Genomic DNA, 229,634 nt, shown 5'->3' on the forward strand with positions numbered 1-229,634 from the left:
TGTGCGGAATAATGAACATTCATTTGCTAAGTGATTTTGCAAGCATGTTCTCAAGAAATGCAAATACTCCAGGACTGTGGTGGGGTTGTTTTCTACCCTTCATCTAACCTTAGCCCCTGACTCTGCAGTTCTGTGTGCATGTTTCAGCCTCAGCTCATGCTAAGGCAATTGAAAGACTGCACGTCTGAAGCTCAGCGTATCTGCAAACCTCTCTTAAGGTAGAGGTGCTAAGATACAGGAGACCTTAAGCTTTTTGAAAATGCTGTTATATCTCAGCTTAAAATAGAGGCTGTTTGAACCTCTTGAGGTGTGTGCAAGGGAATTTCAGTTGGAAGCAAGGAGCTTGAGAATACGACTGTCTCCGCAGATAAAGTGGCTCTCTGATGTTTGCCTTCCACTAAGATAACCCAAGGAAGCTGACGCCTCCAGGACTGTATTGTTTCACATCAAACCATGTTCTGGCAGAGCAAAGGTGATAGCAAGGGTGTTGATTTATGAAGTGGTGGCTGAGCTCCCAGCCAGAAGCAGCAGAGATGTTTTGCATTTGAAATATGACAGCTCAGAAGCATGTGGTCTGTCTGGAACCCATGCGTGTGCTGGGTTTCTGGAGCCTGGTGAAAGTCACCCACTTATTTGGGGATGCTGAATGGGTTTCTCTTGCTTCTCCCCAGCTGCCTGTTTCTCACTGTAGGCACAGAGGGGCAACAAGACCTTCCTCTGTTGGGTTTTGAATTAAGTTGACCAGTACATTCAGTAATGATTAAGGGAGGCAAATGCACATATGCTTCCCTTAGAAAATAAAGCAAAAAGCGCTATTACTCCTTCCCAACCAGTTAATGGACTTCAAAGAACAAACCCGATTCAGGGCTTGGACTGTGGAAGAGATTGGCAAGGGATGGTGAGAAGGGATAAATTTAGCAGGATGGGACAAGCCAGTCTGAAGACCCCCTCTCACATCACGAATGTAGCCCCATGAGGGCATTCAGTGGGAGAACCTCTGCTTAATTACAGCATCATTGCTGCTCTGGGTGCAGTTCTCCTGCCTTCTGAAGATGCCTTGACACTGGCCAGTGGAAAACTGCTCTAAACATGGGTTTTTCCAGATATCAGACCAAGCCAAAGGCAGTGCACCAGGGAGGCATGAGTATGATTGGAGTCCATTAAGATGCAGGGATGAGAAAACATATTATCTTATTCCCTCAACTAAGGAGAATCAACTGCATGTAAACATGGGCATTGCGAGTCCTGGAAATAGTCACTGGGACAGCAGCAGCAGCAAATGCAGATATAATTTAACCCTTCTCCTTTTATCCTTCACACTTCAGAGCTGCAGGGGTCACCATGTCAGAGGTGTAAAATATTGGAGTGGTTTAGGAATGACCATTCATAATACTGGAAAAATTTCCTTGAAAATTCAATATTAGAAGAGTATGATGCAGAAATTAGGATTTAAGGAAGAATTTTAAACTTGATAGGAATGAAAAACTCATCCAAGGACCTGGATAAATTACAGCTAATCAGAATTATGGTGGATAATTGCTTTAGAAAATCAGTGTGTTCAAGGGGAACATCCAGGAGGCAGGTGTGGAAGCTTCTTTAGCCTGTGGGTGACTGTCCAGCTTGTGGAGAAAGAGATTCAAAGGGGAGGAACGGCCCAGGGCTGCCCAAGGGCAGGGGCAAGAGGATCCCAGCACCACTGCCCAAAGCATCATGCAGCCCCAGCCAGGGTTGAGGATGCTGCAGGTGCCACCTGCAAGGCACCAGCTCAGGCTTCAGAGCTGCTGCATTAATAACGTCATCCTTGTTCAAGGTTATGGTGTGACTTGATTGCTCCTGATTAGGGATTTGTATTCACTTGTGAGAGCCTGCAATTTTTATTACCTTTATGGTAATAACTGCAAATAATAAAATGACAAACTATTGTAATTAAACTTCAATTAATTACAAACCCATTACTTTTAGGTTTATTCACGGTAAGGACAATGATACTGAAAACAATTCATTAAAGCACTTGATACGTAAATTGTGAAGGAAAGCATTAATATTGGGTAGCTCATGTATTTACTTTCTGCAGAGCAGTAGAGAATTTGCTTAAGGAAAGGCAGCCCCCTGGATGATTTTAACTGCTTGCTTTAGGGAGCAGAGAAATACCAAAGACTCTCAAGGTGAAATGATTCCCAAAGTCAGGTTCTGCATCCTTTAAAGCAAAATGCTTAGCAAGCAGAAAAAAGAGATCCCTGCCTGGCCTTGTACTGTGCATGGCTAATCACTTTAACAGCCGCGGGGAGATGTGGCAATCCTGTAGAGGTGGGGAAGAGGGCAGTCCTCCCATTCCACATGTGTTTTACTCCTGATGGGTAACCCTACATACACAGTGCTCGGGGAGAGGGTCAGCATCGCTTTTGTAACACCAAGCAAGCAACGTGCCCTTTAATTCAGCTATAAACACCTCCCCCCAAAACACTTTCTATCTTACTGAGTTAGTGCTGCTCCATCAGGCTGGCAAGCCTCCTATTCTGACTCTCTAAACTGAAATAATCTCATTTCTGATGGTCTATTTGTCTTCAGCTTTTGCTGATTTAATTCAGTGTAACAAGCTGAGTGGGACTGTGCTTTTCCCAGATAACCTGAGCACAGATCACTGCACATCGGCGCAGTAAAACATGGGCCACGTTGGGTGCAGGATGCTGATCACGCACCCCTATCATGCCATTCATGCTCACAAAGTCCTTTCCTTGGACCTGCAGGAGCACCTTATGCAGCAAAAGTGCCTGGTGCAACATCTCCACGCACAGTGGGTCCTTATCCCCATGCAATGGGGAAAGGTCATTGCTGCTGCGTCAGGCCATGTGCTGCAGCCAAATGGCACGTGGGTATTCGTTTGCCTTCTCTGTCCTGTGGGAATGGGTTCCAGTCTTAACAAAGAGAACGGACTGGTAATGATGAAAAGCACAGAATAAACACTCAGGGTGGTCAGCCCTGGGGGGCACAGGCTGCACAGTGTGTGGCAGGGTGTGCCGGAGGGGTATGTCTGTGCAGTGAGCACCCCAGCAGAGACGTCTTTTCACCACCTCTCAGTCAGCAGCGTTCACCACCTCCTCCCAGCAGCCCAGCCCGGTGCACATTGGCCTGGCGGAGCGCAGCACAAAGCTGGTTTCAACGGCTCTAATGCTCATCAGTGCCGTGTTGAGCAGCACAAGGTGGGTACCGGCGCTGCGGCGGGAGACGCTGGTGGCGCTGCGCGGACGCGGGCTCTACACGCGGAACCGCACCGCACCCGCTTCACCCTGCGGGCCCCGCGGACCCGGTGAGTACCGCGGTCCTGTCTCTCTGTGTGCGGCCGCAGAGAGCCCTGCTACGCGGCAGGGTGGGAGTCTCGCTTCCGCGGTGCAAGGCGAAACGCGGAGTGGGTTGGCCCTTCGTTGCCTCCCCGCCGAAGGGAGGCGCAGTGCAAGTGTGAGGGGGAACGGCGGAGGGCCTGGGGTTGTTTAGTCTGGAGAAGGTTCAGCGGGGGCCTTATCGCTCCCTACAACTGCCTGACAGGAGGATGGAGTGAGTTGGGGTCGGTCTCTTCTAAGTAACAAGGGATAGGATAAGAGGCAAGCTGCGCCAGGGGAGGTTTAGGCTGGATGTTAGGAACAATTGCTTCCTCAAAGGGTGCTCAGGCATTGGAACAGGCTGCCCACGGCAGGGCTGGAGTCACCGTCCCTGCAAGTGTTCACACCCCGTGTAGATGAGGCCCCCAGTGCTGTGGCTTAGTGGTGGCTTTGGCCCTGCTGGTTAACAGTTGGACTGTATGAGTTTAAAGGTCTTTTCCAACCTGGTTGTTTCTGTGGTTCTATAATATTCACCTTCTGCTAAAGGGAGCTGTCATTTTCCCGCAGCACCCTCTGCTCCCCATTGTCTGCAATCTGTGTGTAATTCAGTCTTCTGCAAGCTAGTGGAAGAAGCAGCTTCTCTGTCAAGGGGGAAGGCATGAATAAAGGGGAGACGTGATCAGACAGAGCAGCACCTCCAGCTTGGACAGGGAGAGCCTAAAGCAGGGAGGCACACCCAAGGTTAATAACATGTTGCTCCACCAGCTTCTATCTAATCTTGGAAAATGTCCTCTGCTGCAAAGAGAAATGGGGAAGTGATTATGTGACTGGAAATAAGGTCCTGCTCTGCTGTCTAGACAGCTTTAGAAAACAACAAGCCAGGGTGTTCCTATTTGTGAAGAATGCAGCTGTACTCCTGCCTTCTCCCAGCCAGGGAAGAAAGTGGTGCACTTGAGGTCATTTAGCTGCAGCGTGCTCACTGAGCCTGTCCATGGGAATTTATTCCTCCCTCTTTCTTTATCTGTTTTGTTCCTTGTGCTTCTACCCTGCCACCTCCAGCTCTCTCGGCTGTGGGGCTGACCCTTGGAGGGAAGGGGGACCCCCTGCACCCCGCTGGGCTGGCTGCATTGGGACAGCGTGCTGAACAAGCATCCCTGCAAAGGGTCCACGAGCCAGGGTGGCTGTTGGGTGCTAACCAGGCTTTTCTGTCATCGTAATGCTGCAGTAGGGATGACTGCCCAGAACAAAACTGCAGGCAGCCTCCAGGTCTGTAAAGAGTCTCTTACAAAGTCTCACTTAAAGTAGAAGGATTTAATTTGCCCTAAATGCAACCTTGGCAATCACATTCTCTCTTTTCTCCCCATACTAAATGATGTGCATAGGGTTTGACTTTCTTCTTGGTGGGATCTGAGCAGGTGGAACCTGATGCCCAGATCATCAGTGGGTCAGGATCTGGGGCAGTGCCTGCCACCAGCAGGAGCCCCGCTGCTCAGCATCCTCTGCTAATGGGACCCAGCACCACATCTCTGCTAAGGCTCAACGTCGGGTGGTCTGAAAAGAGCCCCTGTTGATCATGGGGCAGTGTCCTACAAAGGGGGGAAATGGGTCAGCAGATATGTTAATCCCAGCTTGATCCAAAGTCTTGGGGACAGGTGGCAACCTTCATTTAATGGAACAGTGAGATCATTAGGAATTTGTAATAAACCGCACCGCAGCCATGTAAGTAGGTCACCCTTGGCCCAGGAACACTTCAGAATGAGTCCATCCCCATTCGTATGCAGCAGCAGAGATGGCCAGGGGCAGAGTGACAGCTCCAGCTTGGGATTTGCTAGCCAGGCCATTTAAGGAACAAACCAGGGCAGACATAAAATGAGTTACATTAGCCCAGGTCATAAAATGGGCTGGTTCGGTTTTAGGTGTCAAGTCTCACTGGCCACAGGATGAAGCCCTGCTGCCCATGGATGAACTAGAGTCCAGCCCAGGGATGGGTAATCACCCAGGAGGAAAAGGGAAGAGATCCTTCCCAAGTCCCGAAGGGAAGCTTTGTCCACGCCTGGGCATCACACAGGTAACGCTATTTCCACATCCTGAAAGCCTCCCAAAAGGTCTCTCCTCCCTGCACCACTCTCCATTTGGACACGATACCTTCATCACTGAGCTTGAGTCTTTTGGGTGCTGCTTTACTGCCTTCAGAGCTGGCTGATAACAGGCAGTGACAGAAACTGGAGGTCTCCCATGCTCAGGACATCCAGAGCTGTCCTTGAGTCCTGCCCAAGGTCCCAAGCCTTGCAAATCAAATATGCTGCATGTCATAAATCATCTATGAACTTCTCCCATCTCCCATTGACCCCTATGGGTGAAAGCCAGATGCTCATGGTAGGACTACAAAGTGGAAAAGCTTTTTTTCTCACCTCCACCTTCTTTTGCCCCCAGATCTTGACATTGCTACAATCCTGTCTAACTTCAGTAACCACCAAGCAAGCAGGAGAACAGGCAGGGTACAGGGAGGAGAGAGGTTTTCTCTGCTAGTGAAAGCCCCGGCTTGAAGATAGGCAAGGTTAAGATGATATTTTGCTGGAGATGCAATGAGCGGTTCTGGGCTTTGGGGTTGTTTCATTTTACCTTTTCCTGTGTTTTTTTTAAAGGTGTATTTGAAGCATTTTATAATTATTTATACAGCAGAGACTGTGTTAACACCTCAAGGCTGGCTTGAACTCTCCTGGGAAATGGAGGTGGTGCACGGTCACCACGCGGACCTCGTGTGTTGCTACTGAGGATCCTGACACCACAGCTTGTTTCCAGGTACAGGTTCAGCCATTGTCCATATTAACCATAGTGTTTGCCACTGCACCCCCATGGCTGTGTGATGCTGGGTGATAGTGGGTGCTTCAGTGACTAGCCTCTCGCAGCCTTGCCCAGCTGGGCACCCAGGCACCCAGTCCGCTGCTCACCCCAACCCAACAGTGCTCCCACATGGATCTTTAAGCAGGGCCCTGTACAATATGGGACACCCGTATGGGAGACTCAGCAGAACTCCCTCTTTCTGCGCACACAAGCACCAGTCCCAAAGCAGGGCAGGGAGAGGAGCTGGCAAGCACCAGCTGTTGGTAATGAAGCAGCAGCTCCCATTTCTTTCATGGGAGTTGATGATCCTCACCCTCCCTCTCATTGCCCCTCCTAATTTTCAGATTCACCATTTCCACCGCAGCTTGCCTGCACCCAAGGTGTTAGTCCCATATATTTAGTAGAAGGCCCCATAGTCCCACAATAGTTTATGTAAAGCCCAACCCATCCTACCGAAGACACTCATCACTCTCCAGGAGCACATAAGGGAAGCAGGGATGCCATGCCTGGCCAGCAGGCTGAAAGAGTAGGTCTCCTTTTGTCCCTCTTTACTGGGAAATGCTCCCTCCCCTTCTGAAGGTGGTTGTCCATGTCCTCCGTTCTGGGCACAGACATTCATAGTCTTTGCCAGTGTGTGGAGCTTCAGCAGTCAGGAGTGGAGGGCTCCTTCCTCTCCCCTCCTGTTTTTGCTGTTTTCACTTATGTTTTCTATGTCCTTTTCTACTCACAGCTCCAGGCTTTCTCTTCACGCGTGCTCCAGAGTTGTCTGAGTTGCTTCATGAGGACTTTCTACTCGTGCTCTGCCCGATGGTGTGTGGAGGTAATTTGCTGGAGGAATAGGAGAGAAACCAGGAAATGCTTCAAGTTACATCCTCCATCACCACCTCCCTGCAGAAACACACCTCTAGAGGATGGAGCTTGGTGACAAGGTAAGCAGAGAGGTTGAACCAGTCCAAAGTGGCACCCTCAGTGCAGCCAACCAGGTTCCCCCATCGCAAGCAAGCTGGCTTTGGGGGAAAAGGGGCAGTGGTTGGGGAAGTGTTTTGGGAAGACACATGGGGATGAAAAGCAAAATAAGGAGGAAAATAAGAGAGAGGGATGTAATTCTCCTCTTTAGAACAGCTGGTTTCTTTGTGTTACTCAGGAAAAGGCAGCTTGAATAGGTGCCCAGTGCAGCCTAAATGGGTGCCCTGTGCAGCCATGGGTCCTGCGTGGCTGAGTTACTGAAGAAAAGCTTCTCTTTTAGGGAAGAATAGGGAAGGTCTGTGTGTGTGTAAGTCCTTGGCTGTGACCAAGGCAAGCCTGTGATTAGCCAGCCCCTTGGCCCCAGTCTTTCCTCTCCACTCTCACAGTTCTGAGGACTCCAGTAACATGTAACATTCATCTTGTTGTGTAATGCAAACATTGCACCATGCCAGGCAGCTGGTAAGAAATCACCTCTTACTTGTAATGAGGAAACTTGACATACCCTTAAAGAATGGGTAGGGAAAAGGCAAACATTTCGGAAGGTGCCTGCAACGGGATATTTCTGGTGCTTGAGAAGGCACAAAGCGAGTGTGGTTCGTGTCAGGAATCATTTCCAGCTTCCTTTTAATGAAAATGTAATAACTGTACAATTTAAACCAAAAGATTAAAAATATTGCTGTAAATGTGCAACAGCTTGAAGAGCAGCTTGGTCTTGAGGAAGGCTTTTACCTGCTGCACCAGTAAAGCAGTCCCACACGGGCTGCGAGAGTAAGGTTTCTGGTGGGGTTATTTTTCCCCTTGTGATTTAGCTTTGAATTTCTTGATCAGAATCAGCTCTTGGATCAGAAGCAGCAAGTCCCCAGGACTGTTTCACCTGGCCCAAGGAAAGCCAGGGACATTGCAGTGGTTCTTTGAGCTCCAGCTAGAAATGCAGGTCCTGATGTTTGATGTACACTGGACACCAGCAACCAACTTCAAGGCAACCATTGTGTTGTTGGGTTCTTTTCTGCTGTTCTCAACAACCTGTGCACCCTGCTGGGATGATGGCATTGATGGAGTATTTAGAGATCCTCTGTTTGACGTTCTGGTGTCTAAATAGAGATCCGTATTGAAAGGAGAGAATGAAAATGTCAGCTCGAGCACTGCAGTGCCATGGTTTCAAGCCTCTCCAAGATTTGCCTAGAGAAACAGGGTCCAGCCTTTGACTAGCTTTTGACCATGAGGCCTGAAACCCTCTCTGGTGCCTCTTGTGCCCATGAAGAGTTCCTAGCTAAAGGCGGTAGGGTGATGGCAGTTTGCTATTGTTAGCTTTAGAATTGTTTGTTTAAAAATGAAAGCACACTGGAGGATATTTTTACAAGGATGACAAATGCAGCATTGGCTCCTTGTGCCTTTCTGTTGGAGTCTTTGGTAGCATCTGATTTTTGTCCTGTCCTGGTAACGCAGTCTCACAGCGGTAAAGCTTACGCCCTCAAGGAGACAAACAGATCACAGTGGCCTTGCAGAAGGTCTGGGTTCGAATCACACCCTGCTAGAAACCTCCTGTGTCAGGAGGAATCTCTTGCCTTCCTCTTGCTTTCTCCACTGGGACAGCCAAATTATTGTTGCTTCATTTTCAGTGAGGGTCCCTGAGGCACACAGAGAAGAGAAGCTGTTGTGCCATAGCTTTGCCAGTCACGGTGGTTGGGAAGATGAAGCCCCAGTTATCCAAAGCTTGAGTAAGATGGGAAGAGTTTTATAACAGGCCGTGCTGATGTATGTAGTGCTATTTCCAGAACACACATAGAGCAGGGTAACTCTAGTTATTTATCTTATGTGAAATTGGCAGGTTCTTAATATTGTTGCTGAAGTGTGTTTCCTCTTTGCCTGCACGCAGAGACTTTGAGCGATGCTATCTCACCTTCTTCTGAGTCCTGGCAGTCCTGCTGCTAACTCAGCCCTTTATAAAGATAAAAATTGGCAGCAGGCTCCAAGAGCAAGTGTGCTGGTGTGGTGGGGATGGGGGTTCGGGGCTGTGTTTTCTCATTCCTATTTGGCTGCCCAAAACTTACCTTAACCCCCTGCAATCACTTAGAATCTCCTCTGATTGGAGAGGGTGTTGGGTTATGCCCATGTTCATTGATCTAATTGGTTTCCTATCATTCATCTTGTTCATTCTAATCTTAACCATGAGTAAACCCCCCTCTTGATGGGAAAGCTGCAGGAGGTTTTGGCAGAGCTGGAGTTACCATTCACTGGAGGGATGGATGCGGTGGGCTACCTGGGTTGGTGTCCAAGCCAAACTGGAAATTCCTTGGTTTCTTTGCAAGCAAAGGAGAAAGACAAAACCCTTTTCTTAAAGTAATTCAAAACTTTATGTGCAACCTGGAATAAACATTTTCTTTTGATGTCAGGGTCAGTCCTTGTGAAGGAAGGATCATTATTTTAATAGCACATCAGTTGAGGAAGAAAAGGGCCTTTTGAAAACCAAACCAAACCAGAAAGCGTTTCCAGTTCCTCAGGAATGTCTTTCCCTCTATAACAAACAACTGATTGACAGTTTCAGCTGAAATGCATGAGTAGATTCCATGTCCAAAGCAGACTTTTCCAGCAGAGTTACCATTTTCTGAAAATAGCTTGCTTTAAGCCTTATTTTTTGCATCTGCTGTACATTGCAGAGGCCAGCTTCTCCAATAGCCTCTACATCTCATCAGCTATTGATCATTCTGGTAGTAGAACCAGTTATATTTGTGCAGTTATATTTCTGCACAGATAACAATGAGATTTAATATAGGTTTGTAGTCTTTAGGACTGTCAGGACATTTTGTGGTTCTGTTCAACACTTTGGATATCAATGGGAATTCCTTCTCCATGGGCATTCTGGCTGAAAACCTTAAATGCTCACATCTGAGGATGTGTAGTCAAATCTAGCTTCGATGCAACTTTTATTAACCAGATGGTAACATCTTATTTACACTTCCCATATAAAACCATCTGTGCTTCGGCTGGGGAGATGCTGTCTCTTGCTACACTTGGGAGTTTGGCTGCAGGGGGTGTAGCATTGCTTTTGTTAGCATCCGGTCTCCCTCTCTCATCAGAGCTGAATATGTAACACTGGTTTTATTTAACCTTGTTTTAATTAGAGGGTTACAAAGCTGCAGTTGGCTCTTTCTGCACCAGTCGGTTGGCACTCTGGATCTTGCTGCCTTTAAACAAAACTGAAATTTCTTGCCTTGTTTTCCCTTGGTATTGAAACTGCAGTCGGCCTCCTCTGTTTTCATCCAATGGCTCCTGCATCTTGCCTTCTCCATCACTAAATCCTCCTCTTCCTCGGTATGAAATTCTAGCTCTGCTTGACATCAGCCTCACTAAGGTCAGGCCTTCTGCCTGGGTGTTTGTTTTCTTTAAGCACTCATAGCTTGTTGCTGTGCCCAACATTTCCTTGAGCCAAGTTCAACACCTCCATCTCCACCATCTCTGTTGCTTTTCTATGAACTCCCTTGAAATCATAGCGTTGGGTGCCCAGAAAGGTCTGTGCTATTTCAGGTGTTGTCTAACCAGTAACCTCATGGAGAAACTATTTTGCTCTCAGCTTTGCCAGTTGGTTGTGTTGTTTATTTTTCTTGTTTCACTGACAGATCGAGTTGCATTTCATGTCATTAATAAAGATGTAAAAGAATATCAAACCTAACAGTGACCTCCGAATGGAATCCACCAGCTCTGCCAGCAGTGCACTCTCTTGGTTGCCTTCTTGCTTTTCTCCCATCTAGCTCTTTGCCTTCATGGACTATTCCCATCCAAGCCAATTTGAGTTAATCTTATGTGATGGGAAGAGACACTATGCTAAAGGCTTCATCACAGTAACAATCAGATACATGTGGAAACCAGATGTTGTCTTCTATGAACATTTGCATAATTTGGAAAGGAATTTGAAAGGAAATTTGTTTCTCTTCTGTGTCAAACCAGACTGAGATTTGCTACAAAGTGAGATTTTTTTCAGTGAGAAAAAACACTCGGTGATAAAAATTGGCTGAATGACATTTTTATGTTAATTTAAATTATTTAAGCTTATGCAAAACTGAAATGGAAAAGACAAAATACTCCAATAAAATCAAAATACTCCAAAAATGCTGATAAAATCCAGCTGTGCTGACACAATGCAAGGTACCTCCACAGAACAGCATTTCCCAGCATAAAACTTTCTGATGAGAGCAGTATTGACTTGTATCAATAGCCTCTGATATGTAACCCCCAACCCAAGGAGAACTCTCATTTCCTGGAAGAGATGTCTTTGCAGAGGTGCGTGTCTTTTCTCATCTCAAGTATTTAGTTCTTTTCAAATCTGCTACAGACAATGAGATTATCTTCAGGAAGGAGGGGGTACAAACCAGCCTACAGCTGCCCTGGGCTCAGCAGGAGCATCCTTGCTCGGGGCTTTCCCATCTAACAGATCTTATTTGTATTTCAGGCTAACTCAGGGTTCTCTGTGGCTTGCCTGAAGAAGACTGTGTTGGGAATATCAGTCAGGTCAAAGCAGCCCATTTGCTTTGGCAAGCATGGTGTGAGTGTAGTTAGCTGAGTGGCTGACCACTGCCTTCACTCTGTGTATGGACAGTCCTGGCCATTTATCTTGGGTGATGGCCAGCAGTTCCTGCTAGCCTCATGTTACAGGGCTGTGTTTGAACTCATCTCCATCGTCCCAGGCATCCACATGTGTGACACACACACATGCACCATGCCACAGATGCTGTAGATTGGCTGCAGCTGAGATAAATATTATTCCTATATCATGATGAGGATGAAAATGTCCTTTTGGAGGGTTTGGAAGAGGAGGCTCGGTTTGTTGTGGTCTGCCCTTGGGCTCCTTTTGACTTTTTCTTTCCTGAAAACAGGAGAAAACCCAGCCTGCGAACGAAGGGGATTTCGGTTCTCACTCAGACCTTGATCAGGAAAACAGAGCACATTGTTTGTGATGGCAGCCTCCACCAAAACAGCTCAGGGGCCAAGTTAAGGCTAAGGAAGAAATTCAGCCTTCCCAGCAATGAGAGATCTGCGTGCTTTCTTCCCTTGCTTCCACTGGTTTCTGTGCATGCAGTGCTCTGCTTGCTGTGGCCACATCATCTGCAAGGTAAGGAGAAGCTGGACACCGTCAGTGGTTCAGTGCTGAGCTGTGATTGTCCTTTAGTGAACATTGTACGCTAAATTAAAGGACATTGTCCTCTAGTGGGCAGGCAGGCTTGGGTGCGTTTTGAATGGGAGCTCCAGAGGAGAGAACCCAGTGCAGGACATAACAAGACTGAGTATGATGTGAGCCTGGAGAGGTGTGAGGAAGCCGGTTGGTTGTGCTGCTGCGCACAGGGCTGGTCCACAGAGGGGCTTCCCAGGGTGGGAGGCATGAAGCAAACAAATAAGGAATTAAGAGATAAATTGGAGCTACCACAGTGGACCTTGGCAGAGCTGGGCTTAGGGCTGGCGTTGCAGCCCAGGCATCATGGCAGACTTTGAGCCTTATTTAATGCAGCAAAATGATGGCAGCACAGCCATGATGCTGAAATTCAGCCAATGTGGGGCACCCCTACTTTAGCAACCAAAAAGCCGGTGATGTACATGGTGCAAACTCTTGTTCCTTCTCCTAGCAAGTGTAAGCCAGGGTGAGTGCGCAACCGTGTTATAGTTGCTTTTACTGGCCAAGTGGGTAGGTGCACCCCTACCTCTCTGTCTCTCTCTGCTGCAGTGGTCCCTGCAGGACAGTGTGGTCCCCAGACAGAGAGGGGGGACCCTTCTCTCCCCATTTACTTGCCTTTGCTATCAGGACAGCTGCCTGCCTCACTCTGAAGAGGTTACAGTCATGGTTTATACAGAGCCTGACACTGGGGGTCCTCAGCCTGGAGGGGAGAGCAGGGAAATGCAGACTAATTTAATTGATAGAAATCCTTCCATGGATTAAAAGTTCAAGCTCTCAGCTCATGTGTTTAACTCCAGGCACATCTGGTTTCTCTGCTAAAGACTCTTGCCCTTGGAGGAGATCTAAAATCATGTCAAGATCCTACTTAATAGGGGGAAAAAAAGAGAACATGTTGAACCACACCGTAGGAAGGGAATGCTGCCAGGCTCCCCATCACTGCTGCAGCATTGCCCTCTGTCACCCAGGCTCTGTGTGCCCCCAGCTTTGCCCCACACAGGATGTGCCCATTTTTCACAGCCTGGGGTATCCCAGCCCCATAGTCGTGGACAATGTATCATGGAATAGACAGTGAGGGATGGATCCCCACTACAGTGACAATGTGATGGCAGGTCCCTTTCCACTCCCTTTGTGTGAACGTAATGAATTGTGTGTGACATCCCACACAGGGTTTGTGAATAGGGTTTCCAGCCAGGGTGGATGGAGAGGTGGGTGTTTTGTGGTTCCCCCAGCCAGATGCGCTCTTCTCCTCTTCCCATTGAGTCCCTGCCTGTGTTAAGTTACTTGTGGTGAGTAATACTACTCCTCGGACACATCTTTCAGGAAAAAGAAAAGGACTCCTCCTAGGCTGCTCCAGATATGCCTGCCCTTTGAATAAAGCAGGAGCAAGTCAAATCACTGTGCTTTGATTCCTTGCTCCTGACATCCATACTACTAGTGCTGGGACTTCTAGTGCAAAAACTCTTGCCCCAGTGCAGGTGGTAGCATCCTTGTTTGCACCTTCTGCTTCCTGAACCTCGAATGTACAGGGAAGGCTTTTCAATGCCATTTCCCAGGAGTGACAACTCTGTGCCATGGGGAGGAAGCATTTCTTTGGCGACTTTCCCTTCCAGCAAGATAATGTTTTAGTGATGATCTGGCAGAGCTCATCACACTGCGTGTGCATCCCAGTGTTTGATGGCTTAAAGTGTGGGTGGTTTTAAATTAGAAAACATATTTAATAATTTATATTTTAGTATTTTTCTTCATTTTGAAAGCTTTGCACAAGCTCAAAACCAGTTCCAAAACTGAGCTGGAAACCCCCCTTTTGGATGGGTCTGATTCCCAGCTCTGTTACTACAGTTAATTACCTGTGCTTTGCTAGCCCTAATCTTGAAATCTCAGGCAATTTGGGATACCACATTCCAGCATGAACCTGCACTGGAAATGGAAGTAGCCAGGCACTTCCTATCAAAATGCTTCCTGCTGGGGAAAAGTCACTGTCATCATTTTCTGCCTATAAATGTGTTGTCTTGCTTTTGTCTTTTTATAACATTTTAGGTCCCATTCCCCTTTCTATCCCAAAGGGGTTGGTGGCACAGCCTCTAATCCTCAAAGTGAACATCTTAGGGGCTGGAAGACTGAAAATCCCTTCCCTGAACTGTGAGGGAATCCTGCCTTGCTGGGGAGTTGTTCACAGGCAAAGCGGTTTTTACTGCGTCCATCAGATGACTTTGGAAATCAGATGCAGGAAACAGGTAAGACACCAGCAGAAATCAGGGTCCCAGGATCCAGCACCCTCCTTCTGTGTTCTGATTCCATTACTGTGGGGTTCATGTCCCTGGAGGTTGTGGCTTGGATGGGCAGGGTGCTGGAGGCTGCTGTGACGTCCTGCCTGGGGGAAACCAGCAGAGCCACCCCATGAGGTCCCCTGCAGCTCTGAGATCATCTGTTTTCCTGGCGTCCAAAGCTGACTCGGTGCTAACACGTGCTGCTGCTTGGCCTTCTTTATTACCATTACATGACATCCAAAATAAACAACGCCTGAGGTCCCTTCTGCCCCTTACCCTGCACGGGGCTCCAAATAGGAGCCGCGCTTGTGCTGGGGGACCTGTATTCCCTGGGCTCCACAGGCGATGATAAATCACCTGGCATGGAAATGTCTTTCAGCCAAGCCCTAACCTGTTTAGTCTAATGGGCAAAGCTAGCCGAAACGAAAGGCTGGTTGGCAGCTCTGCTTTAAACACTGTGACCGAGGCATCCCCCATCCTCCTCCACAAATAAATCACAGTTCAAAGGAGTTGGTGTGGCAGCAGCTGGGATATTCAACTAGAGCTCGAGCTCAGTGTGTGCTTCCAACCTATCCCTCACCCTTCATTAAGCACAGAAGAGGAGTAAGAACCCATCAAAAGTGGGTCTCAGCCTGGGGTGAGTGTAGGGCAGGGCTTGCTTGGCAGCTGTGGGTGCAGGGGGATGGAAGGGGTGCAGCAATAGCAAAAGCAATGGGACCATGACTCCAGTTTGCTGCTCTTTAAGTTGCAAATCTGTCCCAAAGGGCAGCTTGATAGATTTCATGTACGGCTGTTCCTGCCCTGTGAGGTCTCCTAGAAGTGCCATTTCAGTTTGTATATCTTTCACTGACATGTGTATTTAGCACTCATTAACCACTTACCTTGAGCTAATAATTCAACTTTTGTTCCAAACTCCAAACTTCCTCATTTCCATGAGTTCTTGGAGCCAAAGAGCCCATTTCTGACAGGTTCATTTCTGAGAGTTCGCTGTAGCCTTTTGGTTTATTTGAACAGTATTTTCCATGGGGTTTTTTAAAGGTTAGTCATAGTGAAACCATCTCATGGTTTTAAACCCAGAAACAATTCCTACCCATTTCGAGTAAAAGCAAATTCAGAACATGGGTTGCTTTTTACAAGGGAAAAACTAATTCATTACATCTAGGTGCTTTAGGCAAGCTGACTGCAGTTAACATTGCTGTTCCTGTCTGTGTTCTTTCCTGCTCTAATTTCGGGCTGCTTTCATTGTTTTGTTCTAGATTCAATGGCTGATGATTTGTTTTCCATCTATTTAACCTTCGTCAGCAGATAAACTACCAGGAGTGACAGGACCTGGATGCGGAGTCCTTACGCACTTAAGCACATGTGTAAACCTGACTTCTGTTCGATCTAAGCCTCTGTCTCACATAAATGCAGGTAGGATTAGGGGTGTTCACCTCAGGCAGGAGGGGTTATGAGTGCGATGCAGTCGTGGTGGGGAGTACCCAGATGTCTGTGTTCAGCTCTTCTTCACTGTGGTTTCCTGCTTATGCAGAAACTGGAATTGATGCAACCAGTCAAAGCAAACACAGACTGAGCCATGGGGTTTCTCACTATAAACGGAAACTGACCTCAAAGATGATTGCAGCCAAACCATCCGTTTGCAGGTGAACTCAAACCAGAATGAAGCTCTAAAGCATGGTGAGTAAAATAAGAATTTAAGCTGCTTCACAGTGCCCAGATCCCCTCGGATGGGGAGCCACAGGGCTCCTGGCATGGGGTGTCCCCAAGAGGGGACCTAGCACCTCCCCTTCTTGGGCAGTGCTGCACTGTTGGGGTTAGGGGTTGGGAGCTTTCATTGCTGTCGTTCCTGCTGCTCAGCTGTGTAACGAGGGATGTTGCACATGCACAAGAGATCCCCACAGGCTGCAGGAAAACAATAAGCAGCCCAAGCTGAGTAGGAAGTGGATGGAAATCCAACCCAGCAAAGTGAGAAGTGAAGCATTCAGCCTTGGCTTGACCCTGCACCAGTGACGCTGATAGCTGGGCTATCGCCCATTGCAGCAGGCTTAGGCCAGTCCTGGGAGAAACCCAGTCCTAGAGCAATGCAGGGCTTGTTCAAGCCTTTTTTCCTCACACAGCCCCTGCTCCCCCCATATCCCCATTTTTTTTTCCATTAAACCCATTTTTTTCCAGGTGAATTCCACACATATGTCACATGACTCCTATTTTGAATAGCTGTGTCAGTGCCTCCAAACAGTGACTTCCTGTTCAGTCCAAGGGGTTTTTCCTCCTTTCCCTGGAGCTCAATAGCAGACAAGAACATCCCAAAGGCACCTGATGAAGATCATTTCCAAGTCCTCAGATGCAATAAAAACAAAATCAAACACAGTGCTGGAATAAATAGAGGAGGAGGGAAGGAGGGACGATTTCTCCCTCTGTTCAGGTCATTGCTTTGGGCAGAGCCAGCTCAGGAATAAGAAAGAACTGAATTGGATTATGAAAATTTCCATTCCCTGCTATGACTGGATATCACTTAGTTTCGTGTGGCTCTGCAGGGACAGGATAGCTCCCTCCTCCTGGCTTTTTCTTCTGATCCTCAGTTATGTTTCACAGTGATTGTGAAATCCAGTGATTTCACTGGATTGTAGGATCAAAATCTACATTGCATTGGATACCTAAAAACCTGAGTTTAGTCAAATGAAGCCTAAGACTAGTTCCACATTTTGCATGTTCAGAACTGACCTCTGCCTGAGGTCAGCTGCGTCCTCATAGGAGAAACCTCAGCATCTTTAAACTCACTTTACATTGACATGGGGCAGGAAAATATTATTTGTAAGTTTTGATCCTGAGACAGATCCTATGAAATAGAACAATGTTCCTTGTAAGTTTGTCCTTGTAATTGTCCTTGTAAGTCTGTAGGTGTTTCTGAGAGCTGGGAACTTGTGATCAACCCACCTTTTTTGGGGGGGCGGGGATAAAAGTTACCGGTTTTGGTTCAGAATCGGGTGCAAAGCATCCCTTGCCTGGAGCATGGACCGCTGGATGGGTGCATCTTGGCTGAGCCATGGTGAGCAGAGGTCCATGGAGTGGTGCCCAGCAGTGCAGCGCAGGCAGCAAGGCACGAGCTCTGCATAACCACAGCAGGTGAGTGTGATGTCTTTTGGACTCGAGGTTAAGGCTGCATCTGCTCATCGGAAACAGATTTAAGGAGCAGATGAAGGATGCAGAGGGATAGCAGGAATATCAGATCTGTTTGCTCAGGGAAGGGTCATTTTCCATAACACCTCCTTCTTATTGTCCTCCCCTCAGCGTGGAGTCCTTCTACAACCTTATTTTTTTGGGTTGCCAAAAAAACCCAGAGGGAGTCACTCTTTTATGAGCCATCCCTTCCTCCCTTTTATGCTGTTAGGAATTTCCCCATGTGTGAGTGTCTCACAAATTCCTTTTCATTATGTTGCATCCAAGCGAAAGTAATACATCCCAGTAAGTGAAAGTAATACATCCCAGTAAGTGAAAGTAATACATCCCAGTAAGTGAAAGCAATCCATCCCAGTTTGGCTTCTCTAACACTAGCAGATGGAGTTCATAGTCTCCTCTTTTTTAGGGTCTCCAATGCATCAGCCCCATCACCTGCAGAAGAAGAATGATCTCTGGTGAGAACCAGTTATCACCGCAGCCCTTTCTGGCTGGAAGGAAATGTTTACCTTGAATCCCACTTAGGCGTGGAGTTTCAGTTAGGAAACAGCGGTTACATCTGCTGAGCACACACATGACAATGTGGGTGATGTGTTACTGCACTGTCCTCATGGCTGGGGCAGCAGAGATGTGGGACTATGGGTGAGATAAGGGGTCAGCACAGCAATGACTTGGAACTATAATCCTGGCATCTCAGCCCTGTGTTGCTGCTGCATCTGCGGTTGCAGTAAACACAGAGCTGAGGCAAACAAGAAGTGGTTGAATGCTTTCCAAGGGAGTGATTTTCTTTTCTCCTGTGGTAAACTCCCCTCATTCAAAATGAAAACTTTCCAGGAGACAAAAATCAGCTGACAAAGATTTTAGTTGAGTTTTTCGTTTGTTTGTTTCCAAATGTCTTTTTAATGAGTCAAGAGCCATGTCAGATTGTGTAAAATTCAGAATGAAAGCAAGATGTGTCCATGTTGCCATTCAAACAGAGCTGGAAGGAAGATTATGCAGCCCGTTCCCCTGCTCCTGCATGGGACTGAATATTCTCAGGGGGCGGATAAAATGCCAAGGAATGTTGATGTTCCTTTTGCTTTGCTTTCATTCCCTTCCCCAGGCTGCACTCTCCCTTTCCACATCAGTTAAGTGCACGTTAAATGCCCTCTGCTAGCCCTGGGTTGTAGCTGGCCTGAATGAGAAGTGCTCCATTACAAACCTGTGTTAAGAATATCCTATCCCAGAGCACAGCCCCTGCATGTGATGCTGTCCAGTGGTGTCCCCAGAGTCCCTGTCCCAGGCTTCTGCCCTGCTCCGGACCTGATCCCACACAGGATCTGCCACCTTTCACAGCCCTCTTTGTCACCAGGGCTTTACCAGTCAACCTAGGAAGTCATTTATAGCAGTCCTACAGAAACTTCTTTATATCTATTAGCCATTTAAACCAAACCCATACTGCTGCTACTATTGGATCTAGCCATTGAACGAAATCCAAACATTTGGGGAGAATGTATCGATTTCACCTATGGCTTCAACAGGAAATTGTGGAAACAGTCCCATCCCATGTAGTCAAAATGTTTCCTTCTGACCACTGCATCAGCTGTTTTTCTACCACAACTCTGACATCAGAGTAGCTGATGTTCAGATTTCTATCTGGTGGTTTTCAGTGTAAAACTCAAACCAAACCAAACATTTCAGCTTCATTGGTGATTTGCTTTATTTGTATTAGGAAAAGGGAAAGTCACATACTCAGATGCTTGCTTCCCTCAAGACAAATGCTTTTGAGAGTGCTTTTTCCGAACTTCAGCGCTCAGAAGTGTCAAGGAAATCTGAGTCTCTTTCCTGCTTTGAACTGTTAGGAACAAATGGGCTTCTCAACCCCTTGGGCTGTTTCGAAATCTGAGCCAGAGGCCCCTATTAATAACCCGTTGAGTTTGTGCGTGACACTTTCTTATCCCCATCTCACAGATGGGAACACAGCGTGGCAGTGGTTCTCCAAGGTCACCCAGCAGCAGAGCCGCAGCCAGAGCCCTGGCCTTCTCCTGCTGCCCATTGACCTACTTGAACCAGATAAAATGCATCATCCTCTTACACAACAGCTTTTCCCTGCATGCGCACCATCAAGCTGGGTATTTTCTCACGGAAATTTCCATGGGGAACCCTCAGTTTCCTCGTCAGAAATGTTTGTCTGGGGAAATTCTGCTGCTTCTGTAGGGAAGTTTGAAAAGGCAGAGAAGTGGGGGTTACCTCCCAGCTGCCCTCCCACATGTTTCCCACTTTGAGAGGAAGGCTGCACAACCAGGCAGCTGCAGTGATTCGATAATAGATGGTTTCTGCAAATACACGAGCCCAAGCTACAAGATGCATTTGCACACTGGCAGCATGGGTAATGCTAACTGTGCTAGTGACATCTTTCAGTTATCATGTGCTGTTGCAAATGCCATGGCGTGTTCTGCAGAGATTCATGGTTTGAGAGTTACAAAAAGCCCGAGGAAGTAATCCCTTCAAACAGCCTTGCCTGAGCAGTCTGGTGTACTCGGTAGCCTTCACAGACCCAGTCCCAGAGCCTGAGGGGGATGCTGAAGACAACATCAGCATCTTGCTTTTCCGGTCTATCACCGGCAGGAGATTCAGGTCTGATTTCTCTCAGCTGGAAGATGCAGGTTTGCAACGTGTTGGTGAGCACCCCTGAACGTTGGGAAGATGGGAGGGGACAACTCTGGAGGGTTTTTGTTACTGCTTTGGGTGTGTGGCATTGGAACAGCAGCCAGGGTGGCAAACAGGACCAGCCTGTAACTGTTCAATGCCTGTTGTATCTGTGTGTTTGAGCATGCTGTAGGTGGTTGCACCAGCTCACAGCCTTTCTGCAGAACTAAGTGTGGCCAGTGCCATAAGAGAGCTATATGGCACGACAGACATTGAGGGAAATGATGGGAGCTGGATAGAGAGCCAAAGGGGAATTCTGGCTTTTCAGAGCACCAGGACAGCCTCATGGCTCTTGGATTGCTATTTATTAAAGGAAGAAATATTGTCCCTCCTCTGTGTGCACTTCGCAGTGACAATGGATGCAACCAGTCCAGTGTGTCAGTGACACTGGTATGACTGTGGCCCCTGAGCTCTCTGACCCACAACCAGGGACATCCTTGCTTCATCTCTCCAGCTGACCAGCCTCTTGGTGACCATGAAAGGACCTTATTTCGTGGAGCAGACACGAGTGTCCGAAGCACCAAGAAGACAGTTGTGAGTGTGCTTGAGCATAAGCCTGCCACCACAAGCCCCTGGAGACCGGCGATACCTGTCCTGTAGAACCCTTGGCATGAGCAGGGCTCTTAGGTCTGGCTCAGCAAACCCTGTCACATCAGCAAGAGAAGAGGTGGATGAGCCTCATTCATGTGCTATGCATGAAGGCAGGGCTGGGCTGGGCTGGATTTTCTCCCTTTTGCTTTACCAAGGTGATGCTGGGCAGGCTGCTGCCCTGGGATGGTGCTGGACCAGATGAGGGTGCGTGTCCACTGCTGGAGGTATTTATGGACCTTACAACATATGCTTAGGGTGGTGGGACTCCTGGGTGTGCTTTGTGGCTGTTTGGTGTATCTACTGCTTACTGCTAGGTATCTACTGCTTACTTTGGTGTATACTACTGCTTACTGCTAGGTAGTACTGAGCAGGTAACCTGTGGTGTGGGTAGTTGTTAATGAGGTTTCTTTTGACATGGGTGGAAAAAGCTGTTGTGGTCTCTGATCACTTCTTCAGCAAACACTGTTAATGGAGCAGTCCAGAGAGCAAACAGGACTTCTGTCTCTTGGATTAGGGATATAGAAGGATATTAGGGATATAGAATGATATTAGGGATATAGAATAGAAGGGAGAGCATATTTTGTGTGGTTCAGAGAATTAAATCTGATAGGTCAGGAGCTGACCTGAGCTTGGTTTCACAGACCAAGATAGGGAAACAAGCAACAGTTAGAGTAGGCATGTTACTTTAGATTAGTGCCGGGCACCCAGGGGTGCTCCCTGGGCTGTACATTAGTGTAACATACTTTCCTCACCAAAAGTAGACCTCTCTGTTGTGCTGGTAGCTAAACCAGACCAGTCATGTGAGTGAAGTTCCAGAGAGCAATGCTTATTCCAGGACAGGAATAGAGTTTTATTTTAAACTCCTTCAAACTGAGATTATCTGCATGAAAATAGGTATTTGTATACCAGGATTAAAGTGTCCATGTGGGAAGTTACACCAGTGCATCCAGATTACCTGGAGCTTTCATCCCGAGGAAACTGAGCTGAGGTTCAGTATTACTTGGTTTGGGATGGGAGTGGGGGTGAGCTGGGGAGTGGATGTTGTTTGTTCCCAAGGGAGGATGGATTTTCCAATATGGTTTCCTGCAGAAAATTCCAAGTTCCCAGAAGTTGCATTTGCATTTGCTTGCCTGAAAGACCCATTGCAGTGGAGAACTCCTGGCGAGCTCTGAAGCTCAGTTATTTTGGGGTGAGCCTATGTAGAGATGTCAGCAATGCAGCCAACTATTAGCTAAGTTACTGCAGAATTTGATCTCTTACATATTTCTCTTTAATAGAAACAGAGGCATCGACAGACTCAGTGGTTATTTATGTTCCAGATAACTCCCTGCCCTTGGTTTGGAGAAACCTTCGTTGTTCTCTTCTGCTCAGGGAATGATTTCTTTAATGCAACAGTCTCTCCTGGTAAGTACCATAAAATAGCATGTTGGGATGATGGAAGCCATATACATGTCTTACAAGCCCAGTGCTTGCTGTGCTGTGGGACAGAGCCCTCAATCCTGGCTGTCTGAGCACAGTGCAGGGCAGCACACGGGCAGCATCCCACCCACCCATGTGGTGCAGGCTGTGCTCCTGCCCCTGCACTGCCTCTCCCCCAGTTCCCCAGCCATGACCTTACTGTAGCTATTTCCATGCCTGTAAATCACACTGCCTGCGGGAGACGATGCTGTTCATTATGTCACACGCAGACAGATTTACAGCGTGCAGCAACAGTCACAGCTATTCCTACTTGAAATGACGTGAGATCTGCACTCAGTGAGCTCCCTGTAAATCACAGCCAGGTCCGTACATGGGCTTAGGGGCTCTTCCCACCCACTGGCAAAGGCTGTGGTTGTTGGTGCTGACAGGCGAAAAGAAGTTTGTTTTCAAACAAAGTTAGTTTTCAGGCTCAGCCCCCCAAAACCAACCTACCATCACTCCAAATGGGCAAAGTGGGAACTTGTCTGTAGATGCCCATCTCCTAGGGCATCACCAGAGCTGGGCTGCATTATCCCTGTGCCCAGCTGATGTCTTTTCCCTCCCTTTCCTCCCTGTTGACCTTTGCAGTTCAGCTAGAAAAAGAAGCCAGAACCAAGTTTCCACCTGAGGGGATGTCAGCTGAATGCCAGGGCATCCTGGTGGAGTATGCCTAATACCTGGGCCTAGCCTTGCCCCAAGAAAGCAGTCCAGGTTCAGCTTCTTATGTCCCAGAGTGGACACTCAGAGCTGAAATGTGGGACCATCTTCAGCCCTTCCTGTAAGCCTCTTTTGCAGTCAGTGCTCTCTGTAGGCAGGAAGTCTGGGTTGGGTGCCAGGGCAGAGCTGCAAGAGGAAAACCAACAGTTCCTGAATGATCCGTTTAAACAACAAATGAGTGGAATGCCCACTTGGCATGCAGTCATTTTCCATTTCCTGGCTCCTCAGTGATTTCCAGTGCTGTTGCTGTGTAAACCCACAGAGCAAACATCTTGTGTTACCACCCACTTGCTCACTGAGTGGCTTCCCAGAGTCTGGGCATCCATGAGATGCCTCTGTCTCGCTTTCAGGTCCAGCTCTGCTGGCTCAGCCACCTCCATGTGTTTTAGTGCAGAGTGAGCATCCCCCACAGGAATTCATGGCAGTTCATCTCTTGGCTGTGTTTAGGGTAATCCTATGTTTTTCTCATAACAAGAAAGAGCATCTGTGACACCCGTAGGCAGCGCTCCAGCAGTTAAAGGGTATGCCAGAAAGGGCCTCTCATTTGTCTCTTCTCCTTTGTCTTCCTGTGCAGTGGTGGCAGTGATTCATTAGATGGACCTTCTTCCACTGCTGTCTTGCTAAAGCTAGGATTCTAACTGACTTGATTGACTTTCAGCACAAGAATTGCCCTGATTTTCCCAGGTGACCAAGAAAAGCTGGGTCTGCCTCAGGGGGCTATCTACCTTACTGCTGGGTGGGCTCTTTTTTTGGCAAATGCTATGTTTTTTTGGGCACGAGGCAGTGGGGATGGGTGAAGCATCATTGCTTCCAGGTTAGAGGAACCCAAAGGACTGGAACCCAAACCCCTGGGCCTGCTTTGTAGGTGGAATCCTTTGGCTTTGGAGGGCTCTTGCAGTTTCCCCAAGGCAGGGCAAGCCCAGAGAGTGGTCACAGCCCTTGTCAGCACAGTAAGACTTGCCCTGACAGCCCCAGGCAGGCAGCAAATGCCTGGAGCCGTGCTTGGTGCTGCTGCTGCTCCAAACCCCTCTGAGCGCTGAGGGCATCCCTTCTTCTCTGTGGATGCAAATGATGCTCCAAGTGCAGGTGGCAGGAAGACCTGGCATGTCCCAATTCCTCGTGCACATCCCACCTTAACTGCTTTGCCATCCCCAGCATCGGAGCTGCTTGACATCAGCTTGGCCACGGTGGGCTCGTGTGACTGCCTCCCTTGTGCTCCTTCACAAGTCCAATGAGACGGCCCCGGTTCATGTTACCTGGGTATAATGCCTCGGGGCTTTTCTGTTTGGACACTGCATGTGGAAGGCAGCTGTCAATTAGCAGATGGAAAACCAGCCTGGAGTGCTAATGAGAGCAAACCTAATAGAGACCTTCCCAAATTGTTTCCATCCAGTTCTCAGGGCCTTTAATTGCTGTCATATTAGCAGGATGCCAGAAGGAAAACACAGGGGAAAAAGCCCCTTTCGGAGGTGGATTTGTCTCTGCCAGGACTGACTCAGAGGCAGCTTCTCCCCTAAATTTCATTTACAGGAGTCTCTTCACTTGGTTCCAAAGTTACATTTGGGGCTGGGCCAGCTCCTGCAATGCCTTTTTCCCCACAGTGAGGGTGGGAGCAGGATGTTCTACCAGCCACCATGGCCAGATGGAAGGCTGGGAACAGATGCTGTCTCCTACGCACCCCCAGTGCTTGATGTTGGCTTTTTCTTAAGGAATGTAGTGAAAAAGGGAATATGATGTACTGAAACAGCAATGGTAAAATGCTTAATATTCCTCTATTCTTACCAAAGAAAAGGCTTCCTGATTGCTGTGTTGGTAAGGGCAGTGATGGAGCCCCATTGCATTAGGCACTAAAAAGAAAGTGAGAGGAAAAGGCAATGAATGAAGCATGGAGAGGACAAGAACAAGAAAACAAAGTGGTTTCTGAAGCTATTATATATAGACAGAAAGACTTACCTTTAATCCCTGCATGTATTTACACGTACCCATTGTTGGCAGTGGATATATTTACCTGAGGGGCTTTTCTCAGGCTCACTCTTTGAAATGAGGGGTGAATGGCTGCTCTCTTGTGGTTATAGTGTTACTTTCCTGCAGTGGGATTGGTGTTCCTTGCATGACGCAGGCCCCTAACATACATTGTGTTGCCCAGCACTCATTTTCTTGCTCTCAAAAGCTTGTGGCTCTGTATATGTTATGTGCCTGCTTGTCTGCCTGCATCACCATCCTGGTCCAAAGGTATCCATCATCTGAGGATTTGCTCCTGCAGTGTCTGGCCTCATACAGTTGTTTGTTTCTGGATTTGAACTGTGGTGGATGTGCTTTGTCCAGCCCTCAGCTAATACAAAAGCCGCAGGAGAGCACATGCTCTTGAAGATACTTGAGAAATAAGGATTAAAAACACGTGTTCCATGGAGATAAAGGGTTGTACTTACTCTTGTTGTTACGCTGGGTTAGGCTGTAGGAGGTGCTTGAGCTGGGAAACAAGCTGATTAGAACATAAAATAATACAGGGGTTATCAGAGGAAGCTTCCTGCTGAACTCAGGGGCTGATACCTGCTCTTTGCTTTGAATCTCTCACAGTTAATAAGGTACCCAAGTGTTTGTACAAGCATAGCTGAGCAGAGAACCAAGAGTTGCTCAGGGTGAAGGCAGGAGCAGCCCCATGCACAGGGTTTATAAATACCCTGCACTGATAAGCTTTTGAATCAAAGCTGTAGATTTGGGCCCGAGGGGAGCTAGCCCAGCGTGTCCCAACCCAGCACATAAAAAATGACCCAGGAGGCTTGTGACGGCAGCCACAGGACCGTGGGTTGCGGTGGCCTCAGCGTCGGGAGCTTCCCGCTGCCTGCAGCAGATAAGTCACTGGTTCCTCTCCTTGGCAGGTCCATCAGTGCAGTCAGTGCCTCTGCGGGGTCCCAGCTGAGAGTCCCAGGGGATGCTGCAGCTGGTGAAGGGGTTTCCCAGGGTGGATCATGCTGTGCTCAGCACCGCTGTGAGTCACGCAGCGGGAGGGGATGCTGTTTCCTGATGGACAAATCCTGGCCGGGACTGAGTGACATTGATTAAAGCCTGATGCATGATTTGAATCCATGGACAATGCAGGCTGGTGCCAGGGACTGAAATCCCCAGCGCAGCGCTTGTGGGGCTGCCCCTTGCTGGGAACGTGGGGCCAAGCCATCCAGGCAGCAAGGCATGGTCTCTGCAGTGGACTGCTGGGGGTGCTGGGATCAATGATGAGTCCGAGATGAAGCAGCTCCTGGGGCAATGGGGTGTCTTTCTGAGGCTTACTAAGCAAAAAAAAGAGCATTTCTTTCTGGCTTTGCTGTGATTCTTGGCCCATTGCGTGTTTTACCAGCATGGCTTAATAGGGGCTAATGCTCCAAGTGTGTCTTTAATAACCCTGGGACAGTAGCAGCTTAGCAAAATAAACCTTTCCCAGCTGCACTGCTCTGGAAACTCGCCTGCTCAGCTGCTTCTCATGCTGGCCCCTTTCTGGACCCACCTCATGAATCTGGGACAGACTGGGACAGACCAGGGATGACCCGGATCCAAGGAACATGCTGTTCAGGGAACACCAGGTTCTGTCTTTCGGGGCCTGGGGCACCACAGGGAATGTGAAGGGTCAGTGGGTTTTTCCCAGCACGCCTGTCAGGGAGCACAGAGGAGAGGCAGGATGGGGAGCCCTGGACACCTGGCCTGAGGATGGGGCTTTGCCTGGCTGCAGTCAGAGGTGCCTGTGATGGGAGGTGGAGCTCAACAGCAATGGAAGAACAGGGGAGATAACCAGAGAAGGGCCTCATCCATGATCCTGATGCTCCCCAGCACCTCTATGAGTACCTTCATTTCTGCCCTTTCTGGAGGCTCTCCCAGTGTTTGAACACTGATGTCTCTCAGTGCAGGTATGAAACATCCTGACTACAGCTCATACCTTCACGTACAGATGCAGTGTGGTACCTGGTTGCTTCACCTCTAAGTCCTTGTGAGATTGAGCCCTTTCCCCCCCCCCCCCCCCGAGGCCTAGAGGGTAATGAATGTTTAGCCACCACATGTGAGGCAGGGAGGACCTGGAGTGTTGACCCCTTTCCTGCATCCATCCCTCTCCGTCCTTCCCTTCTGCTTCCCTGGACCACGTTTGCCCAGAGCATCTGCAAGGTCATGAACCCCCAACACTACCCCAAGGCCACATGTGATGGGGAGGGCAGGGACGGAATGGCCCGAGCACAGAGCCAGACATCTGGTTCGTTAAATGCTACATGTGCTCCCTGGTTTCAAAAGGGAGCAAGGCAAAACAGCCACTTGTGAGATAACAGCTTGCGCAGTCCTCCAGAGTCAGCTCCTTCGCTGCAGCCTGTCCCATGGCTGGGGCTCTGCACAGCCAGGGAGAACCAGGCAGACAATAAGGGGCTCCATTTGCCTTTCCAAGGCAGGCACAGCCCTGGGTAAGAGGGAAAACAGAAGGAGAGAGCTCCAGGCTTTCTTCATGTTCAATAATTGTCAAGGGGAAGCAGGGAACAGAAACCCAGGGATGGGGTTGGTTCAGGTAGGCCAGTGCTTGGGGACAGATTCAGAAACTACAGGAAAATGCTGGGAGTGGAGGAAGGTTTCAGGTTTATGCTGACATGTGTTTTTTTGCAGCTGTATTTCCAGTTTTGTGCTGTGCTCTGTGAGGCTTCACACCTACATGTGTCGGTGTTTGTGGAGGACTCAGGTGGTACCTAGAGGAAGAGGTGAAAATGTTGTCCCTTGGTGCCAGTAAGGTGCAGGACAGGTCTTGAGGAAGCGGTACTAGGGGATTCCCAGGACACTGCATCCCTAAGAGCACTCCTCACCAGCACTTGAGCACTACCCAGAGGTGCCCACATTTGCACTGAGAGCCAAGACCAGTGGAGGATGCGCAGCAAATGGTTACAATACGTCCGTCCGTCCGTCCCCAGAAGGACCTGGTGTGTCAGCCCTGGTAAGGACTCACCATGGGACTCATTTCCTCCCTCTTCCCTGCTAAAGAAGATGCTGGATTCAGGTGTGAGGTGTTGGACACAGAGACTAAATCCCCTGTGTTCTCAGACTGAGATGAAACAAACATTTTCCTCAGTCGAGCTCTTGGCAGCGGGTCAGGGGCATTGGCTGGTGTCAGCCCTCACTATGATCCTTTGCACGCAGTCCCCCCCACCTGCGGAGCTGGAGAACAAAGCACTGATTTCCATCACTTGGCCACCTCACCTTTGGTTGATGCAAGCGAGCTCGGCCCCTGCCTTCACAGCAGGCACTGACATCCGGGTTGAAGCATCTTGTGGTCGGTGCAAGCTGAGGCATTCCTGCCATGCCTGGGGCCTGATGCAGGCTGGAGGTGACTGGGGCCCACAGCTCCAGGGAGAAGCAGCACCAGCAACTGTTGATACCTAAACACGGACCCATCTTCTTGCCTTCCTTTGAGGGGTTTTCTGACTCATGTCTGAGTTAGCCTCAGGATTGGACTGAACCTAACCCGGGGCTCACCTGCATGCTGAGCTCCCAAGGACTTAACAAACCCTCAATCTTGCTGGTAAACGTGAAGGAAGGGGCAACTGTGCCATCCCTATGGAGGAGTCAACTGAGGGGCTGCGAAAACAAGCACATGTGTGGGCTTGTTTGAGGCAAAAGAGGGTTTGGTGCATGGGGAGCCTGGGCTGGGTGAGCTGGCCCTCAGGTTTCTATCAGGGCTGTCCCTGGTCCTATTGGAGCAGCCCTGGGCTCCCATGAGAGCCACCTCCTGCACAAGTGCTGAAGGAGGCATTTGTCCAGCTTTTATTCTTCCCTCTGGGACACGTGGGGGATGGTGATCTCTGATCTCCCATCACCTGAGGGGCCTCCCTCTGCTTTTTGAGATCAGTCCCCAAGAGGACTGCTCAGTGTCAGCCTTAGGTGGTTTCAGAGGTGATGGAGAAGATGGCAAAAAGACCTTAAACCCACCCCAAAATTACGATGTGCTGGAGATGGAGGTGCCGTGATCCCAGGCATGCTCCAACTGCCCAGGAACGGCACAAGGAGTTCTTCCCTCCAGGCTGGGGCCTCTGCAGGTGTTAAAGACATCAAGTGACCACCCTCCTGCGGGTGTTTTTCCATCTGCCCCTGCTCAACAGCTCGTATTTTCCGAGCTGCAGGACAGGCGTGAAGTGTAACAGGGCAGTGCTGGGGTGCCTGGAGATCCCAGTGACCCGGGACTGCACAGCACTGGGATATTCCAAGGCATGGACTTGGAAGTGACAGTTCCAATGACGTTAAATGGGAAGAAGAAATGCAGTGAGCCCTCTGTGCTTATGTCAGTGGAGCAGCAGGAGAAAAAGTGATTTCTTCCAAGAAACCCCCCTTAAACCTTCAGTCCAAACCACTTTCTGTGGCTTTTTGCTCAACACAGACCAGCATTCTCCAGGGAAAATGTCTTTCTTCCCAAGAAACTTCAATTTCACAGCCTCCTGGGCACCCTCACCTCAATCTTACCCATGCAGCGAGTGCCTTTACGTCACCTCTGAGCCCAGATCCAGGCTTGCGTGAGCACACCTCTGTTCATAAAGCACACGGGCATGGGTGTAAATCCCTGCGCTTCATTAAGGGTCAGGCATGTGCTTACAACCTGGTGATGCTGGATACTGCCCGCCTCCTGCGTTGCCTTTTCAATGCAGGAGGTGGCTCCCTACATCAACGGGTCCTTGTGGGGATGTGCTGGGGTTATGTCACCTCCCTCACCCCCTCTGGGGGGGAAACTGGCACAGCCCCATGGACTTGGAGGGAGCCCTTGGCACTGGAAGCAGTTCTGTAATCGGCTCTATAAATAAGAGAGGGGAAAATGATAAATGACACCAGCATTCCCAGCCAGCCGGGGTAGGATTACTCACAGGCACTGCGCCCAAGTGACCTTGGAAGTAAATTCCAGCTAAATTCCTTAAAAAATACTTGAAGGAGGGGTGGGAGCTGGAATGAACTGAGCTCAAGATCCACACGCCCAGGCTTTTAACTCCTATCCAACAGAGAAAGGAGAGATTGGTCCCACCTGTCCCCTGGGACAGAGCAGGGCACATTGTCAGGAATCAGTGTCTATCACCTATGAGGGCTTCCAAAAGGAATCGGTGCACACCAGCCCTCCGAGGGCGTTTTCCAACCACTTGGAGAGAAGCTGGAGCCGATGCACAGGGTTTGGAAACCCAGCTCTAGAAATGTGCTTCATCAGGACAAAGCAGAACTTAATTAGGGCCTGCTGGAAGGGTTGTTCTCTGCAAAGCTCCTCTTCTGCAAAGCAGACCTTTCATCGAACAGGGAGATTATTGGGAATGTTGGGAACTAGGTGGATGCTGCCATCTGAAATGTGCTCTTAAAGAAAGCAAGTTCCTTTGGGGGGCTTTGTAAAGATTCAATTATTTCTGCATTCGGTTGTCAATGGAACATGTTTTTACAGCAAATGGAGCTTTTCCAGGCGTGGTGGGTGATGGATGGGTATCTTACATGGAAATCAGTTAACATTCGTCAGACTCCCATTCAAACAGGAGACTTCAATTGCTGGCACAGCAGTTGATCAGTTCACCCTCATGCTTTAAACTCAACAACCTCCGGTAACCTAATATAGGCATATATTAAATATATAGCACTGCTTATGTGTCATTTAACAAATCTATTCCTCCTGCTCCTTTGCCTCCCTTTCCACAGAAGGCATTTTAACAGCTTGAGTGATGGTGCTTTTTGATGCACAAGTTGTTTTACTGAACAGCAGGATAAAAGTTTGTGCAGGCAGGAATTTCATTAACTTCAGGGTCTTTGTCGCACTAAGCAGCATCAGATTTGGCATGCGGGAATAATGGGTTCCAGGGCCTGAAATTCCCATTATTTTCCATCAGTTTATTTAAAAACCATTGGCTGAATTATAAAGGGCTGCTAAACAATGAATGTACTGTTGTTTCTTATTGTTTGTTGCTGTGCCCAGATGTTTGGTGTCTCAGGGTTCCCTGAGAGCACTTCAGGGTGCCACAGAGAGAAATGCATCCTGTAAAACAACTCCTAAATCTCAAGTTTTCTCCTCATAAAGCAGAATGATGAGTATTTGCAGATGGAATGAAGTAGTCGCAAGTTTCTGATGGTGCTGGCGAGCATTTGCATTGCGTCCTTTTGTCTACTGGGCTCTGTGCAAAGCAGGCCCATCCCGCTTTGCAGAGGGGTAAACTGAGGCACAGTTGGGAAACCTGACATGCCAAACAAACCAACATGGGATTGACCCTTCTTTTTCATCCCCAAGCCAGTGTTTTCCATGTGCTGCATCCCTCCTGAGGGATGTGCATCCCTGAGATGTGCATGCACCTCCTCTCCCCAGCTTTGCACACCATGTGGGGTTAAGGTGATGGGGACGGGTGCTGTGGGGCCAATGGCTCTGTGCCCCTCACATAGCTCCCATGTGGGATGTGCGTGACAAAAAGACCCACCTACATCAGATTTGCTCCCAGGGCCACTCATACCACATGTTTATGGGGGAGGGATGTGCAGGCCCTTCTAATGGCTCTGTTGTCAGAGCCCATGGACTGGCTCTGCTCCCCTCACCAGTGATTTTATGGGTCCCTGCTCTATGGTTAGTGTAAATAAGACAAGGCTCCAAAATCAATAGCCTCCTCCTCTGCTTGCCAGCAGGTCATGCACGTGAGGAATGCCATGTGCTGTAAATAAATGGCTGATGAAAGTGCAGTGTTCTTACAGAATAAATGGCCCTGTGGCTTACATTAAATAGTTCAGTGGAATATGGAGGCGCTGGGTGCATCCCAAAATGTTCCACCCTGAGAAGAGCTTCCAGAGGATATTATCCTGAGCAGACGTGGGGCTGGTCCGTCCTGCCATGTCCAGCCCCCGGACACAATTCAAAGCAGCTTCAGCTCACATTTAAACACCTTTTTGATGAAGAAATTGCCTGTTCAGGGCATTTAAGTGCCAATAACTGTGAAGGGAAGTGTGTGAAGAGGGAGGAGAACAGGATGGGAGGCACGGAAAGCAATCCCCGTCAGGGGAGCGTGTGCATCTGTAATGGTGGCAGTTTCATTGCCATCTCCAAACAGGCTTTGTCAGAACTAAGGTATGATGGGTATGACATTGCTGGGCTAAACCACATCAGAGTGACAAAGCACAGACTGGTGCAAGGGGAGCCTTTCCCAGCAATGGTGGCATTCAGAGAACCCAGGATGTGTGGGTTTAGCTGTAATTTGCTAAGCTTATACAAAGGAGGGGAAACAACAACTTTCTGTTTCGTTTTGAGTGGCTGTTTTCCACTGGCAGTGCTCTCAGGAAGCCCTTCAAGCCAAAAGAGAAACCCCAAGCCCTCAGCAGAAATGCTTGCATCAAAGGTAGCTCTGCTTGCTGTGTTTGGCAGGTGAAGAAAGGATTTCAGTTCTCAGCTGTCCCTGCTCTCTGCCTGTCTTGAAAAAGAAGGGAATCCCTCTTCGATTCCCTTTCTTTTCCTTGAAAACAAAAGAAAGACAATGGGTTGGGGGTTTTACTTAGGAAATGCTGCCTGGAGCACACTTCAGGAGCAATGCAATACCTAGTGTTCCAGTTATTCCAGGTCTAACAGACCTGGTTGTATTGCTGGTACGGAGCAATACTCAGGCTTTCCAGGGCACAGGGAGAGACAAGCGCACCTTCTTGGACCACCAGTGCCCCACCTCTGCTGCTAAAGGCATTGAATACGACTTCCATTTCCTCTCTGCTGTCTCACCACAGGTTTGGAAAGAGCATCTCCTTGCAGCCCTGGACAGTGAATGTGGAGATAGTATAGTTAATAGGGGAATAAGGAGTCTTTGGTGTGAATCATAGTAGTGGAGCTGCAAAGCAGGGTTTGCCTAAGGACCCAGTGATGACAGCCTGGGATGCTGGGGGCCCTAAGAGCCCAGGGGCTGCAAGGTTAACTATAGAACCTTGGAAAGGCTTAGAGGGAAAAGTTAGCATTGAAAATGGACAGCAAACTGCTGCGTGCGGCAGGGCGTCAGCATCTCACTCTTGCTCCTTCCATACACAAGAGATACCAAGGGGCTGATCTAGCAATTTCTACAGCCCCTGGAAGTGATGGTACCATGTTATGGTACCATGGCTTTTTGAGCCTGCTCATAGGATGCAGGTTTGAACTGATCCGTAGAAATCAAAGAGCAAACAAGTGACATATTTCCTCTTCCAGTCTCACAGAAGCATCTCCTCAGAAGAAGCCTTAATCCTCAATCTCTGGGCCAGCTCTTAAGCTAACAGCGTCTTTGTAGGGGATGCAGATCTGATGAAGCGTGGGCTTCTCTCCTATACAGAATGGGAAGCATCTCTCCCTGTGTCCCCAGGGATGTGCATGTGATGTCCCACGTGGAGACCCCCATCCTGGCTGCCTCTGCTCTCCCTTGCCTGCATCCCGGCACAGCTAGATGTGGAATCCAGCTGTTGGCAGCAGGGCTGGGGGAACAAAGAGCCCATTGCAGCGCGGGTCCTGGGTGATGGAGAGCAAAGCCCGGCAGCGCTCAGCAAGCGTCGGGGCCGTGAAATCGGATTTGCGCCCCTGTGCTGGGGCAGGGAGCCTGGGGGCAGCACTCAGTGGTGGAGGGCAGGACAGGTGGCCACAGGCTGGGAGAACCATAACAGGGCATCACGGACACAAGATCCTCTTTGTTAAGATGATACCGGAGCAGGAGGGCGGCTGCGGGAGAGGCTTTGGCACAGCTGCCTGAGCTCCTTTACCTCCCGACATCAAAGCCCGCCTCTAATTGTGTCTTTATTACTTTCACCCAAGCCCTGGCCCAGTGTCCCTGTGGCTTTGCAGTCAAACAGGTGCCTTTCTAACGTGTGAGATTAAAGGACCTTAGTGGATTTCAAAGCGTGCCTCAAGGGACATGGCAATGCATCTGATCCTGTTAGGATGGGGATGCAGGAGCATCTCCTTCCCTGGCATGGGAGGCACATCCCACCTCACAGGCAGACTTATGCCCCCAGCCAGCCCCATCATAAGGTGGGAGGCCAAAGGAGGCCATGGGGCCCCAAGGAAGCCCCCAGGCTCACAGTGTGAGCAGCACCCCGAGGATGCCCTGTGCATCCCATCCTGCTGAGAAGGGCATCGGTTGGAGAGGGGCTGAAGCCTGCAGGGATGCCCCATCCCTCAAGTGCCCCAGCTAGAACAGGGACTCCCCACTTCATCCCCTAAATGCTCCCTACTTCACCAGGGACATCCTCCCCCCACCAACTCATAGCTTGAACCAGGGACCCCCCGATCCATCTCCCAAACCCCCTTTATTAGACCAAGGTCCCTCCACTCCATCCCCCAAACACCCCGTGTTTGGCCTGGGATCCTCCCACTCGATCCCCCCCAAATGTCCCATGCTGAATGCTTGATACTAGAAAACACCCCACACTGGACTGGGACCCTCTCTCATTACCCTCTCCCCGATCTGGACCATTTTAGGGATTTCCATGAGGGAGCACCTTGGTGGGAGAACAGCAAGGGGAAGCAGCATTGCGTTGCATTGCTAAAAGGTACCCAAGGTCCCTGCCGTAGAGGATTAAACTATGCAGAGACCAAGAACTGCTGGCTCAGGAGCCAGGGAGGGGACCGAAACTTGGCTGAGGATCCTATAGAACAAAGCAAAAACAGGAAAATGCAGAGACATGCCTCAAAAGTCATAAAAACAATGTGGTTAAACACACACGGAGTCTCTTTCCCCCTTGGCAGATTACAGGAGGGCAATCTTTGCCTCCAGACGTGCGGGCAGAAGCCATTGCTCACGTTAATTCCTAGGGAAAGCAAGAGGAGGTGGATGGAGGTGTTCAGGGTGCAGAGAAAGGGGCTCAGCTGATCCCAAATCCATCTCAGGGATGGATTTGATCCAGAGCGGTAGAAGAAGGACATAGAGCCCATAGGCAAGGACCGGTGGGTGAATACCTCTCAGCACCTCACACCACAGCAGTCACTTTGCCACAGCTTCTGTGGTCTCCTGCACACCCCACAAGCTCCCCAGGCTCCCTGTTTAAGGGTTTTCCCTTTGATTATAGCACCATGCCGCAGTAAAAGCCGTATAACTGAGGCCTTGGGTTTGAGTGATGAAATAAGGATGAGGAAGGCAAAAAAAAAGAAGTTCTATCCCAGTGATCTTGTTTATGGGAGTTGAAACCAATGCCCCCATCAAAATGGAACAATAAAAACTAATTGTTTGGGGGAAAGAAATGTTAATTTCCCATCAGCCGTTCCCCATTTCCTTTCTGCTGAGCGCAGCTCCTATAATCGAGGCATTTGTCCCCTTTGATGGCTGGTGTCAAATGAGCTTTGATGTCATGGAAGGAAATCATGTATTTAGATACAGCCTTTGCTCAGGTCAGGCACAGTCACTATAAATCAGGGGGCTGAGGGGATGGGGAAGGGTGTGGAGAGTTTCAACTTGACCCTTTAGCACCGTTTTCTTTACCTTTCACATTAAATTAACTCTCCTATTGTTCCATATCACCACATTACATCTTATTTTCCCCATCACGATTCTTTTGTTCCCCTGCAAAGCTTTTGAAGCAGATGAGAAAGGGAAACCTTCTTGCAATCATCTTTCCAGAGGGTACCTCCACATCAGAGGCAGCACATGGAAAGAAATGGGAAAATAAAGCCCTGCCACAACATCTCTGCTAATCTTTCTTGGAAATGCCTCTGGAAACAACCGAAGCTCATCGGGACTGGCGAGGAGAGCAGAACTGGAATCCATTTCATCGCTCTATTAAAGCCCATGCAAGGAACAAATGAGTTGCTGAGATTTTCATGCCATCCTCACCAGGAGCTGAATAAAGATCACATTAAGTTTACACATCTGCAACAGCTGGCAGCCATGTCCTAAAGTGCCTTTCAAGCCTGTGAGCTGAAGGGAAATCAGGATCCTTTCAAGTCAAGGAGCTTTCCCATTAATTTAATGTGGTTGGCTTTGCCAGGGGGACAGATTTCCCAACGTGCTCAGCTGTTTTCCAAGTCTGGCCTCTTCTTTTGGTGCCTTAATGGAAGAGAAGCTCCCAACTAACATAAATGGTCCCATGATTCCCCAGGGTGATAGCTCAGTGGTCTCAGTCACTGTAAAAGGCAGGTTTGGGCTGAATCCATCACTGTTTTGAAGGAACTTTTCACTTCATCAGAAGCTGTTCTTCATGGGATAAAGATGGTGCTGACAGAGCAATGGGACATCAGCCTCAGCCACGCAGCTTGATGGCTTCTGCTTGTGAAGGGCTGTACTCTTATCTGCATGTAGTGGGGGATGTGATGGTGTTGGGGTGCAGGCACTCCTGAAGCAAGTACTTGGGCTCTTTGACCATCCCTGGCAGACGGCATCTCCTGGCTCACTGCAGAGGCACTTGTTAAAGCCCTCTGCAACCACCCTCTGCCCCAGGGCCGAGCAAAACTGTGTGGTGATGGTGTGGAAATCATTCTTGTTCAAGCCAGAGAAGCAGGAGAGGCCAAAGGGTTGAGCTCCCGGCCGTGATGCTTGGTTTCCTCTGTGCTTACGGGGCAAGGAAGGGGTCTGAAGACCCTGCTGAGCCACTCTGGCAGCATCCCCAGCTCCTGCAATCACAGGGTTTGCAACTCATGCGCAGGGAGGAGACAAAGTTGGACTTTATACAAGGGCCTGTAGGGACAGGACACGGGGGAATGGCTTTAAAGTGAAAGAGGGGAGATTTGGATTTGATTGTTGTCCCAACAGCTTAATGAAATCCTGCAAAAGAAATATAATTATATATATATGTTATATCAAATTATATATAATATATATTATTATACTATAATAATATATATAAAACATATATATCTATATAAAAACCTAACTGGGCTCAAATGGGAGTTTCTCCCCTGGAAGGGACAGTGGGATGTTTGGCGGTGGCCACGTCCCCTGTCCCGTTTGTTTCTCTTGCAGACAGTGCCCTCTTGTGGAACCCTCTTGTCTGCTCCATTTCACTGCTGATTCCCCAGCTGAAACGATTACTCGCAGAGAGCGCGAGCATTCACAGGGGACCAGCACAGCCTGCGGTGCCAGGGCTCGTACTTTCCCTCCTGGCACCAGGGAGAAGGATAGCAGCGGGATGAAGGAGTGCAGCCCCATGACATCCCACCATAAGATGAAGCCTTCCCAAATCGACATGCTCTGTGATGGGCATCAGGATGCTCTGACCCCAACCCCACAGTGCTAAGGAAAGGTCTCCCACTGGCACCATCATAAGCTGCCACCCGCTTTGTTCTCCCTATTGCCTTCCAAAAAGGCGTGAGATAATTGGAAAGCAGAACAAAAGGTGAGGACAATGCTCTCCTCTGGGCAAATCCCAAAGAGAACACAGGTCATTTTAATTTTTCCATAGCCATGACCTCTCCTGGAGCACGGAGACTCCCTGGCAACAGGGTCAGGCTTTATGCCAACCTTTCTTTATGCAGCATCATCGAGGGGCTGAGCATCTCTGTGCTTTCCTGTTTCCAGCCCAAAAGCATGGGCTTCACCTCCAGAGCACCTTGCTGGAGCCAGGTCAGGCTTATACAGGGCAACCCTAATTTAGCAGCAAGATCATGCAGCTCTTGAGCACAGCTTGAGGGAACTCTTGTAAAGGGCTGTAGGGGTCTCTGGTTGAATATGAAGAATAACTGATTTGGGGGATGGTGTCTGGGGTGACCCTGGGGGTGAAAGATTGTGGGGGAGCACTGGGGTCAGGCTCTGTTCAAGAGATGTGGGGCTGCGGTGGAGAGCACATTGGTTGTATTGGAAAGCAAGGATTTGCAGGAAACAAAGCCCCAGGTAGGTTTGCTCTAAGAAAAGGAAAGTTTCCTTCTGTGTCTCTGATTGCAAAGATCTGGTGACAATCCTCCTGCTTTCCAAGGATGCACTCCATGCTGTAAGCATGTTCAAACCCCTCCAAGTCATAAATACATCACCTGATGGGAGGTGGGACTGGGGGGTCCTGGTACAGCCCTGTGAGGATGGGAAATGGAGTCACAGGAGGGTGCAGAAGAAGAGTGGCCCCACCTGTAAAATAGAGTTATACCCCATGTTGGTGTACTATGTGCTGTTTTGGTGGGTGCATGTACTCATAGAGATGGTATGTTATATTGCACATGTAATGTGCAATAAAGGGTGTATGTCACACATCATGTGAAATGTGATATGTATGTATGTCATGCATCACGTGGTATGTGATATATACATACAGACACCTTAACGTGATGCGTTTATCGCACAGGAACAGAGAGAGATAACGCGGGGTGAACACGGTACAACCGACCCGCTCGTTATCACACACGGGCTAACCACAGCCCACCCCCGCCCGGCGCGCCAAAACAGTGACCACGCCCTTTGACCACGCCCCCGACGTAAGCCACGCCCCTGTCCCCGCGGTCCTCCAGGGTCATGGAACAGGGGCTAGAGCGGCTGGCGCGCGGAAGTACGTGCTTGGTGGCGTCGGAAGTGACGTAGCCGCGCGGGCGCCTCTTGAGGTGCGGCGGTGCTGGCGGGCGGGAAGATGCCGGTGGCGGTGATGGCGGAGAGCGCCGGCGGCTTCCGGCGGCTGCTGGAGCAGTGCGAGACGCAGGAGCTCGAGGTGCGAGGGGTTCCTGAGGCCATGGGAAGGGCTCGGTGCCGCGCCAGAGTGGTGGCGGTGGGGTCAGGGGCGACGGTAGCGGCGGCCTCCGTGACTGGGGAGTTCTGGCTGGAAAACCCGCACTGTGAGAGACATTGAGGTGCTGGAGCGGGGCCGGAGAGGGGCAGTGGAGCTGGTGCAGGGCCTGGAGCACAAGTGTGATGGGGAACGGCTGAGGGACCTGGGGGGTTCAGTCTGGAGAAGAGAAGGCGCAGGGGGGACCTTATCGCTCCCTACAACTGCCTGACAGGAGGATGGAGCCAGGAGGGGCTGGGCTCTGCTCCCAAGGAACAAGGGATGGGACAAGAGGAAACGGCCTCAAGCTGCACCAGGGCAGGTTTAGATGGAGCTGAGGAACAATTCCTTCCCCACAGGGTGCTCAGGCATTGGAACAGGCTGCCCAGGGCAGGGCTGGAGTCACCGTCCCTGCAAGTGTTCACACACCGTGGAGACGAGGCCTCAGTGCCATGGGTTAGTGGTGGCCTTGGCAGTGCTGGGGAACGGTTGGACTGGATGAGCTTAAAGGGCTTTTCCAACCTGGTTGATTCTGTGAAAGTGCTGGTTTGGGAGCATACCCTGGTGCTGCAAGGAGAGATGTTTGTGGTGATCTGCCTGTGCGTGTGTTTGAGGTTGGTGTGGGTTCGGTGCAGAAGCCTGCCAAAAAGTAGTTGGAAAATCACAGACTGTAGATAAATGAGAACATTTTAGTATGATTACTCGGGTCTTTTTGGAGGCTTGTGTGCAAGAGAGTTCAGCTTGACCCCATTTCCTCTTGTCCCACCCCTTGCTCCTTGGGAGCAGAGCCCAGCCCCTCCTGGCTCCATCCTCCTGTCAGGCAGTTGTAGGGAGTGATAAGGTCCCTCCTGAACCTTCTCCAGACTAAACCCCCAGGTCCCTCAGCTGTTCCAAGCAGCACCATGTTAATGCTGATAGCACTTCCTGGGTGATATCCACAGACCCTTTCTCGGCTTGCAGAGCTCCCAGTGCTTTCTGAAATGTGAAAATCGCACATCCTAATGGGGAGGATTGAAATAAGGGAAAATTTGGGTTCTTCCTCTTTTGTGCACTCTTTAGTGATTCTGATTTCCCGGTGTTGATGCCCTAGCAACTGAAGGGAGACAGTGGTTCAAGTATGTGATCATTTACAATAGCAGAACTTTGGTGTTGACAAATCAGAGCTTTGCAGTGGAAAATATAATCCTTAGATGGGAGGGGTCCCTACTTACCATGTGTGTCATCAAGCTTCAGTTGGGAGTTACAGTGCAGAGCCCAGGTGCCTCTCATGTTCTCAGCATGGTGCTGTAGCTTCTTGGTATGCCGAGAGCTTTGCAGAAGAGTGCTGTGGAGCTGGAGGGAGATTGTTGTGCTGAAAATATGAGCTGCCTGCTGCCTCAAGTGATGGGCACTTGGGTATAGAGAAGCAGAAAGAGTACCCTTGTACCTCTGGGGAGAGTTGAGAGTGGCTCCCCCTTCTTGCTGGGAGCTGTTCAGTGCTTGCTTTGAAGGTGTGTGTGTTTCCATCCTTCAGAGTAGCACACCAGTACAGCACTTGTCGCTAAGGCGTCTATTAAGGAAGTGTGGGTAGAGGGATGCTTAGATGAGATGGTGTTACTCCTATGATCACAGCATGTGTTAACAGTCACTAATAGCTCCTCATGAGGGAATGTTGGTTCTTACACACCACGTTTCTATAAATGGAGTTACCTTTGTGTTTCCATTCAGATTGAGAAGCTTCAAACAGTGTCTGATACTTAGGTTTGGGCAAGCTGTTTGAATCTGACTTGCAATAGCTTTGGCTGCCTTTTGGCTCTTATGAGGGGGTTGCAGGGTTCTGTCAGGCTCAGTTCTGAGTGTCAGGGATGGCTCCCAGTTGGCTTTGGGCTTTGCTTCTGCAGCCATGCTCCATGACACAGCTAATCACCTCCTTTTAGTTCAAATGAGCCTATCTATCATACATGTAATTAAATAGCTGCATAACTGGCTTCCTGTGAGTCCTTTCTGCACTGTATTTTGATAAATTGCTAAAAAAACTACTGGAAATCTCTTCAGCTTTTAAATTATTGTAGACTTTCAAAATTTTGTAACTTTATTATAATTAATTTTTCTCTACTTGCTTGGTTTATGAAGTCTGGCTGGAGTGTAGCAAGTGCCAAATCTTAGTTTAGGTTCTAAAGAAGGGCAGTTCAAGTGAGCAAAGAAGCTTTACTCTGGTGGAATGCCCTGAATTGAGCTGAAGTTTGGCTCAAGATAATGGTGTCTAAAACCAGCTGTTTGTAAGGAACTGTAAAGTTAGGTGGTTACCACTTCCATGGTTGTAAGCTAGAACACTGGAGTAATGAAAGATGTAACCTTATGTTTTCATGCAGCAAAACAAAGTTTACTAAGTAAAACTTCTGGCATATGCAAGTAATCTCTTCATTGTAAGATACAGCTGCACTGATACAACACAGCAACTTTGACAGTTTGTCCAGACCTATTATGTGATGTGGGGAAAAGAAAAGATTGTCTTGGAGTGTTCAGTTTCCATTAAAGTTGGCTTCCTGCTGTATTTTGTAAGATACCACACTTAAAATATATAACCAACTTCTTTGTATGTGTTTTTTTTTAGGCCCCTGGAGGAATTGCAACCCCCCTTGTTTATGGCCAACTGCTAGCTTTGTACCTGTTGCATAATGACATGTAAGTGTTTCACTTAATGTTTCACTTCAGATACTGAACTTGTTGCTATTAGTTTGAGCTGCAGTTGCCAGGATATTAGGAATGGGTTGTGTGACTAGCAAAATGCATGTAGGCAGTACTGTGAGGTTTTTGGTTTGTTTTTTTACGTTGTTCCCAGAGTTAAGTCTTATTTACCATTTGTTCTGTCAGGAAAATTACTCTCCTTTGCTCTTACCCACCTTTTGAGAAGGCTGGCTTTAGGATAAAAGATCCTTAAATAGTGAAATTGGCTCCTTTGGAAAGTGTTGAGCACTTCAGCATGTTGATTTGTAGCTTTTCAAGGCTGCATTTGTTTTGAGTAGCATTGCATGCTGCTGCTTGAGTTTAAATTACAGCAGGAAAACTCTAAACTGTCCATGGTAAAAATGAGGGATACTGTTGGTGTGAATGAGCTGAATCTGCATGAAGCTGTAATCCTTTGAATTCAGTCTGGTGGTATATTACATGGCCCTGTATGAACCTGATTTACTGTGTTTAGGATTTTACAGAGAAATTGCTGAGTATTTATTCAGGCAGAATAAATGATATTACTGTGTTTGATTATCAAGCCCAAGTAAGGATTGGTCTGGGGATTTGAAGACTGGAGTGGTTTGGGGGTTTTTTGCATTGTAGATAATATATTGTTTCAGGACAAAATCCCTGAGAATGCTGAAACTGATGTAGGTAACCTTGGTTCACATGGATTTAAAGTTTTAGATTTGTGTTTTTCTCTGTTTGGCATTTTGAATCTTTGTGAGCAATTTTATTGTGCAAAATTGTTGTTTTTTTTCCTTTCCCATTTTAGTTTTATATTCTCTCCCCTTGTAATTTACCTAATCATTATTATCAGTAGTAGTAATATTGTTGCACTGTACTTTAAATTGTTCTTATTGCAACTGGTGGGCTTTACATTCTTTTGATTCTGCTCCCAATCCTGCCTGAGGAGGGGAAGAAGGGGCTCATTTACCAGCTGGGTCTAAACCACAACACACTATTCATAAGTCACTGTTTGTACGTGTCTTCATCAAAAATGCAGCTATTCTAAAAATACAACTGCAAAAGTAACCTCTGTGAAATTCTGCCCAGGGCAGGTGAATAATGAACCTTTTCTGAACTGTGCTGAATGAGGCAGTTAATGAACTATTGGTTTTATTATGGTAGTCATAATGTTTGCTTGAGAGTAACATTGTTGTTCTACTTCACTAAATGTAGGAAATATTTTAAAGCACTGAGATGACTTAACAGTGTCTGAACAAAGCTTTTGGTGTCTCTTTGTAGCAAACATTTGCTTACTGAGAAGTATTTTTAACTTTGTTTTAGGAATAATGCACGCTATCTTTGGAAAAGAATCCCTCCTGCTATCAAAACTGTAAGTAATGCATAAAATGCCATTTGATACTAGACCAATTTCATGTAAGTTTGCTAATAGTGACACTTTTCCCTCAGTGATTGTGTTTGGGAAGTAGCCTTGGGCTTAGCTCTGTGCTATAAACTGCTTTCCCAGCAGGTGGCATAATGGTATTAACATTTTCTTGTTGCTTATCTTGCCTCTTCACAATCTGGTGCAACAGAATTCAGTAAGTCTGTGGAGTTTTTAGTAGAAAGCTTCATGCTGAAGTGTAGTCAGCTGGAGGAAAGCAATTGATCTGGCTCTGGGATGAGGCCATGTTCCACATGAGGGTGCAGGATACCTTATGCTGCAAAAAGTGATCTAAACTAAGATGCATCTTCAAACTGATTAACTTCCTGATGGCACTTGTTTTGCACTGCATTTGGATCAAAGATGCATTTTCAGATTCAGCTAAATATAATAAAACTTAAAGCCAGTAGTGGGAGAGCAGTTGTAGTGACTGTAGTGTTACTGTATTAAGCATGACCTGTTGTCAAGATTGCAAGACTTTGCAAACTGAAAATTGCCTGCACTGTGCAAACAGCCTCTGCAGCTTAGAAAGCCTCTACTGAAGAGGCAAGCATCTCTCCAAGCAGAAAATAAGCTGTGCCTGTCTTTTTTGCAATTCCAGTCAGTATCCTGAGGGCAGATTTCTCTCCATGATTGTTTTAGCTGGTCATGTTAGCCTGGATTGGTATAACTGATGTGAGCAGACTTTGCTTATGTGGGTGGTAACGTTATGGCAGAGGATCGATCAGGGAGCTTGCAGCAGTGATATATGCTAGAACAAGATTTCCTTATGTTTTTCTGTTTGTCTTTGAGTTGCGATATTCTCTTGCAGTGGGGAAAGGAAGTGGAAATTTGCTTATACAGTATGGTCACTGTAGAGAATGCACTGGTCTGGGTTAACTTTTTGTTGGGTTTGGTTGTTTTTCTCACAACAGGCAAATGCTGAGCTTGGTGCAGTTTGGTCAGTGGGACAAAGAATCTGGCAGAGAGACTTCCCAGGAATCTATACAACAATCGGTGCACATCAGTGGTCTGAGACCATTCAACCAATCATGGAAGCACTTAGAGGTACAAATTGAGCTCCTGAAGGTAGCAAGCAACTATTTATATGTTGCCTTAAATTATTTCTGTGTGCTCAAACACAAACAGACAAGTAGATAAATGACTACTTATTATGAAAAATCACAAGTGGTGAGGAAGGTTGTTGTCAGGTTGTTGTAGGTTTTACTTACTGGGACTTTAGGTACCAGGTGTGAATAAAAATTTCATTGCAATAACTTGTTTGTTCAAGTTGAATCGTTTTCATTAGGGCTGTGTATGTGATTGTTGTATTGGAATTTCATATACTATGTTCTGTAATAGCAAAACAGACCACCAGTTATGCAGTTTGATCAGACTTCTACCTAATCTAGGGAACTTGGTTTGGTATCTGAAGAACGTTGTGACACTTACGTAAAAGTTTTTCTTTTAAATGTCTGTTTAGACGAATGTTTTATAAACTGTGTAAGATGCAAAGTCCTGCTTCTAGAGGGCAGGACAGACTTCTAAGTCCTTCTAAGGTGTGTTGCTGTAACATTCTCTGTAGCTTCAGAAACTGGGATTTTCTTAGATGCCTTGGTGTCAAACTATGAATGCCTTTTTGGCCACATCTGCTTTAACTCGTTGGTTTTTTTTTTTCTTCTTTTTCCCTTTTTTTTTTCCTGTTTCTAACTATTTGATACACAAACTCATTGCAAATGAAGGCTGCCATGAGAAGCAGAGTTTCCTAAATGGGTTTACATACTGGTGGTAGTACCCAAGATGCTGCAAACTGCATTTGGAAGTTGAATGGGGTCATTGAGGGTTTTTTTTCCTGGCATAGAGCAAGCTGTTATCTCTGGCTGTGGTACTTCAGTGAATAGTGGGAAGGGAGGGGGAGCTTTTCAAGTGCTGGCTTTAAGGGTGGTAGTAATAGAAATGGAACAAAAAGCGTTAGGTTTTTCTAGCTATGGAAATCTGCCTTACAGTGTTTCTCTCGCCTTAGATGCAACTAGGAAACGAGCCTTTGGACTGGTTTCTCAGGCATATACCTCAATAGTTGCAGATGATTTTGCAGCTTTTGTCGGGCTTCCTGTAGAAGAAGCTGTGAAAGGTACTTTGCATTTATTCACTGAATAGTGTTTCTACACATGATTGAGATCAGAGAGCTGTGAGTGATGGGAAATAAGCATTTGTACAAGTTCAGAGACTTGTAAAGAAAAGTGATGGGATGAGGCAGTGAATAGAGAAATATGTCTTGGTTTTGGGTGTTTTGTTTGGGGGGGGGTGGTACTAGTTACCACTGGTTATCTTCCCTTATGTATGTGGAAGTGTTAAAGCAGTTCTGTGGCGAGAGAAGAGTGAAGGTAGTGGATTAAGCTAGTTCCATGTGTTACTACTTTCGTGGTATTACTTGTAGAACTACATGTCTAAATAAAAGCATTTTCATAAGTAGTATGCCTTGGAGTTACAACATGTAGGCAGTGAACTGAGATACTTTTCTACTGGTCTTAATGTGCATCTTTGTTTTACATTTCTAGCAATTTTACAGGACATTCGTTCTTACTAATGTAAAAATGCCTTTTCAGGTGTATTAGAACAGGGCTGGCAAGCAGACTTTTCAACTCGTATGGTAATGCCTAAAAAGCCAGGTAGGTGGAGCTCTTACTTGATTAGATGTTGAGTTTAGTGTTTTCTAGTAATTAGATGTTTTTAATTACAAATATACATAATATTTTCTTAGATTCTTTTATGGGGGCTTATGCTGCTTACATGGAATGCTTATAGGTGTAGGAAGTACAAAGCAGTGGATTTGGTTTGGGGTTATAAGTATGGATTAAACTACATTCTCAAATTAACTGTTTTAAACAAATGCAGACAGGATAAGCTATGATTTCTCCTGCTCCTCCTCTGCTGCAGTGGAATGTAAGTTGGATGACCTCAAGGGGCATGGCTTAATCTAATAAAGATGATTAAAACATGTACCAGTTTGAACCTAGGGAGTTTTTCAGGAGAAGCAGAACTTCTTTGGGCAGGTATCTTGTGGATCTTTGTGCTCTGAGGAGCTCCAGTCCTTGGTGTAATTTTCTTTTTAAACTTTGTTCTATTGGATCTTTTCCCCACTGACATTGTGGTATTGATAATAGTGTCTGTTCCTGCAAAGCTCAGGCTTCAGAAATGCTTGTTTCTTTTGGTTTGTTTTATTTTTTATGCTAAAGCTGTCTCTATGGCTGGCTATGGCAAAGATAAAATTAAGCTATGAAAGCAGACTAAATGACTGCTCTTAAACTGCACAGCACAGCTCTGGAATAAGAAGCTACATACAGCATATCCAAAAGGCAGCATCTATTAGCCTAAGAAAATACATTGTTTGTATGGGCAGAGTTTTTAGGAGTTTGGAGCCCAGAAGATCACAATAAACATGTGCCAGGGAAGGTGTTGAAATTTATCCCTAGGGGCACATACCAACCAGAGCCCTGAGCTTTTGTACGTGATCAGGTTTTGTATGAACTGGTTGCAGCATATGTAGTGTTGGCAAGTACTGAGAACTAGTTACATGTGGTTCTTTCCCAAAAGTGAGTGTAAGAACTACTATTGAGGCAAAAGAAAGAGGCAGGAGGTTGTCATCTATTTTAAAGCTACATGTCTAACTAGCTAAGCCTTGACTATTCTGCTTTTTAGTTGTGAAGTAAAATAGGATAAATGAACGGGCTTCATTTTAATTACCTTTTCATCCAGTTTTGGCTTGCTCTGTTAGAATTGTTCAGAGTTGGTCCACTGAGCTCACTTCTGTGGTTGTTTTTTTTTTTTCTTCAGGTGTGCTGGAAGCTTCCTTTAACAGATTTATTCCTTCATCAGGTATGTTCTGTTTAATAATCTGTGTGCATATATCTGAACTTGCATGATGAATATAAATACAGTTTTACCAGCACCACAAAATGGGAATTGAGTCCTGGAGAAGTGAATGTTGTCATTTCTCCCTCAAAAACACCACCTCAGTCAGGTGCTACATGAACATGTTTCTCCCTCTGTCTTCTCTTTCCCTCACACCTTGAGGAGTGCCTGAGATTCTCGCTTCCAGTTGAAGTGGGAGCAGAAGTAGGGAGCAGATGCCAAAGCGGAGGCAGACAGCCCCTATAAGACAAAACCTTTGACATGAAGGCAAATGCTTCACAAAGCTCATTGCTCTTGCATGATGTGGCACTTCTGTAGAATGTATCTTGTGATTTTTCTTGAGTGCTCAACAGTGGATTGAGGTGTGTAGTATGTTATGTCATGCTGATTCTCAAAACACTGGTCTCTGTTGTTCACAGAGTAGTGACAGCAGATCTAAATTGGTGGCTTGCTGTGTCTAATAGTGGCCAAAAGTATCTTAAATATACAGGCTTAATTCCAAGGCCATTTCAAGAGCTGGGTTCTTGCTTTTTAAAAGCATTCTGATTGTCAGCCTTCTCTGTCACATCCTGACAGCCCTAAGCAGTATGTCCACTTATGTACATCCTGAATCCTGGTCTGTTAGCTCTTCAGGAAGACTAAATACAACTTCTGCTATTTTTCAATTTCTCATTTTTAATCATCTCCCTGGAGATGATCTCGCTTGTCTTCCAACCTCTTGTTAAGCTGTAATCTCAGGCGTGCTAGCATCTGTATAATGATCTGCATCATGTGCACTCTTTTCTCTTTCATCCCATTCAGTACTTTGCTGTGTTTTGTTAGTAACGTAGCCCTATGGATTTATTTGGTATCTTCAGTATGGCAACTTGTAAGGAAAGGAGCAACTGAAAACCTTCAGGAGCTGTTGTTGTCAAGTGGAAGGTGTATCAGTCTTCATCATTCAGACTCCAGTATATGGAACAAACTGCTGATAGGTGGAACTTGTATTTTAGCTTCTTTGCTGTTAGTAACTCTTGCATTACTTAAGGTTGCAGATAACAGAAAAGTTATGTCAGCTAAAGCTGCATAGGCAGGAAATGCAGTTAAGCTATGTCCCCATAAGACTGTTTAACAGTCTGCATTTAATGTCTTCCTTGCTGTTGTAATGGCTGGTATTGCAGATGGATTTGTTTTCTTAATTTTATTAATGATGCCTTTGTTTTATCTTTGTAGAATCTGCTCCAGTTCCACCAATTCCGAACGAACAGCAGTTGGCCAGATTGACTGACTATGTGGCTTTCCTTGAAAATTGATTATCCTGCTCCTATATCCAGACCAACTTGGGAATCCTGTGTACTGACAGTTCTAGGAATCTAAGATTTATTTTATATCTGTTAAACATTGCAGTGGCCCCTACTCAAATGTGTGAAGTATACAGTGGGTGTTAGTACAATTAGTGTGTTGCCAAAGCCAAGCTAGCAATTGAAACAATCCTGTAACTCCTGTCATATTTATTCAGTAGGTACACAGCAGTATTACATAGGGGTTTTTGTTGACTTGTAGCAGAGAGAGGCATAACTGTTTTTCAGGTATACTGGAAATGGAGAAGGAAAAGAGCAAGTTAGTGGTGTTGAGGAATTTATGCTAGTAGGTTATGTGCTTCTATGGTAAGGACAGCAGTGCATACACAGATCAATTGCATGTTGAACCAAAGTGATGGATTGCCCTACCCCTGTCTGCAGAGAGGAAATATGTTGGTGAAACAGGCACTTGAAGAAAACAATTTATAGGAATTTCTTTGCATGTGAATTTGTGGCGTCTTTCTAATTGTTCTTCTGTTGGTCTTCCTGGATTGTTAAATCTTCTTGTTTTGAGGTGTGGAATTTCACATCGGGCATATTTTTACAGCAGAATAATTGGAGTCATTTAAGAAAAGCAAGTTTTGACTTGGAGCAAGAATTTTTACTTTTGGAAGGTGTTATTAGTGATGTAAGACACCAGATAATCTGCTGGGTAATCATACACCTGCTTGAAGCCTGTCATGTCTTGGTCTGGGCTGGGATCTACAAAACCCAACAACTCTTACCCATCTTTAAGCTTTTTGGATTACCTCTGCAGTTACTGGAGAGGAATTCAAACATTAGAGTAAGTATCCCTGAGTAGAGACCAATTGGGATGGGGGTGGCATGCTATGCTGCAATGTCAGTTTGAGAAATACAGTTTCTGTATCGGAGCACTGCTGTGTTAAACTTTGAGAGTGGGTTTTGGAAGCAGAAAGCTGACCTGTATTTCCAAGCTTCTTATTTGTATTATGCTGGTAAATATGCTATGGGGAAAATAGTGGTGCTTTAAAGGGCAGTGCCTGCCTCCCTTTGCTTCTTCCCCCTCTCCAACATCATACTCAATGGTTTTATTGAAGATGGCAAGTGTGCTGTGTGTTGTGATTGTTCTTTCCAGTGTGCACTACCTACTGTACATTCTCTGTCTGGGGATGTGTTAGCAGGGAGGAACTGTGACCTGTGCACTGCTGCTTTTAGAGCTCCCTTTATATATAAACACTTACTTAAATTGATTATTTATTTGAAACCCACCGAAGACTTGGATTTCTAAATTCAGTGATATTAAAGAAAATGTTTACACTGACCTCATATACTTCACTGTTTAGTCTTTCCTTAGAAAGCACTTGGTCTGGTTTGGCTCTTTTTTAAATGAACTGTTTGGGGTCTAATCTGAATTGGGTTAGTTAAAGATTGGTGCAATGCACTATGCCTTGTCATGGCTTAAGCCAAGCTGGTAATGCAGAACCACACAGCCACCCACTCACTCCCCCCCCTCATTGCCCCCCTCTCCTGGAGGGATGGGGAGAGAATGGAAAGAATGTAACTCCCACAGGTTGAGACAAGAACAGTTTAGTAACTAAGGTATAACACAAACCACTACTGCTACCACCAATAATGATAAGGGAAATAACAAGGGAAGAGAATACAAATGCTCATCACCCAGTGAATGATACCCAGCCTGATGCGAGCAGCGATCTGGGCCTCCTGGCTGCCTTCCCTTAGTTTCTATCCTGGGCATGATGTGCTGTGGTATGGAATACCCCTTTGGCTGGTTTGGGCCAGGTGTCCTGGCTCTGCTTCCTCCTGGCTTCCTGTGCCCCTCTTCACTGCAGAGCGTGAGACTGAAAAGTCCTTGACTGGAGTAAATGTTACTTAACACCAGTGTTTTAGTTGTTGCTATCAGCATTATTCTCAGGCTAAGGTTGAAAACATAGCACTGCACCAGCTACTAAGAAGGAGGGGAAAATAACTCCTACAGCAGAATCCAGGACAGGTAGCCTCCTCCAGCCTGAAAACTGACTACCTGCTGCTTACTCTTAGGAAGTCCTTTCCCCTTCAGTCTACTAGTTTTGGACAAACCTGTTGTGTATATAAAGTAGAACACTTAATCCACATGCTGTTCGTTGTAGAAAAAATGAGTAGATTTGAAGGTGCCTCCAAAACCAAACCACACTTCCTCAAATGATCTGTAATTCTGGTATTTCTTTTATTAAGCAAAACGCTGCCCAGTTCCCCTGTGTAGACACTCACCTTGGGGTTTTTAGGTTTTAAATGGGCAGGTGAGGAGCAAGCTGAGTTTAAGGTTTGGTAAAGGGGCTAGAGCTATTAAATGTTGGAGAAGTAGGGGTGTTACAGCCAAATGGAATGCTGTGCTTCATATCAGGGAAAGGTCAATGATACAGCTAGTGCAAATGGCTTTGAGGGATGTTTTTGATAGCAGTCATGAGACATTTAATGGACTTGTTTGGCATGTATTGAGTTCATAAAATATTTAATTTCCCAGCTTGTTCTTAGAAGTAGTGAATGATTTTATCCTGCAGCAGGCTATGAGCTGGGTCACAGTACCTGGAAACAGGAAATTTCCATCTAGTGGCAAGCTTGTTGTAGTTCTTTGTGGAGCTTGTGTGATAGGTTGGCATGATTGATTTGGTTCCTGAACTGCACTGTGCCATGGATTCTAAAAATAGGAATGAGGGCATCTTAAAATACCATGAAAGGATCTTTAAAATACATACATATTTAGAATGTTTAGAGTAATAGTAGGTTGCTAACAAAATCCATGATTGGATTTAATGGCTGAAGACAAATTCAGCTTTTCCATATCAGTAGGAGGCCACTAGTTGGAAAGATGTTATTGTATAGCATAGTCTGTTTCATTAGATGAAGACTTAACCAGTCTCTGAAAGGTAGAGAGAAACCTGTCTGTAGAGCTGTGGTTAACCTCTCAAGCAGAGAAACAAGCGTGCTAGCAAAGGTTAAGAGAGTTCAGTTCCCTTGCAGGCAGTGAGCAGTCACAGCATGGTAGCTGTTTTTAGGCTGGCTCTAACTCATATTATGGTCTTCAGTTGAGCATAGGTTAATACTATGGACAAATGTAAAAGAATTTTGTGGCACGTGGATTACAAAAGTGAAGATTAGAGGTAGTTGTAGAGAAGTTTTTCTCTTGGCTAAGGCCTATCTTGTGCTAAACCACTGCATTCTCACAGGGGTCAGGAATAAATTGTGCTGGGAGGAAATATCAGTCCATTTGTTAGACATGGTCAGTGTTAAAGGATTTCAGGTTGCATTGTCCCTGCTTGGGCAGGCCCAGCATAGCTTTGTGCTTGTCCAGAACCCTATCCCGGTAAACAGGGTGTGTAAATTATTTCTTCAAGTGAGATCTTCCAACACTTGAACACATCCCTGGACTCCTTTAACACTGCTTTCAACTCAATAAAGAGGAAGTATTTTTGTGTTCATGTTTGCTATCTTAATTAAAGCAACTGCTGTGGAGTTTTGAATTCTTCCAAACACTTTTCCATCCACAGCACTGGAGCAATACTGGAGCAGGAGGATGCTTGGGTTAAGAAACCATTATGAATTCAGTTGGGAGCAGAGATTCATGAAGGATTTGGAAAAAGAACTTCCATTTCAGTTCAGTGTTTTCCATTTTTGTCTGCATCCCACATGTAATTGAATGTCACTCATTGTTGCTTTGCATTTTACTAGCCTCTCCTGTATTTGTCAGTGGTGCTTATTTGAAACTCCAGTTACAGTCTCTGTAGAGAAAGATTCTTCAGCTCAAAGGTGGCTAGAAAGGGATAAGCTGGGTATGGAGGCAGAACAGTAGAATATACTTCCCTGCTAAAGATCTGGATGGAAATCATCCATAGGCTTTGATAACAGGAGATTTTCCAGGGTGTGATTAGAGCTGTCAGAGACACACCTAAGAAAAATGAAAGCAGAATGCCCATGTAGAAAAACACATCAGGGGGCACTGCAGGGGAATGGTACTGGTTTTGCTGTAATGCATTTTGGTAGGTCTTGCTGCAGATACCATTCTTGGATAATATTCTTCCTTGTTCTAGTCGTCTGGATTCATTCTGAAAGCAAACTGAGGTTTTTCTGCATTGGTCATCTATAAAGTATGTGCAGAAAGTGGACAGTCCAATTTGTGAGCATTTGAGAAACTCCTTTTAAGGGTGAAAAGAGCATCAGCTCAGTCTGATTCCTCTGGTCACCCGAGTTGATTCAGGTGACTGGCACAGTGGTAGCAAGCAAGCACAACATGCAAACCACTGTGAATCTCTTCAGCTTCTTTCCTCACTATCAACGTCTTGCAGGGCTTCCAAAATGAATGATGCAGATTGATGATTCAACTTAGACATAAGAGAGCTGATATTGCTGACATTAAATCTGTGTTCCATCAATCTGGGTTGTGTGCAATATCAACCTTGTGTGAGACAGGAGAGGGGAAAGCTGTAAAGAAGATCTTGGGTGGGTGGTTTGTTCTGCCTTGTTTCCTGCCCTGCTGGAGCTGGCTGGGCCATTGTCCAGACAGCATGTCAGTGTTTTCTTACTTCTAGGAACAGCTCACGCTGAGGGAATGGGCATTGGATGGGAGTGTCTGAGAAGCTGAATGGTGAGAAACAGTCTCTAGGTTCAGGCAGGTCTCGGTCAGATGCAGCAGTGAAGCAGCTATTTATTGAACGTTTGTGCAAAAACAGGTGTCCTGGCAAGTAGGCACACACAGCAAAGGCAGAACTTGGATTTATATTTCCTATCCCATCCACAAGTTCCCTCCCTTGTTTTCCCATTGATTGGGGACTCCAAGGTTTACATTCTATCCAGTGCCAAGAAACAAGCTGCCAGCCAGAAAATAATTTCACTTTATTCACCTTTTTATTATTTTTCACCCTATATGCTCATATTCCATAGATTTCCATGTTGCTAGTTAATAGGCAGAGGGAAAGGGGAGGGATAATTCCGAAGCATTTGCTTCCATACACTTTTCCCTCCTTTTCTTAGCACTGCACAGATGGGTCACACCTCAGGGTCTCTTGACAAAAGTGGCCTTTTTCTGCTGGGAAGGAAACTTTCCTCCGAGCTCTCATCCCAGATTTCTTCAGGCTTCCCACAGCTCTTCCTGTGCTAGAGCACAAGAGAGAGTGTCCTCTGAGCTATCCCAGCACACTAATCTGCCTCAAGCACTCACCCAGCCTCACACATCTACAAAAATGGCACAGTAATGGAAATTGCCATTAACAGGAGGAAATAACTTGCAGTGACTGCAAAAGCAAATGTCCCATGAGGTGGAAGAAGCCCACAATTAAAGCCAAAATGCAGCATTAGACCTAGGGGAGGATGTAACCCTGCTAAAACACTATGGGCAAACCACACGTAGACTCCACTCAAGGCACAAAACCTGAAGTGCCAGCGATTGCAAGCCCATTAGCTTCTGGACGCAGGGCAAGTAGAAAGGAGATACTTTCAGCCATCATCTCTAAGGGGCATTCCAGTCAAAATAGCAAAAGCCCAGGACTCAGCGCTAGGATGTTTGGCTATTTTTTGGCTCCCCATGCCTGTTTTCTCCCTGGGCCTCAGTTGATACATGTGAGAAATGGGGATGCTAATAGCCACCTAAAAGCAGCAGTCTCGGAAATAATTAGCTCTGCTCAAGCGAGTGTCTCAGCTTACAGAAGCGACCCTGCTGCCATTTCCTGAGCCCGAGGTCTGTTTGTCTGCCCTTAATGCAGAATCACCAGCTTGTTTCTGCTCTCTGACAGGGTAGTGGTCAGCTAGCAAATGCACCCTCGAGCATCAACTGCAGCACTTTGAGAGGAGAGGTCTGGGGCTGGCTCTGCCTCAGGACAGGAAGTTGGTGCTTGGAATCACCTCCACACAGTGAGCTCGTCTACAGTGCCACCACTATCGTGGCAATTTGCCCTTGCTCTGCCACCTAAAACCCCACCTGCATACTTCCTCTCTGCCTAGGGCACTTGGGTGTCCTGGAGCACAGCTCCAGAGTGCAAAGGTCCAGAACCTGCTCCCAGACCTCACATGCCAGGACAGAAAATTGGTGCTGGGCAGCACCTACACATTGAGACCTTCAGAACAGTGCAACCACCACGGCAATCTGCCCTTCCTTTGCCACTTTAAACACCATCTACCTACTTCCCCTCTGCTCAGTGTGCTCCAGTGTCCTAGAGCACGGCTACAGGATGCAAAAGTCCAGCCGTTGTTGCCCATGCCCATAGCGCCAGGACAGAAAGCTATCGCTGACCTGCCTGGATCAGTGCCACCAACATGGTGATGCACCCTCATTTGCCACTTAAAACACCATCTGCGAACTGCCCCTGCATTCAACAGAGCACACAACAAGACTGAATTTGGGGGTCCAGAGCTCCCTAAATGGTCAGTCAGTGGGAGCCTCTTAATGCTCTTCTACACTTCCCACACTGAAAGACTACGGAGAGGAAATCAAGTGCTGAGATTTTAAACACCCCTAATAAGAGACTCTTGCCAAAAAAAAGGGAGAATCCGTATGCAGAACACCACTGTGCTGCAAATGCAAAGCCCCAGAGCAAACTAAATGGGTGAAGAACAGCTCAGAGTGAAGTTAGGTAGCATCCCAGATGCTACCCAGTGATGTGACACGTGATCATATTCAATACACTTCTAAAACATGCCCGGCTGAAGTCTCTGCTAACCTACAGGGGATCATTGCCTTGCAACAAAGCAAACAGCTGGAACAGCTACAAAATGACCCTGCTTCTCTGCCCCAGATCTCCTCCCCAGATCAGTTAACGGTTTCCACCACAAGAAGGGCTCCCACCCACTGTGAAAACTCAACTTACACCCTTTCCTTCAATGACCTCAGTTGCCACATGAGCACGTGTGTCTCCCCCTGGAACTGCGGCCCCATCGCTCTGCCAGAAAGGCTCATTTACAGTTTGCTCTTTCATTATTACTTTTAAAGATTAAATTGCTTCCATTTCAAGGGAAATGCTCTGGGAACTCCCACAGCCCACAGGATACAGTCATGCATTCAACCGATGTATTTCAGGGTTACAGACACCTCAACCCCAGCTGATTCTCCCTCTCCACACCGCAGCATCCACCTATTTCCATCACCTGCCACTTGGTTGTTCCTTTTCATCTTTGCAAAACTGACTATGGCATTTGGATATTGCTGTAAAATTTCAAGTTCTGGGAGGAATTTTAAGGGTTTTTAAAGTTCTTTTCTCTTTTTGACGGATGGAGGAAGAACAAGAAAGTGCTAATTTCCTTCCCCAGTGCATCCATTCATTTCTCTGTTCTAAACCGTGCCGGTTTTTATCTCGCAGCTTGACTACTACAGAGAGGTATATTCCTTCCTATTATATTCCATTCCTCCCTCACGATGCGTCTCCAATCCTGACATGCTCACTAAAATCCAATGCTAAGTCATTTAAACAGTTAAGGAAAGAGCATAATCCTTCATGTTTCATTACACTGTGTGTTCTGTGGAAACAGCATTACACAAACTGCTAGAACTACTGCAGAGGAAGCCTCAAAAAAGTACAGCATCAAACCCAAAGCAACACAACAATCTGCCATCAAAACCATCCCAACATTCTTCAGCTTATTTGCAACATCTTTAACAGGGTGATATTATCACCCTTTCCTTGCTCTTGAGTAATCGCTCCATCCATTTGCCTCCTCTCAACTCAGCCTCCAACTGACCAGGACAAAATGCATCTTACCAAGGCAACCCTTACAACCTGCAGTGGCCTCTCCTCTGCATGTCCGGTTTAGGGAGAAACCATTGCAAGGCAGACTGGGCATTTCTGGACATCACTCGCAAATCCCAGTACAAAGCTTGACCGTAATAAACAGATTAACTGCTAGGGGCCATGCTTCAAATCACTGTCTTGCCAGCTAATACTTAGAAATGCTTTTCCCAGGCCAGCAGAAACCTGTCTTTTAACCAAAGGGAGCAATGAAGCTTCCTTCATAACAGACTTTAAGAATTCAAAGTTACTAAGCACCTAGCTTACTTGCTTCAACTCATGCAACTCCGTGACTACTTCTTTCTCAGTTTCCTTCCATCACAAGCATTCAAGTCCCAGTAAACATTAGCAAAGCTCTTTACACCTCCTATCAGATTCCCAACATGCTGGTGTGTTTCTTAAGAAGCCTTCCCAGCCAATAAAACGTGCCCAAACTAATAATACTTGTTATTTAGACAGAGCCATCCTTGAATGGGATCTCTTTCAAACAGACTTCAGCAGGAGCATAAGGAACAACGTCTTTTCCAGATAGATTCGAATCTGATCTAAACATATGTATTTTCTACAGAAATACATGCTTCAGATTCGTCATCTATATCTATATACAAAGCTAACCCCAAATTTCTCAGTTGCTTCTGGGTAATACATGATGGTAACTGGGAAATAAAGCGATTTCACAGGTTGTGTATGATGTATAAAAGCATATAGGTATTACTTACCATCAGATGATCGAGTTCCTGGTACGCAGGGGCAAGATGGAAGGCATCCCAGCAGTCTTCCCTGGATTTCCTCTAGTCTTGCTCTGGATGATCGCACGCAGACAAGAGCGGCAACAAGGCTGAGAAAAAACAAGAATGGACAACATTAGCCCAGCAGAAGCAGTACTAGAGTGCTCTAAGCCTAATTCTTTCCTGTCAGGGTGGTGAGGCACTGGAATGGGTTGCCCAGGGAAGTTGTGAATGCTCCATCCCTGGCAGTGTTCAAGACCAGGTTGGACGAGGCCTTGGGTGATATGGTTTAGTGGGAGGTGTCCCTGCCCATGGCAGGGGGGTTGGAACTTGATGATCTTAAGGTCCTTTCCAACCCCAACTGTTCTATGATTTTATTTACTAATACAATCCAGCAGCATCAAAGCTCTTTGAAACATCAGGGAGTGCCAAAAAGATGCAACCACTTTGGAGAATGTGCTGGAACCCTGAAAAATGGCTTTCAACTTTTCTGTTTTCCCCTATTTTCCTTTGAACCCTTTGCTTACTGTCTGTGCAGGACTGGTGTCGCCAGCACACTCTTTTTGCTGCAGCACAGAACAGCCAATGCCTGTGTAGCTGACTCAAACCTGAGGGCGAGAAGGACTATTTGGTGCTCACTGATGGTAGCTGCCTTCCAAGGAAAGGTAGAGAAGAGTTAAATAAAAATAGCAAACTGGAAAAGGCAGAGAAGTGGGAGAAAATTGCTGTTCTTCCTGGTTTAGAGATAGAGAAACTGAGGCACAGACCGCTGAAGTCTGTCCAGAGAAGCTCTAAGGGGAGAGGTGGAGAGCTTGAAAAAGATGCAGAGCAGGGCTTTAGAAAGACACAACCTGAATCTGCCTTCCATCTAAAGAGCTCACTTTGCCACCCAAAACTCCATCTGCACACCGCTTCTCTGGCTCCTGCTCTCAGGCTTCCTGGAGCACTGCGCACAGAGCGCGAGTGTCCGGCCCCTGCTCCCACAGCCGAGGAGCCAGAACAGAAAGCTGTCATTGGCCATCACCTACATAGGGTTGCTCATCATATTAGTGGCACCGTTCTGGATGCCTCCCTGTGTAGGTGATTCCCAGCACCAGCTTTCCTGAACTGTGGGAGCAGGGGCTGGACACCTGCACTGCATGTGCTGTGATTGAGGATACTTGAGAGCACTCAACACAAAGGCAGTAAAAAAAAGCAAAGATGGTAAAGCATGGCCAGACTGCTGTGTTGGTGGAACTGCTCATGAGATCCCCAGCTGGAGATGATGGGCAACAACCACCAGACATGCTGCTACCTTACCAAGCTACTGACATTTAAAACATGACTCCTGCTTCTACCTCCTTGTCACTGCTCTACTTTGGGTCTCCCAGCAGTAAACATTTCAGCTAACAAACCAGAACAGAAGTGGTAAAACGCAACCTCAAAACTCTTCCAACCAAAAAAACATTCAGAACCCAATAACAAAAAAAAAGCAAAACGGACCAATAAGCAACCTCAGAAAACTTAACCCCCTCCTGTAAATGTAACACCTCTGAAAAGAAAACCTAATAGAGACACTTGTTAATGAACACACTGGGAAACCTTGGCACGTCCTGAAGCTCTTCACTCAGCTGATTGCATTGCAGCAAACATCAAAACACAACAGCACAAACCACCGCAAGACTCCAAAGCTGCACAAAACAACCCCCAAAGAACTCACCCTGCTGAAGCCCAAGAGCTGAATGAGCTCCTCCCTCCAACACTGTGCCCTTATACCCCAGGCAGTACCCACAACCCCTCCCTCAATGCCCTGGGGCAGGGGTGGGGCAAACCACCACCTGGGATAAAAGAGGTAGGATGAGCAGTGCTTTGCTTTTGGGCTGATGTCTAGCCCAGAAAGGGTCCCAGAGAGAAAAGGACTCTTCAATGGAGCAAGCCCCAGTGTGTTTTCTCCAGGAGTACATTCCTACTCCAAGATGCCAGAGAGGCTGTGCGCAGATGGAGTTTTAGGTGGCAAAGCGAGAGCAGGAGCTCTATGCGTGTAGGTGATGCCTACGAGAGAAACCCTTTGGGGTTTGCATATTCGGGAAGAGGCTCTGCAATAGTGGGGCTGGGGCTAAGTTGCTAAGGGAACTTTTATTTGAGATTCTTTCAGGCTTGTTCACTTTTATAATTTGCTTTGTAGGCATATCTAATCACATTCTTCTGTTTTGCTTTTTATTGTCTTTATGCATTTCTATTTATTTACATTTTCATTCATGTTTTTTCTTCAGCTGTCTTTGCTTTTTAGTCTCTTTTAGTAACTTTTTTTTTAGGTGTCCCACAGCGACCCAGAGAAAGTCCTAGAGCCCCACAGACCCTATAGACATCCCATAGAGACGCACAGCAACCGATAGGGACTCCTAGGGACCCTCTAAGTGATCCCATCCTGATGTGCCTGAGTTGGAGGCGGGGCCAAGGCAGGGATAATGAAGCCCTGGGGGTATGGTCTGTGCTGTGGGAGGAGCTAATGCAGGAGTGTGGGCGTGATCTTGGCTAAGGGATGGGTGGTACCAGGGACGACGCCTCTGTTAGGGTGGGCCAAATCTTTTGGGGGGAAATCAGCCCCGAACCAAGCTGTTACCCCCTTTCTCCAGAGGACACCCCCCCCAGTCCTCTACTCACCTGCTCCTCTGCCGAATCATCGCACCCCGCCCAGTGACACTGGGGTGCCCCAAACGACACCATTCGTCCCCAAATTCCCCACACCCCTGTTTTTATTCCACACCCTCTCCCCGAAACAAAAAGAAACAAAAAAAAACTAAAAAAAACCCTCAGCAAACACTGAGGAAAAATTGCTCCAAGGAGCAGTTCGTTACTTCATTACTGTAATAATTGCCACTTACACAGGTACACGCGCCCAGAAAAAAAGGGAGGTGGCTCTGCCAGGAAGAGACGAGGGGACAGCAACCCTAGGACTTCATCCACTGAGCAGCATCTTGTACATGAACGCACCTCTCTGCTTTTCCTGTTTGGGGAGCGTGGACAGAACAGCCCCACCCTTGTCCCGTCGTCAGCGGCAAAGGCCTGGAATGGTTTTTGGTACGGATGCGCCGGGGACAGAAAAGTCAGCCCTGTCCCCAGTCAGCAGTTCGTGTCCCCGGAGGATGTAAGCTGGGCGGGGGAGGGGCCGTTTGGCAGCCACTTGCGTCGGCAGTAACGAAAAGGTGAGCGTGTGCTGCCATCATGTGTCCAAACATCAGTACTGCAGAAGTTGGAGATGGGGTGGGGGCAGAGCGTCCAAATCTCGGTCCTGATGGGAGGGGGAGCCGTGCTGTGGCTCCGGACACCTCTCGCTGCTCCCAATCCCTGTCCAAAATCCGGCATTGAAGCGGGCGGTGATGGGGGTTTGGGCAGTGTGCCACTGGGCGCCGCTCTCCGGTGCGCCAGGAGACGATCGGTGCTGCCTTCATGTGGTCGAAATTCGGTACTGCACGCGGTGTAGATCAGGATTGAGAGGCGCCGATTTATGGTTACTGTTTCTGGAGAGGCATCCATGGACACTCGGAGCGTGACTGGGTCAAGCGGAGCTCTTTCTTGCTCTCGAGCCCGGGGGAACCCACTGATGGGTGGGAACCCATCAAGTAGCGGGAAAGCATTGGGGGGGCAGGTACCCATGGCTGGGGGAGGAATCCGTCGATGGTCTAGAACCCGTCAGGGGGTTCTGACTGACCTTTTGCTCTTTGACCTATGGCCCCTGATCTATGATGTTGCCCTATGACCTTTGGCCCTGACACTTGTTGCTTGCCCTTCAAGTTCTTACCCTTGAGCTTTAAGCCCCCAGCTCTTGTCCTTGCCATTTTTCCATCAAATTCTGACACCTTCCCTGGAGCCCACGCCCCTTGCCCCTTATTGGCCCACCCCAACAGAGGCCTCATCCCCGGTACCACCCATCCCTTAGCCAAGACCACGCCCATATCGCCACATTAGCTCCTCCCACAGCACAGACCACACCCCCAGTCCTCAAAGTAACTAAAAAGCAAATAAATCTGAATAAAACTGCATAAAAGTGAATTAAAAGCAAATCAAAAGCCAGTACATGTGAGCTCAAAAGTGACTAAATGTGAATAAAGGTGAATTAAAAGCCTGAATAAACCTACATGAAGCTTGTGGAGAAAAGCTGTGGCTTTGGCAAAATTACACAACCTGCTGAGAACAGTGAAAAAGTGCAGAATATACAAAAGACCTGTGGTTCTATGAAAAGGAGAGCATGTAAATAATATGGTAACTTGTTAAACCTTCCAGAACTTGCTTAGCCTCGTGAAACAATATTTCTATTGCATACCCATTATTTCCTCCTTTCTCATCATCTATCCCATTTAACCCCCATTATCGCCTCTTCCCCATCATCTCTCCCTTCTAAGACTATTATTCCCCCCTTCCCTATCAGCTATCCCCTTTAAACCACTTTCCTCCCTTCACCGCCGTCTTCCCGCCTACCAAAGCGGGAACAAACCTTCTCCCAGGAAGTTCCTGGACGTTCCCGCGCCGAGCTGAGCCCCGCTAAGCTTCATAGCCACGCATATGTTGAAGATATAAGCCGCGTTTCAGCCGTCGCCGCCAGCCCCTTCCCCTCCTTCACCGGCCGTCGCCATCGCTCCCTCACACCGAGGGGCACGCTGATTGGCCGCCGCTCGCTAGGCAGGAAGGCGTCCCCTCCGCCTCGCGCTGCAGCTCAGGCACAGGCGGCCAGGGATTGGACGACGCTGTCCCACCGCCTCCATGTCCCGCCCCCGCTGCGAGGCGAGCGGCGCAGTGATTGGCTGGGAAGCGGGAGCGGTTTAGGTAGTAGAAGTGGCTATGGCGGCCGTGTGGCCACCTCGGTAGGGGCGGAAGGGACTGGGCGACTCACGACTCATCAGCACTAATTAGCGGTGGCATTCGCAGGGATCAGCTTGTCGATCCGGTTTAACTAATTTATTCGAGTTTATTTAAAGTTAATTGAGTCTTATTTACATTTATTTGGGTCTATCGAAACCCATTCCTGTCTACTAAAGTCTATTTAAGTTGTCCTTTCGGGGACACTCGGGGTGGGCTTGGGACATTTCTAGCTGCTTTTAAGGCTGCACTTTGGGGGCAGTTTGCTTTGGTTTTTAATACTTCGGGGTAATTCAAGCTGGGTTTGGCTGAGTTTTGTGTAATTTAGGTTGGTTTGGGGGCACTTTTGGCACTTGGGCTTTTAAGTGGCTAAGCAAGGGTGGATTGCTATGTTGGTGGCACTGTTCTGGAGAGCCTGGATGTTTGCACTTTGGGATCTGATGGTTTGAGTGTAATGTGGGGCATTTGAAGGTGGTTTGGGGGAACTTCTCAAGGTTTTTAGCTCATTTGTGGGCAATTTGGGTTGCTCATGCATAATATAGGGTAATTCCAGCCGTTTGGGGGCATTTAGGGTGAATTTTGATCTACTTTGGGGACTTCTGGGGCATTTGAGGGAGTTTTGCCCTATTTGGGGGCAATTAAAGCCACTTTGGGGGGTCATTTGAGCTGGTTTGGGGCAATCTGGATGGGGTTTTGGACAGTTCCATAGGATAGGGTTGGAAAGGACCTTAAGATCATCTAGTTCCAAGCCCCCTTCCGTGGGCAGGACACCACACACTATGTCAACCAAGACTTCATCCCATCTGGCCTTGAACACTGCCAGGGATGGAGAATTTACCGCTTCTCTGGGCACCCTGTGCCAGTGCCTCAGCACCCTCACAGTAAAGAACTTTATCTCCAACCTGAACTTCCCCTGTTTCAGTCTGAACCCATCACCCCTTGTCCTATCACTACAGTCCCTCATGAAGAGTCCTCAACAGCCAGTTGGTTAGAACCAGCTCTGGTATTAGGGCACAGCTCCCACATCACAGTGCAGCGGGGAGAGCCACAGCAGAGCTCCTGGAGAGGCCGGGGGCAGCCCTCAGGAGCAGCCTGGTGTCCCTGCTCACCCAGGGGAAACCTGTAGGCAGGGAACCGTGGCTCACAGCACTCATCCCAGCTCCAAAGCAAGCTGAGCGCCCTTGCTGCTGCCCAAATGATGTCCCCCCCCAGCTCTCTGCCCTAACACCTCCATAGCAGAGCTGAGCCACCAGTCACCTGCATCACATACCTCGCAACCTGGCTGCTCCACAATGAGCACACACTCAATGGCCGCTCGCCACTGTTCCCACCTGTGCCTCCAGCCTTTAAACAGACACAATGAAGTTCATAATAAAGCGTACAAAACATTACTTTGCTGCCCATGATCAGTTCAGGATGACATTTAATACTAAATTTGTCATGGTTTTGATAAACCAAGCTGCCTCCTACTGTGAAGGATTCTTCCAGAGAAAGTTACTATGTGGGTTACCTATACTAACCGTAAAAACGCTAAGTGGAAAATGAATGCAGTCAGCAAGACCATTCAAATTTTTCCTGATGGGACACTGTCCCTGTCTTCCCCTTCATGAAGTGCACCCCGCTATTAAAAAATTGGGATTTGGAAGTATGTCTGACACCCCGTGCCCTTAGTCACACAAGCCCCTTTGTGCATGTTACAACCGGTGTTGCTCGCATCCGTGTGGCTGCAGCAATGTATTAAAAATGAGAAGTAGCTGTTAAAACCAGTATCATCCAAAAAGTCTGTATTTTCCAAGAGAACTTTTGTCAGTAACATGATCATGACAGGCCATTCTATAAAAACTAACCCAAACAAGTGACATATTTATTGGCAAGTTCTGCTCATGAATTTCCTTTTCCATGCTCATACCTCCTAACAGTTTGATTAAAAAAAAAAAACAAAAAAACAAACAAAGCCATTTTGGCATTCCATTTGCAAACAATAAAATTATTTAACATTTTAAAAATAAACCAAAGGATAACAATTTTAAATACAAGTTCTAGGAAAACCCATCCTGGTTTCCCCCAGGAGCCATTCAGTGGGCTGGGTACCGAGGCTCTCTTATCTGGAGCTCAATTAAAAGGACTGGGGCATGTGCATTTCTTATTACCATTGAAAGCCCTGGTTTGTTGTACATTCTTCACAGGAAAACATAAACCAGTTTGGGGTAAAACAACCAGTACTTTTTCTTCCCTTATTCTAAAGCTAAGTCATACTGAAAATTGGGGGGAGGGGAAGGGGGGGGGAATGGAGGAGTCAGGAAATGTGGCTTCAACATTCAGCTACTTTATCACACACAATTTCTACTATAAGCATATCCAGGTTGAAATACACATCTGATTTCTGTCATGAGGTTAATGCTTATGGGGATGTGAGATGGGATCTACTTCAAAATGATAGAACACATCACTTCTTGATGAACAAAATTACTTTTAGCCTTTTGGACCAATGCTTGGTTGCTATGTTGTTCTCCTCAACCTTGCCAGGAGAGATGGTTTTCACTGCTACCACAAATAAAAATACGACTGGTGGCAATCACACATCAGTTACTAAGATGTTACGTTTAGCACATTTGCTTGCATTCTGGTAAACCCTTAGTTCATTTTTTGTTTAGGCCCAGAGGCTTTATACACCAGAAATTACACAAGTCAACCACAGAGAATTGTTAATTGGTACCCACAGCGATTCTGAGGTATTCCACAAGAAATCTGGCTCTGCATCTGAATGTTCCTCTCAAAAACAAAGAAAAAAAAACAAAGTCCTAGCTGGAGTGGAAATTTCAAACATTCCTTTCATTCCCATGTTCCACCACATTTATCAACAAGGACATATTTATTTCCCTAGGGGCAAAAAAAAAAAAGCCTTCTCCCCACGGGCAGAAAAAAAAGCCTTCATCCTTTTCCTGGAGTATTAATTTCAGTACTTCATTCCTAAATTTATGGGTGCACTCAGAAGAGATGAAGAGGAAGCTGTTATTTTCTAGCTGACCCAGAGAAACACATTCAGACACTGTTTTTGGTTTAATTAATTTGTGAAGGTGCTCTAAGAAGACACCAGCAATCCCCTTACACTGAAAATAGCAGCGGTTTATACTTTAACCTCCAGTTGTGAGGAAGAGGCTAGGGAAATATCTGGACCAGAGTCAGAAGACCAGGTTAAGAAGAAATGGTCTCCTGGGTCTGGATCTGGCTTGGCAGAACCTTCATCTATTGAGGCAGTCAGCACTGACAGAAGGCTGCTCCTGTCAAAACAAGAGGTGCTGCTTCACTACATGAACAGAGTCCTAAGGGACTGGTTGTCTACCTTGCTTGCAAGCTTTTTTGTTCAGGTTGATGGGGGAAGGACAGCTTTTTTCTTCAGGTAACTGCTGTTCTCCTTTGAGTAGTACATTCTGAAAAATTTCCAATAAACCAGAGCTGTAGTGCTAGTTGTTTATAATAAATTGATTGCAACATCTTAATTGGTTACATTATTTTCCATGAAGAGTGGAAAACCTTTGTAATGACGGTAGAAGGAAATTGCTACTTCTGTATTTGTAGAAAAACCATAGGCAGTAACATTTTCTAAAGTGCTTCTTTACTTATCACTTACTTTAAAAATTAGACTCGTATTTTATAGCGGCATAGTTTCCTAGTTTCATGGACCAGTACATAGTTTCTGATGTAAAAAACCCATTACATATTTTAAGCAAATGACATTTGCTTTGAGAAATGCATCAAAGTGAATGACCTAAGTGCAAAACCCACCATTTCTTAAAACACAGCCTTATGCTGGTTTATTAATGCAACTTTACATCCTTTAGAAGTAGTTTACTTCAAGAGCAGTGATTAAATAATACAAATAAAAGTTGAAAATTCAATGAAGCTATTGTCTATTTACCCTGAAATAAAATAGTCTTATGATTCCACTGGTGCAAAAATACCTCCAAACACCTTTGTTTTATTGGCAAAGTCATTTAAGGTCACTTTTGCTTCCAAGACCATTTTCTTCCATGGTTTCCAGTGAAGGAGTTTTGCTTTGTAATGGCTTGTGGTTCCACAGTGATTTGTAAATGAAAAACCTACTATGAATAACTCTACCGTAGTCACTAAATTACAGATCCTGTCGTCAGAAAGTCCAAAACTTACAGTGGTTTTGTTGCTTGGTTGGTTTTTGGTTGTTTTTTTTTTTATTTTTTTTTATTTTATTTTCAGCAAGACACAAAATTCCAGTCTAGTTAAAATGTCTTCTTTGAATGCCATTTTAAATGGCAATAAATACCTGCTGTGCCTTCTAGAACTTAATGCGATGCCTGATGTGCTTCTTATAGATGGATATTGTACTTCAAATATACCCACTGATCGATGTAGAAGGGCTCCCACAGGCACAGCCATTTGCATCAGCTACTCCTCTGTATATAGTGCAGTAGGTTTGACTGCGTAGAAGGAACCACAGCTGGCTGGCACGTAGCAAATGCTGGGGTTGTTTGTTCTCAGAAGGCATGACACAAAGCATCCCAGACAGCAAGAGACAGAAGCATCCGCAGCGTTGTTCTGATTCTGTCACGTAGTAGTGGTTTCCATCCAAAGGTGATGGTTATTGCTGAGACAGTAAAGCACTCCGATTGGCTTTCATCTTCTCCAAGCGTTTTACTAGATGACCATTGCTGACTTCAAGCTCCTCAGTTTTATCCAATGCTGAACGAAGCTAAAGGAAGGAAGCAGAAAAAGATGCTAATTTTCACAGTATTTTCCCTTTCCAAGGTTTCTAGTTACTTACACTAACTGATGATACTGCTGGAACTGCCTTACAAGGTAAGGCAACTGAAAATTTTTATTAGCAGTTAAAACAGAAGCCCGGAGAAGCTGTGGCTGCCCCAGCCCTGGCAGTGTCCAAGGCAAGGTTGGATGGGGCTTGGAGCAACCTGCTCTAGTGGAAGGTCTCCCGGGTTGGAACTGGGTGTGCTTTAAGGTCCCTTCCAACCCAAGCTATTCTGTGATTCTGTGAAAAGTGAATGCTTCGAAGGCCACAGAGAGAGAGAATTTCTAAGCACAGTGCCAAGAGTCAAAGTTATATACAGGATGTTGAACAAACGGCTCAGAGTTTGCCTAAACTTCACAGGCACAAAGATACCTGATGGGTGACATATACCTGACTCACTGCCTGATTTCATGTTTTTGGTTCCTGTAACTACAGCCACAGCTGTGAATTGGGTGACTTAATTCTCCAATAAAAGCCACCATGGGATGGAGAAGGAGAGAGAGGTAGACTGCACAAAGCAGTATTTATAGGCAGTAGAGCAGGAGTATACAGAAAAAGCAAGGGGCCACACAGAAAAAAAACAAACCTAAAAAAAAAAAAAAAACCCCAAAACCAAACCAAAACCTCAGGAGATGGGTGTGAAAGAAGCTGACAAACATATTTAAGCTGGTTGTAGCAGCTGCTTGGAGAGAACATGAAGTTTGGTAAGACAAGTAAGGTCAAACTTACAGACAGCTTGAAGATGCAACGTTTTAAGAGGAACATGGACAGACACATAACAGCAAAGAGGTGTGAATAAATTGACAGAGCAAGAAAACCAGGCTCAAAAAGAATGATTCATATCCATTTAGCCCTCAAGTTTAGACTCTGAAAGCTTCAAAGTTTAGACTGTCGTTGTAATGTGTGGCACTGTGCTTAAATAATGCAGCACGCAAATTAACTTTACAACAGCATTTCCAGCTTTCTACTGCTATAATTTCTGAAATCACATGCTCTAAAAGGACCAGTAATCTGAAAGGATCTAAAAGGATCAGTATTTACAAACCCAGAATTTGTAACACCCAAAGTAATGAGCCTTCAGGTATCACAAAGGACAAGGACAGCAAAGTAGGAGTTCTTCAGCTTGTCAAACCACAGGAACATTCACAGCTGCAAAGCAGCACATGAATCTGAGCATCTGAAGGCTGCTTCTAGATTCAGCTTGTACAAGAAGAATTTAAGTTTGCATTTAGAGTTACCTCTCTCTGTAGTTTGCGTTTCTCTGCTTTCAGTTCATCTTCTACTCTTTCAGCATTTTCAGCAGCAGTTTTGTATCGGGCTACCTGACCTTCCAGTCGTATTACCTAAGGTGAAGGCAGATTTCTTGAATTAAAAGCTGTACCAAGAAGTTACTGCGAAGCTTTACGCTTCTACCAGTAGTTAAGCAGTAACTAGAGAGATGCTTAATTTTCTTTAATAAAATAAAGGTATGTTTTGAGGGGAAAAAGACATACCAAGGAAGCCTGGCCATGCTAACTTACTCCAAAGCTTTTATACATATCCGTATTTAGTATTCTTCCAGCAACAACAACAACAACAAAATATACTTAGCAAGAGTATCGCTGACGTACGCTGGACAAGAACAAGCAGCCCAAATTGAACAGTCTTGTGTAAGATCTATATATACTACATTATATGCTGACAGCCATTTAACATTGTCAATAGCTAGGTATAAGAAAGGATTCTGAAGAGTTCAGTAAGTGCTCTCAGCATATCTTTGTCTTTGAATGTTTTTCCTTCAGTTAAGGATATATTCACTTTCCCCATGCATAAATGAAAGCAATTTAGTCTTTAATGACTGAAGTTCAGTAGCCCTGATGCTCCAATACTCCTGCTTCTTATTTTAAGGGAAAAATCACAGTAACCATGATTTCATTTAATACGTATGTCATATAATAAAATACACTTTCCCTTTGCACTCTCACCATGCCTAGACAAACAGAACAATCCAGGAACTTACATTCTGCTCCAGTGCTGTTACCTCTTGCTCAGACTTTGCTAGTTTGAATTTGAGATCACTGATCTGTCTGTTGGCATCTCCTAAAAGAATTGCAGATTTATCAGAGATGTCAGAACAAGTGTTAAGAGTGTCTAACAAGTCTGTCACAAGATTTCCATGCTACAGGTATCTACTTGGGGCAGCAGTAAAGTAGGAAGTGCTCTGTCAAAACAAGTGCCCAGCAGCTAGGTGCTGTTCCCAGTCTTGCCTCATGCCCTTCTGACCACTCTGAAAGCAGATTAACCCAAAACTCATCCCAGTTCTCCTGGGGAACATAAGGGAGATTTCCAATCTCAATCTTGCTCAAACAAGGATAATCATTCCCTCACCTCTAGCAGAGAGGTGCACGGCTGGCTCCCAGTTTGAAGCTCCCTTAGAACCAAAGGCTCATTTTTTTACTTAGAGGCACATGGTTATTGCATAAATACATTTTTCTCATTCACATGCAAGACACCAAAAGTTCTCTTTAAATCAAATTGCGGCTCACTTTGGAGGTCAATCATGTGCATATCTGTCCCATTTTCCAGAACTTCATCTTCTGACTGCGTATTTTCCATCCTGCCATTCTTTTGCTTTTCTTCCAGTTGTCCTTTTAATTTTTTAATCTGAAAGTCACAAAATAATTAGTTAATAAAATCAGTAAGGGAGGTTTTTGTCTCAGTACTCAAATTCACTCAAATACTATAAAAAAAAGTTGTTTTTAAAACCTAAATGCCCCCAAAAATCTTTACTTACAAAATAATTTCCTAGAAATTCTGTTGGCAAATGACTCATCATATCTTAAGTATCAGTGCTTATGCATATACCAAACATAACAAGTGGAAGACGACTGTTTTATTAGCAAAGCCATAAATGTTCTGTATCTGGAGTCACATAAAACATTCCTAAAAAACAATCACCCCGTTTGGGTGTGTGTGAAGTCTCAAGGGCAAGGATACAGTCCATAAATGAAAGTGTAGAGTGCCCTACAAAGAAACAGATCAGCTGAAGTTTCTTTGAGTGAGCTTTATATCCGCTATGGAATATCATGATACCAGCAATACTTACTTTAATTGCTATTTACCCATCTACTGCAATTCCTCCAGAATTTTCTTCCAAATGGCCCATTACCCACAAATGAGGAAGGATTACTCTCTGAGACAATATTTGCTTCTAAATTTTCTGGACTGTATTTGGTTTTGCCTTGGGCTTGGCCAATCTGAAGTATTATTTTTCAGATATACTCCTGGAGTAGGAGTTGTAGGTGACTAAGGACACTGAATGTGACTGGTTAGCAACACAGAACAAGCACACTGGGTCATGTTTTTCCTCCCCTGTATCCTAAGTTAATGCACAGGAGGAATGTTTCAGGGGAAGAATAAAGTGGCAAGCAGTGCAGTATATTCTCAGCAAGAGCAACCCAGCACACCTTCTGAAAGGCAACCTCACTGCTGTTCTATGCCTTACATTTTGGTTTTCTTTGTCTATGCTATTCTTATCACAGTTAGTGAGCACACAGCATTTGCGTTTTCCTGTGATTACCTGGTCTAGTAAGGATTCTCGTTCATCAATGAGTTTTTTCAGCCTGTCTGAAAAAGAAAACTGAAAGTTCAGTGCCGATTTGATTGCGCTGCACATTTCAGAGTGCATTCTGATATAAGAATGAACCATTAAGGTTAGTGAAATGAATGATGAATGTAATTATGCACGTACCACAGGAAACGAGGCCACAGACAGGGCTGGGAAGGGGCTGCAGCCAAGGGAGGTTATGTCATTCTCACAGAACATGCTTGTCACGGCAGTAGCAGCACCCAGCTGCATGCAAAGAGGCTAATCTTCTACGTTAGGTTAGCATGCAAGAACTCTAGGGTCAAACACAACTGCAACACAAAATATCTCAAATCTTTACAGTTTAGCATACTGAAAATACTGTAGACACCTACAATTGTAGCTAAGCACATTCTCAGCACTTTACATCATCACTTCTTTTACTAAACAGCATGGCAATGGCATTTTGTATTATGTCCAATATTATGACCAGAACAAACCTTTGCCCATTCAATTATTTTTGTTTCTAACAGCAGTCTGGTAAAGCTTTCTTTTCTCTTTAAACCTTCATAGCCAATTCTCCTGGTCAAACATCAAGTAGGCAATGGACAATCTGGACCAGCTGTTGTGCTACACTTGAACTTAGAAGTGCTACAGATCAACACATGGATGTGTGGGGCATTCATTAATAAAGTGCACACTACAGAATGAGACAGCTGGCAAAAAGAACTAGAAAGTAACCAAGTCACTTGGGTTTTCCGTTCCCTATTAAGGGGTGCAGAATGTGAAAGCATTTTAGCAGGTACTCACAGATTTCCTTATCAATAAAGTTACTTTACCTTATTAGCAACCTTAGTTTGTTCAGATACACATCAACAGAAGTAGACTGGAATATAGCATTCAACTATACTTATGTGTACAACATACAGGATATATTGACCTCAGACGGGTCTTACTCCACAAGTTTGACATGAATGTTTTCTGCAGGTTTATTTAGCTTGCCTCCCTTGCCAGCAAGTTGTCACCTGTTCAGAACCAAGGGTGTTCAGAACTCAGCTCCACATCTAAGGTTGTGCCTGATAATTAAATGGTTAGTTGAGAAAAAGGTCTTTCTGTAAACTTAAGGAAAGCAATTCACAAATTACAGAGAAAACTCTGGTGGGCTTCTACCAGGGGAATTCTGTTGATAGACTTAAGTATTTCTGAAAAGCCTTAAAAATACCAGTTCTCGTTTGCTGACAAATCATGAACGTGCCAGAGTCTTGTGGTTCCCCTTTTTTTCTTGTTAACACATGCAGTAAAGGAAATAAAGTCTGTACTGAATCAAATCATGGGGAAACTTGGCTTTCATATGAGCCCCTCTACATGGCAGACATTAGCTAGTAGTAACGTGGTATGTCATGTCATTCCCCTCCTAGGTACAAGTTCCCATATACCATCAGTCTTTCTAAAGCAGGGAATAAAACCTTTACCTTGACTTCTGATGCAATACACAAATATAGATCTTAAAGCGACATTCCAGTTCAGCAGTTCTATGCATTCATTTTGAACCTCCTCAAGTCCTATCCTCCCAGCCATTTGTAACACACCCACCTGAGCACTAATATGAAAAAAATGAACAAAGAAACCAGATTTTTGTAACCTGCCATGAGTAACAGAAATTCACAAATACAAATCCCTTCAAAATAACCACACAATTCCACTTATCTATATGAGAAGGAAAGGAATCTTAAGAGAAATTCTGTGAAAGATGAAATATAGGGAAGAAAAATAATGGTCAACGAAGAAAGCAAGGACAGGATAAGTAAAAGAAAGGTCAGCAATATTCAGACTTTGAGATAGGGCTTGAAGTCATAGGTTGGCAGAGACTGAGAAATGAAGTTCTACGGATTGGAAAGAGAATGAGAACTGATGCAGAAGAAAACTCTTAGGCCCTACAAAATTAGCCCAGATTTATTTACTCCAAAGGGTCCAAATAATCCATCTTGATCCTGAAAATAACTTAATCATGTACTCAGCTAAGTGACTTTCATTAACACAAGTGCTGCTGTGGGGTGAAGAATGCCCGCCTGAAAAAAAGACACCTCCTCTAGTTTCCAGTAAAGAAGCGCGTCAGAGTCTTCCAGCTCCTCTCCCTGTGTTTTGGGATGGACCTTCAAATCTGTCCCACCATCAGTTCTCTCTTCACCCATTATGGACATCTGCCCACTGGGGCAGATAACACACTGAGCATCAGAATTTACAAGACCACAGAAAAAAAATTCAGTTTGCTAAAACTGCCATTCATGTGGAAAATTTTTCTGCATGCATGGGCAAAAGTCTCTTGGGTCTCATTCTCTTAAAACCTCACACTAACACAAAAAACTCACTTTAGCTTTAACAGGTATCTCTGCAGTCACGTTAATTTTGCAGTTAGGAGACATTTTTCCAACATCAAGGATCGGATCTGAGGACCTTGAGGACAGGTGAGCAGAAAAGAGCAATCTACTGAATTAGGACGCAAAGCAGCTAATTAAAATGGTCCATCTGTAACTGCCACCATCCCTATTTCACATGCAAAGATGAACAATGGCACTGTGACACTCATCTCACTTAGATTTAACTTTGGTAACATGATTCCCTGGCTAGTCACTGCACCAATACATGGCTTTCATACACCAAAGAGCTTAACAGAAGGTGGATGGAAGGAGCTGGGCCCTGGGAAGGCCTGGGAGACAGCAGGACACAGGGTGTCTGTGGGGGTGGTTACCAGTGTCTTCTGCTATTGTACAGGCCTGTTTGCAAGTCAAATTACTATTCTTATTCCTTTGATACTATAATTGACTGAAGGTATTACTAACTAGGGTGCTGTTCCAGTGGCACAGTTGACCTAACACCCCTTAATCAGCCACGGATCCCTGATGCATCTTCCTACCTGGAGAGGAGCCCAGGGTGGAAAGTATCTGATTTTAACACAAATTATTTGCATGATGTATGGCCCAGAAAGTAACTAATCCCAATGCAATTGCAAGGGGTAAACTGTAGTTGGAGGATGGGAAAACATCCCACGAAATCGTACCAGCAGCCCCAAGCAACTACTCATTACAGCCTCCAAGAATCAAACTAGGAGATCAATAGCAGGTTGGATAATACTCCTTTTCAAGATCTGCTGATTTATTCTGGATCACCAGGAAACAACAATAACAAACTCTGAGAAATGCTTTCCCCTCTTTCCAAAAGAGAGACACTGCCGAGGACAGGCTGTTGGGTCAGTGAATGAGCATAAGATTAAGAAACAAGCTTGCAATACTGATTTTGAGAGGGACAGGAGGTCTGCTCCTTTCTGTAATAAGAAAACACCGACCAAAGTTTTTCACTATTACTTACTGAATAAGGCAAACAAGTTTCTTCAGCTACTGCTTTTGAAAGCATTTCAGGCTAGCTCCAAATACACAGTAATGCACAAATCAGGATTAGAGGCCACACGTGCCAATCACTAAGTTTGGAACAGAAAACTCAGTGAGCATTTGGAGCTATGGAGCTATTTTGAGACAAGTCTTACACCCTGCGGGTGGTGCTCATCAGATTGTCCCTGCCCAAAGCAAAATGGGTAACATAATAGCAGAAAATATGAATCTTGGTTTTAGGTCCTCTCATGATTTCTTGTTTTCATGTTAGACTATGAAAAGAATGATTTGCTATTTCGCTGTCCTTAAAAGTCAAAACCAATAAAGGGACAAAATGCATCTTTTCATGTTTCCAGTAGATATGAGAGGGAAAATGCTAAAAACTGTTCTCAGCTGTGTAACTTTACAAAAGATGTATTTTCTAGGTAATTTCTCCTGAGACACCGTCTCCTCTCCCTTTTTAATGGCACACATTTCACTCAATGCTAGCTGGCATATAATATTTAAATTACTAAATTTTGAATAGAACATCTAGCAGTTCCCTTTATCTTCAAGCTGATTTATCTGGGAGATCTCTGCCTCTCACCTGATGTGCGTATATACTCAAGCAAAAATGAAAGAGGTAAAAGAAACGAGTGACCTTTTCCTCCATGGTACTTGCCCAATTCCAGAAGTCAGCGACCAGCTACCAACAGAGGTACCAAGCGGTAACGTTCAAGGATGGATTTCTAGTACATCAGCTATGCCGATGTTCTTGCTCCTACTCTAGTTTCGCTGAGAGTCGGACACTTACTGTGGGATAAAAGCTTGTAAATGGTCAGTTAAAACTAGAATTGTTTCTCCTTCTGTGACTTGGCTTTAAAAAGGACCTCTCTTACAGATACTTTGTTTTCTGGAGTGGACAAACTAGTTCAAATTAGTTCACTATTTCCTCAACTATACAGCTATCTCTATTAGAAACAAACTTGTATGAAAAATACAGAAAATGCTGGCATGTTCCTAATTTCACTGAGAGTTGCTTATGGAGCCATCCACAAGTATAGGTGAAGCCTGGTGAGGATGTTTAATTATATATTTAACTGTATTTAGCATTTAAATACAAATGTATTTAAAATACTTTCAACATTAAACCATGCATTATTGTTTCAAGTACAGCAGAGACAAAACTTTAAATAAACACTACCACACAGTAATGAAAGATGCTTTTACGATCTATGACTTTTTAGATTAGCATTTAAGGTAAACCCTTAAGAACAACTGCTAGTACTTAGGGAAACCATACTGAAACTGTTCTAAGTCGGAGAGAAGCCGTATGAAAAAAGGGTTACAGGTTAACTGTGACCTGTAACAGAACTGTAAAGGCTGCTATCATATATTAAAAGTCTTCGAACACCAAGGCTGCCCATTCCTAGTAAAATAGGTCTTCTGGCTATGTAGCGCAACACAATCAATTTAAACAAAGCTGCAGAAAAAAAAAATGTTTTTTACATTATACAGATTTAAATAAATATTGATGCAGGTTTATAAACAGTGCTCTAGACAGGCAATTTAGAGTATAAAATGTTTATTTCAATTATATACAGCTCAGTACACTTTGATATACATCTTGACATTTTGCAGTCTGTTTGTACTCCATCAACTTTGCAACATCACAAATACAACCTTCCATAGCCCCCCCACCCCAATTCCTCAATTTGCATTTCCTTGGGATGTTCATTGCTTAGAACAACTTTAATTGGATTTTGAAGTATGCAAGACATGCTCTTCCTCCCAAGCACTAGCAAAAATACAAGAAGAAATACACCAATGGAGTCAAAATGTTTAATTTATGCCAGCAATTTAAAGCAATCCAGCTTTTCAAAAAGGCACAGGGGCTACTATACAGAATAACAATAGTCTTTGGTCTGATGTCCAGTGAGAATTAAGACATGCAAAGTTATCTTCTTTCCAGAAAGGAAGAGGTAAGAACTTTCCAGAGATAAAGAATTTTTCAGATTCTTTCAGAATCATAGTTTGAAAAAAAAAAAAGTGTAAAGAAATACAGTTTTAAACAAAAATCTTCTTAGAAAAAATAGGTATTTTATATATTCATAACTACACAGTACTTAATAGCAAATCTAAGCATACATTACAGAGCGTACTGACACTTTCTTCAGAAAAAAAACAGAAAAACCCCCATGTGAGCCATGGAGTAAAGGCCTATGTGGTGCAAAGTGCCCAGATGAAGTAAACATGTAATATTTATTCCCTTTAGCAAACTAAGACGTGTATACGTTGTGCTTTCTTCAAACTGAATATTGTCCTTCTGAAGTGTTTAGACTGAACAGGCTCAAAGTGACCTAACTATACTTGGGACTATGACCATATGAGAAACACACAAAAATGGAATGAGTGGATCGTCTTTTTCCAATGGGGGGAAAAAAATCCCAAATTGGTTCCTAGGCTTCAATCATTCAGAAAGAAGGCTCAAAATCACATCAGTGTTGCTGATCCACTGAGTTCCTTCGTGAAGTGGTAACGTACTTAGGGTAGATCTCATGCATGCAAGTACACATAAGTATGCGCATAAGTGCACAAAGGGCACATTAAGTACATTCAAAACATCTATCATCTAGGCTAGAAAAACAAAGTTTCCTATAGAAATTACTCAGTAGCAGTTACCCACACTAAAAGTGTTTTAATGGCAAGATAGTGAAGATCTGTGAAGCTTGCTTTTTCAGTGATAAACTTTTAACCTGAGACACAGCAATACTGAACCCACACACAATTTGTTGTGGCCCAGTATGTCAGTGAGTAACTTAATATTTGCATCATTACCACTTACATAAGATTGTATTATGATGAGAATTACCTATAAAAAAAAAAACCTCAATTTAAGAGTATTCTTATGGTCTGATGTATTGTGCAAAGCGCATGCCTCTGTACTGGGACTGATCAAATGGCATGTAGCTTTTGTAGTCTTGGGATTCTGAACTTAGGATATTGTACAGTCATCTCTAGATCTACCCTTGCCCCTTCGACCACTCTGCAAATCCTCATTGCTTTCTTCCCTGTTATTGCCAGCACTTTCCAAATCCTGTTCCATAACAGTTTCATCTGGTATTTTTTCTACTTTTTTAGAATCTGATGCTTTGATTTCATCTTCCATCACATCAGTCTTCTCCTCAGTTCTCCATGATGCTTCCCCTGTTTCTTCAGGCTCATCAGCTTTTTTTTGTTGCAAGCTGTCAGCTTTAGTCAAGATGTCTTCTGTTTCTATTTTGCCTTTTCCTTCTCCAGCTTCATCTGTTTGGGCCGTTTTTCCAGCAGCACCCTTTGTTCCATCATCCTCATATTTCTGTGTATAAGCTTTCTCTTCATCACATTTTTTATCAGTTTCTAGTATCTGTTTTGACTCTTCATCAAAATCAAAGACATCACCACCACCTTCCAGTCTTCCCTTGGCTTGATCCTCCAGTATAATGTGTTCACTAACATTTGCATCTGACTCAGCTTTCTGTGCCAGGGAATTATTTACACTTTCTTCAGAAGTACATCCACCACCATGGTGGTCTGCAAGCTCTAACTCTTGCTCATTTTCTTCCAGAGTTTCTTTGTAAACTTTTTTTCCAGTAGCTACACTAACATCTACAGTTGACTCCTCTTTGGATTCACCCTCCTCTTGTTCAGCTACATTCTGTGCTTCACCTTCAAAAGGAGTATTTTTTTCTCCTACTGTCTCACCTATTGCTTCTTCACTAGACTGAACAGTTTGAACTCCTACTTTCAGCTTTGTATCTTCTACCCATTCTGTCCTACTTTCCTTTTCTGTCCCAGACTCATCCCCTGTTTCCAATTCTGACTCCTTAATCCTGTCATCTAAAAGACTTGGGTCAAAACTGGTTTCCCGAGTCATCACCTGCATCACAATCTCTCTGTCTGGCTCTGCCTGCTGTAGAACACTTCCTTCTACCTCAGTAATAAAGTCCACAGCCTCCACAGAGATCTTATCCTGCTTGCCTGTTTCTGCAGAATCTGAACACATCTCCAGCTCTTCTGTTAACGCTTCCTTTTGTCCATCCTTCTCAGCCATAGCATTTTCAAGTTCAGATTCATACTGCATATTTTGTTTCTCTGATGATGCTGAAGGACTGCCCTCTGGAGAAACTGACTGAATGAATGCCTGATGGCCTCCGCCGTCCTTTTCAACTTCAGCTGCTGGGACACCACTTCCACATGCCTCCATCCCCTCCAAACCCACAGGCTCCGTTTCCATCGACTGACCCTGAACCGTGTTCCCAACCTCATTTTTTTGTTCAGATCTATCACCTGTTTCTCCAGCTCTTCCATCGGTACTGCCTTGGCCTTCAACAAACTTTTCCTCCAAGACACTTGTAACCTGGTTTTCGGCACTTTCTTCTGAGTGCTGGAGTGCCTCGGTGTGGCTCTCCACTTTTAACTCTTCACTAATTAAGCCTGCTGCTGTAACCTCTGGGAGCCCTGCCTGGTTAGAAGCCAACTCACAGCTCTCACTTGCTATTTTGGCCTCTTGATCCATTTCATTATCACTCAGGACATGGCTACTTTTAAGATCCTCTTGATCTTGCTGTTGGGGTGCAGCTTTTTCCAGTTCATGCTCTGTACCTAAGTCACTATGCATTTCCTGAGGAGGGTCAAACATCTGATGACTTTGGAGAGAGCCCACCTCCAAGTTCTGATTCGACACTGCATTCAAGTCACAGTGTTCAGCCTCTGTACTGACAGGCTGCTGGACTGCTGTGCCTGCAGACTCTGCCACCTTTCTCAAATCATCTGCACCATTATCATCACTTGAAGAAGTACTCCCTGATACGTGTTCTGTAAGGCTTTGAATTTGTACTGTAAACCTGCTATCTGGTAACATCACTGTTGACAGGGCATCACTTTCTTCAACCATTTTTTGTGCCTTTGCATTTTCACCAGCATGCAATTCCTGCTCCTCAGACTCCTCTTTGTGTTCCTCATGCTCAGTATTCTGCAAGATTTCTCTTTTCCCCATATCCTCCAAAATCTCATTTTTCATGTCCACTTCACTGGCTTTGCCTAAAAGACCATTAAGAAAGTTGAAGGGACCACCCCACAGCACTTACCTCCCCATTTAAACCCAAAAGAGAATGAATCAAAGAATAGGTTAATAAAAGATCAGCTTTTGCCAATTACGTGAGGCAAAGCAGTGACTGAATTAGTCAGAGTCCAGGTTTTTGATCAGTGAAATTCACCACCACCCTCTCAAAGCAAGAAGCCTTTGGTGCTGACTTGTGTGTTTATAAAGTCAAAGATTTATGCTCTTGGCTGTGTGAATTACAGCTTTTGTAGCTGAGAACAACTGTTTCAAGCAGTGCAATTGAGTGATAATACCTGCAGAGGTAACACTACAGGAAAGATTACTTTTCCTTCAGCAATAACCTTTACAGCTTTAATCCTGACACCACTTTATGCATGGAGTGTGTGTCTGATGCCGTTATGAAGTAATGAAGGGTTATTCAGAAATATTGTTTCTAAGCGTCATGAACGGGCATCATGATCAGTGTATATGACAAACACTGAACACAAAATCTGATTGGCAAGCAAATGGTTCAGCTATTTAGCATTACCAAAGCTCAGGTATACTTACTGCCCTTTACAGCCACTTGATCCGCCCAAATGCATAGGGACTTCTGTGGGTTTGGGGAGGGGTTTTAAACAATTTTCCTTCAACTTATAATTTGGAAGCAACAGGTATTAGAACAACAGTGTTTGTGGTTTCAGCAGTTAGCTTTTGGGTCACAAAAAAAAGCCAAAACCCAACCAACCCAGAATAAAGAGAGAGAGAACACATTACACTTAAAAATATACCCTTACCTTGGTTTTCGTGTTCCATATTGTTTGCACACACAAACTGACTGAGGTAAAAGCAGCCAAAAGCTCAAAGCAACATTGACTGCCTATTGCTATTTATTAGTATGTTCATTTAGAACAACAACAAATAATTACTATTTCCTTTCCTTACACTAGTATAAGAGTTCTCGGAATGGCCATTCATCACCACTGCATAAGAATGGTTTTGCCAACCAGATTTCTTCTTAATGCTATCCATCTCAGTTATACTCTTTGAATTTAACAGCTTTAACATAACAAGTAAAATGTGGAAGTGCTAATATTAACTGCTCAATAGTACAGGACACCAAGAACAAAGAATTCATACGTTAGTGTTTTAATAGTGCCCAGCACGGTTGTTCAGCAGCCACAAGTTCTCAGGTATATAAATGAACCAACAAGTTTTTTAAAGGAAACAAATTCTTTTTTTGTTTTCCCGATTCTTTAATGTATGTGCTCAAAACTACTGAACAGTAGTCAGACTGCTCTGGGGCGCTATTCAAATTCAGGCTTTAAATAGGAATCTGAATGATTGCTGTTTATCTGTAATGTAATGTTCGTATTCTCATCCTTTATCACCTTGAATGGGAAATTAAGTCTGCCTTTGCAGGAAACTGCACAAACAGTTGGAAGCGATCATGACAATCATGCGGACAAATGCATGGTAAGTGATTTAAAATGTAGCATGCTGCGTGATGTGTTAATTGTCCCACTAACAAATGCCCAAACTCCAAGCAAAGATGAATGAATGGACAGACAGAAAGATATGAAAAAAGATACAGTGCTTACCTAACATCCCATCCCCTCCAGTCTTCAATGCCAGAGTTGTGCCTGGAACAGTTTTGGAAGAATCCAAGTGTTCTTCGTTATCAAGAATGTCTGATGTCTCCCCATTGGTGGCTACATCAGAATCTGGGATTATTCCATGTTTCTGTGGAGAAATAAAAGCAATGCTTTAGAGTCTGCTGCTCAGAAAGGGTGGGACTGTTCAAGTGTTCTTGTCCTTGTATTCTGAATAAACAATTGCTTCAATGGTTCCACTAAACATGGCTGGAAGTCAGAAAAGAGCACGGAATATTACAATTTTCAGTTTGGCCAGTAGGAAAGAAGCATGTGATCCCAGCTCTTTGCTTCTTTAACCGTACATTTGCTGCAGAAAATGTTCCTCAAAGAAGCATCTTCTACAAAAGCAACTACTTAATACTACAGTCTATACTACGAGTTCACAGTCTATATTAGGGGGATGGAGTTTATTGCAGAAAATTCCTGAAATGGCAAATTATAGGCAACATGAAAAATAGAGTTCTTGTTGCCGAGCTGGATTCAAATTTTCTGCACAAATGTACAGGAGGGAAAGGTCAGGTGCTGAATAGAAATCGCTTTCACTCCTCTTCCATACCTTCAGTTGCTCCTTCAGCACAACCACTTCATCTCTAAGGTCATCCCGCTCACTCCTTATGGAATCAAAGAAATCTTTCTGCCTCTCTAACGCCTGAGTTCCCAACACAAACAGAGGGCGAGGAGATGCAAAGAAAGGAGGGGAGAGAAGTAAAGACCATGAAAAGCAAGTGTAAACAAGGAATGAGCAGATTTAAGATATTCAGAGATTGATGGAAGTGGCACGTATGAAAAAGGTAAAGTTTACACATTAAAGGACCAAGTTTACATACACACAGATGAGCTTCAAATCCAAGAAAGGCACAGCTTATTCAATAACCAGGAATTCCTACTGAAGACATTTTGAGCCTAATCCTTCCTTAGAGATCCTTCAAATAAGGATCCACTCACATCTGCTAGACAAGTTAATTCATATCTCTATTACTTCATCATGCCCATTGAAGACACAGTGCCATTCCCATGTGTTAACAGAACAGTTTGAAAGCAGGGGCAGCAGATTTTACCAGGCTTTTTATTCCACGGTTCTTCCATCTGGTGCAGTACATTTCAATTAATTTGAAAGCTGCCATTAAGTCATCATTAGACTCAGATGTACCAGATGCAAATGCGTATTTTGCTACTGACCCCCCCCCCCCAAAATATTTCAATATTATTGAAGTACAAGTAGAACAGCAATAAGAATTACACAGCTTTGAGTTTCAAGTTGCTACAAGTTGTTGGACATTGCAAGTATCACAACAGGCAACTTCCCAGATTTCTCTTTCCTTCTATATTCAAAAAGTCTTTTGGCTCATTGTTAGAAAAGAAATCCAAGCTTTTCTTTAAGAGTGGATTTTCATTTGCCTTTGACAGGGGGCTGTGGGAAGGGATGAGAAGCAAGAGAGGTTTAAAGACTTACATCCCAATAGCCCATAAATAGCTCTTTACTACCTCTGTTTCTGCTCAGTCTGCAGATCAAATCTGAATAAGGAAAAATTCAGTGCTGATGGAACTGCATTATAAATAGCAGCTCCTTTCTCAATATGGCAAATACAAATGGTGCACCACAGCAAATAAATGACCCCAGGTTTTGAAATCAGACCAGCTGCTAAATTTTTATTGGATTTCATGATACTTGCCAAAGAAAAAATTTCCTATTTGCTAGTTCATTGGTAAGACAATAAGACAGCCACACAAAGCAAAGTCACTAAGGAGGATTATATTCATGAGGTTTTGCAAAAGCAGGGTCAGCTGGCGGAACAAAAGGACCACTGTGAACATTGCAGGAGATGACAGGCCTACCCCTATTTTTTTGTCTTTCCACTCTATTGTCTCCTGAAGATCAGAAATTTCCCTGACATAGCTCTGCTGTTTCTGTTGCAGCTGTTGGATTTCCTGAGAGACAGGAGCAAAACAAGAAGACAGAAAGCAGATAACAGGTTAGCAAAGAAGGTCAAGATCACAGTGATGCCAAAGAATGAAACAAGTCAGGTGCTAAAGGCTATCTATGTATGTACTGTTTCCGACACTTGAACTAAACCTATGCTCCTGAAGACAGTCTTACAAGTCATGAGTTGACTTGAAATAATTAAGACTGTTCCATCAGTTTCCTCTGCATCTCCACAAACAGCTGGCAAAACACAGCTTATTTCAGGACAAGGCAAGAAAAGAAGTCTGACTTCAGCTAATATTTAGGAAAGTGCTGTTTCCATTAGCCAGCTCTGAACCTGTTCAGACTGAAACACTAATATTTCTTCAGGTGAAAAACTTGAGTAGGGAATAAAATTCTCTGTGCCTCACGTTCCACATTCCTATGGCTAACTGGGAACATACCAATCAAAAGAGCCATTAAAGCAAAAAGGTTACTTACTGCAAGCATTTCTTCTCTTTGCTTCAAAGCCTCTTTGATTTCCATGAACTGAAATTGCAATATGCTATGAGCATGCTTCTCCCTCTCAAATTCCTATAATGAAATAATAATGAGATTTTTATTGATCAAAAATAGCATCCCATGAAAAAAAGAAGAGAAAATAAGCCCAAACACAAAGAAAATGCTTATTGCTGTGCAATTCTTGAATATTCCTCTAATCACAATCCTCTAAGAGTACAATTTTTTGTACAGTCTCATTTGTGCTTTTTCTAAGAAACTATTATTCCAACAAATAGAGAAGTGGCAGACATCATTTAGCCAGTTTCATAAGTTGAGCAGCAGGCTGGCAATGAGCATCTCAAATCCTACAGACTTCACAGATAAACGGATGGGAATTTAACCCTTTCACATAGCCATGTAGTAAAAGTCAGCTAGACGCTGTGGGCAAGAAAAAACCAACCAAACAAAAAACCCCCATCACCAAAAAATCCCCCAAACAACCTGCATAAAAACCACCACCAACCTCTCCCCCCCCCCCCCCCCCCCCCATGAAACAACAAAATAATGAAGCACCAAAAAAAAACCCAACCAACCAAACCCCTTGTACCACACTTATCTCCCAGGAACTGTGCTTTTTGAAGTGCACTACAGTTAAATGCCCCAAGCTAAAAAGCCAGTTCTGAAAAGCTAACACAAGCCCCAGCTTTATTATTTAACACAGCTCACTGGCAGTCAGATGCTGAATTAACATTAAACTGAACTGAACCCTCAATTGCACAGAACTATTGTATCTTTAAATTGAATTTAAAGATACAATATAAAAGGGCATGTGATAATATCAATATAGCCTTACCATATAAAACATTTCTTAACTGCTTCAGAAACTGCTTTTTAAGACAAACTCAGGGAAGATTTCCATTTATATGATCACAAGCACATTACAAGCTGCTATTCCACTTGCTTTAACAGTAACTAAAACAGTAACTTAGTTAAAATCTTAAATAGCATTTTAGTTGCCTCCTCCCAAAGGACTCTGACCCCCTCACAAAACCTCCCCATTGTATAACATGCCACTGCTATTATACATACTTTACTTTTTTCTTCATATTGCCGCCTGGACTCTGCCAGCTGTTCTTCTAACTCTAAGAGCGCATCCTTCAGGGTATCTACTTGGTACATGAAATTTGTTTTTTCATTGTCTAGTTGAGCATTTGACACCATAGCCTTCTTATATTTCTCTTCAACTTCGGCTAGAGAGTCCTGCAAAGAATAAGCAACCACAGAGAGCTATAAAGGATCCTTTGCCAACCAAGACCTTCAACGAGAACATTAAACGCTAAATCACAAGTATGCTCAGTACTCCCAGGGAAACCAGTGTAATCATGTGCTAGAGATGCTTACCAACTGTCCCAAGGTGAGGATAACCTCCCCTGTTCCCACCAGACTTCTGTTTATAAGCAAGGAACCTTACCTCAGGACAAATAAAATGCTTCCTGTTCTCTGCTGCTTCAGCTTCTGCCTTCTCAGTTTTCTTCCTTCCCCTCCTCCCCTGCCCCTGCAGGTTGGCAGCTCAAAGCAGCTGCTGAAGATGACATGCAGGACTATTGGTTGGGTTTTCTTAAAGGTAAACTGGGCTTGATTTAAGATCATTTTAAGATGACCTTAGGCCTTAAAATGAGGCAGTTTGACAGCCACTTCACACAAACTTGCAGGGACCCTGGAAGCATGGGAACAACTGAATATACTGACTCAGAATTCATGGTGAAAAAGCTGCAGCTTCTAGGACCTGATGTATCATTTTTCATTAGGTTTTCTGGATCTCATCCCTTCTTTACAAATTCACTCCGCAAGATACAATTCCCAGTATTGTGAAAACCACTCCTACCAACATGACCTGAATATAAGATACTGGGGTATTTGTAACAATAAATGATGGCAAAATAACGCTCAGGATAATTCTCTGTGTTCGTGCAGTCAAACTTTGCAGTATTTGATTTTAATACAGAAATGAAAGAGTTACATAAAACAGTGCAAATACGCAAACAAGGAGGGCACGGATGTCGAGATTTTAGTTTACAGGTCAAGCAATTTCTCTTGCAACTAAAGTAACCCTAATAATTACATCTAAAGCACAGGTGAGTTTCATATACTTCCTATTTCATTCAATAAACAGAACTGGGAATTACAGTATTGAAATAATAGCAAAAATCACCTGAAAGTTGAATCAGTTTAGTTTACTTTTGCTTTGAGAAGTAAGACAATTTATCTTTAAGGATGTGAATTTGTACAGATCCAAACACAAACTGTGCTTTGGTGCACTTTCCAGACCAAGGATGAGAAATACCAAGCACAGGAAAGCCACCAGGATTTGGAAACAAGTGTTAGGATCAAACCTCAGAAAGTAACTGGAAAGGAAATATATGCAAGAAAGAAGCTGAAGTAGTTGCTGCACCACTCTTTCAGCATACTATGTTTTGTTTCCTTAGCATCTTCACCTCAAATGCAGTCTAAGAGACATGAATTGAAAAGGGACATACTGAAAGTGACTCTAAAAGGGCCTACAATAGATCTGAAGAGCGACTTTTTACAAGGACAGGAGTGACAGGACAAGGGGGACTGGCTTTAAACGGATGGAGGGGAGATTTAAATTAGGTATTAGGAGTTCTTCCCTGTGAGACACTGGCACAGATTTCCAACTTTCCAAAGTTATGCTGGACCTTATCGAAGCAAAACCATACAAGCTTTTAAACTCCAATTTTTCACAGAACTGTATGACATGAGTTCTAGCTCATTTCCAGTGCTGGGAGGTTCCCTGGATAAGAAAACTATCTATCTATATATATATATATATATATATTAAAAAAACTAGTCATTTTAATTTGCTAGCAAAATGATTACTTTCCAAACAGTGAAGACAACATGCAACAGTAATCAGTGGCCTTTCACTTAACAGATGGAAGCATTTTTCACCACAATCACTCAAGATCAGAACAGGTATTTTTCCAGTTCATGAAATGCTTTTCACACAAGTTACAAGCCCTCCCAGAAGATGGCAAAGCATGCAAGGTGAGTTCTAGGTCCCACATGGACTCTCTGCATGTTTAGCTAGTGTTAATGATCACACTCCAGGCTGCAATAAACCAGTACCTTCATTTCTTTCAGTCCCTGCATGTATTTGCCTTCTACATCCTGAATCTGGTTCTTTAACTCATAGATATCCTGAGAGAAATGGTGAGAAAGGTGAATGATGCCACAAACCAACAGGCAGAAGTGCAGCTGATAGGAAAAAGCAAGTGTTCAAAACTTATTTTCCAGTCTCTCTCCTCTTTTGTCCTTGATCACAAGGAAATAACTATCTTTCAGCTGCTTTACAGCGATGAAACTGGGACAGACCTGCTTCTATCTGAGGTCCTAATACACATCCAGATGCTTTAAGTGGCTGTAAATTCAGCAGAGTTTTAAGTCAGATGCATGGAAGTTAACAGAACACAGATTCCTCATTTTAAAACAGTCTTCAGAAGGGAACATTAAGAAAAAACAGATTCCAAGAACTATTTAACTATGGACTACCCAGACTAGCACTCAATGATACAGACACTGGATCGTGTCGCTATTTGCTAATGTGTCCAACCTCTTGGAATCATAAACAAGATTACAAAAATACAGCTCCCTCCCCAAATTAGCATCCAGCAAGTGCAGTGATTCTTCCCTCGTTTCAATCTCCTATTATTGTGCTCTACTGAGTCCACTTCCTATTTCATTAGCTTAGGATGAGATGTGTCCATTATGATCAGTCTGCTCTGCTATCATACACCCAAATATTCCTGCAATACACACTAGCTCCCAGCAGCATGTCTCTAGCAAAGCTATTCATTTTTCGTTTACAGCATACAATTCACTTTGGCAGAACTGACAGGAGGGGAGGACAAGCCAGTTTCTTTCCTGGAAGGAAGTCTAAAGGATATTTAACAATTTATTCTGGTTTGAAGTATTTCTCACCTTTATTTCTCTAATAGATGCCTCTGTATCAGCAGAGATGGACGTATCCCCACTGCCTCTTCGTGAAGAAGTCCCCCCCAGAGAAGCTAAGGTAGCTGCTGATAGACTTGAGACAGTACGTGCTCCCTATAATCACACACAGTTTAAAATGTTTAGAACTTTTCTAGATACATTGTGCATTTGTAGTTTGTTTGGTTGCTTGAATATACATGTAACCAGCCCTTGCACTTCTAAATTGTGAAGGTCTGATCGAGATTTAATAAGGGAAACTAAGGAGAAAAGACAGAGCAGATGTATTTAAACACTACTGTAACAGGAGTTTGCATGAATTATCTTCCCGCTATTAATTCTTAATTCGATAGAAAGTCTTTAGGGGCTAGTATCATCTTGCTAGATACTTTCAAAACTTGTAATAATACACTTTGTAGCTCCTCTCCATTGATGGATGCTTATCTACTCTGCAGCAGTAGCAACAATAACTGTTTTACTGTACTGAGGGTTCTGCATTAAGCCACTGCAGTATTCTCCTCTTTTATTACTAATTAGTTATTGTTACATAATACTGTAATTAAAATGTACTAAACAAACACAGTATTCATGTGACTTGGCCTAAAGCAATTTCAGGCTAGCTGAAAGGGCAACTACTTAACATCTGAATGACCAGTGGTTGAAAAGTTCACCTGCAAAAATGTAATAAAAGAAGGTTCCAACAACTCCTTTCAATAGCTTAAGAGGGCTTACAAGAAATCTGAAGGGGGACGTTTTATAAGGTCATGGAGTGACAGAATAAGGGGGAATGGCTTTAAACTGACAAAGGGAAGATTTAGATTAGATACTAGGAAGCAGCTCCTCCCTGTGAGGCGCTGGCACAGGGTGTCCAGAGAAGCTGTGGCTGCCTCATCTCTGGCAGTGTTCAAGGCCAGGTTGGACACAGGGGCTTGGAGCATCCTCTCTAGTGGAAGGTGTCCCGGCCCATAGCAGGGGAGTGGAACTGGATGAGCTTTAAGGTCCCTTCCAAGCCAAACCAGGCTGGGATTCTATGAATTTAAGTTTATGCGCCACAATGGATTTTATAGAAGGTTTCTGTACACTTACCGTGAGTTCTATCTACCATAAAGAATGTGAAGAAAGCACTATTGTCAGAGTAATTCATAAGATCCTTCTTACCTTCTCAAAGTCTTTTTCTGGCCTTTCCTCAATCTGTAAAACAAAGATTAAGAAGGATTTATTAATGTAATCAGAAAAGGACAAGTAAAGGCAGTAAGATATCAGAAAGGGAATTATTAAACCTGTGAAAGACTCTTCTTTAGCCATTTCTAGGCACTTAAAAAGCAGCCAGCTCACTCAGAACAGCTGTGTCCTGACTGGACAATTTATCTCAAGTTTCTAAACTCCATGTAATGAATTGGAATATACTTACTGATAGGAACTAATTTGGTCTATTAAATAAGACAGAGGAATATTTTTTTCACATGTTCTACACGACATTTCAAACATGAAGATGGTATGTGATCTATGAGTTAACAAAGCAAGAATACAATGGGCTTGAACTCAAAGCCCCATATGTCTTACCCTGGACATAAACCCAGCTGTATGCAGCTGCTGTACTGATGTATGCAGACACATCTTATTTACTTTGGGTCAATTCAAAAATATGCCTCAAATGAACATAGCAATTTACTTCAGTAGAGAGGTGTCCTGGGTTCAGCAGTAGCAGTCATTTTTCTCCTTCTTGGTAGCTGGTGTAGTGCAGTGTTTTGACTTTCAGCTCGGGAACAGAGCTGATAACGATGTTTTGGTTTGGCCAAGGACTTTGTGAGCCTCATGCTCTGCCAGGGGAAGGGGAAGCCAGGAGGAAGCAGAGACAGGACACCTGACCCAAACTGACCAAAGAGCTATTCCATACCACAGCACGTCATGCCCAGGATGTAACTGGGAGTTAGCCGGAAAGGCTGGGAGACTGCAGGGTTGGAGGAGGTATCGGTCGGAGCTTGGTCGGGCTTGGGGGGCGAGTTATCGGTCAGTGGGTGTGGTGAGGTGTTGTATTCTGTTCCCTTGTTATTTCCTTTATCATTATTATCATTGGTGGTAGCAGTAGTGATTTGTGTTATACCTTAGTTACTAAACTGTTCTTATCTCAACCCGTGGGAGTTGCATTCTTTTGATTCTCCTCTCCGTCCCTCCGAGAGCAGGGGGAGGGCAAGAAAGGGGGGAAGTGAGCGAACGAATTACCTGACTGGGTTTAAACCACGACAAGAGGTTAAGTTTTTCAACCGAGAGATCAATACATTTCCAGACCAAGACAGCTTCTTGAAGTTAAATTATTTATGGACCTTAACTGAAAAAGGGCTACCTCTGAAGACTGCCAGCACACCCTCCCCATTCCAAAAATCAAGAAACCAAGTCAGACCTGAAGGACTGTGCTGTGTCTGCACAGCTCCCAAAAGAAGAACGGGAATGGAAGGGGGGGTGGGGGGCTGGGGGAAGAAATCTAAAGTTTTAAAAACTCTGTGAGTATTCTCTGCTTAAGATGAAAGGTGACTGCAGCTTCAAGTAGAGATCCGAGAAAGGCTGAGATGACAAAACCTGATCATCAAGTCAAATATCAGGGACCAGTTCAAAGTTGAAATAAACATCTCTTACGGTTTTGGTACTTGGCTGGAATTTACTAATTCCAAAGGGAGATCTTTATTAAAACTAGTCTAGAAGAAGTAAAACAGAGCCAAAGTAGTAGCATTTGGGAGTACAGAAAATTACCTTCAATACTGACACCACAAATGCTCAAAAGAGAGTTACAGAGTAAAGCCCACATACACCCTGAAAAGATTTGGTTTACTCCTCGGTGGGAGCCCATCCTATCCACTTCTTCACGCTCTGAAACAAAACAAATATACAAGTTCCCAAAAGCAGGAGTGATTCACAGCAGAATCTTTCCGTAAGTATCTCCATCTAAAGTGGAACTGAGTGTAAAAGGGTCCAAGTGAAATTAAAGGCTCAGCAGAACTCATGAAGTCCAGAACACGTCAACCTCCTCTGGGAACATTCAGCACCACAGCCAAGATGGTTTCCCAAAAGATTCTGCGAAAATTCCTGGCTTCCCCAGATCAAGAGCCCGAAAGCCAAAGGGAGAAGTGTTTCTGAAATGACTGCGGGAAAAAAATCAGGTGAGATCCAGTTCAGGGGAAGGCAGCGGATACTGAGGTTGAGAGTTAGTGTCATTGAAAACACACTCTGAAACTACAGCTCTTTCCAATCAGTCCACGTTTGGCACAGGGTTGTTTTTTCCCTCTGAATTATACAGAATAATATATGGATGATCCCACTCATTTTTCTTATTATTACCAGTGGTACCCTACGAAAAAAAACAAACCCAGAACTAAGAGGTATCTCTTCCAAATCAGCTTTTTACATTAACAACACATATCATAAATCCCCTATGATTAGCATTAAGGAAATTTAAGACTTATGCTTTGAATTAAAACCCAGACTTAAAGCACTAGATTATAAACTTCATGAAGACCCTGAAGAGACAAAGTACTGGGGGAGAGGGAGGAATCTGAATTTTTAGTAAGAGAAGGTCACTAATGAAGGCAGTTAGTTCAGTTCAGACTCAACAAACAAGATGGACTGCCTTTTGCAAACAGCCTACTATTTTCACGCCAGATAATTCCAAGGTGTGGATTTGGCAGCCTTCTAAGCCTGGCCAAACACTGTGTTGTTGTTTATCAATATTGTCACCTTACCAAAGATTAGTGTATCTACACAAATCTACCCCCAGAAATTTAGCCTAGAGTTAGACCAGACTAAAATCTACTGTATGGGTTTAGGACACAACTCAAGATACTCTTTTCCTTAAGACATTTGCAAAATGCCCTCTATTTCGTGGGGGGGGGGGGGGGGGAGGAAGAATGCAATCTCAGTTTTTACTAAGATAAAGAAGGGAACAAATATTGATATTGTTTTAATGATGCATCATCAGGCAAATAAAGGCTTCCACTCCTGAACAGGAAAATGTTGAAGACAGTGTGGCGCAGGATAAGCATACAGCTCTACTCAGAGCACTCACCAACCACACCTGTGAAGCTTGCTATGCATTCATTGCAAAACAATCTTTAATAACTCTCTAAGGGGGTATAATAGTTAATAACTAAAGCTATCAAGTAACTTCTGAAGTTGAGGTGGCTTAAAAAAAAAAAAGGAATAAAACCAAATCACTTTGTATGAGAGCAATGCTCTCATACACACATCCATTTGGTGCCACGAACGGCACTCTTGAGGGTTTTCTCATCAAAGGCAGTAATTACCATTGCCAACTGATTGAAACATTAACATCTAAAAATCTAGTGTGTTTTGAAAAAAGCCAGTTCCTCATTCTAACGCACCCTCCTTTCATTACAAAGATGCCTCCTGCTACACAATACTTTCCTAAAAAAAAGTCCACCTGAAACGAGCAGCATTTAATTTTACAGTTATGTGGCAGTGATACACCAAGATCTATAAAGAGTGTCTTGTAGAAAGGCAGAGGTCTATTAATCTATTTTAGATTAATATTTTACATAGTTTTCATTCTACTCATCTTTCAATTACTGTATTCATGGTACCTATCATTCCTTTAAAAAGATAAATGGTGCTTCCCAACAGCAGTCAGCCACCAGAGGGAACCCCAGGTTTTCAGCTTTCACCCTGTTCCCACAACAAGCCCTTTGGCATTTGATCCAGCAAGAATCAAAGAAAGAAAGGTCAGGAAAAAAAGAGGCTTATTTGAAGCTGCACAAAATTCTTGCCCAAAATACTTACCTGCTATATTATCATTCAGTAAAGAATGCTATAATGATTAAATAGACCGAAAACAATCTCTCCACCTCCACAGTACGGTACTCGGCATAGCACTTTATACAAATACCCTGGGTTTGCAAATTCTCTGCATGCAAATATAAAGGACTAACAGAATACTTGCTGGAAGAGGGCATCTAAAGAGGAATTCACCTAATGATACTAGATTCATAGAACATTACACAATTTTCATTTCCACAAAGGTATGGTCTGTCCCTAGAGACAGAATCACAGAATCCCAGACTGGTTTTATTGGAAGGGACATTAAAGCTTATCCAGTTCCACAGGCAGGGACACCTTCCACTAGAGCAGATTGCTTCAAGCCCCTGTGTCCAACCTGGCCTTGAACACTGCCAGGGATGGGGCAGCCACAGCTTCTCTGGGCACCCTGTGCCAGCGCCTCACCTCACCACCCTTGTAGTAAATAGGGTACCTTCCTCTTCACCAACAACTTGTGTACTTTGTATTTTAGTGCATAAAAAGAGCAGGAAAATGAAGCGATTTTCCTGGGAACTCCAGCACGCACATCTTTGTTTTCTCAAGGGGAATGGGTTGTTCTCTGCAAAGTAAGTACAACAGGATCAGAGTCCAGCCCCTTCTGACAACGATTTCAGAAGAAATCCAGAGCTACATTACAAGAAATGCCAGCAACATCAGAGGATTAGTGCCGCTGGAAGCCACATGACGAAACCATCCCATAAGTCTCTATCTGGATCTATTACCTATTTTTCATAGATAAGAATGTAATGTTTGGAAAAGTGTTTCTCTCTACTTTGCAGTCAGCTCGCAGTTTAACCCTTGAAACTCTTTGTCACCAGTGAGTACTGATGCCAAAATCAGAGACCCGCCAGCACTAGCACAGTGCATCCAACAAGACTCTCAAATGCCTACTGAAGAGACCAGAGGCCCTGGAGAGAGTTAAGCGTTAAGCTCCAGCGGCTAGTAAAGATTTAAGAAGAATCAGGACTGAGGCACAATTTCCAGCCTCCTTTACAGGGTTAAAGAAGGGAAATCCGAAACACTTGCAGTTTAGTAGTGCCACATACCACACTCAGGCATAGGAGCAACTTCAGGGTGTTTTAGTACATGGCTGTCACTACTCAGCTCCATCTGAGGTCTTGCACTTCAATCAACTTCCTCATAAAAGCAAGGGGATTTTTTGGGGCAAGAAATCAAATTAAGATCATTTCCTGCTCTTACAGTAATACAGCACAGTTTGAAATGGAAGTATGTCCCACATGGAAGAAAAATTCTTACAATTGGTAGCACCAACACAGGATTAAATCAACAAAAACTAGAATTTAAAGAAAAAGAAGTAAAAGTATTGCAGTCAGCATAACCCCTCCTGCACTCCCCATCTTACCAGGCTGATCGGCTGGGCTGGGACAGGCAGCAACACAGAGTTCCTGTGTTTTTCCAGTGAGAGCCACCATAACACTTAGCTATTAGCAATAAGCCTTCAATATGCAGCAGGGAGAAAACACTGCTGAAATTTGTCAGGTCTAAAGTGGATTTGTCAGCAGTATCCTTGCTCAGGAATGAGTGCTATGCCAAACGTCATTGCTCAAACAAACTTATCAGTCTCTTTGCTCCAGCAGAGCCTTACCCTGGAGGGGCTGAAGGCACATCCACGCTGTCAGGGGATGGGCTCGGCTACAAGCCTACCATAAATAATGTAAGTGCACGGGAGAGAAGGCAAAGCTTGAGCATGCTGATAAATGCTTCCGTGAGAGTTCTGTTACTGTCTTCCTTTTTATTTCTCATGAGAACATGTTCAACTTCTTCAAATGGAAAAAGCTGTTTTGTTCAGAAAGTCTTCAGATAAGTACTACTGCGTTCTGAGTCTATTTGAAATGTGTAAATACTTTTCACTAGTAGTTTATTAAAGTAAGAAAAAATACAGCAATTTGTATTAAAAAGCCCATCTCAGCCTAAACATGCCAGGCCCAAGATTTACTTCCATCTGTACAGATGGGCCTGATGTTTGCTCTGTTAAGACATGGAGTATAATGCTTTAACATTAAACCACACATTCACGTATCTGCAGTAAGTGAAAGGAGGGCAGACAGCAATTACTAGGGGAGGTAACTGGGAAAATGTTAAAGACAAATAATCAAACAACAAACTTCATGCAGATATAGTGAATTCTTGAAAATACAAAGACCAATAGATATTCACATATTGTGTTTATGTATCTTCCTGGCTTTTGTTGTAAAACAAGCATGGGAACACAGCCTGACAAAGCTATGTACAGCAGGCAAACTACTGTCACTTTCTGCTCACTGTTTAATGAACACTGGTAGAAGGGGGAAAAAAGAGACAAAATCTAAGGGCTGGAGGGACAAGATAATGTATGCACTAATGATAACAGTACATGGATTTTGTAAACTGTCACGCTCTCAGGAGGTGTAAGCATGCTGGAAATTCAGCTTTTCAACACAACAAATATTCCCCTTTCCTTTCTACTCCACCAGCAATTTAAAATGTAAACTTGCAATCAAATCTTTATGTGGGTTAATGTCAGAAGGTATATAAAGCAGAATCAAAAAGGCATATGCCTTGATACATTAAGGCAGGAAACCCATCATATCCTGGGCTGCACCCCCAGAGTGTGAGCAGCAGGTCAACGGAGGGGATTCTCCCCATCTGCTGTGCTCTGGGGAGACCCCCCACGCAGTCCTGAGCCAGCTCTGGGGCAACAGCACAAGAGGAATGTGGAGCTGTTGGAGTGAGTCCAGAGGAGGCCATGGAGATGCTGCGAGGGCTGGAGCAGCTCTGCTCTGGAGCCAGGCTGAGAGACCTGGGCTGGTCCAGCCTGGAGAAGAGAAGGCTCCTTAAGGGGAGACCTTACAGCAGCTCCTGTGCCTAAAGGGGCTCCAGGAAACCTGGAGAGGGGCTTTGGACAAGGGCCTGTAGGGACAGGACAAGGGGAATGGCTTTAACCTGCCAGAGGGGAGACTGAGATGAGCTCTTAGGCAGAAGCTCTTCCCTGTGAGGGTGCTGAGGCACTGGCACAGGGTGCCCAGAGAAGCTGTGGCTGCCCCATCCCTGGCAGTGTTCAAGGCCAGGTTAGACACAGGGGCTTGGAGCAACCTGCTCTGGTGGAAGGTGTCCCTTTGGAGTTGGAACTGGGTAAGTTTTAAGGTCCCTTCCAATGCAAGCAGTTTAATGATTCTATGATTCAGTTTTGGGGATCAGCAATATTAAAACAGTTTTAATGTAGACTACTGATATAGACAAGAACAGCCACTTTTTTTACTCTCATAAGTTATCACCATTATTCAAGGAGATGTTTATTCTTCCTCTAGGAAGTCCAAGCAGGCGACATCTCATAACTGTATGAGTGGAAGTAATATACTGCTAAGCCCACTAAGAAGACGGGGCTCTATTTCAGCATCTTTACTGCCAAGAACAAATGCACAACTGAAAATGTATCAAAACACCTTGAAACCTCTGTTAGTAAAAGGCAAGGTGACTCCTTACTGTGAGTTACATGAAAAGGCACCCTGTTTAATACACAAAAAAAGAAAAAAGAGGGAGAGTGGGAAATCACAGGGTGCTGCTGCCTTGACCCCATACAGGATTTAGAGCTTTAAAGAGCAATGCCACACCATTAACAAGGCTTCTAACTATCTTGCATTAGAAGCAAAGCTCCTGCAGTGGTGCCTTTTAGACCCACTATGGCATTAACTCTCAGCCCATCTTCAAGGCCAGGGAAATAACAGAAGCGCTTCACATCCTTTAATAAGCCACTGATTTAAAATAAATAAACAAACAAAAGTGCCTGCTGTCTCCCTGCAGAACAGCTTCCACCAGCTCCTCTCCAGCAGCAAACCATCTCGAGCCACTTGCATACAAACAGTCCCAAGTGTGAGCAGAAAGCTAAAAACCAGGAAATCCCCTCTAGCTCCCAAAGAAGGGCAAGCTGCATTTTGTGGCTACTGTAAGCAACTGGCACCAGTAACTCAGACTGCATGCAAAATACAAATAACGGAAGCCAAGATCAGTGTATTGGTATCCAGTACCTGGATACTGAACAAATGGAATACTATTACTTCCTATCTGGTAAAAAGCAGGGGGGAAAAGTCACAAGAGGTTGGACAAGACTTTGTTATTTTAGTCTTCTTTAGGTACAACTCCATGATGCTCGACATGCCAGGTACACGTAATCCTGCTAGCACTCCACCATGCTAAAGGCTCTATAAGGCCTGGTAATCTACAGGCTAACAAATATGTTCAAATCCAATCTCTGGGCAGCCCTGAAGTAACACATCACCAAAATACTGCTCAACATAGAGAAACTGAACTACCTGAATACTGTAGTAAGATTTAGGGTTTCCTCGTTTTAATAACCAAAGGAGATGTGGCACTAGCATCAACACCACAGACTTTTCACAATACCTATGCTGAGGTGTTTTATGCCCAACTTAGAAAAAAAAAAGAAATAGCAGTCACATGAGTCCAAAGTGTACTTTCTGTTGTAAAAAAGTGTTTATCTGCATGGAAATTACTTTGGTTTTCTAACTCTTCATCTGGTTTACACCTTCTCTGTCTTAAGGATTGCCCAGCAGGTCCAATTAATACCGTAGGTAACTGTCTCAGAAGAGATTGAACATCCTGTATAAAAAAAAAAACCCTGAAGAACAGAGGAATGAAACACTTTAGTGACAAAGAAAAATAAAGGAGCTCACCACTGGACTGGCCCGTGCAGAGCTGGCTCTTGAGGATGCCCGAGATCCTGACCCAAGGTAGCAACTGTACTCAGAAGGCTGCCACAGGAAACCAAGAACAGCAAGCAGAGAAAAAGAGAAAAGCATCAGAATTGAGAAAGGAAATGAGAGAGGACTTAAAGCTTTACATCTGAAGTTAATGACGAAACTGTTGCATGCAGCTGGACAAAGGAATAGCAGTGAAAGTCAGAGACCAGACACCTCAACAGCTCATTTAAAAATTAAAGCAAGTAGTAATTCCAGCTGACAGACCAACAGAGCTTTGATTCAATTCTTAGAAGGACTGAATACAAATGATTTATTTATGTATGTTAAAATACCAGTCACAAGTAAACAACTGTCAGTCTCTATACAAAAGGCTCCACTTCTTTTCAAGAGCTCTGAGGTTCTCTGGTTAGCCTTCTTCCCATGTTTCCAACATTATGCACGTACTAAATGAATCTGTGCTCCACAGGCCAAAGCAAGAAACATCCATCAACGTGGTGATTAAAGTAAAAACTGAGACCATCTCAGAGACTATCTCTCCTGCTTTTCCAGAACCTGCAGTCCTCATCTCCTGTCAAAGAAAGTACTTTAGTCCTTCTTAAAAGCAAACATCTAAGCAGTGAAGCAGAACAGACAGAGCTGACTTACTGCTGAGAAGAAGGAAGAATGTATCTACACTGTTTTATTTCCAGAGGTTATAATGCAGTGGAAGAGAGAAGGGAAATTAAAGTTTCAAGCATCTGGGAAACAGAACTGAAACTTATTCTGGAAATGCATTTTAGGATTATTCCCTCTATTTTCACAGATTTCAGAGCAGCTTCACACTCGATCTTGTATTTGGATGTACTTTACAGAAAGATACGTAAGCATATATAAAAGGGAGTACTGAAGTTCATTCAGAACAGACAGGAATTAAAGAAACTTTTGCCATTTAGCAGACATGGTATTTTCCTTATTGCTACTACAAGGTAATTGTGAATGCAGGCTTTGTAGAGAGGCATGTCAGTCTGCCATATTTCATGTGCAAAAGCAACACAAGGGCAGAGGCAGTTCAGGGACAGGAACAAGCATGAGGAACTGTTCTCCTCAGCTGCTCAGCCTATGCTGCTAATAACTTTTATCAGTTGATTTCATAGGAACTTAAGACTGTTTCTTAGGCACAAAACCACTGCAATCTAAGGAATTACCTACTTCCAAGATGCGCGTTCTCTGCTATTAAGGTTTCTTCTATTAAATTACCTGTCCACTACAGGAATCCCCTGGACTTCTTGTCTGCAGAGACAGTCAGATCTTCACCAAGCTATTGGAGGACTGTTTCAGCATTGTTAGTTATGCTAACAAAGTGGCACAGTATTAAATGAAAATCGGAGTACTAATAAATGACAAGAAGGTAAGCTGGAAATAACCCCAGCTATAGTGCAACTATCAGATTAGTCACTAACCACAAAGCATCACTTTCCAAGGCATACAGCCCTTAGTAAGCCCTTCAAGCAGGGCACAATGTGATCAAGCCATGTCCTCAGATGTCTTACATGAAGTGACACTGGCTTCATGCATCTGAGCTACTGAGCTCAGCCTCAGAGATGACAATACACAGAATCTGGAACTATGCTACATACAATTTACAGCTATTTTCAATCACAGCCACTTCGATTCCTAAATTAAAAGCAAAAAGCACTGAAGTAAACACTTAAGATTTTGGGTCTGGGGTTAAGTAGTTCTAGCACAGAAGCCTTGCAACATCACCAGTGTTTTGTGTTATAACAAGGATGTAGAATAATCTAGAAACACATGACAGGTAAAAAGTATTAACTGCTGATGAGCCCCACATTAATGTTTCACAGGACTGATTTATTCTGTAGTTGCTCCTAGTATTATTGCAGGGCAGAACATGGAAGCAAGGGTCACTTGTTCAGCTGGCTGAGACCAAGCAAGGCTAGTTTTATCCTCTTCCCCTGTCTTCACCTGTCATCTGCTTATCCAAGATCATTCTTTGGGGACAGCTACCCAAATGGCACTCCATGTTAAAAGTGCTATGAGGTTCAGAGACACTAAAATAACTACAGATAACCCCATAATTGTGAAAAGGCTATTCCCTTTGAGGCAAAAACCTTGTACTTCAACTCTCAACATGCAACCATGCAAAAGAAAGTGGAAAGGCTTGATTATACACAGACTTCCAATACCTGTAGCACAGGGTGGGATGGGGAGAGAAGAAAGGGAACCAGCACCAGTGTTTTATTCAGTGTTCCTTGCTGAAGCCATTAACAATGGCTGAAAGACTTATAAAGAGCATTTGGGTTTGGAGCCCACTGGCAATGATTCTTGCCAAGAGTAGAACTGTATCATCTGGACCTCTGAGAGACTTCTCTCGAACAGAAAGACACACCCCATAAAAACCAAGGGCTCAGCACAGCCTTGTGGCAAATTCACTGGACTGCAAGCTGCCACAACGGTCCAAGCATGTAACCAGGGATGAATGGTCCGGAGGAGCCAGATGAAAAACAGGCACAACAGCGACACAAACCTCTGAAGCTCAACAGCCGCAGCAGCAAGATGCACAGACCAGCTACTGCGTCACTGTGACTGCAAGAGGATGGCATCGCCCTGTAAAGGCTAACAAGTGCTCAGTAAACATTCCTGAAAGTGTTTCCCTCTCCAGGCTAACAAAATTGTCACTTTTGAGGTTAAAGTGACATCAGTGCTTTGTCCTGAGGCTTTTTTCTGTTAAGGTGTCAGTGGCAGCTTTTTGTTTGTTGGGGTTTTTCTGTTTGGTTGGGGGTTTTTTGCTACTCAGTGAAGGTGATCAGAGTGTAAGCAGTGTGCCCGCACCACCCAGGCAGATACGACAGCAGCAGATGTACTGCCAGGCCCGAATGACAGGGGCCCCACTTGAGAAGAGATGATGGTATTTTCTGCCTTCTAATCCATAAACCAAGTCCTGCAGCCTCTCTTTCATGAAAGGAAACAATTCCTACTGCCATTCCTCATACTGTTGCTGTCCATAATTGACAGAGCCCTCCACTCACAGGAGTGTGCATTCTGAAAACACCGAGTTGCCCAAGACCCCACTTACAGCATATAAATCCAGAACACCCCAACCCCCAAGTCAAGCCAGCCGTGTGTTCACACGAGTCCTTCACTTCCTGGCTGCAGAAAGGGCTTGAGAGAAGGGAGTGGTTTTTAATCTGTATTTTCAGAAGAAGATTTAAGTCTCAGCAAAGGAAGGGACTCCATGTACCACCTTGTCAAAGTGTTCTATCTACAAACCAAGTGCAAAGCAGAGATGAACACCCTTGCTGTAGTGGGGCGAGTGCCTACTGCTGGATTCTGTCAGTGCAAGAGCATCACAATAGCAGATAAATTCCTACTTATTATTTCATGAAAGCACACAGAAATAGTGCTTGTCCTTTTGCCTATAGCAGTAGGTTATGGATCTCACACAGTCCATCTTAAACGCTGCTCAGCCCAGAAAAGGCTGTGCTCTGGTACACACAGGTTAGTGGGGGACAGAGACAAGACAACAGGGAAATGCAGAAAACATCTTACAGCACGAGAACTAGAGGCACTATACCGACGACTCCCACTGTAAACGCTCTCGTCATACACAGACGCCTACAATTAAAAGACAGAGTCAGAACAGGACTGGCAGACCTCGTTTCTGGTTTCAGTCTGGAGAATTACATGTTCACAAGGTGCAGCACAAAGGAATGAGCAGTATGTGCAAGGACGGGGACATCTCCCATATGCAACCACAAGCAACATGCAAGTGAAGTTCTAACACGACCTGAAGATGTGAGCTGGAAAATGCCACGAGGCATGTGCACAATCTGACACACATCCCCCTGAGTCCATCAGACAGTCATGCATTTCTAACCCTTCTCCCAGCCATCAATTCAGCATCTTATGGTGCCTGTCAACAAAATAGCTACATCAATTCTTCAACTGTTCAAGCCTGTTTAACCTTCATTTGTGGTGCTGGCAATATGGGGGAAACTCACACCTGGTGAACATCACTTACCAGCCAGTTTACTAAATAAATAAAAGGGGAGGAAGATTCATGTTTTAAGACTGGCTCCAATTTAGCGTATGAATGTACGGCTCAGGAAACACAGGGGCAGTAGGAAACTCTATCTTTAAGCTTTAAGAAAAAAGAAATAATAATCGGAGAAGCTACTTCGAAAGTTTGAACAAGAAAAGTGAAATCTGGGTATAAAATTGTTTTGAACAGATTCTTGTTAGCTGTCACACAACAGAAAGAATTGATGTTGCCTCTCTCCTGCACGCTGTTAGCAGCTAAGACCCCAAAATGAGGATCACTGTCTCCCATTCAGAGAAAAGCCGATGGCAGCATCACAACCCCATGAGCAGTGGTTATGATGGGACTTCACGTATGACCTTTTCAAAGTGTTTTATCTGTAAACCAAGCGCAAGGCCGAGATGAATACCCTTGCCTTGTTTTATTCCAAGAGGAATAAAAAGAAGGATCAACAAATCCAGGTCTGTACAAACAGCACTGCCCACATGCATTCAGATGGATCAAACACCAGAGTGTGAAATAAATGAACCCAACAGGAACTACTGAGGTAGGAGACAACATGTGCATGGCTTAAGGTGAGTGGCTTTGGTGTTTGGGTTTCGAGTATTAGTACAACAAACCCTGTAACTTCTGGCTGGGGCATCACTGCACAGCAAGGAGGGCTGAGGAAGACAAGCACAAAACTTTTTTTGCATAGAAAATGAAACAAAAAAAGGCACCTACAGCAGAATAAGGCATTTTGATGAGATTAGGATTAGTAAACTGCAACAGAAGGAAACCCAGTATAAAGAATGTTAGTAATCTGTGCCACAAAAGCATGAGATCTCAACTCCCAAAGACTAAGAATACCAAGCAGACACGTGCATTTCCTACAGGACAGGAGGACACGAGAGTATGCAAAAGCAAATCAGCATAATTTAAGTTTAGGTCGTTAAAAACTGTAATTGTCTCACACACATTTGTGTATAGCAGCCAGAAAGAGTGTTCCTCCTCACTTCAACCAAAGCCAGAAAAAGAGCTACATGTTTTAAGACACACCTTTTAAGTGCTTCACACAGCTGTAAGATCACCTCTCACCTGTTTCATTATTAAACAACAATGCAGAGAAAACCCAAACAATTCCAAACGAAATTATGAGTACTTCAGTTGGAGCACCACAAAAGAAATGACTTCGCTGTTAGTAACCACCACGCACAAGATGCGGCAATTAAGCTCATCTGTATCTGACATAATTAGGTGCAAGAGGTACTCTAGCAGTGGTCCCCAGTCCACAGCCTGCAGGCAACATCCTGCTGCAAGTCACCTCCCTCGTCCACATCTGCAGTGGCCACAGTGCCCCAGGTTGTGGCCATGTGGTGGTGCTGCCCATGAGGCAGCACAGGCTGCGGACCACTGCTGGAGCACTGCTTTGCTAGCACCAGCCTGGCTGAGCTCTGATCCACATGCAGAGGACAATCCAACCTCCTGGGTGATTCTGAAGCTTCAGTGATTTTCTTCTAGCAGTCTGTGAATGACTTGCTTGCAATTTCATTTTATGCAGACTGGATTGTCTTAAGCTTGCTAGAGTGACAAGGTGAGCAGAGAAGTTGCCTCAACTAGAACAGAGAACTTCAGTTAATTAAGATCTCCCTTACTTTTCCAGACCAATTGAGGCCAAAAAGCAAACAAAGTAACTGGAGGAAAGGGAGGAAAAGCAAAGGAAAACTAACTGTGCTCATTTTAAAACAGCTTGCCATTACTCATTCCAATCTTTAAAAGTCTGGTTTGGTTTTGGTGTTTTGCTCCCCTTTTTTTGGTTGGTTTTGAGGATTGTAGGTTTTTTACTAAAAGACCTTCAGAGACTCTTGACAATTGGTCCAAATTCAGTCCTAATTACAAGAGGTTGTTATTCTCCAAATGAAGTCAGAACAACACATCCAGGTCAGGTAAAGCCAGGGGGAAACAGACCCAGTTTCCATTTTGGGATGAAGGTTGAGATGTAGAAGCATAGCCGCTGTTGTGGAGCCCCAGATCAGAGTAGTACGATGCCTGCATTAATAACAAAAACAGAGAAACCACAACCAAACCTTGAGAACTCAGCTTCACTATGTGACAGACTTCCTAAATTCCTTTAAATGGGAAGGAAAAAAAGTAAAGTAGGTGATTACAAATGGCAAGGATTCAAAGTGGTCACAGGCAAACAGAACAAGAGAAATGCATTACAGATGTGAGGGTGCGTGAAACTCGTGTACCCCTTCCATTCATAAGGCAGAGATAAAAAGGCCTTTCCTCTGGCATCATCTGCACAAAATACCCATTTGGTTTACATTCCACTGAAAAGGCTCCAGATCCTCATGTTCTCTCCTCCTCCCTTATTGCTGTAACCCAGGGAGAGACCCATGAGGGACATGCTTTGTAAGGGACTTCAGGAGCATGTATGCAGCTCATGCACCTAAGTTTCATCCTAACTGTAGTTAAGTGAAGCTGGAGAGGGACTTTTTACAAGGGCCTGTAGGGACAGGACAAGGGGCAATGGCCTTAAACTGAGAGAGGGGAGATTGAAATTAGGTATGAATTAGGAAGTTCTTCCCTGTGAGGGTGCTGAGGCGCTGGCACAGGGTGCCCAGGGAAGCTGTGGCTGCCCCATCCCTGGCAGTGTTCAAGGCCAGGTTGGACACAGGGGCTTGGAGCAACCTGCTCTAGTGGAAGGTGTCCCTGCCCACTGAAGCATTTGGTCAGTGGAGACTGTCATGGATAATGCATGGCAGTAGGACGTTCCCCTTGTCCTGCCTGTCCCTACAGGTCCTTGTCAGAAGCCCCTCTCCAGGTTTCTTGTAGCCCCTTTAGGCACTGGAGTGGCTCTAAGGTCTCCCCAGAGCCTTTTCTCCTCCAGGCTGAGCAATGCATTTTTTTATTTTTTTTTTCAATAAAATACCTGACACATCATGCTCTCAGGGAGCCACACAACACAACCCAAACAACACAGGCACACTGGGAAGGACTTTGCATTTTCCCTGTTTTCAGGAAAACTGCAGCCTAAGAGCACATCTAAAACATGATGAAATGGTTACTCTGCCGTGCTGGGGACAGATCCAGCCTTGAGCTAGGCAGGAAGGGTATAATGCCACAGCAGGAAGGCGCGCTTAGGAGCGAGCACAAGCTGCCTCAGCCAGCATGCAGGGCCAGGGAGGAAACACCACCTCCTTGCATGCCCACCCTCATGAAATGACCTATGTACTCGGCTCAGTCTCCTCTGACTGGCCCTGCTGCAATACACGAGCTGCAGATGTATTTTCAAAGCTTCGCAGGCACTGTTTAAGATTCATTTTCCCATTGGCACGCTGGTGGGAATGGTTAGTTGGTCTGAAAGATCTCTCCACATCTCTTTGTTCTTTGCTATGCTCCAGAGCTCTCCTTTTACAGCTGTTCTCAAACACTCCCCTTCTCCAGTCGCTTCTTATGGGAGTCTAGACAACCAAGGTACTCTGATTTCAGTAGTCAGCTATTATTCAAACTTCTTACAAGACCTTACTAATCCTTGCATCATCCCTATAAACCGTGTAAGGGTTAACTCCATTTACAAAGGAGGGAAATCTGTGAGAAATTAAAGTACTTGTTTGCTCTTGACACTATGGACTTCCAGCACTGCAAGCAAACAGATTTGTGGATAAAACACAACAGTTACAGGTATTGTAAAGTAACTAAATCACTGTCCAACCTAAAAAATAATAATAAATAAAAATCTGACTCTTTTTTTTTTTTCCCCTGAGCATCCATAAAATAAGACTTTCACTGCAAAGAAACCAGAACACCCTGAACTGAGCTTAAAGAAATTACATTCACTCCCACAGAGCTTGTAAACAGCACATGGACTACCCTAGGCACATGGTGCTATTCCTATTTAGGGAATCAGCCTGGGGTATTGCAAGTACCTTGTACAAAGGCTCTTCTCCATGTGGACAAGGCTCCATCCTGTGCCTAAAACTGGACACCTACTTTGAAACAACTTAGCAGCAGACTTGTTGCTTCTCTGCGGACCTTCCTAACAAATTTTCATCCTCTTAGCTTTTCCACTGTCACCTTGACCATCTTTAAGGTTAGGCCTGGGAGAGAGCATTCCTAAAGGTGAATCCCAGCCAGAATGGTGACAACTGGTTTGGAGTTTCAGCTATTATTCTAAGTTACCCCCAAAATTCCTTCCCCCTTCTGAGTTATGATTAAGCTAAATTATGCTTAGTTACAAAAAACTACAGGGAGCTAACGCTGTCGCCACACTGATGCTTCACATAGACTAAACCTCCATGCTGCAAACCCTAATACAGAGATGATTTTAAATTATTTAAACAGAAAGCAAACAACTTCTTTCCCCTGGATGACTTTCTTAAAGATACTTTGCTCTTCCTGCAGTACTCAGAGCTCTGGAGTATATCATTAAAGAACAAGAACATCATTTATCAGACATACTACATAATAAAGTTCATTGAACTTGGCAAACAGTTCAGCAAGAGTGGAAACAACAGGACATACCATTTTCTTAACAGTTTAAGCAACGGTATTTCATTGTTTCTTACCCACAAATGCAAGCATAAAACTATATAGAAGCAACAATTTAAAATGGACATTAAATGTAAGGTCCCATTTCACAATTTATTCAAGCGCCTGCTTAACTTCATGCTTCTCACTGAAGTCTCTCTCATGTTTAGCATGTATTGCTCAAATACTTAGTTAAATGGAGTCTTAAAAGTAGTTTATTTTTCCCCTAAACACAGAGCTTCAGTCTGCATACCACTACATTTCTTTAGAAGTCTTCATAGCATAGAGATCAACAGGCTCTGAGCTTTTGTCTGCCTTTGCTAAAATAAAGGCAGGGTAAAAAAAAAAAACAACAAACTAACAGCTACTCTGCCTGCTCCCCAGAAGCTCTGCTTGGGGCAGTCCCATTAAATAATCTGCACAAACCCTAATACATAACAGAGCAGGACAATGAATTCCTGTAATTGACACAAAACACTTGCTCTGGAACAGAGGGGAACATTGCGACCCACATACACACAATGGACTTAATTATTAAGCTTTCTTTGACAAGAATATTTCTAGAAACAGAAGTACATCAGCCTAAATTAGTTAAGTAGTAACACTTGAGCCGGCTGTTCACCTCTGTGGGAGTTTCCAGAAACCCTGGGATACAGTTTAGAAAGGAAAAAAAAAAGCATTTAGTTACGCAAACTTAACAGGCATTTGGGGGGGAAAAAAAAAAAAAAAAAAAAAATATCAGTATCCAAAGGCCATTTTACATATCCAAATCTCAAGAGGCTAAATTCTACATGAAGCTCTGGAGTTTTCAGTGTTAGAGCACGACATGAACATGTACAAGTTGGAGAACAGTCCTTCTGCTGTGTAGCAAATGGAAGTCCTCCATGCTGGGTGTCCCCAAGCTATACCTTGTCACAAATGAACTTGTACTCAATTTTGTTTCCAAGTTAAGCAGTTCTGTCTTCCAAATCCTACTGGTACCAGGCTGGGAGACTTCTCTTACCACTCCTGGCCTAATTTATTTTTCCAGACAGCTCATTGCTGCACCTTGGTGTCTGACAACCTGCAAACCCCACAGCATGCAAAACGGGAAAAACCTGCTCCACCACAAGAAGAATTTGCTAATTAGCTTTAACCCCATCAAACAGAGCAATTGAATCTTATAGCAATATAAATAACTTACTAACCCTGCTAGATTTTCTACTCTGGGATGATCCATACACATCGTCCTCATAACCATTGGTCTGTTATTGAAAGAAAGGAAAAGTGGGAAAAGAGAGAAAACATTTGACACAGACCCAAAAGGGCATTTTCAGCACAAGTCATCAGTTATGAAAAGCAATGGCAGAGACAGAACGTCTCAAAGATACACCAGGAACAGGAGAAGTGCAGGATTAGGTCACGATTTCAAACATGAGGACAGGCACATTTCTGTGTCTCTCACTACCCGTATACCAGCCAAAAATGTCAAGGATACTCCTGCTTGCTTTTTTTGACCCCTTCTTTCCCCCTGTTAAGAAACACTTTCACCTCCCCTATTACTACTATAGCACCCTGTGTCTTCAAACGAAGGCAATGTAGGATAAAAACAGGGAACACTAGGAACGAGAGACTACAACAAACAAATTTGTCACTGCAGTTACTCCTCTGACAGCCAGCAATTAAAAAGCAGCAAAATGTAGCAAACAAATGAATTCTGAGTCTATATTTGGGAAATTCAGCTTAGTGAACATGCAATGCTGTATGAAATATCTTATTTTTACCTTTCCCCAGTTACATCAAAATTAAACCCAGACAGTGACCATCTGCCACCTCCCAGTGTGTGGCGGTCCAAAGAGTAATGAGAGATTTCAGTCAGTCCAGCTGTCCTCTCTCATGCTCAATAGCCTGCCCTGTTGTTATTAAGATGTTTTCTCTCAAAGAGCTAAAAGCGAGAACAAGCCTTTCAGAAGCCAGGTGAGGCTGGGTCAGGAATAAAACAAAACAAGCTCTATGATGAAGTTTTTAGTCTGGAAAATTGATATTTAAGAAAAGAGGATAAAGCCAAAAGTCACCTCAGTCAAAACCATTAGAAGCTCAGGTTTCTCAAGCAAGTCACTATTCTGACATCACTTTCACAACAAGGTCTGGTTTAGTATCAAGAATGAGGAAGCACCTTGTAGTATTTGGGGTGATGGTTTAGTGGAAATTTAATTAGAATTTCTATTGAAATTAATTTTTTAAATCCAAGGTTTAATGCATTCCTAAAATGAAAATCCACTAAACCCAGTCTGAGTCCATTTCCAAGCTAATTATTTATCACATACTACTCAGTGCAATTTGTTTAATTTTTCCATGAAAAAATAAACAAATTACATTAGAAACCAGTTTAAACCCAAGCTGGTAAAGCAAATTCTGGGAACAGCCCAGACTCTCTACTACTAACTGCAATACTATCACTATAAATAGAACATGAGCACCCAGTTTCTTTTCTCAAGAAGAATCTATCTGAAATCCTGCTGCAGCCTCCTCACAGTTTGGCTTCAGCCCCGTTTTTACCATTTTTCAGGCTTCCGAAATTCTCCTAACACTCTTCTTGCTGAAGAATGGGCAACTGAAGCTCCTCTTCATCAGCAGTACTTTTATTCCAACCTTGTATAAAATTGCCCTAGCGCCCTGTACTCACACAGCTAGGCAATACACACTCCTGTAGAACTGCTTTCCCCATTAAAACAGATGATGCTGACTTAGATGGGAGCAGACCAGATGAGATCCTTTCCAACTGTCTTGTTTTCTACCAGAGTTATTTTTCAACTAGCTGTGCATCTCTGCTACAATAACTAGATCTTGCCCCAGGTTTCATTTGATGTCATGTACAGACACACCAAGAGCCTTACAGTCAAGTTACAGTCACATCCAGTGCTTTCCCTTTATGCCCTTAATTAATCTGCTTAGGGAAATTAAGTTGAATTAACATGATTCATTTTCCACAAACGGTTTACCACTTTGTATATCAGGCCCTTCTAGAGTGTTTGTTTAATTTGCCCTGTATCATTCAGATTTCAAGCTGAAGCCCATAGCTCAGGTCATTTTCCCTGTCACTATCACCCATCCTCTCCAGAAACCTCTCCAGCACATATTTTTGAAGGTGAATACTCCAGGCAACTCTTGAAGAGCAGGGTCAATTTTACCAGACCTCACTGACCTTTGTCCTGTGCTACACTAACATGCTGAGCACCCAACCATAACCTCAATGAAAAGTACAACAAATACAATTGTATACTAGGGAGGCTAAAATACTCAGATTTTACTTGCTCTCCCTTCACATGCAACTGACCCTATTCTTTTATGTTTTTTCCTCTTGCAGTAGTACACCACTTTGCCCTCTCTCATGTACTTACTTCTTCCCTCCAGGGAATTACTCCCTGTGGGATTCACCTAAAACCTTGACACGTGAAAGCACATTATGCATTATCTTCCACCCAGGCCTGGCTTTGCAGACCTCTAAGTAGTGCCCTATTTGTACATCAATACTATGCAGAATCCCAAACTGGTATCCCAAACTGGTTTGGGTTGGAAGGGACCTTAAAGCTTATCCAGTTCCAACCCCTGCCACAGGCAGGGACACCTTCCACTAGAGCAGGTTGCTTCAAGCCCCTGTGTCCAACCTGGCCTTGAACACTGCCAGGGATGAGGCAGCCACAGCTTCTCTGGGCGCCCTGTGCCACCGCCTCAGCACCCTCACAGGGAAGAATTTCTGCCTAAGAGCTCATCTCAATCTCCCCTCTGGCAGGTTAAGGCCATTCCTCCTTCTCCTGTCCCTACATGTACTTGTAAAAATTGCCTTTATGAACTACCTTTATGAAAAGATTGCAGCCTTCACTACATATGTTCTACCAGTATTATTTATTTCTGTGTCATGTTAAGTTAGGTTTTGAACTTTTCAAGATGTTCTTACTGTATGACACTGACATGTTTGCATTATACCACATTTTGCAGATAGGTGATGTATTCTCACAGATCCAGCAAGTTCTGATAATTACACTGTATCCTTGACATTAGGCTGGTGAACTCTTACAGCCAACACGCTTGCACATATTCTCTGTCCTATCACAGTGGTTTTCTATGCAAAAACCTCTCCAAGACAATTATTTGAGATACATACTGCTTTGGAGTAGTTCTTCTTTTTGGTCCTCTCATTCTCTAATCCAGCCTGCAGTGAGATTAAGAATGCAGGATGAAAAGCATTTATGAGTTTATGTGCACCCATCCGTAGCCATACATGCACGTTACCATGCAAAAACATCAGTCCATTTTTGCTCCAGCTCTACACAACACAGATCAGTAAGCACATATGGGGGGGGGAAATCAAACCTCAAAGTCAAACGACCGGTTATTAAAGAATGTTGTTAAAAGTGACAATAGCACTGTTCAAATTTAGTAGCCACAGTTAAAATCATTCATGCTTGCTAGGTTAAGTCAATTAAAAGAGCTACCAGCTGTCTACCAACTACATCTATACATCCATGCAAAGTCCCAATGTGTTCGAACTATTTTTGTATATAGGTCACTCACAAATAGATACACTGCATTCTGTAATTGAAATAGCACAGGGAACGGAGGAGGGTGAGAAAGCTAGAGAGTTGGTAACACTTCTCTGTGCAGCCTGCTTTCTGCAGAAGCGGAGGTGCCTCTATCTCAACACAGTGCTGGCACAAGACAGCACTGCTAACAGTACAAGGAAATGTTCTTAAACTGAGCTTAAAAAGTCCCAATCATCATTCCCCCTTCCATGCCCTTTCTGTTCTTCCAAGAGTCAGTTTTATCTGAGCGTGTTCAATACAAATACCTGCTCTTGTCTTACCTATGGAGTTTGATTTTTATCCTCTAAATCCAAGGTAACAGCTCAACACACAAGCTGCAGCTCTGCTAGGCAGCCTATCTGTCCAGTCACCTTTGCTAGATCTATTCAGAGTGAGCCTGTGAAAGTTTTATTCCTTTCCTGATTTATGCTGAAATAAAACCAGACAGACTATGTTCAAAGCCAGGCTGGACAGGGCTTGGAGCAACCTGATCTAGTGAAGGTTGTCCAGTGCCCATGGGGGTGGGAACTGAATGAGCTTTACGGCCCCTTCCAACCTAAACCAGTCTGTGACTTCTAGACCTGGCCAATCAATGAACAGACTGTTACAGAGAAAGTCTGCTAGGGAAAATAAAAGCTATTCTGCTCTGTCCTATTGCAACTACTGAACTACTAGACCTAGCTTAGATCTCTCTAATCCTCCAGTGCTTTTCATGTGAACTGCATCAGAGCAGCAGGAGAGCGAAGTAGCATCTTTACATCACAGATCACAAACTACCTCAGGATTATTTTAGATCACCCCTTAGATCAACCACAACTGATGTTAGTTTCTTATTCAGGATTAGTTTTTAACACACACTGCAACTTGCAGACTGTTCTCACCACTGGATAGATGTTGGCATGTTCCAAGTGAGACTGTAAAGGTATGAGAGGAAAGAAAAAAATTCGGAATACAAAGGAAAACACTGAACAAGTCATGGCAATCAAAAGAACCTCCCCCAGAAAACAGGCACAGAGATGTATATCCCAACTAAGAACTTAGGTAATGCAGAATTTCTTGTAGAAAGCCAAAAGTCAGAAACTTTGGAGCAAACCAAACATGGAAATGCACAAACTCCACCATGAGTGATTAATAACACACCAATATTTCATGCTGGATAGTCTCAGATTAGAGGCAGCCAGCTTGGAAGTGGGAGAACAAGGACATCTGGCATAGAAGAGAGACTGAAGAGGGGCTTGAGTGTCTCATACACACAGAGGATGATGTTAACTGAGCTTTCCTAGGAACAACTGTGTGATAAAGAATCAAGCTTGCAGAACTTCTTGAACGAAAGGCAGGACACTCTCCATGGGTTCAGGATGACCCATGGGAAAGCTATTACAGATTCCCTGTCACAGAGGAAGATCTGCTGGCAGGAGGCAGAGATATGCTCAAGCTAGTGCTATATGAACGCACTAGGACACTGTCTGCAGCACAGGCACGGCTGTGGAACTTAAATATATTTGCTAGCCTGGTCTAATCAACATCTGGGGTAGTTTTGCAGTCCATATTGATGGCTGCTCTGCCAGAAGCATCCAGGCCAGCTCCCAAAAAGCTAGCTCAGCAGATCTGTGGTGCCTGCAGTTGAGACATCCACTTAGAAAACATTCCAGAAGAAAATACAGAGTAAAACCCACACAGACTGATAGGTAGAAATACATCTCTGATATGGCTCATTTCATTGAAAACTTCCTGCACAGAAAAGAAGCATAGCTGCAAAAGCAACCCCTCGCAGCATCAGCCACTCACAGTACAAAGAGCCCAAAGATGCAAGATCAGTTTTCAGGTACTGGAAGCCTTGCAGATCATTTGCAAAGGCATTCTGTAACTATGGAAGCCTTCCAATAGCCAAAAAAAAAAAAAAAAAAAGAAGAGCATTCAGAATTCTCTAACTAGTTTTACAAATCCTTTGTGGACACAAGGCAATAGTTTTTGGTGCTCAGAAGCCAGACTGAACTCTGCTCCTCAGAGGTAATTTTTTAGATTGGTCATTTTTTTGTAACTGTTTTTAATTTTGTTGTTTTGCAAACATACAAAGACAGCAAGAGCCAAACCTCCACAAAGAGACAGATGTGATCAAAGCATTAAAAGCATCTACTATAAACCCGCACTAGGAAAAGTCTCTGTACGTTCTATCAATTCAATGTGAATAAAACAATTAAGAGCTGTGTAAGGGTGCTTTTCAGTTCAGACGAGCAAATGTTTACTTTCTAAAATTCCAGTGACACTTGGACCAAAAGGAAGAAAGCTCTGTCAAAACTCTTTTCCTGCGCAGGCCCAAGTGTCAGCTTGCGCAAGAACGTTCACTAAATGCTACTTTACGATGACGGGGGGAGTCTGTGCAACATCATTACAAATACCACTGCAGGAAGTTCCAACCAGATCCTTCTGTCAGAAAAGGACATTCTTTGCAGAAGTATTAGGGATTTATGGGCCATCCCGTGAGGCAGCTGGAGCTGCTGCTTACCAGACCAGCGGTGGTATCACAGCCAGAAGGCACAAGGCAGCTCCAGGAAAAGAGCTCAGAAAAGCTTCTTGAGGGATGGTGGGGAGGCAGAATGCAAGGTTTCTGCTGTTCAAGTATGTAACAATAGAACACAGGATCATGGTACAGAAACCATCATGAGGATTTCCATGGATTTCCATGAACTAAAGCTGTTCCACAGAATCATCATCATAGAACGGTTTGTATTGAAGGGACCTTAAAGCTCATCCAGTTCAAATCCCTGGCACGGGCAGGGACACCTTCCACTAGAGCAGGTTGCTCCAAGCCCCTGTGTCCAATCTGGCCTTGAACACTGCCAGGGATGGGGCAGCCACAGCTTCTCTGGGCACCCTGTGCCAGCGCCTCAGCACCCTCACAGGGAAGAGCTTCTGCCTAAGAGCTCATCTCAATCTCCCCTTCACAGATGAACTGGGCTCCCACTGTAAATATGGTGCCAGCGTGCTTGCATCTTGCTCCATCAAGAGACACACAGTTATAGCTACGGTTAAACAACCCAGTTGTATCAAAATCACCTTCTAAATAGAAAGAACTGAAATTTCAACTAATCTAGAGATTTTTTTTCCCCCTCCAAAGACTTTCATGAACATGTCCAAATTTAACTGTAAGTAAAATAACATTGGTTTGCATGTTCAGCTGTGAGGATGAGCTTTTCTTCATCAAATCTCTGGATCTTTAAGGCACCTTCTAGCTTTGAAACAAACAAGCACACAAACCAGCTTGTGGTCTGAAAGAATAAAGATTTTAACACCATTTCATAAATAGCAATAAGGGAAAAAGGCAACGAGGCAACACTTTAAAGTGTATCTTTGTGGTACCTCACAGAGAACACAAAGTCACTCCTGGGTTCACTGAACATGCTTTGCAGTAGTCACTTTTTGCTTTTTTTTTTTCATCTTCCAGGCTCTCTCAAAGGCACATGAGGTCTGACACCCAGTCCTGTTCTCCTGGGGATACCTGGCCAGGAATCTCCACAGAAGCCAGAAACCAAAGATTACAAATAATGACATAGGTCTTGCTTGTTCTAGAAAATTAGAACTAATCATCCAGCTTACCCCACATAACTGGTGCTACTGATACATGAGGAACAACGGCAGAAGGAGAAGAAAAATTATTCTCAAACACAACAGTCTTAGGCACAATGACTCCGAAACAAGAACTGGCTACAGCTGATTCACATTCAGGACTGCTGAGAGCTTCCTCCCTAGCACTGTTACGGACTGTTTCAGTTCTGTGCTTAGTCGAGTGTTTCTCCACAAGTCTCCGAAGCAGCGAGCTCTGATCATCTTTGAAGACTACTGACACACACAGAGACAATAGCACTAGAAGCTCACAACCACTAAATTGATTAGATTGTTTTCACAATTCCAAGAGCTGATTATGTCTACGCTAGAATAGGGTTAAGATTTGTACCCATGTGTACTATATCTAAAAAAATACCATATGGATATTTTGAGGAAAAAAAAAACAATAAAATACTTGAATTTGTCCTACAGATAGATGAGAGCTCATAAACACTGATTATGGAGTAAGCTAGCACTTCCTCTTCCCGAATTCTCAGTATGGGTTATGAAACAGCGGAACTCACAAGGTGCACACATGAAATAGCTGCATATACCCATGTTTTGGTGAAGTACTTCCTGCAACAGTAAGAGCAAACAGCAGTTACCAGATCTCCAGTCACATGCTCTGTTGGTGTTCCTGCTCTGTGCGTGCTAATCTGACCATTCCCCTGATTGAAAGAATTACTGACGTACATGTACTCGGAAAAAGCCCAACAAAGCATATGGTTTGAACATGGAACATGTCAAGACTTTGCAAAGATGGTATCAGAGTACTATAACCACTCGAGGGGGGGGGAGGGACAGGACAGCGACATTAATACACACACATGCACACTTAAATTGTACAATTTACCAACCCTCAGGCTTCCACGGCTACCCACTGACATGTGCTCATCTTCATCCGAAGCCTATCAAAAGAAAAGTATAAAGACAAGAAAACAATGAAAAAAACACAAGTAACAGGCAGGGTGGTAAATGCTGATGGCTTTGATAAGACAGAGGGAAAGAGAAGACATACAAAATAAATGCCTTTTAAAAAAGAATCTCATTAAACCTATAAGCAGAAAGTAAATGAAATCGTACCCTGCCCAAGGAATATAGTCAAGCATTTTTCTATTGGACGAATGACAACCTTGCTGAGGTGTTCTCTGCTCACGGTCTGAATAAATGAATATTAAACACCCCGAGCAGGTTATTTCCCCACCTTCCATCCCCTGCCCCCCTTTATTTTCGCACATTTTCAAAAGCTCCTCAGAGTGACTGGGGAGAAGGCAGAGAACTCAGGAAGTGGCTTTGGGGTTTTCCATTGCCTGGGTGGTGGGAGCTTATTTTTGGTCAGTTTTGGTTGTTTGTTTTTTTCCTTTTAAAAAGGAACTGCCTTATCCATGTCTGTTTTCTTAGTTTGAAATGTCTAGCTAAGAAAAGGCAAAAGTAGATACTAACCGAGGCATTTCTTCTGGCTCTACGGGAATAACGCTCACTGTCTTCCTACCAAGGTGGCAGAGGAAAAAAAAAACAAACAGAGTGAAGTGTTGAAAGGACAGATACACCAACAGAGAGCTTTCAGAAAGACACAGTGAACTTCAGCAGTGTTTAGGAGTCAGTAAGGTTACCAAATAACAGAAGGTGATAACTTGTCAGGTCAGAAAAAACCTGTTTCCCTTCCTGCACGATCCCAGCTTAATTCCCGTTTTATTCTGCTACACACTTCTATGAAAAACTGCACACATTGACACCTTTATTTCCATCCAAAAAAACATCTCAAGTGCATCTCTCTACCTCTGGGAATCAGTATACTTATAGTAATTTTGTTATTATGCCTCTGTGACACACAGCACCACGGCCTTTGAAATAGACTCTTTCCAAGACAGTTGAAGCCAGCGTCTTCCAGCACTTTAGCAACTTCTTCATCTTACATTATGGGTGTTAACACAGTCAGATGTTGCTAATGGCCAAGTCCGTATCTGGTATCAACTTAACTGGCTTAGCAAATAGTAATACCTAGGGCATTGTATTACTGGAAAAAGCGAGCATTGCCGTAGCAGCAGTAACAATGCATGTGAAGAGTACCCCTGGACCAGTTAAGTACAAAGTCACTAAAGCAGCATGGATAAAAAAATGCTGAAAATTTACCTGAAGGCAGACTGGATAAGACTCAAATTGTAACAAAACCCACAAGAAGTAAGATGAGAACATACATTCCTTGTAACACAAGTGGCTTTAATGGTTCTATATGATAATCTAATCTTCAAGTGAGACAGTGGGGACAGAGGTCTGTAAAAAGAGAGGTCTCTAACCAAACCCTTGCCAGTTTTAAGCTGATCAAAAGCCGTATTCCAGGTATTGATGCAGACAGCAGGAATGGTTGTGGTTAGAGTGGAATTCACATTTCTAATACATGAAAACACCTACTTTGCAGGATTTCAAACACTATGAACTATTGAAAACTTCAACACATAGAAGCTGGTTAGCTACATTAAGGCCTACCATCCATTGTTCGATGTCTCCCCATTTAGTATCCAGACCATAATATTTCTAGAGACAGAAAAGGACAAGAAAACCCCAGAATTTAGATGAGAAAGGCAAACACAGAACATTTAGACATGCATTGCCAGGTTTTGGCTTAGCCACACAGTTCCACACACGCAAACATGCCAGGGAAAAGCTGATCCAAGTGCCACAAGAGCCCTCAGAAGCACATGCCCAGGAAGAGTTGTCCATCAAGGAGAAAGCCATGTTTCAGGTACAGCCAGGGTATGCAAGAGCTTCCTTCTCAGCAGTGAAAAAACAACAGTGCTGTGGGGTCAAGAGCAAGGAGCGTAATGAGTCTTGAATTCCTGACCCATTTAAGTCAAGACTCATTACAAGGGATCCGAACACAGAACACTTTTGAGGTGAAAAATGCTGTCAAATCACGTTTCCCATACAGATTTGTCAAGGGAAGACAAGTTGAATACAATGCAACTCATCTCTGTGCATTCTTATTTGCTGCATGCCAAGCTCCTGAGAGCTCCTGTTCAGAGCACAAGGCTTCTTGCCTACACTGGAGCCATCTTAACAGCAGTGGCGTCACCAACAAGGATAGAAGAGGTCATGCGTCACCAATGCAGGCGAGATGGGAAAGCTCTCTGTATTTCAGTAACAAACACCATGCATTTTTTAGGAGACTATCATTAAAGCAGTGTAAGTTTCCCAGTTCGTAATCTCTGCACAACACTGGGAATTTCCCAAATCAACTGGAATTTCCACCAGATAGCAAATTGTTCAAAGATCTACAGGTTTAACATGACTTCTCTTCCTCCTCAAACACAAGCTTCAAATCCAGCCTCAGGAAGTTTGCATTTATAATGGTGACCATGACATTCCTGTGCGAGGAAAACTCATCAGCCTTAAGCACAGTAATCAGCAAACAGAAATCCTGCTTAAGGAAGCACAATATATATTTTAAAAGAAAATCAGATTACTGCTTTGAGGTTCATGTATGTGTGGAAAAATTGAGCCTGTACTTGCCAGCTTTCCTAGAGACTTGAGCAGGCAGGAGCATTAACAGTCAAAACCCTGGGTAATGATAAAAAAACCAGAAACCTATTCTGTATTACACTCTGCATTTAACACTCACTCAATGGTATTAATGTAATTTTTCTTTCACTTTTAAAAACCTCAGTCGCTGTTTGTTAATAAACTAGACCAAACAGCTGTGTGTTCTTTGCTATTGTATCAGTTCATTCCCACTTCAGAGTTCTTCCTCATTAAACAATAAAACTATTGTCATATTAAGGTCATCTTCATTTTCATCTTAACAGCTCTGCAGAGAAGAAATTCTGTTATGAAGTAGAATAGGCAGTGGGGTGCTCCATTACACACCCTGGAGAGTCCAAACTGTACAAGGACCTTCAAATGCTGCCAGTTTTGGGGTCAAACTGGGAAAAAGCAAGAGCTCACAGCAATCCCATTTATTAGGAAAAATATTAGAAAGTCAGGTTTTAGGACTGCAATTTGAAAAGAAAATAAATTAACTGCCTTGCAGATTTACATAGTATGCAGAAATGTCTCTGGAGCAAGGAAAAGAGACAACGGTTCAAAAAGCTCTTTAACCACATCCTCATGAGAACAGGGGAGTATTCCCTTTTGCTTTTACCTGCAAAGCATCTTGCAGTGTGCCCAAATACATCTAATACCCCTACACAATGCCTAGCCAAATTACACACAGTGAAATTTCTCCCTTAAACTACACGAAATTAAGGGGGCATGACATGAACTACTGTTTCGTCCAGCATTACAAACCTCCTCACAAGTGCTTAGACGAGTTAATGCCAGGCAGAAGCATGACATGTACAACAAACAGCCTGTCGCATTAAGTTTTATGTACTTCACATAGTCAGGATTGTGTACGTGATCTAAACCTACAGATAATATGCTTTGTAGTAAACCAGGTCAGGTAAAGCCTTAATAGAGGTTTTCCAGCTTCCCCAAGAGATATATAATATTTTATAACACTAGAAATCAGCTTTAGAAACCACCGTGGTAACCGAGAATCCATACAGGAAGGATCCATAAACACGCTAATAATTTTTGTAAGGTGCTGCTTCTTTGATCTGCTGTCTCCTTACTTTCTCACAGAAGCTTCTGAATTCAGTTTTGCAAAAGGCAGATAAGGAAATAGCCCTTAAGACTTGTTATGTTAAAAGTTCCACTTAAGTCTTTTCCTCTACCATTTAAAATTACATTGCTACATGCTTACCATCCCCACATGAAAAATGTGAATGAATGTGATTACCTTGAGACTATTTATTTTAATTTATGATCTTTCAAACAGCATGTCTCACCCTGCACTGAACTGGCAGCATTTGCAGTCTCAGATATTTTGTCTCCTCAGCCACTTCCCGTTTCTTTCTCCATGTGGACTCTTCTGCCCCAAGGGGGCTGGTCTGAATGACTGCATGGGTTAAAGGCAGAAATGGTGCTTATCCATTCATTTGCTTTTTAGAGACCTCTCCCAGACTCAAGTTCCCTTCCATCCTGAAAACTGATATTACAATTGAATAATTCATTACATTAATACCACTGAGAGAGAATTCCATATCAGATTTACTCACTATGCGACAGCAAAACTGCTAGACTTGCAAACTGACTAGGGGATGGTGTGAGGCTAACCCACTTCTCCATGTCAGGATACCAACAGTAAACACCCTCCTGGGCTCCCATGGGGCTGCGTTTGTACCAGAAGGTTGAATTAGTTCCTATAAAGGAGATTGATAACGAGCCTGTTGGTCCACAGGTAGATGTTGATTTGAATTACTTAGTACATACCAACTCCGCAAATGAAAACAACAGTAAGATGTATTTGTGGCAAAACTGATGGGGTCAGGATTAAATACCACAGCACATGATTTGAGTAGCTATCATCATATACATATGCACTTGAGAGGAGAACAGCATTTCCAAGCAGCACGTGCACTGCTCAGTCAAGCGAATGAAACATGCACTTAAGGCAGCAGGAGTGCCAGGACAAAAGACAAAAAGGCTGTGATTTAAAGAGACACTAATCATTCAGCAAGCAATAAAAATACCTCAGAAAAAACAAAACCAGAAGCAATATTCAGTAAGGCAGGAAATGGCAGGCTTGAAGAGAGATGTGCATTCTCCCTCACTGCAAAAACTCTTTTGGGCCATTTCTCTCTAAGGTACTACACAGTTCATATGCTGGAAGTATGGAACAGCCAAACATCGTAACACAAATCCTAAACTCTCCCTTGTTACATAGCAAGTGACCTCAAAGTGAGCTATTAACACCACCACCATCATCTGGAACTACTAAACTGAAACCGGGAGGAGGGAAGAGATCATGACTGAGGTGGGAGGGGATTAAACAATATAAAAGCATTTATAAGCTTGGGCCACGCTGGATGAAAAGCCACACAGTTTATTTACCAAAAGATTATAAATTCAAACACAGCATCCCTGATTTACTTCAATGACTCGCTGCAAACAAAGTCACCTCAAAGTCATTTTTCTGGTGGCACATGTTAAATGTTTCTCCAGCCCCAAGTGTTTCTCAGTGATATTCTTGGCCTTCAACACACAAATGTGTGTACAGTGCTTGGTGACACACAGAGCCACCTCACCCTCCTACAGTGGCTGTTTGCCAAATTACCTTCCTGCTTATTGCTTATTCTTTGTCAAACAGTGTTTACAAAACATTAAGTGCCTGACCAGACACATTTTACATGGGTCATCTTTATTGTGCACCCCACAAGACTATGGGAGGGAAGGGGAAAATGCATGGGAATATAAAGCCTGCTATGCACCTTCCATTCCTCAGAGGCTTATTAGAAATGCTGGCAAGACTCGTGACGTGGGAACACATGCAAACAAGAATGAAAGAGAGCAAGCCCTACCTTCTGAACCTGGTAGATCTAGGGGAAAAGGGGAGGAAAGAAAACAAGGAAACAAAGGCTAGTGTGAATAAATCAAGAGCAATGCAATGTTCCATAGCTCATTCTAAAGGAGAGAAAAAACCACAACATTTATACAGAATATACAGCAAAACATGAAAACAAAAAGATGTACACATCAAAGCCCTGCAATTGGATAGAATGAAAGCAGCATTTAACTTCTAGGCCTCCTCCTTGTGCCCAGCTAAAATTGAGCACTCCTGTTTTCATACTCGTTAGGCTCTTGGAGACACAGGCATTGATCTCTTCCAACCCAAACCATTCTACGAACATCTGCCCCTTAGACATGGCACCAGACCAGAGCCAAACCCAGCTGTGAGCTAGGACCTCTCTCTTTTCCAGCTTCCCTCCTTCAAAGTAATACTGCCCATTTATTCATGTGGGATGACAGTCATACATCTACTATCACAATAAAAGCAAACAGCATTAACTGCAGAAAAACTTCTTTTAGGGACAAATTTTGTCCTGACCTGATGAAGCAGAGTTACAACAGTGTCGATGCTTACACATCTTTCACCTGTGTACAGCACAGTCTCAACTTGCTAAAACTCCCCGAAAATTTATTCCACACGTTGGAGGATCTCTGCAGGTTGCTTTTCCAATTGTTAATATTTCCATGGAGCCTCACACCATTTGCAGGCCCTAATAAATGCACTGCTGACTCTACAAAGTTGTTCCATAGTCTTGAGTCATTTTAATAATACACATAAGCACTACAGCTGCTCTAATACATCTGAGTTTTGTTTAAGTGAACTGCCCTTGACAGATCAGCTTTGGAAATTCACATGAAAACCAGGTATTTTCTCACATCTCCCCTGGCACTTCTAAAGCCAGAAACCCTTCATGTTAAAAACACCTAACTGGCTACATACATCCAGAAGGAAATTGCAGCTCTTTTTTTCCCCACTAGCTTTCTATCTGTAGGAAATGTATCACAGCTCTGGTCTGAAAGTCTTCAGCCACCTTACTGCTTGTTTTCCTAGATAAGCACTGATGCTGACTGAATAAACACCAATGCCAGCCCTCTGCTCTACACACATCCCAGGGGAAGGGTACATTGCTGACTCAGACCCTTCAGTTGGTCAGCAGGCAGCAGGGAAGTCATTCTCCCCTCTTTTGGAATATTAAGGGAATCCCTCCATCCATCCGGGGCATCTCAGGTGAACCCAGATCCCAGTGCTGGGAAGCAGACCATACTTCTTTCAGTCCCCACCCTCCTCATGAGGTTTCCCTCCATGATCATGAAGGACAACTGCTGAACCCAGCTCAATACCTCAGAAGTATTAACTCCTAGACCTACAAGTGCAAGGGGGATAATTAGGATCCACACTTAAAATTAGGATTCCTACACAACCCACCACCTTGCTCAGCTTTTACTAAGAAAACTCTGAAGAAGAAAATGAACTCCACTGACCCACAGCTCCCAAGACTGCATACATACCCTGATCTTTGGTTTCTCTGTTGAACACATAGAGTGTCTTTCATTCATACACAGAAGCCAGACATCACCATTTCAGATGTGGCAATTACCTTAGGCTGTTTAACCTTTAACTTCTCAATGTTGTTGTTTCACTCATGCTCTGAGGCAGCACCATGGAAGTCTTATTTTTCAAGCCCCAATGCTTCAGGATTGGTATAGCAGGTATTCCCATTGAGACACACAAGAAGTCTTGTGTCCAGCACCCTGACTGCCAATGGATAAGATAACAATGAAGCCCTTGTTCATGGCCAGACACTGTGGAGGGGGGCACAGGGATAAAGCCAAGTGCATCATCATAACTGTTCCAGTGCTTTATAAAAACTGGAATTTTAGGGTCATCTATTAGCTAACTGGATTAGAACAGCTCTGATCCAAAATGACTGAACAAGCCAGAGGAGCAGACAGTAGAAGGAGGCAGAAATCCACAAACTACTAAAAACACCTTCAACATATTCCCTCCCCCAATGTCCCTGTGCACCCACACTGGATGTGTAAGAAAGATACAGATTAACCATCACAAACATCCTTAACTTGTCCCCTGCATACATAAGCATCAAGTTCCATGATCAGTCCTACCCCTCCCATTCAAGCCATGAGAATCCTGCTTTTCTCTGGTTTTTCCTGCAGTGCCTTGGATTTTAAAATGGCTTCAAGCAATCCCAAATACCACAGGACCCATAGGACCCACTGCCTCTCATCAGTGCGTACCTAATCCCTGCAAGGCAAGAAGGGGCCTACATCACAGTCAACAGGAGGGGTGAGCAGATCAAAACTGGCTGCAAGTCTTTTTCCCACATTAACTTGGCTTTAGTGTATTTACTGAATTTATGACATGCTTGAGGAACAGACATGGAAAAAAAGCAATGCATGACATTAACTGCTGGTAACATTTTATTTCAAAGAAACACGAATTCAAGGAAGATAAAAATGTGCAAAGGAGTGTGCTGGTAAAGAACAAATTACAAAATAGCAAAGGCAAGTTTTGTGCTGTGCCCTTAAAGCAAGAGCCAAAAATGAATCTAGGAGATAAACATACTGTACTTGCCTTGAACTAGAAGTACAGGCTCATCTACTGTGTGAACTAGCAAGGAAGAATCTTATCCTGAAGGTTAAAGAATGCGAGATCATTCTCTCTTCACTTCAGGTACTAGTATCAGCTTAAACTGTGGTCTCCAAGTGTCAGTCCTCAAAAAGACATTTAAAGTCTTGCCAGCAGAAGGTACTCCTACATGATATATTCTCTACAATTAGCCCTAATGCTGCAGCTTTTATGAGTCTTGAAACATTACTGTTAAATATTTCTTGGGGGGAAAGAAGGCTTTAACAGATCTTAAACCAACCTTCTAAGGAAAAAAATACACAGAAAACAATTATTCCCTCTATTTTACCTGGTAGACCTGTGGGGATAAACAGCTTGTTACTCAAAAAGACTGACCTCGCTTGAATTCACAGTAAGTATCTGAATGCATACAAGCATTTGTCTCAGCACGAAGCACAACTCTTTAGACTCTGCAACTGTAAACCAAAGGCTTAATGTACATGGCAGTGTGGATAACAGCAAGGAGCACAGAATAAGAAGTCAGAAACATTCAAGCAGTTATGTTTATTAGGTCTGTGCCTTTTTTACAGTCTCATGACCAGAAACTCATTCCCTACTAAATATATACAAGCATGCTCACCATCATCTAAAGCCAAGCTGTTTGCCACGAGCTTCTCATCGTGCCTTTTGAAAGGAAAGCAGCTTATCCATAGCGTGGTTGATGACTATAATTTTAGATTTCCAAAAGAACAGACTACACAGCAATTTCTCCTCTCAGTTATGTGCTTCCCATGAAATAGTTTCTGCCAAATGAAGAGCTTGCTATGATATTGTGTAACCTTTACCATTTACCTGTAAGCTTTACTACACAGTTGTGACTAATCTGTGGTGTACTCTTCATGTATGGTGAGCCAATAGAACCAGCACTGGGCATTTTAATAGCTTTCCAATAAAGGTGCTGCTCATTCCACCTACATATAAGAGAACAAAAATCTCAGATACCTGGTGCTTCTACATTGGTATTTCATAGATTACCAGACTGGTTTGGGTTGGAAGGGGCCTTAAAGCTCAGCCAGTTCCAACCCCCTGCCACAGGCAGGAACACCTTCTACTAGAGCAGGTTGCTCCAAGCCCCTGTGTCCAACCTGGCCTTGAACACTGCCAGGGATGGGGCAGCCACAGCTTCTCTGGCCAACCTGTGCCAGCGCCTCAGCACCCTCATAGTGGTTAGACCCTCAAAGTCCAATTTTTCTGTAATGGCAAGCAAAACATTAGCTAAATCACAGATGTAGACTCCCGATACAAAAATCGCTCAATTATTTAAAAAGAGGAACCTGCAGCAGAAGATTAAGAAATGCCATTAATACCAGACAGTGGGCAGGTAGAGGAGCCAATTTCCAGTCCAAATCCAAATTATTAGAACACCCTACTTCACTGCAAGCAAGAGCTAAATTGCCATGGTTATAGCTTGTAATGGTATCATCTGGAAACTTTTAACCCAGACCAGCAACATAAAGATATTCTGAAGTAATCCATGTTCCACAAGAAGCTTGTGTGGGCATGTACATTGCTTTAAGCATGAGCAAGTACACGCACATGCAATAAATGTATTTATTGCTTTTTAACTTCCATAACTGCCCCTAAAAAGCCTTCTGAAGCAGTAAAACAAGTGCTTTAAGTTCTGGTTATACAACACAGCAGTAGTGGGAATGTGTTATTCATTCCTCTAAAAATTTTGAGAAGGAAAATGAAGATGGCAGAAGGTGTACAGACATCAGTACCCCAGTACATTCTCCTCCAAGGCAGGGGGAGGTGCCAGCTCTCTTGTGTTGATCCCCGCTTGGAATTTTCTGTATTTAAGTTTTCTTTTATTATATCTGCAAGACACCCATGGCCATGAAAAACTTCCTACAGGCACTCTTACAGGCTCCCCCTCGCATCTGGGGCTGACATTTCAAAGAGCATTTTATGCTCTTTGAAAAAGCTACAGAACAGTCGAGCTTGCAAAATATTAAACAAATGTGTAATCGCAGTATGCCAGTGAATTACAAACCAAACTGTAGTGGAGAGCTGGCTTCACTTTCACTAAATCTAGTATTTCAGAGCAACACCCTGTAGGATTCAGGTTTTACCTATCCAAATTTTCACAGTTTCAGATCACCACTCTTCAGTTACTAACTGCAGGACCATTCAGACAAGTGCTAGTTTTCAACTTGCTATGACACCCTTTGCAGCAGCAGCTTTTAATCTTCAAAGGGGTCATCAGTTCCATTAAAGTTATCTGCAAATTAGATGGTAAAACCACTGTCAGCTGCCATGACACTCGTATTTACTTTGCTGCCCAAACACAGCATCTATTGGTTGCTTACCACAGCTCTGCCAAAGGCTGCTCAGCAAGTCCCATCACTCAGGCCACAGGCACAGCAGGCAGCTTGACAGTATCAACGTCTATTTGCAGTCCAGGCCTTCTGACTGTGGTCCAGGTTGCAAGAAAACATACTTCAAAAAAGCTGAAGCCATAGCAGGAAAAGGCTCCTCTCCTCCACAAGCACTGTGCTTGCAGCAATGCTCTCCTGCAGCTCTTACTCCTGGTGTATTTGCACGTACATCTAACTTATAACACTGCTGTGGTTACAGGCTGCTAAGATACATTGAGACGTGCCTCAACTAGACAAGACACTCCAGCACAAAGCTGAGCATAGGCAAACTGCCCAAGTGCTTCCTTTGCAGGCACTGCTGCAGCCTCCACCAACACTAGTCTGTTATCACATGTCCATTCACTGTTTAAACGCTAAACTAAATCCTTCTCTGCACTCTAAAGCATAGATTTATATTTAGTCTTCCAACACCCTGCTCCCAAACTCCTTACTTCTTCCCTTTCCTTCAAAATTAATTTGAAAACAAATAAAGGTATTATTACTATTGACTCTGTTCTGCCTACTCTGCTGTCTTCATTAAAGACACATCAACAAATACCAGTTTTAAGTCCTCCTGGTTCAGCCCACCTGCGCCAACCCATGCTTGGGCCCCCAGTCTAATAGCACTAGTTTAGCTTCTGGAGGTTCAAACCAAATGCTGCTCTCAGTTTCTTGTAGTGAAAGAACATTTAGCACAGCTCCTAACCTGTCAAATGCAGCAGGAGCAGAATAAGCCTTTTTGGTCTTTAAAATCATTCTGACAAGGGAAGCCCATGATGTCCCACACACTGACATGCAGAGGCACAGTAACTTTGCCACTGATATAAAATAACCAGCTCTTACAGAATTTTGGAAAGACTACACCAGGCATTTAATCCAAATGTTTTGCCAAGTTCAGTTTCTACCATTATTTCTGCCAACAGGAGACCACCGTTTTCACAAAACAGGGGAGACCACAATGCCAAATTCAAGACAATGAAGCAAAACAGGTTACAAGGAGATCTACACAAGGCCAAGTCTACCACATGAATTAGACTTCAAATGAACTGATAAGAACCTACCCCCCCAATGCACACACATACAAGCTGCATACTTTGAGATTTAATATTAGACTTTGATTCCTAACTAACCACCAGTGAATAATTATACTGGCTTCACCATGATAAAATTCTTGCCACAATCCATATTTTTTTCCAGGCTTGTTTATTTGCTCTTCTATGATGATCAACATTAGCAGACTATTACTGTTTCAGCGAAATACAGATCAACCCTTTGTTTCATGATCTCGGATTATACTCCGGAAAGAAGATGACCAAAACACCGCCCCAAAAGCCTTCAAAATACCTCTTTCTGCTGCCTCTCCAATTCCTTCATCCGGATCTCCCGTGCCTCTGCCCGCGCCGCTCGCTTTGCTGCGAGTCTTGCTTCAGCCTGCAAAGGGGAACACAGCAGTGAAATAAAAGCTGCACAATTCCACACGAAACACACTTGTTAAGCAGGGCATGAAATATGGAGACTTGACTTGGCAAGACTGTAAACACATCTGTAGGAGTTAATTCCCTATTGCAAGTAATGGCCCTGCCTCCCATAATTTGTTATGCTTCACAGCCAGGTAATACACCCTCGTGTGGGCACTACCCTCAGCCAGGAGTTGTGTTTCACAGCACTTTGCATTTCTTTAATTACTATTTGTGTGGATAGAGAGGAAACAGCAAGATTTGTTTATGAGAGGCAGGGTTTGCTCTTCCTCCCTCCCTTTGTGGTGCAGCTTATTTTTATTGATGAATTAATCTGACCAACAGCAAACACATTATGTGCCATCTTTCCTAACCACTGACGCTGCGCACATACACATGGGCACAGCACTCAGGTAAACGCCGCTGTTGAGCGTGACTATCCACAGCTAAGGCTGAAATGCTGGATGCTGGGGTGGGAGCAGGGAACCTGACAAAACGCACTAACTCAAAGTCTCCAGACATCCGCATTCAAGTCCAAACCTCTCCGGAGTGGAAACCTGCCAAGAACCGGCCTCCTGGGAGATCTACAGTGCTTCCTCATTTCAGCCCAGCTGGAAGCACTGCAACAGCCTATACAGTGATATTTCTAAATATTCTGTGTTTCATCCCAGGCAAAGCTCTTCAGTCTTACAAAGAAACATGTAAAGTGAGCTCAGGCTCTGTACCCCACAGCTGGGAGCAGTATGCCCAGTGAAATCCAAGACAGCTCAGCAGGGAGCAAAAGGCATTGCTCAGCCAGTCGCCCCGGTGTTACACCCAACCCCTCTGCTTCTGAAACCTCTTACTGTAAGTACAGCGTCCAATTTAACAGGAACACTTGCAGTAATACGAAGGTAAAGCATACAAAAAACCAAAATGCCAGAGCTTCCACCAGCACTTCTGACCAGGAGGAAAACCAGAAAGAAGACAGGTGCCATTTTCCCTTCTATAAGTACAGTCACCACCTGAACCTATGGGAAAGAGCAACAACCTTCAAAACTACAACAGAAAACATGGGAAAAGTTTAAACAAATGAGTAGGTTGGTTGAAACTTTCAGCTAACAGAAAAGGGCCAATGAAAACCAAGCACAAGACAGTGTATGGGAAGACCAGGAGCCTTCCCATCACCCACATTCTACTAAACCCTACCCTAAACAGCCTCAATCCCTAAATACCTCCACAGCTCAGCTATCAACATTCTCCTTTGTTTCACTGCATTGCCCCTAGACACAAAACTAGTGGGCAGGCAGATTCCTCTGGATGACCATAGCAGCTCCCCATCGTGCAAATACGATCTATTTACATGAACAGTTTTTAATCATTGCAACACAGTCAATTTCAGTCTGAAACATTACTTACAAGAACAGAAAAACCTTCTCTGAGGGTAAAAAAAAGCCCATGGCAGAAAGAGAAAAGGGATTGTTTTGCACAAAGTGCTATTCTCTTTTCAGTTCATTGCTTAAATTTCAGGGTAACTGGCTCTGCCACAGACAGAAACCGCAAAATGCACCCGGTCTTGTACCTGGAGCAGACCTCTGTGCCTGCGCCCAAAACATGCCCCCTTCTCATCATCGCAGGGTGTTGTTACTTACAGAGACAAATGAAGGCAGGTTCCAGCGTACAGGCATGTAGGGGACTTGGATTAGATCTTAGGCAGAAGTTCTTCCCTGGGAGGGTGCTGAGGCACTGGCACAGGGTGCCCAGAGAAGCTGTGGCTGCCCCATCCCTGGCAGTGTTCAAGGCTAGGTCGGACACAGGGGCTTGGAGCAACCTGCTCTAGTGGAAGGTGTCCCTGCCCATGGCAGGGGTTGGAACTGGAGGAGCTTTAAGGTCCCTTTAACCCAAACCATTCCATGATGATTTGATGATTATAACAAGTGTTTTCAAGGGACCGTGTCTTCAAAAGCATTTGCCAACCTGAAGCAATTTGTCCAAAAAACAAACCAACAGCCCTGCTGCTGGGCAGACATGAGGTGGAATCCCTGCCAGGCAGTCCTGATTTACCTGCAATGTTTGCAATCGCTTATGACACCCACTATATAAACATAATCTAAAGATGTATGCTAAAGGTGAGAAATCATAGGACTGACCAAGTATGATACAGACTTTACATGATCCTTTTCTGTCGATTCAAAAATAAAGCTGCAGTACCTCAAGAAGCCCTACTCTGAGTCTACCCCACAATCAGTACCACTGTAAATAAAGGACACTGTCAGAGACAAGGGTTGCTCCAAGCTATTTACCACAGAAGGCTGCCAAGCAATTCATATGACACTGGGTAACAACCACCGTCTTCTGCCAGTAGCTGCGCAAACGCAACAGGATCATGTCCCAAGGAAGGAGAATCTTGCTCCAGGGACACCAGGTCATTCATGATTTTTTGGGGACAGAGGGAATAGGAGATATACCTTTCATTCCTTACAGTTTAGACAAACGCTCCCTCATCCCTGCAAACTGTAAGTAGTCTTAAGAAACAGCACAAAAATTAAAGTAAACCACTTTACACACATTTGCAAATCACACCTGATTCAAGTAAATCGAAGATAACAGAACTGTTTGTGGTGGAAGGGACCTTAAAGCTCATCCAGTTCCACCCCCTGCCACAGGCAGGGACACCTTCCACTAGAGCAGGTTGCTCCAAGCCCCTGTGTCCAACCTGGCCTTGAACACTGCCAGGGATGGGGCAGCCACAGCTTCTCTGGGCACCCTGTGCCAGCGCCTCAGCACCCTCACAGGGAAGAGCTTCTGCCTAAGAGCTCATCTCAGTCTCCCCTCTGGCAGGTTAAAGCCATTCCCCTTGTCCTGTCCCTACAGGCCCTTGTCCAAAGCCCCTCTCCAGGTTTCCTGTGATCCCTCATATATGTAACCTGTCATTTATTAGTATAAATTTTAGTGCCAATCCATAGAGCACCTCTAATTTATTCTATTTGCAGCCCTCCACCTGCAAAGCCAATCTGCAAACCTGTAAGACATGCAAGAGGAAAAGCACATTTTCACTTAGTATTTTTGACTAACAATGCCTTACATTTTGGAACAAACATATTTTATATTTATGAAATTTTGTTTTCCCTGACTGCACGGCTCTTCAACATACAAACACGAGAAGCAGTACGTTCTGATCCTTTTAAACAGCTTCTGAAATTTAAAATCTGCCATTGGCACATACTGGTATGCTGGTAGGAAGTCAACAAATTGTTATTCCACACAGAATACTAGTGTATTAAAGCAAGTAATTGTTACCATATCAAAACAAAGGATTTGGAATCATTTGAGCTGGAAGGGACCTCGGGAAGTCTCCAATTCACCCTCCTGCTCAAAGCACAGTCAGGATCAAATTTGGATCACGCTGCCCAGCTGGCTTTCGAAAATCTCCAAGGCTGGCAGCTCTACAGCCTTTCCAGGTTCCTGCTTCACTGCCTGACCATCCTCACAGGGAATTAACCCCAAATCACGTCAGAACCCACTCTCAGTTTAAAATCACTGTTTCATTCTCTTGTTATGCATCCCATAAGACAGCCTGGTTCTTGGCTTCTTTAGTAACCTCAGACTGTATGTCAGAAGGCTGCTGTTGATTCCTACCTTATGGTCTGGTGCTGTGCATTAAATCCTGTACATAAACTGGTAGTTACATTTTTTTAAACATGCTCTCAGCGGTGTCCGGGTGCTATTTAGATGATTACAGAGTTATTTTCATTGTGGTTCCTGATGAAATCACCACCTCTTCTGCACTGGACAAAGGTGGTTTGTAAGGGACAAGCCATCCTTCTCTAAAGGGTTTTTGAAGCCACAGCAAAATGAGACTACAGGTGACAAGAAATATGCAAAAAGAAGAAATTCTCAGTGCAATGATGTGATCAATACAATAAGCAATGGTCTCTGCATACAAATAGCACTGATAAAATGATTAAGCATGAACCAAATACTTCCAAATAAAATCTACTTTGCTTCCTCAGGTTAGGTTGGTTAAGCAAGACTGAACATGCGCTCACTCATCATCCATCTTCCCCTGGCATTTTAACAAAACAGGACCACTAGAGCCTGCAGAAGGGTAAGTCAGAGCTCCCAAATACTTACAGTTCCCCAAGAAAGTCCTCATCTGACAAAGAACAAAACCAGTCCCCAGCTGCAGAAATCAAGCATCCCACCTCAGTGCTCCCAAACCCTTCTCCTCCAAAGCTATGCATGAGCCTCTGGAGAGTGCTCTCCAACCTGGTTTGCAGCAAGCTATAATCAGGTTGGTCATTCAGTGATCAGCGTGTGCCCCTCCTGATCCCCTTTCTACCATGCTTTAGTTGATAGAATTACTTTTTCAGAATGGAATTCTTTTATATCCTGTAGGTAACACTGGTAACAAACCTGGCATCACTTGTGAGCTCAGAGGAAGTAAATCAATCGGGGCAGGGATGAGACCGCACCTAACGCTTACTGTGTATGATTTTATCAAAGATAACCAAAGTCTCGTAGCAACCCAAACACCCAGCAAAGTCTGCAGCAAGTGTGGAAGACAAACAGGAACCATTACATAAGAATTTCCCTGTGCATAACCGTAGCTCAGCTACTGACAGGAGCAGCTACCCGATCAGCAACCCACGTGGCACGGATGCTCCCAATACAAGCTCCACTGTCACCTACAGACTTTTAGACTAATGCACAAGAGTGTAAGATTTATTACAGACCTTTTCCTCAAAAGCAGGGGATGACTAAACTTGCACAAGGTTGTCAAACCACACTCTTTGAAAGTCTTGGACTCTGCTTTCACATTAATAGTTCTGTGCTATAAATACCTTAATTTCTTGCGCACCGTGCAAACAGCAGCTTTAATTTCACACTTCTCTCTCTGTGCTGACTAAACCAAAACAGGCTTTGCCTGGATGACTTTGGCCTTCATCTAGCCCAAGCATTTGTCAGGATCCAGAATCAAGGGCAGTCAGTAGAAGAGACTGACACCACAGCCTGCAAGAGACACAGCGGAACATCAGGCCAGCAGGTCAAGGGAAGGGATTCTCCCCCTCTGCTGTGCTCTGGGGAGACCCCCCACGCAGTCCTTATCCAGCTCTGGAGCAACAACGCCAGAGGGACATGGAGCTGCTGGACCGAGGCCAGAGGAGGGACGGAGATGCTGCGAGGGCTGGAGCAGCTCTGCTCTGGAGCTAGGCTGAGAGACCTGGGCTGGTTCAGCCTGGAGAAGAGAAGGCTCCTTAAGGGGAGACCTTAGAGCAGCTCCAGTGCCTAAAGGGGCTACAGGAAACCTGGAGAGGGGCTTTGGACAAAGGCCTGTAGGGACAGGACAAGGGGAATGGCTTTAACCTGGAGCAACCTGCTCTAGTGGAAGGTATCCCTGCCCATGGCAGGGGTTGGAACTGGCTGAACTTTAAGGTCCTTTTCAACCCAGACCACTCTGGGAGATTCTATGATCATGAAAACAGTAATAAATTCATGCAAACTTCTGAAATTCAGACTACAAAGGATAAGATGAAAGGCCCCAGTTTGCCAGCAGAAATAACAATTCAACGGATTCAAAACAAAGAAAAGAAAAATCGCCAAGATCAATGGAAGTAATCTTAATCTAAAATTCACTAGTGACTCAGTGAGCAAGCAAAACAGGCCTCAACCAAAAGTGACAGATCACTGGCAAAAACAGAGGACTAAAAATATGAAGCCTAATTGCTCTCATTACAAAGCTTTTGTAATTTCCCTTTTATCAAGTACTGCTCATCTGACAAGGAGGACTGGCATCTTTCAGCCAATCTGTGCATCTCAAAAAAACCCATCAAGCCTAATAAGGGGCCTCTGCAAAGCCCTGTGGGCAGACAAGGAGATGACAACCATGCTGCCGAGGTGAAGCTGAAATGCACATCAGCTGAAAAACAATTGCCTTAATTTATGTAACTCATTCAAATACTACAACTGCATCTCTTGCACTTTTATCTTATGATTGCAGTTGCACAGAGCGATTGATAGCCACAAAGCCCTGAAACAAGTATACTGCTGCACTGAAAAATGGTCATTGCTTTTGTAAGTCCCTTGCTCAGCACTTGACACTCCTGCTTAAAGGGTCACTAGCTTTAAAATTGTTGAGTTCTCTGCAGCAGATCTTTATTCTGCCTCAAGGAGTTCAGCACATTTAGCTCTGAACAGGGAAAAACTAAGTAGGTTGTAACCTGCTTCACTACTGAAGTGCAACTGCATCTGAAAAAAAGCCAAACCAGATCATAGCACCACAGACAGGTTTGTGCTGGAAGGGACCTTAAAGCTCCTCCAGTCCCAGCCCCTGCCACAGGCAGGGACACCTTCCACTAGAGCAGGTTGCTCCAAGCCCCTGTGTCCAACCTGGTCTTCAACACTGCCAGGGATGGGGCAGCCACAGCTTCTCTGGGCACCCTGTGCCAGCGCCTCAGCACCCTCACAGGGAAGAAGAGCTTCTGCCTAAGAGCTCATCTCAGTCTCCCCTCTTCCACGTCCCTCTTGTGCTGCTGCCCCAGAGCTGCGGGATCAGGGCTGCAGGGGGGTCTCCCCTTCATACAGCAGAGGGGCAGGATCCCCTCCCTGAGCTGCCTCTCACGCTCTGAGGGTGCAGTCTAGCACACGGCGGGGTTCTGGGCTCAAGCGCACACTGAAACAGGGTCATGGGGTGCTTCTCGTTAACCAATACCAAGTCCTTCTCCTCAGGGCTGCTGCAGCCCATCTCCCCCAGCCTGCAGTTGTGTGGTTATTTGGTATCCACAGGAAAGGGTGAGAGGAGTCTTCTGCTGTCTGCAGCACGAGGAAGTGGGGAGGAGTAGGGGTGCAAGATCTGCACCTGCTGAGGAGTTACCCTCTCATGGCTTTACACCCCACGCATCAAGACGAGCAGAGGTCTGGTTGCACCCACAGCCAGCACTGCTGGGCCTGGTGTAGAGAGCACATTGGTTACGGAAGCGAGAGCTTCCTGGCTGCGAGCACAGTGACAGGGAAGCTGCACATTCATTATCATTTTGATGACAGAATTATTTAGGTGACTTTGTTAGGTAGAGGATAATGACACACATCCTGAAGGTGTGTATTCCCTATGCAATGCCTAAGAGCTCATTGTTCAACTGGGAGCCCCAAGAAACAGCCAACAAAGACAGGAAATTATGAGATCTTTTGAGCAGTGAAAAATGACTGTTGACTTGCCACAAAGCTACACACATAAGAGGTTTCGATCTATACAAAGCACCCCTTAATTCCAACGTGCACAAAATCATCTGCTTTTAAGACTAGTAATCAAAGTTAGTACCATGTTTTTTTGCAGAAGACAGTGTTAGTTTGCCAGCACCAAACCACAGACAGAGTTCTCTGATCCCACTGTCAGAGCAGCTTTAAAACACAAGACTGCCCGATTAAATTACACCTGCTTTCTGTATGCAACTACTATTATGTATTTCTGCAGTAACTATGCTCAGGCCGATTTAAACTGCTTGCCAACACACTTAAGGTGGAGCCAGCAAGTCACTTTTGGGGCAAGCATTCTGTTACTGTGCATGTAAAGGCTTTTCCTCAAATGATAAAGAACTGTTCACTCTATTTACACAAGTCATACGCCATCAGACAAAAGAAATCTGGTAAGGTTTGCTATACTTCGACCGAATTTAAAGTCTATTTAGAGAAGCAGCACTTGATTTACAATACTTCTGTGACACAGCTGTCAGGTAAAACTAGTGCTACCCCACGGCAATGACTTTCCACCTTCACTTGAGTTACAGGTGACATAAAACAGTGAGTTCCAGGAGCTCACCATAAGTTTACATGCCCTCCTCAGCGTCCAAACAAGAGTCTATAAATAACTTGCATGTTTAGAGGTCATACCAGCATATTCAACTGACATTTTTTGCATCTGAGTTATAAATGCAAACATACTTTGCACCACTTGACAAGGAGCCTATGAATCACGCAGGGCTTGGTCAGTCCGCATCCTGCTTAACTCCTCACCTTTCTCTTAAATATGAGTTAGTATTAAAATCCAACATGATCATGAACCTTAACCTACCCAAAGATTCCCTTCCAATACCCACGTCCCAGCACTGCTGGTGAGGCAGACAGGCCCATGACAGGCTTGTCAAACAGCTCCTATCCCTCCATACAGCCACGGTGGTGAGCCCAGGTGATGGTTTATGTCAGCAGATGACTAATCCACCCATTAACAGCTTACAGTCACACCGGGCTGCTCTGAAAGTTTACTCAGAAAATAGGTAAGAGGCTCAGTTGCCCTATCTGCTCCTGTACCGCAAGGAGCAGCAAGCACCATGTGTTCTACCTCTGATTTTCAGAAGAAAGCCTTTAAAGCACTGGCTTCCTCCTGCAGCTGCCAGCGGCGGCAGGAAGTGCCCACTAGCACCGCTGCAGAGCTGCTGCCAGTTACACGCTGCCTCCAGAATGCAACCGAACCACAACGTGCACAGGAGCCCGGACACCCCCTGCACACTCCCCAGCACCTCGGTCACTGCCTTCGGGCTGAGCCAGCTCCGGCACACGCGAAGGGGAAGCCCGCGGGCGCTCACGGGGGCTGCCCTGGCCGGGGCACACCTGTGCTGCTGCCCCCGCGGCCTCGCTTACCTGCTCCCGGGCGGCCGGGCTGAGGCACTCCGACACCGCCTCCATGGCCGCGGCTGCCGCTCGCTCCCGCCGCCGCCGCCACTCCGCGCGCAGGAAGCCGGCAGGCCAAACCGGGCCGGGCCGGCCCTCGGGGGCGGGGCGCTGCCGGGGAGGCCCCGGGGAGCCCGCGGGCGGGTGCGCGCTGGGGGCTGGTCCCTGCTGCGGAGGGCGCGCGTAGAGGCACAGAGCGGTTTGTGCTGTAGGGACCTTAAAGCTCACCCAGTTCCAACCCCTGCCACAGGCAGGGACACCTTCCACTAGAGCAGGTTGTTCCAAGCCCCTGTGTCCAACCTGGCCTTGAACACTGCCAGGGATGGGGCAGCCACAGCTTCTCTGGGCACCCTGTGCCAGCGCCTCAGCACCCTCACAGGGAAGAGCTTCTGCCTAAGAGCTCATCTCAATCTCCCCTGTTCTGGCAGGTTAAAGCCACTCCCCTTGTCCTGTCCCTACAGGCCCTTGTCCAAAGCCCCTCTCCAGGTTTCCTGTAGCCCCTTTAGGCACAGGAGCTGCTCTGAGGTCTCCCCTTAAGGAGCCTTCTCTTCTCCAGGCTGACCCAGCCCAGCTCCCTCAGCCTGTCTTCATATTTAGCAGAGCTTCAGCTCCTCTGACCATCTTTCTGAGATGGGTATGACTAGACAGACACTAGCTTTTTAAGGGTGTAAAAAAAGAAGAGATAGATTAATACCCACTTTCAGACAACGCTCTTTAGGTTCTGTGAGTACTGCCCTGCTCCCCCAAGTGACAGTGATATAGCAGGCAAGGACCGGGAGAGAGCTAACAGCTCTCAGCTGAATGATGCTAAATGGCTTTGGCAAGCAATCAAGTAAAATGCACCCCTGGCTTCCCAGATCATGGCTCAGCTCCTGTAGTTACAGAACTGTATGCACTTGGTTTTTATTTAGCGCTGTCTAAAGGATCCAGCGGAGTGTCAAGTGCCAGGAGGAGCAGGAAGAGTGTGTATGTAGGAATACAGAGAATTTCTGGCAAAATTTGCCAGGACCTGCTTGGAAATCCCAGCAGAATGAGCTTCACTTCATGTCAGATCAATTCAGGCATGCTGAAGTGTGTTTTGAATGCTGTGAGCTCCGTGTTACTGAAAAATGGAAGTTGGCTGGTATTAAAAAGACCTCCCAATCCTTCAGTTCCTTACCCACCAGGTCAGTGGGACACTTACATGTTTGAATTTACCCTGAGGTATGTAGGATACCTTACTTGTACTTCATCAAATAAGCCAAATAAAACCAAGTATTTTTGCTGCTGTATGGACTTAGAAAGTAGTTAGAAAAAGGTGTATGTGGGGGTCCTCAGTAATTTATGCCTTGTACAGGAAGTACTTGCATCTCTAGAATTTTTTCTAAGCGACAGATAGTACAGTACTTGTACAGATTTACCAGTGAATGTAAGGGGGAGATAATTCTCATTAACCAAGAAAACTGGAACAAATTGTCTATTTTAAGGTAAGATGAAAATATGCATAATTTGTCCTTAATGGTGGCTTAAGCCACAACACTGAGTTACAATGCTTCAGATTTACATGGTTAACATCACTCCCCTTCTCTGTTAAAACTTCTACATACAAGCAAGGCACATTGGAAGAATTAACACCAGAGCCTGACCCTCGCTACCTTGGGGTGAGATGCCATAGTCCAGAAGTGCCTTCTTCACAGCTGACAACGGGGCTTTTTGGATTTCTGCAATGCTTGACAGTGTTTACTGCACCAAAATTAAAAGCTGAGCAGTGTCTGGGGATTAGGCCTCAACTTCTGTGGGATTCAGGGCCAGTCACAGAAGATGGACCTGCTTGGCATTGCGGGAGCAGTAGCAATTCCCAGGGACATCTCCAGGCAGGTCACTCAGCTGGGGCAGGACATGCCAGGGTCTTCCCACAGTTATTGTACACCTGTGGTGGTCTTTGCTAAGGGGCTCAGAACTGTAGGGTACAGTACCTGAATAGGAAAGTATTTCCTGATCACGTTATGTTGGCCTAGTGCCTCTTCAGTATAAACCTTCCTGGGGATGAAATGGGTGTCAGTTAAACACAAATTTAATTTACAGACATTGTTGACTGCCTATGAAGTGTGCTGGGCAGACTATACTGCCTAGCTTCCCTTTCCCCTTTCATCTTGACTATTTTGCTTATGCAGGCATACCCATCATACCCTCCAGCTAGCAGGTTCACCAAGAAGAAACTTCACACAAGGCTACAGTGTACCACTGAATCTCCAATCACCAACTTTCAGAGTAGCTTAAGACTGACTTTTTCTAATTAAAAAAAACAGTACTTTTGAGGCAGGTGATCATGTTCCTGCTTCACAGGAACATCAATTATTTCTGTGGCTGTTTATTTTCATACACATATTGAAGTGGACTTAAGACAGTTCAGATTTACTTTTTTAAAGCAAAGTTGTGTCCTTTACCCTGTATTGAAGGAAAAAACAGCATGTAGGCTCAGGGGTTTCAAGTTGTAACGAAAGATGGAGGCTTTGGAGACCTTATGACAGCCTTTCAGTACTTAAAGGGGGCTTAAAGGAACAATAAACTGTTTACCAGGGTCTGTAGGAATAGAACAATGAGTAAAGATTTTAAACTGGAAGACAGAGAGTAGATATAAGGAAGAGGGGTGGTGATGATGGGGACAATGAGGGTGCTGAGGCACTGCTGGCACAGGGTGCCCAGAGTAGCTGTGGCTGCCCCATCCCTGGCCATGTTCAAGGCCAGGTTGGACACAGGGGCTTGGAGCAACCTGCTCTAGTGGAAGGTGTCCCTGCCCGTGGCAGGGGTTGGGACTGGATGACCTTTAAGGTCCCTTCCAACACAAACCAGGCTGGGATTGTATGACTTCAGTAAAACCACAGTCTGTTTTACAAATGCAACCCTTTCCCTACCTTATAAGCAGGGTTTCTCCCTGTGCCAGGGTGCAAGTTAGACATCTGTAACGTCCTTTATTTAAAGGAAGAGTGTGTGGCCTTTCCAGGGACAGTGGGACACGGCTGGGGTCCAGGGACTGTAAATGAATCCAGTTGAACTATTCCCCCCAAATGTAAAATAGTGCCAGCCCATCCAAATTAGCTAAAACACTGTCAGCTGCATGGCAGCACTGGGAAAAGAGATTCTCCACACTGGGCTGCCAGCTCATGGGAAACTGAGCTCTGTTGCTGGGTGGAGGCTTTGCCGGGCTCCAGGACCCACACCCGCTGCCTGGGAAGGAGAGCACAGGGTTTAGTTGCTAAAGGGCAATGTGTTGTGCTTGTCCCTGCAACCGGAGAAAATCTGGTGCCAGGAAGAGATGACTCTCCTTGAGTTCTATTGTTGCTGCTGCAAAATTGCAATGGATAAAATGAGCTGCTTCAGCTTCAGTAATTCTCCCTGAGGTGAGAGTTGCCTCCTGCCTGAGCTCTTGTCCCTGCAAGAAGTGAAACTGGGGGGGAACTCAAATCAGGTGAACATTTTTGGATGAAATCAGCTGAACTCAAATGTGGCACTGATTTCCGTGGAGCTCAGACTGTGCCTTGCATTGTTCTTGGGGTATTGTCCCATTTAGTGCCATTTACAAACACCTGTGTCCTCTAATCCCTCTGATCTTTCCCTTCATGCTTTTTAGGCTCACCCAGCTCATCACAAGAGGCTTTTTGAAGCTGCTACTCCCAGCTCCTCTCCTGCAGCATCCCCACACCCCAGCTCCATTCCCTGCTGGGTTTCCCAGCCTTTTCTTTTGCTCCTCTTCCTTTTTTTAACTAACTGCTTAGAGCGTGATGCTGTTGCTTAAAGACTAAAGCCAACACCAGCCTCTCCAGTGGTCAGCACCTGGGTTAAGCTCAGCTCCGCACAACCCAATGCATCTCAAGGAGGCAACTGCGGCAAATTAACAACAGTTTCCTGGTTTATTTCTGCAATGCAAATGCTACTCTGTGAATATGGATTTATAAGCATTGGTTCAAGTGCCTCTGAGTGTTACCTGCAGCTTGGATATGCCGCCTGGAGGGTGGGTGTATGCTGAGTGAGGAAGTGTTCTGTTGGTGCTGGGGGTTATCTTCCTCTAGCTTAAAAAGGAGATTGTGAGCTTCAAAACTGTTCTCAGAATTGCTTTTTCAGGTACAAAAGCTCATTGCACGGTCCAGTGGGGACTGTAAGGTAATTGGTGTGATGGGTGGAGAAGGAACACTAAAGAGCATCCAAAGGAGCGTGAGCAGCAGCTCAGGGAAGGGATTCTCCCCCTCTGCTGTGCTCTGGGGAGACCCCCCTGCAGTCCTTATCCAGCTCTGGGGCAACAACGCCAGAGGGACGTGGAGCTGCTGGACTGAGGCCAGAGAAGGGATGGAGATGCTGCAAGGGCTGGAGCAGCTCTGCTCTGGAGCCAGGCTGAGAGACCTGGGCTGGTTCAGCCTGGAGAAGAGAAGACTCCTTAAAGGGAGACCTCAGAGCAGCTCCAGCACCTAAAGGGTTACAGGAAACCTGGAAAGGGGCTTTGGACAAGGGCCTGTAGGGACAGGACAAGGGGAATGGCTTTAACCTGCCAGAACAGGGGAGACTGAGATGAGCTCTCAGGCAGAAGCTCTTCCCTGTGAGGGTGCTGAGGCGCTGGCACAGGGTGGCCCAGAGAAGCTGTGGCTGCCCCATCCCTGGCAGTGTTCAAGGCCAGGTTGGAGACAGGGGCTTGGAGCAACCTGCTCTAGTGGAAGGTGTCCCTGCCTGTGGCAGGGGGTGGAACTGGATGAGCTTTAAGGTCCCTTCCAACACAAACCAGGCTGTGACTCTATGAAATAGAGTTAACTCGGTGCACAGCTCTCATAACTGTGCATCTCCCATTTGAAATAGGACATTGTAAGAATGACATTAGTTCAGGGAGATATCTAAGCAGGAACAAGGCTCATGGTGGAAATACACATTACATGGAATACAATGCTAAACTGAGCATGAGATAAGCAGGTAACAGGAGATGTAGAAGCAGGGGGGAAGTCAGCAATTTTCAGTTTGAGAAAGCTGGGAGGTTCAGTGTGAGCACATCATGGGTATGTCTGAGCAGGGAAAAAAGGCAGCAAACACCACACAAACAAATCCCACAAAAAGCCCCACCAGCATGACTGTGCTTAGGACAGCAGCTCCGGTTGTGATGACACAGACTTGCGCTTACCTCTCCATGTGGATCACACTTCCCTTTTGCAAACATGCAGATGCAAACCCCACCATGCTTGCACACAACACCACACATTCCTCCACAAACACAGGTCTTAATCCTAAAAATCACTTTCGCAGAACTGCGTCCTTTTACCTCTAACTCAAAGGGAGCTGTGTCAAAAGGAAGGTCTTCAAAGTTTTTTCCAGCCTAACTGGGTCTGTGATTCTTAGAATTTTGGCAATATCCCTCCAGATCACATTTACTACTGTCCCTCCAAGTATTGGTAACAGAAAGTAAGTTTCTTCTTGTGGAGAAAAAGGATGGCAAGAACTTCACACTGGCAGGAAAGTTTGGTTTCTCTGCCTTTTTGAGGGTTCAGAATCTTGTTCTTCTCATGTTCCAGAAGCCTATAAAAAAAGAATTCTATGGAGTAACACCCATGTGAAGTCATGAAGACAGAAAAAGCCCTACGCATGCATCTCACTTCATCATCCCTGGCTGCTGTGGGCATCCTGGCACCCTTGCAGCTCAGCTGGCAGAGTTAACAAAACCTCCTTGTAAACCGTAACCAAGGCAATGAACTCGAGTATACACAACTAAGTGCTGCTTAGGAAAACAATGTCCGGTTTTCATAAGCAAAGTGCATTGCCAGTATCAACAGAGGTTTTTCTGTTGAGGCTTGAACATGACACAGCGAGGAGGAGGAAGGAAACTGCTGAACCAGACACAAGTGCTTCTTGCTGCACTCAAGTCAGACAGACTGAATGATAGTGGAGAAGCTTGAAGACTCCTGGGTAGCCTAATGCATGGCATGATTATCATTCACCTCAGGGAATCCAGCTTCCAAACTCAAATGCAATGCTGTCATGAACATTCAGATAGCATTAATGCCTCACTGCCATCAGAAAGCTTCAGAAATCTGAGATACTGATGTATGAAGAGATAGATGATCTTTCAGTTTTAGAAAGACCAGATTTAAGAATAGTTCTCATAAGCTAATAAATTCCATACCAAGTCTTAAAACTTTCCTGTTCCTTTGCTCAATCATGGGGAAGATACAAAAAACAACCCAACAGAATTGTAAAAGATGAGACCAAAATCCCACACTTTGGTTCAGAGCATTTCACACAACCCGAGTACACAAAGACTTGTGTAACACACAAACAGAAACCCACCAAACAACAAAACCCCATATGCAAAAGTAATCCAGTGAGGGACTTACTTGTAGGAAAGTGCTTCTCTGCCACCTCCAAACCTCACCAGCTCCAAGGAGCTGGAAGCTGCATTAACAACCATTGCCACCATGACTGCAGACAGCAACATAAGGTGGGGAAAGAGAAGGAGCATTTGAAAACTCTGGGAGTGCCACAGTTTCCTCCTCGAGCTCTCCAACTCGACACACACAAAAGGCAACCAACATCCAATTCACAGGAAAAGCCAAGTCCAAAAATTCAGACTGAGAACTAAAACAGAATTATGTTTTCAACTCAAAATATTTGACTATATTCATGACAGAGAACAGACCAGTCTGGCATTGGAAATCATCAGAAATCATCTGAAATCAGAGCTTTAAAATCCTTTGCAAAACACAGAAGAATCTCATTATCAAATAGCTTCACAACAAATTGACAGTTCCTGCTGAGAAAGGTCCAGTTTTCTGATACAAAGGGCCAGTTAGGACACCCACAGAGGAAACCTGACAGTAAGAACTGTTACACTGCTTCCCAAGACAACCCTAACTGCAACCTAAACCTATTTTCCTGAATGGGACTCATTCACACAATGCAATCTGACAAGCCTGAAGGTTGGTGGCTCATTTGAAGGTTTTCTATGGCAAGTTTTCCTGCAAGGACATTCCGCAACCGATTCCTTTTTTTTTTTAAAGTTCCTCAGAATGCCAGAGCTTTGTTTTTCTTTTTTTCTCATTAATTCCCAAGCACTGGGAGCAGGGAGTACGAACAGGCAGATGTTCCCCTCTGACATGCCAATGATGCTGTTGTGTGTCCTCTGTGTTTGAGGGGTCAGCATTCTTGGTCTTCTTGCTTAAGATTTTGAGCCAAAGTGTAGGAAGAGACAGAGGGGAAGAGACCCACAACTAATGGGGAATTTCTCCAAGACCACTGTCCACTCTGGAGAAACATTTGCTTATGTGTTTGCCAAAAAACAATAAATTATATCTCAGAGATACAATTTAAGCATGTGATCAGTGTTGTTGACATGGACCTTCCCCCCCAGCCATAAAGAAGAAGAATGTTTATTCTGCAGAGCACTGCAGTGAACAGTGTGTACAAATTTACAATGTAAAAGACGATTAGGGAGTTGTGTCCTACTTCATAAATTATACTGCCATGCAGTCACATGGGGCCACTGCTAAAAATACAGTCTAGAGAATAACTGAAATCCATCATGAGCTTGTATGGATTACCCAAGTAAATCCTGCCACAAGGAACTGATCTTCTTCACTATGAGGATGCTGAGACACTGGCAGGGGTTGCCCAGAGAAGCTGTGGCTGCCCCATCCCTGGCAGTGCTCAAGGCCAGGTTGGACACAGGGGCTTGGAGCACCCTGCTCTAGTGGAAGGTGTCCCTGCCTGTGGCAGGGGTTGGAACTGGATGAGCTTTAAGGTCCCTTCAAAACACAAATCAGCCTGGGATTCTGTGATTTTAAAACACCTCTTAAAAGTGAGGTATTCTGTAATAATTTCCATAGATCCTTGCTGTGTTTTAGAGGCATTCATTACATTTATTAGCTTAGGAAACACTTGGGTTTTGTTTTTTTTTCTTTTTTGTTTTTTTGGTCCCCCTTCTCTTGTCTTGGAGTTTAAAAATTACATTGTTGTAAAACATACAAGTTACTCAGGAAGGTGATATGGTCTCTTTCCCTCTGCTCCTTTGTCCCATACCTTCACATGCATGCTAATACTAAAGAACTTGTCAGCAACTTCCTCAGCGACTAACGCCTGGTGTGGTCTCTGTTGCACTGTTGGGCTCCCCTTGCATACTAAGCCCTCTCTCAGCTGGAGATGGGTTAGCTGCAAAGTAAATCCCACTTTGAAATGCACTGTACTTGCAGTAGGAGGGAGAAGTGCTTGAATCACATCCTTCAATTCAAACAAACCTTCTTCATGAGAAAATGCTGGAGAGTTCTAAGTGACTTCAGAGGCAAGATTCAGAAGAAAGTTACATAATGCTGTAGAAAACCTACAGAATCCTGTAAAAATAAGATTTTCATAAGCACTGTAGCTCCAGAGCCTGGAGAATGGGGAGATAACTGTACATAGCAGTTAAAGTAGTATGCCCTATTTAGAAATAACTGAATTGTCCTGCTTCCATACTTGGAAAAAGCAGAACAGGGATGAAAGAACAATTCCAGCACAGGATGTCAGCTGGCAGCTCTGCAGAAGCATGCTAGAGCTATAAACCCCTAACACTTTCCTATAGGTAGTATATTCAGCAGAGAATCAATGCAGTATCATAGAATGGTTTGGAAAGGTCCTCAAAGCTCACCCAGTTCCAACCCCTGCCACGGGCAGGGACACCTTCCACTAGAGCAGGGTGCTCCAAGCTCCATCCAGCCTGGCCTTGAACACTGCCAGGAATGGGGCATTCACAACATAACTTCTTCACAATGCGTGTTTTCTCTCCAAATAGCTCTGGTCAGCAAGTAGTTGCTCCCACCAGAGAGGAATCCGGACACTCCTCGACAGCAGTTACCTTTAACAAAACCACGTTTTGTATGCCCTGTATAATACTGCACCCATTTGGATCAAGACCCTTACTCATGAGAAATAAGTTTTGTAGGAACCTTGGAAACAGCTGGATCACTCATTCAAGTACATGAATCAGAGATGTTGAAGCTACAATTATACCTAGAAAGGAAAATGAATAAATCAAGCCCACTAGCTGACAGGATCTCACCAGAGAAGCACACAGTTTCCCAGTGTTGCCTCTTGCAATACTTATTTATGTGAAGCTACATTCAGTGGTTTCTTCCACTTGCTTTACCCAACTCTGTATAAAAAGGAAGAATATTCTCTTCTAGAGTGACCACACTGATCCTTTTAGTTCTCCCTGTATTAGATCAGCAGTATTTAGCAGCAACTGTTTTCCCTGTATAAAACTTCAATAAGGCTGCACCTCAAAACACAATTAGAACAGCTGTATTCCAGAGTACTTTTTGCATGCTGTATTTGTTTGATTGTAGAACCTTTAATTACAAGCTTTTGTAATTAAAGTCACACAAGACTTCACTGCAGATTTTAGAGGGCATAAAGCCATCTGGCTGAAAGAGGGCCAGGATGTAAACAGGGCTACTTAAGGGAGATAGGAACTAGTAAAACCCCTCCACAGCAAGTCCGTAGCACATACACCTCAAAAGGCTTTAAATCTTTCTTCATAACAAAGTGTGTGTTTGGCATTCTGGTTTTCATTCTTTAGAGAAAAAAACCAGTATGTTTGCTGTAAGATAAGCACTAGGGTTAATGAGGTAGTGCAAATGAATTGGTAACATACAGTAATGGACAACTGCTGCTTAACCCCAATATAAATATAAAGTGAAATAGTAAGTGAAAAACACAGAAAGTGAAAGATGCAAGGTAAGTTACCACCTTAATGACCCTGCCCTTTTGATAGTTCAGCATCTTTGTGTGATACCACAACTAAAAAGGTGAATTATGGTTTTGGTGCTCATCTGACATTTCTTTACAGTGAGGGAGCAAAGCTACAACCAGCGCTTCCCTCCCAGGAGCAGCCCACAGGCACCCAGCACATGGGGAGGTCAGCAAGAAGGCTCTCAGTAAGGAAGTACACGTGCAAAATCAACTGATCCATTAGTAAAGATAGCTGAAGAGCAGACACATTTATCTTGACCAAGCTCAAAGGGAAAGTAAGCACAGCAATCAAATCTGGAGCCTGCAATATGCAGCAATATTTCATCCAGCTTCCTTACAGCATAAACACAGGTTGGGGAGGGTGCCGGGGCTGGGCAATTGCAAACATCTTTTTGAACATGGACATAAATGAGAAGTTCTGTTCCTGACTAGTACAGCTATTAGAAATATAACTAAGAACTGACATTCAGCGTGGTCTGTTTGACAGCTCTGTATTCTTCGCTGGACTGCAAATCTCATCTGAATAAAAGCTGGCAAATATTGAACATACAGCACATAACATCTCTGCACTTACAGCACATTAAAATGTAGATACAAACCTCAGCAGCTGTTTAAAACAATACTCAAACTACCAGTCAGGATAAAGAAACCATAAATACTGAAGTGAAGGTTACAAGTTTCAGACTGATTTATTCTTTTAAAGCCAAGTAAAATGAAGATCATAAATTCCACATAATCCACTGAAAAATCCCCCATATATATGCTCTTGAAGAGATACAGAGGCAGTAATAGATTTCAGATGTTACTGGATAGCCAATAGCCAGAGCTGCTTGGCCAGACACTAATGAAAAGTCTGCTTCTTGGCCATGCAAGTTATATGGTATTGAGAAAGCATGCAAACAGGCAGTGTGAAGTAAATAAGATAGGAAACAAAAGGTGCTGAAAATACTGCAAACTATGCAGAGCACACAGTGGGATACGCAGAAAACATTACATAGATTAAATAGACGAGATGAATATAGAACAAGAGAGCATGAGGGAAGTAAGATACCAGAGAAAATGAAAAATCAGGAAGGGTGTGGGCAGGGGAGAGGCACAAGAGACAAGCACCAAAGTCCAGGGGACCCAAGATTTAACAGCCATATCCCACTTCCTGTACACAAGCAGCTCAACATCAGTTAAGTGATTGGTACTGAACAGCTTCCAATGCTAAGACAAACTGCTTCATTATTTGGAAATGGTGTAAGACTGCTATTAGATCATGTGAACTGCTGTTATTTCAGTAACACACTAATGGGGGACCTTCCTGTTTTGCAATAGATCAGAACAATTTGTCTCTTCAGATTCAGTGGGAAAGTTTGGAAGAATGTCATGCCAAGAACTAGTCAGTGAAGTTGCACAGGTCTTTGCCATCCATTAGGAGCAATTCAGAATCCCACTGTGCTTCTTGTCCAAAAAAACAGAGACTGAGAGACTGTATGTCCCTCTGGAGAAGAACGAATACCAGCACTATTTTGATATCTTTAGACACAATAAACTTAGACATAGAGATTTAATGCCAGCAGAGCAATTGAGAAGCTAAAAGAAAGGAATTATCTTTCCTGCAGGTGTGGCATTTGTCTTTGTTGGGAGGGCTCACAGGAAGCTCTTTTGGGGAATCTAGTTTTCAGGAACAACTTGCATCACACAGCAGCTCTCTTCAGTGAAGAGTAGCCCATGAAGTGCAGCTCAGAAGCACTGACTAGGGCAGAGAAAATCCAAGAAAGGTCTTAAAACTACCAGTATAGCACTTGCAAAGTCTGGTACAGTTATGATATAGGCTTCTCTTTGCTTTACAAAAAAGTAAATCATACTATATACTAATAGCACAGCAGGGTAAGTTCTTGGAAAGAGTAAATTACATTTAAAGAGTGAATTAGATGTTTTTCAAATTTAATACTCTTGATAGAAAAGAACATTGTAGTTTGTAGATACATGCAGCAAAGCAAGTCTTAAAGCCGGTATATCAGAGGAGTACTGCCGATTAATTATTCCATCTAAAAACACTGAGAAGTAGCTTCAAGCCTGCTTACACTGGCCTGAAACCCACAAGAGGGAGCAGCAATCAAGCAAAGCAAACACCGTGTTTCTAAAGAGACAATATTTGCCCCACACAGAGCCCATTCCTGCATTTTCAGTGGAAGCGTTTAATTACTTGACTATTCAGTCGTTGAGGATGCAGTTGAAAGTCATTAGCACTATCTAATCTGACCTTGGGATAAGAAAGGGGATAGGAGACCACAGTGGAAGGCAATATTGCTCTCTATGCCTACCGAGGATGTGGCAATTGCCCCTTAAATTATTAGCCTTACCAAATGCATTTCAACCACCTATGCAAAGAAGCTAGCCAAAAGTGGCAGGAGAGTGTGGGACTTCTCATCCCTCCTGTATTTTTTGGTACTGCCTTCCCTTCCCAGGTTTCTCCCTCTGGGATTATCCACAGTGACCTCAGGAGATGTTTCATTACATGCACCCTCCCTACTCCCCTGACAAAGGGAGAAAAATAGGAATCTGAATTTAACTGAAACTATATCGGGGATCATAAAAGAATGAGGATTTTAAATTCATCTCCAATGCAGCGTAGTGGCTTGCAAGCCAGTATCACAGACAAAAAAAATCTCAAACCCAAAGCAACAAGCTCTCTGCTCCTTGGGAACAGACCTTGCACACATCAGTTGCTCAAACACACTTTTATTAAAGCTCTGACTGCCTCTCATGTTTCCCTGACTTTTTAAAGGCAGACATCTGTTACGGATACAGAATTACTCTGAGCCACAGACATACAAAACATGACTGGTTTGAGAAGCATGTCTGCCAGAGAATACAAGATTTGCTGGTCATCATTCAAGAACGTTAATGTCAAATGTTATTAATAATCACAATACAGGTCACTAAAGTTAAAACAGGCTTGTAGGTTTTATGAAGAAAAGCAATGCATAAGGAAGTTATACACCAGAATAACTTCAATTTCTTCTCTTATGAGAGAATTCATGGAGAATAACATTCAGGGAACATTCACAGCAACCTCTCCAAAGCTTCAATGATGCTCACAGACATGACACCTCACACACATGGACAGTAAAAGAGTTGAAACTAACTACAGTTTGGAAAGAAGACCTCAAAGGCCTTCCATGTCACCAGAAGCAATGATGCTTTAATAAGCAGCAAATCTCCAGGGCTCAACATCACCAATTAAGCAAGGAAGTCACACAGCCCCTTGAAACCTGAGGTGCTGCCTCGTCTCCTCCAGGTCACTGAGAATTCCTTCTGACCTTTTGCACATGCACATAAATCTATTACTTTGTCCCTGCTGATCTCCCAGTGTCCACCTGCTCTTCCCTGGCAGTTACATGAAGATATTGCACCAGTGTACCTCATACAGTGTAAATCGCTCTGGTCTACTGCATTACAAGTAGCATGCTGATAAAAATGTACATTTGCCAAGCCAATTATAGAAAGAACACAACCCAAAACCTACCCACCACAAAAACAAGTAACCAAAAAACCGTCAGTTGAGACTCGAGGACATGAATGGCAAATGTATGCAGCTACTCACAGCAAACAGTGAAGCAAGTAGCGCTGCCTGACCATTTCAAATGGCTTTTCCAAAGATCCAGGGATTGCTGCTGATCAAAGCATCACCTAAATAATTGTATGAATAAATTTGTATGAATAAATTTGAATAAATTGTATGAATAAATTTGAGAGCTGCTGCCAGTAGCTAGAGACAAAGTGATTGTGGGCAGACTGATCTGTCTTCTTAAGTCTTTTACAGGCATTTTAAATCTGCAGATTCTGCATGTGTCTGATGAAGTACAACTTGTTAGAGAACGCAAGTGTGTAAATATAGCGCACAGCTTGGATACGCTCCATCTGCAAGTAACTGAGAAAGCCTACTTGCCCCTCGCAGAAGCATTTAACGCTACTTTAGGTCTAGCCAGTGCAGAGGAACAGACGTGTGAGCTATTTATATGCAGAGATAGAGGTGCCAAAAAAGGTTTTAAAAAAACCTTGAGGTCATCAAGCCTCAGTCTGTGCAGAAGATGTAGGATTCCTGCTCTACAGACAGGCCTTCATACAGCTGCTAGCAGTGAACAAGCAGCATAAAGTAAAACGGGAGTGAAGCCCTGCTTCTCTGAAAAACACATTTAAGTCTGTGAAGACAAAAGCTGGGAGTGCTGAGTGTCTGACCAGAACATGAACACGTTCAGCTTCATACAATTGGGTTTCCTTAAGGCTTCTTTTGTTGGGGGCTTTTTAATTCATAAAAACATGTAGGGACAGGACAAGGGGAATGGCTTTAACCTGCCAGAGGGGAGATTGAGATGAGCTCTTAGGAAGAAGCTCTTCCCTGTGAGGGTGCTGAGGCGCTGGCACAGGGTGCCCAGAGAAGCTGTGGCTGCCCCGTCCCTGGCAGTGTTCAAGGCCAGGCTGGACACAGGGGCTTGGAGCAACCTGCTCTAGTGGAAGGTGTCCCTGCCCACAGCAGGGATTGGAACTGGATGAGCTTTAAGGTCCCTTTAACCCAAACCACTTTATGATTCCTCTAAATAAAACATGTGCAATGGTGTAAAAACCTCCAGCCCCACAACTCATGAGATGGTCATGTCATAGTGAGTAAGTAACATCACAAAATCATGTTACTGCTCCATTCATACAAGGGGGAAAAGGCTGCACATAGTTATTAACTATACAGGGCTTTTGAAGGCCTGGCAACGTCAAAGTTATCTGGAAATAACCCGGAATGTTCACAGGACACTCCCCAGTTACCTTACTTACTACACTCATGTGAGACCTTTCCATTTTGCAGCAAAGTCCACATCACTGACAGCCTATAGTACTGAGACTAGAAAAGCCACTGGAGTATAAACTCCAGTTTATGCAGATCCAGTACAGCATTCATAGCAGGCCTGGGAAAAGCAAGGCTAAATCTCTTCAAAGGGAAGAAGCTCTGTCATAAATCCACCTATATATTCCACTAGGGATAAGCCTGATAAACTCTCACGGTTTTGACAAAAATGCCATTACAACCATTCTGCTGCAACAAACTGTTCACATGCTAAGAGTTATTTATCAGACTATCATAACGTGACATGCTACAAAGACCCTACAGCTAATATCCTGGCAAGTACCTAAACACAAGGAAACATACACAAGAACACATCACAAAGGAATCGGTATCAAAGGCACACTTAGTAGAAAGAAATTAGGATGTCTGATAATATTTCAAGTGTATCAAATACCCCATGTTATTTTTTATCTGAACAGCAGGATACAAATCCATCCATGTATTATTTAAGAGACAAATAAATGCACAATGGCACCCTAAGGAAACTCTGCATAAAAAGATAGGTCCATGGAAGCAGCTCTTTAGCTTTGCAAGAAACAGCTAATGGCCTGGTTTTTGAAGAACTTAGGCAATGTCTCATTCAGAAGGAGGTCACTCCATATTAAGCACATACCAGAATTTGCTTTACAGAAGGCTAAATACTGAACACAGATATTGGGCGCTGGGCAAGCAGTAGCTGGGACAGCCAGAGGCCAAAGAGCTCCTTAGCCAAACCTCTATTCCTCTCTGGCCACTTCCTCCACTACAACCTAGGAATAAAGCTCCACTACACCAAACAGTGCTTTGAGGGGTGGGAGGAAAGGGTGTCCCAGTTGTCTGACATTTCCAAACAGCAGCAGAGATGCACAGTGGTTTCAGTGGGGAACATCCACAAAACATCAATCTTAAAGCCTCAGGGCTGGATGCCTTCCTGTTGAAGACACTGCAGCTTCTCTCCAGGGCCCTGGCAGCCAGCCCAGCAGCACGCTCCGCCTGCAGAGCCTGCTTCCCTGCAGCCACCGAAGCTGGAGTCAAACACAGAACATCAGGCAGGAACTACCCTTGGACACGAGCACCAGATTCAACAAGCGCTGCATCTCCCCGTACGCACTGATGGCATTTTACTTTCCATATCAGACATAAGATCCTACTTAGCTTACTGCAGGAAGCAAAAGACATGCTTGCTTTGGAGAATCATGTCCAAGTTTGACTTGGGAGGTGCTACTTTTATATATAAGAAGAAAGCGCGACTACCCAAATGGCCACTGCAAAGGATGCCATACACACACTACAAGCATAGATGTTTACACACACTACAAGATGATATTTACAGGTCCACCTCTCCAGTGGCCATTTCTGAACCAGAAGATCTTTGCCATGATCTGCCCTCCCCTGATGGAAGATTTTCCCACTAAAACACAAGCAGGTTCATTAACTTCAAAAGCTTGATGCAAAATTGCGCTTGATTTGTTCACCAGGCTCAGGTTTAGCAGCTCTGGAGATAAACCGTCCAGATGACATGTAACAGAGCATCTCTATAGCTCTGCTGCAGTATTTACTTCTCACAAATAATTACCTATTCCTGCCACGTTATTTATAAAATATCCTTTCTACTGTGCGTGTTTTGATGGCATCCAGGGACCAACTGATATTACAACTCACCTGTCTAAATAATTACACTATGTAACACAGTGTCATTGTGATGGGCAACGCAGACCAACTATAACCCTGATACCATCACTGGGTCAATACTATCCAAGTTGTCTGGCCTATACCATCACCCACCTGAAATAAACTAGCCGATCAGGACTAAACATGATGTGTGCTCTAAATTAGATGTTTCATGCTGTTTAGCTTTTGTTCTCAAAATGGCACGTAGGTAGCAAAGCAGGGGACAGCTTTAGTTTGCTACTACTAAAATCCATTCTTCACCTTCATGCAGCCTCATGTGCCTCAAATCAAAGCAAGCCTTCTGGCAGTCACTGGAAAATCCTATACTCCAACCTCTTTACAGAAGACCATGCAGCTTTCATTCTAGCCATCTCTGCTATGAAGAAACTAAAGTGTATACAAACTCTTTACCAGCTTTCCCTCCTTGTGTAGTTTTTGTTAGTCCTGTACATTTTACATAAGTGTACTGTTGAGAGTATTGAGCATAATTCCCATATAAGAAACCGTCTCTATTCTACCTTTAACACTTTGCTATGATACTGCATCAGTTGAAAGATCAGCCATTCCTCACCTCCACCAAGGCAGATGAAGGGTATACTTTTCCTTTCATGATGTTCAGGATTGAGCTTCTGCCATGTTCTTGCATCAATTTCACTGCAGCAGAAAGAACTCTAAATAGGCCAATTATCATCAATCCCATAACGGCCCCTATCCAGAGGGCCAGCCCACAGAGGCAGCTGCAGAACCTGAATATTCACGTGGTGACAGCTTTGGCATTTACAAGAGGAATTCACACATTTCTCCTGCGCTGAATCCGTACCTCCTGCACTATTCCTCTTTTGTAGCTTGTGGGCAGGCACCGCTTGATCCAATCTCCTTAGGGCATTAACACACACTACTATAGCAGGGCAGCTGCCACCCGTCCTGTTTCATCCTCCAGAGCAACAACAGCTCCAGTCTTAACTAGATGGATACGAGTGACAAGAGACAGATGGCAAAAGTGTTCTTACCATGTGCTTCTTTCTGTGGGAGATACACTGCTGCACAAGTCTGCTGCACTAAGAAAAGAGCCTGACTTAGACTGCTGGTGGAAGCCAAGGGATACTTCTATATCTCAACAGATTATAGTTACCTTGTCCTTTGTTCAGCTTTCAAATGCAGCAGCAGTGGCACAGCTGAACCAAGACTGCCCATCACTCCTTGTCCATCCACAGACTGCACCATAGGGTGGTAAGGAAATGACTTCTCTGCTCATCCCCCTTTGGTATCTCCATAAGGAATGATGAAAAAATTTAATTGGCCATTTTTCATCACAGCCATGCTGTGAAGCTTCCCCCCGACAACAGAGCCGATCTGTGCCACAGGTATTTCTGTCATTAACTAAAGAAACAGAAGATGAGGAACAACAGGATAATTGAGTAATAAAAGGCAAATAAACCCTAGTGCTAGAAATGATTCAAGTGTTAAAAAATGGAGGCTGACTCACAAAGAGCACAGGCTGCACAACAAGTAACAACCATGTTCTCTCACTTGTGTGACAGTATCTGGAAGAGAAGAAAGAAATGAGGCTTCAAAGTCCTGTTTATTCTAAATCCCAAGGCCTGATCTAGTTGTAAGACCAGCAAGGAGAAAGCAATTTAAAGTGCTGACCTATAGTTCCAAAATTAGTTTCGTTAAATGCATTTACCACTAGTGAATGCCATTCTGGTGACACGAAAGCCAAAACAAGACTCCTCACAGTACCCATCACCCTCCATAACTAGATTTTTTCGTGTCTGGTAGGTATTGATGCTCTTCATAATTACTAGGGACTTTCTTATGGGCTCTTCTATGTCGCTACAGCATTAACAGGACTTAAGTCCCCAGCTTCATAGTCTCTCAGTGAAACAAAGCACTAGCACTGTTCTGAATCCAACACAATTGCCCATAGCCTTGACACCAACAGCTAATGTTTAAGTGTCCACACAGAGGCAGAGTTCTGCTAAATCTAAGTGGAACATTACATTCCTGATCTTAAAGAAGCATCAGAATAGATAGTATGCACACATTTTCTCATGCACAAGCTATGTACAAAAATAGTATTTTCTCCTTAAATCAGCCTTTCATTCTTCAGCCAGTTAAGCCCTGTGTGCTACGGGGGTGTTTCTTCCTGAATACAGCTCAGTTCTTGTGCTTCCTGTCAGATGTGTTCACTGAAACACTCAAACTAAGGAGCAGCAAGGGGAATACAAAGAGCAAAAAAAGCACCATGAAGTTACCTAATTTGGCATACACGTTTGGTTCAAAACCATCAGCTGTTGGAAGCTGTTGCAAGCCGTCAAACACTTCCTCTGACATACGGCACCGTAACGGTCATCTCAGTGCGTGTGCCAGCACTGCCCTGCTCCTTTACAGCAATCTGCCTAAAACCTGGGATGTTTGGGTTCACAGAATTGTTACTAATTTAAGAGGTCCCCACTGAGTGCCTAAAATTGAGTAATTCTTTTAATTTCTATCGTGGTAGTAAGAGGAGAGTTCTTTTTCCATGTGCTCAGATATTTATACAGCCTTATTTTTGGTGTGGTATGCTGGTGGAGGATTGATATTCAACCTATGGCAGAGGAAAAGGAAAATATGCTACATCATACATTCTCAGGAAGCCAACTATGGCTCTGGGTGGCATGCTTCATATATTTAGACTCGGGCAAGCAACTTTACCTGAATAAGCTGCAGCTAAAAAAAACATTTAAGTCATTTAAGTCTTATTAACAAAGCCTAATCTTAAGAAAAAGAACTTCAAGTTTTCCGTTTTAAGGAAAGTGCTTAGATTTTGGTTGGAATTTACCTTAAAATGAACCCATTCTGTGTTTCCCTTGTCACATTTATCGAAGCAAGACTTAAAGAACAGGACAGTAAGCTTCTACACCAATATGAATAAAACCAGAGAATCTAGAATGAAAAATCGCTTTCAATAGCAGGGAAATCCTGAATAGTAAGTCACTGTCATCAGGACTTTTGGAGGGGTGAAGGAACAAACAAAAATACCCAGGGATTTAACTACAAAACACATTTCAGAGATAATGAGCTGCCTCTTCCAGGAAAATACCAGCTCCTTTCTAAGCAACTGCTGCCTCACCCTTCCCTCCCCTCCAATCTCCTTCCTTTTCAGGCAAAATTCCAACAGTTTGGGAACTGCTTCTGTACTAAACAATAAGGGATCCACCTCACTTTCATATTTAACCTTCACCTGCAACCCAGCAGACTGGACATTTCACAGCATCTATACAGCACTGCAGACACACACCACCAGCTCAGCAATCTGCTTTCTAGTACGGACTAAACTATGTACAGATGGAGTTCATTAAAATAAGCAGTGTGGCAAAAAGCAAACCATTCACATGATAGCAGAGGGCTGCAGCTGTTGACCAACTTGGCCACCTCCAAATAACTCATAACTACAGCATGTAACACAACCCTTCATTAGTTGTCCACCTCCCTGCAAGGGAATGACTGCAGGAAACACTCTCACCCTTCCCGTCCAACAAGGGAAAGGGTAAGGAGAAGAGATCAGGTTTAAGATGACACAAGTGATTTATCCTTCAAGACTTCAAAAATCCAAGCAGAGACTGGAGATATTAGCACTGACCAGAGATGTTAGCATTGACCAACCCTGGTATGAAAATTCTTTCATGGGGGAGCCTTGCTTCTCTGTCTCTACAGATGGCTATGTAATACATCCACACTGCAGGAAAGGGGAAAAAAGGCATGCGAATGGTGGATTTAATATTAGAAACTGACTCCCACTCCCCACCACCGTGGACAATGAGAAGCCCTGCCAAAGATGTGGGATCTTCAAGCTCCCGCTTTTTATCAAGCACAGTCTTCACGCTCATGACAGGTAAAGCCGCTCTCAACTCACTGCCATTAGAAGTTCACTGCTGAGAAGCCAGACACCACCACAAAAAGCAGCTTTAAGGACTCTGATACACCAGGACACTGTAAAGCTACAGCTTTACAGAGATGAGAAGAGTTTATGTGACATTGTGGTTTAGTCTCAAAAATCCAACACTATTTACATGAGTACACAGACATAGCATATCTGCCATAATGAAATTGACACAATGATCAATTTTGATGCACAAGGTATGCAAACACTATTATTTCTTCTAACTAGAAGTATCAATAAAACCTTTGCGAGAAAGCTGCCTCTTTCTCTATGAGGTCTTGTTTTTAACTCGGTTCTGCTGGAGCCAATTAGTCCTCACCAACACAGCAGCTTCAGCTTTACTTCCCCAACATGTAATTTCCTTTAACTGTATTTGGAGGATATTTATAAGGCTAATTAACATTCATTAGAAGAGTCAGGTCTTTAGCAGAAATTACCAGTACAAATCAAAGCTCTGAGTCATGTTTTTGAGGTTTTTCATGGTTTGTTGGTTGGGTTTGGGTTGGGTTGGTTTGCTTGGGGTTTGTTGTTTGGTTGGTTTTTAAAGAATCAATTTGATAATCTAATCACACTGAGTTGCTCAGGGAGATGGAATTACCTCACTCAATGCACTGAAACAAGCTATAGCATCCACATCCAAGTCTGCATCTCCTCTCCTTTCCAGCAAATCCCAAAATTCACTTGGAGATAGCATATGGACTTTTGAGTAAGTGTCAGAAAGAACCGACACTACTCTGAAGCTTTTATATAAAATCATCTTACTTCCACACATATTTGGACCTCAAATGACATTGTCCACCAACTAGAAAATCCAGGTTTTAGCTGTATTCAAGTGAATTTTAACCAATTTCAAGTGGAATGTGAAACAGAACCCCTGAAAGCATCACAGACCTACAGAACACCCTGAAAGCATCAGCGACTTACAGGGAGACTGTTGCAATGGGATGCTCCCACCTTTGAGGAAGAGGAGAAATAGGAAGACTTGTACCTGCAAAGGAGGGAGGCCACAGGGAGATACCTGGTAGTGCAGAGGCTGGTTCAGTTGCAGTTATGCACAGATTTACTGTCCTGCAGGCTTCACTCTCACAAACCAAATCTGCAAAAGTACTACCAGGTTTCACCATATGATATTAGTATGCAAAATGGGGAGGCATCTCCAGAGAATCCTGCATTAACGCTTAAAAGCATCCCAACAGCAACAAACATGACAAGTCCCTCATCTTTTAGGGGTGTGTGTGTGGTTTTTTTAGCTCTCAGCTGTCATTTTCAACTCTTTTTTGACAAAGGTCTAGCTTTGGATGGCAAGTGGGTGCAACAGGATCTTATAAAAGAATTAGCTACGCTGTCTGCTTTCCTAGATGGGGAAACGACAAACCTCACTGCAATCACAGTTCAAAGCTCTAATCAAGTTTTTCACTGTTATTCAGTCTTTTGACCATAAGTAGATGTATATGCAGAAATGTATGCCATTTCTGGCCAGGATCTGAGCTATGCTTGCCCCTCTCTGCTTGCACACACTTCACACAGAGCTTTGGTGCTCTGAGAGCAGGAGGAACAGATAAAGCTGACAGTTCTACTCCTGAACTTCAACCAGGATGCTTTTCTAGAAGTATCATAAATACAACATCCACTGCACTAGGCAGCTTATATTCACAATAAGTAGGTCCAGTGCAATTTTTGCTGAACTCAGGCTGTGGGTTATGAAGTAATTCCATCTAATGTAGTCACTTTGTAATTGATTTCAAATGCTAAAGGCCAACACTAGATTGCAACCATCATGACAAGAAAGTAGATGAAGGACTTGCTGCATCAGGGTTAGCCTTCCAGTCAATTAATCTCATTAATAGTCCTTCAATTGTGGCTTTCTATCTTGTCAAATCCAAGCAGGAAGACACAGGTCTCCTACAGAGAAAAAGGCCTCTCTCATAATGCTTTCACTAACACCCAAGATGCTGAAACCCAAACAGCTGGTGCGGATCTCTAATCTGCTTCAGAATGGAATTGCAGATGACCTCTGCCCCCTGCCTGTGACCTGAACTGGAGAGACCGGCCCAGTTCATGTTTTGGCCTTCTTCATCCTGAATAACCAGTCAGTACGTTTCCCACACTGAGGCAAAATACAAAAAGGAAAAAACAAGCCACAACCACAACCAAAACCAACCCACCACAAACCAAACCACTTCCCTGCATTCACAAATTCACAGAAACGTTTGTGGGTCTTTTTCCCCCCTCTTTTAAGGGGTTAACTTTTTCATTTGATTCCAAGCATGAGTCAGTAGCAGGGAAGGGAAAAAGACAGAACATTAGGGCAGGAAGCTCATTCCTATGACACCCTACTTAGCTAAACCACAGGCACAGCCCAAAGCCCTGCCAGAACTAGCATTGCTTCACTCTTCAAACAGGAAACAGGCCAAGGTGAGGGAAGTGACTGCTTGGGGAGTTAAGAAACAGAGGATAAAGATGTACCATGCTGGATTTTGCTCTCACGTACCTATGCTAGTCAGGCAAAACTTCAGCACCATTTCCCCCCCATCTTTCACAGAAGGGTAACGGCTTTACTGAGACACTGGACAGGTCTACAGTATCATGCTCCCTTCCTTAATGATGGCACAGCTTCCAAGGAAGCGTTAAAATCAATACCAGCACTTTGCTTTCAAAGGTATTTTAAGATCTAAGACACCTCCTTCCTTTTCTCTCTGCTACTTTTTGCACAACCAACTTTTCCTTTCCCCACACTCAGAGTAAGTGTTGCAGCTGTAAAACATGGCATTTGACATTACCAGAAGCATAGATTTTCCCATGGTACTATGCCAGGATCACTTCGGTTTTGGTTCGAGTCAATGTCCAAGTGAGGAATGTTCACTCCCTATTTCCATTTCAGCCATAACTCTTTCCCTGGAACTTTCAACAATGCTATGGCAGAAATAGCCACCAAACAACAGAATAAAATAGGCGCTTGTTTTCTGCACTTCATTTAAATGTAACCAAAAATAAGACTAAAACTTTTTGATTTGATGAGCTTAGAATATTCCAAATGAAGACAACTGATAAGAGCATGAACCACACAAAAATGAGAAAGAAGTTGCCCAGAACATTATCTTCTAAAAGCAGCAGTAGCATTAAAAACCATTCAAGCCAAACAAACCCAGAGAACTTTGACATCTGACTACTGGAGCATTTGATGGTGTTATCGTGATTTTCAGTCCTGCCCTTGAACTAGCACGTTTCTAGAACAAGCACTGCTTAACAAGCTACTTCTAGGAAGCTGTAAGTCTGTTGGTTTTTTTTTGTCTTGGGTTTCATTCTTACATAGCATAATCTCACAGGATAAGCAACCAACCAGGACGAGGAGATAAATCAATACAGTGAAGCTTCATTGATGTGTTCAGACTCAGCTCTCAGTTTGAAGTGCTTCTAAGAGACATTTATGGTGAAAATGTGATGATTTTTTTTTACCAGGAAGAAATGTGTTGCAGTGAGCATTGCACTGAGCACTGCCAGCCTTGCAATGTGCCACGGGCCTCTGGCTCCAATAAAACCCGAGATAGAAACAAGGAGACTTTGAAGCCAACATCTGTATTGACTGGATTGCAGTGTGTCACACAGGAACTGGCACAGCCAGGATCCTGAATGAACTGCCTGCAAGAACCAAGGAACCTCAGTGTCTCATTAATGAAAGGACCCTCGGGAGTACAAATCATGCATAAATAATTATTCCTGCTCTTCAGAGATAAGAAAACTTTGAATTAGGCAGAATTAAGAGCAGCAGTTGATGAGTAAGAGCACAGAAGCTGGCCAAGAGCCACTGCTTTAGGGAATAAAGCTATTTATTGCTGACTCCCCCCAGGCTAAGTGTTCTCATGCACCACAGAACAGGGTCTGCTTTAAAACTGTTGTGCAAGAAAAGTTATTTCAAATTAATAATGTGAAACATTCAGATGTTAAATTCTAGCAGAAGACTGTCCACAAGACCCATTATGTTATATAAAAGCCAAGCTCACCTTTGTACTTCCCAAGGTGTTTCCCGTATGAGGTCACACCTTGGGAAAAAACTTACTGCAACACTACAGAACTGGAAATTAAATCCATTTATACAATTTTCCATTATACAAATGGAAACAAATACAAATGTGTATTTATACAAATACATAATTTTGGCAGTATTAGGATGAACATTACATCCCATTGCACCAGCCTCCCTGCAGTCCTGTTGCAGAACTGAAGCAAAAGCAAACTAAAAATAGTCCGACAATAAACAAATCACATAACTACTGTATTAGCCATTTCTATTTGGAAGGAAATAATTCAACATATGATGTTAAATATCTGGATTTGCCACACCATACTTTCCCTCTTGTCCCAAGTATACAGCAAGTAGCAAACCCAGCCAGTATAACAACTTACTGTGTCTCAGATGGAATTCTGTCAAGCTTAGCATGTTAAAGAGAGTACTAGAAATGTGTTGTATCTGTATATAAAATCTCTGTGTGATGCACAGTACGTCCAAATAATATGTCCTGCCTGACACTGAATACAAGTTCTCCTGGGCGAGTAAAAATGAAGTCTCCTTTTGGAGTTACTTTCAAATGATCAAAGCACCCCACAGTGTTCTCAAGGAACAAGAATTCATCGAGAAGAGAAATCAAAGGGTTTCCCAGTCTTTGGAAAGACTAGTCACACCTACCACTTACACTTGATTACTTAATTCCTTTAAGTTCGTAAAAGCCTTTCTTAAACCATTGCAATCGAAGTGCTAGAAATAAAGACCCGAGCACAGAAGTACACAAGATACTTCTAGGGTTACAAGTTAACACTACACAGAGGGTTACCTGCCCATTAGCTCAGGCTGTACCATCAGACCCTGTCACAGAATCATGGCATGGTTTGGGTTGGAAGGGGCCTTAACTTTTATCCAGTTCCAACCCCTGCCACAGGCAGGGACACCTTCCACTAGAGCAGGTTGCTCCAAGCCCCTGTGTCCAACCTGGCCTTGAACACTGCCAGGGATGGGGCAGCCACAGCTTCTCTGGGCATCCTGTGTCAGCGCCTCAGCACTGTCAGATGCTGCTTTGCTCTGCACCAGCATCAGATCTGTCCCTTGAGTGGCCCTTGCTTCCTCCCCATCATACACTTGTCCACACACTTTTTTTTTTTAAACATACTGAAAATGATGGATGCTGGAGAGGGACCCTTCATCAGGGGCTGTGCAATAAGAGAAGGGATGATGGGTTTAAACTAAAAAAGGAGAAGTTCAGGTTAGATATAAGGCAGAAGTTCTTCCCTGTGAGGGTGCTGAGGCACTGGCACAGGGTGCCCAGGGAAGTTGTGAATGCTCCATCCCTGGCAGTGTTTGGGGGCAGGCTGCGCAGGGCCTTGGGTGACATGGTTTAATGTGAGGTGTCCCTGCTCACGTCAGGGGGTTGGAAGTGGATAATCCTGAGGTCCTTTCAACCCAAACCATTCTAGGATTCTATGGAAGACAGAACAGATTTTTACTTGTAATCCTAAATTCAAAACTGGAGATGACCTTTAGAGCTCCTTTCCATGGCTGGAATGTTCTCATCCACAAGCAGATTTAATTAAATCTAGCTCTTCAGACTGATTAGAGATAATAAAGCAATCTGGTAATAAAGAGTTTTATTACATTGACAATATGATGTTTTCTTGGATACAGTGTAATTGTTATAACTTGTAAGGCAATGATTTTCATTACCTCAACTACACTGACTTTATGTGAAGTTTGAAAGAAGGATCTAGAGTCATTGTAAGTACTGGAAAAGATCAGAAGTCTAGTATATAAACTGTATGAAGGACCCTGCAAGAGGCATCACCAGAGAAGCACCTTATTTTACATATAAAACATATACACATGCTTACCATGTCTATGTCCACAGAAACAACCTTACAAAAGCCTGATGAAATTGCCATTCTTGTTAGTACAGCTGGATACTGCAGAGTACAGATAAACAGGTTTTACTACATCGTGCTTTAGTGGATTTTTCTGTCCTTTAAGCACAAATATCAAACTTCAAACATTCAGGAGCAGCACCCGAACCATGTCTCGAGGGGAGCCAAATTCTACATTCAGTTTGCAGAAAAAGCACATGCAGGAAATTACACAGAGAAAACATTCATACTTGTCAAGCCGTTGTAAGAGACCTATGAAATACATATATATATATACACACACACACATACACACACCTTTCACTCTCCTCCATATCTCACAATGACAACCAATTCAAAAAATTGTATCCACAAGACACCCTCACCTGGCCAGCAGACAGGAATTATCCTCTCGTGTTTGCTATCATTCCACAACCCATAGGAAGAGGAATTCCTGGAGAGCACCAGGACATGTCAAGACAACTTGCACAGAGGGAGATGGTGCTGAACAACCCAAGAGCTCGGATTAAAGCTAAAAACCCAGCATCGTTTGAGAAACGACTGGACAGCTTTTGTGCGTGGGTGGGACAGGATTACTGTATCCAAACTGGGTCTGAGCTATAATGGATTGCACAGAGAATCTGTGTCCTAACCCTTACTAACAAGTGAATTCAGTGTGAAAGACGCTACCAGGCTACACACACCTTGTGCAGTCATACAACAAAAGAGACCTTCACAGCCACATGAGTTCTTGAAATCAAAGAATACCACTCTGGCATAAGACAGAGACAGCCTTCCCCCAGTCAGGTCCTTTCTTTGCTTGTTCCTTTTTTTTCCCCTAACAGCAGTTCCCACCCAGCAGATCTAACAACTTCATCTTCACACTCAGTGTGTTTAACACTGAAATTGTGTCAATCAGTTAGTTTTGTGTCAGGAACAGCTGTATTCAAAAAATGGCAAGTGACAAGAAGTGGTGAGAGAATGGGATAAACCAGCTGCAAAAGATCAGCCCTTTAAGAATCACATTCTATTAGAGGAAATTACAATGAAAAGCCAACTCCCTTGTGATTTCCTACCAGCTCCCAAGGCGCACCAAGCAATCTTAGAAGTGTTACACATAAGGCATATATCCCTAATCACTATATGCAGAGGTCATATGCAAGATACTAGACTACTTTTTTGCATACTGTATTGATTCTACAGCAGGAAGACAGAAGGAGCAGACCTGTTACGCCAGCAGCACAGGCAGCAGACCTCAGAGCAGAAACTCCAGATAATGCAGATCTCTGTAAAAGGTTTGCTTCTGTATTAACAGGTTGAGCCCCCCGTAAGAGCACAGCTCACTACAAACCCATTGATCTTTATTTTCCAGTGCTAAATTGGTACATTGCTTAGACTGGTGGATTGGTTACACAAGTTCTGGGTTACTAGATGCCTTTCTGCTAGACTGAGAACTGTGAAGTCTGACAGTATGTATTTATTCCATCAGTGATACAAAAGCATTTCACCAGCACATGGAGGAACTTCCTTAACTTGCTCTAGTTCACTAAATAATGATATTTTTTTCCCCTGGGTAATTAGACAAGAATGTACAAATATTACAAAGAACACTGTGTAACCCTCTATAAATACAACCCTGACATTCTCTAGATAGACCAACATTATCCCTTGTATCCACACACAAGCATACTATTTCCCAGAGCCCCTAGATTCCTGCAGAGTTCATGTAAAGGTTAGGTCGCATTACTGTTTCAATGTACTCATTTCACATGGAGGCAGATTTACATTTCATACTTAACAGACAATGAAATAGCTCAAAATGGTGACCTTTGGGTGTCACGAAAAGAACGTCCCAAAAGCCCACCTCAATTCTCAACAGATGTTGATGCACCATATTTGTCATCATAAATCCTCTTAGAGTTCAGCAACACATTCAGCAAAGGAAGAAAATCAAGACCAGCACAGACACACTTCACGTGTGAGAAGGGGCATCTTAAAGAAAACAGCTCCTGGGCAACGCTCCATTGCACAGCAAAGCAACAGGGGTGCAGATCATTAGAGTTTAAATTTCTTGTCCAAAACCATGCCGGTGTAAGACGGAACACAAAGTTACGTCATCTGCTCTCCTGGCAACTCAACTGAGTCAACTTCCAGGTTGCAAATCAGGGAGAAACAAGAAGTAATTATAAAGATTAAAAAACAAAACCCAGTAGGCTGCTACCTTCAATAATCAGCAAAAGCAAATAGGTTTTATCATTTCCAGGTGAAGGCTGTAGTACACTGGCACCAGTATAAACAGCCATACCCAAAATACCTGAACCTAGAGCAGTATGTGTTTTATGAAGCTACAAGAGCCCAATAGGAGCCCGGAGCCCAAGGATTTTTCTGCATGTGAAACACACCAAGAGCCTTTCATTGCTCTCATGTCATCCTAGTATGTTAGCTGATAAACACTCCATAATCAGAAGACCCAATTAGGGATGTCTGAAATCCATCTGCCATGAGGGAACAAGTTTAAAAGCCTGCCCCAGCTTTTAGCATGCCAGATTCTCCTGTATTTAGTTTCTGTCTACTGGAAGAGGCTGGTAAAAGAAAACAAGAGAGACAGACTCAGCTTAATGTGCTTTTCAAACACAGGATTAGAGAAAGGATATATTGGGATGCAGGAAGTACTCAGAAGAGAAAGGCAAAGGAAAAAAATACTCAACTGAAACCAGCAACTGATGAAAGGAAAGGTCACAAGATATGCAAGAAAAGAGACCAAGAGGAAAGAAACATTATTCCTTTACATTCTCTGTCTGTGAAGAGATCTGCATTCAAGGCATCTGTGGGATTTTGATAACGGTCTGCAAAGAGTCACCAGTGGGACCACTCAGGACAGAGGCACCATCATTTAATTTGCAAGCAATATGAAAACAGAAGGCACTGACTAACCAGCTGAACCAGTAAAAACACAAACTGCTTTGTGTAACGTGCTTCCAGTAAGCTTTTCCATTCCAGGGAAGATTAAATCAGTGTGACATTAATTACACTTAAAAACTCCAAAGTAGGAAAAACCCAACTCCGAGAGCCTATTTTTGAGGAAGCCAGAAGCAGTTCAATTGTTTCTTCAACAGAAGTTTGAATACAAATTGAATAACCCACTCTCATTCACATAGACCTCCTAACAGCTCAAAGGAAAGAAAATTGTTGCTCTGAAACTTAAGTAGGATTTTTGTATTTCTTCACACGCCAATGATAACAAGCAGTGTCCTACTTAATTACAAGGTATTAAAACCAGGAACCCAGCAGTGGTGATGCACCTGGCAATTCGGGTTTACCAAAGGCTTTGATTACTTGCACAACATACAATACAAAACTAAAATCTCAGTATTTTCTCAAAGAGCAAAGGGGCCCACAAAGCATTGAGAAACTAGAAGGCACTCAGTGATTTTCCAAGTATAGCATCAGGATTAAGTTGCATCACACAAGAAACTCTCATCCTGCACACAAAAGCAACATCCAGGAAGAGGAGAGCTGTGAAGAAGAGTGGCGATGAACTAGAGGCTTCCCCAGCACATCCGAGACTGGAACACAGCTTGGATTTGGCACTCTAAGATCACTTTCCCTGTTTGCTGTCTCCAGCTCAACTCTTAAATGCTGCAGTAGTATTTAGGAGGATAAAACCACAGCCCATGCCAACCTGCCGGCTCATAGGCGGCAGGAACACAGAAAGGCAAAGCAGACACGACTGAACAGGTCCACCTCTTTTCAGATCCTACCCAGTATATTTTACTGAAAGTATACTCACAAAGCAATCGACTTTCCAGTTCCAGGTCAGAAACTTTTAATGAGCAATTAGCTCAGACACTCATTTTTGTTGGCACTGAACAGTATTGAAAGTCCCTAAATTAACAAAAATTATTTCAACCTATTCAACAGAGCTTCCAAATCAGAGGTAGTCACTCAAATCTTTAGATCAGAGTTGTGCCTTTTAGAAATAATTACAGTCAATACCCATAACACCCATCCTTTCTTAACCCAGAAATCACTGGTTTTGTTAAAATCTGCAAACTTTTATGTCTGATAATAAAACCAAACATTTCACAAAGGATTTGAAGACAACCTCACCCCCCACACCCCTTTTCAGAATTCCATGCCCTTAAGTAGCACACACTGTACCAGAAATTCACTTCCAGGAAAACACAAAACATCATGGGGATGAAGGACAGGATCACAGGCTAGATGCTGAAGCACGAGTCACATCCATCTTGGGAGATGCTGCTTCACTTAACCAAGATAAACGCCCTTCTGCCTGGATTTTGTTTAGGCATACATCCATGTCCCAGAACAAATAACCCTCAGTTTTGCAAACTGTGTTAGTCAGAGTTAGCTTGCGTCTTCCCCTCTCTCAACACCCAAAGCTCTTTGCTGGTTAGGCCATAAAACTGCTCCTGGCTCTGCTCATCAGGAAGTACCTACCAAGCCTTGCCCTTCACACTTCATGTTGCTTAGTTAATTTTGTTTGAAGGCAGAATTAGAAACCCATCCAAATACACACAGGAAGTGTCTTTGAAGCTGAGGTCTAACCAGCAACCTTTCTAGATAAGGACAGTTGTCAGACTAGTGCAGTGGTCAAAGTTATGGCACATTCCCACCGGTGTGAAAGTATTACTTGCACGCTTTTCCCCAGCCTCTGAATACACAACTTCTATATCCTCTGTGGCCTCCCAACAGCAGTAGTTTTTAAACAGCCTGACCAGAAGATCTACATTTTCATAACAGAAAATTCTGTCATATGGTCATTCACCTCCCTGAAGTCATTTACACACTGTGAGCACTGCACAGCAACTAGATCAGCTCCCCCTAGACAATTAAACCCCTCAAATTCCTACCAGCAAAGTATAACCTTATTTAGTATTTATTATGCTACATCAAGCCTTAATTTCAATAGTTAAAGCATCTACAACCAGGCCTTTGAGTGCTGCCTTGTAGCAACACTGGTGGTTCTTCATCCTCACCATATCTAAGTACCTGCAAATAAGCTCCAGAGCACCAGATTACTCAATATAAGAGATTACTCTCTGCAGTGCCTAGTTGCACAGAGCAGCTCTCCACCAGCAGTGATTTACCTTACAGCAGCTTACTTTTAAGAGTTTAAAATTAAAAACCAAAACCAAAATTACAGGAAAGATGCCAGGCTGGAACCCAGCAATCGCATTAAAATGACTTGTGTTCATCTCAGCTACTCATGGTATGAAAAACACATTCACCAGAAAGTGGCCAGCTCTGACTTGCAGGACTGAAGACGAAGCCTACCCATGTCAATGCCTTTTAAATATAGTTTTGCCCCCTCCCTGTCTGCCTGGCCTGCTTTCCAAAAGAGCCTGCAACCTTCCATTCCAACATTCCAGTCAAAGGAGCCATCCCACCATGTTTCTGTGATGCCAATGATATCACATCCCTGTATCCATGCACACATATCTGATGCCTCTTGTTTATTCCCCATCTGAGCCGAGCTCCGAATGAAGCCAGCTCATTGGCTAGAGCAGCTGAAATAGCTCTGCATCGCTCCGAGCATTTATTATAGGTGCTGGCATCTGACTGGGAGTGTTGGGATGGATCGGTGCCCCCCTTCCCCAACACATCTTGACCAGCCTGGCAAGTCTCCTACCAAAGCAGATGTCTGCTCATAAGCAGCCCTTAAGCACTTTCCTCATCTTTACTGTGTGACGAAAGTCCAAAATCAGGTATTTTTCTACTACATGCAAGGCTATCTTCTCTAGTAAATCCAGGCTGATGAGCAAGAGCACCAGACAACACAAGAAGCACAGAAAGCTCCGTGATGGAATGACTATGCACCTTCCCTTCTCAGAAGCATCTCTAGTATTTAAAAACAAAAAGCAAACCACTACCAAAGCCACCTTACAACTGTCTGAAGGACAATACGGTTTACTGCAGCTCCCCTTCTCTGGTCACCACCACCCTCCCTCCCAGCCATTCCAACAGGCAACTTCTCCCCCAAAAAGTATCTCGATGCAAATGAGACAACAGCTGATATTTCAGAGCTGCTATTTTAAGGTTTGCCTCCAAGTGCTTAGGTCTAGCTCGTCAGATTTGCTGCTCCTGGCAGCCTGCTGACTTGACAAGAGGAACAAATACCTTGTTTCATAAGCCTGAAGTGCTGGGTGGATTATGCTCCTTACAACCAAGGATGAAAAAACCCAAACAGTGCTGAAAGCCTTGCAAGTACGCTGGAGCTCCAACTTTATTCAGCGAGAGGCCTGGAAAAACATCCTTCTAGATGAGGTAATGATTAGTATTACATCCTGCAGGCAAGCTCAGCATTTGGGCTTGCAGAGAAAAAGGCTGGGCTTCCCATGTTGTTAATCCTAACAGTAGTCTCTTGCTTGACTGAAATAGGAATCACAGCTCCTTAAACAGCTGCTTCCTCAGACAGCCAGAGAACAGCTGAAGAGGACTCGGGCCAGGACATAAAACCAGGCAAGTAATTATGTGAAGTTGCAATAGGCATATTGTGAGGCAGAGTGTGCACTGGGGATGGGCTACAATCACCAGTCAAATACACTGAGGTGGGTCTTAAGATTTTTGTCTCACTTCTTAAACCATCCAAAGCTGCTCCTTCACACATTCCCCTTGAGAAGGATTGTAAATGATGCCAATGCCATTTGTTGGATACACAGATGTAAAACATCAAGGAAAAGGAATGTTTAATGAAGAAGAGCACATCTGCTGCATCATCTCAATTTTGGAACAATTCACCATGCCCTGCTGGCAAGCATTGCCTACAAAGTCCTCCTTCCTTCCTATATTTAGGTCAACCAGGCTGAGTCAAGCCCTCCATGAGCATCCCTTGCTTTCACAGTGTTCTATTTTAGAAGAGAGAATTACAACCAGGCATCCTTCTTCAGATAATTTCTTCTCTTGGGCTGATACATTTATAACACTCAAAGGTAAGAAGTAACAAAATGAAAAAAAAAAAAAAGTCAAATGCAAGCAATTGCCCCTACATAAACCAGACTGTTTCCAAGGGCTTCTCTTGGAACATTTACCTGACTTGCAAAAGGCTTCATGCATCTCTAATGCCAAATGCTGCTCAAAAAAGTTTTCCCACTATACTAACAAGGCACAGAGATCTTCACACAACATTGCCTATTACAGCCTTAGGGAATACGCTGCTGTAACCACTCTGGTTTGCGTAACAGTTCAATGAAAGTTTGCATGGCCTGCACTCCCACATATAAATATCTATTCTGCTTGATTTAGCTTTGACTTTTAGCAAACTGTTTGCATCTTGGTTTACACAAGTCACCCAAATTGTTGTACAAACCAGAGAATTCTCCCTCAAACTATCCACTCAATTCAAAAGCCAGGCCTTTAGATTCCACGTATGAAGATCACAGCACCTCTTCACCAGTTCTGAAAGTCCACTTTAGACTTCTGAAGATACTTCATGCCTCCTTACCATACCCAGTAAAGCTGGCTGACTTCACCTACATTTTGAGCCATTTCTCATCACCTGCACTTTCTGCTCCCTCACAGTAGTGTAACATCCCAATTTTTCTATCCCTAAGAATGCAAGTCAATGCACAAACTGAAAGCTTCAGTGAAACAATCAATCCACAAACTGATCCTGCCAGCTATTTAAAAAGATAGTAATTATGTAAGTATGTAGAGGACAGTTCTTGAAACTTTGACGTACAGCATACAAAGAGTGAAGAAGCAACCTTCATAACTTTATTTTACTGTCACAGAAAGTAATGGTATGTTGCTGGGAGTTACTAACTTCAAATTACTTACTAGCTGAAAAGAGTTCTGGATGAAAAAGAGAAGATTTCTAGCACAGACATGGCACAAAGCAGGAATTTTTTTCTGAGCTGTGTGACAGGTCTTTGCAAAACTTGACCAAAACAAGGTGTAAATGACTTAAAGCTCATCCAGTTCCAACCCCCTGCCACAGGCAGGGACACTTTCCACTAGAGCAGGTTGCTCCAAGCCCCTGTGTCCAACCTGGCCATGAACACTGCCAGGGATGGGGCAGCCACAGCTTCTCTGGGCACCCTGTGCCAGCGCCTCAGCACCCTCAGAGGGAAGAATTTCTCCTGTCCTCACAGCATCTCCATGGCCTCCTCTGGACTCACTCGAGCAGTAACACTTAACTATTACTGTAGGGAGCAAAGAGCATAGTGGAATTTGGGGGAGAGGGAGAGAAACACTCTGTTTTAACCAACATCTCAAGGTACCATAACAAAACTATCTAACCCAAGCAGGAAGCCAGTCCCTGTAAGGTTCAGCAGCACAGGACTCTGCCTTCCTGAACCACACATACACCAGCCTAAGAGGACAAGATGACTGTACACATATGCAATTACTGCAGGCTGTGCTGGCACAGAGTTCTAGAAGTATCAAACTGCTAGACTTTGCTAACACTTGTGGCATGTATTCACAGAGAGAATAAAATAGCCCAAAAGTTTCCACTGACCTAAACACAGAATAACCTACTGGTGTCAACACGAGTCTGAAAGCAGAGAAGCCAATCATTGATCAGTGTCACTCTCATTTGCAAGAGGTGACACTCAAAAAAACAAACTTCACCAACGTACATACATTGCAAATTAGGTGTGCACACAGCAAATCCTGAGAGGAATCATCTGTGCCCACTACAAACATGACATTCCAAGTCTGCATGTTAACTATATTGACTTATTTGTCATCAATTTAATTACCATGCGAGTCAGAAACTCCCCAGCCAGATTTAGTGATCTGGTACTGACCTGATGGGCAAGGTGATTTACAGTAACTATACTTTCTGCTCTAAACATGTCTAGACAAGATGGTAAACTACTTGCAGCTGATCTAGTTCAGAAATTGCCTCAAACATTAAAACTTACTACTACTGATCAACACCACTAACACTGCTACTAAACCCCAACACTAGAATAAGCTTCACTTTCACCATTTCCTTCCACTTGCTTAGTTACTTCCTCTCAAGACTCCTGCATCCCGTGGGAGTAAGGGCTGCCTTCTTCACTGCATAAGGCTCTCTGCTGGTCTATGCAAGACTGCACATACAGAGCCAGACATCCTGGTTACAGAACCACACAGTACAGCAAGAACTGCTGATTTTGAGGGATAGTCTGAAAGTTACAAAATAACACTCTAAGTGTCAAAGCAGCACAATCCCTTGGAGCAAAAGCAAAAGGACAGAAGATGAATGCATTTCAGCTTACTCCCAGAGATCCCAAGGTAAAAGTACTTCTCTGAATAAGGGCTCAGATGCTCTTTTAGGCTCCCATCTGAACACAGCAAAATGAGATTCTGGAATCTGCTACCAACTTGCAAGAATCTGCGGCTTTGGATAACAAAGGAAGACCAAAGAAAAGAGTGAAAACCTACACACAAACACAACATGTCTTTGGTTCAGCTTTGCCTAAACACCTGCAAGAGACAAAATGTCAGTAATCACTGTACCCTTCTTGCCATGAAGACTCCCAGCACCCTTGCTAGGAGGAGACAAAAGGCTTGCTTTACATTTTTAAGAGTCCTAAAAGATCATGGGGAAGGATTCATCTTGAACCTTTGGTGTGGAGAATGGGCATTTAAACAACAAAACTATTATGAGTGCTTAAAACCCAAGACAGAGTAATAGAGAGAGTTAAAACAATATGGGAAAATGCTGAACCTTGAACTTAGCAGTTCAGAGTTTTAGCACTCGAGGGAAAAGATAAAAGACATGACTGTGTTGGGATTTTGACCAAATGGAGTTGTTCTTTAAACAGTCCCCAGAAGAAAAAAAATTAAAAAAATAAAAAAAAAAATCACACCCACCCACAAAAAAAAAACACAAACCGAATCAACACAATATTTGGAGCCTGGAACCACTGCTCAATACAGTGAAAAGCAGTATAACAGCTAAAGAAAGGTGAAAGTGGGAGAGAAATGTGATACAGAGAAGGATAATTTAGGCATCATTACAGATTGATGCTTTCTTTGATCAAATGGCAGCACAGCCAGGACACAGGTGTGGAATTTAAACCCACATCCCAAAGCAATTCCTAGGGTGTTATCATGACTCAAACTCCAACAGACAGCACAATCACTTTATACTTGCTATCTTACATCCAGGACACAAGACATTCTTGTCCTCCTACCTCACCCTCCATCCCTGCCACAGCAGTCTGGCTTGTGGAAACACTATCCCAATCACTCATATTAGCCTACTGTGTGTATTGCAAAGAAGCTACAAACCACTTCAAAATGGTACACAAGAATAGTAAAGGCTTCCCATCTCAGGGCTGCCACTGCTGATGCATATGAGGTGCAGGGTGTTACAGCTAACTCAATCTAACAGCCAGTTGACACTAAAAATAAGCTGCACGTTCGCATCATTTGATCCTGCTGCAAACGTGATTCAGGAAAGGAAACCAAGACTCAAATCTCTTCTAGAAGAGCAATTAATCTTGTAACCCATGTGGGGGTCAGACCAACGCAAGGCAGGGATGACACACACATAACCCATGCTAGGGGAAGACGATGGCCACCTCCAGCAGCAGCCAACATCGGCTGCTTATCCTGATCTAAGGTTGGGATTGCCCATCTGCCCCATCAGAAGACTAGGAACAAGGATGCAGAACGACCTGTGTCACATTCAGTAAACATAAAAACCAAATTCATGTCACCCCGTTTGCCACTGAACCGGTGCAACGGTACCCAAGAGTAAGGAGGTATAAAGGAAACAGGTATCAGCTGGTTTTAAGTGTTTAAAGTCAAATCAAGCACAACGCAGTGTCTACTGAGCAGCAAGCCGAAGTCATTAAATACAGACAATAAGCCAGTTTCCAAGTTCGACTGCACACTTGCACATGCATCTCAGCATCATCTCGCAATCTCCTGCTTTCCGTTCTCTCGTGTATCTGCATCCATAGAAACCGGCGTGGCCTATTTCCCGGTTCCCACTCACTAACACCCACCCCGCCGGCAGCATACAATTCATTTCCCCGCACAGAGAAGCTGGCGCAGGGCTTTCCGACCGCGCTGCCGCGGTACCCTCCCGGATGAACACTTCAAGCACCTCAGACTCGAGCAGCGCCCGGGGATGACAGAAGGGGCCGGCACCCCCGAGGCGAACGCGAGTTCCATGCTGCGGTTCATGGAGCTGCCCTTGAACCGCCGTTAGCGCCCGCTGCCCGGGGGCGCCTGCGCGGCTGCTGGGGGACCCCACGGGAGGTACGAAGAGGGAGAAAGGAGGACGTGGGGCGGCGGCATCCCGCTCCTCACCTCGCGGGCGATCTGGTTGAGCGCATCGTCCTCCGCCGTCAGGCGCTCCCGGTTCGGCAGCCGCTTCCGCCCGGCTCCCTGCGTCCCCATGGCCGCTCCGCTCTCTGCCGCTTCAGCCGCCCGCCGGCTCCGCAAACAGACCGGCCGCCGCCGCCGCCGCCCCCCGATAAGCGCATGCGCCGCCACCGCCCCCCGCCCTGAGGGGCCGGGCCGGGCCGGGAGCGGCCGCATGTCCCTAGCCCGCCTACCCCGTAGCGGGATGCGGCAGCGGGGCCGCCAGCGCCCCTCGCATCGCGGCCTCCGCAGCGGCTCCCTCGGCCCTGGGCAGCGCCGCTGGACCCCGGTACCCTGGCCCGGCCCCGTCCCGGTGACTGCCCTCCGGGGCTGCTCGTCCGTCTGCTCCCGTTAAGTGAACGTGATTCATTCTGGTGTCAAATAAATCAATGCTTAACGAATTCACATGGGCAAGGAGCGTGTATGCTCTGGAATCCCTGTCACAGCCCTCGTACCTCAATGTTCACAGTAATTCCTTACATGCGAGCTGTAAGTCTCTCAAGCTCAGGGTATTAATCACGTTACACGGATGTGTGGCAGAAAAAAAAGGCCTGCCAAACCCACCCAGCCCTCGCTGACAAAGACCCACGTGCTGCATTTAGTCCTTGTGACTCACTTTTAAACTTCAAACTTGATAAAGGCAAAAGGCAGCACTTGCCTGCCCCAGCCAGCTTGATCGATGTTTACCTGGTGGTTTTCACAAACAACAACTGAGATTTGGGTCATCTTCAAGTTCAAAACTGTGTCAAGCAGTTTAATGTATCATCCTTTCCCATGAGGACATGTATCAGAGCATAAAACAAGTGGTGGCTGTATGAGGAGAAGAAAAGCCCTAGTTTTTATCACGCGTGGGAATGCTGTGGTCCGAACTTTGCAAGAGGTTGTGCCGACCTTTGAGGTGCAGCCATTGACTCCAGAGCAGATGAGTGATTGAGAGCTCCTAACAAAGCCCTCCCAGTCAGCCACCCTGTGAGGCACATCTCCTCCTCAGCCTTGGGTCCTGCAGACTGAACAGTAATCCCTGAACTTTTGATCGTTTTCTCCTGTTTAACATCACTTGAAGGGGAGAACCCAAAGCCCACGTTCTCCCCCAGCCTGCCATCACTCCAGCTCTAGTTCAGGATCTGCCACCTTCTCAGAGCAGCCAAACACTATCTCTTTTTTTCATCAGATAGCATTTCGGCTGTGTGCACTCACCTCTCATGTTACACTTGTTTGGGGAACAGTGGTTCTTCTGGTATTGCATTGACATTGCTTCTCATGCCTGGGACTATCCATCTGTACAAGAAACAAATGATTATTTCATAAGCAGAAGCACATAGAGGAGTTCTCTGCCTGAACTGGGCATCAAAAACATGGTGTCATAGCCTGAGATTTGGCAGCAAACTTACTCTGAGCCCACACAAGTGGAAAAAAAAAGCAGCACCTACTCTGCAAGGCAATGCAGGGACCCTAAATGTGAGCCTTGCTGTGCCTGGCTTTCCTAGATATCCACAGGCTTCCCTTCACCAGCCACTCCAGCCAACCTCACCTCCTCAAGACCTGGCTTAGCGCTGGCTCCCTTGCAGGCTCTACATGTTCCGTGAGCCCTTATCCTTGCATTGGCCCCCGCCCTCTGAGGAATTCTGGCTGAAGAGGTGGTGCAGTGCCTTATTTTTAGGTCCGTGTTACCCAAGGGTTTCAGCCACCTGTGCAACTGCATCACTGCATCCATGCAAGGGATTTCCAGTTCAGTGGTGCAGTAGATGTGCGTCAGTGCTGCCTGCTGAAATCCTTACAGAGGATTGGCCTTAGAGCAAAACTCAGTCTTGGATTAGACAGGTTTATGTCTGAAAAACAAAGGAAGGGGGAAGGAAAAGAGAGGGAAAGGGAGAGGAGAGGGAAGAGGAAGGAGGGAAGGAGGCAGGCCGGAGGGAAATAAAAATAAAGCCAAGAGACTGGAAGGGAAGAAACTATCAGGGGAGTACAGTCATATTTCAAATCACACATTGAACGTGAGCTGCAGTCTAAGAAACCCTTCTTTATTCTTGTATTCCAGACACATACAGGTGTTTTTTCTTCATTTTAGTCATCTTGTTATAAAAATATTATACATACAGAATTTGTCCAAATAAGTGTGAAATAATGTTTCACACATTCATTTTGACTGCACTGTGGAGTGAGCGCAGATGAAAATAAAATACTTGAAATGTACATTTCTTATGTCAAGGCTCATTTTGTCTGAGACTTATAACTGTGATTAATGATACTTGGACAAGACTGAGTATCCCATGCCAGTTTTAAAGGGCTTTAAATGCGTAACATGCACCTCATTCTCCAGTGTCCGGTGTGCAAGGAGGCTGTTTCATTCAGAGCATACCCTGAAGATGCAGTTTTTCCCTCTGTGCTGCTTTTAAACTAACCCATCTTTAAAACCTCACCCTTCAGAATCAGAACAAGCAATCAGCTGTTAGAACTGCTGCTGCTGCACTCAACAGGCCAATTGCACTCAACATGCCAATTCTACATAATAAAATGGATGGGTTTATATGCTGTGGAGCAAAATATAATTACACCTCTATTAGCAGCAAACCCTGGGATAGGGGAGTCCAGTAGCTAGCTGACTGTGTCAAAAGAAAACACAAGGGCACCTCTCTGCTCCACCACAAGATCACAGCCCCAGCTAAACCATAAATGAAGTCTGACAGCTTTAACAAGATGTACATTAGTCCAAGGTGAATGGATCATTTAAATACCTTGGAAAACCTACACTTAGGAGGCCAGCGTTTCATATTGCCAAGGTAGGTAAAACAAGCAGGGCTCCATTAGCACTGTAACATTTTGCAAACATAACAGTAGTGATATCCAGCAGGGTCTGTGGATTTATTAAGGGAAGAAAATTACATCACAGACAAGTATGTGCTGGCACTGAAATACTGCCTAAAAAATCCACTAGTGCAACTAAAGGGCTTCCCCTTTATTAGACCTCCTAAAGAGCCCAAGATGATCCTCTTCAGGTAATCAGACCTCCCAGGAAAAGTGCTCAGATGTTGTTGCTGCATCTAACTGGTGTCAAGACAGGGATCAGGGGACTGGTAGCGTCCATGCAGGCTTTGTCCAGATGAGAGCCTTTACTGTTGCTTCATCTCTTCAAATCAGTAGAGTCTCTATTTGCATTAGTGGAGCCCTGGGATGCTGGAAAACTTGCTTAGCTTTGTGGTGTCTAGCCTGGGGCTTCCAGTCACATAGCAACTCATTACGGCAAAGCTGTGACTGGTAACTCTCTTCCAGAAGGCTCAGAAAAGAGATTCCTGAGCTTGGGTTGACCAAGGAGAATGCAGTCCATAAAGAGGTGGGTTCCAAGCCCAGCTTTAGGAGGACGGGGAAAAAAAATACCCCACAACAGCAGCAGATGGTTACCTTGTTCCCTGTTTACCAACAGTGACTTACTTGCTATGCGAAAGTGTGGTTTTTTTTCCTGAAGAGGGCTTATTTATTGTCTTCATCCTGTGAAAATCCCTCAATGACTTGCTGGCCCCTTCCAGTCACCTTGGCATATCCTGAGAGATAGCTTTTCATCTGTAAATTTCTTACAGGTCACTGAAGATGCCATTTTGGGGATCTTGAGGTCTCAGAATTGGATCCCTTTCAAGGCTGAAGAAGATTCTTCCTTTGGAGGCAGTTTTTTGAAGGTTAACTTTGGGGTTGATTTCATTTAGCATTTTCTTTAGCACCCTAATGGAACATGCTGATGAAACAGCATCACGAATAAAAGATAATAAAGTTACATAAGAATGCAGAGAGTTTAAGGACATGAGAAACAAGTGGAATGAAACCAAGCAGACAATGCGTACCGTGCCAAGGGCTAAATTCATAATCTCATCAGCTGTAAATGGGGGAAGAGGAGGAAGTTCTGGGGTCATAAACTGCTCACAGGTTAGTTGTGTGCCACCATCACAACACAAACACCAAAAATACATTTACTGTTAGAGCACCTCAGGTAAGGATCTATCAGTGCAAATATTTATACCATTGCACAGCTGTCCACAAGACTTTACCTAAAACGATGCCTGCAAATCTGCTTTTCCATGTTAACTTAAACTTGCATAGCTGTAAAGAGAACAATTCCTAGAATAATCAGCAGGAGGGCCTTTCCTGAGATGAGAACGGGCTGCCTTGTCTAACCAAAGGCAGAGCAACTGCATCTCTTTTCTATAAACTGGTTTGGAGTAAAGGGGTGGGGATGATGCTATGTAAAGCTTAGAGCCAAGTTAGAGCAAAAGCATACAGCTAAATAGGTTGTATATAATTGTAGTCTGGAAATCAGAGGTTTCTTGCCAAAGTTCTGGACATGAATCCAAAAGCAATTTTTGGGTAGCCAGGGTCAAGTACGTTAAGTCTGTGGTAAGCACTATACTGAGAGTCTGTCTGCCTTAAAGAGCACTAGCCCAAATACCGCAGGCTCTCAGCCCTGCCACTAAATCTGGGACATGAATATCCATCACGGCTGACACTGCAACAGCCCCAGGGAGATTGTTCTGGTCCCGTTGGTGCTCCTGTTTCGAGGACATAAGGCTTCACCCAGACCAAGATATGCAAGCTCTCTGCTCCTGTGCCAGGCAGGGAACTTACCTGCAGTTTGCAAACTGTCACTGAGCTCACTGAAAACTTCCCATGTCGGGCTACAGATGGGAACTCACTCAAGGTAACCTCTGTGGAGCTAATCTAATTAGCAGCAGGCATGCCACAGCTCAGAGTGTTTCAGCGCAAAGCGAAGCAAAGCAAGGCCAGCTCCACAGCAGCTGTAGTTGCAGGGAGCCAAACCTATCCTAGGCTTTGAAGAACACAGCCTGTTATGGTTTGCTGTTTGATATCTGCACTCCTATCTGCTGTTCCCAGCCTGCCACAGCACACTGCAAAATCTGGTTGTTTTTCCTCCTTTGGCCTCCCCTCTTACTATGTAAAAAAGCTAAGTTTTAAGAGAGCCCCAGGTTATTTTTGGAAGAAAATACATCATATGTTTCTTCCACCTAGCATAAAACCATTCCTCGTTTCCTACCTCAAGTTCTATGGGGATAAAACCCATTCCAGACTGTGGGACACTTGGGCATTGTGATGACAAGACCGGCATGCCCCCTGCCTTTTCTTCCCAGAGCTTGGGTGGAATGCAGGCAAGACATCAATGTACATATTTAATTTGGAAATACAGCCTCTACATCTGTCCAAACCCATAGTCTGAACTACTTGGTCCGTCAGCCAGATGAAATCAGAATGGCTTCAGCAAAAGCAATGCATTACATCAGCTGGAGCAGCTGAGGAACTGGCTGTGCATCACTTTGGGATTACTGTATCAAAGCATTCCTCCTGCCATTGTGCTGGTGAGGCGTGGAGACACGAGAATGAGGAATCACGTGGCCTTGCTACAAGGGCTCGATGCTGCTTATTTTCCCTGTGGTTTTTCTGCTCCGTGCTGTGTGGCCTTTTCCACTCCCATTCCAAATGTTGCAGAGTTAAATTGAGCCACATTTTCCAGTCAGGCCCTCCAGGTTTTCTTAAACTCCAGTTGTTTTGGACTGCAGTAAAACATAGACACAACACATGGTCTAAACCCAACCAATTGTTTGTTGCAGACCAAGTGCTTGTCCTAATTAGTCATACTTTTCCATAAAATGGCATTTGAACATCATTTTGGAACAGCTTATGTGAAACCACATCACAGTTTAACTCCCTCAGCTGGAGTGGAAGAGGGGAAAGGAGGTGTTGTTTGTTGTCCCTGTGGAAATCCATCCAGATTCATCCAAAGTGCAAATCAGAGGCAAAACATTCCTTTTCTTAAGCACAGCAGAACTTAGCTATGCTCTCCTTCCAGCCATCTTTCATGCTTGTCAGGGGAGAGGTATTTTCCACTCGCCTATTTTATAGCAAAATGAAAAATTGCCGCATCTATCCTCAGGGAGGAGTTCCAACCACTTCACATCAGATGGAAGGGCACCTGTGTCTGATGTCTCATGGTTCTGCATTATGAGCTGAAGCTGTTCATTGCTACCCCATCTTCTTGCACCTCTCTGATCACCCACCTACACAGAACAGCAGCAAACCAGGGGCTCACCTAAAATAAGCCATGCTGGTGCTAAAGGATTTCAGATTCCAGCTGTGATAATCACTTACAGGGCAGGAAGGGAGGTCATTATCATTTCCTAAAACAAAGAAGCTTGCCTAAACCGGGAAGTGAAAGAAGATAACGATAACAAAACTTCAGACAAAATGAGGCAAAACACTTCAGATGTTACAGCGTGTTAGCATTGGTACATCTGATTTTAAGTCATAACACATTTTGGCATCCCCAGCATTCCTGGTTTTCCATGACAGTGACTGATGAATGGCATGTGGGACTGAGTCATCTGCCTAGCACGCTGTCCCTGCCTTCTGCCTGGCTGTGCACCCCGAAGCCAATTCATGCCTTAGTTACTGCCCCCCCATCCCAGCCCTGAAGCAGTTGCCATGCTCTGTGATTTCCCTGTAGGCTTTTCTGCAGCATTGACTATTATGGCATTAAAACCCTCTGTGTCCTTCCCTGTAAGAACCTGAAGGAATTAGCTCCTCTGTTCTCCATCAATAAAGAGCCAAAACAGCCAGGCAAATGCTGTCAAATTCTCCAGTGTTTCATTTTCCTCCAACTGTAGAAACAAAAGAGACAATTCCCACGCACGTACACAGTGAGTTGCCACAGAACCCTTCAGTTTCAGCTGTATGTAAAAATAAGTAAATAAATAAGTACAGCATGGAGTACCCGAAACTGGACAGAGACAAAAATGCGTGCTTGCATCTAGAACCACCAATCTCCATAGCCACTGAATGACTTGTCAAGGACTAGGCTGGAAACCAATGCCAGAGGCAGAAACAGAATGTTCTCAACCACAAATCCCTTCTTTTCCCTACTTTTGCCTTCCACCTTTCCTAACTGCGCACTTCCCTAAGGATAGCTACTCAGTATATCACTGCTCTTTTCAGGGGTTCCAGCCTTAAGCCATGTAGGGCCAGGTACTGGCATCTCCCCAGGGATTGTCAGGCTCTGCCTTTGTCACCCAACCTAATTTCTGTAGAAGTTTTCATCCTCCCTGACTTTGTAGCTGTGGTGGCAGAGAGGAAAGGCAGGAAAATCGCTCCTTGGCGGTGGCCTCTTTTGGGCAGTTACAAGTTTAGGTTTCCGAAACATCCTGAGCACGAGTGGCTCCATTCAACTAATTAGAAATTCCCAAAATAATCTTTAATACAATTTTCAATTATAGAGGGCGTTTCTCCAGGTAACAGCAGATAATGGTTCCCCCCTCGAGGCATCTTTGTTCTTTCCTAGTTGATTGGCAACAGATGACTTATTTCACCTCTGCATAACGCTGACTGCTTTGCTACTCTTCAGGCAGTGGCTCGTGTTAAACGAGGTTGCTCAGGCTCATACTGATGAAATAATTTCTATTCTTGTGCCTTTACAGACCATGTCTGTAACACCCAAGGCACAAGATCAAAAACCAGCAGAAAAGCAGCCAGTTAGATGTGATCTGAAAATAGCAAGACTACAATGTGGCCACCGACCTGCTACGAAGCACGGAGAGGTAAAAGCCATCATCAAAATGCCTTCTGAACATGTCTGTACTGTGCATCCAAAAGCTGGGTGGGGACTTCAGAGAAAATAACGTTATGTCCACACCCACAGGCACTTTCCAAGTCATTGCTAGGCAGCGTTGCTTAAATAGTTCTCTTTCCAAGCACTGGCAAACTGCTTTCAGTTGCATTCATTACAACTGTCTCACAGACACAGACAGATGAAACACTTCTGGGGGCATTACTGAGCTGGGAGCAACTTTTGGCCGTCAGTGAGCTTCTCTGTAGCTCTTGCACAGGAAGGTACCGCCTAGAGCCATTTTTAGCCTAGTTCCTAAAGGAACATGTGTGATCACTCTGTAAGCATGTGCTGGTCCATGCCTAATAGTTTAAGCCAGCTGGCCAGTTACCACCAGGTTTACCAGCGAGGTTAAGGTCCATCCCAAACGTGATATCCCCACCGGCAAAAAAGCAACACAAGGAGCTTATGGCAGGCAGCAGAGCACACATGTGGAAGAGGGTGCATAAGTGCTTTAACAATGTAAAATGCTGCACAACCTGCACCTCATTAGGCAACGATAGCTCTTACTTCACAGAACTGTTTCTTCTGTTTCCAGGCTTTTCAGGAAGCAAAGGTCTTTGCATCACAGCTGTTTTGGTAAGGTGGGCTGGACTCACAGGGGGTTTCCTGGCCAAAGTCTGCTGAGTAAAAGAGAACATGAAGTCTGAGATAAGCAAAATGTCTGATACAGGCATTTTTACTGCAACGAGCCACAAAAGCTGTGATTTACTTATTAGACACACATCATGAACCACCCATGCACAAAGCAACCATATCCTGGGCTGCATCAAAAGGAGCGTGACCAGCAGGTCAAATTAGGTGATCCTGCCCCTCTACTCTGCTCTTTTGAGACCTCACCTGGAGTATTGTGTGCAGTTCTGGTGTCCTCAACATAAAAAGGACATGGAACTGTTGGAACAAGTCCAGAGAAGGGCCACGAGGGTGATCAGGGGACTGGAGCACCTCCTGTGTGAAGACAGGCTGAGGAAGTTGGGGCTGTTCAGCCTGGAGAAGAGAAGGCTGCGTGGAGACCTCATAGCAGCCTTCCAGTATCTGAAGGGGGGCTATAGGGATGCTGGGGAGGGACTCTTCCTTAGGGACTGTAGTGACAGGACAAGGGGTAACGGGTTCAAACTTAAACAGGGGAAGTTTAGGTTGGATATAAGAAGGAAATTCTTTACTGTTAGGGTGGTAAGGCACTGGAATAGGCTGCCCAGGGAGGCTGTGAATGCTCCATCCCTGGCAGTGTTCAAGACCAGGCTGGACGAGGCCTTGAGTGATATGATTTAGCGTAAGGTGTCCCTGCCCGTGGCAGGGGGGTTGGAACTAGATGATCTTAAGGTCCTTTCCAACCCTAACGATTCTATGATTCTATGAAATGGGGAACATTGACTGCTCTTAAATCGCTTTGCACCCCACCTCCAGCAGGGTCAGCGGAGGCTGTTTGTAGCATCTCTTAAGTTCTGAACTAGCAGGTAAACCAGTGCAGGTTTACCCACTGACTGCAGCAGTCTCTATCCAAAGCACAGCTCCTTGCAAGAGCAAGGAGGTGTGTGGCAGACACTTCTCACCTCAGCACATCCGTGTCCTTCAAGGCTGTTTATTGTCAAAGTGCAATTTGAAAGGTGCAAACAGTATTACCTGTCTCTTCAAATGCCTTGCTACCACAGGCAGTGCTATAGGAAAGCCTTTCTTGTGGTTCGCACTTGTATTCTTCTTGTAATTTAATGCCACTATACTTAATATGTTTATTGTAGTCAGTAGTTATTTTCCCTTGACGGTCTTTAACACATGCTTCATCATCACTTATCATCTGGGAGTCATTAATATGAAGCTTGTTTAATGTTTCCATGCTAATCTCTGGGGTGTTTTAGTGATGTTAATAATTAATACAGGAAGACTAGTGTTTCAGAAGCCCAAAGTGGCTCACAGCACGCTCAGTTTCGAGCCTCTGTGTAAATGATCTGTTCATCATTACAACTCCACTAATGCTCAAAATATTTCTTAACTCTCTATCAGTGCAACAGGGAAGAGCCCAGTCTTTTTTCATTAAGAAAAACGCAACCCTTCCTCCTCTCAAAACTGACAAAATGATCTTCCAATGCTCCATTGCAGCAGTGACAAACCTTGCCTGTATCACCATTATTGGGCTGCTCTGAGTCTTCAGGTCTCAAGAGCTGAACTCTAGTTGATCTTACTGCATGCACAGAAAAGGAGAAACAGCAAAGAGAAAGATGCTTAGAAAAAGCACTTCCATTCAAAGCATGGCTGAGGGCTCCCCAAACCAGCAGTCAGCATTGTGGAGCCTTGCTCCAAGGAGCATAGTGAAGAGAGCTCCTCTGCAAGAGCAGGATCAGGACCATGGGTGGACTCGTTTATAGCAGTACCTGCTAAACCAAACTAGTTACATCCCAAAAGCAGGGCGTGCTATATATACTGACACACAAGCTGCTTTGAAGCTGGCAATGCAGAGACAAGTTTTCCTACAGCTGGCCCAGGAGCCAAAATCACTTAGGCAAGGTCATAACAAAAGTCACATTCCTATGACCATCAGTTCTGGGATCTGCATGCCCAAAGCCAGCTGCCTAAATCTGACCATACCCTCACTTCTGTCCAGTCAGAGCTCACAATAGCAAATGCTGCTTTTGCGCCTGCATCAACATGACAGGCAATGCTCTCAGAAAGCCTGTTAATACAGAGGCAGCCCATCAGAGCCTATCGAGAGAGCAGTTTGCAGCAGCAGATGCTTGTATCAGGTTAGCAGTGACCTGTGACCACTGTGGGCATTTCAGTGCAGCCCAGAGCCCTAAAGCCACTGGAATAAAGCACAGGACAATAGCAGGATTCAGCCACTATCACATATGCAGCCCATACTTTCTAAAATGCCTGCATATGTATGCACATGCATTATAGATACATGGCTTTCTGAAAAAGCAAGGATTTCCAAGCCACCGTATCTATTGAGCTCACACTGCTCTATCCTTGCTGCTGCAGCTTCAGTTGGTGCAGGTATAACATTAGAGCAGATTTAGCAAACCCCAGCTCTGTGGTTTAGGCCAGAACAGTGTCACAAAGCACTTTCAATAGAAATAACACTGTTGTTCTTTTTTTTTCATTGCTCCTCTACATGCCTCAGCAGGGGAAAAAAAAATAACACAAAAAACACCCAAACCAAAACCACCACCACCACCACCAAAACCCACCAGAAAAGCCTCTTGTGTTTTCAGACCTTTACTGCAGAGCAAGAGGCAAGTGCAAGGCAGGCAGCAGCACTGCTATGGGATGATCCAAGCAGCTTAGACACTTGGGTACCTGTGGCTCAGACCAACCAGACTCAGCTGCCTGTCCCCATGTAAGACAGTGCAGCCACGCTGTGCTGCAAGCAGAAAACAGGAGCCTTGAGGTACCCAAGCAAGGGGCACAGTGCTCTGCTGAGCAGCAGTGCTGAGACCACAGCCATGCTCTTGAAACACTCTTAAAACTGAATTAGAAAAAAATGGGTGTGTTTTGGATGAAAACTGACCTTTCAGGAGCAGCTTCATGGTATTGAGGGATCTCAGGGGTCCAAAAATGCTTAAGCTGAGGCTGAGCAGTTAGCCTTACTGGTTTAGCAGTGCAGGAGCCTCCCTCAATGGAGATCAGACCTCGTTCGCTGGGCTGCCTGCACAGAGCACGCTGGGAAGCACACATAAACCCAGATGACAAGCCAAGGGGAGCAGAAGAAACAAGGCAGAGGAGACAAAATAACCCTTCCCATGGGCAGACAGCAGACAAGAGGCAATGCCGAGGTTTTAGACTGTTTTCTGTTCAGAGTACTGCCTTATTACTGGACCCTGGTGCCTTTTCCACCCAACCTCTCTTCCTTCAGCAAGGGATGATTTATTACAGTGCTCACATCCATGAGCTAATGTTTCCTCACACCAGCCAGAGTCAGGAGGAACCAAGTGCTACCCAGCCACTGAGAAAGAGCCTTGCAGGAGGCCCCAGGCTGGCCCAGGAAGATCTGTGTCCTTGTGCCTCCTTTTACCCAGGGAAGGGGGAAGGAAAAGCAGCCTGCCCAAAATTACACAACAGGCAGAGGCAGAAATAGGAGGTTATTGGAATTATTCTTGCATACTTAATCTAGGGATCTTATTTTTACTTGTTCCGGTGTTCCTGTGCCCAACTGAAATGTTACCATTTCCTTCACAGCTAAAAATCAATACATCAAAGAGGTGAAGCAATGGGAAAGTCTGCAATGGGGTTTCAGGCGCTCAGATTGCTAGGCCGGAGTGTTTGACCCATACGATCCCTGTGGCCAGACCCATCTGTCAGGGTCCAACTGGATAAAACCCAGTGTTGGAAATGTTCTGTTCGTGATCCCAGAGTGAAATTAAAACACCAATGAGGCTAAGTACTGCAATTGGGCACTTGATTATAAAAAGATAATTATATAAAAAAAGAATAGCAACAGGACAGATCAGGAAAAGCATAGAAATTAAGCAAACTTTTGGAGTGCAGAGAGGGATAGTCACCACCATGGATCCAGTGGCAGCCCAAGGGCTCATGGTTGTCTCCGGTGGTGGGTGGCCCCACAGCAAAGTACCTTTTCCCCCTTTTATAATACATTAGGGGGAAGCACCTCTGTTCTTAATGTCACATACTGCACATTCCTGGTGGAACACATGCATGCCAGGTCCTGCAGCCAGCTCTTCAACTGCACACATATGTCAGCAATCCTTGAGATAATGGACAGCAATTCCTCACACCATTCCTTGAGACAATGGAGCCCCATTTCAGCTCCTCATACCCATCTCTCAGACAATGGACAGTCTGGCTTCCCAAGTCCCCGTTGCTCAGGGAACAGAGCCCACCCAAATCAAAGCTGGCTGTCCAGATCCACTTCTTGCAGGAGACCTCAGTCTGTCCCTCCCATCACCCGCACTGACTGTTCTCTATCCCGTTGCCCGGTTAAATGACTGGCATGCATCCCTGCTGTCTTAAACCCCAGTGCCATCTAGTGGGGTCTGCCTCCACGGGAGCCGGAGTAGGTCCCGCCCAGGAGGCTCCAGCCCAAAACTGGAAACGCTCCCGTGGCTCCGGAGGGCTCCAGGCTACTTGCACCAGCCAGGCCATAGCACTTTGTGCAGGCATCTCATTTAAGCCATCTCCTTTATAAAGGCCCTTAAACAAAGACACCTGAGACTTAACATCTGCTTGGGTAGATGAGATTGCTATGAAAATAATAGAGCATGAGATGGATGCTTATTGCAGCAGTGCAAATTGGAAATGAAGTTTCTTTTAGAAGCTGCAAAGCTATCCTTTCACAAGGCTTCAAAGCCTCCCAGCCAAGACTGAGATCCTCATTTTCTAAGAATTCAGTGCCTAGTTCAGGTGCATGATGTTATCACAGCTTGTAGGTCCAAAAGAGTGGGTAAATGGGAGCAACCTGCCTTTCACAGTCGCTCATTGCTTTGGGCAAGGATTCTTGCTACAGCAATAGCAGACAAGTGTATCCATATCCCAGTCCTTTCCAGACCCTGAAACACCTTTCTGCCTCTCTGCTGTGCCATTGTGATTGCTCACAGGGTCACACAAACTCACATTGAAGAACACTCCAAAGCCCTGGAAAAAAAATAAGGCTTTAAGTCAACTTATTTCACAGCACAACCTTGCGAAACAAGTTAAAGGGACCTGGAAAGGAAGACCCTTTCCTTCCCTCTGGCAAAAAAGCTGCATGCAGGGTAAGACTGGCTCTTAGGCTGGAGGTATTTGTGGGTGTACTCAAGCCAGTTTTGCTGTGATGGTGCAAATCCATGCGTAGACACATTCCCAAAGAAAGAGAAACAGGAAACACTCCGATTTGGCTCATAGACCAAAACCTCACATAGTGATTCCACTTGGAGGGGCACAGGTACCATATGAAATCTGTGCAGCTCTCTGGCATCTCTACAAGGCATTTCAGCATAGAAATGGGAAGTAATCGAGCAGCAGCAGTCAGGCCTTGCAGTCACAGGACACAGACTGGTTTGGTCTGGAAAGGACCTTAAAACTCACCCAATTCCAACCCCCCACCATGGGCAGGGACACCTCGCACCAGACCATGTCACCCAAAGCTCTGTCCAGTCTGGCCTTGAACACTGCCAGGGATGGGGCAGCCACAGCTTCTCTGGGCACCCTGTACCAGCACCTCAGCACCCTCACAGGGAAGAGCTTCTGCCTTAGATCTAACCTGAACTTCTCCTGTTTAAATTTCACCAACCACCTCGTTTTCTGTGTGCCTTAGCATGCTTTCCAGGAGAACCTGTTCCATGATCCTGCCAAGCTCTTCATTTCTAAAGTGAGAAGACATGATTTCAGGCTTGCTTGTAGGACTCCTGCTTTTCACTCTGCTCCCTGTAAATGTGAGGATTAGATTTTGTAAAGTCTGTTTCACTTCCAGAAAGCTACAGGAGCTGTTACTTGAAGGAAAGACATTGACTGTGATGAGTGGCAGAAACACAAAAGCTATCTTCATTTAGCTTTTTAATTACCCAGTTCTCACTCCAGACCTGTTATCCTGATGCATTAACACGCTGTGATTTCTCTCTCAAGATACTTGAGCTTTAACAAGAGCAGCCTTCTCCAAAGCACCAGGCCCCAGCTGCCTGTGGCAACCAGCTATTACCTTAATTAAAAGGCAGTAAAAGCCAGGCACTCAGTTTGGGCTCCCTTCGCACCTCCCCAGCTCATCTGCTGGAGCGCTTTGCAAGAGAAGCGGCCGCGCTGTCTCCCACCAGCTGGTAAAGCAGCCACGCTCCCGAAAGCAGATCACTTCAGCAATACCCAGGTTACCTGAGCCCGTACCCTGGCACAAGACCAAAGCCAGGGCTAGCGTGCGTCAGCAGAGATTGCTGTGTTATAGGAACGGTCCCCGGTCTCAAGCTCCAGGGCTGAGGTGCGGCTGGTGCTCCTGCCCCTGCGCCGGGAAGCTGGGCTGGCTCCAACCGTGAGACTCTGGGAAACCCCACCCATGCACCCCCATCCACCCAAGGCCAAGCCCCAGCGTGGGGAGCAGGAAGGGCAGAGGCAGGGGCTGGGTGCAGGGGGATGGCCGCCCGCTGCTCTCACCGCGCCGGCAGCCCTGTGGACCCGGCTCGCCCATCTCAGCAGCGGATCTAAGGTTCACTGAGCTCTCACCTTTGGCACCGCTCCCTGGGAGCTGCTGCCTGGCTTCGCTCTTACCTGCTCGGGCGCAGAAGGGCTCGGGCAGCCGGACACCACCCGATGGCACGGACTGGAGAGCTGGGAGCAGAGCGAGGCTTCTTCGGGAAGGTAACGGTGCCCCTGGGGAACCGCAGGGCAGGGCAGGGCTTGACCCCAGCCGCAGCCACCACCCTCAGGGTGTGCTTCCCAGACAAGCCCAGGACTCCCAATGTCCCATCAGGAAGAAGCCCTGCACCCCAGCCACAGAGAGGCATCAGAAGGGAGGCTGGCACCATCCTCGGTGGCTCCCTGTCCAAGAGAAGAGGGCTTTAGAGAGACTCGGGAAGTCCTCTGCCCTACCCCATCCTCTCTGGCAGCTGAAGAGCTGAAGCAAAGGTCTTAGCTGAACACTTGGTCTCATCCATAGCACAGGGCAGCCTCTGTTTATCACTGCCTTATTTCCCCAACCCACTCTGTCTGCTAAAGCTCTCTCCTTGCTGGTTAAGAGTCACTAACTGGCTTGCACAGGTAGTGACCCTTATTCTCTTCCCCTTAGCTTTGAGGAGAGCTGATTGTGTTGAGAGACAAGTGCTATGTAAATCTACCAGTGTTTATGTACAAGCCTTTGCAGTTGGGATTTTCATACCCCTGTGTAACTTTGGCTTAAGTGAACTTTCCAAGCAGCTGCACCCCTACACCAGCACCACGAGAGCTTTAAGAAGATAGGAGGAGGCTCCCAAAACCAGAGAAGGGCTTTGAGCTGAATACTTGAAGTTAACTGGGGAGGTAGGTACATGGCCACTATTGGGGGGGAGATGACAAAACTAAATCTGAAAGAACCTAAAGCATTATGTCTGAAACTTGCAGAGCTGGATACCTGTGTAAATCTACATTGGAATCCTATTAACTGTGGTTCTTGTTCACTGCTGTACCCCTGCAGAAACTCGGCAAGTGTCTTAAAGCTTGTGTAGAAAAGCTTAGACATCAGTTTGACATCATTAGACTTAAACATCATTAATTTCCCAGGAAGTTAAATAGAGTCTTAAATACCACTTCTGAGCAGCTCCATCCCCAAAGGTAGGCATTCCTTTTCTTCCTTCACTGTTTTCCTTTGTAAATAAAAGTCTTATCCCCTGACAGTGAATATACCAGGATACTCTCCCCAGGTTAAATATACTTCAGAGATACTAATTTATTGAGTGGCAAAAGCCAAGCCCTTGTGGTTGCATTCCAGAGCAAATACCTGCTCTGCCGCCTCACTCTTCTGGGTTTTATTACTAATTTCTATGCCCATAAGAGTTTGAGAGGCTGCTCCTTAGGTAAAGTTCACTTTCCTGCTAATTATAAACAACTGAGTCACCCTCATAAACAGATTTGTCAGGTTCCTTCTTAGAAACAGCAAGGGCAGGTGGTTCAAATGTAACATCATTGATCCAGCGCTGCTGCTGTGCCCAGCAAACAGATTGCCCTTAAGCTGATTTGCACTAAAAAAGTGGGCTCCATAGGGAAAGCTGGTTAACACTGGTCTGAGCTGTGCCCTCCTGCCCACCCATTGCCCACGGGAAGGAGATAGGAGACACTGTGACAAGCGAACAGGGCTGGCTGAGAGCATAATTTCCTGGGCACAATAACACTTCATCCTCCTTTAGGAAGTGAGAAATGATCTGTCATGGCCATTTCAGTGCTCACCTCCTAGGCGAGTATAAGATGAGTCAAGTCTGTCCTGAATATCTGCTGCAAGACACAGCAGTCACAAATATTAAGCTGTATTTGGAGACTAAATCCACAAGCAGGATTTTTTACAGTTGACTGAAATTAGTCTAATCTCTGCCTCTTTATACTGAATCTGAGCAGGTTCAGCTTTCCCTGCCACTCAGCATGGCCTCTAGGCAGGAGGACAGGACTGGTAACACCTCAGCTGTTCCCCAGGCTGCTCCCTAAATTGACAAGTTATTCTTTGCCAGGGTCAAGCTAAAGCCCCAAAATCCAGCATCCAGCAGTCCCAGTTAGTTACCCCTCAGCATTTCCTGCATGGGAAAATGTGCTAAAGCCATTTTGCGCAGAGGCATTGGTGACTTCTTTAAAGTCTGTAGCGAGGCAAATCAGACGTTGTAGTTCCCCTGACAGGAGCTATCTGCCATGCAGATGTGTTCTGCTGGGGCTGAACTCGCACGAATCAGCAGGGAAGTTGCTTTAATTACTTCTGGATGTGCTCAGTTAGCCCAGGCAAGTCAGGGGGTTTCCAGGTAAAAAATGAGCTTCTGCTTTGTTGGCAGCACAGGCTCCGGCTGAAAGAACAGGGATGCTGTTCGCTGTGAGACCCAGCACCATTATCTGCTCCTGGAGCAGGGATCAGTGACCCTGCTGGAGCAGCATCCTGGATTTGCAGAGCCAGTTGTAACCCTAACCCTGGTCTCACTGACAAGCTCTTCCCCAAGGCAGCCACAGAAGGGTGACTACCAGCCATGTGAGGTGTCTGGAGCACTTTCCCATCGTCTATTAGCCAGTGAGCACAAGGTTTTACTCTGTGAACTCCTTCAACAAAAAAACAAACAAGGGCAAAGGAAACAGTTTTCCCTAAATCGTATTTTCATTGAATTGGAATAAAGCCACTTGTCTTTATTCCTTGTTCTCCTCAAGTTGAAAGGGAGACTCACCTTCTGCTTTTTAACATGGAAAAAACATGGAAAAGATATTGTTTCAAGTGAGATTTGGCAAAACTCTCCAATAGGTGCTCACTAGTATGAAAAGCTTGCAAGGAAGCTTCTGTTCTTGGATTAGTTCTCTGGGGACCTGTGTTCAAGAATCAATGCAGCCTTTAGTGCTATACAGTAGAGCAGCAGAGGGATAGCATGAGGAATTGAATTTGGACAATGTTTTCATGCAGTTTCTTGCTTCCCTAGAGAGGTTTATGGCTTATCAGCAGCAGTAACCAATGTAACTGCCCAGAAAGGACTTCCAGGCCTACAGAGAGGCAAATGTATGTAATGAAATACCATAAGGAGCACCCTTATGCTGTACCTAAACTATAACCTACCCCTAACGGCTGTGCTGTACAAACTGTGACCCTGCTCTTCATCACTGGGCTGTATGAGCTGCAGGAGAGGGTTTACCCCTGTCTTTAGGGGGATGAAAGCGCATTTCACTGAGCAGAAAAACCACCTCTGTCTAAAGATACAGACCCAGGTTCCCCCAGTACTGAGGAATGATCTTAATGACAGCCTACTCTGGTAACAGCTCAGGGAAGGGAGAGTGATTAAAGGCCTGGAGCCTGCCAGATTGCAGGAGAAGATGGGCAATATAAGAGATGTGTGGGATGAGCAGCGTGCAGGAACAAGAGGCTTTTGTCAGACGAGTGAGCTACAGAGACTTCCCTGGGCAGGGCCACTCTTAGGTGTCTTTATAGAGATATGCCTTGCTCATTTCCAGGTTCTGCACACCACATCCTGCAAGCCCCAGGCAGAAGCTGGAGCAATGGCTCTTTCTTGCATGTCCCGCAGACCTGCGCTGACTGGCTGACCAGGGAGTTATTCAAAAGCACACAGAGGGAAGCACCCCATGCCAGCAGCATTCACCCAGGCATGGGAAACTCTACATCTGGCATGGGATATCAGCAAAGGCATTAGGGCCCACAGGCAGAGAACAGCAGTAGGGCACAAACATTTCAGCATCCTTCACAAAGCTCCATTGCTGCCTTTGGGTGTTAGATCAGATCTATACAAAGGCACATCCCATCTCTGCACACAGTTTCAGGCTTGCTGGTGGCGTATTTCCCCTTTGCTGCTGTATGTGACATGGGATAAGTGCTTGCAAGGTCCTCTCACACCCTCTCCTGCTCAGTCCAACCCCCGTGACCCTTCCTTTGCAAGCTCTGCATGAACCTTCCTTTCCTGCAGCTCCCCATGTGAGCTGAGATTGGAGGAGGAGCCCTGCAAGGAAAAGCCAGGGCAAAGCTTTGGCTAGCTGCAGGACAGCAGGGTAGTGTCAGTTCTTTACGCTCAAGGCTGGGAGCAGGGGACATGTGCCACCCAGGGGGGCTCCCACCGACCATCCCTTCCCAGGGTACAGCCAGCGCTCTACAGCTGCTCTTTTCAGATCAGGTTTGAGGCAACTGCTGTATTTGGGGCAGTGCTCTCCCGTCGTTCCCTGGTCACCACCATGCGTTCCGTGTGCTGCTTGAGCCAGGTCCTCTCAGTCCTGGCTTTTTCACCCTGGCAAGCACCATGCTGACTTGAAGCAGAGCTGACACAAAACTCATCAGCTGTGGAGGTGCACAGCCATTTCCTGGACAAACTGGCAGCAGCATCACCTCTGCACCTGAGTTCACCTCCAGCCTGAGTTAGGCTCTCCTGGTGTAACTTCTGAGCAGGACCCACAATAAATGTGGGACATAAGCCTAAGCTCTTCACCAGCACTTTGGGGAAGGAGGTGTGCTCAGGAGCAAGGCACACCCATAAGTGATGTCCATCTGCCGTCAACTTTTCCAGTATGCAGGAGATGCCCCCAATCCAAGAAGAAGGCTTCTCACTTGCATAGTTTCTTTCTAAAGATCTCCACCCTCTGGTCATTACTGACAGTGGCAGGTATTTTAACTTAATAAATTTGATTCGGGAGATTAATGATTTTATTCTACCCTATTTTGAGGTTAGAATAGGCTCGAATGCCCCACCTGCCCCAGTGACACCAGTCAGGAGTTGATGCAGGAGGCTCAGCTGACAGGCTGATCACTGCAGATGCGCATCAAATGAAGTTGGTTTCCTTACAGGGCATGGCACAGAAAGAAGCGCTGGGCACCTCCCCGGAGGGGATTCATCCAACTTACCCCTACAAGGTGGTTCTGCTGGGGAGCACATCAGTGGGAAAGTCAAGCCTGGCCTACCGATACGTGAAAAATGACTTCAGGGAGTCACTGCCAACCGTGGGATGTGAGTGAGTGCCTTCAATAGCTTGATGGCTCCAGACACGAGACCAGGCCTGATGCCCTTCCCTATAGCAGGGTGGGATGCAACAGAACTGGTTGGTACATCTTACAATAGCACAAACTCACTTTTGAACATAAAGCACCAGAAATACAGATTCAGCATTGCCACTGATAAATTCACTTACTGCAGTAGCACTAAAACCCAAAGCCAGACTGTAATTGAGCTCGTACTGGAAAAACAAACCCAACAAACAAACCAGTTGGTAACTCAGTAAGTTCAGTTTCACTCGGGTATTGTGTCACACTCAGAAGTGCAAATCTTACCAAAGAGGCATCTCTGCTTTGGAGAGAAAAAGCAAGCCCACCACCTGCACAGAGGATCACATCCTCACCCTCTACTATAGCAAGCTTCAACTGTCCAATTTATACTCTTGAGAGAAGGGGAGGTGGGACTGCAGCCAAATTAGCTGCTCCTGCCACCACAGATGGGGTGGCACCTATTCTCATTTGGTGTATTTATTACATGTAATTACCTTCAGATGTGCTGCTCCAAGGACTGTGGCTCTTGTGCAAGGGCAGAACAGAACCTTAGCATCATTCCTTCTTCTACCCACTAAGGCAACATGCCTCCCCCTGATTGTCTAATCACCCCCATCAGCAGCCCATCCATCACCCCTATCAGGGTGTTGTCTTAATTCCCTTCACCACATATCTCACACCCAGAAACAGACCTCCCCCTTTGCTGTCACCTCCAGCTCTCTGCAGCCCATATTCCCCAGCACCAGGCTATGAGCAAAGCCATGTCCAGACGTGGTTTGGAGGTACCAAACACCAATTTCTGCAGCAGCAAAGAGTGACACGGGGATCTAGCTGCACGGCTCATCTGCCCCTTGCACGCTTGGTCCTGTGCTGCCCTCGCACCTTTCAGACACTCTCCCAAGGAGGGCTGCCACTGCCCTGGTGTCCCGCTGGAGCAGGGAGGTCGGGTGCAGGCAGGGCAGCTGCAGCAGGGTTGCTCAGCACTGCCTGATGGAAGGCTACCAGCGGTGCCTCCTTCCTCCAGACCTCCCCATGCCATGGCCAGGCTGCAAGCACCACGCTGTGCCCCACAGACAAAGAGTATCTGATCCTGTGCACCCTGACCTGACAGGCCATGCTGAGCAGCCTGTGTCTGAAGGCAGGCTTCGTGCGTGCTCATGCTACATCTCTGGATGGTCTCCATCATCAAGGCGAGAGCTCTGCTCCCTCTAAAAGCTCCCTTGAGCCAACATGTCTGCTGACATCAAGCTGCCTGCCCTGTATGTTCACATCGGCACAGCTTCCTGCAGCACCTAGACATTATAGACATTCATTTTACATGATACACCTGGATTTTGCCCTAAGAAGGCACAGCAGACACAAAGGTTGAGGTCCCACCTGCAATCTGAAGAGCTAGCTGGTAAAGGAGAGCAAGGCACTGTGGAGCTGCTCCCCTCGTCCTTCTGCTTTGGCTCTGGCTGGTGGACAAGTGGCCGTCTGCTCCCTGGGAGCAGAGACAGAGGCTTCCCTGTAGTGGGACCCTTTTCAGGGTCCTTTTCAGGATCTTTTTCTATTCACAGCTCCCACAGGTCTGACCCACCAGCAAGCTGGAAGTGGCTATCTGAGGGCTATTTTGCAGGGCTCAGAGCTATCTGATAGCAGAACTGGTGTGCATCCACTCAAAGCTGCTGCCACGAAGGACTCCCAGCCTGCCACAGGCTGCCCTGCCGTCCCATCAACAGTGCCAGTGCTTATGAGCAACACACCACAGTTTTGTGCATTAGAGCACCTTTACTGGCCCTCAGGAGGGATTTCACTTCACAGCAGCAAATCTGAGCTCTCTGCTCTTCCTGCAAGTGAACATGCATCTTCCCTGCAGGCTCCTTCTTCACACAAACGCTCAACATGGAGGTGGCCACAGTCAAGTTGGAGATCTGGGACACGGCAGGCCAGGAGAAGTACCACAGTGTGTGCCACCTCTATTACCGGGGTGCCCATGCTGCTCTCCTTGTTTACGACATCACCAACAAGGTAAGGCAGGGGATGCTGCTCTTAAGACCTGCTGCACTGCCAGGGCAGGTGTCCAGATACAGGAGTACCACTTGAGAAGGTGAACATCCCACCTGGGATGTGCCAGGGGCTGTACCTGCCCATGTAGGCCCATGCCACAACCCTGGGGTGATTTTTGATGCTGTACATCCTATCCAAGGCTGATTTAGCCTTAAAAGTGTTTGAGGGCTTGTGACTTGTTTCCCTGAGAGAGGGCAATCAAAGTCATAGAATCATAGCATCACAGACCGATTTGCGTTGGAAGGGACCTTTAGTTCATCCAGTTCCAACCCCTGCCACGGGCAGGGACACCTTCCACTAGAGCAGGTTGCTCCAAGCCCCTGTGTCCAACCTGGCCTTGAACACTGCCAGGGATGGGGCAGCCACAGCTTCTCTGGGCACCCTGTGCCAGCGCCTCAGCACCCTCACAGGGAAGAACTTCCTCATTCAGTTCAGTCTCCCCACCACATCTCTCTCACCCACTTCGGTTTGGTGCTACCCATTGAGCTTTGCTATGCCTGAGAGAATAGAATTAAATCAAAACCATATCCCTGAGTGGTTTTGTCTTCATCTCTCCAGGAAACACTCAACAGAACAAAGCTGTGGCTGAGGGACCTGGAGAAGGAATTCCTTCCTGATGAAATTGTCATTGCTTTGGTAGGCAACAAGGTGGATCTTGCTGCTGAGCGAGAAGTCACTACCGAGGTGAGTGCTTGGGGTGAACTCTCACACCTGCTCTTCACCCCTCACCAGCAAGCACTGGGATATGTCCTATCAAAACTAAGAATTTACGAGGTTTTCAGACACCTCCAGAGTCCCTGTGCAATTCCTGACCTGCTATGAACTGCCACTGTAACTGAACGAGCAGCACCAGAGGCAGCTGAGGGAATAACTCTGCTTGTCTCTACCTAGGAGGGGGAAGAGTTTGCAAGGACCAGAGGCCTCCTGTTCATGGAGACATCTGCAAAATCCAGCCACCAAGTAAATGATATCTTTATGGCCATAGGTGAGTTGTGTCATGTCTTTAGATGAGAGCAGAGCTGTGTGTGCAGGTCCCAAACCTTTGCTTCAGGGCTGCAAATATCTTCCCCTCTGCAAAGCTGACCCCCTTCATTGCTTGTGTTTGGCACTGAGATCTTCCTGGCTGGTCCAGCCTGTGCCACATCCAACAACTGCAATGGTCACAGCCACAGCAGCCCACGGTTTCTGTGAAATGTGTCACACCTCTGGACAGAAGGATGAACAGATCCATCCCAGGATGCTCCAACATCTGAGATGGATTTCATGTCCTTTCGCCAAACCACACTTCTCTTTTGCTTTAGTATCCACTCTACGTGTAATGGTGTCCCCAGCATAGCTGTTCAGTAGAGAGCTAACATAGTTACCATGGGACAGTAGTGGCAGTCACTAGCGGCTCCCCTGGGGTGAGGCAGGACAACCACTGCATCCCAGCCCCTGGCAGGAGAAATGAGCCCTTTCCAACCTTGTGTTTCTTCCTAGCCCAAGAGCTCCTTCAGCGGGAACAAGAGAAGGCTCGAGCCCCGTCCCTGCATGGGAGGTCAACAGTCACCCTGGGGGAGAGCAGGGTGCGGACAGGGTGCTGCCAGCTCTGAGGACCAGCAGCTCTGGACCTGGATGAGGCCTCCAAGAGGAGCAGTGACAAGGCAAGGGGGATGCAGCAGGGCAGGGGCGGCTCAGCCTTGCCACCCTCCCGCTCTGAGCGAGGTCAGAGCCTACCTGACCCCAGCATGGGGGTTCCTCAACTCTGGCACTGCCTTCAAGCAAGAGGTGAAGCACAGGGGTTTCTCCCACCACATTTCTACTTCCAGAGAGGAGTGGGACCTCCCAGCACTGCTGCCATCAGCCCCAACTGGTGCCTTCCCACCCCAGCTGCACTTCACACCTCCATCTGCCTTCCCATCTGAAGTGGGAGAGTTTAACTTCCCAGAGCGGAGCCAGTGCCTCCCAGCAGCTCTGCACCAGGCTGCAAATAAAGAGAACGTTGCCCTAAAGGGATGCATTTTTGGATTTTCCCCAAACCTGACCTGGATGTCAGCTCACAGGTGGGGAGGTGGCAGCGACTGGAGCTGGTGCTACCCTCACCCTCCCATCCTGGAGTGGGACAGGGGCTGCTTCCCAGCCAAAAGGCATATTTGCTGCCTAAAAGCCCCTACATTGGGGGGGGGGGGGGGGGGAAAGACAAGATTAACCCTTCCCTCCCCAAACAACCGTAGACCCTCAATGTTGGGCCAGGAGATCCTGGAAACAGAGATCTGCAAACAAAGATCCTGAGGGTCACCTTTCTCTGTGGCCCTTCTTGTCCCCAAAGCAGAGGAGGTCTGGCCTGGGGACACTGCTCATGCAGGAACATTTGGGGACACACAGCACAATGGACATGGCCCAATGTTCTCCCAGGGAGTTTCTGACCCAGGTCATGGAAACGGAGTGACTGTTTCTGACCCCATCACCATGGAAATGAAGGTGTAGGGGGCATCCATGGGTGCTGGTGTGCTGCGGGGACCTCAGGGGATGCACTTAGGAAAGGAAGCCCTCTGGGGCTTATATTTAGGGTGGCTTTTGGGAGTATGCCATATAATATGGAGAGCATCTCTGCTGCACTGCACCCCCTGCCAAGGGAGGCTGCAAAGCCATGGCAAGATCAGCAGTTTTTGGTTTCACTGCCTTGTGCTGCATTTCAGACAGAGAGGAGGGGACACGGGGATGAGAGGAAAAGGGCTTTTATTGCGGGCTCCAGCTCAGGGGCTCTGCTCCCCCCGGGGGGGCTGGAGGTGCAGGTGTGGGACGGCACAAGCTTGTCGATGGCCAGCCCCCCCAGGATGGGTGCCCTCATCCAGTGCCTGCCGCCGCCCAAACCGCCCCACGGGCCTGATCCCACGCCCTGTGTACCAGGAGGGGTCGATGTCCGGGTCTGCAAGGCAAAAGCCAAGGAACAATCAGAGGGGAATGATAGAGGACATGGAGGGAGGACAGGGCATTGCACCCATGTGTGATGGGGCGACAAATGCCAGGGGAGAGGGAAAGGGGTTGAGGGGGATGAAAGAAAACCATTGCTTCTGCACAGGGACACCCGCTCTCCCCAGTGCAGGGAAGACTGGGGGTGCAGAGGGTTCTGGGGGCAGGGGTTGGGTAGGGGGGTCCCTTACTCCTGTTCTCACTGCGGATTTCCATGGAGCGCTCGTGGCGGTGGCTGCAGGTGCCGGGCAGGGTCAGGCAGGCGAGCAGCAGGCACAGCAGGCAGGCGGCCCCCAGCTTCATCCCCAGCACTCTCCGGCCAGCTATGGCTTGGCGCTGCAGCCTCCCAGTGCCTGGTGCTTCCCGATGATGCCACAAAGATGACAACCTCCGGCACGGCTGTGGGAGTGAAGGGATTTGGCTTGGTCAGGGCAGCTTGGTCAAAAGCAGGGGGTTTCAGTGGGATGACAGCTCTGGGGATAACTGCTCCCTGCGAATGTGGGTTGTACAAACCCCAGGATCGTTAAACAGAGTTTTGTCCTAGCTGAGCACCTTGTGCCAGGCCTGGCATCGCTCTTTCCCTCTGGGGCTTCTGGGGAGCCCGTGGGATCCTGCAGCCCAGCAGATGGGGACGGGGCCACCATGAAAATGTAGGTCTGGCAGCACCAAGCAAAGGCTGTATACATGGCTTTTGCTGCTGCATGAACCGTGGCCACCCCTACACCCTTGGCACCAACCCTGCACCCTTGGTACGCACCCCTGGACCTGGCTGCTGGACTGTTAACCTGGGAGCACCCTGTAACATGGCACCAAGGCCATGAGTGTAGAGCAGGTTGAGTGATGGGCTTGATTTCTGCAGCCACCTATGGCAAGGGAGCGGGGCAAGGGGCAGAAGCAGGAGAGCTGTGTTAAGCAGGACAGGGTGGGGACATGCAGCAGCTTTATTTTCAGGGACCCTGTGGCAGGCGGTTGGAACTGGATGATCTTTAGGTCCTTTCCAACCCAAACCATTCTGTGAGTCTATGGCCTGCAAAGGAGGAGTTTGCAGCATGCTGGGCAGGAGCCCGTCTGGGCTCCCGAGAGCTCAGGTTTGCTGCAGCCACCAACTTTTTACAGCCCCCTTTTGGGAGCCACTAAGCCAGTTGGACAGACACGGGGACGCACACACGCTCAGAGGCAAAGCAGCGCTCGGGAAAGCAGTCAGCACCGAAAGCATCACGAGAGGGAGAGGAAAGCACCGCTCCGCACGCTGAGGCTGCACTTACCGCGGCGAGGCGCTGGCTGCCGTCCCGCTGAGCCCCGCGGTCGCTGTCTGAGCCGGAGTCCTCGCCGGCCGCCGTTTTTATGGCCAGTTTTGTGCTGATGTCAGAGGCGAGCCCTGGCGGGACCGAGCAGGGGCATCTCCCCTCCCCGCCGCCCCTCTCATCGAATCAGCACCGGGAGCTTCGTGACTCAGAAGGGACCAGCATCTCACCTTCCGCCGCCCGAGCCGGAGCGCTGGAGACGTGTTCATCCCTGTACTTGACCCGCTGCTACTCCAGACAAGGGGGAGGTTTCTGCTCCTCACTCGGTGCCTGCTGCGGGGCGTCGGTGAGTGATGCTGCCCTGAACTCGCTCCACCACACGAGTCACGCTGGGTGCCACCCCCCTTTCTCCTTCAGTGTCGTCCCCCGCCCCCCCCAGGAGGCTGCTTTAGGGAAACTAGAAAATTAAATACAGAGAAGAAGGGAAGGCAACTTGTTGGTGCACACGGGCTGTGGAGACTTCAGACCTCCTCTTGTAAATGGGTTAAACCACCGCATGAAGGAGGTTCTGATGGTGTTTGTTCTTCTGGATACGATGCTGGAGAAGCCACCTTGGGTCCCCAGCACAGGGGGCTGCTCAGTGCCCAAACACAGGTCCACCCTCAGGCAAAACTGGAATAACTGGGACTACAAGTACCCTGAGACAGGGATGCATCTGGGTTAGCAGGATGGTGAAGACACCATCACTGGCGAGGTGGGAGCAGGGGGAAGGTCTCGGCTGCCACCCCCCTGCAGGGTGGACATTGCCCTAAGATAGATCTCCATTTCATGCTGCCATCAGCTCTGAGCACAGCCAGTGCTGGGACAGTCACAGGAGCAAAGCTGGACACAGGGTGACCACTGCAGGGGGACATTAAAGGCAGGGAAAAGGATGAAGAGGAGAACCCATGCCCATCGCACCTGCAGCTCTGTGACCAGCATCTGTCAAGTCATATTGCGATCCTGTTCACCACCCTCTCCCCCTGTTCTGCTTCAGTTCCACCAATTCAGCTTCTTTCTGCTTCCACCTGCCTAGTTTAAAAAGAGGAGTGCACCAGCTAGTTACAGGGGAGGATGGGAAAAGAAAGGAACCTTTGCTTGAGTGAGCTGAAAGAACAGACTGAAAAAGGGGTTCCAGGTTCTGGGCACAAAACTGGCTTTATTGCATGATTTTGCATACATACATATAATCTACACAGGCAGATGGGGCAGGAAACCAGCAAATAACAACATGGGTGACTAAAGCCTGAAAGATGCCTTAGCTTGCCCTGCTGATGCTCACTGCAAGGTCTTCTCAGGGTTAAGCATCTGAGAGTTGTGTGGAAAGACAAGTTATGGATGAAAACAGATACACCACGAGATGCGGATGAGGCAAAGGCTGAACCCTGACAGCAGAAGGGTGGGTGCAAACCCATAGCATTGCAGAGATCTTCATGGAGCTCTCTTCTAGGATGCTAGTCAAGAAGCTGCATCCTGGCATTGAGGCTGGCTGGGCAGCAAAAGGGGCACCCAGTAATGCCACAGAGCCTGGGAGAGTTTCTACAATGGCAGTGGTTTGCACTGACCCATTTGAATGATTTCACTTAAAAATAAGCAACTGGTTTTGTTTCCAGCTGGGAATCCCAGTCTATGGACTAACAAGACTGCTCTCGGATGACCACAGGACTATTTCTAGGCAGTTAGGAGTCCCTGCTACTGTGAAAGCTAAACAGAAGTGTTATTTGCATGAAAATTCACACTACTGCTCATAATTCAAGTGGGTTTAGTTCATATGCACAGGAACAGCCTAAAACAGTCCAGCCTGCTTAGCCATTGATGGGGAACTGCCAGCACTGCTCTGACATACCTGCTCTGGCTGCAAGTGATCCTTCCAGCATCACCTGCTTCAGAGGGGAGGGAGGGAGGTGGGGGCTATAAACAGGGAGCAGCAGGTACTGAGCAAAGCCTTTTAACAAGAACCTCCTTCAAGTGACCTGCAAAAGAAAGCAGCCCCCCTCCCCATCCCACTGGCACAGGTATGGGGCCAGGCACCGATCCACCGGGATGTGCAGAATTAAATGCTGAGGAGAACAAGCAATTGTGGTGTCTAAGGGAGGGCACTACCAAACCCACTGTCACCTGCTAGGAGCCCAGGGCCACTGCACCACCCAAAGGCCATCACAGCCCCTCCAAAGGATTGGATGGTCCTGTCAGGTTCTAACAATTCCATCATCAGGACAGGGGACATCCAAAGCGCCTCTTGGTATGGGCCAATCCCTCTGCAGGGTGGGGAAAGCCTGCAGGGGAGCACCTACACAGTCCTTCTGGAGTCCTAAACCTGCCAATACAGCCTTACCTGGAGAGAGGATATCTTTGAGCACTGTAAAAACAACTGAACCCCAACCAGGGGAAGGCCTCCAGCCTCTCTTCCACCTTTCTTGCCACCACTTCCCACAAGCCTTGTCCCACTCACATCCTCACATGGTCATGGCTGCTTCAAGCATGGTGGTATGAAGCCTCAGTGGGTGTTTGCATGGCTTTGTGCAAAGATCTGTTGGCCAAGGGATCACTGGGAGGGAGCCAGCATTGCTCCCACCCTGCTTTGCTGCTCAGGGAAGGGAGGAGATGCTCCAAGGGACTTTGCAGGGAGCTGGGACCAGCAGTGGGATGCAAAACCCAGACCAGGATGCCTGGGTCTCTGCTCTACCTGAGGTACCCAAGAACATCCTGCACTGTCAGCTCCTGTCCCCACTCAGCACCAGGAGCTGAAGAGCAGGAACATGCACTGACAGCTTTTGACAAGGTGTCATTGCCCCTGGTCCCCATGCTGGGAAGCCACACTGGCATCCAGCTCCCTCTGAGGAGCTCACTCCTCTGCACCTCTCTGGTCCCCTTGGTTAACCTGATACCAAAAAGCAGCCTTAAGCAAAGGTCTCATGCCTGCATCCTCCCATGAGAGCCCCCAGCCATGGGTCTGCACCCCAGTGCCTTGCTCCTCTCCCTGGCAGCTACCAGCAAGACTTCCTGCCCACAACCTCTGGCTCCCCTCCTGTCCAGGGCTTCAGGGAGAGATGAAGATGGGAGAAGGAAGAACAAGTGTTGTGGGGAAGGAAGTGAGGCTTTGTGCTGAGGTCTTGCATCAGTGAAATGCAGTGGCAGGAGGGTCCCCCTCTCCTCAGGACAGGTGGGTCATCACAGGCTTCTGCAAGGCACCAGAGGGAGAAACCTCAGCTCACCACGGTGCCCACACACACACCAGGCAACACTTCTTGCTGCCCCTGTGTGGGGCGAGGACCTGCCCCATCCCATGGAGCCACCCAGGCAGTGGGAACTCAAAGGTTTTGTTTGGTCCCTCTGCCCTGGGGCTTAGGACACGCCAGACCTCATGGGGCGATACCCAGGCATGCCTGCCACCACTGGCCAACACCCAGAGCTGAGGGCTCCACAGGCTCAAGGACAGCATGGGAGAGACAGATTGCTCTAAGTCCCATGTGGGGCCCAGCCAGCAGCCCTCCTGGGTGGCTTGGTTCGTACCGCAAAGAGCCTCTCCACTCTCCTGTTCTTCCCGTTGGGGTTTCTCTGCGTCAGGGAGCCGCGGTAAACAGAGTTGCGGTCAAAGGAGTCGTCAAGACCTGTAGTGAGAAGAGAGGTGGGCAGCAGGTCCTCACCCACCTCAGAGAGGCTTCTGTTACCCACCAAGTCACTGGGGTTTTACTATCCCCTACTGGCTGGGGCTTTGTATGTTTCATTGCACTTCCCTTTCCAGGAGGGTCGGGGGAAGCACTTTCACAATAAGGAAAGAGAAGCTGCTGCTATAGAGGTTCCCAGAGCATCGTGAGCTGGGCCAGCCTGCCAGTGCTCAGCTGCCAAACCCTCTGCTCTGGAATCCTCCATGGACTGGCCAAAGCCCAGCACAGATGGAGCTCTCACCACTCAGACCTCTCTTGACCTACCAAGTCTTTTCTCTGACACCAACTTGCTCCAGCTGCACTTTTGCAAACCCAACTTTGCAAGTAACTGACCCACAGAGAGGGTGCTCAGGAGATGGAATCTCCTCATTGCCCAGTCCAGGCAGAGGCGATTAGGTTTGCCTGGTGACATCCATCCTATTTGCACATCTATCTCCTTGTGGGGCTGACATGTCACTCAGGCTGCCTTTGCCTGTCCTTTGCAGAAAGGAGAGCAGATGACTCCTCTTCAGCTTGAGAAGAATGGACCTTTCCACCTACCATCCTCAGCCTGGGAAATAGCACTGTTAATTGTCTGCATGCGTAGGGAAAACAGGATTCATCCTCTGCATTAAAGGATCTTTCCTCCTTTCATCTTCCATTACCTGGAAAGAGACCCACTCTTTCTGTCTTTACGCTTATGAGGCGAGATAAGAGAGAAAAAGAAAAGTCATTTCCTCGTGGGTCTCATTGATATGGGTCAGGATGAAACGCTTCCAGTGGCTGCCCCTCACCACGCAAGCTGTTGTGCCAAGTTTCAGGTCACCGACTGCTCTGAAGCATTCCCAAGCTGCTGTTTGTCATAGGTGGGATGTGGAGGGTCTCTTGCCCCCACCAGACACCAATGGATGAGCCAGCTGGATAATAGGGTCAAGGATATCTTCTCTGAGATGACCAAGCAAGGAAGAAATTGTTATCAGAATAGGTGATGGGCTTAGGTGAGGCTTTGAGATCTTACAGCCAATGGGATGCCACAGGTAAAATCCCCTTGGACTCTGGGGTGGCAGAGGCCAGGCTGTATACAAAGTCCTGGCTCCTGGAGGACTGAGCCAACTCAGCCTGGTCTCTGCTCTCCTATCACCATCCCCATCCCCGTCCTGACAGTTCCTGCCTCCTTTCTAAATGGTCCACCACAGGTTCCCTCTCTCCTAGCAGGAGGCCATGAACACAGGGAAGAGGATTCTCCAGTGCAGGGGGATGCAGAGAGGACAGAGTGTCCCCCCAAACCCAGCCCCATCCACCCACAGTTCCCCAGCTCCCATGGCAGATCCTCTGTCCTTACCAGGAAGGTCGAGGGGACTGTTGAACTTCCTCCTGAACCCCTGCAGTCCAGGCATTGCCTGCAAGAGATGGGGAGCAGCCTGCTGTGGGCAATGGGATGGGAAGACAGAGGTCACCTCTGAGGCCACTGCTTTGAAAGCAGCTTCCTGGACACCCCAGGTGTCTCCAGGCTGGATGCTGAGCTGCACACACCACTAAACGTGTACTCACTTTAATGTCATCCGAAGACTCCCCGGGACTGCTGCTGGTGGCACCAGAAGAGTGGAGGCAGGCAGCCTGTGGACAGAGGAAGGCAGGGGTTTCTCTCTGGGTGCAGGGAGCAGACAACTTTGTCTGCTTTCCTTTGCATTTTCACCTCTTTTATTTAGACTGGGCTGATCCCAAGGTAAGCAAAAGAGGCAGTGCACTGCTGTGGCCCAGTGTGCCCTCCAGCAATCCCAGGAAGAGCACCAGTCCCAGACACAAAATCCTCCCTTGATGCATACAGGGAATCTGTTGTCCCCATCCTTACTGAGACATCTGCTCTCGGAGCCTTGGGGCAGAGAACCACGCAGCGGGGAGGGAGCTGGGCACAGCAAGCCAGGCGGCCCCTCACAGTGCCCAGTGGCAGCAGCAATCTGTGCATCACAGGGCTGGGATCTCTCGCACACCCCCTCCATGCTCACCTGCCCATTCGACTTCTTCCTTGCCTTCTCCACTGACTTCACTGTCAGCCCCGCAGCTGACAGAGCTGCGATCCGAGATTCAATGTCTGAAACCTTTAGAAGGAAAAAGACCATACAGAGGCTGGTTCCACCCCTGGCTTCATTTGCTGTCACTGACTGGGCAAAGCAGCTCTCAGCCACGTCCTCACCTCATTCTCTGCCTGTTGCACCTGAGCAGCTGCTGAGGCCACTTTATCCTCCAGCTCTGACAGCTCCGAGTCAGTCGTACCACTGTGCTGAGCCCCTTCTTCGAGCTCTTTCAGGGTGCTCTCAAGCCGGAAGGTCTTCCCAGCAGTCAGATACACCTGAAAGGGAAAAAACCCAAGCAAATCCACACACATTGCAGCATTAACCTCCCTGGAGCTCTCAGTGTCTCTGCAGCTCCTGCCACTACTTTATGGCTGCTTTCTTGCCTTGCAGCACAGGCCATACCAGCCAGCTCTGGCAGGGTTTTTCATCTCATTTCCTCCCTTCCACAGGCTTTTTGAGAGCAATTACTAACCCAGCAAAGTGGTAAAATGCTCAATGAACAGAGGAAGGACCAAAACTCGGTGACCTACTCAAGAAGCATCAGCATCTTTATGCCATCTGCTCAGAGGGGAGGCAGGCACCTGCAAACCAGTGCAGGCTGCCACGTCCCGTGGTGTCAGCAGGCTGGGAAGTTGATACACTGACATTCCACATCCACTCAGTCTGTGCTGCTGGGTTGGCTGGGAGTGGGGTCAGGGTGTGGGAGCTTGACCCTGGGCTGTTAACTGACCTGCAAAGGGCAGTTTGACTCAGGAACTGCTCCAAATACACAGGAATGGTCCCAGCAAAGCCCCAGCAACATGCATGCAAACAGAGCTCAGGAGCCATGGGGCTGCTGACTCAGGATGCATGGTGCATGGGAAGCAATGGGCTACCTTTGCTGCCTAGGTAAAAAGGGCAAAAGGACCTATCTCAATAAAACCACAGGCTTTGTTGTCACTTGCCTCCTCCTGGGCTACTACAAGGATGCAAGTCCAAGAGACATTTGTATGCAGTCACATAAGATGATCAGATGGGTTGTGGCCACTGTTTTGCTGACTGAATCCCAAATCTTAGTATTGCCAGTGCAAGTCCTGCTCCTCCAACCCTCACTGCTTTTCCTGGGCCAGGTATTGCTCAAGACTGCCTGGCAGGAGCTCCTGGTATACCCTGAAATACCAAGTATCCAACCCAACTCACACCACTCTGTTCCATAGGTCTCTCCCATGGCAGTGCAAGCCCTGAGGCCATAACAGATTGGAGACATTTATGGGTGCTGTTTGTGAAGCAGCTCAACCTGTGAGTCACAGGGACACAATTTGTTGTTGAGCCATCAAACTCTCCCCGTGCCCTCTGAGGTGGCATGGTCCAGGAGCAGAGCATCAAGCTGTGACTCAGCCAGGGCCAGGAGGGAATGGCAGGCTGAGCATGCACCCCCCAGGGCCATCTCTACCCATCTCCTTCTCCCAGACCTGCCATTGACAGCACTAAGTCCATAGATCACATCCTTCCCAGCCCTGTCCCCTCTTCTGGGAGAGGGGGAACGTCAGACCCTTCATGCAGACATCCCTCTTTCCCTGGGACGCTGCATTTGGCCAGAAACCAGTTTCTGAGCACACTCTGCTGCTAGCAGCTCACTGCTTTTATGTATAAGCTTTCCTCAATAAGAGAGGAGCCACAGTGTGTTATAAAACCTGGCTCCCCAGGATGTTTCTGACAGCGAAACCTGACCACCCATGGAGATGCAACTCTTTGCCCATCCTTGAACTGTTTCTTTGGATCCTGGCAAAAGGCACACGGTTTCCCATTTTGACAGGGAATTGATTTATATGGGTTTGCCATAGCCAATTGTTGGCGTTTCAGTGCCACACAAACCCAGCAGGAGATTGGGCTCTATATGTGAGCTTATCACCTGCATGAGCCCTTCAGCTCTGGACACAAGTCAGCATTAGCAAACAGGTAGGGCATGCTATCCCTGTTCATGCAAGCCTTGTTAAAATGCAGTGCTGGGCAGGAGCCAAAGTGAAGCAGGACAAAAGATTCTGCTGCAGATGGAGTACAGGGCTGCAGAATCCTGCAAAGCAGCACTACAGCAAACTGAGGACTGCACTCATCCTCCCTCCCTGGCACTCAGCCGGGGAAACCAGGAGCCGAGGCACAAGGGAAGCAACAAGACAGAGCATCTGCACTTGCTATTGTGCCACCCCCCTTGTAAGAGAGCCCTGGCCACCATCAGGCAAGAGTGGACTCAAACCCCTGTGTCGTGCCCATCCTTTTAGCACTGGCCTACCCACTAGTAGACAACTTTGGGGGTTTTCCTCCGTATTCCCCCCTCCCTGCTTGCAGAAACCTCTCATGAACTCCAGAACCTTACATTTTCTTCAAGCTCACGGTATGCTTCGGCCACCTCCTTCCCATCACCCAGGCTGGGAGGATGCCCTGCGGGGAGGACACAGCCACCGTTGCACTGCCTCTCTCCATGCAACAACTCACACACCGCTTGCTCCGTGGCGTTTATGGTTCTCAGCACTTTGACCGTGATTTCGCTCAAAGCCTGAGCTGATGACCTCTGTGAACGCCAGGTACAGCCAGAGCGGAGGGGGGGACAGGGAGAGAAATAAGGACATTAATTTAACGTGGTGTGCAAAACTGAGCAAGTCGGGCATCAGACCTTCAGGAGCTGTAGAAAGATGGAGAAGTAATAATTAAAGGGCTTACGCTGCTCCTGAAGGGCTTCCCACTGGAAATGGATGCCTGGCTAAAGCAGAGGCTTGTTCTCAGCCCGTGCTTGCTGGGGGATGGCTGTGACAGAAGAAGTCATCTCAAAAGTCTTGGAAAAGAGGTTATCGGGGGATATGTCACTCACCACTGCTGTCTGACAGCAGCAGCACTCGGCCACCTGAAGGCCACTCAGTTACTCAGCAGATAAGATCTAATTGCAGCATATTGCTTTCCACTTCAGCACGGGTGCAAATAACTCCAATAACTCCTGGAGTTTGTGGCAAAGGTAAAAAAGAACAACTATATTGTATTGCCACACTGCCAGAACTTGGGACTAATGCCCCCTCTGCCCACCCCAAGGAGCACTGATGGCAGTAATGCCCTTAAGTGCTGCCTTTTGCTTGCTAAGGCATTAAGAAAATGTAAAAACAGACTGAAGAAACTCATGATCTCTCTCTCAACTGATAATTCCCTAGAAACCAAGGAGATGGGGTGATACACGCCCTGGCAATGAATAGTGGTGTTTACAACCGCATGTATTTCCAGGCAGGCTGTCCCACAGAGAACCAGCTTGCTCAGCACAGCTGGTATTTTTATCACTTTATGGTCCTTCGTGGCACAGCTAAGTTTTTCACATTTTCCATTAGGACCATGTGCTTTCATTGCCGTGTTCCCCACTTCAATGACTTCCTCCTGACTGGGGAGGAGACTCACATAAACCCAGACTCAGAATCATATAAAATCCAAGCCTGGATCTATTATAAGGAAAGTTGCTGTTAAAAATCACATCCATGCTGACACAGCCTTTAAGCAAGGCTGGTTCATCTACATCACTGCTGGCATTTCTAAAGTATTTTCAGTGTTACAATGAAGCAAAAACCTGAATTTTGTTTAATTTCTCAGATTTGGTTCCACTTGAGTTGTTGCAACCCAGCTGGGGTCCTCTTTGCTTAGGAGCTGTCATATATAGCTCCTGTGTTACCTACCTGCCTAGAGTCCATAGCCATGCCTGTATCTTCCATGTTTCATAGATGAGCTTTGGTCAAAGAACGCAGCAAATCTGGAGAATCCAGGCTTCATTTTACAAGAATCAAGAAGCTCACACAGATACCCCACTAACATCTCCCTATTCCTCATTGCAGGTCAGGGTGAAACTCCATCTGCTGCAGATCAGCAGCTCACTCAAGAATTAACTTCTCTTGGCTTACCACTTAAGAATTAAGTTATCTTGGTTACCACTTATCTCCTGTGCTGCATCTAATTGGAAATGGCTACTAAGAAGATGCGCATTGTTCAACACATGAGGAGTAGCTAACTCTGGCTGCAGCAATCACCTAAAAGCAGCTGTCAGGAAAAAGGGGGCATTCAAGGAGGTTTCTCAGTAAGGATTCAGTGCACTGGTGATCCAGTGGCAGAAAGAAAACAGCAAATGGTACCAAAACCACGAGGTAAGCCATCCTGGGAACAGCTGCTTGCTCTGATCCTGAGATTTTACAGAGAGCTGTGCAAAGACTCAGAGAACAGTTTGGGTTGGAAAGGACCATTAGATCATGCAGTTCCAATCCCCTGCCACAGAAGGGGTATCTTCCACTGGGCTAGGTTGCTCCAAGCCCCATCCAGCCTGGCCTTGAACACTGCCAGGGATGGAGCATTCACAGCTTCTCTGGGCACCCTGTGGCAGCGCCTCACCACCCTCACAGGGAAGAGCTTCTGCCTGATCTCCAGCCTGAACTTCCCCTGTTTCAGTTTGAACCCATCACCCCTTGTCCTCTCACTACAGTCCCTGATGAAGAGTCCCTCTCCAGCATCCTTGTAGCCCCCTTCAGACACTGGAAGCTGCTCTGAGGTCTCCGGCATACCTGACACAGACTCACTAAATGCACAAAGTGTGTACACGCAGCCACACGTCCAAGCAGCCAGGTTTTGCCAAGTGAGGCTGAGGAACAAAAGCCTATTAAAGAGAGGCCTTGTGGCACCATGGAGGTCTCTGCAACCTCAGATGAAAGGAGCTTTGCAGGAGGAGAGGGGTAGCACTCCGGTGACGGATGTGGAAGAGCAAACACACAAATCCTCCACCCACGGCCAAGGCAGAAGGGAGGGATGAACAAATAAGCCATTAGAGACCTAACGAGAAACACTGACCTCTCCTTTCTGTGCTAATGGACTATCTCAGGAGGCTCTACACAGCTGGAGAGACGCAAATCTCCCTTTCTGAGTCACCTGGGCTGGATGGGTTGCTCATCCCCAGGGCTGTCACCCATCCGCACCACACACACTGGGTGAGGCGAGGGTGAAGCTGACCAGCCCCTCTGTCTGCTCATGCTCTCAGGCCATGGAAGCAATTCCCCATGTGAAACTACACACAAATGAATGCCTGTCCAGCCATGCTGCAGGGATATGCAGGGGAAAGCAGACCTCCAAAACGCAGACAGCACGCAGGGGGATAAATCAGAGCTACGCTGGGCCATGGGAGTGATGGATCCTCTGGCGTAATGTGAATGGGACTGGATGAAAGCAGTGATCCCTCCTCTTCTCCCTGGCCATGTCCCCAAAGATCACCCACCGTACAGGGGACAGGAGCCAGCACACTGCTAAAGTACAGGAGATGCTGATCTAGCTGGGAGGAAGCAGGACCAGGGATATGGGGCCTCAGGAGCAGTGAGGCCTGGATGAGACATTTCATGTTGTAGCAGGTGCCTGACAAAGGCTACCAGTACTAAATGACCAAGCTCTTCTCCCACCCCAGGACTCTCTTCTCCACAATGATATCCAGATCGTGAGACAGCTCTTCTAAACAGATGTGGAGGTTGTGTACCTCTCCAAGGTAGGCAGCAGCCTGCAAGACCTCTAAGAGACTTTACTTTTGACTCTTGGATGAGACTAGGAGGGACTAGAGAACAGTGAAAGGTCCAGACCCAACACCCTAGCACTGCTCTATCCCTTGACACTTCGTTAAAGCAGACAGCTAAGCCATACACACCACAGCCCTGGGAGGCATTGAGGTGAGATGTGGGACAGAAGAGTTGCATTATCATGGTGTAAACCATAAACCACTAAAAGCAGAAGGAACCACAGATGGAGCCTAGAATGGTGTGGGTGGGAGGACACAGATTACCTTTCGAGCATCTCTGGTCATGTCATCACAGGAGGGACTCATCTCTGGTTTCTTTGCTCTCTTCTTTTCTTCACGATCCTCTTCTTCAGTAGAGACTTCCTTGTCACTGATATTACTGGCTAACTCCTCCAGCTTCCTCTTCAACTCCTCCTCCTCTGCATCAGGATCAAGCTGGGAGTCTGGGGCTGGAGACTGAGGGAGCAGAAGAAGGGAGGTGGATAAGGGTCTCCTGTGTTGGACAATGGAGCATGCCCAGGTCCAGAGGCACTCCCCATGGCTGGTCAGGAGAGGAACGCAAGGAGTGCAGCCATTGATGGACTTTACAAATGGAGCTGTGTCCCAGCTCCATGCTGAGGAGCACAAATCCTTGACCTGAAGGAAATTCCCCACCCCCTCCCCAACTTACTTGTTTTTCCCTGTGTAAAATGGCATTTGCCAGCTCCCCCCACCCCCTCAAAAAACAAGATGTACCCAGGAGATCTGGGGCCCAAAATCTCCAAGTTTTCATCAGGAATCATGATGTGGCTGGTGGCTGCAAGGGTAGAGGTCACAGCAACCCAAAGACATGGTCCACCAGGGTGAGGGATGAAGCCATGTGAACTGCTGCTCCCCGATGTAGCTTTGAGAGCCTTTAAGTAATCTTATTTGTCATGAGAACACATGCAGAAAACTTTCCTGTAGGACAGATGGCACAGTTCCACCCAGCCCTGTTATTAGATGCAATTCCTGGTACCAGGAGAAGAATCCTATTAAACCTCCAGACGCTGTAAGGGATCTCTAGAAGTTACTGAACTTGCTGTCCCTTGCATTAAGGCAGGAATACAATTATCCATGTCATCCTGATGGGTTTTTGTCTAAGCTGCTCTTACCCATCTTGAACAATTGCATCTGCAGCAGGCAATCTTTCTCCCAGGCAACCTACTCTCAGGCTCTGCTATCCTTTCTGTTAGAAAGCTTTGCTTTATAGTTAACCTCAACCTCTCCTGCAGCAGTTTAGACCCATTGTCTCTACTCTGATATGCCCTAGACATGGGAATAAAGCACAGGCACATGCAAAGGTGCACATCTCCTACTCTTTCAGTCAGATTTACTGACAGAAACACTGAATGACTGCAAACATGGCCATGCCCATCACAGTCTTTAGTATAAAGAAGAAATTGATCTGTTTCATCTGTCTCTAGGGGACTTCTCTGTAATTATCATTGTCTATTCTATTGAGCCATCACCTGCCAGAGCAGCTCATGGTGATGGCTTCACACAAAGGAAGAGTACATAGTTTAAAATTAGAAACCCCAGATCAATGTTAAATGACCTAAGGATTCACAGATTCTACACTGCTGCCCAGCTGTAACTTAATTTAGCTGTTTTCTTCCAAACTTGATGGCATGGTAAGACAAGGGCAACTCAGAAGAGATTCAGAAATCCTTCTTGACTCAGATCTCATTGACAATTACCAGGTGACTTCCTCATATGTCCTAATTGAGTCTCCCATGATTTCAAATGAGCTGTCACAGCTCTGCGGATGTACCAACACCCACTTGACAATACTCCTGCAATCAGCATTACATAGAGTACCAGCCTGAAACCCAATCTTCCTTGTGCAGAATGGGCAAGGAAGGCAATAGCTTGCACAGGGGCCTAAAGGTTAAGCTTGCTTCTGATTCTGTCCTGCCATGCAATGTTTTCTAAGGCACTCCATCACCTGGAACTATAGAAGGGCCTCCAAAGCCAACCCAGGATTAAACTCAACCAACCTGGGTCATTTTGTCTACCTTCTTTCTCCCTGCAATGCTGGCTGTTTCAGAGAAGCCTCTTCAATGATAAGGGGAAGGGCCCAGCACACCCCAAGGTCTCTCCCTGCAGAGTGCCCTGGCTTTGCCCAGTTACCTCCTCAGAGCTCACCAGGATCTTTTCCTCCAAGCGGTTCAGCACACGTTCGATTGCAGACATGCGTTTGTTGAGCTCATGGATCTAGAGGAAAGGAGAGATAGAGCAGAGGAGTAGAGAACAGCCCAGCCACCACTGCCAGCAGTGAGGAAACTGTGCAACCAGCAGACGCAAGCAAGCAGCAAGACACAGCCACCGTGGGCTGAGCTAAAAGGCATTAACAGTTACTGTCTTTAAAACCAGTCCCTGCTACACTGATGAGCCCCAGGAGGTGCACAGCCTCCCCTCACATCTGGAAAGCTCAAAGTGATGCTAAGTACCCAGCACATCTCAGTCCCACCAAAGCATTGATAGCTTTGATTCAGTGAACATAAAACCACATCACTGGCCCACTGTGTCCCTTGTCCAGGCAAAAGCATCAGGCTGTAACAAAGCCATCTATTCTGCCATCTTCACACGCTCTCCCAAATTCAAGTCAACACAACCTTCACTCCCCACTAACACTTTCTTCAGGCAGCTACTACCTCATCACCCCCTGGCCAATATAGCACTGGGAAGGAAGAGGGAATAGGTAAAAAATTCCCATAGAAATTCCAGATAGAAATAATAACCCTGCAAGCTTTCCCAGCACACTGCAATTTTCCAACTTTTCCATGCATGGGTTTACAGAGATGCTTGTCTCTCTCTCCTCCCTTGCTCTTCCCATGAAGAAAGGGGCACGGAGAGAAAAGCAGGGAAGAGAACAGACAAAACCCTGAAAACCAAAAAGCACAAGAGCCAAGACAAACTGTTGTGGTTAAACCACTGAAAACATCAAAGAAAGCTTTTTCCTCCCTTTTAGAAGTGGAAGTTTTGATTTCTTTGGGGAAAAAACAATAAATATCTTTCTTCTTTGATCCAAACAAATAAATTACAAATGATGAGGAATACTGCCCATCTTTTAACACGAACTCCCACATCACTGCTGTCCTGAGTGCCTGCCTCCCACTGAAGCAAATGCAGTAAGTAAATGCAGTAACAAAGAGATGCGAGGGCTTGGCTTTGTTTTTGTAACATTTCCATCCTCTCACCCAGTTTTTGTGCTTGTGTTCGATTAACTAGATCCTCACAACAGCTTGGAGAGATCACATCTGCTTTAGGGAAGATGAACATAAACCCCTGACACTCTGGAGAGCAGAATGCTGTAATTACCATCCCTAACTGAATGCATCTTTAAGCAGCATTAAACCCACATGCAGGAAGCAACCCGATCTGTCTCTAAGTGGTTTCTCAGTACTGTTTAAGGCCTGACTCTTGCTTTGCTCCCAGCGGCAATGAGCGATGAGCTGAACACAGGCACTACTCTGTCTCCATAATGCAGAGGCTGGGAGAGGTCAGAGCCTAATACATGTTCTGCTGTTGATGGGCTACAAGGGTAGGAGCTTGCTTTTGTTCTCCCTCCTAAGTAAGGCTGGTTTTAATGCATGGTGGTCATCCTGTTAGTGTGCATCCCCACTGGGCTGGGCTGCCCTGCACTGTGTGACAAAGGCTTGCAAATGCTGCTCTGTAGTCAAACAGTTGAAGTGAAGAAACTTAATCCAGGCCCCATAAGGAAGCCAGCAGGGCAAACTATCACTTGCTGCTGAGGAGGGAAGACAGGCTACTCCAGCAGAGGTGCTGCCTCCAGTCTCTCAAATACCCAAGACCTTGAGCAGAAGCTTAGTGTAAAGAAAAGGAGCCAGACAGCACCAAAGCTTTGGGAATCCACAACCACTGAGCTCCCTTGAGGTACAGCAGAGGGATTTTCAGGGAGGAACTTGGTAAATTGTCTTTATTCCTTGTGCCTTGACCCTGTTCTTACCTGGCTGCTAAAGACTTAAAGCAGAGACCTACCTACACAGTTGCCAATTCAGGGCTTCTCTTCATGTCCTGTCAGATTTAAGAGCTTTGTTAAATAGTGGTGGGTTTTTTTTTGATGCTGTTCTGGCACCTTGAGCTCACAGGGCCAGGGAGCAGTCTCTGCCTTTGTTACTGGAGAAGCTGTGCTCCTTGTTTGGGACTGGACAATGTATCTGCTCCAGGATGAAAGCAAAAGCAATTTTCAGACCAAACAGATTTTGACAAACTTGCACCTAATGCAGTTTTAAGAGAGGGTTTTCATCTGTGGGGTCAAAGTGATGCAGGACAAAGAGCTGAGCTCCTCACCTCTTGGAACCTTCAGATGCCAATAAGGTGTCTACCAGGAAAACATTGCTTTTGAAGCGCAGCTATGGGATTCAATAAAGGGTTAACAGGAGTTAACAAACATGCTTCTGGACCCTATACCCTACAAGCCAACATCTTGAATTGCCACAGGGCACAGCCTCTGAGAAGTGCAGCACCAGGGTGACCAGTCGTACTCAGCCACCCTTAACTGTCCCCTGGGATGTCCCATCAGGGGCTGGCATACCCCTGGGAAATGCCTGTAAGCAATTCAAAAGCCATCACTTCACTGCTCAGACGAATGCAGTTGCTCCTTGCTGTCCCCAATCCCTCCTGGTCTGCCTTTGCCCTCCTGCCAGCCTCAGCCCCTCCACCTCCTCCAGTGTCAGCACCAGGGGACGGATCCCAGCCTCTTCTGAACCTCTTCCAGCTCTGCTGATACCACAGAGCTGTCCAGCACTGAAACCTGAATGTTTTTGCCTTCTTGCTTCTTAGGGCTTGTACCTGGCTTCCCCTTGGCCAACAGTGACAGCAACACACGTATGCATCATGCTGAAGTTAATGGCCCAGCACAGAGGCAGGTCTCTTCCTGCTGGGCAAGGAGAAGGCTCAGAGGATGGTTGCTAGCTGTAAACACATCAGCAGCACAAAGGGCAGGAAGGATGAAAGGCTATTTAAGCTAATGAACAATGTTGGCATAAGAGAAAATGGGCTTAAATTGGGAGTGAGAAGACGTCTTGTAACCATTAGAGTTATAAGGCTCCACAGCAGCCTTAGTGCTGGTGTGATGGAGCAAACCACCGGATCACACCGGACCACCCTGAGGAGGAGCTTGCCCAGCTGACAGAGGAAGTTACCTGAAGCATTGGCAGGAATTTGACCCCATTTCCCCACTGCAAAGCATGGTGCGAATTTCGTGCCTAATGTACCATGGTGTCATTAAGGATACCCAGTCCAGGGCTCTCCCATTTACTGCTGACTAAAAAAGGAATGACGCTTGCTGATTAAAAGATGTGCTGAGAGAAGTAAAAGACAAAGAAAAGGTTTCCCTGCACAGGCAGATGAAATGTTGCTGAGTGACAGCTGTGGTTACAGATCTCCCCGCTCAATACACAATGAGGGGTCCAGGACGTGCAAAATCACTGCTATGAGCAGAGACCGGTGATGGCTCTCTGTGTGCATCTCCATTCAAACACCACCCTGCATTTTGCTGCTCAAGGTCTGAGGAATGCTTTACCATCTCTCACCACCCATTACCATTCACAAAGGTGGCATCAGGAACTGCAAGTCCTTGTCTGACAACTAAAACACAAACTTACAGCCTTTTTGCCACCTTTCTCTAGACTGCTCCCCCTATTATCATCATTCAGAAGACTAATGTGACAGGTTGTCCTGACCCAGTCCTGTCAGGGCAGGAACACTACTCCTTGCAAAGGAAGATCAGGATCTTGATGCTTATCAAATATCCTTCTCCAAACCTCTGCTGATCATAAAGCACCAGTCATTCAATTAAAGAAAGCCTTTTTTGGGGACACAGGAAACTAAAGGTAACTTGCAGAGTAATAAGGACAAGCTGAAAAATTAACAGGAATGAAGGAAGGCTCCAGGCATCATGGGCAGAATGAAGCACAAAACAGTGCCTGATTTTCTCTTTGCCATGACCGCCTAAGTGGAAGGGCTGGAAGGAGAACATGGGAGGGGAAGCACAGAGCTCCAGGGTACTTCTGAAGAGGAGAGATCTTGTGTCTACAGAGACCTGGGACCCACTCTGCTCCCTCTTGGACCTTCACATGTGATGCTTGGGTACCAAACCATCCCTGCGCAGAAGGGGCAGGGGCTGTGTGGATACTGAGGGGCACTCCAGCTTTTCTGCTCAGGCTGCATATCCATGCTGGATGGGAGCTTACCATGGGTGCACCCCAGTTTGCCATCACTGCTTCTTTTCTCCTCTGAACCATCCTGCACCTTCTAGATAACAAGCACTGTTCATGGCAAAGGAAGCTTGGCCACAGGCTGGTTCAATGGGTGTTTGGTACCTGGCTCCCAGAGTGGCTGGCATTCTCCTGGGAAGATGCTCTGTTACGTCGCTTCATGTGATGAGGGGGGTAGGCTGGGAACTGGGCTTCCTTCATGTCCTCATCAGAGGTGTCCATATCTGCAGAGTACCGGGACCGGAGCTGCTCGCTCCAGGGGCTGCCTTTGGAGAGAGAAGAGGAGGCTTCAGCACAAAGTTCCAACAAACTCATACCCTTGAGTTCCTTCCTGGAAATTGGCCCCAGCTGTAAACAAGCAAATAACAAGGCACTTCTCCAGATCACACCTTCTATGCTTCAGCAGGAAATGCTTCTGTGGGAGACACCAAGGTCAAGGATGGCTATGCTAGACCAGGCTGTAGTTCCACTCGCTGCAGCCACACAGCACTGCTAAGTTAGCAGTAGGCACAAGGGGGATTGTCCTTGCTCTCTCATGCCCCAGACAATCATGTCCATCAGTAAAAACTGCTACTGCCCTCCCAGTTTTGTTGGAGCCCAGGTTTGGACACTGTCCTTGACACTGAGTAGTGGAAGATGTTTAGTTCAGGCTAGAGGTACCAGTCTAGGATGGAGCTTTTAAAAGAGTGGAAAGTCTTATTCTTAAAGGAGAATTTCAAATGAGACAAAACCAATGACATAAAATGGAATGAACAAGCCAATGGGCCCTGCTGCTGCTGTGTCGCTCCAGTGGGGCTTGGAGTGGACACTTACAAAGCACGCAGTAAGGTTTACTCAGCATTTCCTACTCCCTTGAAAATAAAACAGAGTCACTGGAGACCCAGAAGGATATATCCTGCAGCTGCACATGCACAAGCCAATATCCAGCCTTTCTGGGTCTGCTGTCACAGCAGGGAAAGGCAAATTTGTTATCTGCTAGGGTATTTCATTCAGCCTGACAGTACACCCTGCCCAGCTACACAGATGCTACTTAGCAATTCCCAGTGCTTGCCACCAGTTGCTTTCCAGTCTCACTACAGCTCAAGTCCCCTTAAGACTACATTTTCTGCACCTACACCATCCTTTGGCAAGAAGCTGAACTCATCAACTGCTGCCTGCAGGAGGAAACATCTCATTGTTTCTAATAGTGTCCATTTGATTATATCTAATTTCTACCCCGGACAAGAGCAGTGCCTGTGAGAAGGACACCTTAAGCAAGGCCCCTCTGACTTCGTGAAATGAGCTTGTTGGGAGCAAGACATGTGTTCCCATTACAAATTGCTTCAGCCACAACATATTTGGTCACAAGGTTTTTCGTGGCTTGGAGGTTTTGGGTATTTTAACAACATCAAGGACATTTTCATTTTGTTCCACCTCTTGCAGCCACTTGTCCTCAAAGGACCCAGGAGAAGCCTGTCCAGGGACACCTACCAGGTCTGGCATTTCTTTCCAGGCTCCTTCTCCGGGAGTTGACGGTGAGCCGAACCTCTGTGCTGAAGTGTTGCTCTGGAGGGATCCTGCCTAGTCCCTGCTCCTGCAAGATGTGGTGGAAGACCAGATCCGCATCTGTGATTCTGGACTCCTGGGAGACATCTTCAGCTGGGTTGGGGAAATCTGGGAAAGACTGAGATGAGGATTGCTGATGAGCAGCTGCCTGGGAGGACTGCTTCCCTCTCCTGACCTTCGATAACCGCTCCTCCCTTTGTCCTTCAACACCTGCATGGATTGAGCTTTTATAATGGCCTTGCTAATAACCCAGTTTGAAGACTGATTCCCTTTGCTGATGAGCCCTGAGCAATTCTCCTCATCACTGCCAGGGGGCACTGTGAAGCTTTACAAGCACTAGATACATCCGGGCTGCAAAAGCTCTGGTCGTTCGAAGCTCAATGTCCATATTCAATCACCCCTGCCCCTCAAATACTCAGCAACTGATAAATGTGATCCAGATGATCTTAGCAGAGCCCAGCCCTCCTTAGACTCACATTGATTTTGCTACATAAAGACAGGATTACATAAAGAAAGAGTGAATCTAATTGTATGCCCCAAATTCTTATCATATTGTATGGAGCTGTGCGGATTGCTTTTCTTTTTAAAGCCTATGTTATGCATCTCAGCACATCCCAGTAGAGTGTAAAGCATTACAGCATCATGAGAAGGAAGAAGGAGCTCTATAACATTTTAAAAGTGAAATTTCAACAGGAAAGGGAAACAGAAGCAGCCCCAAAAGCTTGATCTGAAGCACCTCAGGCTGGAAGACCTTTTGCCACATGCAGGGCAGCCCTGTCTGTGTTCCTCTCAGAGCTGGAAGGTAGGGATGCTGACCCCCAGCCCTTGGTGGGATCCTGGGGTGCAGCTTACTGCTGTTGCTCATGCTGGAGCTGTCTGTGTATCCTGCTCCTGGTGAGGAGCTCCTGAGACACACATGAAGTCTCCTACAGAGAAATAATCACTATTCACAAAGTTTTTGCTCTCCCCTCTGACTGAGTCCCCCACCCTGCAGGTGCCATCACTGCAGTCACACTGGCTCTGTGGGATTTATCTCCTCAGTCTCACAAAAGTTGTGTGCCGCAGGAAACTGCTGGCCAAATACATCCCCAGTGCCACCACATGGCAAAACCAGCCCCAAACTGGATAGGATGACGGCAGAAGAGTCTGGTTTCATTTTATCCCTTGAGTGAAATTATAGACTGATTTGGGCTGAAATGGATCTTAAAGATCATGCGGTTCCAACACCCCTGCCACGGGCAGGGAGACTGTTTAGTAGACCACGTTGCTCCAAGCCCCATCCAACCTGGCCAAACTTCCTCACCTTTAATGCAAGCATGAAACAAACTCCCCAACATCTCTACAACCCAGAATACTGAACCTCCAAAAGCTCGCTGGAAACCGGGGTGTCACAGCCTTGGGATAACACAAGGAAAAGCATTGTCTGCAGGGAGCAAAGAAATCTGCAGGGAAAAGGCCAGAAAACCTTCTATCTCATCTTACCCTCATCCTTGGCTCAGTCAGATGTTCTACTCCTGACTCAGCCTGAGGCAAATGACTTCAAAATGGACAAAGAGAGAGCTATGGGGAGCAGGGACTGGCACCACTGCCTCTCAACACCAGCTGAAGAAGGGGATAGCAGAGGTAGCAAGAAGAAAGAAGAGATTAAAGGAAACCCCCAGCACTCTCCCAGTACCTGGAAAGCATCCGGGCTGCTGGCTGCTGGAGAGAGCTGTGCAGACTGGCGACGAGACTGAGCAGAATACTCCGAGTCCACTTCAAAATCAAAGGGATGCACAGACAGCAGGCGCTTTGTCTTGCACATCTTAGTGTGGGAAGTGCAAGAAAGGAGAATTCAGCATAAACCACAGCTGATCTTGAAAGGAAGTGTGAGGGAGGGCTCTTGTCCCCTCAATGTGCCCCAGTCTGCAGAGCATCAAGTAAGGCTCCTGCTTCCTGCAGAGGCACTTTGGGTCTGACACTGTCCTGCTTGCAGGGAGGCAGGTTTATAGGGCAGCCTGTGTTGGAGTCAAGGAAAAGTGGATTCCTGACTTCTTGTCTCTGGCTCAGGACTGCTGCCATAAGCAGACAGTAAGAAGCTCTCTCCTGGTTTATAAAGGTACTGAGGAAAAGCTGAGTGAGGATACAGCTCAGGGAGAAATCTGGGAGATGCTTTTGATATCTGAAGCATCTCCCCATCTTCAAAGAAAGGATGCTGCTGGCAGATCTTCCCAGATATCTGGGAGGTCATCAGCTGCCTTGGGGCAGGAACAGCTTGGACAAGCTTCTAAGTCTTCAGAAGCAGATCAGAATGAAGCATCATAGAATCACAGAATGGTTTGAGTTTGAAGGGACCCTAAAGCTCATCCAGTTCCAAATCCCTGCTGTGGGCAAGGACACCTTCCACTAGAGCAGCTTGCTCCAAGGCCTGTCCAACCTGGCCTTGAACACTAGTATGTGAAATGCAGCACATACCTGTATCCATAGACTTAGATGACATGTATGTAACAGCACGTTTGTAGCTGTAACCAGCAACTCAAACATACTGACAGATTTCACACATGCTACAGGGACACATACTGTTCCCATCAGGCTCCTTAGTCTGTGCACATAGTCCCAGAAAAACCCAGGAGATAATTCAGTATACTCATGGACCCAGCTGTGCTTTGCTACTCTACCATGTACTTCTTCTTCTAGTGAAAACCACCCCAGGTGGGTTCTCATTATATGGGTAGGGGCTGGGACTGTGATATTCATTAGGGACATTCTTCATGCCAGGAGTGGATCTTTTTTACAGAGCAGAAGTGTTTGTGGCTTTACTGACTTGGTTGTTTCTACACAAACTGGGAGAGGGGCTTACCTCGGAGAAGGAAAACAGAGAGAGAGGCCCAGATCTGAATGTGACATAGAAACCCACTATCACCACCACCACCATGACCCAAGGCAGGCTAGCAGCAGCTGGGGGCACAGGGTGAGGAGGAAGGAGCCACAGAATGAAACACTTACTCTGCTGTAGCAATCTGCTTCAGCTCCACGAAGGACATTGTCTTCACCATTACTGCCGTCCCCAACATCACCACTGGTGAGGAGCTGGCACTCACCTGAAGGGGAGACAATGGCATGCTGTGTAAGGGCATCTCCTGCACCCCATTCCTGGGGAGGTAAGTGCCTTCTGTGGTGATCACACCATGCTGCTTATATGGAATGAAAAAGTCCAGATTAGAATCCCAGCCTGGTTTGGGTTGAAGGGACCTTAAAGCTCATCCGGTTCCAACCCCTGCCACGGGCAGGGACACCTTCCACTAGAGCAGGTTGCTCCAAGCCCCTGTGTCCAACCTGGCCTTGAACCCTGCCAGGGATGGGGCAGCCACAGCTTCTCTGGGCACTCATTGCTTTCCCTTCCAGATGTACGCTCTCAAAGGCGTGGAAGTGACCACTGCAGGAAGAATAAGGGCACCCGCATCGCAGAGAGCACTCCAAGGTCCACCTGAGTGACTCTGGTGTTTGAAGGCAGCACAGTTCAGCCTAACACAGCTCTGCTGGTAGTCCTGATTCCTATCAGCCAGCTCTGCTGTCAGTGACTCATTCCTTTCTGGTCCCCATCTTTGTACCCAGCTCACTGCCAAGACCAGCACTACATTGGGAACAACACAAATGCCAGACCAAGTCCAAAGTCAAGGTAGGCAAAATGTTTTTTCTTTTATCAAATGGCAAGGTGCGGTGAATTTCTCCTGCAAGGGCTCCTAGGGAAAGCAACCTGAGGTCTTGAGTTTTGTGGGTCCCTTAATAATACGGCCAGCTTCAAGTGTATGACATGGGTGCAATTGAGATGGTACTTGCAAGCTTCAAGTTTGGCATGTAGCTAAAAGCCCTGTTGCATCCAAGTCCTACCCTTTGACACCCCAGGTGTACAGCAGTGCAAGAGACAGATATTACAATCCACCTCCACTGCAGTGGAGAGATGTCTTCCCTGGTCCAGCCACACCAAACCATATCGGAGAGCTCATAGCCAGAGGGTGTGAAGAGGAAAAGACATTGGAAAGCTCTCTTGAACTGCGAGTCACATGCTGCAATTCTCTTTCATACTCACTGTTAATGTCTGGCAGGCTGTAAACTCTGTCCTGAAGACCTAAATGGAAAGAAAAATTGTGGGAAAAATAAATAAGCGTATTTTCTCCAGGTACCTCTAAAGAACAAGCCTCAGAGCTATGGTTAACTGAGTTCTCATTCTTCAGCCATCACAAGGCACAGTCATCAGAAAGTCATCAAAAAGAGAGGATAAAAGAAGCACTCTAAGAAAGGACATGACTCAAAGATCTTATTGCCATCACTTCCATGGACCTGATGCAGCACGTCTGGAAGTGCAGCAGCAGATATCCACGTAAAATGCAGTGGTTTCACATCATTCTGCTCCACCTCCTGCAGTCAGAGATAGACCCCAAGAGGAGGCTCTTGCTTGCTTGCTTAAGAGTAAAGTCAATACACTGGTGCTAATGAAGTAATAACAATAAAATAATTCATCTTTAAAAAGACATCAGACTCTCAACATAAAGAAACCTAAAGCACTGTCATCCTCAGAATTGGCTTGGCTTTCTTTCAGATTGTCCTTTCTCTGTGGTCTGATGTGTTTTCAGACTGAATGTTGCATGATTTGTCTCTCAGTGCATTAATTGTATATTTAATGTCACTGCCCTTCATGCTGTGGTTAGTTCTGCCATGAGTGGTCTGGATAAGGTCTGGGTTGGACCAGCTGAAACAGCTCATGTCTATGGCATTTGTCCAAACTTTTCTGTGGCTCCACAGAAAAGGGGTAAAAATCCACATTGGCTTTCAAAAGCAACACACAAAGTACATGCAAATGGCAGCCAGCAGCTACTCAGTGAATAACACTGTATTGACAACAGCTTTCAGCATATGTTCAGGCACTATTGGACCAATATCAGAAACACTGAAGTTCCTGAGAGCTCTGAAGGAAATAATTTTGGTGAGAGGAAGCTCAATAATGTTGATACTGTTTGTTCAGTGCCAGACCATCACCAGATCAGCTGTAAAAGTCATTAGATCAAGGGAAACAGTAAGTGCTGCCTTATTCAGCCAGCTGGATGTACTGGCCCTGCAGGTTAAACTTGGGTTAATCTCACAAGCTCTCCCCAGTGACAAAAAGAGCTAAAAAAAAGAAAAACAAGAGCTGCAACTCTTATACACAAACTGCAGGACGGGAGACTTGTTAAAACAAAGCACCAGATATTCTGAAATCTGTGGTGAAAATGCAAATCTTAGAGTTAAAAATCATAGAATCATAGAAGCAAGGAATGGTTTTGGTTGGAAGGGGCCTTAAAGCTCATCCAGTTCCAACCCCCTGCACAGGCAGGGAGACCTTCCACTAGAGCAGGTTGCTCCAAGCCTTGAACACTGCCAGGGATGGGGCAGCCACAGCTTCTCTGGGCACCCTGTGCCAGCGCCTCAGCACCCTCACAGGGAAGAGCTTCTGCCTAAGAGCTCCTGCCTAAGAGCTCATCTCAATCTCCCCTCTGGCAGGTTAAAGCCATTCCCTTTGTCCTGTCCCTGCAGGCCCTTGTCCAAAGCCCCTCTCCAGGTTTCCTGCAGCCCCTTTAGGCACTGGAGCTGCTCTGAGCTCTCCCCTTAAGGAGCCTTCTCTTCTCCAGGCTGAACCAGCCCAGCTCTCTCAGCCTGTTTTCATAGTAGAGGTGCTGCAGCCCTCTCAGCATCCTCCTATAACATAACACATGCTGTGCTGCTTGCAGTATGAGCAAAGAGCTCAGAACCTCTGCTTCCTCCCCAGGATGTTTTGAATGGTCTGGAAGTCAAAGGCACTCAGAGCAGCATCAGTGCTCATTTTCCTCGGTGCATCCCAACACGGTGCTGCGCAAACTCCCCATGTGCAGCAGGCCAGGAGGAACCCCAGTGCCCTCCTCACCTAGAAACGCAGAGTTGTTGCCATGTCCCGGCTGCAGCCTGCCGTAGAGGGACTGCAGCACTTTGGCACTTCCAAACCTCTTGAAACGAGATCTCACATGTTCATAGTACCACTCCAGGGAGCCGATCTTCACGATCCTGCCGAAAGAGACAGTGCCCATACAAGGTGAGCAAGTCTGGCCACACTCGTGGTGACCAGACCCTCACCCAGAAACCATCTCCTAACAAAATCAGTTTGTTTTCTAGTCAGCAGAATTGGTTTCTAAGCAGCATAAAGGGATGCTGAGTTTGGGTGACCCATCCTGAGCCTCAGCCCCAAGGCTTGCCCTGCCCTTCACCCTCTGTTGCAGGTACCTGGAGAGGCGGCAGGGATCACAGACCCAGCCTTGCTCCTTCTTGTTGTAGCGGCTGCAGTTCTTGCAGGTGTAGAAGTGGCAGTCCTGGCACTGCCGCTTGCTGTTGAGCAGGAACTTGAAGGGCTGGAGGCAGTGGACACAGTGGGTTTCGTTGAGGTGGGACTGATTTGTCAGGAACTCTCTCTTGCTACTCTCCTGGTTGATCTTGCATTTTAGCTCCCTGCAAAAACACATCCCAAAACACAGGAACTTGGTTTTGTGACCGTTTCACTGTGAGCTCCCACATGGCAAACACCATCACACCCCTATCATTGTAGCAATGATTTTCCAGAGAGCATCCTGAGTCCCACAGCTGGTGGAAACCACTGCAGGGCAAATCCAATAACTGACATATCACCGATTACATAAGCTGAACAAAGACATGGGCTCCAGAGTCTAGGCAGGCCAAAATACATTAGGACCTGCTGCTGTTGAGATTGAATTTGGTTGAGCCAAAACCTGTCCCATTTTCTTCACAGGTTATTGGTCAATTGATCAATCCCAGGAATCTCAGGAGAGTGGCTCCTCTCAAATTGTCTGGCTGATACCAACCCAGCACAATCTTTCAGCTGGGAATGAAAACCTTTCTGAATTCTGGGAGGAGGGAGGAAAAACAGTCTGAGATTTAAAATGACTAAAAGGGGTTCTAATCTAGTATTTCGGTGCTAGATTCAGCCAACGCTTTAAATAAAGGCAGAAGTGATGTGCAACGAGGTTCTGGCTGCTCAGAGAACAATAGCAGGAGATGTTCATGACAGTCCTGTGAAAGACTGGCCAACACAAGTGCTTACCAAAAGCACCTTCTCCTGGCAGTTCATCACTGCAGGCTTCCTTTGCTGTTCAGACCTGGCTGCTGTTCAGAATGCTAAACAGCATTCCTTTGCTGTTCAGAACAGGGGCTGCAGGTCCCCATTCAAGAAGCTACCTGTGTGAGGCTGAGCCCCCGGTGACGGCCGAGGCCAGCTAAAATGCGTGCCAAGCTGGTGAGAGCCCATTGCACTTCCCAAAGGTTTTCTGTTTGTTCCCTGCCCCACGCACTGCTTCAGGTATGTTTGCTTTTGGGGCCATGCCCAAGAAGCAATGTTTGAGTTGTAGGGAAGGTCCCTAGAAGGTTGTTTTCTGCCCAGTCAGGGTTTTGAAGCTGAATTTTCCAAGGTAGAAGTCAGCCTGGGCCAAAACCCTCAATCAGTCATGACTGGAGGCTGCTTCAGGAGCACAGTCTGGACCACAGGCTTCTGGTGGTGCTGCCAGTGCCCCCCAGGCAGCAGGGGCTGACGCCAGGCTGACCACAGCAGGAGCTGTGTGGTGTGGCAGCATGGTGCAGGAGCATCCATGGGAGCAGTGATGTGACTGGTGGTGAGATTGATGTGAAAGCAAATCAAGCTAATCTCTGTTTAACCACATCAGTTTGCACATGAGGGATCAGCTCCTGGGGTTTGTCGGGGGGGGGCGGGATACAACGCAGAACTTTTCTCATCAGCTCCCTGCCAGCACCTTGCATTAACTGAGGATCTGGAATGTGTAAAAATCAGTATAAAGCCTGAACGGTGCACCTAGCGTTGCATTTAAATATTCACAGTGTTCTGAACAGCTTAGTGCAAATGCTCAGCAGTAATTTACCTGTGGGTACTAAAAACAATCCCCCACATAGAAAACCTTGGGTTGGGCTCAGAGCTCCTTTTCCACTCCCATGCTAAGGCTGTTTCCAGCAGAATCTGATCTTTCGGGACTGCTTTTTCTGGTTCCCAGAGACCGGTCGGATCCCTTCGCCTCCCCTCCCTCGCCCACGAGACCTGCCAAAGGAAGGACAAGTCTCAACCAAACCAGTTTAAAACCCACGGGGACTGCACACCTCTTGTCTCTTCTTGCTGGCAGGAACACAAGCCAGCCCTTTCCCTGCTCTGCTCATGGAAGAATGAATAGGCTACTGTGGGATGCCAAACTGCAGCGGGGTCCATCCAGCTGAGCTCTGGAAAGACACAGAGAGCTGTCCCCCAGAAATGGGGCTGCTGGCAGGGATGTGTATGGAAGGAACCAGGGAGAGCCCCCACAAAGTGGCCATTATTTCATTTCTTGGGCAAAGCATTCCTCTTGCATGGCCATGTGGTTTCTGGCCAGCTGAAACCTTTGTCCATTGTTGGGGAGTATCTTTAGCCAAAAAGAAAACACAGAGAAGCAACAGAAAGGAATGAAAAAAACCAAGCTGGGGGAAGGGGGGGGGGGGAACAGGGGAAAGGGAAGAAATCTTTAAGGTTTGCATGTTGAGACGAGCCCAGTGAATAGAAAAGCCAATGAATAGAAAAGTCCGTGGGGGTGGTCAGAGCACAGGGAGCAGGGTGAACGGCTGCAGGGTCTCCCACAATGTCACATCATGTCCCAGCTTGTTACAGGTAGAAAATGCTCTCACAGCTTCATGTCCAGCCTGCAGGAGTGTGGCAGGTCCCTAGACTGGTGGTCTACTCTATGCCAGGGCATTATAGAAGCATCTGATGTCTGGCTTTAGCTTGCAGAGAGGCAACGAAGCCTGGGACCGGGTAGCGTGCTCTACCCCGGAGACTCAGGCAGTGCCAGGCGCTGCTGGGTTAACGCCAGCCTTCTGTGAGACACCAACACTGAAATGTAAAAGCTGTAACTGCTGGGACAGAGGGAACATTGCTCAGAAGCTGGGTACATGTGCCCCCTGCCTCACAGCTCCCGTTCCACGACACTCCATCTGGGAGCCCCCGGGGCATCAGAGGGGACCCAGAGAAGCCAGTCTGGCGCCAAGGTCAGCTAAGTACCGAATTCACCTTCCCACTCCTTTGCTGCAGGGCACAGCAATGTCTGTCCCCACCTCCTTCCTCCAGGCACAGCTCAGATCCTTCGCAAGGGAGTCATTCACCCTTCCCAGGGTGATGATGTGTTTCAACAGCCATGTCTGATCTGCCGTCCTGCTACCAGCAAAGGAAGGCAGCAGATGACGATACCGAGTTATCTCTGCCTCCTACACAGGGCGCGTTTTCTTAGGCAAGAAAAATATGTAATCAGGAGGCTCAAAAACATGAGTGAGAGCTTCCTGTGGCTGCTGGTGTAAATGGAGCGGCTCACACACAGCATGGTGTGAGCACACACCAGCGAGCTCTGGGGGGAGGATTCAACGGTACAGATGTAGATATCGAAATGCAGAATAACTGTCACCCCTCACCTCTCCTTTTGGCTCTGACAGAGCAAGCAATGAGCTCCTGGCCATCAGCACCAGCCGTGGCTCACAAAACCCAGAGCTAGGAGGGTAGGAGAGCCCAGTGGGAGTGCAGCACTGCCCAAACCTGGCCTGGGAGCAAAGGAATACCCTTCAGATAATACCCCTTGGGATAATAATGAGAACTTGGCCAGACCCTGAACGAGGACACTGCAGCTTCTTGAAATACAGTTAAGAAATTACTAAGTCCAGCGCCTGATGTAATTAATGAACAAGACCTAAACCCCACGATTTCTCATGCTAAAAAAATTAATCCGACCAAACATTTTTAGACAGCAGTTTTGTCAAATGACCTGTTTATAAGAGCTTAGACGATACATCCATTCGCTGCTCTAGAGACTTTTCAGTCCTTTCCCAATGTGTGCCCCCCTAAAACCTCCCAAGTATGGCACACCGCCCTGTGGAGCCTATTTAAGGAAATTATGGTTTACTTCTCCTCTCAGTTATTTTTCCAGAATCCTTCAGGAGTCTTTAGACTCCCAGGACCCACTGATCACTGAGTAACTCTTGTGTCTTAAACACACAACTATCATCACATGAAACAAAAGCAAGGTTTCAAATCCCATCCTTTGCTCCAACATAAGGTCTCCCCGTGAGAGCCATGCCAGCATCAAGCCCCACAAAGGCATTTCCTGAGTGAGGCCCGCATATGTGTCCCGATAAGCTCCCGTAATGACATTGATCCGCATCGCCGCTGATGGCACAGCGCCAGGTTGCACCTTTGCAGCCCGAACTTGTCACCTTGACGCTGGTAACGTCATCTATTCACCACTACGTTTGATTTTCACAGCTTGGTCCTGGCTGTTCCTCCTCTCACACAGCCTCGATGCATCGCCTGATTCCTACAGCCTACCTGCAGGAGTGCGTACAGGGACCCACAGGTCCAGCTTGCTCGCACCCAACCTCGCGGACCAGAGAGCAGATACTCACTCCAGCCGTTCCTCCTCTTTTTTCCGCAGATCAAAGTCTCGCTGAACCACTTCCCAAACGTGCTTGGCTTCTTCATCCGTTAGCTTGGAGAGGTCCAGCTTCCGCCCCATCGTCCCGGCGACGGTTGAAGCCGGTCCCGTTACTCACTACCCCGAGTGCTCACTCTCCCGCGCCGTCGGATTATGTGAAGAGAGAAAAAGAGCTCTGCCCCACCTCTGTGTCCGCCCATGTAAATGGGCAGAGATGCAGGCAGGCCACCCGGTCCCTGGCAGCACCGCAGCCGGTCTGCTGGGTGAGCCAGGCTTGGAGCACGGCTGGCACGGTGCCTATCGCTGCGGGTGACTCCCGGACCCGGGCGGGCAGCCCTGCCTGTCCCCGCGGTCCTGCCCACTGCTGCAGGCAGCTCCAGACCTGGTCCGCCTCGCTCGGCTGGGGTGGAAGGAGATGTTTGCTCTCAGCGAAGCCGTCTGCTTTTATGCAGGGTGTGCGAATCAAGTGAAACTTCCAACGCCTCCGGGGAAGGCAGGCCACGGGGTTTGGGAGGGGGGTGAGCATCCCTGGGAGGAGCTGTGCCTGCACCAACAGGGGCACCGAACGGTTCCATCAACCGGCTCCCTAACAGGGGGCCTGGCCCACCGCGACCCTCTGCTCCCCTGCTTACTCCCCAGCTCTTTCTTCTGTGTCTGATCTCATTAAACCAAGTTCTGTCCCCATCAGCAAAAGCCTCCTGCTCCCCCCATCCCCACCAGTACAACCACAACAGAGACTGGCATTTGCTTTTACAGCAATTTGGGAAGCTGAGCTTTGCTTGTGTCCACTTAATTAGGACACAGAGCTTCTCTCATTTACAGTGAGCACGAAAAGAGGGTTTGTCAGGATTTTAAGAAAAATACTAAAGGACATCACACACCTAAAGCATGTACATTGCAATAATCCAACTACTAAAGCTGCTTTCTTGCTCAGTAAAACACTCCCTCTGCGTCTAAGCAGGAACTTCCCAGACCTTGGATACTGAAGGAAACCTGTATCTTACCTTCATCAGAGCAAATACTAACACCAACCACACTTTCTTCCCCCTAAAAGGTATCTAAACAGGGAGCAAGACAGCAGGACCAAAGAGGAATAGTTGGTGTGAATAGCCTCACTGCTGCTCAGACACTGCGCTTGCCCATGGGTGTAGGCAATTAACCACCCCAGTAACTCACTTAAAACAAAGATTAAACTCTATGAACAGAGCCAGGAAAGGATTTGGAACCCAAACTTGGATTAATTTTGTGCAGAAAAGGTGATGATCACAGATGCAATGGTGAGTTTAAATATCAGGAATGCATGACCTTTGCTGGAAGCCAGAAATTGATTTCTCATTCCTTTTCCAGCAGAGATGCTGCCCCAGCAAAAACAATTAGTTTATTGGCAGAAGCCAGGCATTGGCTTTGCTGCCCCTTATGTAAGCATATCTGAGAGCCCGTGTTTGCCCCACTGCATCCGAACAGCATCAATAAATACTAATTAACATCACAACGAGACCTTGTTCCAAGACCTGTTGGGCCAAACAGGCCAGGAACTGCAGTGCTGGGGTTTGCACCACCCAGATCTGAATACTTTCATCTCTCAGAGGTTAAGGAGGCTACATAAAATGGGGACGATGTGGCCTCCTATGTGATAAAAATGTGAAAAATGCAAGTGCTCAGCAGTGCCAATACTCCCAAAAAGGACTGTTTTAGCTGGAAAACCACCAAGTGGGATACATCTTGGGTGCAGTTCTGTCGAGTACTAGGTTGTCCTGGGAACTGCATCACTCCAGGGAATAATGCTCCCCCAGCCCAGCGGCGTGTGTACCAGAAAGTTTTGTAGTGATTCAGAGCCGTTAAGTACCAGATTCCAGCAATCCTTTGCTTTGAGAAAGACAATTAAACCTGCCTGCCCACAGCTCCTTCCCCATCATCCAGCCACCAATAAAGGCTCCCAGACCTCATGAACTCATGCAGAAGAGAAATAACAAACCCAACAAACAAACCCAGAGCCACTCATACAAACACTGTCACATGTCATAGGGCCAGATGATCTTATATTACATTCACCAGCTCCTGCAGTGACCATGTGTGTTTGGGGTGGAAGTTAGGAGCAGGGATGCAAAGGACAATGTGAGTTCTATTTCCTATTAGCTGGAGGCTGAACTGAACCTCACGTCCAGTTGACTTGGAGGTCCATGGTGTGGCAAAATGGGAGAGAAGAGTGCCACAAGCTAAGCCTGTCCCAAGAAACTAGGCATGGATAGAGCTCAGGCTTGATTTCTGATTTTCAGTCTTGCCAGATGATAATCCCTGGTGGGATTTCTGGGGTATCTTCTTTAAGAGAAATATGCCCTTCTAGACACAGGACTGTTCTTTTAAACCTAATACTCACATGAGCTGTTATCTTTGCAGCTCTTGGTAATCTTCTCTACATCAACTGTGAACTGATCTTTTGTAAGACAACTGTGAACTGACACTGGAGGGTGTCCCTGCCCATGGCAGGGGTTTGGAACTGGATGATTTTTAAGGTCCCTTCCAACTGTCGTGGT

At 45.8% G+C, this 229,634-nt stretch overlaps 5 protein-coding genes and 1 long non-coding RNA gene across 45 annotated transcripts; 3 read left to right on the forward strand and 3 right to left on the reverse strand.

The window, feature by feature from the left end:
* The first annotated feature begins 9,971 nt into the window (after positions 1-9,971).
* Positions 9,972-18,925, forward strand: LOC130606358 (uncharacterized). The gene is made up of 5 exons (XR_008973961.1): positions 9,972-12,234; positions 14,329-14,525; positions 15,815-15,971; positions 17,537-17,681; positions 18,142-18,925. It is a non-coding gene; the product is annotated as an uncharacterized LOC130606358 (long non-coding RNA).
* A 7,073-nt stretch (positions 18,926-25,998) lies between these two features.
* On the forward strand, positions 25,999-49,428 carry COPS8 (COP9 signalosome subunit 8). Its single transcript, XM_057422640.1, has 9 exons — positions 25,999-26,002; positions 38,668-38,759; positions 41,407-41,477; positions 42,816-42,864; positions 43,830-43,962; positions 44,918-45,025; positions 45,501-45,563; positions 46,729-46,770; positions 48,019-49,428. Exons 2-9 carry the CDS (start codon positions 38,682-38,684, stop codon positions 48,096-48,098), a joined length of 624 nt encoding a protein of 207 aa, XP_057278623.1. The 5' UTR covers positions 25,999-26,002; positions 38,668-38,681; the 3' UTR covers positions 48,099-49,428.
* A 15,606-nt stretch (positions 49,429-65,034) lies between these two features.
* On the reverse strand, positions 65,035-171,537 carry LRRFIP1 (LRR binding FLII interacting protein 1). Of its 32 annotated transcripts, XM_057422916.1 has the most exons (25): positions 171,411-171,537; positions 125,294-125,380; positions 118,957-118,974; positions 115,046-115,093; positions 114,002-114,046; positions 113,416-113,466; positions 109,834-109,866; positions 108,535-108,582; positions 105,578-105,634; positions 100,499-100,540; positions 99,389-99,454; positions 95,816-95,893; positions 87,459-87,491; positions 86,292-86,417; positions 85,440-85,511; positions 83,382-83,552; positions 82,293-82,385; positions 81,725-81,817; positions 80,445-80,537; positions 79,835-79,976; positions 69,780-69,826; positions 68,746-68,863; positions 68,220-68,299; positions 67,459-67,563; positions 65,035-66,166 (listed from the first exon to the last, which is right to left on the reverse strand). In XM_057422916.1, exons 1-25 carry the CDS (start codon positions 171,498-171,500, stop codon positions 66,056-66,058), a joined length of 1,947 nt encoding a protein of 648 aa, XP_057278899.1. In that variant the 5' UTR covers positions 171,501-171,537; the 3' UTR covers positions 65,035-66,055. The 32 variants fall into 32 exon arrangements, with proteins under 32 accessions (XP_057278899.1, XP_057278879.1, XP_057278888.1 ...); XM_057422896.1 differs by lacking the exons at positions 115,046-115,093; positions 118,957-118,974 and adding an exon at positions 101,826-101,906 and having other exon boundaries at positions 171,411-171,516; XM_057422905.1 differs by lacking the exons at positions 100,499-100,540; positions 115,046-115,093; positions 118,957-118,974 and adding an exon at positions 101,826-101,906 and having other exon boundaries at positions 171,411-171,516.
* Positions 171,538-186,128: 14,591 nt separating this feature from the next.
* Positions 186,129-195,267, forward strand: RAB17 (RAB17, member RAS oncogene family). 2 transcript variants are annotated; one of them, XM_057421917.1, is made up of 6 exons: positions 186,129-186,396; positions 191,033-191,192; positions 193,086-193,237; positions 193,835-193,960; positions 194,168-194,261; positions 194,756-195,267. In XM_057421917.1, the coding sequence occupies exons 1-6, from the start codon at positions 186,349-186,351 to the stop codon at positions 194,866-194,868; spliced, it is 693 nt and encodes a 230-aa protein (XP_057277900.1). In that variant the 5' UTR covers positions 186,129-186,348; the 3' UTR covers positions 194,869-195,267. The 2 variants fall into 2 exon arrangements, with proteins under 2 accessions (XP_057277900.1, XP_057277906.1); XM_057421923.1 differs by lacking the exon at positions 186,129-186,396 and adding an exon at positions 187,222-187,344.
* A 728-nt stretch (positions 195,268-195,995) lies between these two features.
* Positions 195,996-197,691, reverse strand: PRLH (prolactin releasing hormone). 2 transcript variants are annotated; one of them, XM_057421940.1, is made up of 3 exons: positions 197,494-197,691; positions 196,432-196,627; positions 195,996-196,184 (listed from the first exon to the last, which is right to left on the reverse strand). In XM_057421940.1, exons 2-3 carry the CDS (start codon positions 196,529-196,531, stop codon positions 196,012-196,014), a joined length of 273 nt encoding a protein of 90 aa, XP_057277923.1. In that variant the 5' UTR covers positions 196,532-196,627; positions 197,494-197,691; the 3' UTR covers positions 195,996-196,011. The 2 variants fall into 2 exon arrangements, with proteins under 2 accessions (XP_057277923.1, XP_057277914.1); XM_057421931.1 differs by having other exon boundaries at positions 196,420-196,627.
* Positions 197,692-199,911: 2,220 nt separating this feature from the next.
* On the reverse strand, positions 199,912-227,592 carry MLPH (melanophilin). 7 transcript variants are annotated; one of them, XM_057422939.1, is made up of 17 exons: positions 227,072-227,592; positions 222,863-223,084; positions 222,510-222,646; positions 220,662-220,700; positions 219,578-219,672; positions 218,268-218,396; positions 216,518-216,710; positions 215,153-215,313; positions 210,951-211,019; positions 209,049-209,240; positions 205,587-205,781; positions 203,353-203,508; positions 203,165-203,257; positions 202,710-202,775; positions 202,501-202,558; positions 201,025-201,122; positions 199,912-200,692 (listed from the first exon to the last, which is right to left on the reverse strand). In XM_057422939.1, exons 1-17 carry the CDS (start codon positions 227,179-227,181, stop codon positions 200,666-200,668), a joined length of 2,040 nt encoding a protein of 679 aa, XP_057278922.1. In that variant the 5' UTR covers positions 227,182-227,592; the 3' UTR covers positions 199,912-200,665. The 7 variants fall into 7 exon arrangements, with proteins under 7 accessions (XP_057278922.1, XP_057278913.1, XP_057278938.1 ...); XM_057422930.1 differs by having other exon boundaries at positions 210,936-211,019; positions 227,072-227,591; XM_057422955.1 differs by lacking the exon at positions 218,268-218,396 and having other exon boundaries at positions 210,936-211,019.
* Positions 227,593-229,634: the final 2,042 nt, after the last annotated feature.

The sequence above is a fragment of the Pezoporus wallicus genome, unplaced genomic scaffold, assembly GCF_028554395.1.
Source record: "Pezoporus wallicus isolate ANWC-B61680 ecotype Strahan unplaced genomic scaffold, APGP_CSIRO_Pwel_v1 contig_3488, whole genome shotgun sequence".
Classification (NCBI taxonomy): Eukaryota; Metazoa; Chordata; class Aves; order Psittaciformes; family Psittacidae; genus Pezoporus; species Pezoporus wallicus.

Coding starts and splice junctions, on each gene's coding strand:
- COPS8 (XM_057422640.1), top strand. CDS start 38,682: ATGCCGGTGGCGGTGATGGCGGAGAGCGCCGGCGGCTTCCGGCGGCTG. Junction 42,865..43,829: donor TCCCTCCTGCTATCAAAACT/GTAAGTAATGCA, acceptor TTCTCACAACAG/GCAAATGCTGAGCTTGGTGC. Junction 43,963..44,917: donor AATCATGGAAGCACTTAGAG/GTACAAATTGAG, acceptor CTCTCGCCTTAG/ATGCAACTAGGAAACGAGCC.
- LRRFIP1 (XM_057422655.1), bottom strand. CDS start 171,500: ATGGGGACGCAGGGAGCCGGGCGGAAGCGGCTGCCGAACCGGGAGCGC. Junction 100,541..101,825: donor CATCCCAAAATGGAAACTGG/GTCTGTTTCCCC, acceptor TGTCTTCCTCAG/CCCTCCTTGCTGTGCAGTGA. Junction 86,418..87,458: donor CAGAAAAAGACTTTGAGAAG/GTAAGAAGGATC, acceptor GTGTGATTATAG/GGAGCACGTACTGTCTCAAG.
- RAB17 (XM_057421917.1), top strand. CDS start 186,349: ATGGCACGGACTGGAGAGCTGGGAGCAGAGCGAGGCTTCTTCGGGAAG. Junction 193,961..194,167: donor AGCGAGAAGTCACTACCGAG/GTGAGTGCTTGG, acceptor GTCTCTACCTAG/GAGGGGGAAGAGTTTGCAAG. Junction 194,262..194,755: donor TGATATCTTTATGGCCATAG/GTGAGTTGTGTC, acceptor GTTTCTTCCTAG/CCCAAGAGCTCCTTCAGCGG.
- PRLH (XM_057421931.1), bottom strand. CDS start 196,531: ATGAAGCTGGGGGCCGCCTGCCTGCTGTGCCTGCTGCTCGCCTGCCTG. Junction 196,185..196,419: donor AATCCGCAGTGAGAACAGGA/GTAAGGGACCCC, acceptor TTTGCCTTGCAG/ACCCGGACATCGACCCCTCC.
- MLPH (XM_057422930.1), bottom strand. CDS start 227,181: ATGGGGCGGAAGCTGGACCTCTCCAAGCTAACGGATGAAGAAGCCAAG. Junction 205,782..209,048: donor TGACCAGAGATGCTCGAAAG/GTAATCTGTGTC, acceptor TGGCGTTCACAG/AGGTCATCAGCTCAGGCTTT. Junction 202,776..203,164: donor GGAAGAAGTCGAATGGGCAG/GTGAGCATGGAG, acceptor CTCTGTCCACAG/GCTGCCTGCCTCCACTCTTC.